Genomic DNA, 275,087 nt, shown 5'->3' on the forward strand with positions numbered 1-275,087 from the left:
TGGATTTCATTGAAATAATAAAATAGTTTAAAGTCTCCTTAACATTTCCTTGCGTCAAATTATCAAAACACAATTATGACAAAGATGATCTTGTGATTTTAATGGTAGGTTTAGAATATATGTAGTCTCAAGTTTAGGAGAGGACCACCTAAGACCCTGTACACACCTTAACCTTGTCAGCGATCCCACCCTTTTGAAACTTTTCAGAAGGAATGAAGATTGTTACTGCCTTGATCCTTATCATGTAAACCTGCCTGACTATATAACCTCTCCCTATTCACTGTGGGGCTGGGGGGGGGGGGGGGGGGCGGGGCGGGCGGGGGGGGGGGTGGACAGTTCTTGAGTGTCTAGCCTACTGTGTTCCCCCTTTGCTAGGCAAAGTAATAAAACCACTCTTTCTTTCTCCTCCTTTAAAAAAAAAGAATATATGTAGTTCTTACATTTTATGAACCCTATATCCTGAACTGTCAGGCAGAGACCCAGGTAATGTAATCATAAATAATACCCAGTATGCTCCTTTTAAGGAGTTTGTGTTATCTGATCAATAATCCAAAACCTGTCTTAGTTGATGAGGAGTTTGGTCTCTGTGACATCTCAGAAGCAAAAATAATTGGATGTTACTTACTATATTAACACAGTTAAATAAGATTTATTCCTAATTTTAAATATATATTTTAAAACAACCTCAAACATATACCTGAGGGCAAATAATTGCTTAAAACTTTGCAATTTTCATAAAACTCATTTCTACTTATATCTATTTTGGATCCTCTTCAGTTCAGTTCAGTTCAGTTGCTCAGTCCTGTCCGACTCTTTGTGACCCCATGGATCGCAGCATGCCAGGCCTCCCTGTCCATCACCAACTCCCGGAGTTTATCCAAACTCATGTCTATTGGGAGAAGGCAATGACAACCCACTCCAGTACTCTTGCCTGGAAAAATCCCATGGATGGAGGAACTTGATAGGCTGCAGTCCAAGGGGTCGCAAAGTGTCAGAGACGACTGAGCAACTTCACTTTCATTTTAAACTTTCATGCATTGGAAGAGGAAATGGCAATTCATGCCAGTGCTCTTGCCTGGAGAATCCCAGGGACCAGGGAGCCTGGTGGGCTGCTATCTATGGGGTCGGAAAGAGTCAGACATGACTGAAGAGACTTAGCAGCAGCAGCAGGAGCATGTCTATTGAGGTGGTGATGCCATCCAACGATCTCATCCTCTGTGGTCCCTTTCTCCGCCTGCCTTCAATCTTTCCCAACATAAGGGTCTTTTCAATAAGTCAGTTCTTTGCATCAGGTGACCAAACTACTGGAGTTTCAGCTTCAACATCAGTCCTCCCAATGAACACTCAGGACTGAACTCCTTTAGAATGGACTGGTTGGATCTCCTTGCAGTCCAAGGGACTCTCAAGAGTCTTCTCCAACACCACAGTTCAAAAGCATCAATTCTTTGGCACTCAGCTTTCTTTATAGTCCAACTCTCACATCCATACATGACTACTGGAAAAACCATAGCCTTGACTAGACAGACGTTTGCTGGCAAAGTACTGTCTCTGCTTTTTAATATGCTGTCTAGGTTGGTCATAACTTTCCTTCCAAGGAGTAAGTGTCTTTTAATTTCATGGCTGCAATCACTATCCACAGTGATTTTGGAGCCCAGAAAAATAAAGTCAGCCACTGTTTCCCCATCTATTTACCATGAAGTGATAGGACCAGATGCCATGATCTAAGTTTTCTTAATATTGAGCTTTAAGCCACCTTTTTCACTCTCCTCTTTCACTTTCATCAAGAGGCTCTTTAGTTCTTCACTTTCTGCCATAAGGGTGGTGTCATCTGCATATCTGAGGTAATTGATATTTCTCCCAGCAATCTTGATTCCAGCTTGTGCTTCCTCCAGCCTGGCATTTTGCATGCTGTACTCTGCATATAAGTTAAATAAGCACGGTGACAATATACAGCCTTCACATACTCCTTTCCCTATTTGGAACCAGTCTGTTGTTCCATGTCCAGTTCTAACTGTTGCTTCCTGACCTGCATACAGGTTTCTCAAGAGGCAGGCAGGTGGTCTAGTATTCCCATCTCTTGAAGAATTTTCCACAGTTTGTTGTGATTCACACAGTCAAAGGCTTTGGCATAGTCAATAAAGCAGAAATAGATGTTTTTCTGGAACTCTCTTGCTTTTTTGATGATCCAGCGGATGTTGGCAATTTGATCTCTGGTTCCTCTGCCTTTTCTAAAACCAGCTTGAACAAGTGGAAGTTCATGGTTCACGTATTGCTGAAGCCTGCCTTAGAGAATTCTGAGCATTACTTTACTCGTGTGTGAGATGAGTGCAATTGTGTGGTAGTTTGAGCATTCTTTGGCATTGCCTTTCTTTGGGATTGAAATGGAAACTGACCTTTTCCAGTCCTGTGGCCTTTGCTGAGGCTTTTCCAAATTTGCTGGCATATTGAATGCAACATTTTCACAGCATCATCTTTTAGGATTTGAAATAGATCAACTGGAATGCCATCACCTCCACTAGCTTTGTTCTTAGTGACGCTTCCTAAGGCCCACTTGACTTCACATTCCAGGATATCTGGCTCTAGGAGAATGATCACACTATTGTGATTATCTGGGTCGTGAAGATCTTTTTTGACAGTTCTTCTGTGTATTTTTGCCACCTCTTCTTAATATCTTCTGTTTCTGTTAGGTCCATACCATTTCTGTCCTTTATTGAGCCCATCTTTGCATGAAATGTTCCCTTGGTATCTCTAATTTTCTTGAAGACATCTCTAGTCTTTCCCATTCTGTTGTTTTCCTCTATTTCTTTGTATTGATCACTGAGGAAGGCTTTCTTATGTCTCCTTGCTATTCTTGGGAACTCTGCATTCAAATGGGAATATTTTTCCTTTTCTCCTTTGCATTTCACTTCTCTTTTTCTCTCAGCTATTTGTAAGGCCTTCTCAGACAACCATTTTACCTTTTTGCATTTCTTTTTCTTGGGGATGGTCTTGATCACTGCCTCCTATATAGTGTCATGAACCTCAGTCCATAGTTCTTCAGGCACTCTGTCTATGAGATCTAATCCCTTGAATTGATTTGTCACTTCCACTGTATAATCATAAAGGATTTTATTTAGGTCATACCTGAATGGTTTAGTGGTTTTCCCTAATTTCTTCAATTTAAGTGTGAATTTGGCAATAAGGAGTTCATGATTTGAGCCACAGTCAGTTCCCAGTCTTGTTTTTGCTGACTATATAGAGCTTCTCTATCTTTGGCGGCAAAGAATATAATCAGTCTAATTTCGGTGTTGGCCATCTAGTGATGTCCATGTGTAGAGTCTTCTCTTATGTTTTTTGAAGAGGGTGTTTGCTATGACCAGTGTGTTCTCTTGGCAAAGTTCTATTAGCCTTTTCCCTACTTCTGTACTCCAAGGCCAAATATGCCTGTTACTTCAGATGTTTCTTGACTTCCTACTTTTGCATTCCAGTCCCCTATAATGAAAAGGACACCTTTTTGGGGGTGTTAGTTCTAAAAGGTCTTAGCAATCCTTTAAAGGAACAAGGACAGATAATTTTAGAGGTTGCAGTTTTCTATAAGTTAATAAGTAATTGCAAGAGAAGAGACAAATCTTTATAGGATTCCAAATTGTATATGTAGATAACTACCCCATCTAGGAGGTGAAGCTTAGTCTCCAACCCCTTCCTTTGAGTGGGGGCTGGATTTAGAATAGAATATCAAAAGGGAAAAATAGTCACTTCACAGTGGACACACTTGGAAAGACTACTTTAACTAAGTGATTAAAATTAATATTACCAGAAATATCACTTGTTGTGTTGTTTAGTAGCTCAGTGGTGTCCAACTCTTTGTGACCCCATGAACCACAGCATGCCAGGTCTCCCTGTCCCTCGCCATCTCCTGGAGACTGCCCAAACTCATGTCCATGGACTTGGTCATGCCATCCAACCATCTTGTCCTTTGTCGTCCCCTTCTCCTCCTGCCTTCAGTCTTTCCCAGCATCAGGGTGTTTTCTAATGAGTCAGCTTTTTGTATCAAGTGGCCAAAGTATTGGAATTTCAGATTCAGCATCAGTCCTTCCAAAGAATATTCAGGATTGATTTCCTTTAGGATTGACTGGTTGGATCTCCTTGCAGTCCAAGGGACTCTCAAGAGTCTTCTCCAACACCACAGTTCAAAAGCATCAATTCTTCAGTGCTCAGCCTTCTTCATGGTCCAACTCTCACATCCATACATGACTAGTAGAGAAATCATAATAGATATCATATACCCTCTGAAAAGATGAATACATGATATGGGGTGAGAAGAGCACATCTCACTATTCCTAATTACTCCAAAATTAACTTCTTTTTTTTTTTTTTTTTAAAGTTCTCACATACTAATGCCAGTGTTAGGACTAAACTGAGTTCCTGCTGAAAGTATTTCCCCCACTGTACCTCAGCACAATTATTTCTTAATGCCCAGGGAAAAAATGTGTGCATACATACACTGGGGCTTCCCTGGTAGTTCAGAAGGGTAAAGAGTCTGCCTGCAATGTGGGAGACCCTAGTTCCATCCCTCGGTTGCGAAGATCCCCTGGAGAAGGAAGTGAGAACCCGCTCCAGTATTCTTGTCTGGAGAATCCCCATGAACAGAGGAGCCTGGCGGGCCACAGTCCATAGGGTTGCAACAAGTTGAACATGACTGAGTGTCATCATTCACAGAAAAAAATGGTTTTAGTGCTTCATATTTTAATTTGCATTCAGCCTATTAAAATTACAATTTAAATCAGCTCTTAAATCTGCAAAGAGAAATTCTGATAAATGCACATATAAATCTAATATTTTTGTCAAAATGGAAAACATGCAATTTTTCCTTATTCTTTAATCAGTGCTCAATTGACTTGTACGTTTGACAGGTTAATTTCCCCTAAATATTTGGCATCACTTATAAATCTGATTAATTCAGTTTCCTTAGACATTTTAGATTGTGATTAGAAATTTTAACACATCCACATCCCTCAAGCATTTCAAACACCTAACAAGAAAGGTTTATGAATCTAATAAATAACAACCTCTTAAACATTTAGCCACTACTTATAAACACAAGAGGGCTTCCCAGGTGGCACTAGTGGTAAAGAACCCGCCTGCCATTGCAGGAGACAGGAGATGTGGGTTTGATTCCTGGGTTGGGAAGATCCCCTGGAGAAGGAAATGGCGACTCACTCAAGTATTCTTGCCTGAAAAATCCCATGGATAGAGGAGCCTGGTAGGCCACACACAGTTCATCCAGTCGCAAGAACCAAACAAGACTAAGCAGCTAACACTTCTATAAACATAATAAGTCTAAATTTCTAGAGTATTAAAGTATCAAATAGTTAAACAAATATTGTATACAAACAACTTATCTTACAGTTATCAATTTAAAATCATAAGTACAAAATGTGCACCTTTGATTATTTCATCTGAAAATCAAAATTCTAACACCAAATAAATACTCCTGAAAATCCCAAATTAAAACCCACGAGTTTCATATCAATCACATTTTCTTAAACATTTTAATTAAGATGACAAATTCAACATGACATATTCTCTAATGTTAAATTATCTTCAACATTTAAACAGTTAATGAACAAAACACACACAAGTTACCATGCAGATTATAAAACCTATTCCTAAATTTAACATAAATACATGTCTTACTTCCTTATTTTCTCAATAATATGTAATATTTCTCCTGCTCTGAATGACACAGAAAGTCATTTGCTGACTACATGGAAGAATGCAAAACAGGCTGGGTTTATGATGTTAGTAAGCAAAGATACCAACATATGGGAATCTGGGTTCATCTTTCAGGGTGATTTAGTCAGCATGTTTTTAATAAGTGTCCTTTCTTATAAAAATGTAGTATTTCATTGTCTAAAAAGAATTGAGATTTGGTATCCCTATGCAAACTGAAAATAATCTGCCTGTTACCTCGTTGATTTCTGAACCCTGTTTATGTTTTACTCGCTTACCAGTCAGACTCATCATCACTTAAGGTCATTTTTACTGATCCATTGTTTCTTCTTAATATATGTCACCCATTTAGATTTTTTTTTCTTGGAGGAATGCCCGTAAAATTACCTGTTCCAAACTCCAATTAATCATTATGCCATGTCTCTCAAGTTCTTTGTTCTGTTCATCAAGACATAATTATTTCAGGGAATTTTTAAACTCCATTATCAACACTACAATTAGCATTGTTGGTTATTCATCTTTTTTGGTAACTGTACAATGCCAAGAGGTGGGGAAAACAGACATTTTAAGTCAACATCATGTTCCTGTTGAGCTACCAACTCAACACATACTCACATGTAACATTTTAAAAATAAAGCAAAATTATATTATTGTGCACATTTTGGGTGCTTTATTTGGTTTTCATTTGTCCTGCAATGAAAAGCAGTTAGTTCTCATCTGGATCTCTTTGGCAGAGTTGCAGATAAAAGAGAAGGGCTACTGAGAGAAAGAGAGAAAGAAAGAAAAAGAAAGGATCATTGCCTTTAATACAGAACTATACAGTATTAGATTATAGGTATTTTGACATCTGAATAAGCCTCTTCTAATTTACAGATTTCACTAAAGAAGAAATTGAAATCAGAGACATGACATAATTCTTTGTTGATACATGACAAATCATCTGTTGACCCAGATCTCCTGAATCCAGTCTGACTTTATATACATTAAGCCATGCAGCCTTGATAAGATGGGTACTTCATACATAGTTCCCTCAACCAGAATTCTTTTGAACATTGGTTATTATTCAGTCCCAGGGACAGGAAGATTCTCTGGAGGAGGGCATGCCAATCACTCCAGTATTCTTGCCTTATTAGAAGAAATGGAGTAGCCCTCTTCGTCAACAAGAGTCCAAAATGCAGTAATTGGGTGCAGTCTTAAAAATGACACAATGATCTCTGTTCATTTCCAAGGCAAACCACTCAATATCACAGTAGTCCAAGTCTATGCCCTGAAACAAGACTGGGAACTGACTGTGGCTCAGATCATGAACTCCTTATTGCCAAATTCACACTTAAATTGAAGAAAGTAGGGAAAACCACTAAACCATTCAGGTATGACCTAAATAAAATCCCTTACAGTCATACAGTGGAAGTGAGAAATAAATTCAAGGGATTAGATCTAATAGACAGAGTGCCTGAAGAACTATGGTCTGAGGTTCATGACACTGTATAGGAGGCAGTGATCAAGACCATCCCCAAGAAAAAGAAATGCAAAAAGGTAAAATGGTTGTCTGAGAAGGCCTTACAAATAGCTGAGAGAAAAAGAGAAGTGAAATGCAAAGGAGAAAAGGAAAAATATTCCCATTTGAATGCAGAGTTCCCAAGAATAGCAAGGAGAGATAAGAAAGCCTTCCTCAGTGATCAATGCAAAGAAATAGAGGAAAACAATAGAATGGGAAAGACTAGAGATGTCTTCAAGAAAATTAGAGATACCAAGGGAACATTTCATGCAAAGATGGACACAATAAAGGACAGAAACAGTGTGGACTTAACAGAAGTAGAAGATATTAAGAAGAGGTGGTAAGAATACACAGAAGAACTGTACAAAAAAGATATTCACGACCCAGATAAGCACGATGGTGTGATCAGTCACCTAGAGCCAGATATCCTGGAATGTGAAGCCAAGTGGGCCTTAGGAAGGATCACTATGAACAAAGCTAGTGGAAGTGATGGAATTCCGGTTGACCTGTTTCAAATACTAAAAGATGATGCTGTGAAAGTGTTGCACTCAATATGCCAGCAAATTTGGAAAATGCATAAGTGGCCACAGGACTGGAAAAGGTCACTTTCCAGGCCAATCCCAAAGAAAGGCAATGCCAAAGAATATTCAAACTACTGCACAATTACACTCATCTCACACATTAGCAAAGTAATGCTGAAAATTCTCCAACCTTGACTTCAGTAGTACATGAACTGTGAACTTCCACACGTTCAAGCTGGATTTAGAAAAAGCAGAGGAACCAGAGATCAAATTGCCAACATCCATTGAATCATCAAAAAAGCAAGAGAGTTCCAGCAAAACATCTACTTCTGCTTAATTGGCTGTGCAAAAGCCTTTGACTGTGTGGATCACAATAAACTGTGGAAAATTCTTCAAGAGATGGCAATACCAGACCACCTTACCTATCTCCTGAGGAACCTGTGTGCAGGTCAAGAACCAACAGTTAGAACCAGACATGGGACAACAGACTTGTTCCAAATTGGGAAAGGAGTATGTCAAGACTGTATATTGTCACCCTGCTTATTTATCTTGTATGCAGAGTGCATCATGTGAAATGCCAGGCTGAATGAAGCACATGCTGCAATCAAGATTGCTGGGAGAAATACCAATATCCTCAGATAGGCAGATGACACCACCTTTATGGCAGAAAGTGAAGAACTAAAGAGCCTCTTAATGAGAGTGAAAGAGGAGAGTGAAAAAGCTGAGTTAAAACTCAACATTCAAAAAACTAAAATCATGCCATCCAGTCCCATCCCTTCACATCAAGTAGTTGGGAAAACAGTGGAAACAGTGAGAGACTTTATTTTCTTGGGCTCCAAAATCTCTGCAGATGGTGATTGCAGCCATGAAATTAAAAGACACTTACTCCTTGGAAGCAGAGCTATGACCAACCTAGACAGCATATTAAAAAGCAGAGACATTACTTTGCCAACAATGGTCCATCTAGTCAAAGCTATGGTTTTTCCAGTAGTCATGTATGGATGTGAGATCTGGACCATAAAGAAAGCTGAGTGCAGAGGAATTGATGCTTTTGAACTGTGGTGTTGGAGAAGACTCTTGGGAATCCCGTGGATAGCAAGGAGATCAAACCAGTCAATCTTAAAGGAAATCAACCCTGAATATTCATTGGAAGGACTTATGCTGAAGCTTAAACTCCAATGCTTTGGCTACTTGATGTGAAGAACTGACTCATTTGAAAAGACCCTGATGCTAGGAAAGATTGAAAGCAGGAGGAGAAGGAGACAACAGAGGATGAGATGGCTGGATGACATCACCGACTTGATGGACGTAAGTTTGAGCAAGCTCCAGGAGTTGATGATGGACAGGGAGGTCTGGTGTGCTGCGGTCCATGGGGTTGCAAAGAGTTGGACACAACTGAATTACGGAACTGACTGACTCTTGCCTGAGAATCCCATGGACAGAGAAGCCTGGCGAGCTATGGTCCATGAAATTGCAAAGAGTTCAACAGGACTGAAGTGACACAGCACCCACTCATGCATTCTTTTAACTCCAGTTTGTATTTAATCCAAAGTTTTTCTTTTTGATGTCCATTTACTCAAGTTGGTGGCTCACAAGCCTCAAATGTAGTTTCAGGTTTTCTTTTTCCTTAGTGAAAACATTTAACTCTGGCTTATACAAAAAGATTTGAAACAAATATGTAAATAAAACAAAGTGCTGACAGTTGAAATAACCATCTTTCTCATTTTAAGTTTAAACAATGGTCTCAAGAGGCATTCTTTTGCCATCAACAGTGAATAGTGTTTAGGCGCCATTTGATCTGGATATTCTGGCATCAGCTATGTGCAACAGGGACCATGTAAGGCAGTGTTCTTTGTCTGAGCTCCCTTCTCAGGCCACTGTCATAGACTACCTGAGTGCCTAAGGGACCCTGGACCCAGGACCAGGTCCAGCTAACCAGTCAAATTCTTTAGTTAGAATATATTTGACCTGGGAGGTTACAGGTATTGTGGATAGCATAGTGATATTTATATTCATATAGAGCAAAGGAAGAGCAATCCATCAAGAGAAAATAAATCAGATTGCTGGCAGAAACAGGATCAAGAAGCCGCACTGTTTTGAGGGAGGTGTGAAGAGCTTGCTTATGTCCTGTGACTCTTTAGCTGCTAGTTCTCTCCTATATGGTTCTGACTGGAATTTCTCTCTTAAATGCCATATTCTTCTTGATCTTCCTAACATGTTTCTTTTACTGTTCCAGTCCATTCTCTTTTATGCTTAAGTGGGTTTTTATTTTTTGAAGTTAAATGACTCCTGGAAGAAGTATTAAGTGAAAGTGTTAGTGTTAGCGTTGCCCAACTCTTTGCAACCCGTAGACTGTAGCCCACCAGGCTCTTCTGTCCTTGGAATTCTCCAGGCAAAAATATTGGAATGGGTTGCCATTTCCTTTGCTATTTATCACTTTGAAAAAGTTTTTGTCTTTCCTCACTGTTAATTTCCAAAACTACCTCAATGAAAAATAACATGCTTTCTGTGAATATATTATAGACTTTTCACTGTAAATTAGTAGACTATTATAATATATACACTTGACTGAGATATAATTTTAATAAAATAAGATTGCATTGAAATACTGCTTTGGAGACTTCTCTTGTGGTCCAGTGGCTAAGACTCTGTACTCCCAACGCAGGGGGCCCAAGTTCAATCCCCAGAGAGAGAACTAGATCCCACATGGGGCAACAAAGATCCCACGTGCCTCAACTAAGACCCTGTGCAGCCAAAAAAGTAAGTAAATATTTTTTTAAAGTATGAAAAAAATCATAATTAAAATATATATGTATATATTGCTTTTAAAACCTTGCTACCCAAAGTATTGTTCAGGTACCAGCACCATCAGCGTCACTTGGATCTTGTGAGTCTCAGGCCCCACTCCAATAGACATATTTGGGTCTACTGAATCCAAATATATATTTTAACAAGATCATCAGGAGATTCATATATACCTTAAGTTTGAAAATATGGTTTTGGAGATTATCCAAAGTATTGAATGTGTGTGTGTGTGTGTGTGTATGTGTGTATAGTCATGTGGTATAATAACTGATAATTTTGTGAAGAACTTGACCCATCCTGATTTACTTTAATTAACTTTTGATTCATCATCGTCATCGTTTAGTCAGTAAGTCATGTCCAGCTCTTGCGATCCCATGGACTGTGGCCTACCAGGCTCCTCTGTCCATGGGATTCTCCAGGCAAGAATACTGGAGTGGGTTGCCATTTCCTTCTCCAGGGGATCTTATTGTCCTATTAACCACATGTAAGCAAAAAGAATTCTGATAAAAGAGTTGTAAAACTTTTTTAGATAGTTTACTCTTTTCACTTGGATATAGAGGTACATAGTTTTATTGACATCTTGCTTATGCCACTAAAGACCTATGAATACCTTTTGCAACTTGGCTATTTTCTAAATCATTATAAACTTGTGACTAATGTATTGTCTAAACAGTAATCTAACCTTTAGTTGATCTGTATCAGTGATATAAACATTTTATGGCATGGGACTAAATATTAAAAACATTCTCAGTCCTGGCATTGGATATTCGAATGGACATGTGTCTGCCATGTGCTCAGTCATGTCTGACTCTCTGTGGCCCCGTGGACTAAATAACCTGCCAGGCTCCTCTGTCCATGGAATTTTCCAGATAAGAATACTGAAGTCAGTTGCCATTTCCTACTCCACGGGATCTTCCCAATCCATGGAATTGAACCCATGTCTACTTGCATCCCTGCATTGGCAGGTGGATTCTTTACTGCGCCACCTAGGAAAGCCCATATATTTGAATAGATTATTTTCTAAATGTCTTTTATATAACATTCTAGTAAGTCATTAAAATGTATAAAAATAAATTGAGCAGGTTGACTAAGATTATTTATAAAACATATTTAGGCAATGGCAGACGTTCAGGAGCATTGATGAACTTGGAAATTATTGACCATATTAAGTATGATTGATTATATATACAGAAGGATATTTATGGTATGAATTTAAAACATTTTCAAATACAGCTGATAAATTTTCTTAATTGGTGAAAGACAGTGCTAAAAATATGAAAGGATTTGGTCCAGATGCTCTTTTATTTCTAGTCCAGTAACAATGTACGTAGGGAGTCGGTGATGTATTTATCAGTATAACATTGATAGTGTTTTTGCCTGGAAGTCATTTATTTGGAACCCTCAACCTATCAAGCATAATTGAAAGATAAAAAACTTCTAAATAATCAAAATTGTTGGTACCAAGGAAGCACAAGCATTAACTCTAGTATATGCATGTATCTGTTCACATTCAAAAAAAGATTTCATGCATAATAATATCCATAATTCATAGTGCATAAATTTGAGCAATTCATTTTGTTGTTGATTTTCAGTTGCTTAGTTCAGTTCAGTCAGTTCAGTTGCTCGGTTGTGTCCAATTCTTTGTGATCCCATCGAATGCAGCACGCCACCCTTCCCTGTCCATCACCAACTCCCAGAACTTGCTCAAAGTCACGTACATTGAATCGGTGATACAATCCAACCATCTCATCCTCTGTCGTCCTCTCCTCCTCCTGCCTTCAATCTTTCCCAGCATCAGGGTCTTTTCCAAACATAGTTCTTCTCATCAGGCGGCCAAATATTGGAGCTTCAGCTTTAGCATCAGTTCTTCCAATAAATATTCAGAGTTGATTTTCTTTACAATTGACTGATTTGGTCTCCTTGCTGTCCAAGGGACTCTCAGAAGTCTTCTCCAACACCACAATTCAAAAGCATCAATTCTTTGGTGCTCAGCTTTCTTTATAGTCCAGCTCTCACATCCATACAAGACTACTGAAAAAAAAACATAGCTTTGACTAGATGGACCTTTGTCAGCATAGTAATGTCTCTGCTTTTTAATCCGCTGTCTAGGTTGGTCATAGCTTTTCTTCCAAGGAACAAGCGTCTTTTAATTTCATGGCTGCAGTCACCATCTGCAGAGATTTTGGAGCCCAAGAAAATAAAGTCTGTCACTGTTTTCATTGTTTCAGCATCTGTTTGTCATGAAGAGATGGAACTGAATGGCATGATCTTAGTTTTATGAATGTTGAGTTTTATGCTAGCTTTTTCACTCTCCTGTTTCATCTTCATCAAGAGGTTCTTTGGTTCCTCTTCACTTTTTGCCATATGGGTGGTGTCATCTGCATATCTGAGGTTATTGATATTTCTCTTGGCAATCTTTATTCCAGCTTGTGCTTCATCCAGCCCAGCATTTCACATGATGTACTCTGCATATAAGTTAAATAAGCAGGGTGATAATAAACAGCCTTGACTTACTCCTTTCCCAATTTGTAACAAGTCTATTGTCCCATGTCTGGTTCTAACTGTTGGTTCTTGACCTGCACACAGGTTTCTCAGGAGACAGGTAATATGGTTTGGTATTCCCATCTCTTGAAGAATTTTCCACAGTCTGCTGTGATCCACACAAAGGCTTTAACATAGTAAATGAGGCAGAAATAGGTGTTTTTCTGCAATTCTCTTGATTTTTCTATAATCTTGCGGTCATTGGCAATTTGGTCTCTGATTCCTCTGCCTTGTCTAAATCCAGCTTGAGCATCTGGAAGTTCTCGGTTCACATACTGTTGAAGCATACCTTGAAGTATTTTGAGCGTTACGTTGCTAGCATGTGAAATGAGTGCAATTGTGCAGTAGTTTGAACATTCTGTGGCATTGCCTTTCTTGGGATTGGAATGAAAACTGACCTTTTCCAGTCCTGTGGCCACTGCTGAATTTTCCTAATTTGCTGACATATTGAGTGCAGCACTTTCACGGCATCATCTTTTAGGATTTGAAACAGCTCAATTCGAATTCCATCACCTCCACTAGCTTTGTTCATAGTGATGATTCCTAAGGCCCAATTGACTTCACATTCCGGGATGTCTGGCTCTAGGTGAGTGATCACACCATCAGATCTCCTTAAAAAAAAAAAAATCCTCAAAGAATCCTAATACATCCTTAGACTCCAGAGTTTTGTAGCTTTGAGAAATACCAACTAATTGTCTATCTTTTTGACACTTCACTCCAGCACACCAAATTAGAAGACTGCTAGATTTAAGTGCAATGTCAAGATCCCCTGGAGAAGGGAATGGCTATCCTCTTCTGTATTCTTACGTGGAGAATTACATGGACAGAGGAGCCTGGCGGGCTACAGTCCTTGGGGTTCAAAGAGTCAGACACAACTGCGTGACTAAGCACAGCACAGCACAGAAACTCATAAAATGCTTGACACTAGGAAGAAGTTTTCAAGTCCAGTGACCTGGAACCATTTAGCCTATTAACATAAATTGTATGTTAATACAAAAGCTGACCCTTGCAATGACCCTTTAGGATCAGTGCTTTGCAGTACACGACAGTAACCAGTACACTTTCAAGAGACTCATTCTGAGTCATTTCAGGACATTATTTTGAGAACATTATGCTCTGCATATTATCTAACAAGACAAAGATTATATTTATTCTAAATGATTACAAGTTGTGTCATTAATTTCACTATGAAGTTGGATAAACAAAGATTTGTATCGTTCCTTGAAATCATAGTCTCATATATACATTATCTTACAGGCCTTCTTTGACCACTTACCCGTGAATAATCCTCTTCTGTTTACTTAACTTTTCTGAGTTGTTTGCTCATCTTCAAAATAAGAAAATAAAGAGCAAAGACTTTGAAATCAGACTCTCTGGATGTGAGTATCTTCTCTGCATTTGCTAGCTGGGTTATGTTTACCAAGAAATTTAATCTCCTCTGCCTCAGTTTACTCAACCCTAAAATGAAGATACAGTAATCACTGCCACCTGGGATTGAGTGAATATGTGTGAAGTGCTGAGAATAGTCATGAACACATTAGAAGGGCTACACAAGTGCTCATGGGTGGTGCAGAGAGTTGAACTTGACTTAGCACCTGAACAACAACCACGAATTTTTGAGAGAATCGAATAGAAGTGTGAATAGCACCTATTAGCATGTTACCTGGTTCATGGCTCATAATTAAGGATCACTTAATATAACTAATATGTTATTCACTACTATAGATTTAAAATGATGAATTAAGTATTTAGTCTAAGGGATTAAAGGGAGTTAAATAGTTTTCACAATTCAAAAACTGTTTCAAAGTGTGTCTGCTTGGACGCAGCAGTGGTGAAAAGGGCACAGACTAAATATTAAATAGATATGGGGTTTGGCTTTACTAGAAATAATTTCTTTATAGGTAACCAGAAGCTAAAAATACCCAAACTATCTCTCTGTTCACCCTCTCCCACCCACATTGCCCCTTCTGGTAACCACAAGTTTGTTTTCTCTGTCTGTGAGTCTGTTTTCATTTTCTAAATAAGTTTATTTATATCATTTCTTGGATTTCACATATATGTGATATAATATTTGTCTTTTCTATGTTTCACTTACTTCACTTAGTATGATAATGTTTAGGTCCATCCATGTTTATGCAGATGCCATTATTTCTTTTTTTATGGTTGAGTAAAAGGAGATTGGAAATAACATATACACACTGGTATATATAAAACAGAAACAACAAGGTTTGATTCTCTAGCAGAGAGTAGGTACTTCAGCAATGTTATTTCCTACCCTTTCCTGTTAAAAAAATTTTTTTTAACTGTTGGCACTGATTTCCCTACCATACAAAATACATCTTTGAATTTTATCACCTTAATAACAAGTTCAGCTTATAGGAGAAATGGAATTAAGTTCCAATATGTGTTTTCTGATTTTTGTAGTTTTCAACTATCATCTTCAAATTACCTGTTATTTTCCAGATTAGGTGAGTGAATATATCATATTGTGCTTATAGATAAAAAGGGGTTTATTTCATAACCATTCATCGTTTTAAGGGCTTCCCTTGTGGTTCAGCTGGTAAAAAATCTCCCTGCAATGTGGGAGACCTGGGTTTGATCTCTGGGTTGGGAAGATTCCGCTGGAGAGGGGAAAGGCTACCCACTCCAGTATTCTGGCCTGGAGAATTTCATTGACTGTATAGTCCACAGGGTCACAAAGAGCTGGACAAGACTGGGTGACTTCCACTCACTCACTCACTCATCATTTTAAAAAATTCCTTAGAATGATTTTGAGACATTGATAATTTTTAAATTTTTCTAGCAGTTCATAAAATGTGGTACAGATAAGATATGTGTTAATAGCACTGACACCAAAAAAGAGAGGTGGGAGAGAGAAATATTGGCAGATATTGTGATGAGTAAGTGAATTATAGTCGTGATGAATTGAATCTCTTCCATAAGATGTATATACTTCTTACAGAAGAGTGGTTTAATGTCACCTGTCTTGCTAAATAATAAATACTTAAAAAATTAAAATGGGAAAGAGAAACATGTGAATCTTTCATTTTCTCTAATTTGGGACAATGACATTGCTAGAGAACACCAGATGGCCTCTCGGTCTCTGAATGCCGTTTCTTCCCAGTGCTGCTCAATTAGGACTTCTCTTTACCTGCTGGTGTATTTCACCCCAGAGCCATTAACCATCACACCTATGCTAGTAGTTATAGCAGCAGCCTGGGCATCCTTGTGAAGCATGGGACGGGAACTGGAACCTAATCAGGCTTCAGGGAAGGGGTTTACCAGCCATCTACCATTTTGTCTGGTTGCCCTATATGTGCCAGGCACAGTGCTAGACATCACTATGTTAAATTGCCCAAGATAGGCCATTCTTTGTATTTTTATTCAAAGTCATTAGCTGAAAGAACACTAAATGATTTAAATTTAAAACTGTATCTACCTAACTTCGATTTTAAGACTCTATAAATGACATTAAAAATATTTTTGGCATAAAAATTATAATTTTAAAATTTGATCTGTTCTCCAGTCTGTTATACATTTATTTTAGAAATGAAGTTGTGAAGTTCTTCATCTGAAAGGAATCTTAACAGTGGTTTTGATTGATCCATGAAATTAATAAGAGTTTTGTCTAAATTAGTTAGTCTGCACTGGTTCATATTATTGGTGAATGTTTACTATCATTTTAATTAAGCAAAGGATTTATTTTGTGTCTTTAGATTTCTGAGTTCTTATTGCTATAGCAAATAATATTGAATGCTTGCTAAGGTGAATTTTAATTAAAACTGTTTAAGTGCGTCATAGCTCAGCTATAAGAGGAGACCTTAAAAAAAAAAAAAAGAGGAGACCTTGTGTTTGCAGTGCTGCTGAAATTGATGAAGGCTACATGTTTTTGTCCAATAAAGAAATTTAAATTCTCTAAAATTTAATTAAGCTGAAATTTCAACTTTTAAAAATTTAATATTTTATTAAGTTTTGTCATTAATTTTTTTTTCAAACTTTTCCTCAAGTTGAAAACAATATTACTCAGCCATTAAAAAGAATTCATTTGAATCAGTTCTAATGAGATGGATGAAACTGGAGCCCATTATACAGAGTGAAGTAAGCCAGAAAGATAAAGACCAATACAGTATACTAACACATATATATGGAATTTAGAAAGATGGTAACGATAACCCTATATGCAAAACAGAAAAAGAGACACAGATGTACAGAACAGACTTTTGGACTCTGTGGGAGAAGGCGAGGGTGGGATGTTTGGAGAGAACAGCATCGAAACATGCATATTATCTAGGGTGAAACAGACCACCAGCCCAGGTTGGATACATGAGACAAGTGCTCAGGGCTGGTGCACTGGGAAGACCCAGAGGGATGGGATGGGGAGGGAGGTGGGAGGGGGGATCGGGATGGGGAACACATGTAAATCCATGGCTGATTCAGGTCAATGTGTGACAAAAACCACTACAATATTGTAAAGTAGTTAGCCTCCAACTAATAAAAATAAATGGAAAAAAAAATGAAAACAATTTTGCTTTTTCTGATTAAATAAATCAATTAAATAAACCAACCTACTATTATTGACATAAAATTATGAATACTGTTGTTGTGTAGGCACTAAGTTGTGTCCAACCGTTTGCAACCCTGCGGACTGTAGCCCACCAGGCTCCTCTGTCTATAGGATTCTCCAGGCAAGAATGCTGGAGTGGATTGCCATTTCCTTCTCCGTGGGATCTTCCTGACCAGGAATCAAACTCACGTCTGCTGCATTGGCAGATGGAGTCTTTACCACTGGACCATCAAGGAAGCCATGGGATATATAAACAAGAATACAGAAGTCCTCTATAATCCACCTCCAGACAAATAACCATTGTTAATCAGTCTTACTGGCTTTGTGTTTAGGTGATTTATTTTTAATAGTTAAATCCCTTCATTTAATATGTGAACTATTTGGGGATAATTTTTTTATAATTCTTCCATTTTAAATAACTTTTTCAATTAAGAGATCACATCATTTTAAATAACTTTTTCAATTAAGAGATCACATATCTGTTCAGTTGTCAGACAGAAGCTTTGATTCAGTTTTGTTTGAAAGTAAAAACTGAAAACAATTTTTAATTTCTTAATGGATATAGTGACCCCATGAAAACATTAATCTTTTTGAGCTTATTCACTCTTACCAGCCCTATGAAGATACCTTAACTCAGAGTGAGTGAAGTTGCTCAGTCGAGTCCGACTCTTTGCAACCTTATGGACTGTAGCCTTTCAGGCTCCTCTTTCCATCGAATTTTCCAGGCAAGAGTACTGGAGTGGGTTGCCATTTCCTTCTCCAGGGGATCTTCCTGACCCAGGGATCGAACTCAAGTCTCCTGCATTGCAGGCAGACGCTTTACCATCTGAGCCACCAGGGAAGGTATACCTTAACTCATTAGCACTTAATATGGCCTATAGAACCCCTTGTGATCTGATGGTGCCCATTTTTCCAGCCTCAATTCCTGTTACCTCCTGTTTCTTGCCCCCACCCCCAGCACTTCACCACCAAATACATACTTACAGCCTCTTACAGGAGCAAGTTTGCTTTATCCAGTCTTCATATTCTTTTAAACTCCTGCACATCTCATTTCTTCTCTTCCAATCTATCTTCCCACACCATCCCAGAACTCTTACTAGTACCTCTTCCTGGCAATTTTTGCTGTCTATTCCAAATCAACTTTCTGATGCATATACTTTTTTGCAACCTGTTTATTATACTTATCTGGTATGTTACAATCGGATTAAATGTCTGTCCCCCTCAACAGTGTAAGCCCTGCACAGATTAAGTGCTCTATAATTAGCTGATGAATAAATGGATGGCTAGATCAGTGTATGAATGATGAGTGGTAGAATAATTGGATGAAAAAAGTTGATGACTGTAGACTGGATGCATAGCTGAATGGGTGTAAGCAAGACAGAATGGGACTCTTGGAGAAAAAGGAACTGTTTATTCTAAAGTGAAATCAAAGATTATGCTCTCTAAATGAGAGGAATATGCAGAAATACACATCACAGCCACATATTTAATGTCAGAGAAATGACCAACACTGATATTGGAAAAAAATTTTTAAAGAAGAAAAAATTATTCCAATTATAGTCATTCATATGAACTGTTTATACTTGTGTATAAGTATCATTCATGAAAAAATTATTATATGCATCATTATTATGTGTTACATCAACTGTTTTATATATTTACCAGAATTAAAGACAACATATTTGTGTGCCTAGTACTTAAAACTTCCATTATGTTATCACTATATTATATTATGTTATTATTGTTGGTGAATATTCCTTACACTCTCCTTAATGGGGTACTTGGGTTTTTAGAATCAGTAATGATCTTTAGCCAATCCAGAGACTTAAAATATCAAGAGCCTTACATTTAGCATACTCCTTTTATTACTCTGAATGTTAAAGGCAGTGATGACATCTTCCTTAGAATGTCTAGTGAAACAGAATTTTCTAATGGATTTTTGTATACTTAAGATCAGAAAAAAAAAAAAGCATAAAGAATGTAAGAGCATAACCAACACACTTTGATACAAGTGTGGATCATTGACTAATACCTCTATGTGCTAGGCATGGTCTCAAGCACTGGGGACATAAACATATCAGGCGTGGTGATTAACTTCCAGGTGCTCACAGTCGCAAGGAGAATTTAAAGTAAATTACAAACAAGATGAGCTAAAAATAAAATAAGTGAAAGAATCCAAATTACAATACAGTGCAGTAAGAACTGCAGAAGGAAATGGCAACCCACTCCAGTGTTCTTGCCTGGAGAATCCCAGGGACGGGGGAGCCTGGTGGGCTGCCGTCTATGGGGTCACACAGAGTCAGACACGACTGAAGTGACTTAGCAGCAGCAGTAAGAACTCCGAGAAAGATGAATACAGATTGGCATCAGATAGGATAATTGTCCACTCTTAGAACTGTGGAGCCTGGAATTCATCTTATGTCTTCTCGTCCTAGACTCTCATTTTAAAATATAGAAAATGAGGCCCAGAAATATGAAATCGCTTGAGGCCTTGGGTAAGTCGCTTAGCCTTTGAGGTTTTAGCTCAGGCTGATGCTTTTCCTATGGACACAGAGAGAATGGGTAGGAATAAATTGGCACATGTCATAAAGCTAAATCCCTAGTTTACTAATAACTAGTAGTAAGATTAAGGTAGTATGTTATCGCAGCACGATTCATTTCTTCGGTAACATTTTAGTTTTTGCTGAAGAAAGTGAAGGTGTTAGTCACTCAGTCAGGTCCTACTCTTTGCAACCCCGTGAACGGTAGCCTGCCAGCCTTCTCCGCCCATGGAATTCTCGAGGCAAGAATACTGGAGTGGGTTACCATTTCCTACTCCTTTAGTTTTTACTAGAAAAAAATTAATCTGATAGGGAACATGAATTTATTTTTAATTTAAAAATATGAAATCACTACCTATCATGTGCTAGACTGGCTGGTACTACTACTAAGATATAATAGCTTATCACCTTCTTCTTTCTTGAAGACTATTTCCATTTACCTTTTTTTAAAGTACTTTTGATTTATATAAATACAATATTTTTATTCATTCTTCTGAGTTGTACTTGTTTGCCAGTTGAAGTTATTCATATAAGTAATGTTGCTTACTAATAACTCAGGAAAATTCAAGCCATATTTTTAAAAATGAAGTTTGGATATTTGAAAGCTTGATTTAACAGCTATTTCTCAGACAAGATATTTGCTTACTCTGCATTGTTTTACCCACCGAGGTAACTGGTCAGTCTCTTACAAGGGAACTCTGCCCCTTGATCTGAAATTGTAAAAAGATTTGCTGGAAGAAACAAGACATGGAATATACTTAATATGCCCCATAAAGTACTGGCATTAAGTTTTCTGTGACAGAATTAATTTTTATTTTCTATGGTCCTCTTTAACCTTACAAATTTTTCATTTATCAAAATTAATAAATATCACAAGTAACATTGCCATTTAACAGTGCTAGCCAAGCCAAATAAGAAAGTCAAAACAATTTATTTTCTAGTCTCAGATATAAAGGAGGAAATGCCCCCAAGTTTTTATGTCATCAATATTATTAATATACCATGGTATATTTTAGGTGTACTTTTCTTTGATCACTACAAATACTACCAGAATTCTTTTATTAACACAGTTTTTATTTATTTATTTTTTTCATTTATTTTTATTAGTTGGAGGCTAATTACTTCACAACATTTCAGTGGGTTTTGTCATACATTGACATGAATCAGCCATGGAGTTACACGTATTCCCCATCCCGATCCCCCCTCCCACCTCCCTCTCCACCCGATTCCTCTGGGTCTTCCCAGTGCACCAGGCCCGAGCACTTGTCTCATGCATCCCACCTGGGCTGGTGATCTGTTTCACCATAGATAGTATACATGCTGTTCTTTTGAAATATCCCACCCTCACCTTCTCCCAGAGTCCAAAAGTCTGTTCTGTACTTCTGTGTCTCTTTTTCTGTTCTGCATATAGGGTTATCGTTACCATCTTTCTAAATTCCATATATATGTGTTAGTATGCTGTAATGTTCTTTATCTTTCTGGCTTACTTCACTCTGTATAATGGGCTCCAGTTTCATCCATCTCATTAGGACTGATTCAAATGAATTTTTTTTAATGGCTGAGTAATATTCCATGGTATATATGTACCACGGGTTCCTTATCCATTCGTCTGCTGATGGGCATCTAGGTTGCTTCCATGTCCTGGCTATTATAAACAGTGCTGTGATGAACATTGGGGTGCACGTGTCTCTTTCAGATCTGGTTTTCTCAGTGTGTATGCCCAGAAGTGGTATTGCTGGGTCATATGGCAGTTCTATATCCAGTTTTTTAAGAAATCTCCACAGTTTTCCATAGCGGCTGTACTAGTTTGCATTCCCACCAACAGTGTAAGAGGGTTCCCTTTTCTCCACACCCTCTCCAGTATTTATTGCTTATAGACTTTTGGACAGCTTTTAAAAAATGTTTACACTTCTCTGTTGTTGGTGGCCAGTTTCTTAATTTTTGGTTTTACTTGTAATAAAATGGAAACCAGCTGACTACCTATTAATTTACAAAGGACTTGGCTGACTATTTATAAAGATTAAAGCTCATAGAGAAAAAGTAAATTGTTTTATAATTTTTGAACAGTTTATACAGCCTAATACAGATATTTGGATGAAGAATTAGTAAATCATTTATGGATTTCCCAAGTGACACTCATGGTGAAGAACCTGCCTGCCAATGCAGGAGACATCAGAGACGTGGGTTCCATCCCTGGGTGGGGAAGGTGCCCTTGAAGAGAGTACATGGCAAACCACTCCAATATTCTTGCCTGGAGAGGCCCCTGAACAGAGGAGCCTGGTGGGCTACAGTCCAAAGGATCACAAAGAGTCAGACTTGACTGAAGTGACTTGGCACAAGCACGCACATGTGTCATTTTTAGATGCATGGAATCCATCACTGAATCAAAGAAATGAAAATTCCTGTCCACATAGGTCTTACATGTGTGTGCAAAAAGGCATGTATAAAGCAAAATAAATAACTTCATTGTGTAGTATTTTAGTGGTGATAAAAATGGTATAAAGGAAAAAAGAAGAAAGATAGGGAGTAGCCTAAGGTTAGCAGAGTCAGGGAATGCCTCACTGAGAGGATGCCATTTGAACAAAACTGGAAGGAGGCAATGGAAATTAACTTATGCAGATGTATGGGAAAGGAGTCTCTGCCCAGAAAATAGCAAAGGGGCCCATGTAGCTTGTGCCAACTGGTGAGAATGGGAAGAGCTGTCAGAGACTAGGCCACGTAGATATCTGGGAGTAGGTTTTTCGACCATTGTTCTGGCTTCAGCTTTTACTTAAGGTAGAGATTTATTGGAGGTTGCAATGATGGAGGGGCATGATCTGACTTACGTTTCAACAGGCTCACTCTCCTGGATTGATGAGTGTGACAAGGGCTGAAGCAAAGAAAGCAATGAGAAGACTATAACATTAACCTGGGCAGGAGATAATGGAGGTGTGGACTGGAAAGATTATGGAGGATGTAGTGAGAGTTTGCCTTTGACTGTGTGGATCACAATAAACTGTGGAAAACTCTGAAAGAGATGGGAATACCAGATCACCTGACCTGCCTCTTGATAACATGTATGCAGGTCAGGAAGCAACAGTTAGAACTGCACATGGAACAACAGACTGGTTCCAAATAGGAAAAGGAGTACGTCAAGGCTGTATGTTGTCACCCTGCTTATTTAACTTATATGCAGAGTACATCATGAGAAACGCTGGGCTGGAGGAAGCACAAGCTGGAATCAAGATTGCTGGGAGAAATATCAGTTACCTCAGATATGCAGATGACACCACCCTTATGGCAGAAAGTGAAGAACTAAAGAGCCTCTTGATGAAAGTGAAAGAGGAGAGTGAAAAAGTTGGCTTAAAATTCAACATTCAGAAAACTAAGATCATGGCATCCAGTCCCATCACTTCATGGCAAATAGATGGGGAAACAGTGGAAATAGTGGCTGACTTTATTTTTCTGGGCTCCAAAATCACTGCAGATGGTGATTGCAGCCATGAAATTAAAAGACGCTTGCTCCTTGGAAGGAAAGTTATGACCAACCTAGCCAGCATATTAAAAAGCAGAGATATTACTTTGTCAACAAATGTCCGTCTAGTCAAGGCTATGGTTTTTCCAGTGGTCAAGTGTGGATGTGAGAGTTGGACTATAAAGAAGGCTGAGCGCCAAAGAATTGATGCTTTTGAACTGTGGTGTTGGAGAAGGCTCTTGAGAGTCCCTTGGACTGCAAGGAGATCCAACCAGTCCATCCTAAAGGAGATCAGTCCTGGGTGTTCATTGGAAGGACTGATGTTGAAGCTGAAACTCCAATAGTTTGGCCACCTGATGCGAAGAGCTGACTCATTTGAAAAGACCCTGATGCTTGGAAAGATTGAGAGCAGGAGGAGAAGGGGATGACAGAGGATGAGATGGCTGGATGGCATCACCGACTCAATGGACATGGGTTTGGGTGAACTCTGGGAGTTGGTGAAGGACAGGGAGGCCTGGCGTGCTGCGGTTCATGGGGTCACAAAGAGTCAGACCCGACTGAGCGACTGAACTGAACTGAAGTGAGGGTTTATTTCTGAATGTATCTTAAAGTTAGAGCCAATAGAATTTTCTGATGTAGTAAATACAAAGCACAAGCAGCTGAGGAGGGCCTTAGGGTTTTATCTAGAGCGGCTGAAAGGACAGAGTTGCCACTAAGTAAGACACAGAAGGCAACAAGACAAGCAAGTGTGGAGAGAACGAAAAATGGGAATTTGAACTTGGACGTGTTAAGTTTGAGATGTATATCGGACATCCATGGAGAGATAGTGAGTGAATAGTTGTGTATAAGTATGAAATCCCGAGGAAAAAAATCTGGAGATAAAAACTTAAAAGTCATCAGAACATATACATGCATGGTAAAAAAAAAAAACAAAAAAAAAAAACAGACATAAAACGAATCACCAAGGGGTGAATACACGTAGAGAGAAAGACATCCAAGAGCTGGGTCTGGGACCAACACTTCACTGAAAGAGTGCGGAAGCACAGTATTAAATGTGCCTTTTCATAAAAACATTTTTTTGGGTAGTAGTAGCATTCACTGAAACTGTTTATTTGTAGGGTCTTATGAAACTTAACTATCCTTTGGTATCTGTATTGATATCAAACTGTATGCTTTGTAAAAAGCAACTACTTTCCAGGAACTAGAAATAATAGCTATTGAATAAGTCATTGTAGGAATGCTATGCCAAAGTTGTTTTCTGACTTTCAGTTTTGAAATAAAAATGTTTTTCTGTTGACAGTCTACTGATAATATTACTTATCAAACTGGACTGTTAACAGTTTTAATTAATAGAAATGAAGAGTTAATGACATTCTTAATCAAGTGGTTTGAACACAAAAAATGTAACTGTGCTTTATAATATAAAATAATCAGTTGTCTAAAACAAAATTGATTTGGAAGATCCTGCTAAGACATACCACATTCGTGTTTTAAAGGTAAAAACAAATGTATTGATCATTTATACTAGAAACATTTATATCATATCTACTGTGAGAAAGGTCTATTCTAGGTTTAAAGCTGTGCAGGAAAGAAGGGATGAATAAAGTAAATATTAGTAAATTGTTAATAGATGAAAAGTAATAGAGTAAAACAAAATTATAATCACTAGAATATAATATAAATAAATAATGTGGTTTCTGAAGAGCGAAAGAATTTTTCAGCATAAAAGCAGTGGGAAAATAGCAAAGAAATAGAATAATTTTGATAATATTTTTAAGCTAAGATGAAGAGCTATTAATATACTGGTGGTATATTGGAGTGTGAATTAGTATGTTTCTGGAAGCAGTTTGAAACTATGTTGAATTTACTCTTTTAAATTTGTGTTTATACTTTTTGAACTAATACTTTTATTTCGAGCCATCTATCCTAAATAAATAACCAGAATTTGGAAAAATGCTTTTTCAAATAAATCCAAAAATGTTACACCAACACATTTAGAACATAAACGCATAATTGGCAACTTCCTTATTGAGATACTTTCCATCATAGATTTTTTTCTCAAGTTATTTAAAAATGTTGCTTTATATTGCTATGAACCTTTTATAAGAGATTCTGATTCAGTAATATTTAAAGCAACTCAGTATATACCATTTTAAGGAAATAAATTAGATTGATGACTCTTGAATTAAAATGCTTGAATCTGGTGAAAAATAGCCACATAATTATATTATTTCAAAATGTTTATACAACTAGCTAGTGTCAGCTGGTCAGGAAAGTTTTCCTCAGAGCTTATCTCTGGAGAAATCTTATTTGTGTGCTGAGATGTATTCTTTTTTAAAATTCCTCAATTGGAATAAATATCACAGAAATATTTTAATCATGATGATATAATAAATTTCCAAGAGCTATCTCAGCGCTTAAAGGTATTCGGAGGCTACAATATAGTTGCTATATTCTGAATAAAATTATATTTTGAGAGAGAACTCTAAAAATATTCAGAATCATGCCTGTTTCCCTTCTCAAACTTTTCTCACTATGCCTTCATTTTAGTAGGTTTTATCTGAACTGTGCTTAACAGATGCTCCATCTGTGGCTGCTAAATAAATGGATGAATGAACATGTGGGTGTTTGCTAATCTTTAAGATTTAGTCTCATCTTCTCAAGCAAAGAGACTCGTTGTATCTTAGTCAAATTGCCTCACACCTGCCAAAGAGAGATTAGTCTTACAGACATTATCATCTAAAACTCCTTTATTTTTTCTTTCTGGTGGAAAATCTTTCTAAAGAAATTGAATTAATTATAGTGATTTTTTGTGAACAAAAGGTAAAAACATTATTATTGTGCATTAAAAGTTTTCACATAGATTCTTTTACATTTTTGTAGGGTAGTAAATACCATTCATGTTTCCTAATTTTTGGTTCTCTTCTGTTTCTGGGTTTGAGGAAGTCTATACTTCCCTACCTTTGAAATTAATCATGGCCATATAACTAGTTGACAAATTAAATATGAGGGAGATGTGTGTGATCAGCAGTAAATACTGGTGCCAACTATCCAACTCATTCTTCCCTTCTTGCAAAAAACCAAAACTTTTCATATGGTATAGAGTGACTACATGGAAAAGGGCCCATCATCAACCCATGTTTGCCATGTACAGAGAGCAAGAAATTTTATCTTAAGACATGGAAATTTTGTCATTTATGCATAGCCACAGTACAACCTAGCCTGTTTGCTTCAGAATACCTCTGGTCAGTCTGTAGATAGAGGAACTTTCTTCAAGACCATGTGTACATTCACTAACAGGGGAAAAAAAACAAGTAGATTGGTATTCATAATATGCTTCATCTGCTTGATTTAAAAGTGGAACAGTTTATTGATATGTGTTTAAAGGATTCATTGCATCAAATGATATTTTCCCTTTCTTTTTCCCTGTAGAAGCCTACTAGTGGTAGACACTATAGAAATTCAAGTTCTCTAGGGATTTCCCTGGCAGTCCGATAGTTAATACTCCACACTTCCATTTTTAGAGAATATGGGTTCAATCTCTGGTCAGGGATTAAGATCCTATATGTCACATGGCATAACCAAATTTTTTTTTTCCAAAGTCAAAATAAAAGGAAATTCAAGAGCCCCGGAGATACAGAATCAGTCTCTGTCAAAAGGGATAAGTTCAGCTGCATGAAATGCAAATTAAAAAAAAAAAAAAAAAAAGATTTCCTTAAGCATGGAGAAGTTTATTTTTTTTATGTAAAAGAAGCTGAGCTTGAAATCTAGGTCCAGTATGGAAGATCCATAGTGTCTTCAGGAATCCCAGTTCAAGTCTGTTCTGTTCTGCCTTTCTCAGTTTAAGGTTCTATCTTCAAGGTCACCATGTTGACCTAGGGTAGCTACTATAACTTTAGTCATTGCACTGGCGCCCAGACCTGTAGTTGGAGAAAAAGGAAAAATAACAAAAGTATAGCCCAACCAGCTTTCTTCAGTCAGTCTTCATGGTCCATCCAGGAAATTCCTCACAACACTGTTATATCTCATTGGCCAGAACTTGGTCCTGTGAATTTGCTGACCTGCAAATGCAGCCTGGAAATACAGCCTTTTAGGTAGAATTAGGAGGGAGATGAATATTTCATGGCTACTATGATCTGTGCCACACTCCTTGCCAAAGATTCTAGTCTATGTTGGCTATAATAATTTTCTATATAAATATTTTTAACTTCTTAAAATCTAATTTCTGTTCCTGTTCATCCTTCATATGCATATTAATATTATTGTCTTAAATGTTATACATTTTTCTCTTTTCTCAATACTTCAGTGATCCTTTTTTGATTCCAAATCCTTTTGGCACCTATTACAACTTGAAACTGCCATATTGAAATGATAACATTCCCTCCTGCTTCTCATCTTTGTTTTCTGATTATACATTTCCTTAGGTTTTAATTTAGTATCTTTCACAGTATTTTCCGTAGTTCAATACTTGGTCTTTGAGAAAATCCTGCATTAAGTACACAACTGAGTTTTTCTATTATTCTGAAAAGGTAAGTTTATCTTTCATATTTGAAGGTACCCCACCAATAGAAAGTATCTAATGCTGGGTTTAAGTCAGTATAACACACCAGGACATAATTCTTTTTGTTATGTTAACAGCTTCTATCAGAATAGAAAATGACAGAATACCTAGTGTTTAAGTATAAATTGATTGGTTTTAACTTATACTCTTTCATGAAAATGGTTTGTTGAAATTTAAAAAATCCATTTAGCAATTTATATTTTGAATGTTACCAGTGAAAAGAATTGCGTGTAAAGTAGACCCAGACAATGTTTCATAGAAAAATCAGGCTCCCAAATGCCACATTACATAAAAGTAATTGTTCTTTGAATAAGAAAAGGCAAAAACAAATATGAACCTTTTTTCTGCAAATTTTTTTCTGATTTCTTCTTTCCAACCATTTGTGCTATTTGTACAAATACAAATTGGGATTTGCAAATATTTTGACTGGATTTCTGCATTTGCTAATTTATTATACAACAGAAGTTCATTGATGCCTACCCTGTATAAAGCACAGTGCTAGATACTGCATACATAAGTATTTAAGACAGGGAACAGTGAATAGCAAATAGGTCTTCAGTGAACTGACAACACATTAATATATCAGTTAAAGAATTTTACAGATGGTGATTTTATAGTGCATTAATTTTAAAGCATGTTTTAGAAACTTTGTATCAAAGGTAATCATGAAATGTATAATCTCTACTAGTTTTTTAATAAATTATTTTGTAAAATCACTTTTTGTGCCACAAATTGTGTTTATCTATATCAGTAGTACTTATATCAGTAGTTCCCTGGAGGAAGAAATGGCAACCCATTCCAGTATTCTTGCCTGGATAATAACCCAGACAGAGGTGCTTGCCAGGTTACAGTCCATAGGGGTCACAAAGAGTTGGACATGACAGACTGACTGAGCATGCACACATATAAGTAGTTCATATAATGTTCATTTACTTCTAATTAATTATACAGATGTGGGAGGGTGGCTATATAATGAAATTTGTGAATTGAATATGCTTTATTTGAATGGCTCTAGCAGTTCTTAGTAATACTTTAGGTGATTTAGGATCACTTGTCCATATACTTTTTTACATTTCATGATTAAATCTAATTTTTTGTATTCCTAAAGTAAATATTTTCCCTTGTAGGAATACCACTCACTTGTACGGAGTCAATCCATATATCAGAAACAAATCCTGCTATTTGCCAGGGTGCAGATGTAATCTTACTACTGACTAGAAACATTGCTGAAATACACTGTCTTCCATAGGTTTTGATTCTCCTCACTTTGCTTCCATTTCAGTCCATTTATTCTTCTGTTTATGCCCTTTGTCTTTTATCAGCTTGCCATCTCTCCTGAAAGATAATAAACACAGAAACCAGGCAAGACCACTGCTCAACAGGAGAAGAAAAAGGTAACACTAAATTGTAAAGAGTGAGGGATTCCCTGGTGGCTCAGACGGTAAAGCGTCTGCCTGCAATGCGGGAGACCTGGGTTCGATCGCTGGGTTGGGAAGATCCCCTGGAGAAGGAAATGGCAACCCACTCCAGTACTCTTGCCTAGAAAATTTCGTGGATGGAGGAGTCTGGTGGGCTACGGTCCATGGGGTCACAAAGAGTCGGACACGACCGAGCGACTTCACTTTCACTTTGTAAAGAGCGAGAGGAAGTATGTATTTTGTGTGTGAAGCAACTTATCAGTTTCCATGTAATCTTGTTGCTAAGAAAGCTATGAGTAAAAAAGAAGTGCGTCCAACAGCTTCTCAGAGCAGCTCTATTGGTGATAATGTAATAACGCATCCATTTTTATTGGCAAGATTGCAGTGTGTGAGTTCAGAGAAATTAAACATCTTAGCTTTTTATATTGCCTTGTCAACTAGAGATGAACACGGACCTGAGGCAAGATGAATTTAGATTTGATGAGTGAGAATTCAAGTCTAACAGGAATCAGCTATGGTCTAGAAGCATAGGTTCAACGGTTCAGGTGGTTCCCATTCGTACGGTGTTGGTGGCTGTAGTGAGTACAACAGTAAACAATGGCCGTGAACAGAAAGCGTGTGGCACCTGACACTTCCCTGGTATAGAAAATGCAGTGGTCCTGCATCAGGGCAGAGCGACTTCCGGTTTCTGACTTTGACATGTCAATGACAACGTGGTGTCAGAGAGGGCAGGGAAGAGTCTCCCTGGTTGCCGTTTTGTTAGTCTTTCCCAACTCTTAACATCTTTCATATATGAAATGATATTCTGTACTTCGACCCAGATACCCTACACACTCAATGCACTTTCTACCATATTCTATTGATTCAGATTCTTTGGGTTTCAATCAGCAGAAATTAATTACAGCAATTCGGCCAGAAAGCATGTTTGGATACTGGGATATCTCACAAAAACCAAGAAAGAATGACCACATCAAAAACTAAGGCAACTTTGAAATCCTCATGAATGTGCTCCCTAGACCACGGCCATCAACAGGCCTCAGCCACCAAACTTTTCTGGTCTCTCATTTCAAATATTCAAGGGTCCTGGAGAAGAGTGTCTGATTGGTCCAGCTCTGGGCATAGTTCTGTCTCTGGACAATTCAGCTAATCTGAATTGCTGAGAGCTCACCGTTAATGGCGGAGAAGGCAATGGCAACCCACTCCAGTACTCTTGCCTGGAAAATCCCATGGATGGAGGGGCCTGGTAGGCTGCAGTCCATGGGGTTGCTACGAGTCAGACACAACTGAGCGACTTCACTTTCACTTTTCGCTTTCATGCATTGAAGAAGGAAATGGCAACCCACTCCAGTGTTCTTGCCTGGAGAATCCCAGGCATGGCGGAGCCTGGTGGGCTGCCGTTTATGGGGTCTCACAGAGTCGGACACGACTGAAATGACTTAGCAGCAGCAGAAGCATCCTTAATGGACACTGGGTAGGCGTGCCCTCTACAGACCTTAAAGACTCTGATCTGAAATCCAAAGTAAGCCGTAATCTTCAGATGATAATATTAATGTTGCATCTGAGCATAAAAGTTTTAGAAACTATTACAAAGTTTTATTGGTGACCAACAGTAAAGTTAGGTCTTAGAAATAAAAGAAGTCAGAAATATTTTTCTAAAAATGAAACTAAGTATAATAGTAAAGATTTGGAGTCAGAAATCTTGTCAGAAATATCAGAAATATTTCCCCACTTTTACTAAGATTTCAACAGCTATTTACTATATGCTCATTACAAGCTGAGGAAGTTGCTCCTACTAACTGTAATTAATACCTTCCACAATTTATTTACCTCTCTTGAGCTTCAGTTTATTCCTCTGTATATGAGAAGGGTTTTTAGAACTCTGCTGAGATTCAAATGAGATAACATGAAACATCATTGTAAACTGAAAAGCACTATATTAATATCACTTATTAAAAGTTCTTTCACTTTGTAATTCTACCTTAAAATTGACTGCTCGTCTGTAAACCATCTGGTAGCTTTTGAGTTTAATTTTATGGGTCTTGAGTGATTATCTCTGGTATCCACAAAAATCAACACTTGTGTTGAATGACACTAGAAGGGCTAGCACAAGTTAAAATACAGATCAAAAACAAAAAAACACAGCAATGTGAAGAATACTGACTAGGAGCCAAAATGCATCAAGAAAAAAAGACCTGGAGTGTGGGTAGCACCTGATCTCCTCCATACACGTCACAGCTCCTTGCCACCAGGCTCCATCTCTTGGTAGCTTGGCATCTCACTGACTGTTCCTAAGTGAGTGAGATGTTCTCCTTGGGGCTTCCCATTCTTCTTAGGGCTTCCCTGATAGCTCAGTTGGTGAAGAAGCCACCTGCAATGCAGGAGACCCTGGTTTGATTCCTGGGTCAGGAAGACCCCCTGGAGAAGGGATAGGCTACCCATTTCAGTATTCTTGGGCTTCTCTTGTGGTTCAACTGGTAAAGAATCCACCCACAATGCAGGAGACTCTGGTTTGATTCCTGGGTTGGGAAGATCCCCTGAAGAAGGGAAAGGCTATGCACCACAGTATTCTGGCCTGGAGAATTCCATGGACTGTATAGTCCCTGGGGTCGCAAAGAGTCGGACCTGACTAAGTGACTTCCACTTTCACATTTTCACTTTCACACCCTTTCCTCTCTCAGAATATAAGAGGGCAGGCAACTTGTCCCAGTTTTCAGCTAAATAATTCTACCAGTGTGAGGCTCCTACACTCACTAAGGCTTTCTTACTAAATCAAATTGCTTTATTCAGTCATAAGGCCTACTCCCAAATTGGAAACTTAGAAGTTGAAAATTTCAAACTGGATTATATATGTTACTGAACTCAGGTTCTGCCACTCACTACTCAAAAGCCAATTATTTGAGAGTGTCAGTAGAAAGGAAAGGTGCTCTAATCAGAAAAGTTTGCAATCTGGGAGGAAGGTAGACTAATGCCCAGAGACCAATCCTGAAGATTCTGCTCAGCCACGACAGGTTTTAAAGGAGAAAAGTGGGGAAGAATCCCAGTGAATCATTCACTGAGGCAGGAGGTTGGGCTCTGCATCATTCTCCACTACATACAGGCTGGCTGACTCTGTCTTTATATGTTATCTTGCCTGCATGATCTACATGCAGAATTGCTAAGGGAGGTGTTGGAGGTAGAAAGCTAGTCATTTTTTAACTACTTCATTCTTCTTTTTGTAAAGAAAAACAATCAACAGGTTAATTAGGTTCTTTCGAGTTTAGAGGGGAACAGAAATGGGCAAACAGGAAAGAGGCAAGAAAGCTGCTTTCAATTTCCCACTGTCAAACCTCATTCTGTTTCTATGGCATTAGGGGTTGAAGGTCCATCTTCTGTAATGTCTTCATGCTGACATATGGTGTGTATTCTCAGAGTGGAAGATGTGAACATGGGTCTGTAGCATATCTTTGCTGACAATTTTAGTTGCCCGCTTACATATATGGACAGAGCAAGCTGCAATTATTTTGATGCTCAGAAAGCTATATCGTTCATTATGAGCAATGTTAATCCCATCCTCTTGAGGGCAGTTCTCAGAATTGTGTTAGCTGTAGATTTAGCACTATTCAAGATGGAATAGCCTATGTCATGCGCTCTTGTGGCAGTTATAGTATCTGTGAAACAACTCAGGAATGTGTATCAGACACTGAGTCTGTGACTCTACTGTCCTAATCATTTGTTGATCCATTTTATACTGGGGGGAGGTGGCCTGGAGGGTTCTGCTTGCTTCCAGATACTCTCCCAAAAGTACTCCAATTAAAATTTAGAAACTATGAAATAATCTGGAAATAAAACATTTTGGTATTTCATTAATTTTGTTTTGTTGAAAGATATCCTAAAATTATAAGCTTGTGAGAGTTTCATTAAATATCTCCATGTTATAAATTCATTTAATGGCTACAAATGAAATGATTTAGGCAAAGAAATGAATATCTTTGAGAAGTTTAGGCTTAATAACATTTTCCCCACATCTTTAGGGTTCATGAGTTTTTGCCAATCTCCCCTGTCACACATTCTAAATAGTGTATTAATACTCTGACAAGTTTTACACAATGGAGAATTTTCAAGATAAAAGTAGCATCTTAATCACACAGATTTGTATGGTTACACATCTCCGTGTAAAGCAGGTTTGTTATTAAGATCATTGGTGCCTTTGAACCCCAAACAAAAAATTTTTAGTTGTTTCTGTTCCATGATTTCATGTATGAAATCAATTTTAAATTATGTATTTTTGTGCTTCAAAGTTCACTCCAGCTATCTTTTGTTTTATATTTTATAACTTACTGCCTTTCAGAAGTTCTGCTGCAACGTTTGGTTAAAAGCATCAGATTTTGCCTCCCAGTTCCATGGTCAGTCTTAAACAAGAGTGTTTTAAGAAGGAAAAATTACTAATTTTTTTAAGTCAAGCACTTATTTACCTTAAAAAAGTAAATCTTTATTATAGTCTGTAGTGGGAATCAATGCTGATCATGGGGCATTTATTTTTCCTTTCCCCTGTGCTCTGCTTTGTCGCTCAGTCATGTCCGGCTCTTTTCCACCCCACAGACTGCGGCCCGCCAGGCTCCTCTGTCCATGGAGATTCTCCAGGCAAGAATACTGGAGTGGGTTGCCATGCCCTCCTCCAGGGGATCATTCCCAACCCCGGGATCGAACCCAGGTCTCCCGCGTTGTGGGCAGATTCTTTACAGTCTGAGCCATCAGGGAAGCCCGAGAATACTGGAGTGGGTAGCCTATCCCTTCTCCAGGGGACATTCTCCACCCAGAAATCGAAGCGGGGTCTCCTGCATTGCAGGCGGATACTTGACCAGCCGAGCTACCAGGGAAGCCCCACTTCCTTTCTCCTAATACATAGTTTTCATACTTTTTGTAATGTGTCTTTAATAACTAGAAAAAATCTTCTAAAAAATGTGAAGTATGATTAAGTGATTCACAAAGTTAAAAACACTTATGGAATCTTAATTTATTCATATTTGACAAATCTTAATTTATTCATATTTGGGGAAATACTGGCATATCTTCTTCATTCATGTAAACTATGTAAATATTGGCCTCTTCATAGTATTTGAATAAGAAGCAAAGAAATGCAACTTGAAAATATTGAACATTAGCACCAGTGGGTTTAAAAGGATTTTACTTGAACTTCCATAAATACTCTGTTCTAATAGACTATTTTGAATTTTGAAATGTCTCAAAGTTATTGAGCTGCTGCTGCTGCTGCAATGGAGCAGCACTGGAGTGGGTTGCCATTTCCTTCTCAAAGTTATTGTAAAAGTCAATTATTATTGCATTTTTCTATAGATACAGAGCTTCCCTCGTAGCTCAGTTGGTAAAGAATCCGCCTGCAATGCAGGAGACCCCGGTTTGATTCCTGGGTCAGGAAGATCCCCTGGAGAAGGGAGAGGCTACCTGTTCCAGTATTCTTGGGCTTCCCTTGTGGCTCAGCTGGTAAAGAATCCGCCTGCAGTGAGGGAGACCTGGGTTCGATCCCTGGGTTGGAAAGATCCCCTGGAGAAGGGAAAGGCTGCCCACTCCAGTATTCTGGCCTGGAGAATTCCATGGGCTGTGTAGTTCATGGGGTCGCAGAGTCAGACACGACTGAGAGACTTTCACTTTAACTTTTTCACTTTCATAGATACAGAAAGTGAAAAAAAGAGAGAGAGATGAAGCTAGAACTGCAGGGCCCCCTTCAATTTATATTTCCTAGCCCACTGATTTATTTTGCTCTTAGTTTAAATCCTAAGACTTTTGAGAACTATTGAAAAAATATAATTAAACAGTCTGTGACCTTGCCACCCGAAGAATGTATCACACTATAGTAGTTGAATGTATGTAGTTGATTGTTTTTGATAAGAATAAAATGAATAAAACCTTTCTAACTTTTCTAAAATTAAATATTTATTTACACTAAAAGTTGAATGCTGCTGATAAATACGGATAAAAGGATACAGATAATTCACATGTCTACTGATAAATTTAGAGAAAGAGTAAAAAGGAGAGAAGCAATATTATTCTGTCCCAAAGTATTCAGATTCGTTAATTTTATAATTTAATGGTTGTATTTAAAGAGGTCATGGATATTTTGAGTCTGGGGATACCTTGGGACGTTTTTTCAAGTGTTTCTTTCAATGAGTATCTTTAAACCCCTTTTAAAATGAAATATGTATTTTATTTTTATCCTAATTTTTTAAATTGTTAACTTTAAAAATGCACAGCATGAGAGTTATGAGCTAAGTTTTATTTGAGGCAAAATGAGAACTGCAGCCTGGGAGACAGCACCTCAGATAACTCTGAGGAACTGCTCCAAAGAGGCAGTGGGGAAGGTCAGTATATATATGATTTACATGCAGTCAAGCACATATTTTTCCAGAAGGTTTCTGCTAGTCTGGTGAAGCTTTCTGCTAGTCAAAAGAAACAGCTGTCACCATGAACAATTTTAGTGCTTGTCTAGATAGGAGGAGATACAAGAATTGGGCTTATAAAATCAACTCCTGAAAATATGTAACTGTCTGAAGACCTGTCCTGCCAGCTTTTAACCCAACCACCAAGTGCTTCATTTCTGCACTCCACTCTGAACTCCTTTCAAGGGGTGCTGAAAATCAGCATTGGGTGGAGAGGGAGGTAGGAGGGGGGATCGGGATGGGGAATACATGTAAATCCATGGCTGATTCATGTCAATGTATGACAAAAACCACTACAATATTGTAAAGTAATTAGCCTCCAACTAATAAAAATAAATGAAAAAATAAATAAATAAAGTTAAAAAAATTTAAAAAAAAATCAGCAGTGCAGTATCACATGGTTTAATCCTTGTAAAGGTGTTACTAGATGGCAAGTGCCAATTGAAGCTGACAGACTGTTCATAACAGCTTATTTACAACAACCAAATCTAGAATATCCCAAATGCTCTTCAACATTTAAAAGGGTAAATTAGTCGTACAGTATACAATGAAATCCACAGAGCAATTTTAAAAAAGAATTACTGATATGCTAATGAATGGATGAGTCTCACAGACGTTATGCTAAGTGATAGATACCATACACAAAAGAGTATATTCTGCTTAATTCCATTTTTATGAAGTTCAAGAACAAATAAAGTCAAATAATGGTGACAGAATGCAAAAAACAGTGGTTATCCTTGAAGGAATTATGGACTGAGAAGGAAGCTTCTAGGGTGCTGGAGTCTTCTATGTACATCTTGCCTGGGATGTGGTTACACAGATACGGTTTTTTGTTTGTTTAGTCGCTAAGTCATGTCTGACTCTTTGTGATCCCATGGACTGTAGCCCACCAGGCTCCTCTGTCCATGGGATTTCCCAGGCAAGAATACTGGAGTGGGTTGCCGTTTTCTTCTCCAGTGTGTCTTCCTGACCGAGGAATTGAATTCGTGTCTCCTGCATTGGTAGGTGGATTCTTTACCACTGAGCCACCAGAGAAGCCCCAAGTGAGTCGTGTCTGACTCTTTTATGACCCTATGGACTGTAGCCCACCAAGCATGTATAAAGATTCAATGAGCTTTACAGCTAAGATTGAGCTGAAACTTGTATTTTAATATCAGCCGTTTCTAGTATTATTTAATACAATTACTTTTGTTACCAAAATAATATTAATGCTATCACAATATTGTCCTCTTGTTATTCAGAGTAATTTGAAATTTTCATTATTGGAAGGACTGTGCTAAAAATAGGTGTCTTGGGACTTCCCTGGCAGTTCAGTGGCTTAAAACTCCATGCTTCCAATGCAGGGGTTCAATATCTGTTTTGGAACTAACTTCCCACATGCTGTGCAGTGCAGCCAAAAAAAAAAAAAAATTGAAAGAAAAAAAAATATTGCTTAAAAATAGATGTATTTTGCTTTCAAATTGTCTTTAAGTTAGATAAAATACAGGGAAAATGTGACTTGGGTGTATAAGATAAATTGATTGTATGGGGAACATTAGAATAATTCTCCCTTTAAATTAACAAGATTTTAATAAAAATAAATTCATCCTCTCTATTACAATTTTAAGTCTAAGAGGAAATTATTGATAGTTTTTCCTTTTTGCTCAGTGAACTTTAGAAGAACTATTCTCACATATGGTATTACATAAAAATCATAAGATTTAGAAAGATAGAAATATTTTTGCTAGCTATAGCCATAAATGTCAAATGTACCTAAAGTATTAGAGAAGTTCTATAGTATGGCACTTAAAAACTTGAGTTTGGGTGTCCAAAAGGCCAACAATAGCCACTTCCTAGTACAGGCCCTTGGGAAAATTATCTAAACTTTCTAAACCTTATTTATCTCATTTGTAAAATGTGATAATAACACCTACCACCCAGGATTTTGGTGAGGATTGATCAGGATAATGTATGTGAAAACTCAAATGCCTGGCACAAAGCAACTCTTCAAAAATATTAACCAACTTTATACTTATTATCAGAATTATTATTGTGTTTATTTTACCAAGGATAGTTACCATTGGACTTGATATTCTGATATTTCTCCTTTAATACACCCAGCTAGAATAATGTTGATGACTTTAAATTTGGTTGAATACTGCAAAAACAAAGTTTGAAACTGTCAGGATCATACCTTCTGCTACGTTTTAAAATTTATTAAACTACTCATACATACAGTTTTATGTTAGAATGAAAAAAGATTCTTATTTAGTAATATTAATACTCTTAAATACATACTTACTTTACTGAAAATAATTATATCCAGAAAAATATTCTAAAAAATCAAGGCTTATCCTAAATCTTCGAGGGAATAAAGAAAAGTAAATATAGTTGACCTCAATTTTAAAAGGTCTGAATTTTAGTTTGACTTTTTGAACTGCGTCATTCATTTTAGATGGCCATCCCCAATTTTCAGAGCAACCTACTTAATTATTACAGTACCTCTGTGAACTAAATGGATTTGAAAGACCAAAAGACAGTGACCCTTACTTAAAAAAGCAGAGGCCCCTAGGATAAAAAGGTTCCAAGACTGTGCCTAAAAATTCATATCTTTGTCCTGGTAAGTTACTTCTTCATTAAATCCATGCGTGCATAAATTTGAAAGTCCCAAATAAGATGAGGACTTAAGTTACATTTCAGTTCTCCTGCCAGTTGGTAGCCTTTTCTATATACTGTTCTTTTAATATCACAATTTCAGGTCTATTCTGTGAAGACTTTGATTTTTAATATTATGTTTACTTTCTGATAACAGCACTGATAGTTGTGTTGAAAAGGCCTTCCATTGGAAGTACTTGACCATAATAACACTCTCAGTATTGTTAAACACTAATCCCTAACTCTAAGCATATCTACTAAGGTGTAAGAGAGGGAGTCTATTTATTTGCAGATTAGCTACATAAACTATTCTGTTTTAGACCAAATTTTGTATCTCAAAATTCGATCAGTATTTACCTTAGTAAATAAGGTAAGTATTACTGCTTAGGTTTTAGAAATAGTTTGCAAAGATAATTCTGAAACTAGACTCCCTCCTTAATAAAATATGTGTCTAAATTTATTCTTCAGAGACAAAAGAGGTTCTGTATACAAAGACACACACACACACACACACACACACACACAACAATAGAAGTTAATTGTATTGCTAATAGACCAAAGATCCTTTATGGAGTAGTTTCTAATGCTACCTTACAAATACCTCCATTTTAAATACTCAGGAAATGAGTATTAACTTAAAGGCATCTACTACTGACAGGTCAGTCAGTTACTAAGCATAGAAGCATCTTGAATGTATGCATACACATCTCAGGAAAAGGTCATTTTATGATAAAAATTCATACCTCTTCTGTCTCAGTCCTTGGGGAAAGAGAGTACCTTCAGAAAGGTAAGCTACTGTAAGGACTGACCAATTTCTGCAAGCCTGAAGTATGTGTTGAGGGGAAAAAAGTGATACTGGGAAAAGGGAACAGCTTAATGGCAGGTTATAAAGTTTAATGAAAGCCACTGTCATCGTCTGCCTCTTGGAGCCAGGAGATGCCACTTTCATATCTTTACTCTCACTTGCCTCCAAAATCCTCTGCTTCTTGAAGTACATACCATCTTCTTTATATCACCCATCCTGTGACCTCACTATTACCATCTACCCACCTAAAGGTAGGAGGTCAGAGATTTTTTAGAATTGCTTTATGTAAGTCTTCTTTTTCTCCTATTCCCTATCAGAACACTTAGAAATTCAAAACACAAGACAGTGTAGCCTCACAGTTCCCAGTTGGAACAATTTTCATGTATTTTGTTTTGTCATCCTGAAAATGCTGCCTCCTCTTAGGCTTCTGTTACACCAGCCTGTCTGCCTGTCTGCTCAGGCTCTCGGTCGTGTCCAATCCTTGTGACTCCTTGGTCTGTAGCTCAGGCTTCCCACGTGGCACTAGTGGTAAAGAACCCGCCTCCCAATGCAGGAGACATTAAGAGACCAGAGTCAGATCCCTGGGTTGGGAAGATCCCTTGGAGGAGGGCATGGCAACCCTCTCCAGTATTCTTGCCTGGAGAATCCCCTGGAAAGAGCAGCCTGGCGGGCTACGGTCCTGACGCACAGAGTAACACATGACCGAAGCAACTTAGCATGCAAGCTTGGACGGTAGCCGGCCAGGCTCCTCTGTCCATGAGATTTTCCTGGTAAAGATACTGGAGTGGGTTGCCATTTCCTCCTCCAGGGGATCTTCCTAAGCCTACACCAATCTACTCAATTGGAAAATCTTCTAATTCCAAAATCTGGTGTTCTAAAATCATGTTTCCTTCCCCCACTTTTAATTCTTCATTCATATATAACAAACTTAATTTCTTCTAGTCTTTCAGTTCATCAGTATGTCCCTGTTTTCATTTTCTCCTGGGTTTATCTTGGACCTCAGGGTCAACATCAGTTATGTTCTGGCAAGTCCCACATTGTTGAAAATTTCTCTAACCAGTGACCAGGCTCTAAAACCTGAGAAACCCCATCAACTGATTTTTTTCCTATTCTAGTTCTGCTTAGCGCAAGTGGAGTCAGTTATATGATGATTGCTGTGATTTCAGACTGTAAGCTTTTACATACCATTTTGATCAAAGACATCCAGCATATTGTCTGAAACATTGTATTGTTTACACCACCACCACCACCAGCAACAATCACAGTACACTGAGGTTTACTGTGTCCTAAGTACTGTACAGTTTAGATGTATCATTTTAGTTTCTCCTGTCAACAACCCCAGGAGACAGATGCTATGAGTATCCACTTAGTAAACATGATCAAAGGAGGCAAAAGGAAATCAAATGATTCAGTGAGTACTGGCTAAGGAACTAATTAATGTGTATTGGTACATTATCCCAGACCTTTTTTAAAAATAGACTTTGTTTTTTAGAGCCCTTTTAGATTCACAGCAGAATTGACTGGAAGTATAAAGATTTCCACTCTACCCTTCTGCCCCAACATATTCACAGCCTCTTCAATTATCGGTGGTTCATCTGTTACAATTGATGCAACATATATTAACATATGATTTTATCCTGGAGTCCATAGTTTTTTTAGGGTCCACTCTTGGTCTTGTATACACTCTTGAGTTTGGACCAATTTGTAGTGACATGGCATGTATTCACCATTATAATATAGAGAGTAGTGTCGTTGCCCTAAAATTTTTCTGTGCTCTACCTATTCATCCCTCCCTTGGCACTAACCTCTGGCAACCATTGATCTTTTTTACTGTATTCATAGTTGTGCCTTTTCCAGAATGTCATGTAGTTGAAATTATACGTATGTAGCCTTTGTGGTGGAGAAGGCAATGGCAACCCACTCCAGTGCTGTTGCCTGGAAAATCCCATGGACGGAGGAGCTGGTGGGTTGCAGTCCATGGGGTCTCAAAGAGTCGGACACGACTGAGCGACTTCACTTTCACTTTTCACTTTCATGCATTGCAGAAGGAAATGGCAACCCACTCCAGTGTTCTTGCCTGGAGAATCCCAGGGACAGGGGAGCCTGGTGGGCTGCTGTCTATGGGGTCTCACAGAGTCAGACACGACTGAAGCGACTTAGCAGCAGCAGCAGCAGCCTTTGTAGACTGGCCTTTCATTTAGTAATACACACTTAAGCTTCCTCAGTGTCTTTCATGGCATGGTAGCTCATTTCTTTCAGGGCTGAATAATACTGCATTGTCTGGATGTACCACAGTTCATTTATCCATTCACCTACTAGAGTGATGTCACCAAGATGGTGACATAGGTTGTTCCCAACTTCACTCCATTCAACTACTGAAGAACATCTTGGTTGAGCATTTCTTTTTTCAGACTAGCATTAATTCATATCCTGCCCAGTCAGGGTCCCTAAATCAATGATTTACTTATAGGAGACAAGGTCACATTCTAAGCTGATTTAATAGATAACATTTGAATAAGTGGTGTTATTTATATTTTACTAAGGCATAGCAGTAACTTTTTATTCCTTTCATTTTTTAACAAATGGTACAGTAATGGGTACCTTTAATGTTTATTATTTGTTATACTTGGTCTTTTAGTTTCTAGAAGTATTTGAATCCATTTACCAAGGGCAGCCAAAGCTACTAGCATCTCCAAAACCACTAATTGAGTGGAGATATTGATATGGAAACAGGCAGACTTTAAGAAACCACTCTGAGCCTCAGTTTCCTCATTTGTAAACTTGGGCATCATTCTCATAAGACTGTTGTCAGGAGAAAACTACATGGTTCTGTCTTCAACCTCTCATCTTAAACGCATCTACGTATTTGTACACGGTCAGTCTTTCCAGCGTCTCCAAGATAACCTGGCTCCACTCTATGCTGTATTCAGCTTGGTGCATATTCTGGGCTGTGGTTATCACTGCTTTGCGGTCTTAATTATTCTGCCTCCATCTATTGTTTTTAAAACTTGGGCTCTTCCTTTTAAGTCTGTGATCCATTTCAGAGTATTATTTTGTGTATCTGTGAAGGATCAGTATTCAGTCTTCCATGTGAATAACAGGTATTCCAATGTGACTGATTAAAAAAGACTTTTTATGTCATCATTGGCACATTCTTGAAAAATCAATTAACCACACATATGTGGTTGCATGTTTGCATGCCCAACACACACTGAGATCAAACAAACAAATATCAGGGCTTTGGGCAAAGAAGGTGTTATCGCAGGGTCACGCAAGGAGATGGATGGCTCGTGCCCCCAAAGCGCCAAATTCCTCAAAGGGGTTCAAAAAGCACTTTTAAAGGCAAGGTGATGGAGGGGGTGGGATCAGTTGTTGCAAACTTCTTGGTATAGGAATACATTGTTCTTGCAACTGTTCACATAGGTCAGGTCAGGATATTCCTGTATACCTTTAGCAAGACAAATGTTATTCTCTGTTCTGGAATGCTTTATTGCTATATGAATGAATTCTTAGAGGTCAGAGCCCTGAAAATTGGCTATCCTGTATATTTAAGGCTATAGGTAACATCTTTTACGAAATGTGCAGAACCAGCATGACTGAACACAGGCAGCAAAACACAAAGCTTAGAGTAAAAGGAACGGCACTACTACAGAGTCACATTCGCCGCTCCTGTTGTAATTGCTGTTGTTCAGTAGCTAAGTCATGTCTGTTTGTGACCCCGTGGACGCAAACCTGCCAGGCTCCCCTGTCCTCCACTGGCTCCCAGAGTTTGCTCACACTCATCTCAATTGAGATGGTGATGCTATCTAACCATCTCATCCTCTGCCACCCCCTTCTCCTTTTGCCTTCAGTCTTTCCCAATATCAGGGGATTTCCAGTGAGTCGGCTCTTCACATCAGGTGGCCAGAGTACTGGAGATTCAGCTTCAGCATCAGTCCAGTGAATATTCAGGGTTGATTTCCTTTAGGATTAACTGGTTTGGGCTCCTTACTGTCCAAGGGACCCTTAAGAGTCTTCTCCAGCACCACGATTTGAAAGCATCAGTTCTTCAGTGTTCAGCCTTCTTTATGGACCAACTCTCACATCCATAAATAACTACTGGAAAAAATCATAGATTTGACTATAGGGACCTTTGTTAGCAAAGTGATGCCTCTGCTTTTTAATATGCTGTCTAGGTTTGCCATAGCTTTTCTTCCAAGGAGCAAGTGTCTTTTCCTGGCTGCAGTCACTATCCGAAGTGATTTTGGTGCCCAAGAAAATAAAATCTATCACTCTTTTCACTTTTCCCCCTCTATTTGCCATGAAGTGATGGGACCGGATGCCATGATCTTCATTTTTTGAATGTTGAGTTTTAAGCCAATTTATTCACTCTCCTCCTTCAGACCTTCATCAAAAGACTGTTTAGTTCTTCTTTGCTTTCTGCCATTAGAGTGGTATCTGCGTATCTAAGGTTGTTAGTATTTCTCCCAGCAATCTTGACGCTAGCTTGGGATTCATCCAACCGTAATTTCCCATGAGTACTCTGCGGATAAGTTAAATAAGCAGGGTGACAATATACAGCCTTGTCATACTCCTTTCCCAATTTGGAGCCAGTCTGTTGTTTCATGGGTGATTTTAACTCTTGTATCTTGACCCACATATGGGGTTTCTCAGGATACAGGTAAAGTGGCCTGGTACTCCTGTCTCTTTAAGAATTTTCCACAGTTTGTTGTGATCCACACAGTCAAAGGTTTTAGCATAGTCAAAGAAGCAAATTTTTTTCTGGAACCCCCTTGCTTTCTCCATAATCTAAAAAAATGTTGGCACTTTGATCTTTGGTTCCTCTGCCTCTTCAAAACCCAGCTTGTACCTCTGGAATTTCTTGGTTCACATACTGCTGAAGCCTAGCTTAAAGGATTTCGACCATTACCTTGCTAGCATGCAAAATGAGCACAATTGTGCAGTAGTTTGAACATTCTTTGGCATTTCCTTTCTTTGGGATTGGAATGAAAAGTACCCTTTTCCAGTAAATACCCACTGTTATTGTCATTACTTTAGCATTTCTTAAAAACTTACACTATATTGTTTCTAGAACAAATCTAATAAAGTTTCTTTTTCTTCAACTTTGATAGTTAGAAAAAACAAATTAACATCCAAAATTAAAGAATAGTTTGAAAAATGTTACTCCCACAAAGTGGTAGTTTGCTTAAGTTCTATTATGAGACTTCTGACAGAGTCAGTAAGAGAGAAAGAAATATGAGATGTAAAAAATGCTTTAATAAAAGACTTAAGATATTACTATGGAGATATTTCATGCTGTTTTGGTAATACACTTTACTTAGCGTGGTAATTAAATCTACACTGAAATGTGATGGGAAACCACCATGGTTTGGGGGAGGATTATGAGTTTTAAAGATTAAGACTGACTCAGTGACCTACTTAATGAAATAAGTACATACTTTACACCACAGTACCCCAAATGAATACAAATAGGAAAGTATACCAAGTTTTAACTTGCTCTTGGTTCATCTGAAAAAGGCCTTTGACTCAGCAGCTGTTTTTTTAAATGAGTTTTTTAAATTAAAAGTAACATTAACATATTTCCTTTGTTTCTTTATGGAAATTCATATATACTCATTGTGATCTGTAAAAACAGATGATCTCAGCCTGACTGCATATTACAATCACCTTGGTGGTATTTTAAAATCCCACTGCCCGTGCCACACCCCAGATCCATTAAGTCAGGATTTCTGGAACTGGGACACAGGCATCGGTATTTTTTAAAATCCCTGGGGTGATTCCAAAATGGCAGCCAGCAAAGTGGGAAAAGCTGCCTTTTCACTACCTGAGAGCTTTAATTTACTCATGTGAGTGGTTGCTTATATGCAATTTGTAAAACACCCTAGATGAATCTGAGGTTATGGATATTTCTCCTGGCAATCTTGATTCCAGCTTGTGCTTCATCCAGCCCAGCATTTCTCATGATGTACGCTGCATATAAGTTAAATAAGCAGGGTGACAATATACAGCCTTGACAAACTCATTTTCCTATCTGGAACCAGTCTGTTTTTCCACGTCCAGCTCTAACTGTTGCTTCCTGACCTGCATACAGATTTCTCAGGAGGCAGGCCAGGTGGTCTGGTATTCCCATCTCTTGAAGAATTTTCAACGTTTTATTGTGATCCACACAGTCAAAGGCTTTGACATAGTCAATAAAGCAGAAGTAAATGTTTTCTGGAACTTGCTCACTTTTTCGATGATCCAGCAAATGTTGGCAATTTGATCTCTGGTTCCTCTGCCTTTTCTAAAACCAGCTTGAACATTTGGAACTTCACGGTTCACGTATTGCTGAAGCCTGGCTTGGAGAATTTTGAGCATAACTTTACTAGTGTGTGAGATGAGTGCAATTGTGCAGTAATTTGAGCATTCTTTGGCATTGCATTTCTTTGGGATTGGAATGAAAACTGACCTCTTCCAGTCCTTTGGCCACTGCTGAGTTTTCCAAATTTGCTGGTTTCTTCATCTATAAAAGGGTACAACACTTTTATTGTGAGGATATTATGAAAATAATATAAATAATACAAACAATGCCTAACCTAAACAAGGTATATTAGGCATATTACACAGTTTCTAGGATTATGCAGGTGCTCAGTTCAGTTCAGTTCAGTCACTGAGTTGTGTCCGACTCTTTGTGACCTGAAGGACTGCAGCACGCAAGGCCTCCCTGTCCATCATCAAGTCCCGGAGTTTATTCATACTCAAGTCCAGTGAGACAGTGATGCTATCCAACCATCTAATCCTCCCACCTTTAATCTTTCCCAGCATCAGGGTCTTTTCAAATGAGTCACTTCTTCACATCAGGTAGCTAAAGTATTGAAATTTCAGCTTCAGCATCAGTCCTTCCAATGAATATTCAGGACTGACTTCCTGTATGGTGGATTGGTTGGAAAACCATAACTTTGACTAGATGGAACTTTGTTGGCAAAGTAATGTCTCTGCTTTTTAATATGCTGTTCATGTTGGTCATACCTTTTCTTCCAAGGAGCAGGCATCTTTTAATTTCATGGCTGTAGTCACCACCTGCAGAGATTTTGGAGCCCCCTGTTTCCACTGTTTCCCCATCTATTTGCCATGAAGTGATGGGACTGGATGCCATGATCTTAGTTTCCTGAATGATGAGCTTTAAGCCAACTTTTTCACTCTCCTCTTTCACTTTCATCAAGAGGCTCTTTAGTTCTTCTTCACTTTCTGCCATAAGGGTGGTGTCATCTGCATATCTGAGGTTGTTGATATTTCTCTCGGCAATCTTGATTCCAGTTTGTGCTTCTTCCAGCCCAGCGTTTCTCATGATGTACTCTGCATATAAGTTAAGTAAGCGGGGTGATAACATACAGCCTTGACGTACTCATTTTCCTATTTGGAACCAATCTGTTGTTGCATGTCCAGTTCTAGCTGTTGCTTCTTGACCTGCATACAGATTTCTCGGGAGGCAGGCAAGGTGGTCTGGTATTTCCATCTCTTTCAGAATTTTCCACAGTTTATTGTGATCCACACAGTCGAAGGCTTTGGCATAGTCAATAAAGCAATAGTTGATGTTTTTCTGGAACTCTCTCGCTGTTCAATGATCCAGAGGATATTGGCAATTTGATCTCTGGTTCCTCTGCCTTCTCTAAAACCAGCTTGAACATCTGGAAATTTCACGGTTCAAGTACTGTTGAAGCCTGCCTTGGAGAATTTTGAGTATTACTTTAGTAGTGTGAGAGATGAGTGCCATTGTGCAGTAGTTTGAGCAATCTTTGGCATTGCCTTTCTTTGGGATTAGAATGAAAACTGACTTTTCCAGTCCTGTGACCACTGCTGAGTTTTCCAAACTTGCTGGCATATTGAGTGCAACACATTTACAGAGTTTCTAAAATTATGTAGATGCTCAACAAAGGTTATTTCCAGGTTTCCTTCACTCTGATCTCTGTACCTTCCCTATTCGTTGTTGCTCAGTTGCCCAGTCATGTCCTACTTTTTGCGACCCCATGGACTGCAGCACATCAACATCCCTAACCTCACCATCTCCTGGAGTTTGCCCAAGTTCATGTCCCTTGTATGAGTGATTCCCTAGTCCCTGTTATTTATTAATATGAGTTTATGTAATTTAAATTAATCCATCAATGCTCTGAGTGGGCCATTTGAAATCTTCTCTGTTGATGCAACCTGACTGATACTGTGGTAGACTGAATTGTCACACTATTCTAGTTCTCAAACCGCCTGAGATATTGAAGTGAGTGAAAGTCACTCAGTCGTGTTTGACTCTTTTCAATCCCATGGACAATACAGTCTGTGGAATTCTCCAGGCCAGAAGACTGGAGTGGGTAGCCTTTCCCTTCTCCAAGGGATCTTCCCAACCCAGTGATTGAACCCAGGTCTCCCACATGACAGGCAGATTCTTTACCAACTGAGCCACAAGGGAAGCCCTGAGATACTGAAGTCAGATGAAAATGAGCTGGAACCTTATTCAGAATTCCCAAACTGTTTTTTCCAAAATTCAGTGTCTCACAAAAAAGTACTCACAGTGCCATACACATGAAAAGGTCTGTTGGAGTTCAATTGCTCAGTCATGTTGGACTCTTTGTGACCCCATAGACTGCAGCACTCCAGGCCTCCCTGCCCTTCACTATCTCCCAGAGTTTGCTCAAACTCATGTCCATTCATTCGATTATGTCATCCAACTATCTCATCCTCTGTCATCTCCTCCTCCTGCCCTCAGTCTTTCCCAGCATCAGGGTCTTTTCCAATGAGTCAGCTCTTCGCATCAAGGTGGCCAAGGTACTGGAGCTCCGGTTTCAGCATCAGTCATTTCAATGAGTATTCAGGGTTGATTTCCTTTAGGATTGACTGGTTTGATCTCCTTATGCCCAAGGGACTCTCAAGAGTCTTCTCCGGCACCACAGTTGGAAAGCATCAATTCTTTGGTGCTCAACCTTAATGATCCAACTCTCATATCCATAGATGACTCCTGGAAAAACCATAACTTTGACTATATAAAAAAAATAGAGAAAAGCAGTATATTGTTGTTATCAACCAGGTTTCTTAGACTCTATCAATAGAAATTGATCAGAGACCAGATGAGAAATTCAGTCAAGGCTTTATTGGGACTCATCCTAGAGCACAAGGGAACAACAACAAATCCTTGTTTGCTCCCTGAGGGGTGGGGCAATCTGGTTTCTGAAGTGGTAAAGCGTAAGTTGATGTGTCAGGCTGGAAGGGTGGCTTAAGTGATCTACCCACCCTCTAGGTGGTGCTATGTGCAGGGTGCATGTGCGATACCCTTCTTTTGCTCCCAGCACCTCAGAAGCAGCAGTTGGGTTTTTGCTCTTTTTGTGTCTTGCTCCTAATTTGCCCCACTGCTCATGCACACAGTTATTTTTAGTCCCTTATCTCTTTTTTGTATTCTATTGCTGGAGATGTTTGTTCAGGTGCAAGCACCTCGGCAAATGGTCCCAGGTCCCAACCTGTCTCACCGTGGTCTCCTCCTACAGATTTGCAGTGAAAAGAAGCATACTTAAGCTTCAGAGAAGTTCTACAGTAGATATATGCCTTTAACCCAGAATGTCCCAATTTTATTTGAGCACCCCACCCCATAGGGACACCCATTAATAGTTTTAGTGAGCCAGCTCTAAGGAGCAAAGCTGAGAATACTGTTGAATGGTTTTTTTTTATGACTAGCGAAAAGCCAGAAAACTAATTTCAATAACGTGTCCCTCCTTGTCATTGGAAGAGAGCCCATCCCAGCCAACTCCGATCAAGAGAGGAAGCCTAAAAGCTGTGTGTATGTTTGGAAGTGGGAGGTGGGGGTGAGAGGGAGAGGTTAAAAGCAAATTCTGAAATGAAAAGTTAGACTAGAGATTTAGAGTTGAAAATGTTATCAGGGTTATAACTACTTGTGCTTTTGATTTTTTCTAATAATTTTAATATATTGCCTACAAACATAGTATTTAGTATCTTACCCAGCAAGACAACTTCTCTGTATGCAACAATTATAGAACTGAAATTCACTCTTTCTCATTTTGTAATCTGAAAAATGGGAAATAATGAAGATAGTATAAAAGAGAAGAAATAGGATCTAAAAAGGAATTGAATGTTTACACAAATCCTATGAAATATGAAGTGTGTTAAGGTTGCCAGATAAAGTAAAAGACACCAAGTTAAATTTGAGTTTCAGGTAAACAATGAATATTTTTGTCAATATAAGCATTCTAGACATACTAAAAATATTCATTGTTTATTTAATATTCAAATTTAACTGAATATTCTCTACTTTCTTGTTTGTTAAATCTGTCTGGCAACCTAAATGTGCTAAATATCTAAATAGCATCAAACAAAGCATGCCAAGACTACAAATGATGAAAAGCATTTTTTAGCTTTCAAATACTGACATGCCACAATGAAAAAGAGACAATTTCAATTTTTTCCAAACAGATAATACAGACTAGATCTGTCTAGGAATACAGAATTGCTAGTTTGGCAAATATTTAGGACAGCAATATTTTAGGAGAATAAAATAGAAAAAAAGGAAATCTTAATTAAATTTTGCAGAAACTGCTTTGGGAAATAGAGATTGATAGTGTGAGAAACAGCCACAAAGGCTATTTTAAAATGCAGACTTTTTAACTTGCACACTCCAAAACAGCTTTTATTTGAATAAATATAACATTCCTTCATCATAAAACTAAAGATAAGACAAATGAGAAATTCTTATGCAAAGAGGAAGCGTGAACTTAATTATACGTAAGTCAACATAGGAGAATTGTACTGTCAGAGAGCTGTTTCTCAAAATAAAGTAAGCTAAATGAATATCTGTATTATGAATTAATTCATTACAAACATAATAGATTTTTTCTTTCATATTTAAAGATACGAAATAATCAGATTATTTTGAAAACAATTATGTTAATTGCATTGATTGGCATCTTATTTCATTATATTCAATACTTCTCAGATTTATATCTCTGTAGTATGTAACTAATGAGGAAAAAAACAGAAAAAGAGAATGCAAGTGACAGTTTGCTTTTCTTTTACTTGGAACAAGCACTTGAAAATAATTAAAATTAGGTTGCTTCCAGATAGTTCTTAAACAAATGCAGATAACTCCTCACTCCACCATCACCCCAAATATTGTCTCTTTAGTACTTCAGCTTAACGTTGCATGCAGTAAATATTCACTTTAATAACACCAAAAACTGTTTTGTTTTTTTACTTTCTTCACAAATTCCTGATAGATCAAAAAATTATGTTATTTCATACTTTTCAGTAATCTCCTCAAAGTTAATTAAAACAGTGATTTTATACTCTGATTGAAACAATGATACTTTACTGAATTTTTTAACAAATAGGAAAAAATAGTTGTAAGACTACTACTGGCAAAGGTTGTAACACATTTAAACTTTCAAACCAAATAAATCTACCAAGTGTAAATTATTGGTCTTCTTATTCTTTGAAAATCCTTGTTTTCTTGATTTATTTTTCATACCTGATTATTTAATATAATATATATAATATAATATAAATATTTAATATTTAATTTGCAGGCTTCCCTGGTGGCTCAGACATTAAAAAAAAGAAAAGAAGAATCCACCACAGTTAAGAAAGTTTTCATTTGCTTCAAACATTTGAAATGTTTGAATAGAACTAACATGCAGTGGCTCCTCAATAAATTTTGCATTTGGACAATAGTCAGAAAGTTATACTATATTTATGGGAAAGTATCACATTATAGTAAAAGTTTCTGCTATGACTGTCTCTAGGAAAGCTTCTTATAATATGCAAGAATATTAGGTAGGAAGGAGGTTCTGGATTGTCCTGATCTTCTAAATTACCTAAATGTGATGAAACCCAGAGATGCGCTCACTAGATCTTGTCTGTCCTTAAAATGAAGCGCACAGAGAAGAAAGCAATGAGCCACTGGTTGTGTATCATACTCCACTGTGACTCTGCATCACTCTCACCTTTCACCTGCAACTCCCTCTCTTGACATGTCTGTCGGCCTCAGAGTGTTAACCTGCAACATTGGTTCCTGTACAGGAAATCCGTGATTTTGTAGTTCAGTTTTGTAACAACTTCTGGCTTGCGACTCCTCAAAATCCACTATGTTGAAAGGTTTCAGGAGAAAGCATCTATGCTTGCATCTCAGGGCCAGCGATCTTCAGTTCTGTTCAGCCACTCAGTCGTGTCTGACTCTGTGACCCCATGGACTGCAGCACGGGGCTTCCCTGTCCATCACCGATGCCCGGAGTTTGCTCAGACTCATGTCCATCGAGTCTGTGATGCCATCCAGCCACCTCATCCTCTGTCGTCCCCTTCCTCTCCTGCCTTCAGTCTTTCCCAGCATCAGGGTCTTTTTCCAATGAGTCAGTTCTTCCCATCAGGTGGCCAAAGTATTGGAGCTTCAGCTTCAGCATCAGTCCTTCTGATGAATATTCAGGACTGATTTCCTTTAGGATTGATTGAATCTCCTTGCTGTCCAAGGGACTCTCAAGAGCTCACAGTTCAAAAGCATCAATTCTTCAGCACTCTGCTTTATGGTCCAACTCTAGCATCCATACATGACAACTGCAAAAACCATGTGGACCTTTGACTATATGGACCTTTGTCGGCAAAATAATGTCTTCTTTTTAATACACTGTCTAGGTTTGTCATAGTTTTTCTTCCAAGGAGCAAGTGTCTTTTAATTTCATGGCTGCAATCACCATCTCCAGTGATTTTGGAGCCCAAGGAAATAAAGTCTGTCACTGTTCCCATTGTTTCCCCATCTGTTTGCCATGAAGTGATGGGACCAGATGCCATGATCTTAGTTTTTTGAATGTTGAGTTTTAACTCAGCTTTTTCACTCTCCTCTTTCACTTTCATCAAGAGGCTCTTTAGTTCCTCTTTGCCTTCTGCAATAAGGGTGGTGTCATCTGCACATCCGAAGTTATTGATATTTCTCCCGGCAATCTTGATTCCAGCTTGTGCTTCATCCAGCCCAGTGTTTCTCATGATGTACTCTGTATATAAGTTAAATAAGCAGGCTGACAATATAGGTCCTTGTCATACTCCTTTCCCAATTTGGAACCAGTCCATTGTTCTATGGACTGGAACCAGTCCGGTTCTAACTGTTGCTTCTAGATCTGCATACTGATTTCTCAGGAGGCAGGCAAGGTGATCTGGTATTCCCATCTCTTTAAGCATTTTTCACAGTTTGTTGTGATCTTAACTCCATATAAACTCATGGTCTATCTTATCCAAACCTATCTAGCAATATGTATCCTGTTTTATTCCAGCTGAGTTGTAAACTCTTTGAAAGCAATTAGTTCTTTTCCATAGACCAGAGCACTGGACTTCATACTTGATAGGAGCTCATTATGGGCCTGCCTAGTGGCTCAGATGGTAAAGAATCTGCCTGCAATGCAGGAGACCTGGGTTCAAGCCCTGGGTTGGGAAGATCCCCTGCAGAAGTGAATGGCAACCCACTGCAGTATTCTTGCCTGGAGAATTCCATGGACAGAGGAGCCTGGCGGGCTGCAGTCCATGGTGTCCCAAAGATTTGGACACAACTGAGCGACTAACACTTTCACTTTCAGGAGCTCCTTAAACATCCAGAGATTAATACTAAGGAATTAAATGCATCTTTCTTCTGTTGAGTGACATGACCTTTCTCCAGTCCAGGCCAGTTTCTGGGCCTTCCTTTTCCTCTTTGCAGCAGGATCCAAAACTCAAACCAATTTCTTTTTCCCCAAAACCCACACAAGCTCTTTGAGGTTCTTTTCCCCTAAAATTTACTGCATAGTAGAACACAATTTTCACAGTTTTCTACTAGCTTACCCACTTCTACTTGAAGATTCATCAATAGATTAATTCTTTTAAAAGAAGCAAGAGGAAGAGCAGGCAAAAAGCCAGGCACTATAAAAAAGCCATTTAATTAGAGTAATTTCCTCTGGGACTGCCTTGATACAGTCCACAAATACAAGGTGACCTAGAAATGAATTAACTACATTTCAAAAAGATTGGGGCAGCATCTGTACCATTTACCCAAAATATAGCCATGAGGCACACTCATCTAATCTAGTTTTCACCCTGCCTAAGAAGAATGCCCAGGTATCCAGTCTCTTTCAAGAATCTTCTAATAGCAAGTAGGAATTAAAATACCATAAAATTGTCCACAACTATTAGAGTATAAAGGACTTCCCTGATGGCTCAGATAATAAAGAATCTGCTTGCAATGTGGGAGAACCGGGTTGGATCCCTGGGTCAGGAAGATCCCTGGAGAAGCAAATGGCAACCCACTCTAATATTATTGCCTGGAAAATTCCATGGAGAGAGGAGCCTGAGGGGCTATAGCTCATGGGGTCATAAAGAGTTGGACACGACTGAGTGACTAACAATTTTCACTTTCATGAGAGTATAAAAATGCAGTATATTGATACATCTTACCAATACACAATTTACTCATCTTCAACTGAGTATACATCAGATCAAAGTAAGTCACTCCTAAAGTTCTGATGTCAATTCTTTATCCTGACGTAAACATACCAGCAAATATCATTAACATGGAATAATATATAATTCTTCCGGATTATTGAATATGTTATATTGACCCTGGCTCAGCCCCTAGCCTTTGCCAAGGTCTGCTGCCTCAGAAGAAAAAGATGTTTTTGCTTTAGGGTTTCTGTAGCCAAATAACAAAATCAAAGCTGAGATCAATGCAGCACAAGCTTTATTAAATGGCCAAAGAGTGAAAAAGCCGTAGCTTAGTTCACATATCAACTTCTGGACTATGTGGCAACAGGAATTTGATTTTAAAGGATGAAGACAAAGGGAGGAGGAATGAGGCTAATGAAGGGGAGACATAGGCTTTAGTCTACCGGGGAAGGGCCAAGGCTTTCCAAGGGAGTGGGGTGGCACTCTCTTGTTACCTGATTTTGGTCCTTGAATTCCAGTCATAACTCCCGTGGGTGTGTCATTAAAGCACTAGTGTGATAAAATCAGTGCATAATGAGACCCAGTGTCTCTTGGAGGTTATATTTCTCACCAATTTAGTTCCATCTAGTTCTCTCTGGCTTTTGTTTTTCTCTTCTTCTATCTTCCCTTCTTATCTCTGGACTTTGGGAGTAGAAAAGATTTATGTTAACTCCTAATAGGGCTCCCTGGCGGCTCAGCTTTTAAAGAATCCACAGGCAATGCGGGAGACCTGGGTTCGATGCCTGAGTTGGGAAGATCCACTGGAGAAGGGAACAGCTACCAACTCCAGTATTCTGGCCAGGAGCATTCCACACACTGTAGTCCATGGTCAATTCAGACTTAAATTGAAGAAAGTAGGGAAAACTACTAGACCATTCAGGTATGACCTAAATCAAATCCCTTACGATTATACAGTGGAAGTGAGAAATAGATTTAAGGGACTAGATCTGATATACAGAGTGCCTGATGGACTATGGACAGAGGTTCATAACACTGTACAAGAGACAGAGGTCAAGACCGTTTCCAGGAAAAAGAAATGCAAAAAAGCAAAATGGCTGTCTGAGGAGGCTTTACAAATAGCTGTGAAAAGAAGAGAAGTGGAAAGCAAAGGAGAAAAGGAAAGATATACCCATTTGAATGCAGAGTTCCCAAGAATAGCAAGGAGAGATAAGAAAGCTTTCCTCAGTGATCAGAGCAAAGAAATAGAGGAAAACAGTAGAATGGGAAAGACTAGAGATCTCTTCCAGAAAATTAGAGATACCAAGGGAACATTTCATGCAAAGATGGACACAATAAAGCACAGAAACAGTGTGGACCTAACAGAAGCAGAAGATATTAAGAAGAGGCGGCAAGAATACACAGAACTGTACAAAAAAGATCTTCACGACCCAGATAATCACGATGGTGTGATCAGTCACCTAGAGCCAGACATCCTGGAATGTGAAGTCAAGTGGGCCTTAGGAAGCAGCACTATGAACAAAGCTAGTGGAGGTGATGGAATTCCAGTTGAACTTTTTCAAATCCTAAAAGATGATGCTGTGAAAGTGCTGCACTCAATATGCCAGCTAATTTGGAAAACTCAGCAGTGGACACAGGACTGGAAAAGGTCAGTTTTCATTCTAATCCCAAAGAAAGGCAATGCCAAAGAATGCTCAAACTACCACACAATTGCACTCATCTCACACAGTACTAAAGTAATGCTCGAAATTCTCCAAGCCAGGCTTCAGCAATACATGAACTGTGAAATTCCAGATGTTCAAGCTGGTTTTCGAAAAGGCAGAGGATCCAGAGATCAAATTGCCAACATCTGCTGGATCATCAAAAAAGCAAGAGAGTTCCAAAAAAACATTTACTTCTGCTTTATTGACTATGACAAAGCCTTCGACTGTGTGGATCACAAAAAGAACTGTTGAAAATTCTTCAAGAGATTGGAATACCAGACCATCTAACCTACCTCTTGAAAAATGTGTATGCAGATCAAGAAGCAACAGTTAGAACTGGACATGGAACAACAGACTGGTTCCAAACAGGAAAAGGAGTACATCAAGGCTGTATGTTGTCACCCTATTTATTTAACTTATATGCAGAGTACATCATGAGAAACGCTGGGCTGGAGGAAGCACAAGCTGGAATCAAGATTGCCAGGAGAAATATCAGTAAACCTCAGATATGCAGATGACATCACCCTCATGGCAGAAAGTGAAGAAGAACCAAAGAGCCTCTTGATGAAAGTGAAAGAGGAGAGTGAAAAAGTTGGCTTAAAGCTCAACATTCAGAAAACTAAGATCATGGCATCCAGTCCCATCACTTCATGGCAAATAGATGGGGAAACAGTGGAAACAGTGGCTGACTTTATTTTGGGGGGCTCCAAAATCTCTGCAGATGGTGACTGCAGCCATGAACTTAAAAGGCACTTACTCCTTGGAAGGAAAGCTATGACCGACCTAGACAGCATATTAAAAAGCAGAGACATTACTTTGCCAACAAAGGTCCGTCTAGTCAAGGCTATGATTTTTCCAGTAGTCATGTATGAATGTGAGAGTTTGACTATAAAGAAAGCTGAGCACTGAAGAATTGATGCTTTTGAACTGTGGTGTTGGAGCAGACTCTTGAGAGTCCCTTGGACTGCAAGGAGATCCAACCAGTCTATCCTAAAGGAGATCAGTCCTGAGTATTCATTAGAAGGACTGATATTGAGGCTGAAACTCTAATACTTTGGCCACCTGATGTGAAGAGCTGACTCATTTGAAAAGACCCTCATGCTGGGAAAGATTCAAGGTAGGAGAAAGGGACGACAGAGGATGAGATGGTTGGATGTTATCACCGACTCAATGGAGATGAGTTTGAGTAGAGTCCAGGAGTTGGTGATGGACAACAAGTCCTGGCATGCTGTGGTCCATGGGGTCTCGAAGAGTTGGACACGACTGAGTGAGTGAACTGAACTGATAGTCCAGGGAGTCACAAAGAATCAGTCACAACTGAATAATGTTCACTTTCACTTTCAATAGAGGTGGGATTAGTGGATTTTCAGCAAGGATCTGGTGCCAGCTCTGGCAACATAGTCACCCAAACACCTTCCTCTGAAGTTGATTCAAACTCCTCAGAATTTATCAATAGGACAGGGAGATACTGAGTCCATTAACTGCTGGGTGAAGCAGGACTTGAATGGAAAGTTTATGCAACACTGTAGCCAGGATCTGATGTTGGTTGACATGCAAGCAGAGACAGGAAAGAGCAAAGAAAAACGCAGATGAGACAGACTACTTAAATCTGGAAAAAAAGTGAGAGAATATCCTTTCCATATCCCTCTCCATTCCCCTGAGTAGCCCTCGTGTGATATGAAGTCACTTGTATTAATGGTCCCCTTTCTAAGCTGGCTTATTTCAATTTCTTTCTTTCTTTCTTTTTTTTTTTTTTTTTATAAATGGACATGTCTTTCATAAATTGAGATTAATCCAGTTAACATGAATTTGCATGAACTCTTTGAATAAGTGGCACATGTTTCTATGCAAATAATATGCTACCTTATATGATCTTTAAAAACATGTTCCAAAAGCTGTTCAATAGACATTTCCTATTATTTTTGGAACTGTTCACTTATTTGTTCACATGTATAAAAAAAATGAAATTCAGTCCAAAGGAGTAATATCAAATCATTACATAGGAGAGTGAAAATGCTAAGATTGAACTGGATCATATAAAACCAAGGCAAGACTTAGGAGAGGATGCCATTTCATTCTTGACCTTCTGTATAAGATAAAAAAACATCTTGATCATGTACTGCCTAAAGTCAAGTCAACAGACATATCCCAAGGATACGAGATAATAATGCTATCTTTAGGAGAATAAGTGGCAACATACCCTACGAGTTGTGTAAGAAAAGAAAGCATTTTGAGGATATGACAAGCACAAAATTAACAGAAATGTCAAGGACTGTACCAGGAAAACACTTATTTTAAGTGACTTGTGCAATAGAAAATTAGCCAGGAGAGATCAAAGCAACGAATATCCATGTGTCCATGAGTTGTTATTAAAGTTAGTGCCAAAAGGTTAATGACTAAGTCTTTCCCTACCCAGGTTAAGCCATAATAATTCCTCTGCATATCAGATGACCTTACACCTTCTTTACTAAAATGCCTTTTGGGGACTTCATATTATGTCTTACCTTTTCCTAAACAGAGTAGAACACCAAAGAGGTATCAGAACTGTTGCATAATTAACTCCTAAATCAATCTTTCTTCCACTTTAGTGAGCTTTTTCCTTCCAAAGGAGAAAATTGATTGCTAAATATGGTGTTTGATTTCTACTGCATGTTAAACTTAAGCTTTGATAGAAAAATAATGGTCTGTCACATGGACATCTTTTGCCATGTAATTTTATCATCTTATTGACAAGTGACATCTGACAAAAAGTGGTAAATGCCTTAATTTTAAGTTGATGACTCAACTGACTCAAAGCAAATGGCAAAAAAAAATTTCGTTAGTTACTAAGAATAAAATAAATAGTTATTGATTAATTAGATTATGTTAGTGTTTTTTAAAACTCATAAAATTATGACTGATTTGACAGGGCTTAGGAAATCTTTCAAATACAATAACTCCTATACATTTTATTATTTTGTGAAATTTGCTTTCAGAATTATCTATATAATTTGTTGATGTTGAAAACTCCTATAAACAGTACAGTAATGAAGTTTGGGATTGACATATACAAACTACCTACATATAAAATAGGTAAACAAGGACCTACTGTATAGCCCATAGAAGCTCTTACACTTTGCTCTTATATAACACTTACAACTATGAAAATTTGGCTCTTCTTGTTTTTCATACTCTGAAAGTCTCTTAAGGGCAGAGACTAAATTTTTTCTTAAAATTGTGCTACCAATATACAGCCTGGCACCTGGGAAGCATGCAATAAAATGTCAAAGTATTTATTGAAAACTTACATATTAGATATTGTTCCTGGCACTGAAGTTACCACATTGAATCATAAAGTCTAGATCCTTACTTTATGAACCTTAAATTCTAGTGGGGGAAGCAGATCACATACAAGGAGGAAATATAAGAATTTCCAGTAGTGATAAATACAATGAAGAAAAATAGTATGATAGAGTCTGAAACTTTAATGAAAACAAGAGCAAGTTCTCTAGGAGAGGATCTTCCAAGCAGAGGGATCAGCCAGTGCAAAGGCCCTAATTTAGAAGGAAGTTTGAATTTAAGAAGTAGCAAAACTAAGAAGGCCTGTGTTGCTGCAAGAATAGTGAGTATAGGACAGTGATGCCATAGAAGACTAAAAAGATGGACAAGGACCAATTCTTGAAAGGTCTCGAAGGGGACGGTTAAAGATATAGCATTTATTCTGCCGCTGCTACTAAGTCACTTCAGTCGTGTCTGACTCTGTGCGAATAGACGGCAGCCCACCAGGCTCCGCCGTCCCTGGGATTCTCCAGGCAAGAACACTGGAGTGGGTTGCCATTTCCTTCTCCAATGCATGAAAATGAAAACTGAAAGTGAAGTTGCTCAGTCGTATCCGACTCTTCGCGACCCCATGAACTGCAGCCTAGCAGGCTCCTCTGTCCATGGGATTTTCCAGGCAAGAGTACTGGAGTGGGGTGCCATTGCCTTCTCTGAGAATTTATTCTAAGTATAATGAAAAGTCATTGAATTCTGAAGAGCAGAATAAAATCATCTAGTCATGCTTTTAAATGCTCATTGTTTCTCAACATAAAGAATGAACTGTAAAAGCCAAGCAAGAAGACCATGTAACATGTAATAAAAATTAAACATTCTGATTTCTCTGACAAATCTAGCCAGTATATTAAAAAGCAGAGACATCACTTTGGCAACAAAGGTCCATGTAGTCAAAGCTATGGTTTTTCCAGTAGTCATGTATGAATGTGAGAGTTGGACCATAAAGAAGACTAAGTGTTGAAAAATTGATGCTTTCAAATTGTGGTGCTGGAGAAAACTCTTGAGAATCTCTTGTAGAGCAAGGAGGTCAAACCAGTCAATCCTAAAGGAAATCAACCCAGAATAGTCATTGAAAGGATGCATGGTAAAGTCCAAGCTGAAGTTGAACAGTTTTATGAAGACCTACAAGACCTTTTAGAACTAACACTGAAAAAAGATGTCCTTTTCATTATAGGGGACTGGAATGCAAAAGTAGGAAGTCAAGAAACACCTGGAGTAACAGGCAAATTTGGCCTTGGAGTACAGAATGAAGCAGGGCAAAGGCTAATAGAGTTTTGCCAAGAGAACGCACTGGTCATAGCACACACCCTCTTCCAACAACACAAGAGAAGACTCTACACATGGACATCACCAGATGGTCAATACTGAAATCAGATTGATTATATTCTTTGCCGCCGAAGATAGAGAAGCTCTATACAGTCAGCAAAAACAAGACTGGGAGCTGACTGTGGCTCAGATCATGAACTCCTTATTGCCAAATTCAGACTTAAATTGAAGAAAGTAGGGAAAACCACAGGGCATTCAAGTATGACCTAAGTCAAATCCCTTACGATTATACAGTCAAAGTGACAAATACATTCAGGGGACTAGATCTGATAGAGTGCCTGAAGAACTATGGACAGAGGTTCACGACATTATACAGGAGGCAGTGATCAAAGCCATCCCATGAAAAAGAAATTTAAAAAGTCTAAATGATTGTCTCAGGGAGCTTTACAATAGCCGAGAAAAGAAGAGAAGTAAAAGGCAAAGGAGAAAAGGAAAGATATATCCATCTGAGTGCAGAATTCCAAAGACTAGCAAGGAGAGATAAGAAAGCCTTCCTCAGTGATCAATGCAAAGAAACAGAGGAAACAATAGAGTGGGAAAAATTAGATATCTCTTCAAGAAAATTAGAGATACCAAAGGACCATTTCAGGCAAAGATGGGCTCAATAAAGCACAGAAACAGTGTGGACCTAACAGAAGCAGAAGATATTAAGAAGAGGTGGCAAAAACACACAGAAGACTATACAAAAAAGATCTTCATGACCCAGATGGCCGTGATGGTGTCATCACTCACCTAGAGCCAGACATCCTGGAATATAAAGTCGAGTGGACCTTAGGAAGCATCACTACAAACGAAGCTAGTGGAGGTGATGGAATTCCGGTTGAGCTATTTCAAATCCTAAAAGGTGATGGTGTGAAAGTGTTGCACTCAATATGCCAGCAAACCAGAGATCAAATTACCAACATCCACTGGATCATAGAAAAAGCAAGAGAATTCCAGAAAATCATCTACTTCTGTTTTACTGACTACACCAAAGTCTTTGACTGTGTGGGTCACAACAAACATTCTTGAAGAGATGGGAATACCAGACCACCTTGCCTGCCTCCTGAGAAACCTGTTGCAGGTCAAGAAGCAACAGTTAGTACTGAACATGGAACAATGGACTGGTTCCTAATTGGGAAAGGAGTACATCAAGGCTGTATATTGTCTCCCTGCTTATTTAACTTATATCCAGACTACATCATGCGAAATACCAGGATGGATGAAGCACAGGCTGGAATCAAGTTTGCTGGGAGAAATATCACTAACATCAGATATACAGATGACCACCACCCATATGGTAGAAGGCAAAGAGGAACTAAAGAGCCTCTTGATGTTAAAGAGGAGAGTTAAAAAGTTGGCTTAATACTCAACATTCAGAAAGCTAAGGTCATGGCATCTGGTCCCATCACTTCATGACAAATAGATGGGGAAACAATGGAAACAGTGAGAAACTTTACTTTTTTGGGCTCCAAAATCACTGCAGATGGTAACTGCAGCCATGAAATTAAAAGACACTTGCTCCTTGAAAGAAAAACTGTGACAAACCTAGACAGCATATTCAAAAGCAGAGATATTAGTTTGTTGATAAAGGTCTGTCTAATCAAAGCTATGGTTTTTCCAGTAGTCATGTATGGAGAGCTGGACCATAATGAAAGTAGAGTTTTAAGAATTGATGCTTTTGAACTGTGGTGTTGGAGAAGACTCTTGAGAGTCCTTGGACTGCAAGGAGTTCAAACCAGTCAATCCTAAAGGAAATCAGTCCTGAATATTCATTGGAAGGACTGATGCTGAAGCTGAAACTCCAATACTTTGGCCACCTGATGCGAAGAATTGACTGACTGGAAAAAGACCCGATGCTGGGAAAGATTGAAGGCAGGAGAGGAAGGGGACGACAGAGGGTGATGGTTGGATGGCATCGCCAACTCGATGGACATTAGTTTGGGTAAGCTCCGGGGGATGATGATGGACAGGGAAAGGGAAACCTGACATGCTGCAGTCCCTGGGGTTGCAAAGATTAGGACATGCCTGAGCGCCTGAACTGAACTGAACTACTAGACATCAGGAACTTGTTCTGGGAACTTGGAATATGTCAATGAACAAAACAAAGATGCCCACACTCAAATCAATTACATCCTTGTGGGGAGAGATAGACAAAAACTTTCATAACAAATAAGTATATAATATTGAACATTATAATTAATAAGGAACAGGAGAAAAATTAAAGCAGGTTAGGAAGATGGGGGGAGGTACCATAAAGAGGAAGAGAGTTAACATGGGCTGAAATATTAAGTAGAGTAGTAGGAATTTTGCACAGACTTGAAGGAAAACGATAGAATTATTATATTTAACCAAGTGCTTGTCTCAGGCTAAAGCAGATGGACTTACTTGAACATGTACGGAAGGTATGTTAGCATCAGAATTCTCCCCAGGGTTTTTTTTTTATGCAGAAATCTTTGGGCTTTACTCACAAAGTTTCTGATTCAGTGTCAGGGAAGGAACAAAAATTTGCATTTCAAAAGGTTCCCAGCTGCTGCTGCTGCTGCTGGACTGGGGTGGCACTGGAGAATCCGTGAGCTGGAGGAAAAACTAGAGATGTGCGGGGTGTTTGCAGCTGTTTCCCCGAGTGGATGAGGGCCCCTTGGAGCTAGCTGGAGCCTTTCTGAAAGAATTTCACTATGCAAGCCTACCTTCTGAGACTGTGTGCTGAGCAACAGAAACCATAGGCTACAGGAGAATCGAAGTTCCCTTTTGGTGTCTTCATTTAGCATTGGATTTTAGCTACTTTTCTTTTTTTTTTTTAATTTTTATTATTATTTTTTTTTTTTCCAGTGGGTTTTGTCATACATTGATATGAATCAGCCATGGATTTACATGTATTCCCAATCCCGATCCCCCCTCCCACCTCCCTCTCCACCCGATTCCTCTGGGTCTTCCCAGTGCACCAGGCCGGAGCACTTGTCTCGTGCATCCCACCTGGGCTGGTGATCTGTTTCACCATAGATAGTATACATGCTGTTCTTTTGAAATATCCCACCCTCACATTCTCCCACAGAGTTCAAAAGTCTGTTCTGTATTTCTGTGTCTCTTTTTCTGTTCTGCATATAGGGTTATCGTTATCACCTTTCTAAATTCCATATACATGTGTCAGTATGCTGTAATGTTCTTTATCTTTCTGGCTTACTTCACTCTGTATAATGGGCTCCAGCTTCATCCATCTCATTAGGACTGGTTCAAATGAATTCTTTTTAATGGCTGAGTAATATTCCATGGTGTATATGTACCACAGCTTCCTTATCCATTCATCTGCTGATGGGCATCTAGGTTGCTTCCATGTCCTGGCTATTATAAACAGTGCTGCGATGAACATTGGGGTGCACGTGTCTCTTTCAGATCTGGTTTCCTCAGTGTGTATGCCCAGAAGTGGGATTGCTGGGTCATATGGCAGTTCTATGTCCAGTTTTTTAAGAAATCTCCACACTGTTTTCCATAGCGGCTGTACTAGTTTGCATTCCCACCAACAGTGTAAGAGGGTTCCCTTTTCTCCACACCCTCTCCAGCATTTATTGCTTGTAGACTTTTGGATAGCAGCCATCCTGACTGGCGTGTAATGGTACCTCATTGTGGTTTTGATTTGCATTTCTCTGATAATGAGTGATGTTGAGCATCTTTTCATGTGTTTGTTAGCCATCTGTATGTCTTCTTTGGAGAAATGTCTGTTTAGTTTTTGGCCCATTTTTTGATTGGGTCATTTATTTTTCTGGAATTGAGCTGCAGGAGTTGCTTGTATATTTTTGAGATTAATTCTTTATCTGTTGCTTCATTTGCTATTATTTTCTACTAAGGGCTTCCCCGGTAGTTCAGCGGCAAAGAACCCACTTGCAATGCAGAAGACCTGGGTTTGACTCTTGGTTCGGAAACATCCTCTGGGGAAGGAAATGGCAACCACTGTAGTATTCTTGCCTGGGGAATCCCATGAACAGAGGAGCTTGCTGGCTTCAGTCCTTGGAGTCTCCAAGAGTGGGACACAACTGAAGCAACTAAACAAGAACTTTTCTACTAGTGTTTCCAACTCCCTACTCCCTTGCTACTTTATCATTCTCTCACAACAAGATATATAATCTAACAGTGTTCATTTCCCACTCTTATACCAGAGCCACTGAGCATTTCTGAAGAAAAACAGCACTGCAATAAAGATCGATGCCTATGCAACTTTAAACAATACACAGAATTCTTTTATCTGCTTTTGATCACCTCCATTCCTATTCTCTATAGCAACTATGCCAAATGTTCATCTGAGACTTCATGATCCCTGCTTCCTCCCACTCAACAGATGACAGTCTCTTATTCAAAGAAAAAACAGAGTCTGTAACACATGAAAACCTCCAAGTTTCTGCCATTTCTGCCCCCTCCCTCAATACATATGAGCTCACATGTTCACTAGCTACAGACTTTTCCCTTTCTTTTATGTCTTTCCTCCTGGTCTCAGATAACACCACACGGACAAAGTACTTAGGAAAGTGTTTGACACAAGCTAATGTGCTCAATAAATTTGTTTTTAGTTTTAGATTGTTTATTTTTTTTTATCATATTCTTTTATAAAACAGGTAATAAATATTTAAGAATAAATAAAAATTTTAGAAACTCTTTCCAAACCCTGTTTCACTAGACACACATTTGTATTCCCTGAAGACAACCACAGTTGTCACCATCGATTTTTGTATTTGCTTCAAAAATATTGTAGCAAAGACATTTTTGATAGTGTACAGATTACCTGTTTGAATAAGAAAGATAGCACATGTGTTCTGAAGCATGTCTCTACATAGTGCCAATATCCAAGTACTTGATAACAAAGTAACAGACTAAAGGATGGATTCTTTCTGTTGCTTTCTTCTAAGCTATGGAAGTGTCACTGATCACAAAGGAATTTGTGGATGACCACTGTTTGGGGCTATCAACAGTTGTAGTTTCCATCTCAATCTTCAGCAATAGTTAAGGGAGAAAACACTTCTGTTTCCATTACAGCAGTTACCAGTTACTTGTGTATCCTTCCAGAGTTATTCTTTGCACAAATAAGCAAGTGTATTCATAAATGTTCTTTATGTTACAGAAATAGGAACATACTATCCTTATTTTTCTACACTCTGGTTTGTGACTTTAAAATATGTTTTGGAAATCTTTTCATATCAGGATATAAAGAGCTTCTGTGTTCACTGAAGGATGTACATAATTAATCTGTATTAATGTACATATTTACTTCTCACAGATGGAAAATTCTTAAATATTTATTATTTATCTCAGGATAAATTTTTAGAATGATTGTATCAAAGATTATTTCCATATTGCCTACATGGGGTTAGACCAATTTATATCAGCATTGTGCAAGAGTGCATGCTTTTCCTCGCTCTCAATTAACACAGAGTATTTTTCATTCATTCACTCATTTTTCATTCATCAAATATTTTTAGAGCAACTCTATGAGACAAATTTTGTCCCAGGCCCAGGGATTAAAGTCTCTCTCCTCTTATATCGCTTATATTCTAATAAGAAAAGACATAATAAACAAATGCCAGTTAAACTTTTTACTTTGCCTGAGAGCTTTAGCTTCCTTCCTGGCTGCATAAATATATCAAAATATTTTTATGTTAAAAAAATTACATTTCTTAACTTGGAGTGTCCAAATATTTTTTTGCCTTTCATAAATTTCTATATTTTATGTTTTCCTTACTTCACACTAACTTTTTCCCTTTCTTCATCTTCCATTCATTGTTTGATGTGTTATCTTTACCAATCCCTGGTGATTTTATAGATACACAGGATTTCAACTAATAATGTGTGAATTTTAAATCAAATTTCCAATCCAGGTCTGCCTCTAGACGACTTCATATAGGCTGTCTCATATGTTAGCCTCAGTGTGTTTTAACTCTTACTTTCACCATGATCCTATCCTTTTCTTTGTCCCTCAAACCTCCTTTTCCTGTGTTCCTTGTCACATGTATTATAGCGTCATCGTTCAACTGGTTGCCCATCACAGAAGATAGCAGTCACTCTAATGCTAACCCTTCTTCTTCAAGCTTCACCTCCCAAACTAAATACACTGCCACATTTTGTCATACATTAAAAAGGGATTTATCTCTTTTCAGCCTTCTATTTCATTCCTTGACTAGAGACTCACTATCTGTCACCTAAAATACCTAATGATCTCCTATCGTGGCCTCTATTCTTTGCATGACCTGCTTCATATTCTCCAGTGGCTCCCCATTCCCTGCAGGATTGTGGTATATGAAGGTTTTACATCCTGTCTGACTTTTCAGCCTCAACTATAATACCCATGCAAGCTATTTTTCTACCATATTCTTCCTGATATCTCTTCTCCCAAAAATCCTTATCTGCAACATACTCCCCAACCATCTGTTGACCCAATGAACTTGATCTTCAAGTCTTAGTTTTTTTTTTTTTCATTTATTTTTATTAGTTGGAGGCTAATTACTTTACAATATTGTAGTGGTTTTTGCCATACACTGACATGAATCAGCCATGGATTTACATGTGTTCCCCATCCTGATCCCCCCTCCCACTTCCCTCCCCATCCCATCCCTCTGGGTCTTCCCAGTGCACCAGCCCTGAGCACTTGTCTCATGCATCCAACCAAGTCTTAGTTTAAATTTAAATTCCAGTGTAAGGGCTTCTCTGTCCCTGAGTCTCAGACAGAACTATGATAAACTTGTATGAATAATCATGGCTTCTTGCTTGTACACTTACTAAATGCATGTATCATAGTACATTTCAGGTTATAAGGACTGGCTTCATTCTCAGGCTTCATGTGGTGGCAAAGGCATTTCAAGAGATCCAAGCTTAAATACATATGTCCAGTGGAAAAATAAAATTATTAAAAAAAAGTCTCCCTACTGGGAACTTCCTTGTCTGGATTCAGTTGTTGTTGGAGACATGCCCACTACTGAACTAATCGTTGTTACTTATAATCATTATCAGGGAGTTATGACTTTTATTATCAGTCAGGTTCCCAACAGGAAATAGATGGCATATTCAAACTAGGATCATTCAAAAAGGGTTTATTAACAAAGAGACTAATTAAAAAGATGTGGTGTGGATAGGGGAACCATAATCAATACTGCTAGGCATTCTGCCTGGGCATCATGGTCAGGGACGAATCTAGACGTCAGGTTCCCACATGACCTGGACCCAGAGACCGTTCTCAGTGATAACACTGCCACCTCGGCATGCTGGACAGCTCTGGAGCAGCAGGGCAGTGACCGCCCCTGCCGTCACCTCTGTCTCCTCAGCACCTAACCGAGGACACCAGCCGCCATGCAGAAACCACATCCACGCCTTGCTACCCACCTCAGCAGCACCAGCGGGCGACGTCTTTGCAGAACTCATAGTCTGCAAAAGATTTCTTAACAGTAGCAATATTATTCATCGTGCCAAATCCTCCTTCAACCTCTGCTGAACGGATAGCAATTATATTCAAAATTCTGCCCAATATTTTTCCATATTCAAGATCTCTAATGTCAATTCTATGTAAAATAAGAGGATAAGTTTTCAATAGTTTTCTTGATTAACTCAAACCAATGAGATTATTTTAGAATGTATATTAGATTTAGTATAGTTTTAATATTTTATTTACTGACTGGTAGAGAAACATTTCAATATTTTTTATTATAGATTAGCCAACAATTATGGCTGTTAACAGCCTTACTATTATAGAAAGAAAAGGTTTGGAAACTTTTTTTTTTTTAGTGACTACTATAATGTACTATCATAGTACACTGATTCATATAAACTGAGAGTTTTATGGCATATTCATTTTTACATCTAGAGTGCCAACTATAGTTAGTGCTGAAACTAAATAAACATTTGCTGAATAGGTGTATGTCTCTTTTCTCTGGGCAGGCTTGCTAAGTCACTTCAGTTGTGTCCAACTCTTTGTGACTGCATGGACTATAACCTACCAGGCTCCTGTGTCCATGCTATTCTCAATATACCTCTCAATGGCATGAATTATGTCTTTTATGAATATGTATCACCTTTGCAACCTAACACATACTGTGTTGCTTGATAAATATTTATTGATTCATGCTCAAAACTTAGGAAACAAATCAGGAAGTTCAACCATTGAGTTCTCTGATATTTTGTTATTCCATTCGGTTGACACTGTAGATTTGTTCTCTGCTAACTCACAATGTGGGTACTAGTCCCTTAGTTGTGTTTGGCTCTTTGCAACCCTGTGGACTGTAGCCTGCCAGGCTCCTCTGTCTATGGAATTCTCCAGGCAAGATTACTTAGGAGTGGGTTGCCATGCCCTCTTCCAGGGTATCTTCCTGATCCAGGGATCAGACCCACAACTCAATGCAGGGTCTTCTGCATTGCAGGCAGATTCTTTACCATCTAAGCTATACAGAACTCCAAATCACAATAGGTAACATAAATCATCATCATTTAACCATGTCATTTTTAAAATATGAAAACACTGTTTATAATTTTTAAATAGTTTTCTCTAAAAAACATGACTTTATTAGTATCAGTCCCAGATACATATATTCAGTTCAGTTCAGTTGCTCAGTCATGTCCAAATCTTTGTGACCCCATGGACTGCAGCACACCAGGCCTCCCTCTCCATTACGAACTCCCAGAGTTGATTCAAACTCGTGTCCATCACATCAGTGATGCCATCCAACCATCTCATCCTCTATCTCCCCCTTTTCCTCCCGCCTTCAATCTTTCCCAGCATCAGGGTCTTTTCAAGCAAGTCAGTCCTTCACATCAGGTGGCCAAAGTACTGGAGTTTCAGCTTCAACATCAGCCCTTCCAATGAATATTCAGGACTGATTTCCTTTAGGATGGACTGGTTGGATCTCCTCTTGCAGTTCATGGATTCTCAAGAGTCTTCTCCAACACCATAGTTCAAAAGCATCAATTCTTTGGCTCTCAGCTTTTTTAATAGTCCAACTCTCACATCCATACATGACTACTGGGAAAACCATAGCTTTGACTAAATGGACCTTTGTTGGCAAAGTGATGTCTATGCTTTTTAATATTCTGTCCTGGTTGGTCATAACTTTTCTTCCAAGGAGCAAGTGTCTTTTAATTTCATGGCTGCAGTCACCATCTGCAGAGATTTGGAGCCCCAAAAATAAAGTCCGTCACTGTTTCCACTGTTTCCCCATCTATTTGCCATGAAGTGATGGGACCAGAAGCCATGATGTTAGTTTTCTGAATGTTGAACTTTAAGCCAACTTTTTACCTTTCCTCTTTCACTTTCATCAAGAGGCTTTTTAGTTCCTCTTCACTTTCTGTCATAAGGGTGGTGTCATCTGCATATCTGAATTTATTGATATTTCTCCCGGCAATCCTGATTCCAGCTTGTGCTTCATCCAGCCCAGCGTTTCTCATGATGTACTCTGCATATAAGTTAAATAAGCAGGCTGACAATATACAGCCTTGATGCATTCCTTTCCTTATTTGGAACCAGTCTGTTGTTCCATGTCCAGTTTTAACTGTTGCTTCTTGACCTGCATACAGGTTTCTCAGGAGGCAGGTGAGGTGAGGTCTGTCTGATATTCCAAACAGATACATGTATTAAAATACTTTTAATCTAGAGATTATAATAGCTACTAATATAGTAGTCATTAAGATTTTTAAAAAAGTAGAAGTAATTGAAACTATTGAATGAGAACTTGTTTTTTAAGTTATAAAAATCTAGCTTAAAAATCTTGAAGAGGGATTTCCCTGGCAGTGACTATGTGCTTCCCAGTACAGGGGATGCAGGTTGGATCTCTGATCAGGGGACAGAGATTCCGAATGCCCTGAGGCACGGTCAAAAAAACCAAAAATCTATTTTAAATCTTGAAGAAAAGAAAAATTATTTGATAGTAGAATTTCAGTATCTCAGAGGAAACACATGTTAAGCCAAAGTACACGAGTAGTTCTTTCTTGTCATTCAGATGTAGGCAGATTTCCCATAATTATCCTGGAGATGAATTACTGTCTAAACCTCACTCTGCTTCAGTTTGTACCTTGGCAGTCTAAAATAATTTACTGTGTGAAAGAGTGAAAAACAAGATATTATATTCTACAGCATTAAGTAAATCCAAATAAATTTTAAAAAATTAAAAGATATCCTTCTTATTTAAAACTGTGACTACTTTGTCCTTTGTATTTAAATAACACCAGTGAATATTTAGGCTAAATACATCTTAATCACCACCTGTCTTATCCAAATTTTAAAGTTAAGGGTTTCTTTCATATTTTAATTGGTATTGATAGCCTTGGTTAACCAGCAGACTGGAAGACCAGATTGCATTTGAGCAGAGCTCCAGATCATGGGTATATAACATCTGCCTTGTGTTTCAATGCTGAACATCCTATAATATCATTAATTAAATATGACAAATCAACTATCTAATTTCAGCCGACAGCGATTAAGCACTCACACCGTGTTACACAATTTCTGTTTCATGTACCTATCCTACCAAGCCAGTGGTGCCCAATAAATGTCAATAATAATTCTTTGTTTTATGTATGAGATTCAGTTAATGAGCTGGTACCTATTAAACTTAGTGGATGTAAAGAAGTACTTTATGAAGCTTAAATGAAGGAACCCAAAGGGAAAACATGGATTAAAGATGAAAGAAGAGGAAGAGAAATACTTCCAGTTTAACATATTTACAAAAGGAAAATAAAATGGGAAGCTTGTTTAGCGTGATCAAGTGAAAAAAACTGTTTTTAGTTCCATTAGTCACATTTGCATAAAGTATAAGTAACAGTCTGATGCTTTTTAAAAGCTGGTTAAGACAAAAACAAAAAGTAAAAAAAAAAGAGAGCGAGAGAGAGCGAGATTGTTGTGCTTGAAATTGCTTAAATCTTGCCAGCTTAGCTTGGTCAACTAGTTATCATTCATCAATAAAAACGGACATTGCTAAATCAAATATCATTACTAAAATTAGATCTCTTTTAACCTTATAATAATAGCTTCCATTGAGTTTTACCACATCCTAAGCGTGTGATTTTTTTTTCAAATAATTTATCATTACATTTTTATTTGTTTAGATACACTTTGATATTGTTGTCCCAAATTTTGAAATAGAATTTGTCCAATCCAATATTTTATTCTAGACCAAGAATAAAAAATCTAGATTAAAATATTTACCAAGTTGTTAATAATTGTCAGGGGAGTGTGCAATTTCCTTGGTTCTGTCTTGCCACAACAAAAATTTGAAGCAATGGACCGGCATTACAGCCCTCAGATGGGCCAGTGTTACAGCTCTCGGATGGACCAGTGTTACAGTCCTTTATTTAGGAAATAAAGGAAAATACATCCTTGACGCGTGAGGGCATGCCGACCCAAAAGACGAGAAGAGAGAGAGAGAGAGAGAGACCCTCAGCCCTTTGGCTCCTCTTTTTATATGTTTTTCTCCTCCCCCTGGACCTGCCCTGTGTAAATTTGTCTAGCCAGGAGTGCTGTTTGTTCTACCTGAGGTCCTCACTCCGGTCCTCGGACCTTCCTTTGTTCTATTTTCATGGGCTTTGCCCTTCCTTGTCTTTTAGCCACTGCCTTTCTGGACTCTTTTTTTTCCTATTCTAACAACCTAACATAACTAACTTGAGAAATAATTTTTTAAAAATATTCTTCACATCTAGCATATAGCTAAAACTCAATTTTTCAGTAACTTTCTAGTAAGGGTACAGAATTTTCATATTCTTTATCTAGCTTCTGGTGACAACCACTTACATAAGATATTATTATATCCATTGTCACTGCGGAGTGGACTTTTCACCTTGTACTGAGTACTCAGTGAGAGGAACTGCTAGGCCAGAGGAGAGAAAGATGGTGAACATGTTCTTTCAAAAACTTCTTCTCCAACCTGCTAACATATTACTCTTTTTTAATTTTAACTGAAATATTGAGAGAGTATATCATTCCTCATTCATGGTGATTGTTCATTGTTTCCTTCCACACCACCTTCCTCTAATGAAATTAGAAAACTTCATATTTAGACATAAGATATAGACTGAGGTAAAAATAAAAATAATACTTTTTACCCTGTTAGGTCATTTCATGATTTCTCTAATCATCCTAAATGTAGAAGTTCCTAGACCCCTACTACAGTTGACATATATAAACACTGAGTTTATTAGGTGTCAGGCACCTAAAGGATTTCTACTTAATCTTCAAAAACACTTTATAAGGTTTCACTTTTATTATCTTCATTTTGCAGGTATTAAAACTGAGTTTCTGAAAGTTGAAACAGTTCTCCTGAGCTCACACTAATAAATTAGTAGGAAAGACAGTCTTTAAGTGATATTCTGTTTAACTCTAGGACTTGTGGGTTTTATTCACAATACTGACTTCAGTAAACTGAAGTGTCAATCTCAGGAATAAACATGAGTTCTTACTGCTTTCACAACCGGAATCTTCCTGTATGCCCCCACCTCTCTTCACTCCCACACACACTCAGCTTCCTTCCTCTTTAGGTTTCAGCAACGAAGGAAACAGTACAGCATACTGAGTTTGCGCACATCTTTGCTTCCTCTTCTACAGCAGGTGCCTCTAAGCTAGTTTCAGTGTCCATTGAATACAGTGCAGGATCTTCATTATTGGAATTTTAATTTAACTATTTCCCCAGTTGTGGCAGACTGACAAGCAGGTGTCTCATGAAAACAATAGCCTGAATCATTCTAACCATGAAATGTGTAGATATGTAAATTTAATTTAATATCAGAATTCCTCTCTTCTTTCTAAACATTTTTAAATTTTGGTTAAATTTGCTTTCATGAAAGGTTTTAATGAAAATATTCTTAATATTTTTAAAGATTTGGTTAAAGCTGCTTTAGTTATTAGTTTTTGATAACCACTTAGCAAAATAACTGCTTGCATCAGTCTAGAACTGATCAGGGAAATAGAGTCACTGAAAATATTCCAGGAACAAAGGATTTTAATGAAGATAATGGGTTTTACATTAATGTTGGGAAAGCTAAGGGGAAAAGGTCAGGGAAGTCAAATCTTAGTTCAATACAGTTAAAGAAGCAGAGAGTGAAGCATCTTAGCCTAAATGCACAAAGTAGGTAGTTCTCAAAGGCTTCGATGGAAACTTGTTAGATCTCAAAAATATCAGAAAATTCCCAATGACTGTTTTCAAGAGCACACAGAAGCTGCTGTCGGTGTCTGCACATTCATCTGGCTGCAGCCACCTTCAGAGAATCATGAACTCCCCTCTTCTGCCTCCCAAACCTTGCGGGAATTCCTCTTGTTACCCAACTCCAAAATCAGACTCCTTAGAGAAGGGGATTCTGGGAAATGTAGTCCTCTATTTCTTTACATTTCAGGGATTGGGAGTTTATAGCGATACAGATTGACAACAATCCAGGGCAGTTCATTCTTAGGAACTCTGCACTGATACACAGGACATTGGCTTTGGGATCAGCTGGCAGGCAGAGACTGAAAAAAGAGTGAGGAGGCTGTTAGCAAACAAACTTTTAGTGGAGGCTGGAAAGGAGGTGATGAAACTGTTTTAGAGGCTAGAAAGAGGGCAACAAGCGAAACTGTGTAGATGTATGTGTAGTCTCCAGGAAAGATAAAATGTGATTCATGAACTTGTCCATCTGCCCAAGAGGATTTCCAGGCAGAATGTTTAAAGTGGCAATTGACAGTTTCTTAGCTGTGTATAATACAGTGTAGAAATAAAGACAGAAATTAAAGTTTGCAAGCAAAATTTAGAAGAAATGTGTAAGAGCCAGGGCTTGCAGATAAGAAAACAAAGCTTTTTCCTACCACTGACATCTCTGGGTAGCAAATGATTCTCAAAGTAAGAATGGCCTAAGGGTTAAGCAGAGCAAGGATCTGACTATAAAGTCCTTTAATAAGGCTCTGAAAGGTTTAAGAGAGATTTCCATAATAGCACTAGACAGAAAGATCTTAAGAATCTTAAGTGTCATCCCACAGCCCTCACACTGTCTGCAAAGTACAGAGAAGAATGTCTTGAAAAATTATTATGTGGCATGTTGCGGCTTGTGGTGACTTCCAGGCAGATTCATAGGGAAACACGAAGTTTAATAGTAACTTAGATCAAAGGGGAAAGAGATAGAAATGAAAAGATTTTCTATAGGCAGAAAGCAAGCCGAGAAGTCTATTTAACTGTAAATCCAGACTGTTTCTCATAGAAAAGAAAAGACTTTTCCGAGAATAGAGTTAACAGTTCAGAGAGGAGATTTAAAATCCAGAGTACAGTGGATTAGGGAATTGAATTAGAGAGCCCAAGTGGGCCTAGTGAAGGTGTATTTCTAACCCTCAGTGTTGAATACTCTGACTTCTCAGGGTGAATTTCAGATCAGTGACAACTATGAGCCACCAGTTTCCTCATCTTTTTGAAAAGGAATGTCTGTTGCCATCATCCTGTCCCTGACTTACCATTATATTGGGGATTGGGGAACAGATAACTTGTCTTTTTAGTTCACAGGTCTCTGAATCAAGAGGCACTGTGGCCTCAAGGAGCTTCATCTGCTTTTTGACCTCATGCAAAACATGAGACTGGTACCATGATTGTGAGTTTTGGGAGACCAGGAAAGAAGGTGAATGTATTTTGAATATGAGAGAAACAGGAGTAATTGGATCCAGCAGACAAGCAAAGAAAAGGTAATGTACCGACTAAGAGTCAGACTAGGCCAGACATCTGGGAATTCACAGGTACATCACCCAAGTTGAATATGGGCAGATTTGAGTTGAAGCAAGATGTGGTGGGGAAGGAGTGACTATTCATGCCAAGAAGGAAGCTGAGCTGACAAATCTGAGCAGAGTATATCAGGAGCCAAAATTCAAGAGGCTTAGAGATCAAATCCAGCAGGCAGTGATAAAGAAATATAGAAGAGAAAATTTATACACATAAATGTGAGTAATGTGTCATTGACTTTAGAAGTGCTGTAAAGCTTTTGTAAAAATCAGATCCACAGGGCTCTCCGTAAGCAAGTCTTTACTGGTCTGAAGGAGTTAGAGCAGTTCTTACTATTTCCATATCCTAGCCTTGGAATCACTTCTTACGTTTGAAACTCTGCAGTCTCAGGCTTTGAAAGTAACTGCAATCTCTCCTTTTCTTTCATCCTTGCACAATAACCTGAGTCTGCATTAAACCTACTCTTTAAATTCATCGAGACCCTGATCTGTTTCTGTATAGAGTTGCCCTCTGTGGTCTTGTCTTTTCTGAAACTAGCATTGATCTAGCATTGTCACTAACATCTTCCCTTGGCCTTTGACCAGAGTTTGCATCCCAATTCCTGATTCAAATCCTAAGTCAATTTATTTTTTTCTCTGAGATATATAATCCATTATTGTGGAGCACTGGTGGAGGATAACCAAAACCTAGGACAATTTTATGCCAACGGCCATATAAAGGTCCTAATTTCAGCTATAATACATTCTAAAGAGTGTTCTATAATCTTTTTTTTAGGATCTCAACTCTCTTTTTTAAATTTTTTGCTTTACAAAAATTTTTTTTTAATTATGAAAATATGATGACACATTTACAGGAGACTTGGAAAATTATAGAACAAAGTTACATATAGTTTCACTGTACATTATTTTTTAAGTAGATAAATTAAGATTTTTTACTTGGAGGTTCAATATCAAACCCTCAAAAATTAATTGAAGGAATATACAGAGAAGTGGGATATAGTAGACCTGAAAATCACTATGAATCAATTAGACTATAAACTAGGAGACAACAGAACATATCCAGGGACATAAGACCAGGTGTAAAAATTTGATGGTCTAAAGATATTGAAATCATACAGAGTCTGTGTTCTTATGCCTGTGGATTTATGTTAGAAATCAATATCAAAAGACATTTGAAGATAACCCACATATTTTCAAGTCCAATGTGATATTTACTGAGAGAGCTTTGACTTAGAAATTGAAAGCCTCAAGAAAGTTAGAAGTGCTCTGTAATCTTGATTATGCCTCCTCCCTAAGCGGGTGCTGCGCTCATCAAGCCCTATCACCTTACCTGTACACCTCACTCTGCCAAAACAGACCTTCTCCTGTCACTTACCTTCTTAAACATTTTGAAACATTCTGATTGCATATAAAATAAAATCCAGTGTCCTTATCATTATCTTGCCAGCCCTTTTATCGTCTTCCTCAGTTAACTATCATCCTTTACTTCCAGCCTTGGTTCTTTTTTTTTTTTTAATGCATTTTACTTTTATTTATTTATTTATTTTCCCAATTATTTTTATTAGTTGGAGGCTAATTACTTTACAATATTGTAGTGGTTTTTGCCGTACATTGACGTGAATCAGCCATGGATTTACATGTGTTCCCCATCCCGATCCCCCCTCCCACCTTCCTCCCCATCCCATCCCTCTGGGTCATCCCAGTGCACCAGCCCCGAGCACTTGTCTCATGCATCCAACCTGGGCTGGCAATCTGTTTCACACTTGATATTATACATGTTTCGATGCTATTCTCTCAGATCATCCCACCCTCGCCTTCTCCCATAGAGTCTAAAAGTCTGTTCTATACATCTGTGTCTCTTTTTCTGTCTTGCATATAGGGTTATCGTTACCATCTTTCTAAATTCCATATATATTCGTTAGTATACTGTATTGGTGTTTTTCTTTCTGGCTTATTTCACTCTGTATAATGGGCTCCAGTTTCATCCACCTCATTAGAACTGATTCAAATGAATTCTTTTTAATGGCTGAGTAATATTCCATGGTGTATATGTACCACAGCTTTCTTATCCATTCTTCTGCTGATGGGCATCTAGGTTGCTTCCATGTCCTGGCTATTATAAGCAGTGCTGTGATGAACATTGGGGTACACGTGTCTCTTTCAGATCTGTTTTCCTCGGTGTGTATGCCCAGGAGTGGGATTGCTGGGTCATATGGCAGTTCTATTTCCAGTTTTTTAAGGAATCTCCACACTGTTCTCCATAGTGCCAGCCTTGGTTCTAATATACCCTTGCAGTATCCACATTCAACTAATTCATATGTCTGAATACATCCTGCATTTATTTTGCTCATACTCTGATTTTGCTCATACTTTTCCCTCAGCCTGGGGAGAGTTCCACTGTTTCACCAAAGTATCACTAGTTCCTCCTCACCAGTGTTTCTGGGACACTTTACACGTACCTCTATAATGCCCTCATCACAGTAATCCAAGTCTGTGCCCCAACCACTAATGCCTAAGAAGCTGAAGTTGAAGACTTCTATGAAAACCTACAAGACCTTCTAGAACTAACACCAAAAAAAAGATGTCCTTTTCATCACAGGGGATTGGAATGCAAAAGTCAGAAGTCAGGAGATACCTGGAGTAACAGGCAAGTTTGGCCTTCGAGTACAAAATGAAGCAGGGCAAAGGCTAACAGAGTTTTGCCAAGAGAACACACTGGTCATAGAAAGCACCCACTTCCAACAACACAAGAGAAGACTCTACACATGGGCATCACCAGATGGCCAACACTGAAATCAGATTGATTATATTCTTTGCAGCCAAAGATGGAGAAGCCTTATACAGTTAGCAAAAACAAGACCGGGAGCTGACTGTGGCTCATATCATGAACTGCTCATTAAAGAATTCAGACTGAAATTGAAGAAAGTAGGGAAAACCACTAGACCATTCAGGTATGACCTAAATAAAATCCCTTACAATTATACAGTGGAAGTGACAAATAGATTCAAGGGATTAGATCTAAAAGACAAAGGGCCTGAAGAATTATGGACAGAGGTTCGTGACATTGTATAGGAGGCATTGACCAAAACCATCCCCAAGAAAAAGAAATGCAAAAAGGCAAAATGGTTGTCTGAGGAGGCCTTGCAAATAGCTGAGAAAAGAAGAGAAGTAAGTGAAAGGCAAAGGAGGAAAGGAAAGATATACCCATCTAAATGCAGAGTTCCAATAATAACAAGGAGAGATAAGAAGGCCTTCCTCAGTGATCAATGCAAAGAAATAGAGGAAAGCAATTGAATGGGAAAAACTAGAGACCTCTTCAAGAAAATTAGAGATACCAAGGGAATATTTCATGCAAAGATGGGCACAATATAGGACAGAAACAGTATGGACTTAACGGAAGCAGAAGATATTAGGAAGAGGTGGCAAGAACACAGAGGAACTGTACAAAAAAGATCTTCATGACCCAGATAACCACGATGGTGTCACCTAGAGCCAGACATCCTGGAATGTGAAGTCAAGTGGGCCTTAGGAAGCATCACTACAAACAAAGTTAGTGGAGGCGATGGAATTCCAGCTGAGCTATTTCAAATCCTAAAAGATGATGCTGTGAAAGTGCTGCACTCAATATGCCAGCAAATTTGGAAAACTCAGCAGTGGCCACGGGACTGGAAACCACTTAGCATAGTCTCTACAGAAGTGAATACTCAGAAAAGATAAATATTACTGTTATTATTTTTCTAATTGGAGCAGCTAAGTTGTAGGTTCTTTTGAAGTCTTGATAGAATTAAATTTTGCTTTCTTGCCTCTTTACAATCTTATTATTAAAGTTATTTGTGTATAGTCCCGCCATTTGTTTACAATATAAAGTAAATTAAGCTGTGCCTTAATGAGCTTATAGTTTAACCTGAATGAGAACAGTACAGTTGGACATCAGGATTAAGCAGACACTTGAATATGAATTAACATTAGATTTAAAAAACTATGAATAAACAGGGAAGTAAAATGTATCATATGGCTGAATCAATACACTGGCAGATATTCATTCTGAGTAAAGCCTGGGCAAGTTTTTCTTTGTTATTATGAAGAAGGCTACACATAAATGGTGAGACTACAGGCTCTACTTACAATCCTATTTCCCAATGAACACATTCAAAATACAGAATATACTTTGAGAATAAATGTGTGATATAGTCTATGTGCAGTAACCCAGAGGTGGTTCCTAGTACCACAGGAACTCACAGGGGGAACTTAAAATATGAAGGGAGGAATAAGAAATAATCTGATTAGACGTTGTATCTGAATTAATGAAGATAGATGGTTTACTGAAATTCTCATTGTAAGTGGCAAAGAAAATAAGACAAAAAGAAACCCAGTTGTGATTGGCTGCATTTGTTTCCCTCTTTTCTTTGTTTTCTACAAAAACAATTATCATAAGATTAATTAACTTTCTAAATTTAATAATGGAAAAAATGCTTATGTAATCAGTAGAATTTGTATGACTTATTGAGTTTTTCCCTTAGCATTAAGTACCATTTTATTGAGCCTATTTAAATGCTACTGTGTGATGCTTAGAGAAATCAGGTGAATTATCAAATAATTCACCTTCTAATTTTAAGCTGGTCCATTTTCCTACAGAATTAATTTTTATTATGGAAACACACATAACTATTTCCAAACAGTTTTTCTTGTTTAATATTCTATTCAAAATGTAATTTCAGGATTATCTCCTGAAGAGGCTCTTTTGCCAAAACTGTTTATCAGGAGAATTAAAGTGGAAAGTTATTTTTACCTATAATATGGAAAAATGTCAGCACTTTTAAATAAATTCTCATAACACTAAATAAACACTTTTGCAAAGGAATTAACCAATTAAGAAAATATTTAGGCTTTTATTGACTATATAGTGCAGATTTTATGATGAAAGAATGGGGGAGATTGGAAAAAGTATAGAAATTAATCTACCATGTTTTTAATTTCTTTTTAATTTTTAAATTATTATTAGTTTTGGCTGCCCCACACAGCATGTGGGACTTTAGTTCCCTGACCAAGGATCAAACTGGCACCTCTTGCATTGAAAACACAGTTTTAACAACTGCACTGCCAGAGGAGTCCCCGAATCTGCCATATTTTTAATATCTAGTTGGCTTTGGAGTAAGCAGTTCACTTGTGACCATTGACCCCTTAAAGATGTTTCCAGGGAAAAAACTAGACTGTGAGGTCCACTGATAATTGAAAGCACACATCAAGGATTTTCTTGGACGTCCTGATGGTATAGACTAGCACATCATTACTTACCAGGTTCTGCAGTGCAAAACTGATCTAGGAAATATGATTATATGGCATAGCTCTCATAAAAGGGTGAAAAGAGTAGGAATGATGTGGGAGAAGGGGAGTTAACAGGTCTATGGCAGAGGGTCCAAGAGCTGCAGGAAGTCAGGATTCAAAATAGTCAAAAGAAAAGCTAGAGAAAGATCATTTATTTGAGAAACTCTAAGAAATAAATTAGGAGAAGGAAATGGCAACCCACTCCAGTGTTCTTGCCTGGAGAATCCCAGGGACGGGGGAACCTGGTGGGCTGCCGTCTATGGGGTCGCACAGAGTCGGACACGACTGAAGCGACTTAGCAGCAGCAAGCAATAAATTAAGAATGTAAGAAAGAGAGATGCTAAGTGAGTTATACAGCAGAAATGTCAGAGCTGCTCTCAACAGAAAGGAACTCATAGAGGTGAAAGGATCAGACAAAGCACTGAGGAACAACCGCGTGGAACCAGAACCCTGACTCCTTGGACCAATAGCATCAGCATCCTGTGAGATCTTGTTAAGGCAGATTTCAGGGGCCTGCCCCAGACTTCGGTTCAGTTCAGTTACTCAGTCGTGTCCAACTCTTTGCAACCCCATGGACTGCAGCACACCAGGCTTCCCTGTCCATCACCAACTCCTGGAGCTTGCTCAAACTCATGTCCATTGAGTCAGTGATGCCATCCAACCATCTCATCCTCTGTCGTCCCCTTCTCCTCCTGCCTTCAGTCTTTCCCAGCATCAGGGCATTTTCCCAGTAGTCGGTTCTTCGCATCAGGTGGCCAAAGTATTGGAGTTTCAGCTTCAGCATCAGTCCTTCCAATGCATATTCAGGACTGATTTCCTTTAGGATGGACTGACTGGATCTCTTTGCATTCCAAGGGACTCTCAAGAGCCTTCTCCAACACCACAGTTCAAAACCATCAATTCTTCGGCACTCAGCCTTCTTTATAGTCCAACTCTCACATCCATACATGACTAATGGAAAAACCATAGCTTTGACTAGACAGAACTTGTTGGCAAAGTAATGTCTCTGCTTTTTAATATGCTGTCTAGGTTGGTCATAGCTTTTCTTCCAAGGAACAGGTGTCTTTTAATTTCATGGCTGCAGTCACCAGACAGTGTTACTGAGTCTCCAACCCAGAGGGAAGGACCCAATAACACCTCTTTGAAAAGCCCTCAGGGTGACTCTGAGGCAAATTAAATTCCAGAACCACTGGTTTAGCATTTCTAAGGAGGTTGTAGCCTCCATTCTTTATCTGGAGTTGTCTTGGTTGTCCTTTACAAATGGTTAAGTGTTGATATAAGTAATTTAGATATACATACAACTCCATTTCAGTTACATCCTGACAGCTATCAATATTTATTTTATGAGTAGTAGGTATTCAGATTTCTTATGCCTTTCAATTTGCTTGGGAGCAAGTCATCAACACCTACCTTCAATGAATATGAGAAAAGAAAAATTAAATTTAGTACTGGTAACTCAAACACAAGTAGGAAATTAAAACATGCTGCACTCCAAGTTTTTATAGTATGTATATATACACACACTCCATAAGAAGCATTTGATATAAAAATATCAAGTATTTTGAATTATTGTTCTATCAGTTCCAATTAGTGAAACATAACCATTTTAAAGTAAAAAGAAGGTATATAGAGGTACAATAATAGTTATAACTACAAGAATAAAGTCTCAGGTTTCCATTTTTTCTCTGTCTTTTCCAAAGATGTGGTTTGTTACCAAAAAATTGTTAAAGAAAGAGAGAAGGGCTGATGCAAAAAAAAAAAAAAAAAAGATTAATCTTACTTCATTACACTCTAATTGCTCTTATTTGACTTGCAATTAAATAACAACATGAACTGAAATAAAAATTTCAAGCTGAGTTTGGAGGGTTCCCTTTCAAAAATAAGGTTATAAGTAAGGTCTTATAAAGAATAATTTCCATTTCAGAGTGTGTGCCATTATGAGTTTTTCTTATTGGCAAGTTCACCTTGTTCAGTGTTTTCTTTAGGTGATATATGTCCTTGTAATAATGGGCAGTGTTGTATGGTTATTTGGTTCCAACCAGTTTTATTTTGTCCCTTTAAATCAAATTAACTACTTATTTCCACAAAGACTACTAAACACTGTGACATTTCCTAATTTCATAAAATGATCATGGAATGCCAGAAATACACTAAAAATATTTTATTCTTGCTTATTTTGCTTTTTTATAACCTTTATATCCTGACATAAAATACACTGAAACATCCTTTAGTCTCCACAAGCCCAATGGTAATGTTCTCAACATAACTTTGAGCTAAGTACAAAATTGTTTATGATTTTCAATACTGCTTTTAAAATGCTATTTTCTTATATTACATTATATAGTACACAAATATATACTAATGAAATGTGCTTTCAAAGTTTTTCTGTAGACAAAGAGAAAAACATAGCTAAGATTAATAAAGATTTTTTTATTTTTTTATTGAAGGATAATTGCTTTACAAAATTTTGTTGTTTTCTGTCAAACCTCAACGTGAATCAGCCATAAGTATACACATATCCCCTCTCTTTTGAACCTACCTCCCATCTCCCTCCCCATCACCCCCTCTAGGTTGACACTGAACCCCTGCTTGAGTTTCCTGAGCGATACAACAAATTCTCATTGGCTATCTATTTTACATATAGAATGTAAGTTTCCATGTTACTCTTTCCACACATCTCACCCTCTCCTCCCCTAAGATTAATAAAGATTTTAAACACAATTTTATAATAGAGATTTTACTGATAGGTTAATTGACTCATAAAAATTGTTTTATTTGAGCCCTATTTTAAGAAACGTTTTTAAAGTTATTGTTTGTTACTGTTGGCTTTGGATTTCCTAAATTAAATGAAAAGAAAAAGAAAATTGCAACCTCAACTCCATTTTTTAAATCCATCGAGTATTCTGGGAAAGTATACATGTATACTTAAAAACAAACAAACAAACAGTGTTCAGCAAGGAAGAGAAAAATCTTTGAAACCGTCTCTGAACTGTTTTTCTCCTCTTCTGTTACAGGTATCAACAGCTCTATTAATCTTCTAAGACAACAAAAAAAATGGATTTCTTGAATTCATCTGATCAAAACTTGACCTCAGGAGAACTGTTAAACAGAATGCCATCCAAAATTCTGGTGTCCTTCATTCTCTGCGGGCTGGCACTGATGACAACCACCATTAACTCACTTGTGATTGCTGCAATTATTGTTACCCGAAAGCTGCACCACCCAGCCAACTACTTAATTTGCTCCCTGGCGGTCACAGATTTCCTTGTAGCTGTCCTGGTGATGCCTTTCAGCATTGTGTATATTGTGAGAGAGAGCTGGATTATGGGACAAGTGGTCTGTGACATCTGGCTGAGCGTTGACATTACGTGCTGTACGTGTTCCATCTTGCATCTCTCTGCCATAGCTTTGGATCGGTACCGGGCAATCACTGATGCTGTTGAGTATGCCAGGAAAAGGACTCCCAGGCATGCTGGCATTATGATTACCATAGTTTGGATTATATCTATTTTTATCTCTATGCCTCCTCTATTCTGGAGGCACCAAGGAACTAGTCAAGAGGATGAGTGCATCATCAAACACGACCACATCGTTTCCACTATTTACTCAACATTTGGAGCTTTCTACATCCCATTAACATTGATTTTGATCCTCTATTACAAAATATATAAGGCAGCAAAGACATTATACCACAAGAGACAAGCAAGCAGGATTGCCAAGGAGGAAATGAATGGCCAAGTCCTTTTGGAGAGTGGTGAGAAAAGCACGAGACTGGTCTCCACACCGTACATGCTAGAAAAGTCTTTATCGGATCCATCAATGGACTTTGATAAAATTCATAGCACAGTGAAAAGTCCCAGATCTGAATTCAAGCATGAGAGATCTTGGAGAAGGCAGAAGATCTCAGGCACAAGAGAACGCAAAGCAGCCACTACCCTGGGGTTAATCTTGGGTGCCTTTGTAATATGTTGGCTTCCTTTCTTTGTAAAAGAATTGGTTGTTAATGTCTGTGAAAAGTGTAAGATTTCTGAAGAAATGTCAAATTTTTTGACATGGCTTGGATATCTCAATTCCCTTATAAACCCACTGATTTATACAATCTTTAATGAAGACTTCAAGAAAGCATTCCAAAAACTTGTGCGATGTCGATGTTAGTTCAAAGAAGTTTATTATGAAAAGGCTGGGATTCTATCGAGGTGAAGTAACTAAAAGAATGTTAAATAAAACATTTAAATTTTTAGAAGGAATTAAAGCTGCTAAGATGATATTAATATATATTTTAATGGCAACATGCATATAAAATGTACTGATTTAAAGACATTTTTGACCATCATTCTAGAGTATGTGAAATTGGAAAATAATTTATTGTTTGTAAACAATATTTTGCCTATGCAAAGTCCCTAACAAACTAACTGGAAACATATGTATTATTAATAACTGATTTTTCAGGTTTATGTCTTATAACAATTATAGAAGAATTTTCTTGTAACAACATACCTCCATCCATAATTTCTGTATAATCCTATTGCTTTATTATATGATCCTATTATTTTATAGAAAAGATTAAATTCACCACAAAGCACACATTTCTCCTACCTAACCGTTGTCCCCTCTCCCTCTTACCCTGGGCAAAAGAGGTAGGGGAGAGCTAAAAAAGACTTAGTGTGACAGGAGGAAATATGAAAGTCAGAGGTTGATACTGTCTTTGTATTTAGATAGTAAAGAGTAATCATAAAATGAGTTAGGTACTGCAGAATAATTCTGGATATTGAACTCTGAATATTTAACATTTTTTTTGTTTAATATGAACTCCTAGAAGAATATTTTCTTAATCATACATTATCAACATTTGAAATCAAAGCCTTACCTTTAGTAGAAATAACTCAGGGAGGGTCAAGGGGGAGATGTTCAAAGTTTGTCATGTTTAGGAATTAAATTGAAGGCATTTAGTACTCTACGTTACTTGCCATAGATATTATATGCCTGTATTTTTTAAAATATGACCTATTTCATTTCTGTCAGTGTTAATAAGCTCAGCTGCCAACTAAAATGTCTATGGTACTTTTCACTTTAGCAGATATTTCCTTTTTGTTAGAGAGAATGTGATAGAAATTCTTAGAACTTTCCACCGACTTCAAAAAAATCTCTATAGTTTTCCAGTTGATAGAAATGAACAAGCAAAGATTCACATTATACTAATTATATATTAAATGTATACGTCTAATTAGTCCACTTCACAAGTTCAGTGAGCCAGAGAAATTTTTCATAAGTTTATCTACCATATTTATGCAGGGATTTGAAAACAAAAGAACCATGCTTCTGAGAAGATTTCATTTCATTTGAACCAGCAAGGTTATATGCTACCTTTTAGTCTACCATCAAGCAAAATAATTTGAAAACAATAATGCATTCCCTTTTGTTCTAAGGTGCACCTTTATGTATATTGTAAATATTCTTTCCAGTCATGTGATTCAGAGTACATAATTTTTTATGTATCTATGACACATTCCTCTCAATCTAATAAGTATTTACAGAATTTTATTTTTGTATAAGGCATTGAGATGTACTATATAGAAGATACAGGAAATAATACACTATTTCTTGCTTTAAAATGTTTACAATCTAAAAAGTGAAACAAAAAAAAATGACACTATAATAGAAAAGAAAAAATGAAGATTGGCATGGAAGTTGTTTGTATTTTTATGATAACTCAAAGGAAAAGCCACATCTGGTTGAGAAAAATCAGGAAAGATTTATCAAGAATTTATCCAAAATGAATATCAAAGAAACAACATTTCAGCACGAGATATGGAAGAGCATACTTCAAGTGGTGGCGACATAAAGATTTCAGACTGCATCCTGGAAGTATTTGGTGGGACACGATCATAAAACAACAATGAGTTTGGTAGCTACTTAGAATGCAGAAGAAGAGATTAAAAGAGAAATTGGTCATTACTGTGACTGCTTTTGAATGTTAGAAAAAGAAGTCTGCAGTCAGTTTGGTTGCTGTCTGTCAATGAGTGGTCACTGATGCTTTTTAGCAGATATATTACAAGTTTAGGGCAATTCTAAAAAAAAAAAAAAAATCTGAATGATTTAAGCAGAGAGCGTACATAATAACTTTTTGTTAGAAAGCAGTCATTAATGTGGGCAAGAGGTGATAACGTCCTGAACTTGATTCTGGCATTGGGGAACATAAAGGAAGAAACAGAAGAGAGATATCATGGAGGCAGAATCTACAGCAAATATGTTAAGAAGCAGATGGACAGACAGACAGACATGCGTCACTGAGATAACTTGTTCTCAACAGAAATGAGGAACTCACGAGAAGGGGCCTATTAGTGCAGTGACGACTTCTCTTTGGGGTACAACACTCACACCAAGACATGTGAGAGCTCGCAGGTGCCGTCTGAGCAGGCTGGCCCAGGCACAACTAACAAGCAGATGAGAGTTACCTAAAGCTCTTGTCGCCTCTTTTGTCCTCTTCTCTTTATTTCCCTGGATCCGTGTGTTTTGTTGATAGTCAAAGCCTGCTTGAGACCCTGTCATTCTCTGCTTCTTTCTTTTTTTCCTTCTCACCAAAATTTGATTCTGTTATTTATTTATCCAAAGACCTTGCTAAAGCTAAAATAATCTGTTAATTTATTTACACCCACCTCAGAAATTTATATATTGAAATTAGAGAATTCTAAGAGATATAGCCCATCAACCCAAAGGACGGATTTTCAAGCGGGGTGAGGCTCACCTGTATGCATGTACTACCTTCTCTGAGTTGGACTAAAGCTCAAATCTAGGAAAATAGTATTCTAAGTGACAGGGCGTTAGACGTTTATTTCTTTGTGTTTGAAGCATTTTTTTTTTTAATTCCAAGGGGATCATAACACGTTACAGTAATTATCATTCCATCTATGTGTTTCCCCCACATGAAGATGTAGATCATGCCACTCCTCATAAACTAATATGAGTGATTTCTCTTTAATGTCTTTAAAGGGTAGGTACTTAGGGGCTAATAACCTGTAATTTGCACTTTAAAAAATTGTATGAAGAACAGATTGCATAGAACATAATATGCTTCTCTGAATACCTAGGATTCATTCTCAATGAAAATCTTCCAAGGTACTAAAGGCTGATGATTTCTCCTGAAGAAAATTAATTTTCACACCCATAACAAACGTAACGATATAATAATGCATATATCTAACTATAAGGTAGAAGAAAATAAAATCGACCCAGGGATTGAACCCCCCCCATCTCTTCTGTTTCCCGCCTTGGCAGGTGGGTTCTTTACCACTAGTGCACCTGGGAAGCCCAATAAATATCACAGAAAATGGTTAAATATGAGCTAATGAAGGTTAAGTTCCTGCTACAATTTTAAATATATCAGCACCAGAAAAGTAAGTGGAGGATTTGTTTTTGTTCTAATACTTCTAAATATTTAATATTTCCAAATATCTAATATCTTCTAAATATTTGCAGATGAAGGATGTGTAAATGGCAAGGTCAATACACCAAAGAAAGATAGGAAGCCAAGCTACAGAGTACTAAATTCAGCCCAACCATTTGGCATAGCCATGTATAAATCATGTTTGAAAATTCACTTCTGTTTATGAAATATGGTCTGTTTCAGAGGGTTGGTATGAGAATATGTGTCCCTCCTCCTTAATTGTTTTTTTTCGCAATAGATGCCCCACCCCCCACCACCACTCAGAGTCAAATCCACAGCATAAACAGTTTATCCAGGTGCTGGCAGTTGATCAGTCAGCCTGTATATAGGGTGCATTTCCATTTTGAATCTCTAAAAACAATCTTTCTTTCATTCTCCTGGTGAATTCGATTCACCTCCACTCCTACCTCAAACCCCTCCCTGTGCTCTAGGTTATGCTAGTTTCCTGTTTCCAAATGAAGAAAAGCTTCCTTTGGACTCACTTCCAAATTCTTCTATCCTTTCCAAATTTTAAAGTTCCTTTATAAAGCATAATCCCCATATTCACAGGCTCAATCTTAATCTTAAGAGTTTAACTCTTAAACTCTGTATCAAGAGTTTCATGTCAAAGAGAAATAGAGAAAAACTGGAAACCAGTTACTAGGACATTTGCTCCAGCAAATATCATGAAAGTGGGAGTGGTTATTTGCTTCCTGCTGACATGCTTTCCTCTACCTCACGGAGTGAACAGCTTCTTCATGAATTTACACAAGACCTTTTTTGACTTGTGGTCAGAAAATCAAGTTTACTATATTGCAGTAGAAAGGAAACTTGAAAGACTTTTCCTTAATATATTTTAAAGTCCTTCAAAAATAATCCTGCTCAATTCAAAATGTGTCCACATGAAACTTTTAGAAAATGTGTTTCTAATACCCTCTTAATAACTAAAGTGATTATATTTAGAACTTTATTTTGCCAGAAAGTAGTTTAAAAGGCAAGTTAATATTTCTATCATGAACAAAGTAGTGTTTTCTTACAGCACTGTGATAATTTCATGGTATTGTGAATCAATATGCTTTCCCCTATCATTTAAATGAGAAACTTGAGAGAAATATTTTCCAACATCATAATAAATCTGCACAAAACATGATAGTACTTGAAATCTGCCTGAGAAAGATAAAATTTTTTCAAAGAATTTGTACTCCCTGATTAGTCCAGAAATGATAAATTCTGAGGAAAAAATGTATCATATTATTTTGATTAAAAATAAATCTTGTCAAACTAGCCTTTGAGTAAAGTTCAAGTTTAGTCATAGTTCCAATTTCTATCATGGAGTGTTTCTAGGTCTGCAAGGACAGTAAAATGATCTCACTGGTTTATGAAGATACAGAAAAACTTGTTATGTCTTTTTTCTCAAGCTCTCCAATAAACTTTTCATTATATCATGTTAATAATCCTAAATCATATGTAATTTACATTCATTCCTAAAAATTATAATTACTATATCATTATATTTTATTTCATATGTTGCATCATTAATTGTTATAGAATTATAATTGCATTATATTGCTAGGTCTTGCTGCCTTTGAGTTTTCCCTGTCCCAACTTTTATTAATAAAATAATATTTTACTCATCCACATCCCCCTATACACACACACATTGACAATTTCTTCTTTGCGTTAGTTGGCCTGGCCAGGATTTGAGTGAATCTGGGACCCTAGTAGTGTGTGTGAGTGATTTTGCAGATGTTAAGAAGGACTGAGGCTTCCCCTGTGGCTCTGTTGGTAAAGAATCCACCCACAATGCAGAAGACCTGGGTTCGATCCCTGGGTTGGGAAGATCACCTGGAGAAGGGAAAGGCTACCCACTCCAGGATTCTGGCCTGGAGAATTCCATGGACTATATAGTCCATGGGGTCACAAAGAGTTGGACACGACTGAGTGACTTTCACTTCACTTCACTTCTTCAAGAAGGACTGAACTGGGGGAAAAAAAAATTTCTTAGCTCAGCACACTACTGAACTTGAAAGAGAAAGGAGGATCGAGTTTCATCAGAAAGAAAGAGGAGTCCTTCAAATTTGAGATTTTAAAAACCAGTGTGCAGAAGAATCACCTGAGATGCTGGCTACAAAGGCAGATTCCAAAGACTCTCAGTTGGTGAGTTCTGAATGGAGGCCCAGAATCTGAGTTTTAGCAGGGGTTTCCAGCTATTCTAATGAAGATGGAGCTAGGAGCTTTTCCAGAGATCATTGCTTGAAAGCTCCCAGCTAGCTAGTTAAGTATTTTATAGGATATAGTTGGTGGCACTAGTGGGAAAGAACCCACTTGTCAATACAGGAGACATAGAGATGTGGGTTCAATCCCTGGGTCAGGAAGATCCCCTGGAGGACGGCATGGTAACCCACTACAGTATTCTTGCCTGAAGAATCCCATGGAGAGAGGAGCCTGGCAGGCTCCAGTCCACAGGGTCGCAAATAGTTGGAAACGACTGAGCACACACACATACACACAGTTACAGTAACTGGGGAATTCCCAGGTGGCACAGTGGTAAAGAACCCATCTGTCAACAGAGGAGACTTAAGAGAGGTAGGTTTGATCCCTGGGTCAGGAAGATTCCCTTGAAGGAGTAAATGGCATCCCACTCTAGTATTCTTGCCTAGAAAATTCCATGGACAGAGGAGTCTGGCAGGCTACAGTCCATGGGGTCATGAAGAGTCAGGCATGATTGAGCGCGCGCGCACACACACACACACACACACACACACACACACACACACACACACACACACACAGAGTTATAACTGAAAATGAAATTTTACGACCATTTTGTTAGGTCCAGTCAGAACTGCTACTATATGAAAAGTGCCTAATGCAAAATTGAGCAGAATTAAAAACCAGCATTGCTGAGTAGATTCTAAAGCACTCAATTAAAGAAATTATCAGTATATTATTTAAATTTTCTACAACAAAGAATGAAAGCTTTTCATCACATAGGAAATAACAATTTAAAGGAGTCAAATAGTCTCTAGATTTCCCAGCAAGAATACTGGAGTGGGTAGCCATTTCCTCCTCCAGGGTATCCTCCTGACCCAGGGATCGAACCTGTGTCTCCTGGGTCTCCTGCATTGCAGGTGGATTCTTTACCGCTGAGCCACCCAGATTTGAAATCAGAAAAGTCTAACAGGGAGTCCTGATTCTGCTAATCACTTACTTGATGTTGAGCAAGTTTTATCGATCCTGCTTGCCTCAAATTCGAGCTGAAAGACTAAGGAAGTAGAGTGAGATAAAGCAAACACCCTTGAAAAACACGAATGGACCACAAAATGTAAATGAGCATCATCATTATCCTCTATGGTAGGTCTGGAGTGAGTCAGAACACCACAGGGAACCTGGTGTTCTGTATTATGCACTGCTTCCTCCATATCTGGAGAGAAGTGAGTAACTGATGGCCTCCTGCTTCTGGGAGATGCTCTCCCCGGGCACTCTGTCCTTAGGAGAACAATAACTCTCAACAACCCCATCTGCAGCTACAGGAAAGCCGCCCTGCTGGGTACTGAGCAATCACTTCCTTGCTGTATCCTGCCAATGGTTAGCTTTCCTGAAGGATACAATACAATCCTTCTATGCTATTAAAATCAGAACTGCAATTATTCCAGCATGGATTTCTTCTATCGATATATTTAAGGGGATTTCCCATATGTTTCAGGATTAGGGTTTTAGTTTAATCCTTTAACTTCTAAAGGGTTTTCGTATTTGGAGACAGCATTTGACATGAGACCTCTTCTTCTGAAATGAGAACTTTTAAGTTGATGAAAATAAGACTTACATTTTTTTTTTACTCTACTGAGTGTAAGAAAAGACACTACTAATTTATATAAAAATATTAAATTTAAAGCAACTATTCAATAATGTCTCCCTATTGCTTCTTACATTGCATTAGACCCTCTGGCTTGGTCCTAGTACTAGGGCCTTAATATTACTAACAAAAGAGAACCTCTCTCTAGAGGATCTTATTCCCCACTATCTTCTCTCACCCCAACATGCGCTGTCTCCTCCACCCAGTCCTTCTCTTCACTGCGCTCTCATGTGTCTAGCTCACTCTCCTCTCAATTGTTCTCAGCAGTTTTTCCTTCCCATGTGAAGTGCCCTCCACCTCCCCCACTGATGCAATTTATATTTCAGAGCACAGATTCAATCCCACTTCCTCTGTGAAACTAAATTTGTACTCCTTTTCAATACTGTAAGGACACAACATGGTGTTCAGTAATTCCTTATTTGTTTTTCATATCATTACTTTCTTCATTAGTGTTTGGTATTTATACCAACTAAAAAGAGTAATGCAAGTTACTTCAGGGACATATGTTTATTTCTTTATATTCCCTCCATACTTATCACAAATATTTTTGAATACTGATCTCCTTCTCTAAGTGGGCCTGGTACATTCCACTGTGTCCGAGTAACTAGAAATTTTCACAGTTGATTTAGCTTTATTCCTAAATTTAATAAAAAGGAATACCAGCCACTTATTATCAAAAAAGATGAGAAGTAATGTGTGTTTTGCTAGAAATAGAAAGCTAGTTCTTGTTTTTCATTGATTAGAGAATATCTTACTGATAATGAAAGACATGAAATTCATAGAACATTAACTTTTGGCAGTATCTATGCATTATGAAAAATTAGCTGTTTGGTAATTATACATTGTAAACCATATATGTATGAACTATATAAAAATGCTTTAAACTGTCTATTCTAAAGACAGTATTTTAACTGCTATTCTAAAACAGGTATAAATAAATACTTAGCCATATTAAAACTCAGCTATTGGTTTCCTGCCCACCTGACATGAATATCTCCTCTTCCTACCCCTTGCCCAGCCTCAGTCACCTTCTGCTCCAAAATGTGTATGTGAATGAAAAGAGGATGGCATTTTAGAGTAGGAAATATCTCTGCAGTGAAGTAGAAGATGCAATATGTTCTTCACTTTAAAAGGAATAGTTCTTACTTCCTGGGGAATTCTGGAAATGACTCTGTATATTTTTAAAAGCCAGAGAAACATTTTCTTAACAGTTTCATTTATCCCAAGCATCTTAAAAGAGATAATAAGTAATTGGGGCCTATATGCACCTCACTATCCCAAATTATTATGGTACAAGCACTTTTAGGCTGACTAGACACAGAAATGTCAACTCAAAACTGCCCAGCTCTACAAGTCCCGGAGAATCAACTCCATGGAGGGGAACACAGTGTGTTAACTCTGGATGCCCGACTGAACTTCCCTTTTTCTCCAAGGGCCCGTCTTCGTCCACAAACTCAGGTTCTAGTGACAGACTCCTAAAGAAGGGCATAAAAGGTGAATTGTGAGTTCACATTTTTGTCTATTTTCATTTATGCCGATGTTTCGAAGTATAGAACCCCAACCCAGCAATAACTTTAAGCTTGATTTTCTTTTCTGTTGTATCTTCCTATTAATCTAAAAGTTTAAATACTATCTATTCTACTTGCCATACTTATACAAAAATAACTCCAATTATAAATGCATGTGTGCTTTAGGAATCCAACTTCTTATGTTTGTATTTTCCACTGAGTAATCAATGAACTAGAATTGTATATGTATACTGTTAAATCTGAGCCAAAACTTTAAATGTCTTTTTCTCAAATCTTCCCATGATGAAAAATAATATATAGTGGTTATTATCTTTAGTAAAAAAAAATATATGAAAAACCACTTACATTTAACAGTTTTTTTTTTTCATTTAACAGTTTTAATAGCAATTGCCCAAACTATAGAACATGTTCAAACATGAATTATGAAGTCTATGAAACGTGAAAGTCTGCTCCGTTTGTTGCCATTAAACGGGTAATAAAAAGAAATATATTCTGGAATTTGATGTTGCTTAGCCCCAAAACATAGTAAAATGTGAAATAAACCGTGTCCTTTAAATAACGAGTGCTGGCTTTCACTTTATCATTTCAGAACATCCTATAGCATTCTATTTAAAAACTACAAAGGAAGAATAAAAATATGAAGCAGACGTGAATTTTAAGTGTTCAAATGTTTTTCCACAGTGTTTATGGAAGAGTGAGCTATAAAATGAGTCTCCTTTATTTGACAATATAACCTACAATAACTTCACTTCTGGTCCTTCAGTTAGCTCAAAGAATTCACATTATCATTTGTAAAATTCTGTTTAGAGTGAACACAATTCCTTTTATTTTTTTGAATTTAAAAAAAATCAGTAAAAAGTAGTTACTGGTATGTTGTTACTAAATAACGTTCAAGAGCAAATGAAAAAGGACAGGAATTTTCTTAATTCCTGCAATGAATTCTAATTTTTGAGTTCCTAAGGAGAGTTGTGACTGTAATCACGTTGTATGTATGTAGATTTTTGAGAAGCAGCTTGTTTCACCTTTTCCCTCTCAAAATAAATCTTAATAGAGATGAAGTGGAAAAAAAAAAAAAACGTTGGCACTTATGAGGATAGGAAGGGAAGGGTACAGTGTTGACTAAATAAAACCTGTTTGCACATATTCCATAGAGAAAGGTATATATTCACTAGTTATTAAAACTATATTAGAAGGAAATAGTAAGGGAAAGAAACAAACATCTGCACCTACTCTCAAATAATTGTAAATAGGTAATTGTACTTCCGGGAGAGATGTGAGTTATTTGATTTTACTTGGTTCTTCGTTCCTCCCTCTCCTCCGCATTCTCCATCTTTCTCCTTTAGATTATACTATCAATTTAGTATACACAGCTGCGACTTCTATAATGGGCCTTTCGAGGGTCTCGGAGCCTTGCTGGCTGCGGGGTTAATGGAAACCCCGCTCCACCACTGGAGACACGCCCCAGCCACACCTGCCCCCTTGCGGTCGCTCGAGGCCTCGTCCTCATTCCGGAAGTTCGAGGGCTTGGAGTTGGAGCATGCGCAGTCACGGGAGCCCGCGAGATCGTGAGCCCCGGGACCCGCGCGCTCCGCGTCAGCTGCTGGCTCGTGCAGAACTAACTTGACTGTGAAAGATTGGCGAGTTTACTTCAGACTGCTCAGCTTGCTGGTAATGATTTTTGCCACAGCAGTGGATCTCCTTGATGAGTCTTTAGAGCAAACTTTGCCTTGTACTTTGTCAGCCTAACCCAGCTGAATTTAACTTCGTGGTGACAGCGCAATCGGAATACCTCGTTTGCCTGTTTAAAGATACCGATGCTCAGATCACATCTTGACACTGGGCTTAAAAGATCTTGCGGGTGTCAACTGAAATAAAATCGAACCGCTCAAATAAAGTAGAACCGTTCCAATTGACTAACAAAAAGCCTGGATTTCTCTATATACTTTTCCAAGTATTTATGGAAAGAATAAGACTGTTTCTTAGAGATAAGGTAGAGAATGAGATTTGGATAAATTTCCTCCTCTGACAAAACTGGCATATAACTTTAAAGATGTTTTTCCATCATCTTTTCCTTTGTTTTTTTCTTTAAACGTGAAAGTCGCTCAGTCGTATGCGACTGTTAGCGACCTCATGGATTGTAACCTGCCAGGCTCCTTTGTCCATTGGATTCCCCAGGCAAGAGTGCTGGAGTGGGTAGCCTTTCCCTTCTCCAGGGGATCTTCCCAACCCAGGGATCGAACCCAGGTTTTCCGCATTGCAGGTGGATTCTTTACCATCTGAGCCACCAGGGAAGCCCTTTTTTCTTTACGAGATCTACAGTTTAACTGGAGTGGCTCTTAAATTCAGATTTATTTTAAGTTGTCCTCCTTGTGGTTCATTGGAGTTCCTGCTTCTAATACTTGTTTTCTTTCACCAGTTGTGAAAAGTTCTCAGTCAGTATCTTGAAATATAGTCCCTTCCTCATGCTCATTCCTCCCCGCCTCCTCCTCCTCGTGGAATTCCAATTGCATATCTGTTAGGCCATCTTATTCTGTCCTTCGTGTCTGTTTCATACTTCTCTACTTCTTTGTATCTCTGGATTTCAATTACAGACAATTTGGTGTAAACCTTCCATGGAATTTTAAATTTCTATTAATTTTTCATTTCTAGAAGTCTTGGGTTTTTAAATATGTATTCTTTACGCATGACTTTCATGCCTCTTATATTTTGGACATTTTAAACAAATTGATTTTTATTTTTCCTATCTGACAGTTCCTATATCTGAAGACTCTTGAGCCTTAATGTTTATGATGCCTTGTTTCCCTATGTGTTCATTGACATTTTTTCTTTTTACCTCAGGCTCTCATTTTTATTTGAACTTGATCTGTGAAAATTCTTTGAGGCTTGGGATGCAGGTGGATTCCTCCATGGGAGGATTAGCGTTTGTTTCCATGAGGTATCTGTGGACATTACAGTGCTGTATCAATTTAAACTAAACTACCTGTTGGCTGGAGGGGTTTTGTTTGTGTGTGTGTGTGTGTGTGTGTGTATTTTATAATACCATGTGATCTATGTTCGAGATACAATATTAAATGGAAGTCAGTTTGTGGTTATGAATTTTCAGGAGAAATCCTTTTTCCACCTCCAGTCAGAATTAAGATGTTCATGTTTCAAGATGGGCAATTTTCTTTTTTTTTTTCCCCAAGTTCCAGATTGGTGTCAGTGTATAGTTCTAGTTCATTTTTAAACTGCGAGTATAGTACTTCGGAGGTCCAGTGTCATTTAAAAGGGGGTCTCCTAATATAATCCCTAATTTGAGTGGAGTGTGGGCTTTGTCTCTTATCCCTGAAACCTTAAAAATTAATGCCTCAGATCATCTGAGCTCAGCAATGCCATTAAGGCAAAAAGCAACCTCAGTGCTTTACTTACCTTTTGGAGTTCCTGCCTTTAACTCATTTTTAGCCTAAGTAGTGTTAACTTTCTTGGTTAATTTTTGCATGCATTTAAGATTTTTTTTTTGCATTTAAGATTTTTAAAGATAGTTTGGCGCAGCAATTAGGGCCAGTCTGGTACTTGGTACGTTGTGTTTCTGATATTATGGTTTGTTGGCAACATCTACAATTATACATCAGTGTTCAGATTGCTTTATCTCTGAATCTTTTTTTAACCTTTTAATTTCATCTTAATTTTGGCTGTTCTTGTATTGGATTATTTATTGATATTATGTTATTGCATATCATAAAGCATGGGGCATTCTGTAGTTTTCCATATGCTTACTTCCAGACTTTTGCCTTTTATGAACTATGTCTCTCTTCCTTTTTTCCTTCCTTTCTTCTATTTTCCCTTCCAGCCCTCCATTCCATTTTTTTCCTTCTTTTTTGCTCTATCATAGTTCTGTAATTGCCATGGGATTTACCTTGGTCACATTTATCATCAGATACTGCTACCCAACTGAACATAGTGTAGATTTTCCTTGAATCACTTCCCATCTTTCCTGTACCCAGTTGGTCTTTCTTTCCAGCTCATAGGCATGCAGAGACGGCAGAGGTACAGGCCGTGCATGTGGGGAAGGCAGGGGTGGAGCCCTGCTGTGGATGAGTATTACCCTTGCTATAGACCTGGCATCTGAGTTCTTTTCAGAGATTCTGTTATGAGAGAATGCTTGAGTTGGCTGTCATTCCAACATTGTACGGTTCCGTTCAAGATATTCAGCTTATCAACCCTTCTTATCACTAATGAATTTTCAACTTAGGGTTTATTTTTATGTGTCTCTCCTTCATTTTTCTCAGGGATGCCTACTTAACTCCTCTGTGCATGTATTTCTAAATTAAATGACATTAGTGAGAACTTGCAAAATACTCTAAACTCATTTTTCATGGTAATTCTTCTGGGAGATGAAGGGAAGGTTAAGAGGTGTAATACAACATGACAGCATTTGTCTTTCTTTGACCCTATTTCTTTAAGGCATTAGGTTGTGACCCTTTGTTTTGTTGCTGCTGTTAAGTTTTATCCTCCCCTCTTTTGTAGATTTTTGTTGTTGTTGTTGTTATTTATTTGATTAGTGACTTAGATATTGGGGAATCTTGCTTCATTCCACTGTCCTTAGCCAAGTAAACCTTACTCTAAGAATTGTTGTTGTTATTCAGTCGCTAAGTTTGTGTCCAACTGTTTGCAGCCTCATGGACAGCAGCATGCCCGGCTCCCCTGTCCCTCACTATCTCCCAGAGTTCTCTCAGATTCATGTCCATTGAGTCAGTGATGCTATCTAGCCATCTCATCTTCTGCCACCCACTTCTCCTTTTGCCTTCAATCTCTCTCCGCATCAAGGTCTTTTCCAATGAGTTGGGTCTTCACATCAGGTGGCCAACGCATTGGAGCTTCAGCTTCAGCCTCAGTCCTTCCAATGAATGAGTATTCAGTGTTGATTTCTTTTAGGACTGACTGGTTTGATCTTGCTGTTCAAGGGACTGTCAGTAGTCTTCTCCAGCACCACAGTTCAAAAGCATCAGTTCTTTGGTGCTCAGACTTCTTTATGGTCCAACTCTCACATCTATGCATGACTACTGAAAAAAACAATAGCTTAGACTATACAGACCTTGGTCAGCAACGTGATATCTCTGCTTTTTAATACACAGTCTAGGTTTGTTGTAGCTTTCCTTCCAAAGAGCAAATGTCTTTTAACTTTATGGCTGCAGTCACTGTCCGCAGTGATTTTGGAGCCCTGCAATACAAATTATTCTTTTTATTAATGGCTTTATTTTAGATACTTAGGTTTTAATAATATATGTCTGTTAAAGATATTGTGCATTCCGTATAAATTATCACTACCCATAGAAGAAGACACATGCAGAGATACAAGAAAATTATTTTTGTTGGAGGCGGTATAATTCTGGGTGCCTGGCATATGTGATATCCTACTGGGAGAGCCAAGGCCGAGTAAGTCCTGGTTGTCTGTAAGAGAGAAGTACCACAGGAATAAGTGCTGAACGTAGATTTGACTGCTGCTTTTTTACTAACAAGCAACCAAGCACTTATTTTTATTTAAACAAAAAAGCCACAAAAAAACTCCCTTAGGGCAATGAAATCTTTCAGTGTTGGCTTTAAACAACGTGAACTAGCACTCATGCTCTGTTGCTAATCAACTCCTCCTGCAAGCATATTTGCTGCCCTCTGCAGGCTGACTTAAAACTTACATTGAAATTCCGGAAAAAGCAAAAAGTGAAGTCGCTCAGTCATGTCTGACTCTTTGTGACCCCATGGACTGTAGCCTACCAGGATCCTCGGTCCATGGATTTTCCAGGCAAGAGTACTGGAGTGGGTTGCCATTTCCTTCTCCATATTCCAGTACAGATGTATATTCCTGAACTTGAAGCAAGAATGCTCATGAAATCTTACAAAGTATTTCTATTTCTGCTGCCTAGATGCCGTGTGACTTGGAACTATTACTTGTTAGATGACTGAGAAATGGAGACCTCTTCTGAGTTTAGTATTTAAAAAAAAGAAACATGCTTAAGGTAGAAATTAAATGTCAATTTGGGTCTGATTCTTAAATCACAGTGTACTTCAACCTAGAGGTCCATATATGAAATATTTCTTGATGTTATTTTTTCTCCTGCATTTTCTTTCGCTAGTTGACCTTTCCTCATTCAAGGAAATTTCTCTGGAATAAATGTTAAATATCACCCTTCAGATTCAGAAACCATGATGCAAATGTAACATATAGCATTAGAACAAAATATTTGTCTCATTTAGTCCCCAGGGATTAAACTGCAAATTATGGGGTAGAAAATCCAAAATGTATTTAGGGAAGTCTGAGAGTGAAAGGTTTTTGCACCTACTTTCCACTCTGACCCTGAGCAGCTGAGTTCCCACAGAATTAGCTACTCTAGAAAAGTACAGTAGCAATCTCTTACATATGGGTGCATAGGGCGTGGGGGCAGACATGGGACTGACGCGGGCCCAGGGAGCAGCCTGCAGCCACTGGTGGCGTGAGCATTCTTTCAAAAGACCCCAGGTGTAGAAGTGAGAGAGAGAGGTGTCTGCCCTGCAGGGGCCCTAGGGGTATAGGAAGACACTACAGAAGATCAGATCTTGGCTGCAATCACATCTTAATATTGATGTCATGCTGGAGAAAGGGTGTCAGAGTACCTTATAGTACATTTCAAAGATTACAACGTGGCATTGCCACAGACTAAGCAAGAGAAGTAGATGTACTTTCCCAAAGAGAGGAAGAAAGAGGGGTGTGGAGGGCAGATTCTGGATTTGAGTGAAGCACGAAATACTCAGAAATCCCTGGAGCAATAGAGTTTACTGGAAATAATTAAGCTTTATCCTTCAGAAGAATGGGTTCTTAAGATAGAGTGCTCAGCGAGATACAGGAAACATAAAGTTAACATTGGTTTTCACACCAGCATTTGTGATCAGAAAGATTTCAGTGAAGGTTCTGAAAGAGAGTGAAAGACTCAGTGGCCTATGTGGGGAAAGAATCTAAAAAAAAAGTGGATATATGTACATGTGTAACTGCTTCACTTTGCTGTACGCCTGAAACCAACATTGACACAACATTGTCAATCAACTATACTCCAATAAAAATTAAAAAAGAAAGTGAAAGATTCAAACGAAGGTTCTGAACGAATCTCTCCAGCTGTGGGACTTGGCGTTTATCCATCCTTCACTAGCATCTTAGTCTTTGTTCACACTTGGTATCCAGAGTTTCTCTTTATGTTGTCTACCTTTAACCCCTATCTTAGTTTGGGTAACTTTCCCCAACTCAAAAAAAAAAGCAGCAGGAAGACAGGTATTATGTCAGTTTTGCGTATCATTTGTCTCCATTGCCTAGAGTGGTTCCTAGCTTATGGTACATGCTTAGCTTAATCAGTTTAGTTCAGTCGCTCAGTCGTGTCTGACTCTTTGCGACCCCATGGACCGCAGCACGCCAGGCTTCCCTGTCCATTACCAACTCCCAGCCCTTACTGAAACTCATGTCCATCAAGTCAGTGATGCCATCCAACCATCTCATCCTCTGTTGTTCCCTTCTCCTGCCTTCAATCTTTCCCAGCATCAGGGTCTTTTCCAATGAGTCAGTTCTTCTCATCTGGTGACCAAAGTAATAAATAATCATTAAAATGAAATAATTTTTTAATTAGATGACTAAAGCTCAGATGAGAAACAGTATTTTGCGAGACAAAATTAAGGCAAAATACTACTTTCACTTTTTACTTCTCATTAATAGACTATGAGCAAGTTTTATGGATACTTGGTGTGTGGCAGTTCCTAGGATGTAGTTTGGAAATTATAAGAGATGTCACCATGTGTCAACACAAAGGGCTGGCAGATTTTATCTTTTCTTAGAATTATATTTTAAATGTTACAGTTTACTATTTGCTGGGTGACCTTTTAATCATCAATCTCTGCAGCTTCACATTACTAGAAAGAGTGGAAAAGGAATCAGAGATGTATTCATAAAGCAAAAAATAAGAGGACAAGTTCCAAATTAGCTTAGTATTTCAAACAAACATTGTTGTTTGCTGCCCCTTACTGGTAAGATAACAAAATTGCTAAATCACATTTTAAAAGTATAGTTCTTGGCATTGAAATCAGATTTTATAGGAAATAGCTCTTTTATCACATGCACACACACAAAATTACACAAGTGAATTGTCTCAAAAACTGAGCACCATATGGGATGAGTCACTTAATTGAAAGCAGTTTTCTGGCCTTCAGTTTGGATAATAGTGCAGAAAGGTTAAGTACTAAAACAAGCCTCATGTGTGAGGTGCTCTCCTTTGCTTGAAAACTTGAAAGTTATCATTGGCAACAAATACAGTCAATTTCCTTGAAGTGATAGTCTTAGTTTTGAGAAAATATGTGTCAGGTGCCTACATCTGGATAACCAGGGTGTGTCTTCCAGCCACTCTTTCAGATAAAAATGGCATTCCTTGAAGAGCAGCAGCTAATTCAGATTGCAGTGGAAACTACAGCCCAGGCTCTTCCGTCACGATAACCATCATAACACATCATTATTCAGCGAAAGCTTTTTGTGCACACTTCCCATGGTATCACGCAGAAGTTAGAGAGCAGCAGGACTGAACTTCCAGGAGAACACAGCTCCATAGCCCAGATGGTTCTCAGAGCCAGGGGGTTGGGCTTCTGCATGCAGAGCCAGCGCTTCTGCCCTGGTCCCTGTTAATGGTTAATGAGCCCAGGGATTCTGAGTAATGTTCTACCTTTACTGCCAGGTTGCCTCTCCATGGAGGACTTTAATTTGGGCATGAAATGGCCATGGAGGTGATCCAGAACTGTAGATTAGCAACTGAAACTGTGGTTTCCTCTGGTATATCATCAGGAAACCCCATATCTCCAGGGCCTGGGTTGAGATAGGCAGCCGCAAACAGTATACAGAAAAGACCTAATTCTTGGTGAACAGGTAAGAAGATTATGGGTAAGAAGACAATGCTAAAAATCTAGCCTAAAAGACAAGACAAGGATGAAAATAGAAAGTGAATAATGAAGGCAGAAGTCAGGATAGGAGAGAGCAGACAACAGGAGGAAGCAATTGAAAAAACACTTCGTGCAAAAGCTGAAGAAATAAAAGCCTCCATCAGCACAGGAGTTCCAGCAATCGCCCCCTTATGGTACCTGGAATGTGATACGGGGCTTAAAGGCAGCTCCATAAAGGAAATATGCAGGGCTGGAACCGACAGCTAGGTGGGAGAAAAGTACCTGAAGCTGAAAGAAAACAGGATCAGAAAAAGTGGCCCCCGGAAGGGATCTGAGAGTCAGAAGGTAATTCCAGGCAGAGATGCGTCCTCCCCTGTCTCTCTCTGTCTTCTGACCTTCTCAGTGAGCTACTGGAAAGAATAATGCTGTCTCCTCTTGCTCATTTTCAACTCTTTGCACTCAAACTTTATCCCCTACACTTCACCCATCATTAATGTCATCAGTGGCTTTCTAACGGAAAAATCCTGTAGCCTTACTTTAATTCTCCTTTTGCAACTTTATTTCCATCAAGCCTCTTCTCAAAAGTATCCTGATCAAAAGCCTCCTCTTAAAAGAGAAACCTTTCTTAATTCCCCCAAATAAAACAGCATTCATTGTCATACAGTCACTGTTCCTTATGTTATCCTCTTTTTTATGTTTATTTTTGAAAAATTCCAGACATAGGAAAGTAAACTGAACTGCTTCAAAAGTTACCTAATTCATGGGCAAGTTTGTTTTACCTTGTTCCACACTAACTTTCCCCTCCTATATTATAGTTTCCAGACATATCTTTTCATCTTATATGGAGTGTTTTTTTTTTTGTTAAGCGATCATAATACCATTATCATAACTAGAAAAAAGATAATAAGTCTTTATGTATATGTATATATACACACATACACACAATGGAATATTTATTCAGTCATAAAAAAGAGGAAATCATACCTTTTACAACAACATGGATGGAATGTGAAATCATTATGCTAAATGAAATAAGCCATATAGAGAAAGATAAATACTGTGTGATCTCACTTATGTGTGGAATCTAAAAAGAAAGAGAGAGAAAACCACTCATAGAAAAAGAGATTTGATTTGTGGTCACTAGCAATGTGATGAACAATGTGATGGCTATATTTAATACTGTTGAATGATGTATAAAAAGTCATTATAAGAATAAATTCTTAGAGTTCCATAAGGAGAATTTTTTTTTTTCTTTTCTTCTCTCTTTTCCTTTTATTGCATCTGTATGTATAGACGGCTGTTAGCTGAACCTATTGTGGTCATCATTTACAATATATATATAAATCAAACCATCATGTTGTATGCCTTAAACTGATACACTGATGTATGTCAATCATTTATCAATAGAACTGGGAAAATATAATAATTAGCTAATGTAGCGAATAGTGCTTAAAGGACCAAGTTACTCATTAGTATCAGGTTTTCTTTGTTTGAATCAGCATTTAAATAAGCTATATAACTGATTTGTTGGTAAGTTTCTTTTCTCTCTCCCCACCTTTTCCCTTGGTAGTCTATTTATTGAAAAAAAACTTGATCAGTTGTCCTGTATCATTTCCCATTCTGGATTTTGCTAATGAGTTTCATTACTACTTTCCTCTTTGGTATTTCCTGTGAAGTGATGGTTGGATCATATGTGGTTTTCTTGGTGAAACTGCTTTATAGGAGTTGTGGTGTTCTTCCAACAGAAATTATACTATTTACTTTAGTGACACAGGAAGAAATTGATTGGTATTGACTTGATCCATTAACGCACTAGAAATTTTAAAATGATAAACTTCAATTCTGTTGTTCTATCTTATTAACTAGAGTACTGTTATAAAGAAAAACTTCACCAGATCAATTTTTTTGGTTACCCAGCCATAGAGTTCATACAGGAAAGGTGGGATAAATGCTTGATTGGTTCTCTTAAAAAAAAAAAAAAAATGAAGTTTCAAAATAATGAGTTTCTCAGCATCTTGTAGCAGTTACCAGTTGTGAAAGTTGCTCAGTCGTGTCTGACTTTTTGCAACCGGATGGACTGTAATTCACTAGGCTCCTCTGTCTGTGGGATTTATATCAGTTTGTTGAAAAAACTCTCCCATTCTGCACCCCTACAAACTCAATAGCTTAAAACAATAAAGCACTTATGAATCTTGCCAAGATGGAGAAACAAGGTCCAGATTATCATCCTGCCTAAAATAATTTTTAAAAATATAAAATATGTGAGACAGCAATTTGTAAGACATTGGACATTAGACAACAAAGGACAGTTACCTCTGGGAGACACGAAACAAGGTAAGCTCAGTGGATGTCCCACTGTCCTAACGTGGGGGGATTTAGAGGTCATAACAGGAAGGGAAAGCTGAGACAGATCCCAGCATACTCCCTGAACCAAGGAGATGCAGGCAAGATTTTAGTGAGTCCAGAGAAACTAGAGTTCAGAGGAGATAGTACCAGAGAAGAGAGAACTGTTCATTGATGGAACTGTGGGGATAAGTAGAGGTACATCCTCGAGTATCAGCTGAGTACTGATCAGTATATGCATGTGAGGAAATTACCTGAGGTTGGAGGAGGATCAACAGAAAGGATGAGAGGCAGCGGTGCCTAGCACTCAGAGGGGCCGCAGATAGTGTCTGTCCCCACTAACCAGACCAGAAAACCCATGATTTATAGAGTGTTAGGAATAGTACATGGAAGGGTCTTGTCTCAAGATTAGAGATTACATGGCAATGGACTAAGCACTGAACTGGTCTCACTTAAGAATCTTAAATTCAAGAGTTTGAAAGGTCAAAGTATTTTCAGGTCACAAAACTGTAACCCAGAACAAAGTTCAAGAATCCTTTTGGAATGCAGAAAATGCCCAATACCCAACAAGATAAAGTTTAGATTGTCTGGTGTCCAGTAAAGTATTATTAGGTATGGAAAGAAGCAAGAGAGTAAGACTTACTATTATGAGGCTATGAGCTACTTAATCAAAACCCATCCAGAATGGACATACCTGTTAGTAAACAAAAACATTAAAACATTTATTATGACTTTATTTCATACATTCACCAAATTAAGAAGAGACAGGAAACATTAAAAAGATCCAAACCAAATTTGTAGAATTGCAATGTGTGAGATGAAAATGTTGAATGTAGTTAATGGCAGGTTAGAGACTCTAAAAGAAAAGTTTAGGGGTTAATAAACCTGAAGATACCATAATAGAACTATTCAAAATAAAGCACCCAGAAAAGAGGGAACTTTTTTTTTAATGAACCAGAGCTGTGAGCTGCAGCACGATTGAAACAGACTAATCTACTCATATTTGTAGTCCCTGAAAGAGAGGAGAGAAAGGAAGAGAAAAATTATTTGAAGAAAACCAGCTGAAATTTTCCAGATTAAATGAAAACTATAAAGCCACATTTCCAAATATTAAGCACAAGAATCATGAGTAAAAATATATCAAGGTACATCATAATCAAATTGCTCAAAACCAAAGTAATCTTAAAACCAACTAGATGAAAAAACGCAAAATACACAGTATATACATGTGACAGCAGATTTCTTGTCAGAAACAGTGCAAGTAAGAAGACAGTGAAGCAAGAACATTAAAGTGCTGAAAAGAAAAAAAGTGTCCATTCTATACCCAGTGAAAAATATTTCAAAGGTGAAGGTAAAATAAAGACATCTTTAGACATACAGAAGCTGAAAGATCTCCAGTATATCCACACTGTACGAGATATTCAGGGAAATCCTTCAGTTAGAGGAAAATGATGCAAATGTGACCAACACTAAGGAATGAATAATTACAGAAATGGTAAATTCATGGGTAAATGAGCATTTCTTTATTATCTAAATATTTTAGAAGATAATTGATTATTTAAACAAAAATAGTAACAATACAGTGTTGAGTTTATAACAGACAAGCTATATAACAAAAAATATGATGACCACAATAATGCAAAGGTCAGGAGAGAAGAAGGAGGTATGTACCATTGTAAAGTTCTCTTGATATACTTGAAGATACATATGATAAAGTAATGGAGTAGGAAATGGAAATCCACTCTAGTATTGCCTGGAAAATTCCAAGGACAGGGGAGTCTGGAAGACCATAGTCCATGGGGTTGCAAAGATTCGGACACGACTGAGCTTGCACGCAAGGCAAGGATGATAAAGGTATATACAATAAAACTTAAAGCAACCACAAGAATGACAAAGCAGTAAGTTACAGCTAATAAGGAAATAATGGAAATAAAATTTTATAAAATATTTAATTAAACCAAATGAAGGAAGGAAAAGAAAAGGGAGAAAAAACAGATGAATAAAGTAGAAAAAATAAAATATTTAAATCTACCCATACTATCTACATTAAATGCAAAATGTCTAAACACCCCAATTAAAAGGATAAAATTGTCAAATTGGGTTAAAAAATCAAGACCCAACTGTATGCTACCTACAAAAAAACACACTCCAAACATATATTTTGTATAGAACAAAAATAAAAACCAACACATCAAACTCTGTGAAACACCAGTAAAGCATTACTTTGAGGGAAAGTTATAGCACTAAGAGCCAAAAAAAAGAAAAAAAATAAAGATCTCAAATAAATTAGTTTAATTTCCACCTTAAGAGTTGCATAATTGAGCCAAAGACTCTATAGCCTGCAAAGCCTAATATTTTTACTATCTTTTTCTTTATTGAAGAGTCTGTTAATACATGACAGAGAAGACTAGGAAAGTACCGCCACTTTGACCTAATGGACATTTATAGACTACTCCATTCAACAGTAACAGAAGACATTCATTTCAGATGCATGTGGTACATCTACCAAGAAAGACCATATTCTGAGCCATAAAACAAGTTTCAGTTCAAAAAGGTTAAAGTCATGCAATGTATATTCCCTGATCATAAATAGAATTAAATGAGGATGATGGATATATCTGTCAAATCATTCACAGTGATGGTTTTATGTGTGTACACATATGTCACAATTTACCAAGTTGTACAGGTTAAATATGTGCAGTTTCTTGTATATCTGTTACATTTCAATCAAACTGTTTAAAAAATAGGCTTGAAAAGTAATCTGGGCAGTTCAGCTTCTCCAGGCTGAGCTTTGTTGGTCAGCAGGCAGCTGGCTGGTATAGAATGACCTCAGTCAGCTGAGATGACTTAATTCTTTTTCATGGAATGTCTCATCGACCAGCAGGCTAGCCTGGACTTTTTCACAGCATGGTAGGAGGGTGGCACAAATGAGAAAGCCCAGCTGTGTAAGAGAGCAGGCAGAAGCACGCTTACTTCTTGAGGCCTAAGACCTGGCACACGGTTCTTTCTGTTGCATTCTGTTGGTCAAAGAGAGTTGGAGGGCCAGTCCAGACTGAAGGGATGGAGAAAAATACTCCCCCGTCTGATGAGAAGAACTGCAGTCATGTCGTAAGGAAAGGAAATCATTGAGGCTGCTTTTTGCAATCAATCTTAGGATCATTATTAACTCATGCACTTAATCCCATTTGATGTATTTTAATCAATCATAGTTATACTGCATTCAGATTGTCTGTATTAGGACAGTGGGAAGCTTGGAAGCCCTGCCACATTCTCCAAGTCTGGAAACCACATTTTCCAGATTCCCCTTTCTTGTATGGTTTTAGGTCAGAGTTTGTTAGTGACTGGAATGCACGCAAAATTTGAAAGTTGAAAGTGGAGGCAGAAACCATTATTTGCAGGAGTTGTCTGTGGCCAGATTCATTGGCTTCACAGATCTGTCCATGAGCTCACACTTCAGTCACTGTAGGTGGATTGACAGCTTCTCAAACTCTTCTAGAATTCTTTCTTTTCAAACTGATTTCAGCTTCATGGTGAAGAATTAGAGACGTGATCCTCTGGTTGCTTTCTCAGTTTTTCCACACTCATGTAAATTCAGATTCTTATGACAAACCCTTTTATTCCTATAATAATTGTGTGACTGTTCCCTTAGTTGAATCTAGACTGATAAAGAAGTTCTTCAAGTTGGCCTCTGAGTCCTTTTGATATAATATTCTGTAATCTTTAATAACTCTCTTACTTTCTGGTATAAGAAGATACTCTTAAGTTTACCTTTTATTATTACTGCCCAAGATCTGAAATCAGCCATTTCTTCAGGGACCAGCTATCTTTTTTTTAAGTTATTTAGAATAGTTGTTCTCTGAGTACTTGGTTTATTAATAATAGCTCCTTTCACTATCTGACATTAAGTCATATATATATTTGCTTATTGTCTGTCTCCTCCTCTAGAATATATCTAATGGAAATTAGGACTAATGGGATACCAGTGTATCCCTAGTACATTTTCAGCTACTAAAATGCTTTATTTTCTTAGTCTTATCAAGTGATTTCTTACATTTTCTATTCTACTGCTAAATAGCTTGAGTCCCTTTAATGCAGAATTAACTCCTGTACCAGAAATTTGTTTATATTCTTACCTTGTTTATCTATAAAATATATCCCAAAGATTTCTGACATCTATTTTTTAAGGCTATGTACAATGAAGAAAATGTTGGCAAGATAAGTTTAATTAAAATTACTATGCACGGTAACAAGTCAGTTGCTATTTTTTGTCTTTATTATACTGCAGTTAATTTGAACATTTACAATTTCAGAAAAAAAATCACAGGAAAGTGCCTGTGATATGCAGCCAGGCATTTTTCTTCCAAGGACAAACCTTGGATTACATACAATAAGAATCTACTAAACTGGAGCAAAAGTAAGTGTGGCTTTGAGCAAAAATTTGTTGCAATGCAGCTGTCATGTGACACCTAGTAGCTCTGTGGGTTTTGTGGACACAAAAAATGAACAGTGAACTCAGAAATGTATCACCACAGTAGTCTATTTTATATAAATATGCCAGTGCCAAACATTTGATGCTAACCACAGAACAAAAAAGTCAGTATGCAGATTAATACATGGTAAAAATTGAAATGTAAATAATCATAGTCACACCAGTACAAACCACATGTTTTTCATAAAATGCCTCCAATTTGAATACTTAACTGTCAGGGTAAGTATCTGTAATTGGAGAAAGGGTACAGTCTAGAGAAATACAAGCTCTCTGCTATAAACTTCAGTGATTTGATTGAGATAGAGGAGTACCTATAAATCTCTTGATGTTTTAACAAATTTGATGTTTAACAAAAGATTTTTGGTGTTTTAACAGCTAAACTAAGTGTAATTAGAGAGGTTCTTTATGTTTTACCAAGTCAATATGCCTTAATATAAAAATTAAAATGTTGAAATTATATGTGCATTTCAAAAATTCATCAGGTTTTTAAAAACAATTCTTTTCTTTATATTTTTGTATTCTTTTATAATTTGCTTATATAATCTTCAAAGATCCTGTGAATTATTCCTATCTGAATTGTTCAGTTTCAGCGTTTTGTAAAGTAGCAACAGATTGAAAATGGAAAATGTTAACTCTAAATAAATCAGAAACCACTCACAGATTTCTTAAAGCCAAAAAAGTAAACAAGAATGATCTAATTGGTGCTGCCAAGCCAATATCTTAAGTTGTGATCTACAAAATGTGACTATTTGGTGAACTACAAATAAGTTAAAGAGCTAATAGTATTTTTATTCTTTTTTATACTATTAATATACTTTATGTCAAACCAGGGAAGGCTCTAATAAAAATAATCTGTTGGTGTATAATAAAAATATATCTATTTTTGATAGCTCAAAATTCGTTTCACTGCAAGCCTTGATGGGACAAGGAATAAGGAAAGCAGAGCATGCTGGGTAGTAGTAGTCCATTTCCTGTAGCAGCATATGGGAAAAATCAGATTGCAAGTCTTCTGGGCTGGGCTTTCTTCTTAAATAAATACCGTGCTGTGCTCAGTACACACACACTGATTTTCTCCTGTCTGTGTTGTCCTGGAAACAAACACCAGCGTGGAGTTAGAAATGCAAGAGCTATAGTGGAGATAGCACATGTGTGAGATGAAAAGCAGAGGGACCAAAAGTGGTCAAAGAAAGTCTCCACCTCCAGGGCAAGTCTGACACGTGTGAAAGTGAAAGGGGAAGCAGGACTGGGGAGGAAGAGCCTCAGACCACGCTGCAGCTCCGAGAAAGTCTCAGTCAGCCCAGGGGGGAACGCTGGTGCAAAGCTGTCCATAGTTTCAAATTGGGAAGAAATTGCATGCTCTTCTAACCTGCTATGTTTAGTCTCTCCAGGGATCTGCTTGAAGACAGCTTGGCCTTGATTTGAACCCTGGAATATAACCTGAAGGCACTGCTGTTGGAGGCTGTCAGCTCACTGTACTTGCAGCAGCTTCTCTCTCTTTTGTAAAATATTTCTTAATTGAAGTATAGTGGATTTACAACACTGTGCCAATCTCTGCTGTAGCAAAGTGACTCAGTTATATACATGTATAAACTGTTTTTTTTTAATATTCTTTTCCATTATGGTTTATCACGGGGCTTCCCTGGTAGCTCAGCTGGTAAAGAATCCACCTGCAATGCAGGAAACACCGGTTCGATTCCTGGGCTGGGAAGATCCGCTGGAGAAGGAATAGGTTCCCCATTCCAGTATTCTTGGGGTTCCCTTGTGGCACAGCTGGTAAAGAATCTGCCTGCAATGTGGGAGACCTGGATTGGGAAGATCCCCTGGAGAAGGGAAAGGCTACCCACTCCAGTATTCTGGCCTAGAGAATTCCATGGACTGTATAGTCTATGGGGTCACAGAAAGTCAGACATGACTGAGTGACTTGAACTTTTATGGTTTATCACATGATTTTGAATAGAGTTCCCTGTTCTATACGTAGGACCTTGTTTATCCATTCTAAATGCAGTAGTTTGCATTTACCAACCCCAAACTCCCAGTCCATGCCTCTTCCTTCCCTCTCCCCCTTGGAAACCACAGTTCTGTTCTCTGGGTCTCTGAGTCAGTTTCTGTTTTGCAGACAGGTTCATTTGTGCTGTATTTTAAGATTCCACATGTAAGTGATATCATATGGTGTTTGTCTTTCTCTGAGTAACTTCACTTGGTATGATAATCTCAAGTTGCATCCATGTTGCTGCAAATGGTGTTACTTCATTCTTTTTTCTGGCTGAATAGTATTCCATTTATCTACATGTACCACATCTTTATCATTTCATCTGTTGACTGGCATTTAGGTTGTTGCCATGTTCTGGCTATTGTGAATAGTTGTGCTATGAACATATGAACAAAGGAGTTCCAGAAAAACTTCTGCTTCATTGACTATGCTAAAGTCTTTGACTGTGTGGATCACAATAAATTGTGGAAAATTCTTAAAGAGATGGGAGTTCCAGATCATCTTACCTGTCTCCAGAGAAAAGTGTATGTGAGTCAAGAAGCAGCAGTTAAAACTGGACTTGGAACAACTGACTGGTTCAAAATTGGGAAAGGAATACAAGACTGTATATTGTCACCCTGCTTATTTAACTTATAGGCAGAGTACATCATTCGAAATGCTAGGTTGGATGAATCACAAGCTGGAATCAAGATTTCCAGGAGAAATATCTATAACCTCAGATATGCAGATGATACCATTCTAATGACAGAAATTAAAGAGGAACTAAAGAGCCTCTTAATAAATGTGAAAGGAGAGTGAAACTCAACATTCAGAAAACTAAGATCATGGCATCTAGTCCTGTCACTTCATAGCAAATGGAAGGGGAGAAAGTGGAAATAGTGGCAGATTTTATTTTCTTGGGCTCCAAAAATCACTGTGGACAGTGACTGCAGCTGTGAAATTAAAAGACCCTTGCTCCTTGGGAGAAAAGCTATGACAAACCTAGACAGAATATTAAAAAGCAGAGACATCACTTTGCCCATAAAGGTTCATATCGTCAAAGCTATTGTTTTTCCAGTAGTCACGTACAGATGTGAGAGTTGGACCATAAAGAAGGCTGAGCCCTGAAGAATCTATGCTTTCAAATTGTGGTGCTAGAGAAGACTTGTGAGTCCCTTGGACTATAAGGAGATCAAACCAGTTTCAATCCTGAAGGAAATCAACCCTGATTATTCACTGGAAAGATTGTTGTTGCTGCTGACACTCTAATACTTTGACCATCTGATGGGAAGTGCTGACTCATTGGAAAAGACCCTGATTCCGGGAAGGATTGAAGTCAAAAGGAGAAGTGGATGGCAGAAGATGAAATGGTTGGATGGCATCACTGACTCAATGAACTTGAATCTGAGCAAGCTCCAGGAGATAATGGAAGACCGAGGAGCTTGGTCCATGGGATGGCAAAGAGCTGTACACGACTTAGTGACTGAATGACCACAACAACAATAACAGGAGCCGTGCCATTACAGTTCCAAGGTGGACCATAAAGGCCAAAAAGTGGGCCATGGCCCAATTCCTGGAACTCCCCACCCCTCCCCCCAAATATCTAGAATGCTCCTCCCACTCATTACCTGCCTGTATAAAAACTGACAACCCCATACCCTGGTGCTGCCCTCGCCTTCTGAGATGGCCTACACTGTGTCTGTGGAGTGTGTTTCTAAGTAAGTCCACTTCTTACCTATTACTTTGTCTCTTACTGAATTCTTTCTGCAAAGAGACAATCAAGAACCCAGGCTTCATTAAGTCTTGAGACCAGGTATGACCTCAGTTATAAGACTATGGGGTCAAGTCCCAATCTGAGTATCACAGTTTTCGGAGGAATGTCAAATAATTAGGAGTCATTTTTAATCCACCAAACAGCCCAATTACCATTCAGCAATTCTTGCATATAAATGATATTCTTAAATATCATTTTTTCAGTACCCAAAAGAAAGAAACTTTTTGTTCCTCTCTGTTCTCAGATTAATTCTGCTACAGATGTATTATGTTGTACCTTATATTATGCTACTCTCTATATTTTAATATATTTAAATATTAAATATAGTTTAATCACCACTTCTAAAGTCTACACTAAGATATTTTACATTTATGCCCAAGTTGTTTATATACCAATATGAATGAAAAGTGAAGGCAGAAATTTCATAATGCTCATTTTACTCCTCACTCTTTCTTTGCCTCCCACTGTTTAAATACTTCCAGTCTCTTTGCTCTTTTAAAACAGATTGAGTGTGCAATTACAAGCATCTCAGTGCACACAGACTTTTTCTCATTATCATTAAATGATAGCATGTAAACCCCAAAGTATTTTGGGAACCACATAGACCAAATTTGGCATTTCACAGGAGTGAAATCTAAGGCTCACAGAAGTCTACACAAGCTTGTTCAAATCATGCAAATAATTTATGGATGAACCTAAAGTAACATTGAGGGTTCATTGATCCTCTTCAGTTGTACAAATAGCATATGTGTTTTTCATTGGTATATTTTTCAAAAGGAATTTTATTAGAAAACTAAAAAAACTATTTTTAAAAATTTTTATTGGAGTATAGTTGATTTATAATGTTGTGTTAGTTCCAAAGGTACACAAAATAAATTAGTTATACATATACCTATAACCACCTTAAGATTCTTTTCCGTATAGGTCTTTACAGAATATTGAGTAGAGTTCCCTGTGCTATATAGGAAAAACTATTTTTAAATGTCAAATTAACCATATTCAGAACACCAAGCCATAGCAATGATTGAATTTCCTCTGATTACCCAGTTACATCCTTCCTGTCTCTTAACACAATTCTGGTCACTTTAGCCTTATGCAACCACTGACTCTTGACTGTTTTCAGGATAATTTCTTGTGGAAAAATATTGGGTTGGCTAAAAATTCATTCAGGTTTTTCCATAACATCTTTGGGGAAAATCTGAATAAATTTTTTGCCAGCCCAATAGAATGCATTTTCCTTCCGTAGGAACCTACTGGTTTGTTAGTCCCTACCTCGGATATCTAGTAGAAAACTTAGCCCTCCTAAAGAACCTATAAGAGGCAAATCAACTGTAGATTTCATCTTATTGGCAAACTTGGGATGCCTCAGGCTGCCTGCCTGGTAATGAGGATACAGGTGATAAATAGCACTTGAGTAGTTAAAATTATAACACCAAGGTTTATAATTAATGCATTTATTCGTTTAATTGATTTTATAAATAACTAAGAGAAATTCCGTCATTATAAGAAATTTCACTCCAAGGATATGACAAGTCTCATTCGGTCAAGGTGACAGACAACTGTCTCAAATGCCAGGAACCAGTTTAAAATTTTTTGACATTTCTTTTCCTGTAGACTATTCTCATCACTGAGGACATAGGACCTGCTTTATGAATTCACTGTCAATCAGCTCTAGCTGTTTTAAGACTGAAAGTGTGGACAAAATTCTTTAAAAAGAAATCGGCACACTATTCCAGTTTGCCAGGGCTATTAAGTACCTTACACATGCTAGTGTGGCATCGTAGCAGCTGCTAAAGAGGGACAATGCCAAATTTATAAAAAAAAAGATTATCAAAAGTATCAGTGATTCCTGAATTTTCAGAGTATCGAGCATAAAGTGAAATAATTGACACCTTTTATGCAGATCCTTCAGAGTATAATTCTAAATTAATATGACCACCATACCTTAGGCACCTCTCACACTCATAAAAGCAGCACATATATAACAGATTCTCTTTGTAATGGATTTGATAGGCTCCCACTACCTAATGGTCAGTTGTTTGCTCTAGGGACATTTCCAGATTAGAAAGTACACATATGCATGTACCAGAAAATAAAAATCCCTGTGACTCTATCACCCAGAGATAAATGTAAATACCTAAGGATGGATATATTGTAATTTCTTTTTTTTTTTTCATTTAAAAACATGATGTGAAAAAATTTTCATGTCTAAACCCTCTTCTACAGTATATTTTTCTAAAAGTTGTGCGACATTCAATCCTATGGCTGGTTTAGAAAAATATACTAATTGTTAACCATTTTAATTTTTTTTTTTTACTAATAATAGCAACACTGGGTGAATATATTAGAAGCATATTGGTTGCATACATTCATGAATTTTATTCATGACAGAATCAAAGAAGTGAAATCTCTGGACCAAACCAAAAGGTTTGCACATTTGAAGGTTTTTATAGCTTATTCCTAAATTGTATCCAGAATCTATAATTTGTATTGTCTTAGCAATTTGAGATATTCGTTCTTCCCATACACTGCTGCTGCTGCTAAGTCGCTTCAGTCGTATCCGACTCTGTGTGACTCCATAGACGGCAGCCCACCAGGCTCCCCTGTCCCTGGGATTCTCCAGGCAAGAACACTGGAGTGGGTTGCCATTTCCTTCTCCAATGTGTGAAAGTGAAAAGTGAAAGTGAAGTCGCTCAGTCATGTCTGACTCTTCGCGACCCCATGGACTGCAGCCTAGCAGGCTCCTCTGTCCATGGGATTTTCCAGGCGAGAGTACTGGAGTGGGTTGCCATTGCCTTCTCCATCCCATACAATAACTAACATTAAAAAATAGTCTCATCTTTCCCAGCCAGAAGTAGTTTCCTCACTAATATTTTAACTTTCCTTTATTTGACCAGAGTGAACTTGTGCTATGTGTGTGTGTGCGTGTACTCAGTCGTGTCCCACTCTTTGCAAACCCGTGGACTGTGGTCTGCCAGGCCCCTCTGCCCATGGAATTGTTCAGGCAAGAATACTGGAGGGGGTTGCCATTTCCTACTCCAGCTAGTCTTCCAGACCCAAGGATTGAACCTACATCTCTTGCATCTCCTGCATTGGCAGGCAGATTCTTTAACACTGCATGACCTGGGAAGCTCTATTGTACTATACTGCAGTTTTTTTTCTCTTCATATTCTCCCATATTAGAGTTTCTTCTTGAGAATAGCAGCCTACTCTTGTGTCCCCTTAGGTCTAGAGCAAAGAGTGCTGTCACAACACCTGAGTAGTTTCTACCTAGTAATATGTGTTGAATAAATGAAAGTGACATCATAAAATATAAGCAAGAAACATAATAGATAGTGAGTATATGTCACCCATGATTAGAAATTTGTTAAAAACACATACACACAAAAGAACAATTCACACATACGTAAGTAACATTAAGAAATTCATTCATTCTCTCATTGTTATAGGTACTAACTGGATAAAGGTGTCTTAAGTAGTGAAAATCTTTAACCTTGGGATTTTTTTATGTGATTTTACTAATTTATGGTCATACACCCACAACTTGAAGAAGGTGCTTCCAAATCCTTTCAAGCCTACTATGCACCTGCTACAGTGAACAGATGAGATGTATTTGTAATTTCAGCGTTCCCTTGCCTGTATTAAATTCTTCATTAAAACCTCAGAAAGTAGATTATCTTAAGTAGTATGATGAATTCTGTTGATTATTCAAATGCTGATAAAAGAAAAAACCTAGTTATTGCACATAATGTAATAAAAACCTCAGAGCAAGGAGTATAGCCAGTAGAATACTAGGTACAAGCGTGTGGAGTGAGTGAGGGTGTTTCTGTGTGTGTCTCTCCATTGTACTATCAACCAATTAAGTAAAATAAAGTTCACTGCCCTAAAGACTTTCTAGAGGGAAATCTTCCTAGATGACGAAGCAGCACACATCAGTATGCCTTGTCATCCAGGAAGATTACCTCTTGCTATTATTTCTGTAGGAACACAGTTCAACTCCCAAACTTGTCCTTTCACTAGAGTCTGGAGTTCAGTCATCAGAGGAGGAAGAGAATAGAAGATTGCTTGATAGAGATTAAAATTTGACTCCCACTCCAGGACTCCATCACCTGGGCAGGGAGGCTGGGATCCGCAGTTCCCTATCTTCAGGTTTGGTAAGCAGCTAGGCATTCTGTGCCACATCTCGTTTTAGGTTTTGTCATATTTGTGGAGGATTACACGGTGCCTTTGAGGATTTTGCTGTACCTGAGTCTCACAAGTGCTATTATTTCCTTGGTCTGTTTTACATTCACTTGCTTTTTATACTTCAAAAGATTTATTTAAAAAGAAAGCTATTAAAACTGTAGTTGGAAAGTCAAAGTGAAATATCCATGAATAGGACTTAATTATAAAAATAAATATACTGAAAACAAAAATTTGTGCACATGGTAAGGAACGAGAATGCTTTTATAAAAGGGAAAAAGAAGTTGGATGGGTTGTCTTAAAGAGTTCACGGCTTTTCATTGGCTGAGTCCTTGCTAGGAAAGTATAGGTGTCTTTCTTTTTCCTGTTGGGTTCTGCCATCAGTACCATCATTACAGGCCATGAGAGCTTCCCCTTCTGATCTTTAGGCTCTATTTGATTGAGGTTTCTGTTTATTAATTTTTACATTTGTCACCTTTCTCTCTGTGAGTTTAAAGAAACTGAAAGCACTTAGATAAGAGATTTCAACAACTTGATTTCTGAGTTCTTCAAAAATTGTTTCTGATTACTTGTTGCCAGGTCCCAATTATGCACATATGGATTCCAGTCAGCTATTTAGTTCTCAAATACGAGTGAGCATCTATGAATCACTATATACTTAAATAATATTTCCAATTAGGAAGAGATAGATTAAAATTAAGCAGTCAAAATAGAAGAGCCTGGAGGAAACAAAGACAGTGCAAGAGCAGAAGAAAGCTTTTAAAAATTAGTTGTCACAAGATAAAAGAAAATTCTGCAGTCATAAACCTAAAATAGGATGCTATGAAAAGAAAATGTTCAGAAAACAAGATAGAGGTCTTTGAAGTCGAAAACAGAATGGAATAAATGAAGGAGAATAAATTATCAAAGAAATAATATGAATGTAATACAAAATAATATGTATTCCAGTCCAGGTGCGATGCATGATACAGGGTGCTTGGGGCTGGTGCACTGGGATGACCCAGAGGGATGGGATGGGGAGGGAGGTGGGAGGGGGTTCAGGATGGGGACACATGTACACCCGTGGCGGAGTCAAGTCAATGTCTGGCAAAACCAATACAATGTTGTAAAGTAAAATAAATAAATTAATTAATTAAATTAAAAAGAAAAAAATAATATGTATTCCATTTGTTTCCTTGGAGACCTTCTTTCCTAGCCCTCTTTCCTTTTGCGCCAACCTGAACCTGTTTTTCTGTAGATTCAATACAACTGTTATTGTTCAGTGGCTAAGCTGTGTCCAGTGCTTTGCAACTCAATGGACTATAGCATGCCAGGCTCCTCTGTCCTCCATTATCTCTCAGAGTTTGCTCAAATTCATGTCCCTTGAGTTGGTGATGCTATCTAACCATCTCATCCTCTGCCATCCCCTTTGCCTTTTGCCTTTAGTCTTTCCCAGCATCAGGGTCTTTTCCAAAGACTTGGCTCTTTGCATCAAGTGGCCAAAGTATTGGATCTTCAGCAATAGTCCTTCCAATGACTATTCAAGATTTATTTCCTTTCGGATCAAAAAAGCTAGAGAGTTCCAGAAAAGCATCTATTTCTGCTTTATTGACTATGCCAAAACCTTTGACTGTGTGGATCACAATAGACTGTGGGAAATTCTTCAAGAGATGGGAATACCAGACCACCTGACCTGCCTCTTGAGAAATCTGTATGCAGGTCAGGAAGCAACAGTTAGAACTGGACATGGAACAACAGACTGGTTCCAAATAGGAAAAGGGGTACGTCAAGGCTATATATTGTCACCCTGCTTATTTAACTTATATGCAGAGTACATCATGAGAAACGTTGGGCTGGATGAAGCACAAGCTGGAATCAAGATTGCTTGGTGAAATATCAATAACCTCAGATATGCAGATGACACCACCCTTATGGCAGAGAGTGAAAAAGAATTAAAAAGCCTCTTGATGAAAGTGAAAGAGGAGAGTGAAAAAGGTGGCTTAAGCTCAACATTCAGAAAACAGAGATCATGGCATCTGGTCCCATCACTTCATGGCAAATAGATGGGGAAACAGTAGAAACAGTGGCTGACTTTATTTTGGGGGGCTCCTAAATCACTGCAGATGGTGAATGCAGCCATGAAATTAAAAGATGCTTACTCATTGGAGGGAAAGTTATGACCAACCTAGACAGCATATTAAAAAGCAGAGACATTACTTTGCCAACAAAGGTCTGTCTAGTCAAAGTTGTGGTTTTTCCGGTAATCATGTATGGATGTGAGAGTTGAACTGTAAAGAAAGCTGAGCACCGAAGAATTGATGCTTTTGAACTGTGGTGTTGGAGAAGACTCTTGAGAGTCCCTTGGACTGCAAGGAGATCCAACTAGTCCATCCTAAAGGAGATTAGTCCTGGATGTTCATTGGAAGGACTGATGCTGAAGCTGAAACTCCAGTACTTTGGCCACCTGCTGCGAAGAGTTGACTGCTTGGAAAAGACCCTGATGCTGGGAAAGACTGAGGGCAGAAGGAGAACGGGACGACAGAGGATGAGATGGTTGGATGGCATTACTGACTCAATGGAGATGAGCTTGGGTAAACTCCGGGAGCTGGTGATGGACAGGGAACCTGGCGTGTTACAGTTCATGGGGTCGCAAAGAGTTGGACACAACTGAGCAACTGAACTGAACTGAACTGAGGATTGACTAGTTTAATCTCTTTGCAGCCCAAGCAACTTTCAAGAATCTTCTCTAGCACCACAACTCAAAAGCATCAATTCTTCAGTGCTTCATTATGGTCCAACTCTCACATCTGTACATGACTACCATAACATTGATTATATGGACCTTTGCTGACGAAGTGATGTCACTGTTTTTTAATATGCTGTCTAGGTTTGTCATAACTTTCCTTCCAAGAAGCAAGCGTCTTAGTTTCATGGCAGCTGTCACCATCCACAGTGATTTTGGAGCCCCACAAACTAAAATCTGTCACTACTTCCACTTTTCCCCCTTCTATTTGCCATGAAGTGATGGGACCAGATGCCATGATCTTTTGTTTTTTGAATGGTTTTTCACTCTCCTTGTTGTTGTTCAATGACTAAGTCATGTCCAACTCTTTGTGACTCTGCTAAGAGTCACTGCAGCATGCCAGGCCTCCCTGTCCATCACCAGCTCCTGGAGCTTGCTCAAACCGTGTCCATCGAGTCGTTGATGCCATCCAACTATCTCATCCTCTGTTGTCCCCTTCTCCTCCTGCCTTCAATCTTTCCCAGCATCAGGGTCTTTTCCAAGGAGTCAGTTCTTTGCATCAGGTGGCCAAAGTTTTGGAGTTTCAGCTTCAAATGAATATTCAGGACTGATCTCCTTTAGTTTGGATTGGTTGGATCTCCTTGCAGGCTAAGGGACTTTCAAGAGTCTTCTCCAACACCATAGTTTAAAACCATCAATTCTTTGGCGCTTAGCTTTCTTTACAGTCCACCTCTTACATCCATACATGACTACTGGAAAAACCATAGCTTTGACTAGACAGACCTTTGTTGGCAAAGTAATGTCTCTGCTTTTTAATATTCTGTGTAGGTTGGTCATAGCTTTTCTTTCAAGGAACAAGTGTCTTTTAATTTCATGACTGCAAACAGCATCTGCAGTGACATTGGAGCCCAAAAGTATCAAGCCTCTCACTGTTTCCATTGTTTCCCCACCTTTTTGCCACGAAGTGATGGGACTGGATCCCATGATCTTCGTTTTTTGAACGTTGAGTGTTAAGCCAGGTTTTTCACTCTCTTTCACTTTCATCAAAAGGCTCTTTAGTTCTTCGCTTTCTGCCATAAGGGTGGTGTCATCTGCATTCCTGAGGTTATTGATATTTCTCCTAGCAATCTTGATTCCAGCTTGTGCTTCATCCAGCCCATCATTTCACATGTTGTACTCTGCATATAAGTTGAATAAGCAGGGTGACAATATACAGCCTTGACATACTCCTTTTCTAATTTGGAACCAGTCTGTTTTTCCATGTCCCTTTATAGCTGTTGCTTCTTGACCTGCATAGAGATTTCTCAGGAGGCAGGTCAGGTGGTCTGGTATTCCCATCTCCTGAAGAATTTCCCACAATTTGTTGTGATCCGCACAAAGGCTTTAGTATAGTCAATGAAGGATAAATAGCTGTTTTTCTGCAATTCCCTAGGTTTCTTTATGAGCCAGCAGATGTTGGCAATTTTTTTCTCTGGTTCCTCTGACTTTTCCAAATCCAGTTTGTACATTTGGAATCTCTCAGTTCACATTCTGCTGAAGCCTAGCTTGAAGGATTTTGAGCATTACCTTGCTAGTGTGTGAAACAAGGGCAATTGTACAGTAGTTTGAACATTCTTTGGCACTGCCCTTCTTTGGATTAGAATGAAAACTGACCTTTACCAGTCCTGTGGCTGCTGCTGAGTTTTCCAAACTTGCTGACTTATGAGTGCAGTACTCTCACTGCCTCATCTTTTAGGATTTTAAATAGCTCAGCTGGAATTCTGTCACCTTGAGTGGCTTTTCAGTAGTGCTTCTTAAGGCCCACTTGACTTCACACTCCAGGTACATCTAAAAATGTGGATTAATGACTACATGGTATCTAGACATGCATTTCCTACTTACAACTCTTGTGAACTCACAGTGAGTTGATAATATTCTGTGTTAGTCAAAGAATTGTTGTGCTATTCTTAAAATAGCATAAAAATCCACAAGGCAAGAAGATGAAAAAGCATTAGAGGAGAAAAAGGAAATCAGATGGGAAAGAAAATTTAGGGACTGATGGCCGCTGGTGACAGGGAAAGACTGCACCTTATTTGTTTTGTGTTACTATTATACTAAGTATTGGGTTGGCCACAATGTTTGTTCCATGAACATGGAAAAATGTGAACAAATATAGTGGCAAAGCCAACAGTAAAGAAACTACTGTTGTGTTGTGGGAGCAAGCAAGGAGATGTAAGGTTACCCCCTAGTAGAAAAAGAGTATTCAGAAAAATGTGCATTCCACAATAGCAACCTTCTTGGAGAGGAACAGAAGTAAATTACAAATGATTATCAGACATGGAGTTCCAGTCCTCATCTAGTGCTGGTTTTCTGAAATAGGATATTAAGTTGTTACATAGAGAAACTACCTAATGATATTTTATGACATTCATCTTATCATCATTACCTGACAGATTAGGAAATACCTACAGGGTTGCTTCCCTGGTGGCTCAGAGGATAAAGCGCCTGCCTGCAATGCGGGAGACCCGGGTTTGATCCCTGGGTTGGGAAGATCCCCTGGAGAAGGAAATGGCAACCCACTCCAGTATTCTTGCCTGGAGAATCCCATGGACAGAGGAGCCTGGCGGGCTACAGTCCACGGGGTCACCAAAAGTCGGACACGGCTGAGTGACTTCACTTCACAGGGTTTTAGCAGTTTAATATTAGATTTATGTTTGCCAGTTATTATTGAAACATTGTGGAGTAGTCCTTATAACTGCTGTAAAAAGCTAGAAAATTTAGGCTATTTATAGAACACAGAGATACCAAAGTCATAGTTTCGAAACTGACTCTCCATTACATACTTAGTAATGAATAACTTGGGGAAAAGAAAATGACTTCACTTTGTAAATATGCAACTAAATTTTATGAAGGTAAATTTTAAAGAATTCAAAAAAGATGTTTAAAAATATTTGTTCATCTATTAAAATTTTTTAGTAATCTCATTAATAAAGTCAGTGAATTATGTGATATTGCTGCTCTTTACAGTTTGGATTAAACTGTTATGGTAGCATGCTTCAGTGAAGTCTACTGTATATTCTGTGTGTGTGACACAGGTAACATGTGCTTGCTTTAAGTCAACATACAAGAGTGTGTAAAACAAGGCAAATATTGCCCCCAGCCCCATTCCATACCACCACTTGTTAGTAATCTTAATCTGAATCATCTGGTGTATGTTTGTTTTTTTTTTTTACCACATAAAAACATATTGTGCTTTGCATAACATTTTTTTCTCCAAAATACATTTGTATTTATATATGTGTGTGTGTGTATATATATATATGTATACATATATATATAAATTTAACACTGTGTCTCTTTTAATCTGTTCTTTTAGATCACTTGAATAGTGTCATGATATGGCTGTGTCATAATTTTTGGACCATCCCAATGGCAACCCACTCCAGTGTTCTTGCCTGGAGAATCCCAGGGACAGAGGAGCCTGGTGGGCTGCTGTCTGTGGGGCCGCACAGAGTCGGACACGACTGAAGCGACTTAGCAACAGCAGCATCCAGTACTCCTGGACATTCATAGCACTTGCAGTTTTTTTATGATTATAATATTCAAATGAACTTTTTACATATCTGTTTATACATTGGCTATTTTGTTTCTGATATATTCATAAAAGTGGAATTTGTTAGATTAAAAGGAATGCATAAAATTATTATTACTACTGAATAGGTACTAAATGAGCACAGTAAGAAAAAAATAAAAAAGTCACCATGTTCCATTACATACTAATTCCTTGTATGCTTAAACAGACAAGATTGTGGAATCTGTCATCTGATTTACATATCAACCCAGGAGGTTGGATCATAAGCATCGTTAGTATCTAATCAGTGAAGTACACCAGTGACTATCTTGATATCCAGTATTCAATGACACTCTTGATTTATCATGGGCATTGCAGTAAAATGTGTGACAGGTTCTTATATTACAGGCATTTATATTGGTCAGTCCCATTGTTTAATAGGGCTTCCTTGGTGGTTCAGGTGGTAAAGAATCTGCCTGCAATGCAGGAGACCCTGGTTTGATCCTGGGGTTGGGAATATCCCCTGGAGAAGGGAATGGCAACCCACTCTAGTGTATCCTGGCCTGGAGAATTCCATGGACTGAGGAGCCTGGTGGGCTAAGTCAGTGGGGTCACAGAGAGTTAGACATGACTGAGTGACTCACACTTTCATTGTTTAACAGATTTTAATATAGAAATTGATATTTTATGGATAAAACACACTACCAGATTTTCAAAGGAGATGCAGACAATTTGCAGATTTTCAATTTTTATTGCTTCTGTACAAAATAAGACTGGGAGAATCAAGATAAAACCAGTGATGAGTGTTTCGTTGGTAATTTACTAGTCTTGCAAGGAACTGGTTTAAAGAAGTTGGCTAGAAAAGACATGTGCTCTCCTACTCTCCTGCCCCCATTGCTGTGTTGTGGTAACAAATCTTTATTTTCTCTCATGTATCCTCAGCGGCTATAGTAGCTTCAAGTACACAATAAGAACTAAATACTAGTTGACTGCATATTACTCATGTTTAACCAAGAACTTGAGGCCATGAACTTTTAAATTATGATTCCAACATTTAAACAAGAGCACGCCAAGCATTCATCCTAAGTAGTATGCATATAAAACAGGTGAAATCAAGTAACATGATGGAAGTCATGCCATACGTTTAAAATACATCACAAGTCCTGTTCTACTTGCTAGTTTTAATCTTCACTGGGCTAGGTTAGCTAGTCTGATCCCAGGAACATTTTTGCATCATGAGATACCATACTATAGGTGCATAATACAACTCAATTTACACAGAAAAAAAGGGAACTGTTATGAAACTCAAAAGCATACATTCAATTGGTTTACATTTAATAAAGGTTATGATGAGATTTTTTAGGAAAAATGATAAGTCTCTGATGGTTTGGAGATACTAAAGTGGAAACAAATTTCTTAAGGCCCTACCTACCAGTTGGACTTCAGAAAAAAAAAGTCAGTTACTTTATAAATTCACTGAAAAGTCGAAGTCGCTCAGTCGTGTCCAACTCTTTGCAACCCCATGGGCTATAGTCTGTTAGGCTCCTCCGTCCATGGGATTTTCCAGGCAAGAATACTAGAGTGAATTGCCATTTCCTTCTCCAGGTGATCTTCCGGACCCAGGGATCAAACCCAGGTCTCCCGAATTGCAGGCAGACTCTTTACCGACTGAGCCACCAGGGAATCACCAAAAATACAAATTCATTAATATTTTACAAATAGCAGTAAATAGAAGGACTATTTGCCCTCAAAACTATGTAAAACTAATAAAAGACACTTTCCACTTCTATACATTTTCCTCCAGTGATGAATAAGGATATAGCAAATCTTTCAAAATCCCACTAAAACTTAATGAGATGCAAATTAGGCCCTTGTCTTCCATAATTAGTATTTCTAAAGGTAGAAAATTAGAGTATGTTTCCAATTAAAAGTACTGATTAAGTGTATTTAAATATTACCTATATAATTTTAGGGGAAAGGGGTTATCTGTAGCTATGATGTAGATTTGATTTGACAGAATATATGCTTTGATACTGGGGGTAAGGACTGATAATCTTTCAAAGAGATGTAACTAGTAGGAAAATAAATCTATACTCAAAATTTTATTATCTGTTGGAATTACAAAATATATGCTATTAACCCACAAAACAAGCTTTCAAAAAATTCTGAAACAATTTTTGAAATTTATTTCTAAAAGTCACAGAGACAAAACTTTAAAAGCAACAATTTATACTAAGTATACATGCATGAGCAAAAAAATAAGCAAGGGAATACACAAATGAACATAGTAAAATTTTAATGAATACAGTATTCTGGATACAAGTAGAATACTACTACGTAAGAACTGTATTTACCTCAAAAGTCTATGGTAGTATGGATTGAGATAAACCAGGCTTAGGATAGTCACTTCACTATTCACATTTTAATCAGGGCTGACTAGAAGCCAAAACAACTTATTTTAGGCTAAGATTTTCAATTAAACTATAGAATGAATTTTTTATTTAATAAACATGTTTGAAAGTGATCTGTACTCATTTAAAGGCAGCTGGGGCAAGTCAAACCACAGAGAGCCCTTACAAAGACTAAGCACCAAATGACAAATTGTGGCTTTTGTTTTGGGCCACCTTACATTTTTTTTAAATGTATTTTCTATTAACATTTACGTACAGATTCTTTCAGGCAAAAGATCTGAATGTGGAACTTTCTGCTTCAAGATCTTGCCAACTGTCACTTACAATAGTTTTTAAGCAATGAATACTTCTGAACAATCCCAAGCCAATACTTAATTGGTTACAATTTTAAGATGCAGAACTTTAAAGTATTTTGGTCCCTGAAAATTCATAGGGCCAAATGCCTTAACTGGAAGTAGCATTTGTTTAAAATAAAAGAAGTCTTACTCAAAGATGATAATGAATAAAATAACTATTTAGGCTCCAGTACGCAACCTTTCTAAATTTTCACCCTGTAAGAAATGATTATAATGTCTTTCAGGCTTGCTATATGCCCCGGACAATCAAAAGAAACCAACAAGGAATTTAACATTTCAACAAGTTAGGAACTATTTACTGTAAGCATATAGTGAAATTCTGGAAGACATACTACCATACTTTGAGAAAACGCTATTTTTTAACAGGTAAGCATGTGTTGAAGGCAGTTTATAAATGAAACATAACAAATCTTATGTTTATGCATACAACTTATAAAGTAGAAAATAATGTGCTATTTCTTTCCAATAGTATAGCATCACACTAACACTATAGTTAAGGTTGAAAGCGTCTGTACACATGTCCACTACACGCCACAGCAGCATATGCCTCTTAGATATTCTGTTCATTATCCAACGTATGCCAACCATGGTTTCACAGATTTGTACCAGTTTGAGCAGGCTAATACAATCATTCTGCCTTATCTATATAACTATGAAGTAAAGTTAACCAGTTTCAGGGAACGAAAAATTTCACAATCAGTAAAGAAACATATTAAACCTCTGCAACAGGATGGAAAATGCTTCTAAGGACATGATATAATCCTAACAGGAGGACAGTTTATGCCTCTAGATATAGTGTATGTGCGAAAAGTTAGGAGCCTGGAGAAATACATCAAGCTATATCGGACCTAAACGATTATCAAATTAGTTTTAACTACTAAATACTCAAATGTGAATTATTGGTGTTTTTCTAGTGCAACATCATCCAGTTTACTGCTGAGGACTACTCAAAGCTCTTCTGCCACTACGTGTTTGCTGTTAGTGCAAATTAGTATCTAAATAGGGAGCTGTCTGATTCATGAGTCTTGAAAAAATTAGAATGATTGTTTATCTAACCTTATCTTTGTATTCTGAAAAGAATGCTATAAAACCCAATTATTTTCCTAGCTTTGTAGATCTTGTACCATTTTAGATAATTCAAATCAAACATGGTTGCCTGCAAATCCTTTATTAGAAGTAAAAACAAAGTACATTTTGGTTATGTTTTGCTGCTGGTCTCCTCTTGCATGTGCTTTATCAATGAGAGCACTATTCCGGGCATTAATTGTGCTCCTTTAATGTAACTGAACATGAGAAGACCTGGTAGCTCAAATTTTGACAAGTGATTTTTTTTTTTTGGTGGCAGGCTTATTTAAAAATGAAAACAACCAAAAAACCTCACATAAATCTAAAATCAGATGGGCACTTTGACAACCCAAACTAGGAACTTAAATCTACCAAAAAAGATATAGAAAGCTGTTTCTGAAAAACATAAATCTTTTTCTTACTCACTTTGGCTTTTTTTAAATGAAGATTTGTGGTAAAATGATCTCAAGGATAACTCCCTCTACATCACATAGGGCATCAATTATCAGTGCTTGTAATAGAAATATATTTTATAAACACTTTTAACTTGAATGTTTTCAAAGAATTTAAGACTTTTTTTTTAAAGCTCTAGTCCAAGTTTTCAGCTGTTCAATTTTTAAAAAATATATTTAGGGTATCCAACAAAGACAACTGGGCTAAGCTACTTTAATTAACCTTACAGGATAGTGAAATTCAGATAGAGCTCATTTCCTGAACATGGTTGACCTTTAACAGAACTGATTTATTTCCTCACCCAAACAGTTATGCAGGATACTGCCAGATCGCCACTACAAAAAAAACCTTGCCAGTATTTCTAGACAATGGTTTATCATCTATGTTTAAAAACCTTGTACCACCAGAGGCAAAGCACATAAAAGTGAAAGTAAGTAAACCTATTTCTAGTCTATTTATCTAAATAAACTTTTATAAAATCATATGGAAAATTAATGCATAAAAAGTAATCTCCTTATTATCTGATTTGTCAGTCAAAAAGTAATTGCTAATTCTCTGTAAAAACAGGAAACTCAATCATAAAATGTCTAGTTTAAATTAAAATGCCAATCTTGAAGTCTTTTAATACCATGACATAAAAAAGAAGTTTGCAAATTCAGGATGACACTTGAAATAAAAGCTATGGTTCAAAAGTCTGTTTATAGTTAAGAGACTAAAATCGTATCACTGCAAAATTCCCCGTGGCTTTTGGCACTGACATGAAGATTTCAGTCTTTTGGTCACTTGAAGCTGCTACTAAATACAACAAGAAGCCTTTAAAAAAAAAAAAAAGGGAAAAAAGACAGTGAGGAACTGAAGGATAGTTAAGGTAACTACATCATTTACAAGTAAAGCATAGTCTGCAATAAACAGTCTTTTTCTGCTAGGAATCTGAAGATATAAGAATAGTTTCCCACCCTCCCTTCTTTTTTGAGGATCCTCTAATCAGGGAAATAATTTAAGTTACTGTGAGTGGTATTGCCTGGCAGCAGCTTCAATTTCCTAGGCTAGTCGTCAATCCAAGTAATTAAGTAATCTCACAAGGAATAATTATACATGGCAACAGGGTAAAAAAGCAGGGCAGTTCTTCCATGCACAAACATTTCAGGAGAAAAACCATCAATTTTAAAGATAACCATCAGGTTTCAGGTATCCTAGCACACTCTAAACCCTAAGTTTTGCTTTACACCATTGGTGACTAAAATTAACAATACATTTTGCAGTGAGTTTTTTTGTTTTTTTTTTTTAAATTTTTTGCCTGCAACTGTATATACATTGCAAAACTATTCTGCATCACATGATTTAAAGTGAAATAAATATAAAAATGAACCACACAATCAACACATAACTTTTAATACTCCACATTATTTATCTTGATCACAATGGTGGTAACCTCCTTGTCAACAATCTTGTGAGTTAAGGAGCTGATTCTCATTCTCGTATCCATCAGGCAGGTATGCTCTCCTCAGCTGGTCTGACTTGGGTATGGAGCCTCCATTCTTCACATGGCGAGACAGGAAAGCACGGACTGCTGGGTGATCAGCCTTCTCAAGTGGGATATTGGCTTCCAGGCACATTTTCACAAAGTCCTGGATAACACTGACTTTCTCTGTCTGCGCAGTACTGTTGCACTGAAGCGATGCAGTTAGAGGCCTCTGCTTCTTTCTCACATTCTGCTCTTCAAATTCTGCCTTCCTCTTGGTATGAGTCTTTGACTTGAGGTGGTCACTAATGGCAGACTTGCGAACATGATTCAGAACCACATTGCAAGAAGTGCAGAAGAGTTTTCCTCCATCTTCGTGCAGCTCACCTCCAAACTCAGTGACTCGATCCAGGGGAGTCACATACAAAGCAGTCTTAGAACGGTTTCGAGCAGGTGGTGCTGTTACTACAAATCGTTCCATTCTGACTTTGAATTGGGTTCTTTCAAGACAAGAGAAACAAAAGATAAGTGTTGTAACACTTCATGCAGAAAGCAAAAATAAAAGGCAGGTATAAACATTTTGAGATTAAAGGCTTCAGAAAATTTAATTCAAATTATTATTAATAGACTTATCTAGTAAGTCTTAACTTACCTGAAATATGTTAAGGGAAGGGAAAACCAGAGCAAAATCATTCCTTGGTTTTGAAGAAATTAAATTCGAACAATTAAAAAAGAACTCCAACTATCATAGATGTCACTATCCTTTAGAAAAATCTAACTACAGGTCTACATTAATAGTATCAATTGTATGAATCTCATCTAATTTAGATGTATGTTCAATTTTAAAAGAACTTTGTTCCTGTCACAATTCTGGGACGACAGATTTTAGGAAAACAACTTCAAGGAATTATGTACAAAATTTATTCAAACAGGTGAGCCATTAAGCTGGTATAATTCTATATGGAGATGAATATAACTTCTAAAGTTGTTCTGAGAATAAAGAGAGTAAAAGTCAAGAAAGGACACAGGCCAAATGTGATTAAAAGCAGCAACAATCACATTAAATTTTACAGTCAAAATATAGAGCTCAAATTAGTCATTTTTATTTAATGTATTTACACCTCTACTAAGACACCGTTCCAAAAGGTGATGATAGTCAAGCTATGCAAAGTAGCTTTTCTAACACTTTTGTTTACATTGAAGAATAATGTTTACATTTGTGAATATTTATTTCATTTATTAACTATTAAGTTAGACCAAAACTAAGAACTTAATACAGTTATCTAGTACATGATGGATGCTCAATCACAATTTATTTGATATGGGATAATAAGTGATTATTTTCACAAATATTTAACTCAGAAACAATAATTTCTCAATTTATCCCAACAACAGATTTTTCTGATCATTGCCAAAATCATAAGGTTATGGGCACTGAAAACTTGAGATAACAAAGGTTGTAAATGATAACCATTTGTTGGATTAAACTCTTACATTAGTCCAGATAAAAGAAACTGAAGTGAATTAGATAGATTTCAGGATGGAATTCTGTTCCATTTAAATACACTAGAGAAAAATTCCCAGGTGTGTTCTGAAGAACTATGCTTTATAAGCATAATCAAAAACATTGGAGTATTCCATTAATCTATGCTACAGAATTCACAACTGGTTAACATGAAATCTCTCTCAAAAGAATTTATGTATTAGCCACCTGTGGCCATAACCTCAGAGAACTCAACATTTCACAGTATTCTTGGAAGGTTTAGGCTTTAATAGGTTTAATTCTGTTCTTTTTTTTCCAATAAAAATCTGTTAACCCAAGGCTCTCATGTGTCAAATATTATTTAGGCTATAGGTTTTCAATTGCAGAAGACAATTCCTGCGTACTTAACAGTGAATTACCATTACACATATTTGTACTTTATGGTATGTGTCGTAGAATCTTATACCAAGTCAGTCCCAATTATAATGAATGGTTCCAAGCTCTTTATGAAAAACATTACATATTTGTGCCTAGTAATGATTAAATCATTCTATGTTTAAAGTCTTCTATCTTTGGATTTCAAACTGTAAACAATTAACATGTTCGTTATTCTCCGAAGCATAAAACACGCATTCACTTGTGTTAATATGAAAGGCCTATTCATTACAAAATCTTGTAAGTTTTCTAGTATATTTGTGTTACTGCAGAGGCAAGTATCTACCCAGTAGAGGTTGCTCGAGTTTACAGAACCGAAGAACAAAAGTGTTTTCCATAGAAGTATAGATATTTTAAACGAGGAAGTTAAAAAGTTAAGGGCAGTAATTGGCCAACAAAAGAAAACAAGCAAATCATTTACTGGATAAAAATAAAACTCATCATAAGTTTTCAAGTTTAAATGTTTACCGGATAAGTTTCCAGTTTTTTCGTCTTGATACCTAGCAGTGAAGGGTCTCCAGCGCAAAACCAAAGACGCATTAAATCCTGGCACTTTGCGTTTGTTCAAACCCGGATATGCCTTCAAATCAGTTTTTCAACAAGTGGTGATGGGGAAACAGTTTCTGGGCTTGCACCCTATTTTCCCTGAGGTGCTGGGAAGTCATGCCTTTACTGAAAAACACGAAAAACAAACGGAAAGAAAAAATGGAGGAGGGGGAAGAAGGGTGGATGAAAAAAAACGAAGAACGTGCACGACAGCCACCACGCAGGTGTGTTTAAAATCACCCTAGTTAAGTCCATAAATCCGGATCCCAACGTTTACCCCAGCTCTCCTCAGCCCAGTCCCTCCTCAGTCGTCCGCCCCGCTCTGAGCCTCCTCGCGCGCCCCAGCCCCAGGGACCGGGAGGAGGGAAAGGCGGGGCTCGCGACGCTCCTGGCGTCTAGACTCCCTCCTCCCGCGCGGAGCCCAGCACGCCGGCGTCTCACCGCCCCTGCCCGCTAGCTGGGCAGGGCCGAGTCCCAGCCGCCGGCCGTGGGCCCGGGAACTCGACAGCCGAGTTGGCGGCAGTCTCAAGGGAGGAGGCGGCAGGCGCCTGGCGGAGGCGGCCGCTGTCAGGCTTCCCGTCCCCTCCCTCTTCCTCCCGCCGACAACGGCGCCCCGGCCCCGCCCCCCGGCTCCCGCTCGGGACGGAAGGCCCCGGGCCCAAAGCCCGCACCAACGGCCGGGCCCACCCTCGGCCTCCCTAGCTCCTCGGTACCGTAGGATCTGGGCCGTCGCTAGGGGAAGTGGACGATACACGGCCGGAAAGGAAAAGAGGAGGAAGAATAGGAGGAGCAATAGGGTGAGGGAGGAGGACCAGTCGCCGCCGCCACCGCCGCCGTCGCCGCCGCTGTTGCCCGATCGAGCCCCGCGGCGGCCGCCGTGTCCCCCGCCGCGCCCCGTCCTCCTGCGCCGCCAGTGGCAGAGCTCGTAGGCGGGCCCCAGCAACCGCCGAGCAACATTGACCAACGGACTGCAAGTCTATCAAACAGACGGCAAATTTGACCAATAGTGGTGGAAGGGCGGACATGTGCATGATTGGCGGCTAGCGTTCTCCAATGAAAACTGGGGGCGTGGGTGGGCGGAGCCGGAAGTAGAGCCAGCCGAGAGCCCCCTGTCCGGCTGGGGAGGAGAGAAGGGGGAGGGAACTAGAGGAGGAGGAGGAGGTTAGCTGAGGCAGCTACAGCGGCGGCGGCGCAGGGGTTGGTACGCGCTGGGCGGCGAGAGCCTCATGGCGGAGGAAGAGAGCGACCAGGAGGCCGAACGCCTCGGAGAAGAGCTTGTGGCCATCGTAGAGTCCCCGCCAGGCCCAGCCGGGCTTAGAGCTGCGGGCGACGGCAGAGGCGGCGCTGGCGGCGGCAGCTGCGGTGGTGGCGGCGTCGGGATCAGCAGTCGGGATTACTGCCGACGCTTCTGTCAGGTGAGGCGCCCGTCGGCCGCCCGCCCGGACTTGTCAGCCGGTCCTGGGCCTCCCTGCCTCCCCTGTTCTTCTCGTCCCCGAGTCTGGGCTGTGTCCGGCGCTCGCGCCAACCGGCGCAGCGAGGAGCGTGAGGATGAAACTCCCCCCCTCCACCTATCCGGCTTGGGGTGGGGGGCGGGGAGCGGGTTCGGGATGACCCGCGCAGGTTTAGGGTTGCGGAGAAAGTGAGAGTTTGTCCGGGGTGGAGGGGCTGGACCGGAGGGTCAGCTGGCAGGAAAGCTCTGTACTGACAAGCCTCCCCTGCCCCGGATAGACCCCTTTCTGCCCGAGGGTCCCGCCTTTCTTGTGTTTCCTATCCTGTTTCTTGTCACCTCAGTTGGAGTCTCTGGCAACATATCTTGCCTTCCCTTCTCCGCCCCTTGCCCCCCGTATTCTCCCCTTTTTCGGATATGGGAGGCGTGCCATCTCTCTACCGCCCCCTCTCCTGTCATCGCCACCCCTCCCCCTCTGCTAGGGTCTCCTGTCATCCCCTCACGAGATCCCGCTGGGCCAGTTCTCCAGTTGGCTTAGGCGCTGACCCACAGTGATTTAGTTACTTTTTTGGGAGGTGGGGTTAAGGCCATGGGATTGTCATTTTTCCTTTTCTTACCCCCCTTCCCCGATACACACAAGCTCTTTTCTGATAAACTGCTAATAGAGAAAGTAGCTTTCCTTAAAGTATTGCTCTGGTTACATCACCACCACCCCCCCTCTTCCTTTAAATTATACTGTATTTTATTTAGCCTGTAAAAAAAAAAAAAAAGACAACAAAACAGTGTCTAAACAATGACAGTAAATTACTTACTTGGTCGACAGCCACAACGATTTGATGTATTTAGAACGTTTAAGCATAATCAAATATTAAAGTACCATATTTGTGCAGGGATAAAATTTATGTAATCTATACATTTACATCTGCATATATTTGTAGTTTAACATTTTGTTCTCTTTCATAGCGCTATTATTTTGCAAACTCTTGGGAAAAATTTAATTAATCCTTTTCCATCTCATTCCTTTGTTTATTATCTTGGATGTATAGGATTCAAATCTTGGTTCCACTACTCCTAGCTGTGTTATCTTAAACAGATTACTTAACCTCTTTGTGCCTTATTTTCTTTACCATCAAATCCGGATAGTAATTAAACGAGTGAATATGTAAAGGATCCAAACTGTTTGGATCCTTTACATATTAAAGTTAGCCATTAATTTCATTCTGGTAGCAAGTAAGAAATAAAGCTAAACAGAAATGAGCATCATGTTTGCTGAAATTTGATTTTATGTCTTTCCAAGCATTGAGAGATTGCTTGGAAAAAAGGGTGGGGTTGACATTTTCAGGGAGATTTCATCCCCCTCTTCTCCAAAATAGGTAAGTTTGTTTGATGGTGGAAATTGTCTTGTTATACAGGCTATGTGAGTTTCCTTTGGCATTGCTCTCTGTTTAGTAACTTTCTTAAAAAAAATTTTTTTTTTGGTACTGGCATTCAGAATTTAGAGATTGTGTCTTTATAGAGCTTGTCTTCTGTTTTACATGTAGAAACCATGTTTTCAGTAGATTATTTACCTGTAGGAGTTTTAAACTTATGTAAAATTATGTTACAATTGATCTTTTTAATAGAGTCACAGGCAGAAAGTCTATCTTTATCTATATTTTGCTTTTTATATCAGTAATGAGCATCTTGGCTTTGGTTACATTTAGCTTTGTAAATTTATTTGCTGTAGAATGCGAAACTTAGTTTGAGGGCCAGAACATTTTTGGAGAACTTTTAATTACTTTCCTTCTATTTCTTGAAACCAACTTCAAGAACAAATTAATAAATTTAGCTTGTGAAATACAGTGTCCGAATAGTGACAGTAAATTATTTTAAGAACAAAAGAAGTTGACTATTTTCTAAAACTCCACTGCCTCCTAAAATATCCAAGGAAATAAAAGTAAATAGGAAGAGCTTAGTAACCTTTATATTGCTAAATTATGACTGTTATACTGACATACTTTGATGTTACCAACTTTTACCTGAAATCTCATATTTTATAGTACTCTACATTACCAAAAGATCTCTTCTTAGGGTTCCTATCCTGGTTCCACCTTGCAGGTGAGCTTTGTGAAGTGTTTTTTTTGTGTTAAAACTTTAAGATGGAATAAAAGATTACCTGAATTAAGTTGAATTTTACCGACTGATTAATAGTATTCTAGTATAATAATTATGCTTTATTTGCCAGTAAGGGAAGCAGTGGATTATACAATCTAATTCCTAAAGATTGTTTCTTTTTAAATATTTGGTTTCCTAATATTCGCTCAGGGTAACTTGCCTTCATTAATAAATTACTAGTTGTGAGTAATCCATAAAATGGATAACACGTACTTGAGTTGGTGACAGTTAACTCAATATATGAATTATACACACAGCCTTGTAAAGTTGAGAAGAAAGGCTCCAATTTTTTCTTCCTCCTTTTAGAGAGAAATATGAATCAAAATTTCTTGGCAGTTAGTTGTGTGGGTGAAGGGAGAGGAAGGAACACTTCTTTTCAAGAATGGTTCTGTGTCTTTTACCACAGGGAAAAGTAAAACAGAAGACTGTAGATAATGTAAGTGAAAAATTATGCATGCACTCAATGCATTTGATGATAAAGTTTTCTATTTGAGAAATAATACTAGTAATTATAAATCTTAAACTAAGGGGATAATCCCTTAGCCTATAGCTGATTTTTGAGATGATGGATTTGGGAGACTGAAAATGTTCATTTCCAGTTACATTGAATAATGTTTGACTGACTGCCCCATCATATCCTCCATTGGCTTTTATTAGTACAGGCCCAACAAATGCTTAAATAGAATTGGCCCTTAGCTGATATTTAATTTGAGGATGAAAGGAAGAGAAATGTAGTTTTTATTGAGGGCCTACTAACTCTTAAGGCCTTCAGATAGGTCTTGTTATGCAAGTTACATTGTTGAAATGGAGGCCTGAGCAAGTTAGTCTGTCAGGTGAATAAGCTGGGATTTTTGGACCCAGCCTTCGATGTCTTGTGAACTATAGATTGAAATTACAAATGAATCCTCAAATAATTATAAAGTGACTTTTATTTTTCTTGGTCAAGTTGTACAAGAGAGACGAAAAACTTACTGAAGAACTCAGAATAATGGATGGAAAATTTTAAAAGTACTCTTTCATTATGCCACAGTATAAAAAATATTCCAAGTAACAGTTAACTATCTCTGATTTCTTAGGGGCTGTGAACATTTATTTCCCTGATACCTGAAGGTTGTGGTAATTCAACTTAATTTTGTTGCTAGATACATTGAAATCTTTTATCACAAATTATAAATTAAGCTAGTTAAAGATACCCTTCTTAGTTCAGTGCCAGAATGGATATAGTGAATGATATGTAAGTATTTCTGAAAGCACTTTGATATGTTTATTAAAATAGACTTTAAAAGCATTTCTTATTATAGTGGGGTTAAAAAGTCATCCCATGAGGATGTCATAAGTATAAAATGAGAGAATGAACATGAGGTTCTCAGTACTATACCTAGCACATAGATAGGCTTAAATAGATACAGGCTATTAATATTTCTCACATGTGAAATCCTCTGAAGGTTTAAGAGGAACATGAGAGATAATCTAATCTGTAGGTCACTTAAAGTTTGTATCCTGCAGTAAACTTGAGAGAGAATTTAGAAATATTACAATTCTAAATTGTTAATTAACTAGAAAACCCAAATGCTCCTAATGAAACACTAACTGATTTGCAAAAATAACTGTATTGTTTTTCAGATTTTATTTCTTGTAGCAGACATCGGGCAACGTCTGGAGATATTTGTGATTGTCTTACTTGGGTGCTTGCTACTGGCATCTAGTGCGCAGAGGCCAGAGATTTTGAGCATCCTGCAGTGTGCTGGGCAGCCCTAACAGCAAAGAATTATCTGGTTCATAGTGGTCAATAGAATTATCAATAGAACTATCTGGTGCCAAAGTTGAGAAACCCTCCTGCTATAACCTTACTTTGGAACTCTTAGTGGATACTCTGTTTTGAAAGAAAGTATTTAATCATCTCATCAAATAATTTTAAGCAGCTAGTGTGCATCCTGGGTCGCAAGAAGGGCTTCCCTGGTAGCTCAGCTGGTAAAGAATCTGCCTGCAATGCAGGAGACCCCGGTTTGATTCCTGGGTTGGAAAGTTCCCTTGGAGAAGGGATAGGCTACCCACTCCAGTATTCTTGGGCTTCCCTGGTGGCTCAGATGGTAAAGAATCTGCCTGCAGTGCGGGAGGCCTGGGTTCTATCCCTGGGGTGGGAAGATCCCCTGGAGGAGAGCATGGTAACACACTCCAGTATTCTTGCCTGGAGAATCCCAGGGACAGAGGAGCCTGGCGGGCTGCAGTCCACTGGTCGCAAAGAGCCCCACACGCCTGAGCAACGGAGCACGGCACAGCGTGTAGCAGGCACTTTAAACAGATAAACAGTCTAACAGAAAGTTCACTCCATAGTTTTACAAAATGCATGCTCATGCCTCTCTAAATTAAAATGTAATTGTTTTAGGAAAATACAACCCTTATCTCTGAGTCTTGGTATAAAGTTCACATAATATAGTTTCTTGAGCAGTTACTTAGAGTATAATAATACATTTTTACTATTCCTGGAATTATTTTTTGATTTATGTTTTTGTATGTGCTTTGTTTATTAATAAGTACATATAAGACTTAAATATGAGGAACTGCATTTTGCTGCTAGAAGAGACTTGACTTAAATAGTTTAAATGAGTACATATTTATTTCTCATATGAAAAGTCTTGAATGGTCAGTAGGAATGATATGGTAGCTTTATCATCATTTGTTCTTTCTTATTAGTCATCTTTATCTTCTATCTCAAGTTTGCCTCATGATCCAAAATAGTTGCTGAAGTTGCAAACACCAAATCTCAGGTCCATGTAGCAGGAATGGGGTGTCTCTGGGGTATGCCAAAAACATCTTGCTGTAAATTCTACTCAGTAGCTTTGATTTCCATCTTGTTAGCTAGTCTCATCTGAAAAGAACATTAGGGTATATTTTTGTATTTTTCTCCCAGATAAACACATGTCTGTGATTCCCTTGTGGATCAGCTGGTAGAGTATCCGCCTGCAGTGTGGGAGACCTGGGTTCGATCCCTGGGTTGGGAAGATCCCCTGGAGAAGGGAAAGGCTACCCACTCCAGTCCATGGGGTCCCAAAGAGTCTGACACGACTGAGCAACTTTCACTTTCACATGATTCTATTAATAAGGAAGGAAGAAAATAAGAATGGATATTGTAGAGGCAACTTTTTGTTTGTGTTTTTATTTTTCTTTTTCCTATTTTGCCATAAATGATAATAAAAAATAGTGGTCATACTCTTGTCCCGTTCCTTCCCCGCATATTTCCCAGAAGTAATCACTTGCAATTCTTTTAGCAAGTATGATGTTTACCTCCATGTTATTTATTTATTATAATTATTATAATAAGGAAAAACAAAACAAAGTGAATCCTAGACCTTGTTGGCTGTATTTAGGAAGCTAAATGCTTTGCTATTGTTCATGGTTTTTTTCCCCCCCTGGAGAAGGAAATGCCACTCCAGTATTCTTGCCTAGAGAATCCCATGGACAGAGGAGTTTGGCGGGCTGTGGTCCATAGGGTTGGACACGACTGAAGCAACTTAGCAGCATGCTTTTTTTGGTTGACTTTCAGGTTGACTTTCGATTCTTTCAATTATGAAAGGTTGACTTTCAGCATTGAATACTACTAATTGTTCATAATGACATTATTTGTAATAGCAAATTATTAAAAATTAGCTAAAAACAAAAGTTAGGAAAATGTTACATTTAATGGAATCCTTTCTCCTAACAGTTATGTGTTGTTGTTTAAACTCTTGTGATCCCATAGAATATAGCCCTGCCAGGCTGCTCTGTCCATGTGATTTCCTAGGCAAGGATACGGGAGTGGGTTGCGATTTTCTTCTCCAGGGGTTCTTCCTGACCCAGGGGTCAAACCCATGTGTCCTGCCTTGGCAGGCTGATTCTTTACCACTGAGCCACCTGGGAAGGCCCTAAGAGTCATTATTTAAGGGATATTTACTCACATGGGAAATTGTTAGTGGTATTATAACAGCAGAGAAAGACACTGACGGCAGGTGACGTCACTTTTGTAAATAAAAAGACCAAAAAAAAAAAAAAATCAAATTGTAAGCAGTGGATAATTTATTAGTGATATGTTTATAGACGAATTTTTTTTTTTTTGTATTTTCTTCATTAAATCTACTCTTTATAATCAGAGGAAAAATAAAATATAAAAAATACATTTTGTTTTTTTCTCCCTATTTCACAGATTGCTTATTTTCTGTGAATAAATGCAAGAATATTTTGAGCATGATAAAATTTGAACTCCTTTGTTTCTCAAAAATATGTGAAATGCTTTTTTAAAAATGAATTGGTTTATAATTTTAGGTTAACCAATGACAGCTTAACTTAAATAACTTCTTTATATGTAGTCTTGCATTAAAATATATATTCATTACTGCTTTCTAATAATCACCCATGACATTGGCTTAAAGAAATTTATTTCAGTTTTTGTAGATAAAATGGTAGAAGAAAATATTTTTAAATGAAGTCATTGCTTTAAAACTGAGTGATACCATTATTTTATAGTTCTGCCAAACAGACATTAAGGCACCAATTGTACTATTATTGTTGGCACTGATCTTTATTTTCTTGCCAACATTTGCTAAACTATACCTTAGCAATTACAAATAAAAGCAAAAAAGAAAACTTTAAAGAAAGATGTGGTAAAAGGTGTATATGGTGAGGTATTTGAAAAATAAAACATGATCAGTAAAATATGGTCAATTAATATGCTATTTAAAATGTATATTGGGACTTCCCTAGCAGTCCAGTGATTAAGACTCCATGCTTCCACTGCAGGGGGCATGGGGTCAATCCCTGGTCAGGGAACTAAGATCCCATATTCCTTGCAGCCAAAAGTAGTTGTTGTTTTATTATTTTTATTAATATATACTTTATTAATATAAAGTGTATATTAATAAGTAATGAAAAGGATATTGGGCCATTTGAAATCTAATATAATTTATTAAAATACTAACTCTAGTTATATTTTTACAATACCTAGTCTGATTTGGAAGTATTTTTAAAGTTTGTAATTTCAAATGAATCTAATACAAGGTAGTCTTCAGCTTCCATGTAATACGTATCACCTTTATTTTTTAGCTTATCTCTGACAGGTTGGTTCATCATTTCGGCGATACACTTTGTTCAGTAATAGGTCAGCTCTCTGGGATGAGACCCAGTCAGCATCGCCTGTTTAGCACTCTGGTGGAACACTTGGTGGCAGCTAAGTTTGAGAGGAGGTCAGTCTGTATAATGTGTGACATAAGACCCTAAAGTTCAGTGTATTGATGCTCTTACACCAACCACTTGATACCTTCATTTCCCCAAAGCAGTGGTGAATGTGAGAAACAGTTGAAAGGGTTTGTGTTTAAACAGTAGGAAAAAAAGTGATTGATGTTAGGGTTGATGCTTGTTGTTTATAAAATTGGGCCTCCATATCCACAGCTCTACAGCCCTGAGTTCAGCCAACCAGAGATGAAAAAATATTGGGGAGAAAATTCCAGAAAGTTCCAAAAGGCAAAACTTGAATTTGCTGCACACTGGCAACTATTTACATAGCATTTACATTGTATTAGGTATTTAAGTAATCCACAGATGATTTAAAGTATTTGAGAGAATATGTAGAGGTTAATATACAAATACTGTACTATTTTAAATGAAACACTTGAGCATCTGCAGATTTGGTATCTGTGGGCAGGGCAGAGGTTGTGGGAATGGTCCTGGAACCAGTCTCCGAAATCCTGATGAATGACTACATAAGGCATTGGTCATATAGTGATAATCAAACAGTCACTGTCCCTGTTTTTGTGTATAGCTATAAATTTGATAAGGTCTATGAAGAAAAAGTATATATAAAATGCAGGCAGGCATTCTTGGGCAAGCTGATCTTGACTGAAATTCTTTGCTTTAGTTTGAACATGTTGAATTTAAGGTGTCTCCAAGGAGAGATCTTAAAGATGACTGGGTTTACATAATCCAGAGCTCAGAAGTGAGGTCTGGTCAGTCATAGTTGTGTGGATGGTATTTGAAGCCATGCATATGAATGAACTCACATAAAGAGATAATACAGAGAAAAGGACTTAGAAGTGAAGAAACTCCACAGTTAAATGGCCTAATAGAAATATTGAGACTTGATACGAAGTCAGAAAGATTAAAGAGCTTGGAGGAAACCAGGTAACTCTGGTGTCACAGAAGATGAGAATTAAGATGAAGTGAATGGTACTTGGCATCAAAAACTGTTGAGGTCCAACTGTTGAATTGACATGGAGATCTCTGGTGACTTTAAGCAAAGCTCTGTTTTCATGTAATGGTGGGAGCAGGAGTCAGACTGGATCAGTTTGAGGAGTGGGAAGCAAAGATGTAATATAGATAATTTATAAAGGAGATGGGAAGATATGGGTGGAAACTGGAGAAATTGTGGGTTGAAAGTAAAGTTTTTTTTATTTTTCCTAAAATAGTTGAGAATTTATTTTGTTTAAAATTTGATGAGAATGATTCATTTGAAAGGAAGAAATAATGAAAGAAGAGATAATCTGTAAAATAAGATCCTAAAAAGGGAAAGGATGACAAGATTCAAAGCACAAATGGAAGAGGTACTTTGTATAGGAGCTTTGGGGTAGGTGGAAGCTTCATCTCTTGAGAGTATATGGGGGTGGTTAGAGATTTAAAGTGAACAGAGGTCTAAAATGGTAGCTTCTTAAAGAGATAGATTTAATTGACCTGCAGAACCATTTGAGTTTGTTGATTTTGAGAACAGAGTGACCACTAGTCTTTACTTTTGTTCCTCAGGGCTTGTCTGGGTAGGTAAAGGCATGGAGAACTTGATTAGCTATATTTATTCAGTGTTGAGTGATACACTATTGGAGAAGGAAATGGCCTGGAGAATCCCAGGGACAGGAGAGCCTCGTAGGCTGCCGTCTGTGGGGTTGCACAGAGTCGGACATGATTGAAGTGATTTAGCAGCAGCAGAGTGATACACTATAATTGATTAGTTAATTAACTTTGAGAGAGAAGGGAACATTTTCCTTTTCTGGCTACATTTATGGTAAAGCAGAGAAGTGAAAAGAGAAAGAAGTTAGAGAAGTAGTTATATCAGTAGATATTAATAGATGGGTACACAACATTGTTCTTTGTACCTTATATGTGTGTGTATTTGATACTCTGATAAAACATGTACACAATTTACTAGTACATAGTTCTATAACTGGAGTTAACTAAAATTAACCCATATCTGTTTTAGTTACCCTGAAGTTGAAACGTTCTAAATATTCACTAATCACTGGTCAATGATTTGCTATGTGTGTGTTATAGTTTTAGTTATCTGAAAGATTTACTTATTTTATTGGAGTTTATGAATATAAGTGATATTTTGAGTGTTTTCTGTATGTCAGATACTGTGATGAGTGTTTTACCTCTTCTGTCTCATTTAATTCACTATTCTACATGGTACGTGCCATTATTCTCATTTTACAGTTTAGAAAATTTAAGGCTAAGAGAGATTAAATGGCCTAAGTCAGATTGGAATCCTGGCCAATCTGTCAAGAGCCTGTATACTTAACCATTCCAGTATACACATATATTATATCCAGGAATAAGCATTCAGTATCTATTATAGTATCTGTGCATATATATCGGTATATACTATACTTAAGCAGTTATTTAGTGGAACTAGTGATTTAAAAATACTCAAGGCAGCAGAAACTAAAGATGTTCATGAATGCGAAAGAGAGAAAAAAAATTACACTTAAGCTATCAGAAGTTCTCTCTAATAAGTGATTTTCAAACTTTTTATTTTATTGCTTCTCTCTGAAGCAGTGGCTCAGGTCAGTGGTCATTTTTAGAATGCAGGAGTTAGGATGATTACAAACCAGTTACTTCATGTTATTACCTCGTATTTTGAAGGTTGGAGGGTTATGGAATATATTTCAGATGTTTCTCTTAATGACTAAAGAAAATTTTCAAGTTTGTCTCTCCATATTATTTAGATTAACCTTGAATATCTTGAAATTTTACTAACGCAGAGAAGTGGATGTGCATTTTTAGACTTTATTATCTATCCTTTGCCATGTTTTGGAAACTCTTGCCAAAGATCTCTCAGGTTATAGAACTCATCAGTAAAGTTTAAGATTTGTATTCCATGCTCATGAGGGTGTGGTGAAATGGATATCTCATGTTCAAATGATGGGAACAGAAATTACCACAACCTTTCTGAACCATAATTCATCAAAATAGATTAGAAACATTAAAAATAATTTGTACTTTTTGACTTACAATATTAATTTCTGAGAAATATAAATTTGGATATAAAGCAATTCATCGTAATATTAACTGTAATTAAAAGAATGAGTTGAAAATGAAAACGCAACCAGAACATCTAAAACAACTAAACATTTTTCAATCTCATAAACTATTCAGCCTTAAAAAATGTTCTCAGTGACTATATAATGATCTAGGAAGATAAAATATAATGATGAAAAAATTAGGCGGAAAAATTTGTTTGTAGGAAGACTATACAGTTTGAATATAGGCTGGTCCATTCTCACTGTATGCACTCTATTTTAGAGGGGGGTGGTGCTGTAAATAAAAATCAAATGAGCTACTTCACTAGAGACAGGATTTTTTGAAGATAAACTATAGGAGCCATTTGTGACTTCAGGAAGTCTGTGAACTCTAAAATTATTTGAAAAAGAAGTTGTACTTGCATTTCCTTGGTGAGCAAATCTAAAGTTTTTGTTTTTTATCAGATTCTTCTAAGAATTTTCAAATCTTACTAACAAAACACAGACCACAGTCATCCAGACACACCAACAAGTTATGAGCCTTCGCGGTAAGCTGCTGTGACACAAGCAGCACTGCTGCTTCGCAAATAAAGATTTACTGGACTTTGCCCATCACTTCTGTATTTTCTACGGCTGCTTTCATGATATAACAGGGTTAAGTAGTTGAGATGGACAATGTGCAGCTCATAACAGCTTTCTGGCCTTTTCAAAAAAAAAAAATCTCAGCCCCTGTGCTACTTTCTTATTGATTCTTTTCTATAATCCCGTGAGATAGGTACTATTTTTAATCTTCATTTAATGAATGACACAGATGAGACTCAGAGAGGTTAAGCAACTAACCCCAAGTCACATGCTAGAAAAGAGAAATTACAATGTTAATAGTGGTTATATGTGGGCAGAAAATGATGGATGATTTTTTTAATAATCCAGGTTTACTACAGTGAGTGTATATAGCTTATCAAAAGGGGAGGCAGTTGAAAAAAAATTAGAACTGAGTTAGAATGTTAAAACTCATTCATCCTTTTTTATTATTTTAATTTCCCCCATTTCATCCTCTGCTTGTGGAGAGCAAATATGCAATTTCTGCTTCCCTGTATGGGACTTAACTCTTATTATGCAGTCCTTTCTTAACTCGATTTTTTTGAGGAAAAAAAAAAAAATCCTCTATTTGTAGTTTCTTTAAAACTCTGTATTAACTGAAGCCATTTTGTCCTTTAACTCCTTTTTTTATTATTGTTCTAAAATTTTATTATTTTGAGTTACGAGTCTTTCCTTTTACTGAAGCACAGTTGATTCCCAGTGTTGTCCCAGTGTTGTCCCAGCCTCTGCTGAGCAGCAGAGTGACTCGGCTTTACACATACATACATTCTTTTAGAATATTACTTTCCATGATGGTTTATCCTAGAAGGCTGGATATAGTTCCCTGTGCAATACAGTAAGACCTTGTTGTTTATCCATTCTATGTGTGATAGTTTGTATCTACCAACCCCAGATTCCTAGTGCGTTCCTCTCCTCTGTCCTTCTCCCCTACTATAAGTCTGCTCTCTCTGTCTGTGAATCTAGTTCTGTTTTGTAGAGAGGTTCATTTGTGCCATGTTTTAGATTCCACATGTTTTGCCCTTTAACTCTTGAGATTCTTTGTGTTCTCTTTTATATTTTGAACTTAGCTTCAGTAACTACTAAGTGCTCATAACTTAATAGGTATTTATAAAATGCTGCATATATGCCTGTCTGACTGTGTGTGTGTGTGTATATATATATATAAAACTTATTTTTTCTTAATATCAACCTATTGAATTATCCTTAATAATCTTAGGCATAGATCTAGATACATAAAGTGTTGTAGAAGGTATTCCTAAAAACAAATTGGCTGTGTACTATGTGGAAAGTTTCATCCTAATGATTATAGGAGATTAAAGGAGGAAAAGTTCACAACCCCTTCCTTCAAGAAACTGAATCATCTAGTAAGGGAGAAAAAGTTTATCTGACTGCTGCAACCAGTCACGACCTTGATCCAAGCCATAGTCATCCTTCCTCTGGGAAATTTTATCTCCCTGCTTCCAGTTTTCTCAGTTCTTTTCTCCACATGGCCAAGTGATCCTTTTAAAGACGTAAGAGTGAGGTCTCTTCTAAACTAAACCTTCCATGTTTTTCTGTCTTAGGGTCGAAGCCAGAATTTTTGCCGTGGACTGCAGGGCTTCATGATCCAGCCTCTGTCCGGCTCTTTAACTTGTCTCCTATCACTGTTTGTCTCTGCTGCTTACCTTCAGCCACTCTAGTGTTTTTGCCCCCTCCTTCAGCTTGAATAAGTATTCTCCTACTTCTTGTTATGTCTGCCAGAAACACTTCATTTGGATCAAATGAATGGTCTCCTATGATTAATTTCACAAAGAGAAATTAAAGTCTAGAGTCCCAAACAGGTTAAGATACAAATTTCTGCCTTCCTGGAATATTGCTTAATCAGAGCCATTGTGCCTGTCCGGTTAGGGCTGGGGAGTTTTCAGGAGCTATAGCTTGGTTGTCCTCTCACTGGGAGTAGCTTCTTTTGCACCTCAAAAGGAAAATCATTTAACCTCCAACCATACTTTTTTAAGAATCCAGAAGGTAAATAGGGAAAATACTCCTTACACTACCCAGCCAACACCCATTAAACTTAGAAATGCTAGTAATTACTTGAACTTAGTACATAATACTGTTGACTCACATCACTTTTGCCAGTAGGATTTAGTGGTATCACTAAAGATGAATATTAAAGGAAAGAGGGGTGCACAAAAATCAAGATATCAAGTCAGTTTTGGTTTCAGCCTCACCAGCGTGCTAGTCAGTTACAGCAGCTGCCAGTGTCTATAACTTGTAAAGTTTTACTGGGAAAATTCATCAAACGGTTGTGCCACTCTATGCTTATGATAATTTTTTGAGAGGTGGAAGCACTTTACCTGAACATTTCTGCTTTCTTGAAAGCTGTTTCTGATTTTCTGTCTTGCAGAGTTTATACATTTCATGAATGACAGCCCCAGGCACCAGGTCATACTTGATACATCTTCCTTAAGGTTTCCTTCATATTAAAAACTTTTAATTTCTATTTTTTTCTGTATTGTCCTGGAACTCCTGTGCTATAGTTGGTATAGATTCTGTTTAGTGGTATAGCTTCTTTACTGCCTTTTGTAAAGAGTATATAACTTACTTGTAGTGTGTAAAGCTCAAAGTACAATCTCTGCAAGGCTCCACAAGACGAGCCTTGCAATTACCATAGCTCTGATGTTCTGCCCTCGTCTCTGGATTTCTCTGTCCCCAGCCTGTGCCAAGACATTTTTAGCCTTGTGTTACCATGACTTTTGCCGCTTCCCCTGAAATTCTTAGGCCTATTGAGCTAAAATCATAAAAGCACTCCTCTTGTGCTGCACATTTGTATTATTTGGACAACAGCCATAATGAAATAAAGCTACTTTTAATATTTCTGATGTCTGTACTCAGTGAAGATACTATGTCTTCTGCCACTTGCCCCTCTAAATCCTTTCTTTATTCTGCTTTTAACTGTTCTTTTGTCATTCAGTCTCTCAGTCATGTCTAATTCTTTCCGACCCCGTGGACTGCAGCACACCAGGCTTCCCTGTCTTTCACCATCTCCTAGAGCTTGCTCAAACTCATGTCCTTTGAATCAGTGATGCCATCCAGTCATCTTGTTCTCTCTCGTCTCCTTCTCCTCCTGCCTTCAGTCTTTCCCATCATCAGGGTCTTTTCTAATAAGTCAGCTCTTTGCATCAGGTGGCCAAAATATCGGAGCTTCAGCTTCAACATTAGTCCTTCCAATGAATATTCAGATTGATTTCCTTTAGGATTGACTGGTTCGATCTCTTTTAACTGTTCTAGACCTTGCATGATTTGTTCTACCTCACTGGCAGTGTAAACATTCCTTTTTGTCACATTCCTTTCAGCAGTGATTGTTGTTATTTAGTCACTAAGTTGTGTCTGACTTCTTTTTGTGACCCCATGGACTGTAACCCTCCAGGCTCCTCTGTCCATGGGATTCTCCAGGCAGGAATACTGGAGTGGGCCGCCAGTTCTTCCTCCAGGATTCCTGATCCAGGGGCGTCTCCTGCATTGGCAGGCAGATTCTTTACTTCTGAGCTACCAGGAAAGTCCTTCAGCAATGATAGGATATGCCGTTTCATATAAACATAGTTGGTTTCTGTTTTTGTTTATATTTTAGCCTATTCTTAAGTTGGTCCCTCCTGTCTTCCTTTCCCTTTCTGTTTGCTTTTGGGCTTAGGTTTTATTATTGTTCAGTTGTCTCTTATCTTCAGTAAGATCTCCTGTAATATCAGAGATGAAAGTCAAGGAATTTGGAATTTACTGAAAAGCATTCACCATGAAATAGATTTTGCCCATTCTTATCTCCAAGATGTAAGGAAATCTTACCAGCTCAACATCAAACCAAGGTTTAACCTCTTATTTTGCTTTTCTTCAGTTTTGCTTTTCCTGTCCATTCTCTGAGGCCTAACTTGGAGTTGCTGGGCATTTTTCTCTGTGACACTGTGCCATATCATACATTGCCTCCTATAGTAACTAGTAATTTGAAATGCATCTGAAATGCTTCAGGTATTCAATGATAACCTCTGTTTTTCTTTTTTTTTTTAACCTTTCCACAACTGTACAGATTTTATGTTACTGAATAACAGTCTCAGTCTTCATGGTGTGTGGTTTTTACACTTACTCTTATTATGTATTTTCTTTCCATTTCTTTAAAATACTGTTTCACCATAGTTGGATTTCCATTCTGATCCACTGCAACTTCCATGCTTCAGTTTGCCTCCTGTGCCTCTGTTAGATACCTGTGGAATCAGTCACTCTTTCTTTCTGATGAGTAACAGCTAAAATACATTTCCCCCCCAATTCCATCTTTAAGAATGCATAGTTCTGGTATATATCAGTATATTCTCGTTTTCTTTTTTCATATCTGACTAGTTTAGTTTCTGAGGTTGAATTCATTCTTAAGAAAGTCCTGCTCTGTTCACATCTTAACATGACCTCCTTTTATTTATTTATTTTTTTAACTCTTTCACTGTTATTTTGGTTGAAAGGTAGTCATCTTTTAGAAACAAATTTAGTTCTTGAGACTAAGCGTACCTGGTACCTAAAGTTAGTTTTTGTTACCCTTTTTAGTTTCTGCTTTGGATGTGTAGTGATTCCATTGAGTTTTTCTTCTGCCTCAGTCTAGGAAAGTGACTTATGCCCTAAATAATAATTAAGTTTGACCTTTCTTTATCTCTGCACTTAATAAAATCCACTGGATATCTTCATTGAACTCAAATAAAATCTTGATATATATATAGCTTTGGTTAAGTTCATGTACATATCATTCTCAGAAGTTACTAGAGATCATATGACAGTGACTCTAGAAGCCTTTGGGCAAGTCACATGAATACAAGAGCTCTTCTCTGAGAACAAAATTAACACGGATCAAAGTAAGTCAGCTCATCTAAGACTAATATTAATAATTTAAAGTCTAGACATTCACACACACTAGTGTTCTAAGACCCATTTGGAACTTAACTGCTTTTCAATTTAATTCTTTGGCTTGTGGACTTTGTTGAGAAACCAGACAGAAGAAACAAAAAAAGATTTCCATCTGCTAGTATCTAAAAAGCCTGTATAACTAAAGGATATTTAAAAAATTCAAAATATAATTATTGCCTCAACAATACCTGCAATACCATCATGCCAGGTCATGCTAATTTTTTAAACTGTAGTATAGTTGACTTACAGTAGTTTGTGATAGTTTCAGATGTGCAGCATAATGATTCAGTATTTCTGCAGATTATATTCCATTATAGGTTATTACAAGATAATGGGTATAATTCCTTATGCTTTATGGTATATTCTGTTGCTTATCTCTCATATATAGTAGTTTGTATCTGTTAATCACATGCCCCTAATTTGCCCCTCCTGCTTTCCCTCTCCCATTTGGTATCTACACGTTGGTTTTCTATATCTGTGAGTCTGTGTTTTGCATAAACATTCATTTGTATTATTTTTTAGATTCCTCATATAGTATTTGGAATATTATCATATAGTATTTGGCTTTTTCTGACATATTTCACTAACCATAATATTTCCTAGGTCCATCCACATTGTTGCAGATGGCAGTATTTTTTTAAATGTTTTTGTGGCTGGATAATATTGCATTGTGTATACATGTCTCATCTTAATTTGGTCATTTGTTGATGGGCACTTGGGTTGCTTTCATATCTTGGTTACTGTGAATAGTGCTGTGGATATTGGGGTGCATGTATCTTTTCAAAGTAAAGTTTTTTTTTCCTTCCCAGATAAATACCCAGGAGTGGAATTGTTAGATCATATGGTAATATGGTATTCTTATTTTTAGTTTTTCAAAAAACCTTCATACTGTTTTTCATGTTTGCTACACCAATTTACATTTCCATCAAGAGTGTAGAAGAGTTTCCCTTTCTCCATATCCTCTCTAACATTTGTTACCTGTAGACTTTTTGATGATAGCCATTCTGACACGTGTGAGGTGATACTTCATTATGGTTTTGATTTGCATTTCTCCTATAATTATCTTTATTAAGCATCTTTTCGTGTGCCTGTTAGCCATCTGTGTATCTTAGGAAAAATGTCTATTCAGGTCTTCTGATCATTTTGTGATTGGATTTTTTTTTTTAATTGAGTTGTATGAGCAGTTTGTATGTTTTGCACACCCCTTGTTGGTCACATAATTTGCATTTATTTTCTCCAGTTTTGTAGGTTTTTTCCTTTTGTTTATGGTTTCCTTTGCTATGCAAAAGCTTTTAAAAAAGTTTAGGTCTCATTTGTTTATTTTTGCTTTTATTTCTTTTGCCTTAGTGGCCATGCCAAATTGAAGTCAGATGCAGGGTTCTGCTTAGCCCATTCTAGTTAAGACTTTATCATGTACACACACATCTGTGGATATCACCAGCTGCAGGCAAATGAAGAGGTCTTTTCACTCCACATGTTAATTTGATATTCATATACATTTCCACATATTTTGGAGTTCCCTTGTTTTAATGTTTACACAGGGGGTTTTATGCCAGTTTTAATGTTTATACAGGGAGCATTTAGTATATTGCTTTACCTAGTGAGTTTGGAATCAAATGAAAAATTGACAGGTACCAAAATCTATTAATATCTATTCAGGCATGAAGTTATTTTATTTGTATTGCTGTATCTAGGATATACTTTATTTGTCAATGAATATTGAACAAAATAGTTGAAACTCAGCAATAGCTTTTGAATAGGTTTTATTTGTGAGTGACTTATCTGCTTGCTAATAATAGCAAGTAAAATTTGTTGTAATTTTACATCTGGAAACAGTTAACCAGTTCATACTGATGCATTGAAATAGTCACCAGAATAAGCTTAAGCTTGCTGGGTGTTTTTTGAAACAAAGTGTATTGGTAATAATATCTGTTTGTTATGTGCCCAGAATTATCCTGGATTTTGACATATTACCTTAGTTCTTCAATAGCTCTGTGATTAATATTAAATTCATTTTACTGGAAACTTAGACTGAGAAGGTTAATAACTTTGCTAATGTTACACAGCCAATAAATGACAAAGCCCACTTTGCTAATGTTACACAGCCAATAAATGACAAAGCCCAGTCTGTCTTGATTCCAAAACCCGTGTTCTTCCCACAGTGCTGGTAATCTACCTGTTGTATTTTTCTATCTGACTCGACAAATGAAACCCATATGTGAGGGTAAATCTTGGTGTGTAGTTGGGTAACAACGTAAGGAAAGTAAATGTATTTATATTATAAAATAGCATCCAGAAAATAAGTGAGAACATTGAAATCTGAGGGGAAAGTTTGGAACAAAAAGTTTTGGTTTTAAACTTGAAAACTGAACTAATTTTATACTTGTAGAAAAGAATACACTTATGAAGTTCAGGAAAGTAACATTGTATAATATCCAGTAAATTACAGACCTTATTAGAAAGTTACCAGTTTTCCCACCATTGCTCTTTTTTTTTCTTTGTTTCAGGATATTATTTCTGATCTGGCGTTGTGTTTAGTTATTAGTGTCTTTCACTCTCTAGCAGTTCTTCAGTTTTTCCTTTTGTGACCTTTGCATGTTTGAAGAGTACTGGTCAGGTTTGTTTGTTTGTTTGTTTTTTGGCAAAATATCCAATAGTTTGGGTTAGTTTGAGGATTTCTCATAATTAGAATGAGGTTTTTGCATTTTTGGCAAAATTACCACAAAAATGCTTTTGTCTTCCTTGGGGCATCATATCAAGAGGTTTATGATAGTATGCTTTACTGGTTATTGGTGCTGTTTGCCTTGATGGCTTGGTTAAGTTTGTGTCTGAGGTTTCTCCACTCAAAGATACTATCTTTCTGTTTTTATTTTTTAATTTTAATTTTTAATTTTTCTGTTTTTAGTTGATAACTGTCTTGTGGGAATTGCTTTTGAGATGGCAAATCTTGCAACTCCTCAAACTTTTCACCCACTAATAATAGCATAGATTCATGGTTCTTGTCTGCAACATTGATTGCTGTGTACAGTATTTGCATAACGGTGATTTTCTGTTTCTCTCTTTTCATTGGTAGGTATTAACTGGTATTCTGCTGTGAGGAAAAGCAGTCTCATCTCTAACTTTTATTGATGAATTAGATTATTTCTATCAGTAAAGACTCATGGATACCATCATTTATTTTGTTGCTCAAATTGTTCTAGCTTTCATTGCTCAGAGCACCTTCAGGTTGGCTCCCATGTTCTTATATTCCATCACTGTTTCAGCATTTCATTACTTTCTGGCAGCACAAAGTGTTCGAGTCTTATCTTGATATTTTCTCTGTTCCATCCCTGCTGGAGGAGGGCTTGAGCAGCCCAAGTCCCTTGTGCCTGAGGAGACCCAAGCATATTGGAGAATAGTGTTTAGAAACAAAGATTTGGGTCCCAAGTGTGCATACTGCTACTGAGGTGTCACTGCTCCTAGACCCTCTCAATGGACAGAGCCAGGAAATATATATACACACACAAACATGTGTGTGTATATAAGCTATATTATAAATGAATAACCTCATGATACTGAAAGGGGTGGGGAAAAGACTAACAATATTTGTTACAATGTTGATTTTAGGTTTTTAGAAGATGAATAGATTTATTCAGTGCATAGATTGGGATGTATTATAACCATTTTTTGAAGCTCTTAGAATGACTGTGATGTGGCTTAATCACATGACAGAGTACTAACCACTAAAAGATCATGGCCATGTTATGTTAGATTTAAAAAGTGGGTGGATTCATTGTAAGCAAGTAATGAAATTAACATTAGTGAACAGCTCTGTTGACCCCAGTGAAATGTTTGAAATAATGTTGATGACAGTGGGAGGTTTCAGGTAGGAGAGTGACATGGATGCGAATGGCCAGCTAATAGAAGCAAAGTCATCCTGGATAACTGTGTTAATGATCTTAGTCTATTATAACCTGGACTTAGATATCAGGATTCTTTGCTTAGTGACAGACTAGTGTTTGGCAGTCTTCACTGTTTTGTTAGGAAAAAGGAGAACTCAGTTAAGAAACATAATCTTATTTTGGTTGATCACCTTATAATTTAGGGGTTCTTAAATTGCTGCATTTGTGTTATTTTTATACATTTGTGTGTTAGGCAGCCCTGGCTGCTATAACAAAATATCCCATTTCTAAATACAGTCACACTGGGGTTAAGACATCATTCAATACATGAACTTTAGAGGAACACATTTCAGTCTGTAGTAATTTGGATGAAGTATTTTAATGTTTTTAAATACAGTATGTAATTATCTATACAGCAGTTCTTTATAGAGTAACAGTAAAAACTGTTACTTATTAGAATACCAAAGAAAATGACAAATATAATAAGGTGTGTTCCTCGCGGCACAGTGGCTGGGTAAAGTACCTTCGTTTTATGATGTCATGGAATCATCTCTCATTAGTTGAGTGCTTACTAATAAGTTACAGTGCAGGAGAAACATTTCAAAGTAAAAAGACAATGTAATGTAAAGTTTTGTACATGTTAAGGAAAATATTTAAAAGAAGTGTTATAGTGAATGTTATAGTACAGTATTAGTATATGACATGACATTAAACAGTGTAAGAAGATTCAGTCAGAACTCCATATCTGTGTGTTCCACATCTGTGGATTCAACCAACTGTGTATTAAAAATACTTGGAAAAAGACCCAGAAAGTTCCACAACACAAAACTTTAATTTGCTGTGTGCTTGCAACTATTTACATAGTACTTACATTGGATTATGGAAGAGGCAATGGCACCCCACTCCAGTACTCTTGCCTGGAAAATCCCATGGATGGAGGAGCCTGGTAGGCTGCAGTCCATGGGGTCGCGAAGAGTTGGACATGACTGAGCGACTTCACTTTCACTTTTCACTTTTAGGCATTGGAGAAGGAAATGGCAACCCACTCCAGTGTTCTTGCCTGGAGAATCCCAGGGATGGGGTCGCACAGAGTCGGACACGACTCAAGTGACTTAGCAGTAGCAGTACACTGTATTATGCATTATAAGTAATTTCAGAGATGATATGCAAATACACTTTTATATAAAGGACTTGAGCGTCTGTAAATTTTGATATGGGGTGGGCGATCTTGTCATCTGAGTTAAATTCACCCATTCCAGTCCGTTTTAGTTTGATGATTCCTAAAATGCCAATGTCACACTTGCCATCTCCTGTTTGACCACTTCCAATTTGTCTTGATTCATGGACCTCACATTCCATGTTCCTATGCAGAATTTTTCTTTACAGCATCGGAGTTTACTTCCATAACCAGTCACATCCACACCTGGGTGTTGTTTTTGCTTTGGCTCCATCTCTTCATTCTTTCTGGAGTTACTTCTCCACTGATATCCAGTAGCAAATTGGGCACTTACCGACCTGGGGAGTTCATCTTTCAATGTCCTATCTTTTTGCCTTTTCATACTGTTTATGGGGTTCTCAAGGCAAGAATACTGAAGTGATTTGCCATTCTCTTCTCCAGTGGACTACATTTTGTCAGACCTCTCCACCATGACCCGTCCATCTTGGGTGGCCCTACGCGGCAGTTCATTATAGGGGACTTGAATGAAAAAGTAGGAAGTCACAAGATACCTGGAGTAATAGGCAAATTTGGCCTTGGAGTACAAAATGAAGAAGGTCAAAGGCTAACAGAGTTTTGCCAAGAGAACACACTGGTCATAGCAAACACCCTCTTCCAACAACACAAGAGAAGACTCTACACATGGACATTACCAGATGGTCAATTCCAAAATCAGATTGATTATATTCTTTGCAGCCAGTGATGGAGAAGCTCTATTTTTCAGCAAAAACAAGACCAGGAGCTGACTGTGGGTCAGATCATGAACTTCCTATTGCCAAATTCAGACTTAAATTGAAGAAAGTAGGGAAAACCACTAGACCATTCAGGTATGACCTAAATCAAATCCCTTCCGATTATACAGTGGAAGTGAAAGATCTCTTCAGGGGACTAGATATGATAGAGTGCCTGAAAAACTATGGACGGAGCTTCGTTACGTTGTACAGGAGGCAGTGATCAAGACCATCCCCAAGAAAAAGAAATGCAAAAAGGCAAAATGGTTGTCTAAGGTGGCCTTACAAATAGCTGAGGGAAAAAAAGCTGCAAAAGGCAAAGGAGAAAAGGAAAGATATACCCATTTTAATGCAGAGTTCCAAAGAAGAGCAAGGAGAGATAGGAAAGCCTTCCTCAGCGATCAATGAAAAGAAATAGAGGAAAACAATAGAGTGGGAAAGACTAGAGATCTCTTCAAGAAAATTAGAGATAGCAAGGCAACATTTCACACAAAGATGGGCTCAATAAAGGACAGAAATGGTAGGGACCTAACAGAAGCAGAAGATACTAAGAAGAGGTGGCAAGAATACACAGAAAAACTATACAAAAACGATCTTCATGACCCAGATAATCACAATGGTGTGATCACTCACCTAGAGCCAGACATCCTGGAATGCAAAATCAAGTGGAACTTAGGAAGCATCACTACAAACAAAGCTAGTGGAGGTGATGGAATTCAAGTTGAACTATTTCAAATCCTAAAAGATGATGCTGTGAAGGTGCTGCACTTAATATTCCAGCAAATTTGGAAAACTCAGCAGTGGCCACAGCACTGGAAAGATTTATTCCAATTCAAAAAAAGGCAATGCCAAAGGATGTTCAAACTACCACACAATTGCACTCATCTCACATGCTAGTAAAGTAATGCTCAAAATTCTCTAAGCCAGGCTTCAACAGTATGTGAACCATGAACTTCCATGTGTTCAAATTGGATTTAGAAAAGGCAGAGGAAGCAGAGATGAAATTACCAACATTTGCTGGATCATCGAAAAAGCAAGAGAGTTCCAGAAAAACATCTACTACTGCTTTATTGTCTACACCAAAGCCTTTGACTGTGTGAATCACAACAAACTGTGGAAAATTCTTCAAGAGATGGGAATACCAGACCACCTGACCTGCCTCCTGAGAAATCTGTATGCAGGTCAAGAAATAACAGTTAGAACTGGACATGGAACAACCGACCAGTTCCAAATTGGGAAAAGAGCACGTCAAGGCTGTATATTGTCACCCTGCTTATTTAACTTATATGCAGAGTAAATCATGAGAAATGCTGGACTGGATAAAGCACAAGCTGGAATCATGAAAGTGAAAGAGGAGAGTGAAAAAGTTGGCTTAAGATTCAACATTCAGAAAACTAATATCATGGCATCTGTTCCCATCATTACATGGCAAATAGATGGGGAAACAATGGAAACACTTTATATCTTTGGGCTCCAAAATCAGTGCAGATGGTTAGTGCAGCCATGAAATTAAAAGACACTTGCTATTTGGAAGAAAAGTTATGACCAACCTAGATAGCATATGAAACAGCAGAGCCATTATTTTGCCAACAAAGGTCTATCTAGTCAAAGCTATGGTTTTTCTAGTAATCTATATGGATATGAGAGTTAGACTATAAAGAAAGCTAAATGCCGAAGAATTGATGCTTTTAAATTGTGGTGTTCAAGAAGACTCTGAGAGTCCCTTGGACTGCAAGAGCTCAAACCAGTCCATCCTAAAGGAAATCAGTCCTGAATGTTCATTGGAAGGACTGATGTTGAAGCTGAAGCTCCAATACTTTGGCCACCTGATGCGAAGAACTGACTCACTTGAAAAGATCTGATGCTGGGAAAGATTGAAGTCAGGAGGAGAAGGGGATGACAGAGGATGAGATGGTTAGGAGGCATCACCGACTCGGTGAACATGAGTTGATGATGGAAAGGGAAGCCTTGCATGCTGCAGTACCTGGGGTTGCAAAGAGTCGGACGTTCCTGAGCGACTGAACTGAACCGAACTGCTGCTGCCGCCGCTGCTGCCAAGTTGCTTCAGTCGTGTCTGACTCTGTGCGACCCCATAGACGGCAGCCCACCAGGCTCCCCCGTCCCTGGGATTCTCCAGGCAAGAACACGGGAGTGGGTTGCCATTTCCTTCTCCAGCGCATGAAAATAAAAAGTGAAAGTGAAGTCGCTCAGTCGTGTCCGACCCTAGCGAGACTACAGCCTACCAGGCTCCTCCGTCCATTCTCCAGGCAAGAGTACTGGAGTGGGGTGCCATTGCCTTCTCCCATGAACTGAACTGGGGGATCCTATAGCCAATCCTCGGCAGATACTGAGGGCCAACTGCTTGTAAGTTTCAACTAGTTGTATTTATTTTTCTTCACGCGTGTTATGGGAGCATACTGGAGGTCCGGCACACAAGTCCTTTTACTGTTTTGTATTCAGATGGATCAGGTCGGGTATTAATAGCTGAGTCCTGGTGAATAAGGAAAGCTACAATGATTATAGAAGCTGATAAAGTAGAAAGGCTCTCTTCTAAGGAGATAAACCCAGCCCATAAATAGGAAGTGAATAAGGTTCTAAGTAGAAATGTATTAGGTCTAACTAAAGATAGAAAAATGTGAGTTTGTTAGGTACCTATTTTTAATGTGGCACCAGAGAGGTTTTATGTGGGCCAAAAAGAGGCAATAAAGTTGGTCAAACACTATAGTGAAGAGAAAATTCAAATCCAGGAAACCACCATTCTTCTTTTTTTTGCCTGTGGTGGTTTGGGAAAATCTGTCCTACTTGGGGCCATCATAGTTAATAGTAGTTTTTAATTCCCGGGTTAAGAAGTACTAGATACTAGAAGGGGGATACACATTCATAGAGCTTATGCTCTCTAGCTTTCTTCTTTATCCATACTTGTTCCTAGAAACATTGGAGACATACTGGCACCTGGCGTTACAATTTGGAATTGTCAAAGAACTGTGAAAAGTCAGGGCTTTTATCTAAGGTAGATCACCAGTTTCACAAATGCTGGCCAAAGATGGGAAACTCCTGGACTCTGTTACGTTTATAGCACAACAAACACCATGAGCTTCAAGTTCATGGTGGTTCCCTTTGCTTCTCAAGTATCACAAAGGTTTTGTGAATGGTCCAAGTGAATCCTGAACTCTAAGTTTATATCACAGCTTAGGAACCCCAAGCTTAGCGACTCCTAATCTTAAATCCCATGGATAGAGGAGCCTAGTGGGCTACAGTCCACAGAGTCACAGAAGAGTGGGACACAGTAACTAAACAACAGCAATATTTTATAATGGTGGGCAAGCATATCTGCCTGACTTTTGCTCCGGAGAGAGCCATTGCTTTGAAGAGAGACATCATCTCTGTATTTCAGGGCTGTTTCCTATAAACACCTTTGAAAGGATGAAGGCAGTCTGGGTCTCTTTTAAAACCCAACTAATAAATAAATGGAAAAAAAAAAAAACTGGAAATACAAGGACCCATGGAAAATTACCTCTAACAGGAAGTGATTAGTATGAAAAGTCCTTGAGCTCTAAATGTTCTTGGCTAGTCTACTCTTCTCTAGTTTTACCAGCTTTAAATCAGGAGTTGGCAAGCTTTTTCTGTAAAGGGGCAGATATTAAATATTTAGACTTTTGTTAGCCATATGATTTCATCATAACGACTCAACCTGTTATAGCAGGAAAGCAGCCACAGATTATATAATATGTAAATGGATAAACCTGGTTATGTTGCAGTAAAACTTTATGGATATTGAAATTTTAATTTCATGTAATTTTCATGCATCACAAATTTTTTTCAACCATTTGAAAATGTAATGCCCATTCTTAGATTGTAGGTCATACAAAGATGGTGGTAGGCTGACTTAGGCCTACATGCCATAGTTTGCCAACCAGTTTTATAAGATGAATTTCTAGAATATAATAGTTTGAATACAGTAGTCTTGCATATAAGAGATCATAATTAACATTTTATAGCAATTGATAGTTCTAAATTGTTGTCTCATAAATTGTTCCCAGTTTAGCCTCAGAGTAAATCTGCAAGATAAGCATTGTTATCTTCATGTTATGGTGAGGAAACTAATGCATTAAGAAGGTAGATGACATACCCAAATTCATAAAACTAGTTAAGTGACAGAGCCAAGACTGATTTTATTTTGTAATCTTTTCCCCATAATATGGTACAGTTTATGAAAGAGAATCATACCACTGTATCTTTAATACTCATTTGTTGCCAGAATGTTTAGTTCAGTCTTATATAAATTATAATGATAATAATGGATTCCTATTTCTAATTTTATTTATTACTATCTTCTGCTGACTAGCTATTTTAATATTTGATAATTGGTATTTGGGGAAAAAACTAGATACAGGATGTGAAAGCATTTATTAAAACATTTGGTAAAGATTTGGCAGTTGAACCATATGGTCTCTTATATACTATAATTTTTTCCCACATTTTCAGATAATAGTTCATTTTATTTTCAGATGTATACAATGAAACTAAACAATAAAGAGGACCGTCACTGGTGACTCAGCAGTAAAGAATCCACCTGCCAATGCAGGAGATGTGGGTTTGAAGATAGCCTGGAGAGGGAAATGGCAACCCACTCCAGTATTCTTGCTTGGGAAATCCCATGGACATAGGAGCCTGGTGGGTTACAGTCTATGGGATCACAAAAGAGTGGATATAACTTAGCAACTAAACAACAAAACAAGCAATAAAGAACTTTTTTCCCCTCCTAAATCACTTGTGTTCATGCTGAACTAATGTTTTATCTGGTAAGTTTTATCCAAATTTAACATTTTCTCTAATAATGTACTTTTTGGATTGCTTCCTTATCAGGTGGTTGAAGATTATGCTGGAAGATGGCAGGTCCCTTTGCCACAGCTTCAGGTTCTTCAGACGGCACTTTGCTGTTTTACATCAGCCAGTGCATCATTCCCAGATGAATGTGAGCACGTACAATATGTTTTGAGTAGCCTTGCTTTGTAAGTACCCTTTACTTCTCAAAAAGTATTTTTTTGATCTATTTAAGAATTGATTTTTGATTATTTTTTTCTGCAAACAGAACCTTTCTTAAAGTCTTCCCTCAAAAAGAAATTTCCATTTCTTCATGTAAGGGTTTAGGTTTAATTTTGAACATTTAGCCATAATTTTACTTTTAGCTTTAGAGTTAAATGGAATCGTTATAAAGATTTTTAGGTTTACTATTAGCACCTTCCTTTTTAATTCCCCAGAGTCTCTTGGCAAACTTTAATTGTAAGTCCCAGTAGCAATTGAGGCCATCATAGTTAGCAGAGGGAACTTAAATCAGGTCAGAAAGAGGTTAGGAAACTTTGGTTTTTAAAAACACTTGTAAAGGACTTTGAGTTAAAGATCACAAACTGAGCACTTGTATTTATCCTTTTGCCCTCCTCAGTTCAGTTCAGTTGCTCAGTCGTGTCCGACTCTCTGCGACCCCATGAATCGCAGCACGCCAGGCCTCCCTGTCCATCTAGATCCTACTAAAGTAGTAAGGAAGTAGAAGAGGGAAATACAGTGAAAAGAAAATAGAGAAGAGTCATCAGTAAATGAAAAGATTTCAGCAGTTTTCTTTGGGAAAGAAAATAGATAGAGGAGTGGCTTTTGAAACATGGCAGAGGAAGTCACAACTTAATTTTTTAAATTATTTTTGGCTCCTTAAATTAGACTCATATCACATTAGTGGGTTGTGAATTCATTTATCAGCATTGCAAAATACAACAGAAAATATCAGAGTATGTCTCATAGGAAAAGTATTATTTTGTGCAGCTCTTTGTTGTTTTGTATATTTATTTTTATGTATGTGTATAATTCATTATTTGTAAAACATTTTTTGAAACTGTGGGTAGCTTATAAAACAAAATTATCCTAGCCTCATAAGATGGGAGGAAGACTATCTGTCATGCGTGCCCCTTGGAATCCTAGGGAGGTATAGAATTTGAACATGCAAGGCATCAAATAGAGAGTAGGGAATGAGATACTTTGGGAGAATACAGATAAAGGAATTAATTGCAGTTTTTCCATTCAGGTTACTCACCAGACCTTAGGGCCTGTCAGGTGGGGAAACAGCATTGATATTTTCTTTTTCTGTCTAAAGAAATTAAATGACTTTGGAGCAGTGACCTTTGTATTCCAGCAATTAAAGGTTTTTCTATGAGACAGCTACCTCATCACTTAATTACCCCAAAGAAAAAACTTACCAATCACCAAACTCTAAACATGCTCATAGGGTTCCCAATTAATTCTTAGATATTAATGGATATTCAAAAATTATCAGACATTTGGGGGATGACTTTATCATGGAAAAAACATGATGAAAACAAACTAAAAGAATTCTGGGAGAAATACTGTTAATGTTGAAAACAAAAAAATTAGAAGGGAAATATAAAATCTGTAATTCGCCTTTTCAGAGAGAGTTGAGATTTGTAGGACATTAAAACATATCATGCTGTGTGAAAGGAATAATGATATCAAAAATGAGTTTGTGGAAATAAAGAAAATATGATGGTTAAAATTTAGAATTCTCTAGGGCGTTGGAAAGTTGAATAATCCAGAATGTAAAACAAAACCAAAGTGAAGGAATATGTCAGAAAAAAACTGATGCAGTGACCTCATCTAGGAGGTTCATTATTTAACTAGTTGGAGTTCCAGAAAAATAATTTACAGAATACATGTTGGAGGAAATTTTCAAAGATACAATAAAATAATTTCCCAGAAATAAGTTGTAAACTTCCAGACTGAAAGAGCCCAAGAAGTGCTTAGCACATTGACTAGAAGAAATACTCTCATAAATACATCATTTTGCAACTTGAAAATATCAAGAATGAAAAAATAGATTTGAATACCTTCTAGCGAGAAAAAACTAGGTCACCTAAAAAGAAACAAATATCAGATTGGTATCAGTTTTCATACAACCAACAGGGGGTGGTAGAAAATAATGAATACAGTTTTAATGAGGACTTATTTTCAGTATAGAATTTTATACTCATCCAAACTGTCAGTGAAGTATGAGAATAGAAACAGTATTTCCAGGCATGTAAGGACCTAAGAGATTGATTTGTCCACATTTTCTTTCTTAAGAAGTTATTAGAGAATGTGTATCCAGAAAAATGGGTTATGATATAAAAAGATCATATGACAGTGGATCTAGAAAATAGTATTTTTTACTTAAGATAGAGAGGAGGGAAGTTCCAGGGTCACTGCCGAATTGTAGGTCTTACAGATATGTCACTTCAAGAGGGAAGTATTCAGTAGGAGATTTGAAACTAACCTTGAGACTTTGGAACCATTTAAGGTAATTATATAAGTAGACAAGGCAAAGGAAATAAAAAAGCAATTAGATACTCCAGGAAAATTAAAAATAATCTGAGTAGGGAAAGGATACAGAGTGATAACTCACTCACTTAGATATGCACTGAATGTTATTTAATGTTATATAAATATTATTTATATATTCTTCATATACATGATGCTTAGGGTACTTCCCAGGTGGCCCAAATGGGAAGGAACCCACCTGCCAATGCAGGAGACGTAACAGATGTGGGTTCAATCCCTGGGTCGGGAAGATCCCCTGGAGAATGGCATGGTAACCCACTCCAGTGTTCTTGCCTGGAGAATGCCATGGAAAGAGGAGCCTGGTGGGTAATGGTCCTTAGGGTCGCAAAGAGTCAGATATGACTGAAGTGACTTAGTGCACATGTACACACACACACACACACACACACACACAGATATGACTGAAGTGACTTAGTGCACATGCACACACACACACAAAATGCTTATTGACTTTAAGCTTATAAAAGCACAGAGTTACAGAACAGAGGAAAATTATTAGCCTTTCAGTATAAGACTATTTAGTGGAAACTGTGAGTTGAAAGTGAAGGAAAGGGGTACTAATAGCCTTCCTTTATTTCGTATTTTACAAAATGGAGTTTCAGTAGTATAGGAAACCATAAATAAAAGTATAAGTAAAGTTACAAAGATAAATAATAGAGGAATAATAATGAGTAACTGTTGGGAGGATGAAATTGGTTGTGTGAAGAGTTAAATTCTTTTTTATCATAGCAAGAAGTTAAGAGATAATAGTTAAAATTGGTAAATCAAGAAATACTTGCAGAGCTTATTGTTAGTAACTATTAAAAATACTGAAGTTGTTAATTCTGGGGCATTGGCAGTAAGAGACAGGGTTGAAACGTTTCTGTACACTTAGCATTTTTAAATCTTAAAGACGTGTAGATTTCATATATATGAACTTTATGGTTTTTTTATTTATATATATGATATATACATATAAATTTTAAAGAGAGCATGTATATTATGCTCTTTAAAAGTTTGTATGTATTTAAAGTCATAGGAGCTATGTGAAGTGATGGATATGTTAACTGGCTTAATTATGATTACTGTTGTATGCTTTAAATATATACAATTTCTACTTGTCAGTTTTACCCTAGTAAAGCTGAAAAAAACTTGTAGGCAGGAAGAAGAATTTTGAGTATGACATTATGTGGACCGGTAGGAGCATAGCAGTTATAAAAGTGTGTGTGTATAACTTAATAACATTTATTTTTTGTGATACCTAAATGGATATGGGAAATATTAGGACTTGATTATAATTGACAAATCTTTACTCAGGCTAGTTTAAACAAAAGAAGAAGGGCGTGGAGGAATTTATTAGATGACTAAACCATGGAAAAGCAAGGACTAGAACTAGTTTCAGGATTTTCTGAATTCAGAGAATAAAATATCTAGAATTGGTCACTTTCCATCACTCCTTTTTTGGCTTCATTCTCTTGGGCTGCTGACAATTCTGGGATTAAGTTACTTTAACCAAAGGAAAAGAAACCCTCTGCTCCCACTTCTATTTCCCAAAACATTTTGGGAACTCAGGCCTGGCTGAGGTTATTTGCCTGTTGCTTGAATTAATCACTGTGTTGAAGAGAGTGTGATAAGAGTTTTGCCTGTCTGATAGTAAACACACCCCATAGCTAGGGGAAAAAGTGGAAAGAAGGATACTACATTGGCTACCTTGTGAGGACCATAGATTTGTTGGAAGGTAAGGAGTTTATTTAAGAAGTGAATGAGGTAGTGAGATAGAGAGCTGGCTAGGTAGGTGGACAAAAATAATGGATGTCATTTCAAAAAATATTTTTATATGATATTTTGAAAGCTACCAAAACATTTTCAATTATTCTCTGCTGATTTCTGAAGAGAAGAAAATAAATACTGAAAGAAAGATTAATTTTAAGCAAGAAGTACTATTCTTGATTCAGTGCCTACTTGGATTATTTCTCCCAATTTGGATTACTTCACTTTCATCTATATAATATTTAATTTTTCTGTTTTAATGTGAAAATGTTTTTAAAAGTCATTTGTTGATTTTCGTTCCTTGCTAGCTTTTTTGTTTTTACTATTGCACATGAAAAGAATAATGTATTAAGCAAAAGTAAATCGTATCTAAGATGGACATTGCTAGGCAAAAGAAAGTAAATTATCTTAGTGGTTTGTTAAATAGTAATGTTTCATACTGGGGAAACTTTCTGCATTATTTGAATTTACTTTAGCGGAAAAGATAATTGTATTTTTAATACCAGGAAAAAAAAATGGAGAAATAACCACATGGTGGTACCATTAAAAGAACAGTGAGTCTGTAACAGTGTTCTATTTTATTGGAATATTTGAGCTAGAAAACTATTCTAACAATTATTCTATAATTATTCATTCATTCCTTCTGTAAATCTCTGTGCTTCATTCTAAGAGATAAAATAGAAAATAAGAGATGAAATTTAAAAAAAAGAGAGATGAAATCTTGTTTTAAAGATCTTATAGACTTACTACATAAGCAACTCCAGTAGCATATATTATAAGTATAAAAGAATTACATGGTATAGTGAGAGAATATAACAGGGGACCTGACCTGGTCTGGGAGGTCAGGGAAAATATGCTTGGTGAACTAATACTTTAGCTAAATTTTAAAGGAATGATGGGAGTAAATTAGATAAAGGAGCAAAAGAAACTTCCAGGAATGGCAAACAGTGTTCAAGGTGCTTGGACAGGATGTCAGGATATTAATGTATTTCACTATAACTCATATCTGTTTGTAGAATTCTTATTTATGATATATATCATGTATTGTCAAAGTTTTATTCACTTAACAAACAATGTATAGGCAAGCTAAAGTAGTATCTATAACATGTCTTATGCTAATATATATTTTATAATATATATATATATATTATATATAATATATATATATAATAATATATATAATTTTAACATATTATATATATATAATCACTATATTAAAATCACTATATTAAAATCACTATATTCTCTGGTAGTATTGTCCTGGTCTATATATGTTCACTTTCATAAAAACCAATACACACCTTGTAAATTAATACATATGTGAAGATCTACTTTCTATAGGCTGGGAGAGTCTAAAAACTATACTTTTTCTAGGATGTTTTTTACAGAGAAGAAACTGGATTCTGTTTGCTGTTTTCTAGATTCTTACCTGAGTGTTTTTTAAAATTTTACAGAAATGAATAGTCATATAGGGAATTTTCTTAAATGGACTAATTATAATTTTTATCTGGGTTGACTTTCCTTATAAGCTGTATTTTCTAAAGAAATGAAAATTTTGCTGTGTGTGTACATATGTGTTGGCACTAAAAGGGACCTCAAATTAATTCCTTTTTATAGATAAGAAAACAGAGACCTGAGAAGTTTGGGGATTTTTGCACATCTAAGCTAATTAAATTCTGTTTATTTTTTCCTATTGTTTTCTTGTTTTAGATCAGTTAAATATTGATTTCTAAGTTTTCCAAGTAGAACAAAGCCAAACACCTTTAACTAAGTGGGCCTTCAGACAGACAGTGTAAACTTTATATCAGTTTTACATAAAAGCAAACTTTAATGTTGCCTTTCTAGCCTCTTTTATCTGGGCAGAAAGTAATATTCATAATTTCAGCATTCCAGGCAGGGTTCAGTAATGGAAGTAATAATTTGCTTGGCAGCCATTAGGTCGAAAAGGACCCACATGATCTACGGGAGGTGAGAACTAGTTCAGCTAGCAGCATTTAGTATATACACCAGCAAACATTAAAAGTATATATGCCAATTTACATAGGGAGAGAAGACTAAAGGGCCTTCTTTTTCATGGAACTAAGTGGGTACACTCTGCCTCTTAATAAGAGTGACTAGACTGTCATGGAGAGATCAGTGACCATTTCTGATTATGTTGCTGTATTGTACCATACTTCAGACATAGGCTTTGAGCCTAACTTCAGTCTCTACTGTGTTAAACCATGTTTTATTTGGTTGCATTTATGACTTAAGGCCGGGTTTCAACTAATTTAGGGGACAGCCTAGACATCAAAGGAAGAAAGGCTAATTCTAAAGGACTTTTTTTGGGGGGGGTGATGGTAGGCCCCACAAATCGAGAAGGGAATGGCAACCCACTCCAGTATTCTTGCCTGGAGAATCCCTTGGACAGAGGAGCCTGATGGGCTGCAGTCCATTGGGTCACAAAGAGTCAGACAGGACAGAGTGACTAAACAACAACAAAGGCTCCATTAAAGATGTTAGTTCTGTAGGCCTCAGTCAGTGCATCCTTCCTCTACAACATGCAACACTTCTCTTACTTCTTGACGCTTCAACTATTTTGAACCTTCTCCAGTTTTGTATTCATTATCTTTACTAATCATTTGTGGCAGGTGGACTTTATTTTAAAGAGAAATGAAGATTTTCTAGCCTTCTATTTCTTTATTTTCTCTCTCTAAAGAAGAAATCCCTTTTGAGCTCACTGGGGGTCTTAAATAAATTCCCTTACTAAATTCTCTAACATTGTTTTTTCTTTGCTATTACATTAGAATATTTTGTCTTCAGGATTTGTCATGTTTAAAGTCAAACTAGACAAACCTATATGCATTTACTTATATTGGCCATGTTTAAATGTAATTTCATTTGGTGCTATATGTGGACTGGCATCTTTTTTCCTTGTAATTGTGGTTTTTATTACTCCTTTTGTTAATTTCAGAGTGAAGTCATTGAGACTGTAGTCATCTTAAAGGCAAAAAGATACCAGGATTATTAACTGGCATATTTGTTTTGGCAGAGGTGCAGTGATCAGAAGACATCCTCTATTCTCACATCCAGTACCTATTAAAATCTAGAAGGATGAATGTGTGTAGTTTTAAAAATGGTATTTATTATTTTCTAACTAAAGGAAGGAAAGCTTGATAATTCTTTTGATTTCCTTCCCATGGTAGCTTTGGTTGACAGAACTAGACTATATCATATACTGTCAGCTTTCACTGTGGAATGAAGTCAGAAGAAAAAACAAAAAACAAATAAGAAATGCATCTTTGGTTGTTGAAAATTTGACAAAATTTTGCTCATTGCTCCTTATACAGAAATCATAAATTCCCTCAGATGCACCCAAATACATAAAGCACATATTAATATACCTAAAGGGAGAAATAGGCAAGCAATACAATAGTAAAGGACTTTAATTAATTGGTGGATCATCCAGACAAAATCAATAAGGAAGCACTGGCTTTGAATGACACTTTAGACCAGACACACTTAACAGACATACAGAATATTCTATCTAAAAGCAACAGAATACACATTCTTCTCAAATGCATAGGATAGATAGATCATATGTTAGTCCATAAAACAAGTCTTAAAACATTTAGAAAAATGGAATCATATCACGCATCTTTTCTAACTACAATGATATGAAAGTAGAAATCAATTACAAGGAGAAAATTGGAAAATTCACAAATATGTGGAAATTAAACAACATGCTACTGACAGTCAAAGAACAAGTCAAAGAAAAATTAAAAAGTACTGAGAAAAGTGAAAATAGAAATACAGTATATCAAAACTTACGGTATATGGCAGGAGTTCTCAGGGGAAAGTTCATAGGAATAAATATTTACATCAAGGAAAAAAAAAAGATCTCGAAAGTGTTGCCTCACTTTATATTCCTAGGAATCAGAATAAGAACAAACAAATGAAGCCCAAAATCAGTAGAAGGGAAGATGTAACTAAAGATGAGTGGAACTAAGTGAAATAGAAACTAAAAAGATTGATGAAACTAAGAGCTGGTTCTTGGGGAAGATTAAAATTGACAAACTTTCAACTAGACTCACCAAGAAAAAAAAAGAGAGGACTCAAAGTCAGAAACGAAAGAGGAGTTGTTATAGCCAATTCCACAGAAATGAAAAGGATCATCGGAGACTATAGTTGTCTCACTGCATCCGTGGGGGCATGGTTCCAGGATTTCCCCAGAGATACCAAAATCCACAGATGCTCAAGTCCTTTATATAAAATAACATGGTATCTGCAATTATCTCTAGATTACTTATATAGTACAGTGTAAATGCTATGTAGATCATTGTAAATACAGAGTAAAAGCTATGTGAATCACTGCTGCTGTTCAGCAAATTCAAGTTTTGCTTTTTGGAACCTTCTGGAATTTCCCTTCCCTTCCAATATTTTCCATATGTGGTAGACTGAATTCATGGATGTGTTGTGTGTGCTGTACCTATGGATATGGAGGGCTGTCTGTACTATGAAGAATTATACCCCAATAAATTGAACAACTGAAGAAATGGATAAATTCCTATAAACATAGTGCCTACTAAGAGTGAATCATGAAGAAATAGAAAATCTGAACAGTACAGTTACTAGTAAGATTGAATCAGTAATTCAGAACCTCTCAACAAACAAAAATTCAGGACCAAACAGCCTTACTGGGAAACTCTACCAAACATTCAAACAATTAATACAAATCTTTCTCAAACTCACCCAAAAATAGAAGAGAAAGGGACACTTCCAGACTCATTTTATGAGGCCAACATTATCTTAGTATCAAAACCAGACAAGGATATCATGAAAGCAAATTACAGGTCAATGTCCAGTGAAAATAGATGTATAAACCCTCAATCAAATATTAGCAACAATACATTAATTGTTGCAACAATACATTAAAATTTTGACAGAAATAGAACTAACCATTCCTAAAATTTGTATGGAACCACAAAAGACCCCAAATAGGCAAGGCAACTTGAGAAGGAAAAAGCTGAAGGCACCATACTTCCTAACTTCAAACTACAGTTGACCCTTGAACAGTGAGGAAGTTAGGGGCACCAACTCTCCCGTCCACTGTGCAGTGAAAAGTAACGTTACCATCAGTGCTTACATTTGAAGTTCCACATCCACAGATTTCAACCAACCAAAGATTGTGTAGTACTATAGTGTGTATTTAGGGGAGAAAAACCCAGGTATAAGTGGACCTGTGCAGTTCAAGGGTTGTTCAAGGGTCAACTACATGTTACAAAATTATAGTAATCAAAATAGCATGGCACTGCCATGAGAGCAGACGTATAAGTCACCAAACAGGACAGAGAGCTCCGAGTTCACCACCACATACAGTCAGTCAATCTGCAACACAGGGGCCAAGAGCACACAGTGGGGACTGGAGACTCTCTTTAGTAAATGGTTTTGGGAAAACTGGACAGCAAAATCAAAAGAATAAAACTGGACCATACACAAAAATCCACCAACAGTGGATTAAAGAATCACATGCAAGACCTGAAACTATCAAACTCCTAGAAGAAAACACAAGTGGTAAGGTTTTTGACATTGTTCTTAGTGATAATTTTTTTTTGACTTGACACCAAAAGCAAATGAAACAAAAGGAAAAATCAGCATGTGGGACTATATCAAACTAAAAAGTTCCTGCACAGCAAAGGTTACCATCAATAAAATGAAAAGCAACTTTATTGAATGAGAGAAAATATTTGCAAATTATATGTCTGATAAGGGGTTGTTACGCAAAATATAAAAGTATAAAGAACACATACAACTCAACAGCGAAAAAGAAAAATCAGATTAAACAAAATGGGTGGATATGAATAGATAGTTTTGCAAAGAAGACATGAAGATGGCCAGCAGGTATATGAAAATGTGTCCAACATCACTAATCATCAGGGAAATGCAAGTCAAAACCACAATGAGATATCACCTCACATTTGTTAGAGTGGCTGTTATCAAAAAGGAAGAAGTAATAAGATTGCAAGGATGTGGAGAAAAGGGAATCCTTGTGCAGTGTTTTGGGGAATATAGATTGGTACCACCAGTATTGAAAGCACTGCTATGGAAGCACCTCTAAAAGTTAAAAAACTACCATATGGTATAGCAATTCCATTTCTGGGTATTAATATGAAAGAAACAAAAATATTAGCTCAAAAAGATATCACCATCCCTATGTTCATTGCTGTATTATTTGCAGTAGCCAATATACGAAAGCAACCTAAATGTCCATCAGTACAGGAAAGGATAAAGAGATGTGATATATATGTGTATGTGTATTCATATGTCTATAAACACTAATTCATCAGCCATAAAAAAGAATGCAGTGTTGCCATTTGTGACAATATGGATAGACTTTGAGGGTATTAAGCTAAGTGAGATAAGTCAGACACCTAACACCATAATGATTTCAGTTGTGGAACCTAAAACAAAACTGAACTCATAGGTAGAGAACAGACTGGTGGTTGCCATAGGTGGGGGTTGAGAATAGGTCAAATGGGTGAAGATGGTTAAGAGGTACAAACTCCAGTTATAAACAGGTCATTGGATGTATGTATAGCTTGGTGACTAGTTAATATTTTATTATAAATTTGTAAGATGCTAAGAGAGTGGATCTTACAAGTTCTTACCATAGGGAAAAAACATTGTGGCTATATGTGGTGACGGATGTTAAGCTAGACTGTTGTGGTGATCATTTTGTAATATATGCAGGTTTTGAATTATCATATTATATACCTGAAACTAATATGTTATATGTAAAATTGTATCTGAATTTTAAAATTCCAGAATGAAAGCACCAAGACAACACTCATATTTTTAAAATATTTCATAAAAATAAATATGTGACTCATCTTGGCTGTATTTTGTTGGTTATATTTTTCTTAAGCCATTGACTTTTGAAAAAGTTTTCCATTCTAATTTTGGAGCTGGGGGGATGGAATATAATTTCCTGCTGGTGATATAGGGAATAATCACAAGTAAATTTATTTTTGTCTCCTGTCTTCTTTTTGATTAAGATAGGTTTATATTGTTTAGTCGCTCAGTCGTGTCCTACTCTTTTGTAATCCCATGGACTGTAGCCTGCCAGACTCCTCTGTCCATGGGATTTCTCAGGCAAGAATACTGGAGTGGGTTGCCATTTTCTTCTCCAAAGATAGGTTTAGTAGGTGAAGATAAGTTTATAAGTTACAGGTAAGATTTATAGGTTATTTAAATCAATATCTAATTAGGGAAATGTAAATCATGCTAGATAATTCAGTAGAGGGAATTTAATTTAATTTATAGAACCAGTTTCATAGTTGTTGGAAGATCTGAGAGAACAGACCATGGAGAAGAGGAACCTAGACTTAGCAACTAGTAGTTAAGTTGCTGTTTCCCTGGAAATAGAAGGACAGAGGAACAAAGATGGAATGCTAGAACTCAGAGACCGGAGATGGTTGATGAGGGGAAGATGTATTGATCTTTGTGAGAGACCTTGGAAGAGATATAATTACTGCCAACTAGGACCCAGAAGAAGAGCAGGGGTAAAAGACCTCTTAACTGCTCCCTTCCTCCTTCAATTTTCTACCACTGCCTCCTTGGTCAAACCTAATCATTAAGCAGTTGCCTTCTGCACAGAGATGTCTGGGGTTTTTACCTCCCTCAGTTTAGGTAGTAAAAATGTATTGGGAAGTGCTGGGATGGTGGTTATTGCCTCCCAACCTTGAGGGAGGAACCTGCACTGTAGGAAGTCACTGAAAGATAACATGCTGTTCCAACACCTCAGGCCAACACAGTGAGGAGGGAAGTCATGCCTCTGAAAATGGGCCAGTCTTCGTTTATCCAAGAAGGGCGGAGAAGACTGGAGCAGAGGCGACTGTCACTTGATACTGGGGGCAGGGTGGGGTTTGCTGGACCCCAAGCTGACTCCTCAAACACCAAGGACGGGAGAGATTTTTTTTCTTCTCCAGCGGCAAACTCCTCCTACCCTTTATAAATCTTCCCTGGGTGAAGCTTTCATCCTGTAGGGTCATCACAGTGTTGTCAGCATTCAGACAGATGCGATACTGTGGTGTGGTGGTGTGCTGACTGTCACGGAGATCAAAGACCTCTGGTTTTGAAAGGTACTTCCACTGATTTTATATTTGGTTGATAGGATTTTTTACCTTAGTACTTTAAAAGGTGTCTATCCATTGTTTTCTGGCTTGTGTGATTTTTTCCTTTCCTAATGAAAAGTCTGGCATCCTTATTTTTGTTTCCCTGTATATAATGTGCCCTTTGGGGGGGCTATTTTTAAGATTTTCTTTGTATCATTTTTTAAGTTTTGAGTAGGTGGTATAATACAAGTTCGTGGTTCAAAATTCAAGAAGTATGGTGAACACACAAAGAGATATTGTTCAGTTTATATCCTTCAATTTTGTTTACAGTGAAAATGTCCTCTAGTTTCCATTTCCATAGGCAATCAATGTAGTCATTCTCTTGGGTTTCCTTCCAGAGATATTTTATGCATATATCAAAAAGAAAAATCATGTTTCTTTTTCCTCCATTTAACAAAAATGCCAAAAGGTGCTATAGTATGCACCCTTTCTTCATTTGGATATCTTTTCCTGTTACAGAAGGACTATCATCAGTCATTAAAATGGCTATAGAGTATTTAAATGTTATGGATTTAACTAACTGGTACTCTGTTAATGAGTGTTTAGATTTTGTTCCAATCGATTGCTATCAAGAACCCTTTATCAACAACCCCTTAATTAATTGCCATGTATGAATGGCCCTAAGAATATATACAGGCATATTTTGTTTTGTTGCATTTCGCTTTACTTAATTCATAGGTAACTATTGTCTTACAAACTGAAGGTTTCTGCACCCTTGCATTGAGCAGATCTGTTAGTGCTCAACAGAATTTGCTCATTTCATGTCTCTTTGCCTTATTTTGGTAATTCTCAAAGTGTTTCACACTTTTTCATTATTATTATATTTGTTATTATCATCTGTAATCAGTGATTTTTGATGTTACTGGTACAGTTTACTGAAGACTCACATGATGGTTAGCACTTTTTAGCAATAAAGTATTTTTAAATTAAGCTATGTGCATTTTTATGCATAATATTATTGCACACTTAATGGACTACACAGTCTAGTGTAAACATAAATTTTATGTGCACTGGGAAACCAAAAAAAATAAATTCATGTGTCTTGCTTCATTGCAATATTTGCCTTATTGCAGTGATCTGGACCTGAATCTGAAATATCTGTTTTCAAGGACTTTTTGCATATTGTACAGGTATCCTGGGAGTAGAATTGCTAGATCAGAGAATGTTAGGTTTATCATTTTGATAGTGCCAAATTTTCTCTGTTTACATTGAGCCAATTTACAATATTGTTAGCTATATAAGAGGAGACCTATTTCCCTACATCTCTGTTAATGCAGCATTTTATAAATTTTTAAGATGATGACAATTTTCAAACCTACACAGAATTAAAAGGAATAGTATAATGAACTCCCCATCACCAGTTTTAATAATTATGAGTATATCATCAGCCTTCTTTTATCTCTACCTCTACACTCCTTACCCATTGCTAGTTATCTCTTTTATACCTTTATTGAGGCATAATTTCCACTAAGTTCTTGCAATTTAAGTATTATTAATCAATCCCTGGGTTGGGAAGATCCCCTGGAGAGGAAATGGCAGCCTACTCCAGTATTCTTACCTGGGAAATCCTATAGACAGAGGAGCCTGGCAGGCTACAGTCCATGGGGTCTCAAAAGAGTTAGATATGAGTTAATGACTAAACAACAATAGCAAATGGTTTATAGTAAATTTATAAAGCTGTGCAGCCATTACTACAATCCAGTATTACTATGATTCTCCACCCCTAAAATATCCCCCATGCACACTTTCAAACAATCCTTAGTCTCTCCCCAGCCCAAGGAACATCTGTTTTCTATCTTAATATTACAGCTGCTATACCTAGACATTCCATGTAAACAATATGTCACAACATGTAGGCTTTTACATATGAGTGCTTTGATTTAGAATAATGTTTTTGAAGTTGATGTTTTAGCACATCAGTAGCTCATTCATTTTTGTGCTGGATAGTAATCCATTTTATAGATACAGTACATTTTGTTTTTAAAATCTAGTAATTGATGGATATTTGGACTGCAGTTTTTTGGCTATGAACATTTGTGTACAAGTGGACAAATGTTTTTATTTTCTTTGACTAGATATTTAGGAATGGGATTGCAATATTCTGTGATAGTGTTGTGGGCTTCCCTGATAGCTCAGTTGGTAAAGAATCTGCCTGCAGTTCAGGAGACCCTGGTTTGATTCTTGGGTCAGGAAGATCCCCTGGAGAAGGGACAGGCTACACAGTCCAGTATTCTTGGGCTTCCCTTGTGGCTCAGCTGGTAAAGAATCCACCTACAATGCGGAAGACCTGGGTTCGATCCCTGGGTTGGGAAGATCCTCTGGAGAGGGGAAAAGGCTACCTACTCCAGTATTCTGGCCTGGAGAATTCCATGGATTGTATAGTCCATGGGGTCGCAAAGAGTCGGACACAACTTAGCGACTTTTATTTTCATGATAGTGTTATTCACTCAAGTCGTCCAATGCATTGCAACTCCACGGACAGAGGAGCCCACCAGGAATTCTCAGGCAGAATTCCCTTCTCCAGGGGATCTTACCAACCCAAGGATCGAACCCAGGTCTTCTGCGTTGCAGAGTCTTTATGTTTAACATAGAACTGCCAAACTCTTTCTAAAGTGACTACACCTTTAAAATTCTAACCAGCTATCTATAAGGATTTCAGTGTCTCTGCATGTTCACTGACACTTACTATTTGTCTTTTTCATGATAGCTATTCTAGTAGTTGCATAGTGGTATCTCAGTTTTGGTGCATTTCCTCAGTGCTGTTGATGGTAGATCTTTTCATGTATCTATCTTCTATGCTTATCTTCTTTAGTAAAACGTCTATTCCAATCTTTTGCCAATTTTTAAATTGGATTGTTTACTTTATTGAGTTTTAAGAGTTCTTTATACTAGTTATACATTCTTTATCAGATATATGATTTGTAAATACTTTTCCCTATGCTGTGGCTTACCTTTTCATTTTCCTATTGGTGTATTTTGAAGTTTATTACTGGTTTTAAGAAATTTGATTGTAATTTTACACAGTAGTTTCTTTCACATTTCTTACTCTTAAGCTTCTTGGAATTTTGCGTTGTACTTTTTCCCAAATTTGTAAAATTCCTTTGAGAATTTTTTTAGAAACGACCATTATGTTTTCTTAAAAGACACCACTTGAAGGAAATCCACAGTTGACTCACATATTACTGACTGTTCTGTTCATTTTTTTCAGTCTTTATGTGTGTTTTGTTTCAATAATGCTGTATCTTGTTTTTACTGACACTGTCTTCTGCAGTTTAATCTGACATTAATCCCATACAATGTATTTTCCATCTCAGACATTGTATTTTTTTATATATAAAAGTTTCAGTTGGGTCTTATGTGTTCCGTTTCTCTGCTTAAGATGATTATTCTTCACCTCAGGAGTTGGCAGAAGACTGTGGCCCATGGGGTCAAATGCTGTCCATAGCTGTTTCCGTTTTCATTTTTAATATGGCTCCCAAGCTAAGACATACTATATTTTTTTAAGTAATGGTATTTAAAAACATGTGAGGTTGGTGGCAGTGGGGAGGGGGGAGGAAATAAAAATGTGAGAGAGACCTTCATGTAAAGCCTAAAATATTTTCTGACAACCCAGGCTCCACCTTCAACACAATACGACAGTGGAGGAATCTTAAGCCAGTGGTGCACTGAAGGTCATGATAGCAACAACTCACATGATAGCAATAACACAAGCCCACTTAGCTCATGACTAGATTTATTTCAATGCCCAACAGTAAAGGCTAGCAGAAGAAAAGGCATGTCATTTTCCAGGCACCAACTTTATTAGTATCTGTCTTTACTTTCATAATCATGAAGCCTAGCTTTCAGCCAAAAATTATGGACACATGAAAAAGAAAAAATAATGCACTATCAAGGGACAAAGCAGTTTGTAGAATCAAATTCACAAAGATCTAGTGGTAGAAGTGGATAACATGGTGGAAATATATTGAGAATTTCAACAGAGAGCTAGGACACTTTAAGAAAGATTCAAATGGAAATGCTAGAAATAAAAAAAAATATAGTAACAGATGAAGAATGCCTCTGATGGGCTCATCATAGAGTTAGCACAATACAGTTAAGGAAAGAATAAATGAATTCAAGTGTAGGTCAAAAGAAATTACCTAAACTAAATGACAAGGAGAAAAAAAAAATAGAACAGAGGGTCTAAGAACTTTAAGAAAATATGAACTTGTATAACATAAGTCTGTTAGAATCCCAGAAAGAGAAGTAAAATGAGGCAGAAGAAATACAAGACAGTAGCCGTGTATTTTTTCAAATATACTGAAAGACATTAAACCATAGATCTAAAAATCTCAGAACAAAGAACAACAAACAGAATAATTTTAAATTCTCTCTCAGCCTGCCACCTAGATCATCTGGATGCATCACATTTAAACTCAGAAAATCACAGAAAAAGTCTTGAAGGCCACCAGAGAAAAAAGACATTAATTTAGAATACCACATCAGACATCTCAGAATCTATGTAAGCCAGAACATGGTCAAGTGACATCTCTAGTACTGCAGGAACAAGTCTTTCAACTATTAATTCTTGAGGGAGAAGTAAAGATGTTTTCAGGGAAGCAAAAGCTGAAAGATGTGAACTACAAAAAGACGTAGCACAAGTATGATGCCAGACAGAAAATCTTACCAGTATTCTTATGCCGCTCCTGACTTTTGAATCATAATTAAGAAAAATTTCTCTATAACCAAGTTGTATGTGATTATTTCTGATATTTGTATTAATTTTTTATATTTAGCTTTTTGATCCATTTTGAATTTTTTCTTATGTTTGGAAGTTGGAATGAATCAATTTTGTCTTTTAATACTGGGCTATCCTATGAAGTCAACATTTTCCCTGATTGAGATGCTGCTTTTGTTACATATTCACTTCTCCCATGCAACTGTCCTATTTTTGGATTTTCCATTAAATTTCATTAGGCTGTTTGTTCATGTGCCAGTATAATGCTGGTTCAATTATAAAGGCTTTCAAATGTTTTAATATTTCAAAATGTTTTCATATTGGCTAGTTGTTTTTCATTGCTCATGCTATTTCATGGTTTTCATGGATATTCAGTTTTGTAATCAACTTTCTACTTTCAGGTATACAAATATATAAATTAGGAGAACTTAGTACTGAAGTATGTATTTTGTAGGCTTTTTATTGTCCTTCAGCTCAAAAGCACTAGAACACAAAGACTGAAACTTCTTATTCCAGTTTTAATGCTATTGATGTTATATATATTTTACTATGATTTTTAAAAGCCCAGATGAAATTATTATTATTGCTTTATGCTGTCAAATTTTTTAGTCATTATATGCTTACTAATTTGCATTATTGAATTAGCATCTGCTTCCCTCATGGCTCAAGCAGTAAAGAATCCACCTGCCAATGTAGGAGGCACAGAAAACGCGAGTCGCTAGTTTGATACCTGGGTCCAGAAGATCCCCTGGAGAAGGAGATGGCACCCCATTCCGCTAGTCCTGTGGACAGAGGAGCCTGGCGGGCTATACTTCATGAGGGCGCAAAAGAGTTGGACAGAACTGAGCACACACGCACTTTACTAATTTGCATCTAATTTCCCATGTCTTTTAAATAGTCTATTTTTTTTCTGGTTGTTTATACATTGTTCTTTGTTTGGTGTTTTATAAGTACTGTGATTAGATAGGTATAGATTAATCATTATGGAAATTTCTTGGGCTTTCTAGATCTGGTATCTTTTATCAGTTATAAAAAATTCTTACCTAGTTTTTATAAAAAAAAAAAATTCTTACCTAGTTTTTATCTTAGCTTCATTCTCTCTTTTTTTTTATTTTTTGTGGAAGTATGATTAGTCGTGTTAGAATTGTACACTCCATTCCTCATGTCTTTAACCCTTGCATGTGTTTTCCATTTCTTTGTCTCTCTGTATTGCACTTTATTTTTTTACAGATCTTTCAGTTTACTAGTTTTACTAGGTTTTTTCTTCCGCTGTGTCTAACCTGCAGTTAAATGTGTTCATTGACTTTTAATTTTGTTGATTTTATTTCTATAAGTTTTTGATTGCTATTATCTTTTTAAATAATTTTTAATATTTCTTTATTCCTTAAATGTGGAGTAGGAACTGGTAATTCACTCCAGTATAATCCCATGGACAGAGGAGCCTGGTGAGCTATAGTCCATGGGGTTGCAAAGAGTCAGACACGACTTAGTGACTGAATAATATTCCTTAAACTATATTATCCTCATTTTATATTCTAGATCTGTTTTAAATATATAAAGTCTTTGTGGATTTTCTTTTGCTTCTTGCTTATGGTGTTGTCTTTCCTTATTTAGGCTATGATTTTTACTGACATCATTATTACTAATATTTACAAATACTACAGTATTTTCAAATTGTGAATTTGTATGTTCTTGGAATAAATTTATTTGTAAAAATTGAAGCCTGGGTTTGAAGTGGATATTTAGAAAGGATTTACATTTGTTTCAGCCAGAGACCTGGAGATACTACTAGCATAGGACCAGTCTTAGCTAAAGTCTTGGCCTGAGAATTTTTGGACCATGTACAAATATGAATTCAGGTGAAAACCTATATGAGAGGATTTTAAAATCAGTCTTTTTCCCCCTTTCCTGTGTAATTCAGTGTGCAACCAGGCAGTTTTCCTTACAGGCTTGGAAATGTGGGGAAACTGGTGGGAGGAGCATATTAGTGTAACTGTTTTAACTTTTAGTCAAGGGAGAAGCCAGCTGTTTTAGCCAGCATTTTACTTATTTTCAGAGGGTGAATCACCAAAGGTAGTGATTCATAATTTAGAAAAAATAATGTACAGTTTCTTTATCTGTATATATTTGAAAAAAAATTACAGACTTTTTTCCCCTCAGTAAAGACATTACTGAAGAAATTGTTTTGAAGATAAATACATTTGAATGGTTGAGTATGACTAAATGCTCTTTGTTAAGCTTAAGTAGCATTTAAGTTGAAATATCTATATGATCAAAGATTTAGAATTATTATTGAAAAAATTGTTAAAAATTGAGAGTTTATAACATTCTATTCTATTCTTATTTAATTCATGTAGAATAGACTTAATTTTATTTGGCTTAAATTGGTAAGTGGATTTCTTGTATTTGGGTAGTTAAGCATCATAATTTAGTGGAATTTTCCTGTGGTACGTAAGTGCACAAATCCACATTCTTGTATTTCATTGTGAAAATTACTTAATCTGCTTCACAGACCCAGAAAGGAAAAGTAATTCTGGTCATAATTACCAAACAGTCTATTATTGTGTGCCTGTGTATTTTAGGAAGTACCTTATTACCACTTGTAGTATATGTGAAAATATCTGAATTCTAAGGCCAGAATATAGTTTCATAAATTGGGACTCTAGTGGTATTCTAGTTATTTAAGCTTACATAGCTAATAGGAATATACTGTTTGATAAAAGTAAAAATGACTATAAAAGGTATAATTTTTTTTATTCAAAAGGCATGCCATCTATAATATACTCATCCCACTGCATATAATTTGTTTTTATATAAATAACCTTATTTAGGTATTTCTATTTTGAATAATTATTTCAGTTTAGTTGAATGAACTGTAGGTAACCTATAATTAGAACCAGTACTATTTATAATTGGCTTATGTATAGACCATTACATATTAAGCATTATTCTAAATATATAGTTTATCCAAATATTAAGCATTGTATGAAACACATTCAACATTTCCAATATTACATTATACAATAATACATTTCTGAAGAAAAACATTTTGATTAATTTTGTTAGATATCTTAAAAATCTTCATAGTATAAGTAAGGAGAAATTGGTGTCTTATATTTCAACAAAACTGACATATGCACAGCTGGGAAAATCTCATGAAGACTTTAGGTTTTCTCTTAGATTGTTGAAGGAAACTTTGATGGCAACATTAATAATAAAGATAGTTCTGTATTATTATTAGCGAGCACCCATATAGCACTACCAGGGATCATTTTAAGTGCTTTACAAGCTATTATTATTGTTCCTGTTTTATAAATAAAGAAACTGAGACACAGAGATGCTGAGTGACTTGCCCAGGGTCACATACAAAGGAAATAGTGGCGCTGAGAGGGAAGCCCAGTGTTGGCTCTAGACCGCGGCTGAGTGAGGGCCAGAGAGCAAATCTTTTTGGGCTTAACTAGGAAGGGCTAGTTGCAGCTACTCAGTTTTTTATCTGGTGTGAAAGCAGCCATAGTAAATATGTAAATATATGGATGTGGCTCTGTTGGAACAATCATGTACCTACTGACAATGATATTTAAATTTCATGTAATTTTTACCTGTTAGGAAATACTATTCTCTTGTCCCCCCCCTTTTTTTTTGGTTTTTAACAATTTAAAATTTTAAATTTAAGTGTTCTTGTCTCATGCATTAAGAAATAAAAACAGTAGTTTGCTAGCTCTGCTCTAGACTGCTGCATATTTTGGGGAGTCCTACCTTGTTCTAGGGCTTCCCTGGTGGCTTAGATGGTAAAGAATCTGCCTGCAATGCGGGAGACCTGGGTTTGATCGCTGGGTTGGAAATATCCCCTGGAAAAGGGCATGGCAACCTATTCCAGTATTCTTGTCTGGAGAATTCCATGGACAGAGGAGCCTGACAAGGTACAGTCCATGGGGTCATAGAGTCAGACACGACTGAGTGACTAACACACACACACACACACACACACACACACCCGTGCTGTCACACACCCATGTGTACACACACCCACACACACACACACACCCACACACACACACACCCGTGTTGTTACATCATCATCTACTAGAGAAGAAAATGGTAACACACACACACACACACACACACACACACACACACACACCCCCGTGTTGTTACATCATCATCTACTAGAGAAGAAAATGGTAACACACACACACACACACACACACACACACCCGTGTTGTTACATCATCATCTACTAGAGAAGAAAATGGTAACACACACACACACACACACACACACACCCGTGTTGTTACACCCATGTGTACACACACACACACACACACCCGTGTTGTTACATCATCATCTACTAGAGAGGAAAATGGTAACACACACACACACACACACACACACACACCCGTGTTGTTACATCATCATCTACTAGAGAAGAAAATGGTAACACACACACACACACACACACACACACACACACACACACACACACACACACACACACACACACACACACACACACACACACACACCGTGTTGTTACATCATCATCTACTAGAGAAGAAAATGGTAACCCACTGCAGTACTCTTGCCAGGGACAGAGGAGCCTGGTGGGCTACAGTTCATGGGGTCACAAAAGAGTCTTAGCGACTAAACAACAACTCTTTATTTGTTTTTCATGTGGTTTTTCTCATTATAATGTCATTACAATGGGCCTTGTTATTGAAGTAGCTGGTAGGGATATACAGATCTCTTGTAGAGCTGGCTCCCCTTTCATGTTCACATAATATAGCATAATTCTGCATATTTTTTTTGATTATCTACCAGGTCATATAAATCTGCACACTCATCTCTAAATTAACTGCTGTAACATATTTTATGTCTACTAAAAACCTTGTATCTCTCCCTCCTTCAATAAAATAAGTGCTCTACTAATTAGAACCATCTACTCAATGTAATGATGCAGTTTCTACCCCATTATACCTAGTGCAAATTTAACATTTCCTTGTTTCACCATGTTATAATAGATATGTATGCAAAGTACACTACTTTGATAGTACAGATGAATCACCTATATAATTGTCTGGAGAGAAGGCAGGGAGTTGTTAGGCTAAGTTCCTAGGTAAAATCTTATAAATAGGTCTGAGGAAGCAAAAGATCCAAACACCTTTATGCACACAGTAGTTTTAAGATATGTAGGAAATGCTGCAATTCGTGTGCATGGAATTTGGTAACAGGTATGTGTATAAAAGTAGTTTTGGGTCAGACATAAAGGTTGTTATGTCAAAATAAGGAATTTGAATTTCCTTCTCTTCATCAGTGGTCTCAAATACCTAAATAGAATAGGAAAGGAATATAAGTAATAAGTCAAGTAGGCAGTGTGTTGAGGAAATGGGAGGTAGATGGAAACTGGCAAATTGGAAAAAAGTCCACGCCCTGACTAAAGGTAATACCTGCTCAGCTTATTTTGCTGTGGGGAGATAAAGGGGTTTCTGTGTTTAAGAGCTCAGAGAAATCTATATTTAATCTGAAATATCAGTTTTTAAACATTGGAAACTGACTAAAATATTTTAAAATAATACTTTATCCATATATAAAACAAATGTGTCAGCTGGAGGTCTTTGTTTTAGATGATACAATCTACACAGCAACTGGTAAGTTTAAGTAATTAGATCATTCTGTGTTTTAGGAAGATAACAATGGCAGCTATGTTGAACATGGTAAAGTGCAATAGCAAGACAAGAGGTAGGGTCTGTTAGAAATTTAAAGATGAGACAGATGTGAATTAATGCTTTATTAATAGGGATAGAGAAGACTCCAGAAATACATTGATGGTGCTATTTTATACTGACTTATTGATGGTAAAATAAATGCTTAATGGTTGATAATGAAAAATAATTCTCCTTTTCATCCCTGACCTCTAGTTTCTGCTTCCCCTTTGTAAGGCAATTGTTTTTTACCAGTTTGTTGCTATCGCTGGTAGTCTGGTATTTTGCACTGGTATACATGTGTCCTTTATGCGCTCCTTTCCTTTGCACCAGTAATGATGTAATGAATAGATTTCTCCATCTTTGCTTAACAGTATATCCTGGAATTTTTTCCCCTTATCTGTTCATACAGATGTAGACATATTCTCACTAATATTCTCATTAATGTTTATATTTCATTTTATGGGCATATTATAATTTACCCAGTCCCCTGTGGTAGACATTGAGTATGTTTCCATTCTTTTACTACTACAAACCATCTGTGGATATATATCCATATATATGTATGTTTCTGAACTTGTGTATTATCTGGAGGATTAAATTCTTTTAACTGGAAATGGTAAGTGTAATGGTATATGTGCATTTTAAACTTTGACAATTACTGTGCTGTCTTTAAATGAAGTAGTGCCACTTATAAGCCCCCCATCTAGATATCGGAGCCTATTTCTGTACTTCAGAGCCATCATATGATATTTCAGTGTTTTTATTTTTGTAAATTTGATAGGAAAGATGAAATTTCATCTTAATAATTTCACTTAGTTACAGTAGGGAATCTTTTCATATTTGAAAAAAATCCACTTGAATTTCTTTTCTGTAGTCTTCTTCCTAGTTTTCTACTAGGTTGTTAAAAAAAAATTGTATAAGCTTTTTAATTAAGGAAATCAGCAAAGATTCTTAGTGTATTATTTTGTTTTTGACTGCTTTTATGTGGTTTTGTTCTGTTGACATTTAAAACTAATAAGTAGTCAAATTTATAAATAAATATAGCAATTTATGGAATATGGTTACTATGCTATATTTAGAAAGGTCTTTGTAACTATTGTGTAATATCTAGGTCTTTTATATAATTTAAAAAATTCTGTTACATTCTTCATTTGCATTAAAAATTGTCTTTATTAGCAATTTACTTTGAATAAAGGCAAAAATAAAAAGAAAATAACACACATTGGCAAGGAACTGGAGAAAAGGGAACCTTCGTACACTGTTAGTGGGAATGTAGATTGGTGCATTCTGGAGGTTCCTTGGGAAATTAAAAATGGAACTGTTATACAATCCAGCATAATAATAATACTTGGGTATTTATCCAAAGAAAATAATTCAAAAAGATATATGCACCAATTGTTTATTGCAGCATTATTTATAGTAGTCAATATATGGAAACAGCCTAAGTGTCCATCAGTGGATTAGTGGATAAAATAGATGTGGTATGTGTATATATATATTTGTGTATATATATACACACACAATAAATAGTATTCAGCCATTAAAAAATGCAGTATTGCCATTTGTGACAACACGAATGAACCTGAAGGGTATTATGCTCAGTGAAATAAGTCAGATAAAGACTGTATGAGCTCACCTATATGTTGAATATTTTAAGCCAAAAGAAACAAGAAAACCCCAAAATAACAAGCTCATAGATATAAGCAGATTAGTGGTTGCCAGAGGTGGACAGTGAGGGTTAGGCATAATGGGCGAAGAGAGTCAAAAGGTACAAACTTCAGTTACAAAAGAAATCATAGGGATGTGATTACACAGCATGGTGACCACAGTTAATAACACTGTATTGTATACTTGAGAGTTGCTAAGAGAGTAGATCTTAAAAGTTCTTTCAGAAGAAAATAATTGTAACTATGTATGGTTATAGATGTTAATTAAACTTATTGTGATCACTTCACATGTACAAATGTTGAATCACTGTGTTGTACACCTGAAACTAATATATTATTGTGTGACAATTATGCCTCAAAAAGGGGAGCCAAAAGTGTTTAAAAAATATTCAGGTATTCCTAATTGAGTCTTCTAGGTTGATAAAATTAAAAAAAAAAATAGGGTTTTGTCATTTGCGCTATTTTAGGATTACTAAATATTAAATAATTTTTAATAGTTTTCCATGCTCATGATTAGGAAATAAGTCATATTTCTTCCTGTGTGAACTCATGAATTGTTAAAGGCACATAAAGTACTTAGTAACAGTATTTTCCAAATAACTCATTTAAAAAGGAGGACTCACAGAGTTCGGACAGTTTATCATAAATGGGATAATCAAGGTCGGCCTAGGATTTGAGGACTGGTGTGTTACTTTTTAGCTATACAATTGGTGATTTTGTTGTAATACAAATGTTGACTGAGAGTTTCATTGTGACTCTAACTTTTTTTGTGTATATATTTTATATTTTGTGTCAGTTTTACCCATCCCTTATATCCCACTGGCTTCCCTAGTGGCTTATATGGCAAAGAGTCCATGTGTGATGCAGGAGACCTGGGTTTAACCCCCTGGGTTGGGGAAGAGCCCCTGGAGAAGGAAATGACAACCCACTCCAGGATTCTTGTCTGAAGAATCCATGGACAGAGGAGCCTGGAGGGCTGCAATGCATGGGGTTGCAAAGAGTCAGACATGACTGAGCGACTAACCACTATATCCCTCTGAAAAAAAAAATTAGATTTTGCATTTTCTCTGGGGTCTGTTGTACTGGGGTCAAGTGGGACTATGATTTCTTAATCATTTTGATATATGTAGCCATATTTTTGCGACCTCGTATATCACTGCATTTTTTTCCCCTTGGTTGCAAAACAGGAGACATGAGTTTGACCCCTGGGTTGGGAAGATCCTCTGGCGAAGGGAATGACAACCCACTCCAGGATTCTTGCCTGGAGAGGATCCTGGCAGGCTGCAGGCCATGGGGTCACAGAGAAATGGACACGATTGAGCGACTAACACTACTCCTATTGTTAGACTCAAGTAATTGTATTGATATAGAACTTCAGAAGAGCTGACTCATTTGAAAAGACCCTGATGCTGGGAAAGATTGAGGGCAGGAGGAGAAGGGGGACGACAGAGGATGAGATGGTTGGATGGCATCACTGACTCAATGGACATGGGTTTGGGTGGACTCCAGGAGTTGGTGATGGACAGGGAGGCCTGGCGTGCTGCGGTTCATAGGGTCGCAAAGAGTCGGACACGACTGAGCGACTGAAATGAACTGATATTTCTTTTTATTATAATTTTACCAAAAACATAACATGAATCCTAAATGATTAATGGGCTTCCCTTGTAGCTCAACTGGTAAAGAATCCGCCTGCAGTGCGGGAGAGACCTGGGTTCAATCCCTGGGTTGGGAAGATCCCCTACAGAAGGGAAAAGCTACCCACTCCAGTGTTCTGGCCTGGAGAATTCCATGGACTGTATGTGTAGTCCATGGGGTTGCAAAGACTCGTACGCGACTGAGTGACTTTAACGTCACCTCACTTCAAATGATTAATACAGTTTTTCAAAGCCAACTATTTTAAAGCTAAATATCTGGTATTATGTAACTGTTATTTCTTGACAATCTTTTAAATTGGGGCAAAAAAAATCAATCCATTCACTTATTCTTTCTAGGAGTTTCTTTGAGTTGCTGCTGTTCTTTGGAAGAGATGAATTTTATGAAGAGCCCTTAAAGGATATTCTTGGATCTTTCCAGGTAAAACAGTTTATTAACTTCATTTTAATATACCTTTGAAACAGGCCCTTATGCTCCCCCTGAAAATAGTATATTGAATATAAGCTTCTAGATTTCCTAACATGGCAATGCTTAAGATTCTGTTACACTGGCAGAAAAGAAAGTTCTTAAAGGTAACTTTTAGCTGTATTTCTAAGCAGTTTATACATTAGATTTTAATTCCTTATTTGCTAGACTGGAGCCTGCTGCCACCACCCCCTGTAGCTTCCCAAGCACATCCTTTTATTGCTAGCATGCTTTGTATTGCTAAAGGCTTTCATTGCAAAACCCCATGCAGAACTTAGCCATAGAAAAAGCAGTCTTTTTGCTTAGACTAGAAGCAGGCTGTCTGTCCCCATGCCACTTTTTCCCTTGACTATTTTCTGATTTTCTCATCTATTTCCTTAATAGCCTTCCCAAGAGAGGAGGCAGGTTTTTTTTCTTTTTCTTTTTGCATACACTCTGTGAATGAAGAGTAAATCTAGAAGGGGATGACTAAAGATCTAAGATGTCACCTGTAGATACAAGATCATATTTTTTTTTACCATTTTGTTGGAAAGCAATATATACTACTGTGGCTTACTACACAGGCAGTATCTCATTGCCCTTTTTGGGGGTGGAATAAAGGAAGATGTGGGGCTTCCCAGGTGGCGCAGTGGTAAAGAATCCTCCTGCTAATGCAGGAGACACAGGTTTGATCCCAGAATTGGGAAGATCCCCTGGAGAAGGAAATGGCAAGCCACTCCAGTATTCTTGCCTGGGAAATCCAATGGTCAGAGAAGCCTGGTGGGCTACAGCCCATGGGGTCGCAGAGTTGGACACAACTGAGTGACTGAGCACACACACATAAAGGAAGATGGACTTTGAGCTCCCCCTAGGGGTATAATTGTTCAGACAACATATTGCATTCTACATTGAGGAAGGAAATCATCAGAGTCACAGAGAAGTTGTGCAGTGCTTTCTCTCCCCTATAGTTTTTACTTCATGTTTACTTAAAGAGTTTTAGATTGAGTTAAAACAGATTTTTATGATTGATCATTCTGGTACATACATAAAATAGGAAGTGAAGTGAAAGTCGCTCAGTTGTGTCCGACTCTTTGCGACCCCATTGACATATAGTCCATGGAATTCTCCAGGCCAGGATGCTGGAGTGAGTAGCCTTTCCCTTCTCCAGAGGATCTTCCCAACCCAGGAATCAAAGCCAGGTGTCCCGCATTGCAGGTGGATTCTTTCCCAGCTGAGGCACCAGGGAAGCCCAAGAATACTGGAGTGGGTGGCCTATCCCTTCTCTAGCAGGTCTTCCCGACCCAGGAACCGAACCGGGGTCTCCTGCATTGCAGGCAGATTCTTTACCAACTGAGCTATCAGGGAAGTCCTAAAATAGGAAAACTATAAGCAAACTTAATTGGCTAAGGTATATCTAAAACTTCTTCACACTCAGAATCTGACTCTAGAATTGCTTTTCCTCTCCAGTCATCAGTGTCTGTTTTTCTACACTATTTTGTGTTCAGTGGCATCGAAAGTGTTGGTGATGTAGCATTTCCTAAAATAATTAATAAAAGAACTAAAAGTCATTTGTACTGGGTTTTTAAAAGCTTAAAACGACTTAAAAATAAGTTCCTGTTTAACTAGTCACCTTTTGACTCCTGCTTCAGGGGTATTAAGTTAGATTAATTATCCTAAATGTTACCTATACCATCACCAGTAAACCGTTTGGCAAGGTTTCATGCTGTCTTTAATGTCCTTGCATTCAGAATGACAACTACATCATAACCATTACCAGGCTGACATGGATTCAGATAGTATTGTAAAACAGTCTGATTTCAGTGTTATAAAAATATGAAAAAAACACACCTTAGAATCAGTTACATTATATTGAACTTTCTATTGTATCCATCCTTACATTCAGCAAAAGAGGTAAAAACGCCTGTTCTCATGGAAATTGCATTCTAGCTAGAGTCTATATTCAGGTATTTTAAAATAATTTTCCATTCCACTTTTCCTTTGACACTTGTGTCCTTAGCAATCTATTCTTGAATTTTTGCTTCAGTAAATATTTATTTAGGTCCCACTGTGTGCTGTGCACTAAGTGCTGTAAAAAAACCATAATAAGCAAAACCAGAAAAGCCTTGCAATTGTGGACTTTAATTCTGGTTTAGAGACAGAAAGACAAGAAGTCAAACCTTTGTAAATTGCAAGTATTTTAGAAAGTGACAAATGACTTCAGTGGGAAATACTGAAGTGTTTTTAGAGTTGATGAGAGACAGTATTTGACTTCTGTTTTAAATGTGTGAAATCATAATATTTGTGAAGGGTATATCCTTTTTTCGCTTTGTCAACAGAGTTTCCATTCAGTTATCTAAATAATTAATTCCTCAATAGAGAGAGTTCCTCAACCTCAATAGGTTTGCACTGTTTTCTATTTCCTTAACAAATTCTAAAACCCACCCCTTCTCCTGTTCGTTTTCAATCCCTGCATTTCTGCTACTTGTGATATTGTGGCCGATTCCTACTCTAAATTTTCCTAAGCCTCTAATTCCTGCCTCTTTGGAGAAATTTCAACTTCTGTTTCCATTTTAGCTTTATCTGGAGAATAGTCTTCATTTTCTAACTGAACCACTGTTGCTGGTGCTTCCCCAGCCATGTGCCCTAAGGGACTCAAGAAAGGCCAACATGTAGTCTATCGTGTATACTTTTTTAAAACCTCACATTTATAAGCTTGTGAATTCTCCAGGCTGTAGACCAACCTTTGATAATCCAATGATAAACCCAATGTCCCCTTTTGAATTTTTTTTTTTTTTTTAGTACTTTCTACTAGTGCAAGCCCTAGTTCCCAAGTGGTACATTTCTATCCATCTTTCATACAGATTCATACCAGCTAAGATCATGCTCTTTCTTCTCTACAAGAAGTAGGACAAACACAGTGCTGCTCATACTTCAGTGTACATAAAGATCACATGGAAATTTCAGTAAAATCCAAGTTAACGATTCAGTAGTTCTGGTTTGGGACCTGAGAATCTGCATTTCTAACAAGCTCTGAGGTGATACTGATGGTGCTGGTCCCTAGATCACACTTTGAATTAGCAAGGTTCTAACATTCTTGGCAGATGTGAGTTAATTGTTCATTCTCTTCCCCACCCACTTCCTTCCCATTTCCCGATTTGCTGCTCTGTCATCTTGGGCGAGTTACATAATTTCGGTGTCAGTTTCATTGTTTGTAAAGTGGGAACAGTAACCTATAGCCTGTCTGGTGAAGTATGTGAACTCATTAAGTCATTTTATTCGGATTTCTGTTTTTCACGATGAAATCAAAACCTACCTCTTAAACTCATTCTTTTCTTCTGTGAATTTCAGATTTCCTAAACCTTGAGTTGTTTAGGTAGAAATTACTTATTCTTCTTATCCATTGACTATATTTTTCTCTGTGCTTTATTCCAAGAGGAAACTTCATTCTTAGAGCAAGATGTTCCATATACAGATTGTCCCCAACTTACAGTGGTTCAGCTTAGGATTTTTCAGCTTTACGATGGTGTGAAAGCATACCATTCAGTAGAAAGTGTATTTCACATTTTGAAATATGGTGCTGTCTGATGATGCTGGGCAGCGGCAGCAGCTCCCAGTAGCTCCATTTGGCCATGCCATCATGAGAGTAGACAACCAGTACACTTAAAACCATTCTGTACCCAGACAACCATTCTGTTTTTCACTTTCAATATAATCAATAAATTACATGAGGTATTCATTACATTTTACTATAAAATAGGCTTTGTGATAGATGACTTTTCCCGACTACAAGCCCAGTATGAGTGTTCTGAGCATTTTTAAGGCAGGCTTGGCTAAGCTATGATGTTTGGGAGGTTAGATGTATTAAATGCATTTTTGACTTACGGTATTTTCATCTTACAGTGGTTTATTGGGCCTTAACCCCCATGTAAGTTGAGGAGGATCTGTGCTGGCTCCTAAAAGCTAAAGGCTTTCTTGGTACTTGGCTTCTGGTAATTATTCTTTACGTCAACATAAGAAGATGACACATTTCTCGTGTGATGCACCAACTTCATTATTATTATTTTTAATCTTTTCGTTGGTGAGCTTTCCATAGGCTTGTAATTGAATTCATACACTTGGTCTCCAAAATCCGTTATTTTAATTAAATAGACTCCCAATGAAATGACAAAAATAATGTAAAATTTGGAAAAAAAATTCCTTGTGAATGCTATAAAATAGGCAGTTGATTGACTGAATGTGATCAAATAGGGAAATGAGAGACGGAGATAAAAGAGAGAACTGTCCAGTGCTATCCAGTAATACGTGGCTCCCCCCACCAGCTTGTGACAGTAGAGGCCAGAGGAGATAGCAAATAGTGGGGCCTTTGGTATGTGGCCAGTCTCATTCTGGTTGGTGCTTCCTGAAAATACCCTAGGTGTGCAGCAGAACCAACAGAACAGAGATTGTGATGTGACTGTTAAACCTACATTAAAAATGGCATGTATGGCTCTGCATGAGAGCATTCCTTTCATTGAGAGAATGATGGTGTGACCCAAACTAAATGCAGCCTGTCCCAATACCCAGAGGTAAGAGAGTTTTCTGAATAGCTCAGCTGTACAGTTCCAGCTGTAGCTTCCTCATGATTTACTGCCTCACAGGCCATTACTCTTAACAAATCATACTTAGGAACTTTTACCTTCTCTTTGGACTTGAAAAATTTGGCAGAGACTTCTTTATCCATTAGTAAAACAGCTCTCTGTTGTAAATACTGTAGGCAGAGATGAATAATGAGACTACATAACATGAACTACCATCAGTTACAGGGTAAGATATAAGGTGGTTTTTGTTTGTTTGTTTGTTTTAAGGATCAGTTATGTTCTTGCTGTGGTTGAGTCTCAAGTATCTTCCATGAAACTGAAGTGAAATTTAAAAGAAAGGACAACCTCAAGAATGTATGGAAGTAAAATACTGTATGGAGAGGAAACCACTAAATTAAAAGTATAGTGAAGGCTATCAACAGCAGATTAGCTCTAAGAAAAACCAAACCAGTGAAGTAAATAATTTTTAAAAATTAATTTTCAATTCATAGTTACATATAGCCATATCTTATTACAGTCTTTGATTTTAGGATAAAAAAAGCTCCTACAGATGCAGGGCCCATAGAAAAACTAGGATTCTCACAAAGGAATAAAATCAGGTCTGCAGTGAACTTCTTCATTGTAACAAATGCCAGAACAAATAATATCTGGAGTTTTTAAAGGGAGAAAATATTATTTAATAATACAGATGCCAAGCCCTATAGTTTATGAGAGAGGGCAACAGAAATAAATAGTCCAGATACTTAGAAGACAAACCAGCTACATCTTTTATCAGGAAAACAAAAGAAAGAAACCAGCTGATTTAGAAGTGATCAAAGTAAAGAATTTACACAGAGTGGTTACAGGAAAAAAAAAATAGGACTGATCTGAAGAAATAAGTAAAAGTAAGCACACTTATTGTTAATATGTTGTTATGAAAATCCTATTAATATCAGAAATGATTCTGAAAAAAGAAACTATAAGTTTTAAATAAAAGTACACACACAATAATCAACAACTAAGATCTCAGATTATAGTACTGATTGGATGGAAGTAAGGAAAGGAAGGAGGAATCAAGTATATTCTTGGGCATTTAAGCTGAAGTAACGATGTATGTGCTAAGTGACTTCAGTCCTGTCCAACTCTTTGCAACCCTGTGGACCATAGCCCACCAGGCTTCTCTGTCCATGGGATTCTCCAGGCAAGAATAATGGAATGGGTTGCTGTTTCCTTCTTTGAAATAACCACGTAGAGTAGTGCTATTCACTAACTGAGCATTGATCATATGGGGAAGAAGAGGATCTAGAATGAAGGTAAGTTCCATTCTAGACACAAGAGTTTTATTGGAATATCCAAGTACTAATGAGGCCCAAAAGCAGAGACATTACTTTACCAACAAAGGTCCATGTAGTCAAAGCTGTGGTTTTTCCAGTAGTCATATAGGGATGTGAGAGGTGGACCATAAAGCTAGTGCCAAAGAATTGGTGCTTTTGAACTGTGGTGTTGGAGAAGACTCTTGAAAGTCCCTTGGACTGCGAGGAGATCCAACTAGTCAGTCCTAAAGGAAACACGTCCTGAATATTCCTTGGAAGGACTGATGCTGAAACTGAAGCTCCAGTACTTTGGCCAGCTGATGCCAAGAGCCAACTCATTGGAAAAGACCCTGGTCCTGAGAAAGATTGAAGGCAGGAGGAGAAGGTAAAAACAGAGGATGAGACGGTTGGATGGCATCACCAACTCAATGGACATGAGTTTGAGCAAGCTCGGGAGTTGGTGATGGACAGAGAAGCCTGGCATGCTGCAGTCCATTGGATTGTAAAGAGTTGGACACAACAATTGAACTGAACTGAAACGATGCCCAAATAATGGTAGATTTATTGGTTTTTATGTGTATCTCCCTAATTTGTTTCTTTTTAAGTCAAGATCATGTGTCATTTTATTAATCAAGAGAAAAATAAATGTTATATAGATTTTTGTTCAATTGTTTAATTTGGGGAGGGGGAAGAGATTGACCCTGGAGTAGTCAACAAAATCCCAGCCTGTAATCTAAAAGCATTACGGCTAGAGCTCTGTCGAGATGCAGGGTTCCATGCCAGGGTCAGGAAGGTCCCCTGGAGGAGGAAACGGCAGCCCACTCTAGTATTCTTGTGTGGAGAATCACACGGACAGACGAGCCTCGCTGGCTACAGTCCACAGGATTATAAAGAGTCTGACACAACTGAGTGACTGAGCATAGAAGTTGGCCTTAGTTAAGATTTTTTTTTTCTTGGTACTCCACCCTATTTTTCCATCTGTTTGACCTTCTTTGTGTGAGTAGGGAAAGGAGGTGGAGGAAATAGGGGACAAAGCCTCCCAAACAGGAGGAGGCCCAAGGCTATCTTACTGCAATAGCATCTTGAAGAGCAAAAAATAATCAGAAATAAAAGAACCAGCCACAAGAGAGGAGTTTAAATAGCTTGTTATGTCCACCCTGTTTTACTGGGGCAAGTGTTGATTGATCTCCCCCAAGAAGTTAGAGGGGCTTCCCTGGTGGCTCAGATGGTAAAGCATCTGCCTGCAGTGCAGGAGACCAGGGTTCGATCCCTGGCTTAGGAAGATGCCCTGGAGAAGGGAATGGCAACCCACTCCAATATTCTTGCCTGGAGAATTCCATGAACAGAGGAGCCTGGCAGGCTACAGTGCATGGGGTCACAAAGAGTCAGACACGACTGAGCAACTGACACACACACACAGAAAGAAGTGAGAGTGTATATTCATCGTCTTCATAAGACCAGTGTGTCTCCCAGATTTTATTATTTTAGCTAATAGGAATATGTTTAGAACTACTGACATTTCACTAAAACCTTCTCAAAACCTGGATCATGTCCCCTCCCTAGACTACATGGAATAAATTTCCCAAATGATTTGGCAAATTTCTCATCTTGGTATTCAAAACGACCTTTGTAGCTCTGGTTAAAAGGTTTTTAAATATAATTCCAAGCAAGGCTTCAACAGTACATGAACTGAGAAATTCCAGATGTATAAGTTGGATTTAGAAAAGGCAGAGGAACCAGAGATCAAATTGCCAACATCCGTTGAATCATAGAAAAAACAAGAGAATTCCCAAAAAACATCTACTTATGCTTCATTGACTACACTAAAGCCTTTCTCTGTGTGGATCACAACAAACTGTGGAAAATTCTTAAAGAGATGGAAATACCAGACCACCTTACCTGCCTCCTAAGTAAGCTATATGCAGGTCAAGAAGCAAGAGTTAGAACCAGACATGTAACAACAGACTGGTTCCAAATTGGGAAAGGAGTAGGTCAAGACTGTATATATAGTCACCCTGCTTATTTAACTTATATGCAGAGAACATCATGCGAAATGTTGGACTGGTGAAGCATAAGCTGAAATCAAGATTGTAGGGAGAAATATTAATAACCTCAGATATGCAGATGACACCACCCTTATGGCACAAAGTGAAGAGAAACTGAAGAGCCTCTTGATGAAAGTGAAAGAGGAGAGTGTAAAAGCTGGTTTAAAACTCAGCACTCAAATAACTAAGATTATAGCATCTGGTCCTATCACTTCATGGTAAATAGATGAGGAAACAATGGAAACAGGGAGAGACTTTATTTTCTTGGGCTCCAAAATCACTGCAGGCATAAAATTAAAAGACACTTGCTCCTTGAAAGAATAGCTATGACAAACCTAGATAGCATATTAAAAAGCAGAGACATTGCTGACAAAGGTCCGTCTAGTCAAAGCTATGGTTTTTCCAGTAGTCATGTATGGATGTGAGAGTTGGACCATAAAGTATGCTAAGTGCCGAAGAATTGATACTTTCTCAAACTGGTGTTAGAGAAGACCCCTGAGAGTCCCTTGGACTGCAAGGAGATCAAACCAGTCAATCCTAAAGGAAATCAACCCTGATTATTCATTGGAAGGCTTGATGCTGAAGCTCCAATATTTTGACCACCTGATGCAAAGAGCCAACTTATTGGAAAAGAACCTGATGTCGGGAAAGATTGAATGCAGGAGGAGAAGGGGATGACAGAGGACAAGATATTTGAATGGCATCACTGACTCCATGCAGTGGACATGAGTTTGAGCAAACTCTGGGAGATGGTGAAGGATAGGGAAGCTTGGCATGCTGCAGTCCATGGGATTGCAACGAGTCAGACACAACTGAGCGACTGAACAACAAATATCAGCTTAAGAGCAAGGCATTCTGTGAGAAGCAGTTTCAAAATTTTGTTCCCATATTATCTGAACATATTAATACTTGAAGTAATATATATTTTCCCAGATAAAATATTTCTAAATATATGATTAAACCAAAAACCTGAGAAATTTTATTCATTCATTCAACAATATTTATTGGAGCTTAAGTAACTTGTCAATTTGTAGCATAACCCATATTGTGACCTATTCTCTTGACTGACCTATTCACAGAGTCATATTTTATGTTTAGTTTGCCTGGTAACCTTAAGGTAGCTCAAGTAAATCTTGCAGCTACCTTAATTCTGCTTCAGGGTCTATCTTACAGGTTAGAACTGTAACAATAGCACTTCTCTGATGGCCATATCATTTCATTACTTATTTTAAATTATTGATAGTTGGGTAGGTTGTGCTTTCATACTCAGATAGCACACATAGAAATATATTTCTTTGTAATCTTCAGACTTTCTCTGTAAAAATAATTTTAAACTAAATTAGAAGTAACTGTTTCTTAATAAGATATCCAGAAATTAAATTTTCTGTCTTTAAATTGAAAGTGCTGTGCTGTGCTGTGTGTAGTTGCTCGGTCATGTCCTACTCTTTGTGACCCCATGGACTATATATAGCCGCCAGGTTCCTATGTTCATGAGGATTCTCTAGGCAAGAATACTGGGAGTGGGTTGCCATACCCTCCTCCAGAAGATCTTCCCAACCCAGGGATCAAACCCAGGTCTCCCATATTGCAGGTGGATTCTTTACCATCTGAGCCACAAGGGAAGCCCATTATCATGGCAACTACCAATTAATTCTGAAATCTGATTATACTCTGAGTTGGTGGCTTTACTTTATTTATGATTGATTTCCCCTTCAAAGAAAAACTAAGTAACATTTACATTGTTACCTAAAAATTTTAGATGTATAAAAATGTAATCAGGTTTATTAAATAGGAAACAATAACTCATAAATATTTTTATTTTTTCAAAAGCCCCAATAGTTCACTTATAAGTACATGATTTCTAGTTATTTTTAAAAATGAAATATGGATAATTTATATGCATTAATGAATTTTTTATAATCTTAAGATGAGACTCACCTTAGAAATTTAATCCAATAATTCCTTATTTTATGGATCAGAAAATTAAGCTCAAATGAGTTGAGGTTTATAGAATCCTATTCTCAACTCAGCCTTCTTTCCAGTGTTCCCTAATCTACTAAATGATGCAACCATGTGTTTGAAGTAATGTATGGGTCAAAAGAATAGGTTGAAAGAAATGTTTTTATTTATACTTCTATCTTAAATGCTTCATGGTCTTAACATTTTAAAGCCTTTTCAAGACCACCCTAATGGGGAGAGGGAGAAATGAGAAACCTTAGTGCGGCTATCTGACTAATAGCAGATGAAGGCAACGACTAGAGTGCAAACTGTAGGAATGGCAAGGAATAAGCAGACCAGGAGATGTTGAAGAAAACTGCCAAGCCATTAGGATCAAAAGAAGAAGATGAGTTTTATAACTGATACCAAACACAAATTAAAAATAAATAACACCTAAAACTAGGAATCCTTAGACTTCTGATATCATACCCATTCAGACTTTGTTTTTTAAGTTTGAACATATATCCCCAATATGTGTATAGTTGTTATTTTATGTACATGTACTAATACAATAGTATTTGGAAATATTCCCTGTGGCTCAGATGGTAAAGAATCTACTTGGAGTGTGGAAGACCCAGGTTCGATCCCTGGTCCTGAAGATCCCCTGGAGAAGGGAATGGCAATCCACTCCTGTATTCTTGTCTGGGGAATCCTGTGGAGCAAGGAGCCTGGTGGGCTACAGTCCATGGAGTCACAACAAATGGGACACGACTGAATGATGGACACATTCACTTTCACTAATACTATATGGACTCCCAGGTGGCTTGGTGGTAAAAAAATCTGCCCGCCAATGCAGGAAACATGGGTTCATCCCTGGGTCAGGATGACCCCTTGGAGGAGGAAATGGCAACCCACCCCAAAGTTCTTGCCTTAGGAAATCCCGTGGACAGAGAAGCCTCATGGGCTGTGGTTCATGAGGTCGCAAAAGAGTTGGACATGATTTTAGCAACTAAAGAACAAAAATATGTAGTAAAATAATATTTTAACAGCGTAAAACTTTAATGACACCAGTATGACTGAATGTGCTTTATTTTTTTTTAATTTTAAGGTATTATTGAAAAATTTTTAATAAAAAATTCGCAATTTTCACTTTTTTTTCAATTTGACTAAATTTGTTGTTTCTGAAATCACTGTTTTCTTGAATAGTAACCGTTTTTTAACAAATTAACTGAAAACTCATTAAAATGCTCCAAATGAAGGATGTTTTAAACAAAATTCTAATTATGGCATAGATACAAGCATTATAGTTGGTATTGATTTGGGGCAACAACAGTCATGTAATGATGTAAATACATCCAAACATCTATTTTAAATGATCATCTCCTAAGAACTTTCTTTTACAGAGTAGTAACTTTCTCACTGTATACTATTCTTTATATATTAGAAAACTCAGAATGCTAAGTTTTTCAAAATCATCAGATAAATACTTCTCAGAAACCTATCACAGAAAAGAACAGCAAATTTGTGAGAACTGTTTTTGTAAAAGAAAACTGCATAACATCTTTGAATTTTACCCCCTTTGAAGTACTTTACCATAGCTAATGAAAATATATTGATAAAAGATATGATCATTCTCATTTCAAAGTGTTATAAAGATTTTGCTGTATTTTAAAGTCTTTGTTTTTATAAATCAACCACATTGAATACCTTTTATATTTTTGCTTTCATCTGCTGCAATATCTTGCTTATGAATTAATTTGATGTGGTATTTTATACTTTTATTCTGGAATCTGATTTCATTCAAAGTAAGACATATTTCATAGTGCTTCTACTTTCACAGATTTCTGTGAAATCCTAATTTGATTTAAAATGTTATTTATTATTTAAGAATATGTCTTCTCTGGTATACCTTTCCTTTTCTGACTGAAGAAACTTTTAACTACTTAAAGTAGTTACTACCTAAAGTAGTAAGATGGCAACACCTAGTCAGTAATGCAGGGCGTTTCTCCTATGTAATGAGTACCAGAAGAGTGGAGTTGTACAGATTTTCAATACTGCTGGAGAATTATTATGGATTGAGGTAGCTAGTGGAGGCTTCTCAGTGGGAAGACAGGAGAAAGTTGTAGGAGAGAGTGGTAGGAGAAAAGGCATAGGCAAGAAAGTACGAGGTAAGTTTGGGAGACATTAAAAACCAGGCTGGAGAAGAGGAGTCGTGGTGTTCATTAATAGGTGAATCAGTTAGGTTGGTAAATTCAGAGGTCCTTAAACATGAAGTTTGGGTATTAAGAACTTTTATACTAAGATAAACAAAAGGATTCAGATTAAGTTTGTGTAATGGCCAGAACACTGACCTGCAGCTACAGAGACATGTTGTGGTGGCCAACTCTAAAGTGGCAGCAAGTTTGGGAAAGAAAAGTCTTCTGGAACTAAACAGATTATAAAAGAAGAGTGAGGAAGTTATGTTTCTCTCTACTTTGGCAAAGACACAAGGCTGAATGTAAGTTTCCAAGGGAAATATATTTAGCACAATGCAGTGGGTTAATAAAGGATTAAGTTAATATATAGGTCCAAGTTTTTAATTAAATAAACCTCCTAAAAATGCAATGTAAATATACTCTAGAAAAGATAAGTTGTAAATCTAGAGTGATTTAAGTATTTCCTTTTTCACTTGAGAGCTTTTAAATTGAAAACCATTCAAAAAAGCCACCATACTATTTAAGGAGAAATGAGCCAAAAGACACTTAAAAACTTTTCTTTCATTCTGTTTCTTATTAAATAGACCAAAGTGAAATCTTTATTTCATCTCTATTTCCTATCCAGACTTACATCCCCATAGAAGCGGTCTCCAAAATATGTTGTATTTGACTTGAGTGCATGCACCAAAAAACAAAACTTTCACTTAAATGTAATTTTATCTTAGAAAATGAACTTAAGCTAATTTACTAATTTTAATAGAAGGATTGGTAGGAAGGAGTACAAGTATATACTTTATAGTATAAACATTTATGACAGTACACTTTAAATGTAGGAGATACAATCAAAACATATGCCAGAGCTGACTGAGGGATAGCTATTGTTAAACATACAGATTATTAGGGTTTTCCCTTAGAAACTTTGAATTATAATAATTAAATAGTAGGTTTAATAATTAGGTTTGAATTGGGGTCTGGGAATCATCTTTTAACAAGACCTCCAAGTGTTTGTTATTTTCTGCCAAGTTTAAGATATTAGCAGTAGATGTGTTTCATCATCTTTTGATTTTAGGCCCAAGTCCTGTTTTAGGTGCCACAGTGCTAAAATGCTGTTTTATCTGCAGCAGAGTGAAAGCCTCACCGGTGATTCATAGGCTGGCATCCAGCTGACTTTATTTCTTGTGCTTTGGACCAAAAGCCAACTTACAGTAGCTTAATTTGTATGGGCAACGATATGTATGTCTAGAGTAATTTAGGAATTTGTTTACCTTGAGGTTTGAAACTGATTATAATTTTTATCTGTGAAGTCATTGCCCAGATCATTACTGTGTTCCATGTGTTAAAAAAATCATGGCTGATCAATAACCTTATACCTTATTTTTATGAGTGCTATAACATGCTGACACATCGAAATATAGAAATTAATTTTACGCTAAGCAGTTGGGTGTCCTAAAATTAAATATTTATTCAGAATCTTTAAAAATACTAGGAAAAAAGTAGCTTGCATTTATTAGTATTTGTTATGTGCCAGGCATTGTCCCAAGCACTTTTCAGTACTATGTGTTGTTTAATCCTCACAACAATCCTATGAAGTAGGTGTTTTTAGTATCCATTTTGTAGAGGAGTTAACTGAAAAAGCAGAAAGGTTAAGTAACTTGCCCACTGCTTATAGGGTTTTTGTTTGCTTCTCTGCTTATTTTAATTTGGGAATTCCATAAATAACTTTTAGAAGTTATTTTCATGTTTTGACTTAATGATACTTCTTTGAATGGTTCTTTATCTTGAAACTTGATTTCTTCTACTGCCTTGTTCTCTTAAAAGACAAAACCTCTTTCATGTATTTTAACAATGAATGAAAAGTGGCATAAAGATATCACTTTGGACTACTGAAATAATGAAAGAACATGACAATTTAATAAAAGCAAAATGTTAATTGCCACTTTGAATATGTAGTCTAATGATTAAGTAAAATTTGTAAATATATATGGTTTTATCCTGAAGCTTCGCTTTATAACTAAGTTTTTCATGTCTGAGGGATTTTTTGAGCACAGAAAAAATTTTGACAGTTGTTTGTGTTTTAAGTAATGTGCATTCTATTCCAGTTTTTAGCATTGCCAATGTCAGTATCTAGTTTTTTCTTAAGGCCTTAAGTTCAATTTATGCATTAAAAAATAAATCTATCTATACCTTCACTAAGGTCTTCAGTTAATCTTTTTAAATTATCAAATTCCATGAAACATTTTTAAAAACACCTAACAAAGTACATAATGAATCTAAGAAGCATAATCAAATGATTAAATCATGTAAATCTAAGTAAACCAAGTTATCTTAACATTGTTTACAAACTTATGTTATATAACTCATATTTTAATCACCAGTCTATAAAACATTTCAAATATCTTTTGTAACCCCCACAAATGCATAGACAAATGATCAGTTAATGCCCAACTTATCAATAGTATCTTTATCTTAAATCTAATGCAAAGTCTTCATATTATAGGCTAGATTCATTCCTTCAGCCTTCCATTTCTCATCTCAAGACTATAAATCTACTTATACAACAATGTGGAATGGAATTTCCATCTTCCAACCTCTGCTACATCTTAAGATTCTACATCTGGGATCAGGGACAAGGACCTGTACCTGCCTGCCAGCCAGAGTCTGCACTGGACAGGGACCTCTTTATTCCCTTCTTATTGTCAGGCCTGCCATTGTTAATAGAAACTTAATGAGCCCTCACATAACTGAACATACATGTTTTATATTTTTGCAACCCGGTTCTTTTCCTAGGAATGATGCATCCCTTATGTTTTTTCCTTAGGTTACACTTTATCCCTGATATAATGGGATTTTCTAAGTCCAATTATGTACAAACTGTGTAACCTTCGGCAGTAAAGCCTGTTTGTGTACTAATGGGGTTTTGACACCCTAATTAGGTTACTAGAGCAACCCTTTCTCTTTCATAGTTTTAACAGCTGCCTCATTGACCATCAGTCATTTTATTGACAATGATGATCAAGTTTAGTTTTAACCCCTTTAAATTCACAAAGCCAAAATGATTTTTCTCTCCTAGGAATGCCAGAATCACCTCCGCAGATATGGAAATGTGAATCTGGAACTGGTGACTCGAATCATTAGAGATGGTGGCCCATGGGAAGATCCTGTGTTGCAAGCTGTTCTAAAAGCCCAGCCAGCATCTCAGGAGATAGGTACTGCAGGAGACTCAAAGCTAAGCCTACATTTGTGAGAAGCAGACACAGTTCATTTTCTAGCTAGAGCAGTATTAGTGTTTTTTATTTCACAATACTGAATCAGAGTAATGTATTTTCACATGAAGTGTGTTTAATTTGCTATATTAACCCAACCCAAGAGTGATTTGACACAAGATTTAGGTAAAACTATCTCTAGTAATTTCCTATTAAAATGGGAATTCAGACTGTTAACATATTTAGTATCCAGATGCTACTTGTTTACAAAGAGTTTGTATTTGTCACTTCAGTTATGTTTTTAAAATCTATTTAAGTAGGAACACCCTTAAAAAAAACACCACCACCACCCTGCTTAAGCACATGGAATCTCCCTTATACAGGAAACTCTGTGAAGGATGGAACTCCTTTAGCTTTTGTTTTGATAAACACTAACATATCCTACACCTAGCCCAGTGCCTGGTACAGAGTAGTAGGTGTTCAGTATCAGTACTTGTTTATTGAATGAATGACCACATGAATGCATAAGTGAATGTATGACTAATTAAATGAGTAAGTAAATTTCAGTTCCAAGTACTCTAGAGCAGTATTTCCCAAGCTTCCTTCATCAGGAGGAGTTTTGCCTCATCCCCTTACCACCTGCATACCTTTTTGACATCACTTTCTCTTTAATCTAGATTCCTATGAGCCAAAATCTCCTTTTGAAGGCAGGAAGCTCTGTCAACTATTTCTAAGTAATTCTTCAAAATATATATATATATACTTGCCATATTATTTCTGAGCCCCAGAACATTTGGATTACCAAAACTTAGAATAAGCACAAAGGTCTGGATACTGGAGAACATGGAGAACGTGTGGAGTGCAGTTATAACATGGCCAAAGGTTGAAAAGACAGACCTCTCAGCTGGAACCATCCAGACATTGGTCTGGTGAGAAAACGTTGCACACCACCAATTGCCTGAGTGTGTTAGGATCTTTCTGTTTGTCTCAGGCAAAGGGGTGGGAGTGGGTTGTGAGAAGAACTGAGTGGGGAAGGAGCTGTGATTCTGAGCAAACTGACCCCCAGATACAAGTGCAGGGGACAAGAAGAGATGTGAGAGAAGATGAAAAAAGAGATAAGAGCAGGAGAGATAATGCAGAGTGGTGGAATGAGATGGGAAACAGGAGAAGACTAGAAGGAAAGAGCTAAGGTACATGTGGCAGTGGTATCGTTGTATAAATATAAAGGACAGAAAGGAGAATTAACACTTGATGTGAAGTTCTCAGAAAGGAACTGAAAACAAACAAACAAACTGAAGACAGAGGCAGTAGTTACATCGGAGGAGGAAGAGTTGGATTATTGAGGGAACTATGAACCATCACATATAGGGAAGGCAGGGGTAACAGCCTTGAATGAATCTGAGGAAGCTGGGGAATGTGGCCAGAGGGGACAGGAGCTAGGCAAAGACAGATTCATTCGGAGTGAGAGCAGGAGAGGAGTTTGGGTTTTTCGGATAACTTTTAGGTTTCTCTGACTAGGAGCTGGAACAAACCAGTTGTTGGCCGGTGTGAGGCTGACAGCCTCTGTATACACAGTTCACAGGCTTGCCTGGTGACTCAGATGGTAAAGAATCTGCCTGCAACGGTTCAGTCCCTGGGTCGGGAAGATCCCCTGGAGGAGGGCATGGCAGCCCACTCCAGTGTTCTTGCCTGGAGAATCCCATGGACAGAGGAGCCTGGGGGGCTATAATCCATGCGGTTGCAAAGAGTCGGACATGACTGAGCGACTAAGCACAGCACAGCACAGCACATACCATGTATGGTCCTTCATACACACCTCTTATACTTACCCTAGCACACCTCATTTTGGGAAAAGCTGCTCTAGAAGCTCATTAACGTGGATGACTCAGCTCTTGTGATCATTAGGGTAAAGATCAGTCTGAAGTTTATTTTTGCATTAACTATACAAATGAGTATCTGCTGCTCATATATTATAAACAGAGTTGCAAGGCAAATGCTGAAGCCCAAATAAAACATCATTCATAGGCATTTCAGAAGCTATTGATTAAATATATATAATTAACTAAAACATTTTTAGATTTGAAATCATGAAATATGGGTTCCATTTCCTGCTCTGCCACTTATTTAATTAATTCTTTGTCCTTGGGCAAGTCATTTGACCTCTCTGAGACTCAGTTTTGTGATCTGTAAAACAAGTATATCTGTCATGACGTTGTTGTTAGGTCTGAATAAACTTATGTAGGTAAAGGTGTTTATATATTTTAAAATTGTTTGAAAACAAGTATTAAGTTTAGTAATTATCCTTGGGCATATATTAATGGACATATATTAATAAGCAGTCCTATCTGACATTACATTTAGATTACTTTTTTGTTAGAAAGTAATAAAATGTATTTTATGACCGAACTTTTCATTAATTCAGATTATATTTCTCTATAATTAATCTGAAGTAATGTGGTTTTAATGACAGATTAAGATTTAACCTTCTAATCTTACAGTAATGAAAATATGGTAAGAAGACAAAGTACATAATCTTAGACTAGAAAGAAATGCCAGATCCTGTGTCATTTGAAACATATTTTAACATTAGAGAACAAAAAAAAAAGAGTATTTCATGGTGTTTTTTTTTTTTTTTTTTAATTTTGCTTCTTTCTTTAGATTGAGAAAGAATCAGCAAATATTTCTTGGGCACAGTTTTGTTGTCTTTTTTATTGCCATTTTTCCAATCATTTAACTGATATTTTCTTTTCACAAACTCCTAATAAGGAAAATGCTATTTAATTAAATAGTTGATTTAATTAGATACTACGTGTTAGTGCTGAAGTGTCAAAGAAAAATGTTTGAGACAGTCTTTTCTTGAGAGTAATAAGAGTCTGTTTTCTTTTTAATATAGTGAACAAATATTTAAGTTCTGAAAATCCACTATTCTTTGAACTACGTGCCAGATACCTAATTGCTTGTGAACGCATACCTGAAGCAATGGCTCTTATTAAATGTTGTATAAATCACCCAGAAATCAGTAAAGACTTGTACTTCCATCAAGCACTCTTCACCTGTCTGTTTATGTCACCTGTAGAAGATCACCTATTCCAGGAGGTATTATTTGAGATTATGTTTGCCTATTAAACTTACCAAAAAATATGTAGCCCATTTTTGGTAAATTCCTTTTACAGTACTATCAAAGGCCATAAGATTAGATTATCTAGATGTATTCCCTTTGACACCATTCTTTAAGCTCATATTGAATTAGCTCATATTAACAAATGGTGAAATTAAAATTTTTCTTGATAAGCATTATTCATGTTGAGCGAGTTTCTGGTGTGACAGGTTAAATAAAAACTGAGAAGCATCAGGATTTTGCATCTTAATTAAAATACTAAGAAATTAAATTCCAATGTTTGTTACTTTGGTCTTTTTTTAAGATGAAAGAATTAATCTTTTCCTAATATGGACCCTACATACCTACAAGCTATGGACATTGAGGTTAAAAGTAGTCATTATAAACTGTAGGTGCTATATAGTGAAACTATGGAAAAACATAAATATAGTTCTGTATAATTCATTGTCTTTGTAGAAGAAAATTAGAAATCTAAATTCTTCTGAATGCTTAAACATTTATTACAGCTATCTTTCTAGATATTTTTAATGATATGAACTGAGTTTTCTTTTCATCTTATAGCATTTACTGAAAACTGATTGTAAGAGTGGAATTGATATCATCTGTAACACTGAAAAAGAAGGCAAGACTATGTTAGCCTTGCAACTCTGTGAATCCTTTCTTATTTCACAGCTCCAGAATGGGGATATGTACTGTATCTGGTAAGTGTTCATAATGCAGACAAAGAAATGGTGAGATGGGATGCAGAAGGAGAATTCGTCAGCAGAATTTATACCTTATTTTTTTTAAAGTTATGTGAAAATGTTAAGCCACTTACCCCCCACCATACACATTTATTGTGCAAGAAACAATGGGTTTTAAGACCTAAGGGTTAAAAAAGAAAATGATCATGTGCCAGTAATAAACAGTGTTAATATTTAAGAAATGTGTTATAATGAAATAATTATGTTTTACACTACATTTAGAGTGTTATTTGTAAATATTTTAAGAGATTATTTTTCAGAGAAGTTTTAGGTTTACAACAAAATCGAGAGGGAAGTACAGACATTTTCCACATACTCCTTGTCTCCACAAATGCATATCCTTCCCAATTATCAAGACACTCACCACAATGGTACATTTTTTTTTTTTAAACCAAAGATGAACTTACATTGACATATATTAATCACCCAAAGTCCAGTTTATGTTTAGGGTTCACTCTTGCTGTTAATTATTTTATGGATTTGGACAAACATAATGATATATATCATTATGATATCACACAGAGTATTTTTGCTGCCCTAAAAATCCTCTTTGCTCGACCTATTCATCTCTTCCCTCCCACCCCTGCCCCTTATCTTCATGGTTTTGCCTTTTTCAGAGTATCATATAGTTGGAATCATACAATATACAGCATTTTCAGATTGGCTTCTTTCAGTTAGTAATAGGCATTTTAGTTTCCTCCATGTCTTTCCATAGTTTGATAGCTCATTTCTTTTTAGTGCTGAATAATATTCCATTGTCTGGATGTACAACAGTTTATTTATCTGTTATCTACTAAAGAACATCTTGGTTGCCTCCAAGATTTGGCAATCATGAATAAGCTGCTATAAACTTCTGTGTGCAGGTTTTTGTGTGGACATTAGTTTTCAATTCCTTTAGGTAAATACCAGGGAGCATGATTACTGGAACTTATGGTAAGAGTATATTTAGTTTTGTAAGGAACTGCCCAACTGACTTCCAAAGTGTCTGTACTGTTTTTCATTTCCACCAATAATGGATGAGAGTTCCTGTTGTTCTACATCCTCACCAGCATTTGTTATTTTCAGTGTCCCAGATTTTAGCCATTATAATAGGTGTGTAGTGGTATCTCATTGCTGTTTTAATTTAGTTGTAGTTTGCATTTCCCTGATGACATATGATGTGGAGCATGCTTTCACATGTTTATTTGCCATCTGTATACCTTCTTTGGTGAGGTATCTGTTAAGGTCTGTAGTTTGTTTTTTAATTGGGTTATTTGATTTCTTATTGTCCAGTTTTAAGAGTTCTTTGTGTATTGTTGATAACAGTCATCCATTGGATGAGTCTTTTACAGATATTTTCTTCCAGTCTGTGACTCGATACTGTCTTTCACAGAGAAGTTTTCAATCTTAATGAAGTCCAGCGTGTCAGTTATTTCTTTCATGGATCATGTCTTTGGTGTTATATCTAAAAAGGCATCACCATACACAAGGTCTTCTGTGTTTTCTGTTTAGACCATGATCCAGTTTTAGTTAATTTTTGTGAAGGGTGTTAAGGTCTGTGCCTGGAGAATCCCATGGACAGAGGAGCTTAGCAGGCTACAAGTCCATAGGGTTGCATAGTGTCAGATATGACTGAAGCCACTTAACACACAAGATCTGTTAGATTCATCTTTTTTTAAATGTGACTGTCTAGTTGTTTGAGCACCATTTCTTGAAAAGATATTTGCTCCATTGCATTGCCTTTGCTCCTTTGTCAAAGAACAATTGACTGTATTTATGTACATCTATTTCTAGGCTCTCTGTTCTCTCCCATTGATCTATATGTCTATTCTTAAACCAGTACAACACTGTCTTCATTATGTTAGTTTATATTAAGTCCTGAAGTTAGGTAGTAGCAGTCCTTCAACTTTGTTCTTTTTCAGTATTGTATTCGCTATTCTGGGTCTCTTGTTTGTCCATAACAACTTTAGAATCTGTTTGTCCATATCCATAAAATAACTTGCCAGGATTTAGATTGGGGTTGAATCTGTAGATTAAGCTGAGAAGAACTAATAACTTGATAATATTGAGTCTTCTTGTCCATGAACATGGACTATCTCTTCATTTATTTACTCCTTTGATTTCACTCATCAGAGTTTTGTAGTTTTCCTTATGTAGATCTCATACATATTGTGCTAGATTTATAGCTAAGTAGTTCATTTAGGAGGTGGGGGGGTGCTAATATAAATGGTATTATGTGACTGTTAGTTTTTCTGAGCATTTAAAAAACCATTAAAAAGTTGTTAGAACATATGAAGCATCCAATTACATGACCCAAGTAATCATGTAATTGAGAATGTGGTTTGAGAGTATTTTAATTTAAGAGTATTTAATTTAATTTGAGAGTATTTTACTATTAGATAAAATCAAGAATAATTAGAAAGAAATCCTAATAACTTTTGCCTCCCCTACCTCAGTACACACAGACACAATACTACCACTTTGACATGTCACCAATTCTCGAGAGAAAACTAGGTCTTATTTAAGTTCTTAGATACTTAAAACAATAGTTTGAAGGAGGTGTAAAGATAAACTTATTTAATATAGATGTTATAGATTAAAATATTTAGATTCAGAGATGAGTCAAAAGCTAATTAATAGAGTTAGGTCTAGAAACTAGTGGACTTATCTTCTGTGGGACTATACTCTAAGTTAGATTATACAAATTTTTATTCAAAAGTGTACTATGTAAATTGGAGTTGCAAATAGAGAAGAGGATCAGGAGACAGTGGTTAAGACATACACTTCTAAGTAGTTTTCAAAGTATTATCATTTCTGATAGATAATTATTTTGAAACAATGTATAATCATTACTGTTTAATTTATCTTTTCTATGGTGATAGGAATGTTCTCTACCCTTGGCTTTATTAAACTATTTAAGACTATCTTTAGTCTTTCATTTTGACATACTTAGAAGTAAACTGGAATCACCTATAAACAAACCAAAAAATGACCAGGAAAACATTTTATTTTCTTCTTCTCTTGGCTAACTGATTTCTACTCTTTAGAGAGGAACTTTAAAAATAGAACAGAGCCTGTCTTTCCTGCTCCTGGCCACAGTCACCTTCTAAAAATAGAAGGTGGGTGTGTGCCTCTCAGCTGCCTAACAAAAAAGGACTCCTTAGCCTGCTTCTCTGTCCTTCCTTCTGAGTAGGCTGAGTTCTGATTGCCTGAGCTCTTATTTGTTTTACCTCTATCCTTTATATTTCTGAGTGCTAGGGTCTTCTTTCTTCTAAAAGTTGGTTTTCATGGGATTCTTCTAGCTTACAAGGTCTGTGTTGTCTCTTTCATCTTGGTCTTCAGCTTGTTCTTCATCTCCCCTTTCTGAGGATGAAACTTGATGTACAGTCCAGTTTTACTCTGTCTCAAGCCAATGAAACAAGCTACTAATCTAGTTCTCTCACCATCAATAATAATATAATAATAACAGCTGCTTATATTGGCTGAGTGCTTTCATTAGTCTGTGCTTTATGTATTTATTATCTCATTTACTCCAGCAATCTCATGGGGAGATTGCTAAATGAAGCCAAGATTCAAACCTAAGCAGCCTCTGCTATTAAATATTACTTACTATAAAATGGGTATAGTATGAAAAAAATCTATGTGGTAAGGGTGGCTATAAATCATTTTATAGTCTCTCTGCAATTAGATAACTTGATGGTTATATTAGCAGTAAGCTACCTGGGAGATGTGTTTGTACACCAAGTCAGTGCTGTGAGGCTTTTTGTTTGTTTTTTATTTGTTGCACTTGGGTCTTCATTGAGGTATGCGGGACTCTTCATTGTGGCATGCAGGCTTTTCTACCTGTGGTGTGCGGGCTCTTAAGGGTGTGGGCTCTCTAGCCTGCAGCATGCAGGTTCTCTTGTTGCGGTGAGTGGGTTTAGTTGCCCTGAGGCATGTGGGATCTTAGTTCCCAACCAGGGATCAAACCTGCATCTCCTGCATTGGAAGGCAGATTGTTACACCACTGGACTATCAGGGAAGTCCCAGTGCTATGTTTTTTGTAAGGACCCTTTTTGGGAAAAGAAAACAGAAGCTTCATTAAACTTTCCCTCTGGTCTTCACAAAGAAGACTATCAGCAAGCGATTTATTAAAAATCAGTATATACTAGACATTTTACCTAGGTGTTTTCACTTATCTGTCTTAATGCTTTTTATGTGTAAGAAAATTCTGGATAAAAGAGGTAAAAGCCACACAGCTATTAATAATAACAAAATGGAGTTGGAATCTATTCTAGTCAGTTTGCAAGTGATGTCATTCTATGTCTAACTGGTTTAGGAAAAAGGTAGCACTTATTGAATGGATCCTGGGATATTACACAAGCCACATAAAGGGCAAAGATATGGGTGGTCCTCAAAAATAACTGCTAACAAGAATGTTGAGATTGCTGGGGTTTTTTAAAAGTATCTCTGATCTGCCAGTTGGCTTCAGTCTTTCTTTTTGTAGACCAGAAGAATGCCAACACTCCCCAGGCTTCATAGTTTAGAGTTGAGACCATTCCAGGGGTTCTAACTGAACTGAGGTCAGTTTCCCATCCTTAGATTAGTATTTTAGGGACAGTGACAAGGGTCATATAGAAGGCATGGCCACTGAGGTTCCTGCCGTGTGTATTAGGGCTATTCTTAGAGAATGCTGGTTCACTGTGAACTGGGTAGCACCATCCCAGTTGGTATACAATGCCTGATTGAGACGTGGGCCTCCTGAGTAGGTTGCATTTATTCTCAATCCCTGTTCTTGTCCATTAGCTCCACTAGACGGTGTGTCATTGAAAAGATTTACAGTGTATTAATCCGTGAGGAAACAGGCCTTATAAAACAAACAAGTTTATGAAAGGCATGAAATCAATAAGAGATAAGATCTGTTCTGATGTAATTATCACTTTAGTTTGGGGTATTCATGAAAGTTTTCATGAAGAAGGTACTTGATAGGGACTTTGGCAGATAAGCTCATCTTAGAAATAATTATTTTCAAAGTAGAGCAATCAACAGGCAAAAAAAGAGAATAAATAAAGCACATTAACTGACACTGAGGAAACCAACCTAGAAGAATGCCCAGGATTCAGATCCTGATGCTTCTGACTCCAAAACCCATGTTTCTGTTGCTTTTAACACCATAAAGCATACTGAACAAGTACTAAATGAAATAATCTAGGAGACTGGTAGCAGATTAGTTTAGCAACCCCTACAGAAGTACATGGAAAATTAAAGGGTCTAAGGTGGTAACATTGAGAATGATAACATTGTGGGCAAAAGTATAATAAAGATACAGAGACTATGAAAAACAAACAGGTTAGAACCAAACAGATGAGAGGAATATTTAGTGTCTTTGGGCAACAGAGGATGAGATGGTTAGTGGCATCACTGATTCAGTGGAGATGAACTTGGGCAAATTCCGGGAGATGGTGAGGGACAGGGAGGCCTGGAGTGCTGCAGTCCACGGGGTTGCAGAGAGTCAGACACGACTGAGCGACTGGACTGAACTGAACTGAAATGGATTAAAGTGATAGAAACCAATCTAAATTGAAATAACCAGTTATGCAAACTGGAGAATAAGTCAGAGCTAGAGATTTGGGAGCATGGTATGAAACCTCATGAGCTTCCCAAAGGAATTCTGTGTGCAAACAAAAGTGAGCGGTGGACTGAAATAGGAACACCTCCCCAGCTAGCGTGAGATGGAGGGAAACTGGTTTCCCTCTCTGTGTTGCTTGCCCTCGTTCTTTGTTTTGTGTTTTCTGGGTTGTCTCTCTAAATAGAGTATGTGCACCTTCATGATAGTAGTCAAACTGTCCTTAGATGTAATAGCTTTATGTGCTTCGCTCAAAGTACATAATCAGTATATCACTTTTTAAAAATATATATTTTCATCAATTATTTTAATACTTTTTAGACTATGATGCTTTATGTAACTTTTATGACACTTTTCAAGGAATTCTAATTTGCTGAAATGTAATGTCCAAACATTACAATGATACCTTACAGTTTCCTTTGCCTCAAAACCCATTGCTCGCTTCCGTTGTTGTTGTCCAGTCACTTAGTCATGTACAATTCTTTGTGACCCCATGGACTGCAGCACACCAGATTCCTCTGCCCTCCATATTTTAGAAAAGAATCTACCTGTGAAATATTTTAAATGGTCCATAGCTTGTTCCTTTAAAAGTACTACACTGTAATGGAAGAGTAGATGGTGTAAAACATAAAATTTCAGAGTCAGTGCTATAATGTACCTAACACTTTTCATGTGTAGTACTTTTGGTATCTTCATAGATTTAAGAGTATGAACCATTTCTTCTTTGCAGAAAGTACAACACTGATTTCTAAATTTACAGGTGGATATTAATTTAAAGGTCAAAGTTATTTTTTAAAGTAATCTCATTAATATTGGTACATTGAAATTAGAATGTGTTTTGATCAAGTACTAGAGATGCCTTAGGTTTGTTGGCATATGATTGGGATACATTCTGTACCATTGCAAGTCATAATTTCTGATCTCTCCTTTTCCCCCAGCTTCTGTTACTTCCAAACAGGTAGCTTCGGAAGTAGCTTGGAGTTAACTTAATATCCACTTACACCCACTTTGTATACATCCCAGCCAGGGCACTATAGAATCAAGGAAAGACAGCTAATATCTGTATTTGAATAAACTGTATTTTTTATATTTCTCTTTTTTCTCATTTACAGGGAGTTGATTTTCATATGGAGTAAACTTCAGCTAAAGTCTAATCCTTCAAAACAAGTTTTTGTAGATCAGTGCTACCAGCTCTTAAGAACAGCAACTAATGTGAGAGTCATATTTCCTTTCATGAAAATCATTAAAGATGAGGTAAATCATATATATTTATCCCTTCATTTTAAGTTAAATTTAAATGACAATTCACTGAAACTTGCATCTCTTATACAATTTATTTGATCATGTAATTGAAGTAAAGAAAGATTTTAAGGCCACTTTCTCCATATATTATATACTCCCCTCCCCCTAACCTTAAACTCCCAAGACGCAAAGCTTATACATAAATTAAAATAAGTGAAAAAAAAAAGAGATTAAAAAGCCAATTTAGTGTTACATAAAGTTTAATGTGAGAACAACTTGCTTCTGTAAGAAACTGTTATCTCTTTTCTTAAAATAAGCCTGTCACTTTTAACATTATTCTAAATCCTGTTTATATAATCTTAACTAATTTGCAAATGATCTTTGTGTAACTATAGGTAGTACCTAATTCATTGTCATAGAGAAATACAGTTGATAGTTTTAAGTTTGATGTTTAGATGAAAAGGAACAATGAATTCTGAGGCATTTTTGAAACCTAAGGACAAATTTTTAAAGTGTTTATTTAAAATAAGAGTAAAAACCCATTACCTGTTTTTAAAAATAGTTCTGAAGCAAGTTTTTCATGGGCTACTGGCAAGTGTGTACAATTCTACATAAGATTCTTATATAGACATGAAAGTAGATCCTACAGATCTTTTTACTTTTTCTCCTCAAATATTAACAGAACTTTGAATACAAAGATAGGAAAGATAAAGCTACCTTACATTTTAGATAGCTCCATTTAACTAAATCTTTATGTGGGTTATTTTTAAATACATAAGGAGGCATCCATTAAATAGTATATTTTAATTTTTTATACATTTATGCATTTGTCATATTTATTATTGCATCACTCATTAGATGTATGACCATGTAGTGATCATATTCCCCTGATAGAAAGTTTGGTATATTCCCATGATATAAAGCATTGTATCAAGAGGACTTTTTTAGGTTCTTTTTAGCTAACTACATTAATAGCTTCATTATTAAATAGTGAAACTTCATTTAAATGCATCATCAAAGTTAACCTCTCGTGCCACCAAAAAATGGGGGAAAAAAATCTATGCTGTAGAGTACAAATTTTGCACTTAATATTTGAAGTGTATCAGAATCACCTGTAAAACTTTTCTAAAAATAAACATTTCTCTCTATATGTTTTAAACAAATGATTCTCATCTCAGATGGTAAAGAATCTGCCTGCAGTGCAAAAGACCTGGGTTCAATCCCTGGATCAGGAAGTTCCCTGGAGAAGGGAATGGCAACCCACTCCAGTATTCTTGCCTAGAAAATCCAATGGACAAAGGAGCCTGGAGGGCTACAGTCCATGGGGTTGCAAAGAATAGGACATGAATGAGTGACTGACACTTTGACTTTTCACCAAAAATTGAGAGACTTTTACAGAAAGTTTAAAATATAGGTGAAGTTCAGCCAGTTATCTTAGAACTTTCTCAATTTCACATGCATGGTCAACCTAAGAATACATGATAAGAAAAATTCAAAGATGAAATAAGTATTTTAAATGTGCTTAGTTTCTTATACACTCTACTAAACCCATTTCATCTGATGGAGTAGATCATTCATACGCCTCAGTGCTGTGACAGGAGGCACAGGTAACGCTGAGTTCAGAAGGAGACATTACAGATAGCGCATCTGAAAAGGCTTCACAGAGGAGGGTGCTTTCAGCCGGGTGTTAAAGGATAGAATAGGGTAATACTGATATTTGTAGAGGACTTCTTCATTTTATTATTTGGTTCTCATAACTGTCCAGTGGCATTAACATGAGAGTGTGGATCGGGAAACTAATCAAAGAGTTTAGTTGCTGTGGGGTTCGGGTTGCTACAGATACAAAAGGGACTGCATATTACACTAAAAGCTGAAACAATTCCTAAATGTAGTGGAATGGTTAAGGGCTTTCAGGTTAGAAAGTAGCCTTAGCCTGTTCCCTTTTCTGATGATCCTGAAATTTTTTTAAACCTCAGCAACTAAATACATTATAATTCGTGAAGAAAGGTAGAGGATGTAGATAGAACTTTGGAGAAAGAGAATGAATTGTCTTGAAGCAGTGGATTTGAATTTGCTGTATCGGAAAATTTATGCAGATTTTGTAACTGACCATTAGAAATTATAAGTAACAATAAGAAATAAGAAATTCAAATTCAGAGAAGGATTCCAAGTTGTAAATGGTAGATTTACAGAAGACTAAAATTGGTATACTATATCTGATCTCATTCATTCTGCAAACACTTATTCAAAGGTCTTTATAATATGCCAAGTCCTATAATAACCACAGAAGATGCTAACCACATGAGATACTGTCCCTGTGATTTAGGATTCTCAAAGAATGAGTAGGAGATAGGAATTTACCAGCTAGGTAAAGTGATATGCAAAGTTAAGGTCTGCTTGTAGAACTGTAAGGATTACATAGCACCTAAGGAACTCAGAGGACATAAGGCTGGCAAAGTAGTGTTCCTCCCTGTCATCCGTAATTTACCATATGCAGGCAATATGATACACACACATAGCTGTTAAAAACATTTTATCTCTTTCTCTTCAAACGAGCAGATCATTCCAAATCACTAGAGGCATTATTTACAACTTGAATTCAGGTGGATAGTCAACAAATTCCCAACTAAAAGCTTGATGCAGTTATATTTGAGTCATCAGTAAAAGTTTCAAAGCTTGAATACTTTTCAGATAACTTTCAGTACGTTCATTATTCTGATACCTTACTGATTTGGAAAGTTTGTAATTGCCTTCTTCATATGGGTTACATTTCTCTGCTTATTTTGATAAATAATATTACTTAATAAGTAAAATAAGTAATACTATTTAGTGCAGCTTTATGAAAGAGTTTCCATAAGCCATGCTTTTTTAAAAAAAAATCTAGATTTGTAGTAAACTTTAATCACCATAAGTTTATGAAGCATTTATATTTTAATCACCATAAGGTTATAACATTTTCTATTATGGTTAGTAAGGCTTGTAAACTTGAAAATTAAATAAATTGAAGCTAAAATGCAATCTTTTCCAGATTATTCTCAAGTAAAAAAAAGAAATTTATTTACATATTAAAAAAGAGTAAACAAGGCTACCCATTGAAGAAAACTGCATGTTTAGAATACTATGTTTGTTTATTCAGCTTTCACTTCAGAGTTGTATTTGAAAAAGATAAACTAGTAAGTGTTAATGATTTTTTAGAAGGTATTCAGTGGTAATATTTTTCTTTTACAGGTTGAAGAAGAAGGCTTACAAATTTGTGTTGAAATATGTGGTTGTGCTCTACAACTAGATCTTCATGATGATCCCAAAACTAAATGTCTAATTTATAAAACAATTGCACATTTTCTACCAAATGATTTGGAGATTCTCAGGATTTGCGCACTCTCGATATTCTTTCTTGAGCGCTCCTTGGAAGCTTATCGTACTGTCGAAGAGCTTTACAAACGCCCAGACGAGGAATACAATGAAGGCTCAAGCAGTGTTCAGAATCGCGTTCGTTTTGAATTACTTCCAATTTTGAAAAAGGGATTGTTTTTTGATCCTGAATTCTGGAACTTCATAATGATTAAGAAAAACTGTGTAGCATTACTGAGTGATAAATCAGCAGTTAGATTTCTAAATGAAAGTGCACTGGAAAATTCTACAGGTAATGTAAAAAAGGCATTGGATCAGCACGGTTTAGAGGAAGGGCTTGACTCTCTTACAGATCAAAGCACTGGAGAGCTTGATCCTGATGATATATCTGGAGTGCAACCAAAAGGCCCTATTAATGCAAAGAAAAACCTTACAGCTCTTAATGCTTCCAGAGTAGATCACAATGTCCCAAGGCATCGGTGTATGTTATGTAACAAGGAATTTTTAGGTGGTCACATTGTAAGGCATGCCCAGGCTCATCAGAAAAAGGGCAGTTTTTCATGTGTGATATGTGGCAGGAAATTTAGAAACAAAGGACTTATGCAGAAGCATTTAAAGAATCACGTTAAGAAAATACAGAGACAGCAAATTGCTGCAGCTCAGCAAGAGGATCAAGAAAGTCCTGCTTTGGAAGAAATGAATTGTTCTGATACTTTCATTTCATTTGAAAATGGGAATTCTGATAATAAGGATTTGGAAGTAGAGACTATTACTGGTTCCAGTGACGGAAAAAAAGACGTCATCCCTGCACATGTGGGTGAATTCACTGAAATTCCTGTCAATGTATCAGAAGATGTTATTGAAAACATTACTGAAAATGGCAGCCCTGATACTTCTTTAAATAATGTCTCAGAGCCATTACCTATCTGTGTGGATGACTATGAGGAGGAAGAAGATGAGGAAGGTGATTATGAAGAAGATGACTATGACCTGAATCAAGAAAGTTCAGTACTTCATAAAATCAATGGAGCTGTGTGCCATCCAAAAGACATATATGCAACAGATCAAGAAGGAAATTTTAAGTGCCCTGCTCTTGGCTGTGTCAGGATTTTTAAACGAATTGGATTTCTGAATAAGCACGCAAGGACTGTACATCCAACTGATTTAAATGTGCGGCAAACAGTAATGAAGTGGAGCAAAGGAAAATGCAAATTTTGTCAAAGGCAATTTGAAGATTCTCAACATTTTATAGATCACCTTAATAGACACAGCTATCCAAATGTGTATTTTTGTTTGCATTTTAATTGCAATGAATCATTTAAGCTGCCATTCCAACTTGCTCAGCACACAAAAAGTCACAGGATATTTCAAGCTCAGTGTAGTTTTCCAGAATGCCATGAGCTTTTTGAAGATCTTCCTCTGCTATATGAACATGAAGCTCAGCACTATTTAAGTAAAACACCAGAATCATCTGCACAACCAAGTGAAACAATTCTTTGGGATGTTCTTACAGACGCAAAATCTAATCATCAGGAAAAAGACTCATCTGGTAATGAGAGACAGACTATTAGTCTGCCAGTTTCTACTAGCAAATCAAGGAAAGATGTTACAGAACCAAAGACGTGCATAGAAAGTGTGGAGAAGAAAACAGACCGTGTAATTCAGAATGGAAATGAACATTCTGATGACACTGTTTCTGATACAAGCTTGACAGACCAAAAGATGACTGACATAGAGCCAAATTCTGAAAATAATTGTAGTATTAATGATTTAGTCAATGGACACAGTGGAATAGAGCAAACACCTTTAGTTTCATCAGATCCTGCTTTCAAAATTGATACAAATAGAATCAGGACAGAAAACGGTTCCATTTTACCCAGTGTTGTACCACAAGAACACAGTACCCTGCCAGTATCTCAGGCACCTTCCAAACCAAATCCGACGAGCGAACATACTTCATATGGCTTAATTTTAACAAAGCCATATGTCAGACCATTGCCTCCCAGTTACCTTGATGAACGGTACCTTAGTATGCCAAAACGCAGAAAATTTCTGACTGATAGGGTAGATGCCTGTTCTGATCAAGATAACGTTTGTAAAAAATCAGTGAAAAGATTAAGATGTGGCAAATGCCTGACCACCTACTGTAATGCAGAAGCACTTGAGGCTCACCTTGCACAAAAGAAATGTCAGACCCTCTTTGGATTTGATTCAGATGATGAAAGTAAGTCTGCTGTCTTCTCAGTAGGTATATCTGTAGAAGTAGAAAATGCCATAAATCGTCATACGGTTAAAAAAATTGACATTTGTATAACACAGATAATAAAGCACTACTCCGTACATTATTTCCTGTAATCCATACAACCACCATAAGGTTCTGTTCCTGTTTTATAGATCAAGCAACTGACATTCACAAGTAATTTGCATAGGCATAGGCCTATGAACTTGTGGAAGCCAGAACTTAAACACAATTTTTTCATACTTTTGGATCATACATTTTAACTACCTGAGGCTTTTCTTCATCCCATGTTTTTATGTAATAAGAAATCTGAAGACAAACTAATTATGATGAAAGTGTTTTTTATCTGCATGCCAGAATATAAACCAAGTGAAGCTGAGCCTCTATTACAAAAACAAAAATTAAGAAAAATAATAAAAACAAAATAATTGAAAAACAAACTGAGCTAAAGAAGAACATGCTTTTCTACTAGTATTAATATTCTTTGAATGAGTAAGGATATAAATAAACAGGAAATCTAACTTTAGAATACTAGATGAACATCTATAAAATATGAATTAACAGACGTGTTCTGTTTTACAGGTGCCTGATAAAAATGTTTCAGAAAGATCTGTCGATCAAGCAGTAGTGTGCAAAAAGCACTACAAGAAAATGCATCATCAGTTTGCTATTTCCCTGATGGCCTTAATTTTAGAGCGATCTTGGATTACTAAAGATAAAGACAAAGCACATTTTCTAGAATGAACCCACAGAGGAGATGTGCTGGTTTAGACTCCAAAAGGGTTATTACAAAACTCCCAAAGTACCAGTTATCCAGAAAAACCACATTTTTTTTTTTTTTTTTTTAAAGAAGTTGATGATGATCAATAGCAGCATGTTCAGTTTCGCTTATATGAGAAACATGTTCAGGCAACTAGTCAAAAAGGATAACCAGCTATGGCCTTACAGAAAGGGAAAGACTAACCCATTATATATATATATGGACATATATATATATAAAAGAAGGAATGGTTTACAATAAACAATTTACAGTATTCTACAAATAGGATTCTTGTCATGCATAATCAGATTTTGTCCTTCTTTTGGGTCAAACATGCTTCAAGGAACCATTTCTATTTGGTTTATTATTATTTAGAAACTGATAGAATAAAACTTGACTTATCACCATCCTAGCCATAAAAGATTATAACTTGTTTCCAGAGGATTGATTAGGTCAGAGTTCAGTGAATGGCATGCCAGCATTGAAAATTAACAGGAGACAAAACAATAGTGCTTTGCTAATGAGCTCTTGACAGAACCTCCCACTTTCCATTTTTATAATACCAACGAGCTGTAAAGCAGCAGCCTCAATAGAAAACATATTATCAGTAACTCTGGGGAGAGATGGGAGGAATGTAAGACCATTAAAGGCTGTCTTAGATGTCTTAGTTGAAAGAAAACACTGAATTGCAAATTTTTCAATGTGAATAATGGTATAAGCACACTGGGATATTTCTATTTGTATATAGAGTAGTGTTAGGACATTGCCTGATGATTCATAGTAAGGTCCTTTAGACATTAATGTGAATTATCTAAGTACAGTCCTATGAAAATAACTGGCTGTAAAAAAAAAAACCATGCAGCCAAGAATCAGGTCAAGAATTCATTGGTTTTATTCCATTAGGAGAGTTTATTCTAAAATAAGCCATATTACTCATGCTTTCTTATTTATTTCTGATAAATTTGGCCTGAATAGTAATTTTTATATATAAAAGGAAATATTTACACAAAAACTTGCACAGCAAGAACACAGTAAGATATATTGATGCATTTATTTTCTTTGATGACCAGTAATTTTCCTAAGGAAGATTTTAACTTAATAGCCAATAAATTGTTTAAAAAGTTTTTAAAAATACCCTCTCAGATGTGTTCCACTTGTATAGTCTTTAAAAGAAGAAGCTTAAAGACTTCCTTTTACCTAATAGGGTATTAATCTATAGCAGGGGTAAAATGAACAAAAGCTGCAAAGGTAGATTCTTTAAAAACAGAGCTATTAACATACAAATATGTCAACCAAATATTCCAGTTATTCCAACTGGTCTATTCTTGTTCAAAGTATATAATCTCATCAGACCCTACATTATAAATTTTGGGATATTAAAGCTTATTGAATGAAGCTACTAAGGAAGTGAGACTTTTCTTCATGGACAGGATCCAGACTTTATTAAATTAGGATTTCCAGGTCATGATAAATCAGACATTTAAAATAATGTCCCAATTTTATTAGTTTATTTATCACAGGCATTTACTACTATGCAATTGATAGTCGGCAGTCCATTTCAGTCAAGTCAGGTTTTTGTTTTGTTATGTAGCCTATATTAGGCTATGGATTTTACATTTAAATAACATAAGATAAACAACTTGATCAGATGTTTATGTCTTTTAAGGATATAAAGAAAAAAACATTTTCCATGCTTCCTGATACTAAAATATAATACTTGAGTTCTATTTCAGTTCAGTCATGTATTAAAAAAGCCTGTTTGGAAACTAGTTCATATGGGCAGTGAAGTTATTTTGAAATATTTCTGCTTTGTATGTTTTCCAGAAGTTTTAAACCACAGCTTAACATTTTATCACATTTTTAACTTTTTATTTTTTTATAAGTTGTAACTATTGACATAAATTCATGTCTGCAAATTGTTTTCATTCATTCTGTAGTTCATACCAAAATGTTTTAAACATATTCCACGTTATTTTTTTGTCTTTAATTTGAGGTTTTATTTCTACTTTTGTTTTGCTAAGGGAAAACTTTCTGAAAGACTGAGCTCAAATTGTTTATACATCAAGGGATTGTTACATAAAATTCTGTTGGACCACATTGTTCTAATTCTAACCTCTTTACTTATCAAATGATTGCTATTGAAAGAATATGTGCATTTTCTTATGTATGCCTTATAAAACTTACATCATTTTGCTTTTACGAGGTGCGTAAACTTCCAACAGTTCTAGTGTGAGATTCAGAAGACAAGGAAGCTTTCTTCTTATTCCTCAAAATCTTCTTTTTCTTCTCTACTCCTTCTATTTTAAGGATGTGTTTATCTTACATGGACCAGATTTCAATCCTTCATTGTCAAATAAAAATTTCCATTTAAATATTAAATACTAGCTTTCTGCTATGTTTCAGTAAGGTCAAAAGAATAGCAAATCTGAAACTTTGCTGCTCAGATATTATGGAGAAGATAGAAAAGGAGACCCTTTGTGGACAAGGACACTGGTACTTTGGGCTTTAGCCATATTTTTTATTTTCTTTTAAACCACCAATTATATAATGAAAAGATAACTTATAACATCAAACTTGTGATTCTTTTCAAATCACACTTGAAAGTACAGCCGTACTCCTTTCATATTTGGTTCAAACTGTAGTATGGGTGAAAAACCTAAAAAGAATGGTAGTGTTTATTTTTTAATTTATTTGGTACTGTAAAACACCTTTTCAGAATGACTAAATGCTGCATATGCATTTTGGAATTGTTAATATGTGAAAGGTATTACAGATTCAGCAAGAAAGGAAATTTGTGCTTCCTTGTTGAACATTAAATTATTTTACTTTGCATTTTATAAGAGTACAAATTAAAACTGAGCCATTGAACTGCAATAAATCAACAATAGTGTCTCATTTCAAGAAATTTTTTGTATTGTACATAGATTTGTTCAATAAAACATTGTCCTTGTTGGTAATGAAGTGTTCAGTTTTATGTAGCACATTACTTCAAAAGGAATTAGGCTTAAGGTAAATGTTAAATAAGAAATTTATATTATGTTTCATAAGAGAATGAGGTATTTCAGTTAATATTACTATATTCAGATTATTGAGTGATTTTAAAATACATGGAAAACAGAAAACTCTAAAAGTTTATATAAAATAGATATTTTTAGACATTGTTTAAACTAATTCCATATGCAGGAATTACAAGTTGATAGAACACTGTTTACTAAAGTTATTTCAGGTAAGTAGTTTCAGTATGAAATAGTAGCCTCTGCAAACTTAGTACATGGAAGACAAATGTCAGAACTCTCCAGGACAGTGGATGGACTGATCTACATTGGTACTTCTTCAGAGATGAAGAACCTCTGGTGGAACTTAAAGACTGTGAAGTCATTTTGAAATAAGATGCACATTATGATAACTGCTTCCTACAGAAGCACCTCAAATGGGAACATGTTTAAGCCAGTTAGTAATCTGTACCTAAAAGTGAGGTCCTTGGTCATGAGGGCTCCTACTCTTTGGGCTCACCAACAAAGGTAGACCTCCTATACTTTTTGCTATAATTTGCAACTTGGAAAAGTGAGGGCTGAAGTAGAAAGAGAAGCTCTTTGATGTGATGATAGCACTGCAAATGAAAGAATAGATATTCTGTTAATTACAGTGATTTGCAAATATTACAAATGTTATGCTTTGAAAAACCCTATGAGAAAGTTATTAAAGCATTCCAGAGCTGAGATCTAGGATTCACCATCTATGATTTGTGGTCATATGATCTTAGATGATTAAATAAATGCATTGAGGTATTTAGATATAAAGTTACTGGGGTTATCTCGACTTTCTATTTTTTCTTTTCTGAAATTTGAGGAATGCTGGGAAGCAATTGAATATTAAATACATTTCCAAGACAAATGAATTAGATTGCTTTCATAGCCTAAAATTCATACTGATTTCAAGAGTCAGCCGATAATGAGGCCAGAAATTTGGGCTGTATAGCCATCGATACCTGAAATGGAGGCAATCCAGTATTACTTGGAATAAATACTAAAAATGGGAGAGAGATTCATGCCTTATTTTTGGATACTGCAAATGGAGAAAAAATTATTGTGTACCAGCTTACTTTATGTATGTTACCTCTAATTGTTGAAACAACCCAAAGATGGTTAGCACCAGTGCTTTTTAGACACGAAGGCTCAGGAAGGTTAAATAACCTGACTAGTCACATAGCTAATAAATGCAGAGGTGGGACTGAAAAATCTGCTGTTTCCTCCTAAAATCATGTCATGTAGTTTCCATTCTGGCATGCAGTTTTCCCTACAAATGTGGGGCACGAGCGGATCTGATAATACCCAAGTGGAAAGGGTTAGACTTGCTGAGGATCAGTGATTTCAGAGACAAAGGATGAAGTCTGGTACAGACAGGGCTGGTTGATGTTTCATTCTCTTCTACTAGCAGTGATTCTTAAAAGTGTGGTCCCCAGAACAGCAGCATTATCACCTGAGAACTTACTGGAAATGCTAAATTTGGGGGACTGCTCTGGCAGTGCAGTGGTTAGGACTTGGCACTTTCACAGGATTCCGTAAGTCACAAGGATGTGGTTGTGCCCCTGCCCCCAAGAAAACAGAAATGCTACATTTTTGATCAACTGAGGGACCAATCTGTCTAAGTCGTCTAGGTGGTTTTGATCCACACTGTTTGAAAACCACAGATCTAAATCAACAAGGTTCTTTATATTTCCCTAGCAGTTAAACTATTAAATGTATAGAGCCTTCTTAGAAATCCAATTTCCAGGGCATTTAAGGAAGTCACCTTTAATAGGTTTTAAACAACTACTGTTGAATGAATGAATATTTTTACCAGCTCTTATACCCCAAATCTGCTAATCTAGGAAAAAAATTTTCCCCATGAAGTATTCAGTGAAACTACCAGAATGTAGTTTAATGAAAAGAGCTCAAAGATGTGTGATCAAATATATTTAAATTCTAGCATAATAGCTTTAAGGCAACTAAGCCCATCCCACAGAATTCAGACTCCCTTGTCTGTTAAAAGGGGAGAGCCAATCTTGAAAGTTTAAGAATTAAGTGCCTGAAGGGCCTAGTGCTGAGCCCTTCCTGTTAATATTTTATTGACTTGACTTTCTTTTCATGTTATGGCTCCTGTACTGTCCTTGTTCTAGCCAAAAACAGCCATGCTGTTCCATGCATTTTTCACTGCGGCTCCCTCTACCTGTACTTCTTTTTCTGCTTCACTCATTCTTTGCTTAATCTTCTTGAGCATCATTACACTCTCCAGAAAGCAGATGTCTCTTGATAATTCTGGATTTCTCTATTGAAACCTCTCTCTCCCAGTCTTCCTCTTCAGTAAATAGCAACTCCAGTTGCCCAAACCAAAACTTGCCACTCATCCCTGACTTGTTATCATGTTTTCCGCTCTCACCTGGACTATTTATTGTATTAATCTTCTAGTTGAGTTCCCTGCCTTTATCCTTGCCTTTCTGGCAGTCTGTTCTAGACAACAGCAGCCAAAATGATCCAGTTTGAAACAAGTCAGATCATACCATTCCTTGGTTTAAAATCCTCCAATGGCTTTACAGTTCATTCATTTATTCAACAAATATTTATTGCATACTATGTGCCAGCCTCTGTTAATAGACAATGAAAAAGAAAAAAAAAAAAATATAAAAATCCCTGAATCTCAGAACTCACATTCTACTGGGGGGGAGGTACAAAAGTACAATATAAATGGTATAGAGAAAAGTAGGTAGAGACGTATAAGTAAGCATGGCATTGTAGGTGGTGATTTTAAACAGGATGATAAGAGATGATGATAGCACTTCTGATAACTGTTGGGCAGGGGAAATAATGAAGTAAGGGAAAGAAAGCCACTCAGACCTCTGAAGGAAGGAAGAATGTGCCAGGTAAGAGCAAGGGCTCTAAGGCAAGTACCTGCATGGTAAGTTTAAGACACAAAAAGCAAGAAAACCACTGTGACTAGTCTGGAGAGACTGAGAATAGGAAATGCAGACTGAGGTAAAAGATAAAAGCCAAAGTCTTTACAATGGGCTGTAAGACTCTAGACTGCACTATTTGATACAGTAGCCACTAGCTACAAGTTACTGTTAAAATTCAAGTAAAATTTAAAATTCACGGATTCAATTACACTAGCTGTCTTACAAGAGCTCAATGGCTATGTGTGGCCGGCTGACAGTTACTATATTAGCACAGATGCAAAACAGTTTCATCTTAGAAAGCACCTTTGGACAGGTGGTTCTGTATCAGTGGTTCTCAACTGAGGGAATTTTGCACCCCACCCCCAAAGAAATATTTAAGGAGATATTTTGGCAGCCCAACTAGGGAAGAAGGCTAGCATCCATTGGGTAGAGGTCAGGGTTGCAGCTGGGCATCCTATAATGCACAGGGCAGACCCACAAAAAAGATTTATCCTGGCCAAAATGTTGATAATGCCTCTGATGAGAAACCCTGCTCTAGATCAATCTTGACTACAGCTCTAACCTCACTTCTTACTGCCGCCTCTTTGCACAAGCTGCTCCAGCCTCCTGGCCTGCTTTCCTATATGCCAAGCATTCTGTTCTTTCCTCAGAACCTCTATTGCTGCTTTTTCCTAGAACACCCTTCTGTGGTTCAGTCTCTTACTTTTTTCAGATCTTCCCTCAGTGTCATTTAGAGAAACCTTTCTTCACAGCCTGTATAAAATAGCAACATCCTCTCCTCCATCCCTCTGACTTCTCGCCATAGAATTTCCTGGCATTATTACATTTCTGTCTCCTTCTACTAAAATGCAAGCTCCAAAAGACCTGTAATTGCTCCCAGCATAAAAAACAGTGCCTGGCAAGTGAAAGTGAGAAAGTAGTGCTCAGTAAATATGTTACACACACACACACACACACACACACACACACAGTTTGAGCATGTCTTTCATGCGTGAAAGTGAGAAAGTAGTGCTCAGTAAATACGTTACACACACACACACACACACACAGTTTGAGCATGTCTTTCATGTGGCTCCGCACCAGTATTGTGAGCATTTATCTCTTTATTTGCAACACTCCCAAAAGCTCGGAGAAGGGTCTGTGTCATTTCTCATGGTAGGCGATCAATGCTTAATGAAAAATGAAGAATTGGTATCTGATAAGTAAAATGTACCCTAAATGACATCCACTGGCAAGTCAGTTTAAATATGCTTTGAATGCCTTATCTTTAAGACTACATTCACAGTACGTTTTGACTGATATTTAGCTGTGATATTTACATAAAAGTTAAATTTGCTTATCTGGATATGCAAGTGTGCACATTTCAGCTACTAACTGGCAATAATCTAATTAATGTTAATAAATAAACTGGCTAAGACAACGGAAGGAGACAGAAGGCAGTGACAGTGAATTTAAGCCTGAAGTTTCCCTCGTAAATGTTGACACTAACAGTGATAACAAGAGCTAACACATACTGGGCTCTTTCTAGACGCGACGGTTCTTCACCCTCCTCCCCCGCCCCAACAACCCCATCAGGTAGGTATCTCTACTGTATCCATTTCGAGACAGAAAACTGGGAGACCAAAGAGCTTGCTCAAGGTCACAGTTAATAAATGACGGAATAAAATCCTGGCAATCTGGTTTTCAGAGTCCCCAACCTTAAACCATTCGCGATATAGCCTCGACTAAAGCCAGGCCGGCGAGGATCAGAAGAGAAGCAGTAGCGGACCCCAGCTTGTTGGCGAGTTAAGCTGAAAGGCGGACAGGCGTGGCATAGGGTAGGTGATTTTCTTCCTAAACTTTTCCAAGTACAATGTTAAACAACGCCAGATTGTTTCAGCACACAATTATGTAACTTAATATCAAACTACAGGTGTACCACCCAACTCTCAAGTGGCCACAGATAACTTTCGTGCGCTGCCGAGGGGCTGGGCCCGCGGGCGGGGAGGAGACGCCTCCATTGGCCGGCCCCGCTGCATCACGGGAGCTCGCCGTGCGCGGGGGCCGCCGCCCGCTTTCCACGCACCTGTACTGCGCAGGCCTCCCAGGCGCTCTTTTGGAGGCGGGACTCCTGAGGAATTGAGGGTTTCGTTTTATCTTGTGGAATGCCGGCGTTCCAGTGTAAACGCGGAGCTTCCCTAAAGTGAGATGCGAGAGACTTCTCTCAGTTCCCAGCAGCCCGGAACCACCGATCGGAGCACCGAGTTTCCTGAGTCCCTCATTTACTACCACTTCCGCCCACGGGTCTGGCATACCCGAGGCTCTTTGGAGGAGAACGGCCCGGAAGGCACTTCCGGTTTCTGTTGCCAAGGCGCCGGCCCGGTGGGCCTAAGGAAGCGACATTGTTGGCGGCGTCCTCTCCCCCCATTCTGGGGGTCGAGATGACGGGGCTCAGCTACACGGAGATGGAGGGCTGTCGTAACCTGCTCAGCCTATTGGACAACGACGAGATCATGGCCCTATGCGACACTATCACCAACCGTCTGGTGCAGCCTGAGGACCGTCAAGGTAAGGGTAGTCCCCACCCCCCACCCCCCAAAGGGTGGCCATCTCTCCTCAGGCCTCACTCGGCCGCCGGCTTGCCGGAGCGTGTGAGTGGAGGCCGTGGTAGGTCTCACTCACGGCCGGTCCGCGACTGCACTTGTGCGGAACCCGCGGAAATCATGGCCACTGTAGCTGCTGTGTTGCCTCATAGCCACGGCTCACCCCCGCCTCGCCAAGCACTGGGGGAAATGGTGGTCTGAAAATGGCGCTGCTTTCCAGGTTTTAATCCTTTAAATGTTATGAGCAAATTGCTGCTTGTTTCGTTTCGAAAGTTCAAGGTACGTGAATAGTGATTTTTTAAAAAAAAAATTGGGGAAGTCGGGTGTTCTCCTTTTTCAGTTTCGTTCAGGGAAGGAGTGTCAGCTGCTGCTTTTTTTCTTGAGCTTGGGGAAGATATCATAAACACTATCAGTCTGCTGCTTTATGAGTTTAAAACAACTGCTGTGATAAAAGAGCAGCAGATAGTTTGAATCCATGTCTCTCTTTGGATCCACATTTTTTTCAGAGATGATTCTGCGTACTAGGACTACATTACTTTCAGAGCCAAATAAACATTTCGGTAGAGTAGATTTCATGGGTTACAAATATCGTTTGGTTGTAATGTAATGAGTAGCTTAAGCATTAAGCATTTATCAGTTTGTATATTACCTGACTAGTTTTATTTTAAATTTGCTGAAACTTACTTTAAAATGGGAAAATTTCTGCCTCTTACATTAGCTTATGACTTAAGTATCAGAGTCTGCGTTTTATAACTGCCTTTCTCTTTTGAGTCCTTTTACGTTTTCGCCGTTTAAGATCATTCATTTGAAAGTGAACCATGGACACCAAATGAATTTCTAAGACGTTAGACTGAAAACAGTTTTAGAATTAATGTAGTTCTTTGGCATTTATATATTTTACATGGTAATCACCTTCTAACACTATTGATGAATAGATTAAAATATAATTGATGATGGATCTAAAAGCAAACAAGAAATTAAACTACCCCACACAAACATGTTAGGTGATTTGACAAATCATTTCTGGGGTGGTGGGGGTGGGGGGAGAGCATAGGAAAAGATAGTCAACATCTTTACAAAGCAGTGAAATAAAATCCCAAAATATATGGTCTCTTTTATATGTACCAAATTTCCAAAAACTAAACATAGAAACTTCAAATATTGTTTATCTTGTGAAGTAAGTCTTTGACAACTACTGTGGAGTGTAAGTAGGAGCTACTACTTTGGAAAACAAGTTTGATATTACCTCCTAAAATGGAAGATTGCTTACCCGAGTGTCAAACTTCAATGTGCCCATGAATATCTCGGGGATTTTGTTAAAATGCAGATTCTGATTGAGTAGTTTTGGAGCGGGCCCAGAAATTCTACCCTTGTAACAGGCTCCAGGTGATGATCGTTCTTCTTGCCCTTCTGGGCTGGGAGACATTTTTGTACTGGGTAGTTTCATTTCTTGTTTGCTTTTAGATCCACCATCAATTATATTCAGCATTTTAATCTATTACAGTTTTAGTCACGTTCACCTATAGTGTGGGAATGTTCAAAGCAATAGTATTTGTACTTGGATACACATAAGTCTACAAAACAAAAGTAAATGCCTTGTGGTATAGTCTATAATTACCTTAGGTACAGTACTGAAAATCAGTTGACTACAGCTGTGTTTATCCACATAGCTTAATCTCAGAAACAATAAAAATTAAAATTACAGTAATATAATGATGGATTGGGTTTATAGACCATTCAAAGAAATACCAAACTATATTCTGTAGGGAAACATGGTTGTGTTGTACTACTATAAAGAAAATTGAGGGAATTCCCTGGTGGTCCAGTGGTTAGGCTTCCTGGTTAAGGAACAAAGATCCCACAAGCCCCGAGGGGCAGCCAGAAAGAACGAAAATCGAGGAAATGATAAATAGCAGTTAGGAGAGTATCTGCATGTGAGGTAAAGAGAGAGATAATAGCATTATGTAGGGAAAGTTAAAATGAGGATCAAAGATACTAGTTATTTCTATGTCTTAAACTATGTTGTGTGTATATAGGAGTTCATTTTATTGCCATTCTGTATACTTCATACGGGCTCTCCTGATCGCTCAGTTGATAAAGAATCCACCTGCAATGCAGGAGACCCCGGTTGAGTTTCTGGGTCAGGAAGATCCCCTGGAGAAGGGATAGGCTACCCACTCCAGTATTCTTGGACTTCCCTTGTGGCTCAGCTGGTAAAGAATCTGCCTGCAATGCCGGACACCTGGGTTCCATCCCTGGGTTGGGAAGATCCCCTGGCAAAGAGAAAGGCTACCCACTCCAGTATTCTGACCTGGAGAATTCCATGGATTGTATAGTCCATTGGGTCACAAAGAGTCGGACACGACTGAATGACTTTCACTACTTTCATACCTCACACATGTAAAAAATAATGTTTAGTCTGCTTAACAGAAATTCTTTAAAATTAAAAAAAGAGATGGTCTTGGCTCTACCACTTCTTACACGTATGATTGTTGATACCTCATGTATCCCTGACTTTCATTATTTGTAGAGTAAGGAGATTGAACTGAGAAGAATTGTAATTTTGTCTATTTTTAGGGATTGTAAATGAACGTAGGTCTATTGACCCTATTAGAAAGAAATTTTTTTTTTCTCTAATTGTTTTTTTCTTAAAATACAACCATTCCTTAAAATGCTTAAATTCACAATCTCTTATAAGAAGTAAAAGGAAGGAAGAATTTTAGGTAGGGAAATTTAAAAAAAAATTTTTTTAAGCCCAAAACCTGACAACCCACTTCCTGGTTTTTAAAAATGATAACCATCTCATACAAAAGCAATAATGCCATGAGAAGAGTTTATAAAATATCATTTGATTCTGCTAACCCTGGACAAATTTACAGATGACTCATGATTTTCTGCTAATCTTTACAATTTTCTTTTAGATGCCATTCGTGCAATATTAGTCTACAGTCAAAGTGTAGAAGAACTTTTGAGGCGAAGAAAAGTCCACCGAGAAATCATATTTAAGTATTTGGCAACACAGGGTGTTATTATACCTCCAGCTACTGAAAAACACAATCTTATTCAGCATGCAAAGGATTACTGGAAAAACCAGTTACAACCAAAATTGAAGGAAACACCAGAGCCAGTTAAGACAGAGGACATTAGACTCTTTGAACAGGTAAAACGGATTTCATAGTGATATCCTAAACCATAGTTCTGTGTAAGAGTCTTTAGATAATCGTAGATCTGGGGTGACATGGTTAATTAATGTTTATTTTTTATAACTTTAGCTTTGTATCTTTTGCATCCTAAAGGAAGAGCAGTAAAGCACCTAAGACAAAGTATTAAAAAAAATTTTTTTTATTGAAGCATAATTGCTTTACAGAATTTTGTTGTTTTCTGTCAAACTTCAACATGAATCAGCCATAGGTATACATATATCCCCTACCTTTTGAACCTTTTTTTTTTTTTTTTTTTAAGTAATGTGTATGTGATATTCTGTTGATTTGTGAGGGGAAAATGTTTTGCAGCCCTTTAGCAAATGGAGACTTGATTTTTAAAGACAGTAGATAGACTGCATGCGTGCATGCTAAGTCATTTCAGTCGTGATCCTATGACTGTAGCCCACCAGGCTCCTCTGTCCAAAGGATTCTCCAGGCAAGAATACTGGAGTGGGTTGCCATGCCCCTCTACAAGATAGACTGCAGGGTCAATTTAATTTTAATTTAGCCTCTGGTTCTCTAATTTTTTTTTCCCCTTCTTTAAAAGAACGCTGTTGTAAGCCCTTTCTTATTTTGAAGACTTTCTTTGGCATTAAATTGCAAAAATGAAAGAAATTTTTGTTATCTATAAAAAAGTCCCTGTTTTAGTAACTTCCTCCAGCTGACATTGGCTGTTCATATTTCTTTGTATTTCCACTGTGCATTTTAAATACTGTGTGAATATTTAAATACCTATTGACCCTTTAGATAACTTGAAGTTTTTAAACTATACACTCAGATAAAATTAAGTGAGAGATGTTTGCCTTCACATTAGGAAAGGATCTTCTAGGGCTTCCTTAATGTACTGAAAAGAGTGTTGACTTTGAAATCATATAGATGTGACTTCAAATTAGGGGGCCTTGTTTTCTTTATAAAACAGGCATATGCTTATGTAAATCATTATTATTGACTTAATTCATGCTGATATTTTAAGAGACTTGGTTTTGAACCTTAATTTCTTAGAAGTGTCAGAAGTTTAAACTGAGAATTTCTTAAATAACCTCCCCTTTGTGAGAAAGAACGTCCTATCATTGAGTTCATAGGTGGTTCATTTTCTTTCTGCTATAACTAGTATGTTAAAACTTGACTCTGAAATAGCCTCGATAGAAAATAGATATGAGAATTAACCTTGGTTTTATTAATCAGCAGGAGAAAGAAGAAAAAAAGGCCGAAAAGGTTGATTTTCGTCGATTAGGTGAAGAATTCTGTCAGTGGTTCTTTGAACTTCTGAATTCTCAGAATCCTCTTCTGGGACCACCTCAAGATGAGTGGGGGCCACAGCACTTCTGGCACGATGTCAAGCTTAGGTTTTATTACAACACATCTGAACAAAATGTGATAGACTACCATGGAGCAGAAATTGTGAGCCTTCGTCTGCTGTCACTAGTGAAAGAGGAATATCTTTTCCTCAGTCCCAACTTAGATTCCCATGGACTAAAATGTGCTGCTTCTCCCCACGGTCTCGTTATGGTTGGAGTTGCTGGGACTGTCCACCGAGGAAACACTTGTTTGGGCATTTTTGAACAAATTTTTGGACTCATCCGCTGCCCTTTTGTGGAGAATACTTGGAAAATCAAATTTATCAACCTGAGAATTATAGGAGAGAGTTCCCTTGCTCCTGGAAGATTAATGAAACCGGCTATTACATTTGAACCAAGTGACCTGGAAGCCTTTTATAATGTAAACACTTTATGTGGTCCGGTGAAGTACAACTCCATGTAAGGCAGGCATTGGACAGTGGGATTGGAGACCAAGATTCATCTAGTGGAAGTTAGGCACTGCTGAGCAAAAGAGAACTAATTTTACCTAGCCTTGAAGCACTGAGTACAATGCCAGTCTGAAAAATCTTCTATATAGAAATTCATCCAAATACTACATCAGTAATGTCTGAGTGATTTCATATTGAGGGGTTGACATATTTTAGTTGAAATGTCTTTCTTGACTACAAGCTAACATATTATGTGAACACTTGCCTCTTTTCTACTTGAGTTGCAGCAAATATTCTGAAAATTTCATGCAATTTGTCAAATAAATCTCACTTCAGATGTTGTAACTAACAGTGTGCCTTAAAAACCAGTTAATATTTTCACTTAGTGGGTATTCTGCTGCTATCTGTACTTGTTCGTGTGGGGAAAAAATTAATAGTGTTCAAGGCTTCCCCTTTTTCAGTTACTTTTGTCTAAATCTAGGTAATTTTACAAATAAGATTATGACAGTATTGCTTTAAAAAGAAGTACATATTTTAGAGATGTTTAAAGTCCGGTTATTTTAGAAACTTGAATGACATTCTCATACAAAAAGTACAGAAATTTAGCTGGTGGAGAAAAATTTAATTTGCTTTTTAAAATATTTAACGAACATTTTTCAGAGTTATCTATTGTCCAAGCAACATTTTCTGAAGTATTTTGGGTAATAAGTGCTGTTCTTAGACTTTTTTCTTTAAGCTTTCAGCTAACAGTTTTATAGAGCATTTATTATACTGTTAAAATTTTATAAAAGGTATACCCAGTTTCTAATTTAAATGAATTTTTTCTCTTGAATGATCTTAGGTGACCAATACCCCAAATTAAACATGTATTGAGATATATTCCCACATCATAAAATTATTAGAATTTTTTTCACTTCTAATTTGTTTTATTGGATTTGAGTTACAAGATTAGATTGCCAGATTACACAGTTGCTTTCAAGTTTAAATTCTCATCACCCAGCAGCTGCTTGCTGAATCTGAATTTATTTAATAATTTTAATTTACAGAAATGTCATTTGGAAAAAAATCATCTGGGAAATGTTGTGATGAGGTACTAACTTTAACTCAATTCATGATCATCTAGGGTGACTTACAAAATTTTGGAAACAGGAGGAAAAGACTGATCTTTGTAATTTTTTTTAGTGCCATGCCTTTATGAAGGGTACAAATTGATACATCCCCAAAGAAGAACTTAATAAAGGAGGGAAATCCCTTTAGTCTGCTGTAAGAACAGTGCTTTGTTTAGGTTTTTTCTTCTTTAAGTTTGAAGTATCATTTTAACATGTAATTGATATCCTTAGTAAAGGATAAAATTTAAAATTATTCACGTTTTCTTTGTTCTATTGCTGTCAAATACTGTAGAAATAATACCAAAGGAAGATGCTCGGGATGGGCAGAAATTACCTGTAGGTATGTTCAGTATTGAATTTTTGAATGTGTAATGTTCAAGTTAGGCTGCAATCTGTATGTCCCTTCAGTCACCCTTTAAAAATGTGAAATCTTTCTGATCTACTAAATGAGAATTCCCCTGGAGAAGGAAATGGCAACTGCAGTATTCTTGCCTGGAGCATCCCATGGACAGAGGAACTTGGTGGGCTACTGTTCATGGAGTCACAAAGAATTGGACACAAATGAGTGACTAAGCGCAGTTGAGAATTAGAGCTATATTTTATTTCCTTTGAATCCCCACAGCTGGCTACACAGTGGGACCTAATGTCCAAGTGAATGGGTGAATGAATGAGTAAAAGACACTTAACCTACTGTATAAAAGACTTTTTTTGCATCTAGATTTTGTCTTTGGTTCTAGTCATTAGTGGTGGTCTTGGGGTTATAATCTCTTGGAATTTGATATGTGGATGCACAAACTTTTAGGCCCCAAATTAGGATAAAATTTTAACTTCCTGTTAAAATTTACTGACATAAAGGTCAGAGTAGGATATAATGGAGGGCCCTAATATGCCTTGGAGAAGGAAATGGCAGCCCACTCCAGTATCCTTGCCTGGAGAATCCCATGGGCACAGGAGCCTGGCAGGCTACAGTCCATGGGATCACAAGAGTTGGACTTGACTTTGTGACTAAACCACCACCACCACCAAGATGCCTAGAAACAGTTTTGCGGAAGTGTGTACTTCTGTTCAGAGAAAGATCTAGAGGAGTTGAAATTTGTTCATGACACTTAAAGCTTGGCCAGGCCTTTGAGAACATCCAAAAGCACACTTAATTCATAGTAATTCAGTGGTCAAAGCAGGGGATACCTGGTCTGTTTACTGGAGGCTGATTTGCTGTAGCTGACAGTGACATGTCAGTATCCTTTTTTGTCGTTGTTTTTGGATGTTTTACTAGTATCTGGAAGACCAAAAACCTTTCATGTGTCTTACTGAAATGTCAAATAATGGACAAAAGGCCCTCTCTGGTTTTATTAAATCAACTTGAAAATGGCAAACACAGGAAAACATTCTTGGGCTATCAGAAAGGCAACATTTTTTTGCCAAAGGAAGGCTAGTTAGTTAAGCCCAGTTAGACAGTGTAATAGCACTCCAGAAAAGGATTTAAAGAATAGTGGTATAACTAAATAAAAAAGATAATCAGAAACATTGTATTTTAACACAATGGCTCTTACGGCTTAAAAAGTCATAAAAATGAGTGAAAACCATTTCTCAGCAGCTATTTTCACAAATTTAGATGCCCCTTTTAAAATTTGGCTTGTGGGGGACCTTTTGAAAAAAGGGAGCTGTGTTCTCTGTCTATAAAAATATGTTTGCATATGTTGTTGTTCAGTCACTAATTTATGTCCAACTCTTTGCAGTCCCATGGACTGTTACACACAGGTCCCTCTGTCCTCCGCTATCTCCTGGAGTTTGTTCAAATTCATGTTCATGGAGTCGATGATTCTCTATCTCATCCTCTGCATACAGTATTGTAATTTTTGCATAGTTCAGTGAATTCATGGACTTCCTTAAAGCACATCTGTGAGTCCTGTAGGGATCCTTATATTTGATATCCAAATTCTGCCATAATTCATTTCCTGCAGACTTAAATTAATTTTAGAAGATTTTGTGCTCTTACCAAAGTCCTTAAGCTAAAAGACTAAATCTTGCTAAGAATAATCTCAAGAAAGTCTGTTAGTTTATGATAGTTAACTTGTGAGTTTTTCAGTAAGTGTTAGATGTTATGATAAAACCTACTAAAATAGCATCAAGTGAAACAAATATTAATGCAGAATTCATTTTATTTTGACAAGGTAGTTTAATGGCCATGCTTTGGAGAAAGTGATAAAATGTGTATCTAGCCAGTTTTGAATGCACATAGCAGAGCTGTGGTGCTGGAAAACAAGACTTTCTACATCTGGGTTTATATGCATGTATTTATTGAACATCTGCAATCTGTCAGTCAATGAATCAAGCATAAGAGAAAACAGTACATCAATAGATTGATGTACCTCAACTTATTTTGAATTCATATCTCTGGTTTTAGATGTCTTAAGATGAGAACTGCATTAGGCCCTTTGCTAGAGTTGGAAGGAAAATATTTCTGCATTGTCTAAGAGTGCACTAAAGCCTTTCAGCTTTACTTTTCCTAGTTGAACCTTTCCTGTAGTCTTTCAGTAAAGTGTTGAGTGATATTTATTGTGAGTTATAATGTGCCCCACAGTATTAAACCAGAAACTCCAGAATTCCTTGTGTGTAGTCATGAAATGTTACTGGAATCCCTGGCCTAATCTCATTTGCCTTTTCAGTGAGTCACTTAGTGAGGGTTCTTTGGTTGGCAGTTTTCATCTTAAGTTTTAAAACAACTTAAATCTCAAGTATGAGATTAGTTATATTTGAGTTAATGAGTGTAAGGATTGCAGGAATATTGCTGTTCACTGCCGACTGTGTTACTTATCTGGTGGGATGTTTTCTGAACAAAGTGTCATAACCACTTAAAGCCTTTTTGCTTGAAGCATTTCATAAACTGGAATTAATCTCTTCTATTTCTGATCTTTTACTATGCTAATTGTTGTCAAGTTGTTAAAGGTACTTTTGTTTCCCTAAGTAGTTCCTGGAATTGGTAATTCTTCCTTATTTCACAATCATTCCCACCTGTGCCTTGCACAATGTAAATAATAGCTAAATTAGGGTATTTATTATATGGCAGTTACTTTTCTGTGCATATGTGTGTTTTAATTCATTTAATCCTGTGGACAGCTATTGCTTATTGGAAAATAGGGTTGAGTAATTTTCCGAGCTTTCAGAGCTGATGGTAGAGTCAGATTTTAGAGGTTGAGAGCCAGTGTGTGGTAACTACTATACATAGTGCCTTGTATCTGCAGTAGGTTGTGGGTTTTGGGTTTTTGGGTGCATTGAGAGGCATGTGGGATCTTATTAATAGTTCCCAACCAGGGATTGAACCCCTGCTCATTGCAGTGGTAGCATGGGGTCTTAACCACTGGACCACCAGCGAAGTCCCTAAAGTAGTTTTTGGTGAATCTTTTTTGACTGTCATTTGCTGTCACATTTTCAAAGCAAACATGCCTTTGAATTGTTCACCTGGATTAGGCGGGAGTGTTAATGCCTACTGTTTCCTCTTGTAATCATGTTATACCTCTTAAGTTGCTTGTTCAGTGGTATAAAACCACTTGGAAGAAAGAGAATGCCCCGTGAATTGCAGCTCGCCAGGCCTCCCTGTCCATCACCAACTCCCGGAGTTTACCCAAACTCATGTCCGTTAAGTTGGTGATGCCATCCAACCATCTCATCCTCTGTCGCCCTCTTCTCCTCCTGCCCCCAATCCCTCCCAGCATCAGGGTCTTTTCCAATGAGTCAACTCATTGCATGAGGTAGCCAAAGTATTGGCGTTTCAGCTTCAGCATCAGTCCTTCCAATGAACACCCAGGACTGATCTCCTTTAGGATGGACTGGTTGGATCTCCTTGCAGTCCAAGGGACTCTCAAGAGTCTTCTCCAACACCACAGTTCAAAAGCATCAGTTCTTCGGCTCTCAGTTTTCTTGACAGTCCAACTCTCACATCCATACATGACCACTGGAAAAACTATAGCCTTGACCAGATGGACCTTTGCCTTGAGAACCAACCCCATGAACAGTATGAAAAGGTTTTCTGTGTTTTAGCTGCTGAATTTAGACCCTCTTTACCTAACCCTTGACTTATGTAATAATTTCTTATTTCTTTGCTTTAATATTTCTTGCATATTTGTGACATTAAAATTTCCTTAAAGTACTACAGCTTTCATCATATCTTCTGCATTCAGAAATTTCACTGGTGTTACATTACCTACAAAATAAAATCCGGATATCACAATCTTCTTTTTATCACTGTCTAGCTTTGATTCCATTTATTTTCACACACTGTTTGATCCCAGCAGACATCTGTACCTATGTGGTCTTTGTATTTATGTTGTGCTTACTTAGCTCTCTGCTTTTACTGGCAAGTATCCAAAGTTGCAGAATTTAATTTTTTTGTTGTTGCAGACAGTCTTATTGTAGAAAGAAAAGGACTCTAATAGAAATGGAGTTTAAAAACTGAAAATTTCTCTGTAAGTCAAACTTTATTTTCTCTTGAGGAGTTTTGTGTACCTTGTCTTACCACGAATAATCTTTCCACAGCTTTTTGTATGGCTGCTTTTTCATCTTTGAGGATTTGGCTTAAATGTTTTCTCAAAAGTGGACCCTCTTTATAATACTGGTATTTATCAGAGCACTTTGTTTCAGTTTTAGCACTTTAGATATTATTGTTAGTTGAATTTCCCGTACTAAGATTTTAAGCTGAAAGCAGGGATTGTTTTACTTTTCCATTGTATTTCCATTGCTTTGCACAGAGACAAGATATTCAATAATGTTTATTAAAGATTTAAGTAAGGGAACAAATGCTAGTTTTTATTTAGAGCCTTATATGTTCCTAGTTCTTTGTGTATCTGCTGAAGACATTGCCTAGCACATATATTAGATACTCAGTAAATATTTAATGAGTAAAGCCAAAGTTATTTTCCTGAATAATATATGAATTCAAATTAACAACACTGTTTGGTCAACAGAATTATTAAAGTCTATGCTTTTGTAAAGATGAAGAAACAGGCCCCAAAAGTTAAATAATGTGCTAAAGTTCACATAGTTTTGTTGTAGAGACTTTTTTCCCCCCTCTGGCCTTTTATTTTTTGGTTTATTTTTTTTTTAAATTACAAAGCCTATTTTTTCTTGCACTTTAAGTCCAGTCTGACTACTGCTACTTCCTTATTTTGAAGGAATTTAAACTCAATTGCTTCACATGTAAAAGTGAACCAGATGATTTCTAAGGTCTGCTATAGTTTTTTTTTTTTAAGTTACACATGATTTTGTGATTGTATACCTTCTCAGCAACTTACAAATATTTTAAGTGAATTTGCAGTTCATTGTTAAGGAAATTATTTTGCTTCTTCATAAATCATGCTCATTGAAAAACACTTTGCATTCTTTGTTTTTTTCAAACATTTTTAAGGATGTGTGTGCAGTGTGTACTTGTGTTTACAGAGGAAATATACATAAAAAGATTACAGATCATACCTAAAATAGAAAAGAAAAAAAGTATGAAGACTTTAAAATACTGTCCTACTTTGTAAAATCTATAAATGCTTAAATGTGAAAAAGTGGTGTTCTGTACAACTTTTTGCTTTGTTGCATATGGTTAAAATATAAATCCATGTCTTAGTCAAGAAAAGTGTGAAGTGGTCGACAGAAGGCCAAATTGTAGACTGCCAATAATCCCCAGTAAAAATAAAGATGTTGATAATTAAGGATTTGTGACTCTAAGAGGCTGAGTCTAGGAGTGACATTGTAGACGAGTGGCAGGTTTGGGATAGGGTTTTGCTGAGGGGAGCATGGCCCCGGATGGGTACTGGCTCCTGCTCTTAAGTTATTCTAGGAAGTGTGATGGAAAATATTTGTAGAGCAGATAGGTTTTGCTGTACTGATTGCACTTACTAGAGAAGTACACCTTTATGATAAAATGAGTTTAGAGTGCAGAAACTAGATAACATTAGAAAAATTTAGCATGTCAGCACCTTTAATGCTGGAACTAGTAATAGGACAATCAAGATTAGTGAATAGTAGATGCCTAGGAATTAATAGAAACATAGAATAAGCCATTATTTTAATTCTGAGAGCAACCTTATGCTAGAGCAAGAGTTTAGGACTGAGGGAAAAAGTTGATTTTAAATAACATCAATGTTTTCTCTTAAATGCTCTTTGAATTTGGTGAACTATTGAGCTCTTACTATGTACCAGGTATTTTAACAGAAGACAGTTGGTACATAAAGTAGCTTATTGTTTGTTCTAGTTTCTTAATGTTTTTCTCACTTTAACTTGTATAAAGTAATGATTACTGGTTAATAGTTTATTATTATTAGAAGGTGATTCTCTGTGATCTCTCATTGATGCCCTTACTACTTTAACTATTGACATCTTTTGGTGCTTAATCTGAATTGTAGGTAAAAACCTAATTTTTAGATAAGAGCAATGCTGCTAAAAGAATGGAGACCATAGTAAACCATTTCATAGTTCAGAAGGAAAAAAAATGAAATATTTTTTCAAATGTATTTTTATAATTTTTTGCACATAATTCATGTATTCCAAATTTTAAATGTAAGATACGATTTTCATAGAAAATCTCATTTTTAACTGTGTTCTTTGTAGTTATTAGATACATATGTATACAAGGAGTGTTGGTCAGTTTACTTTAGCCAGCATGAAGTCAAGTGTTCATCTTCACTAAGGTACTTTCTGTTAATTTTCATGTAAATTAATTAGACTTGAATCCTACAGTTGATACTTCTTTATTCCCAGTTCACAAAAATAAGTAACTGAAAAATGATTGAATAGTAATGAATACCACTATTCACAAAAACCCCATAATGTAAATAGTAGAAAGAACTTCAGTGTGAATGGGGTTAGAATCTGTATGTTCTGTGCAGGAGATTTTGTGAGTGTGATGTCTTCAAAACATCAACTAAACCATATAAGGAAGAACAGTAATAAACATCTGAAAAAACTTTTTGGACTGAATCTATTTGCCATTGGTCAGTAGCACATATATTTGCATGTTGCTAAAGTTTTCAGATCCTTTTAAAACATTGATTTCTCTAGTAAGTGAATTTAGTTAGGTAATTTTATTTTTTCTGAGTAATTATAAAATATCTGTTTAAAACATTATAAAAGATGGAGGAGAGTCCAGAATTATAGAAGCATCATCCTGAGTTGCATTCCTTAAGGCCGAGTGTAAGATACTGTTGTCAGTTTCTGTCCCAGGCGCCTGGCTTACAGCTCACTCAGCACCTAGTGGTGTGAAGCCGCCTCACTTAAGAGGAATAGCTTAAGTCCCTGCCTTGGGAGGGTCCCCACCTTAGATCAATCTCTTGGACACTCAGGCACATTTTAGCATCTCTTATTGATTATATCCATCTGTCCTGTGTTTTCCTGCCATTAGATGTAGTCCTCAGAAGTTAGTTATGTATAAAATTATATAATAACACTAGCCTCCCAACAGCCATGAAGCAATCCATTACATGTGGGTCTGAACTTGTAGACTCAGTTCAAATGTCAAATCTGTAACAGTAATAGCAATAATATAAAAAAAAAAGACTTGTTGAAAGCTTGTTAAAAACAGTTTCAACATTAATAACATTAATCAGGACAAAAATGGTACTGGAAAAGTTCTATCAGAAAGTTCTGTAATTTAGTGACAACACAGACAGAAGAGTAATTCGTTTCATATGTGTTCTAGAGGATATTTTCAGACCCATTATTGAGTATATGTGTGTTACATATATTGAGAGAGAAGTCCTTAACTTGTCCTAATTCATCCCTGAAAATCTGTGTATATAGGAAATAGTAATATACTGGAAAATAAATTTTGGTGAAGACTGAAAAGGATGTCTTCACCAAAATTTATTTTTTCAGTACAGTATGTGGGCTTTCCTGGTGGCTCAGTTGGTAAAGAATGCCTGCAATGCAGGAGACCTGGGTTTGATCCCCGGGTTGGGAAGGTCCTCTGGAGGAGGGCATGGCAACCCACTCCAGTATTCTTGCCTGGAGAATCCCCATGGACATAGGAGTCTGGTGGGCTACAGTCCAGGGGGTCACAAAAGAGTCGGACACAACTGAGCAACTAAACAGACACACACACAAAGTGTGCATCATGATATTTTAATGATGGAAGGCCTTCTATTAGGGCAGCTATGAAGGTGGTAGCTAGGTAAAGTGTTATGCAAAAAAGTCAAACAACTCATCTTGTTAAAAAAGAACAGTTAATTATTAACTATGAACTGTCTAGATGTTGATCCAATGCTGAAGGGGAAAGAAAACACCGAGTTTTATCTTTTAAGTCTACACCATTTTTGTAATGCGAACGCTGGGCCTGAGGTGAAAACTTTCTCCTGGATCCTTCCGGTTTTAGAGGAAAGGTGTTCACATGAGGTTCTGAGATCAGAGCAGAGATTAAGAATATTTCTTTCAGACAGTGTCAGTAAATGGCTTTACCTTGATTTTAGGTGCCTTGCTCATGTGGCATACTCAACCTGTTGACCTAATTTCTTGAACAGACATCCCTCCACGTCCATAATGTTAATTGTAATACAGAAGTCTTCTGCAAATGGCCTAGTTGTATAGAGCTTTATCCACACCTAACCTCCATCTCATTTTCTTGCCTTAATACAGAAACATCAGGTACATCAGGGTACTGCAACATAACATGAAAAAATTCTTTCTTGAGCTGCATGCAAAGGACAGATTGGGAATCCATTTAACATTATCTGCAGGTAGATTTTTCTTATGATGACTCAAGATTATTGTGAGAGAAAGTATATGACTAAAAAGAAATTTGATATGTGGATTCATAAAAACAGGAGGTTTGGGGCCTCACATGTCAGAATACCAAAGCAGTGACAAGCTTCCTCTTTCACATGAACATGGTAATACAAAACAGATTTATGGGATAAGATAAAATTGCTCATACATCATTCTTATAGAACAAGTTGTACACTAAAAGCTTATGCTGACCTGATTTTCAGTTCAGTCGCTTAGTCGTGTCTGACTCTTTGCGACCCCATGAACCTCAGCATACCAGGCCTCCCTGTCCATCACCACCTCCTGGAGTCCACCCAAACCCATGTCCATCGAGTCGGTGATGCCATCCAATCATCTCATCCTCTGTCATCCGCTTCTCCTCCTGCCCTCAATCTTTCCCAGCATCAGGGTCTTTTCAAATGAGTCAGCTCTTTGCATCAGGTAGCCAAAGTATTGGAGTTTTAGCTTCAACATCAGTCCTTCCAATGAACACCCAGGACTGATCTTTAGGATGGACTGGTTGGATCTCCTTGCAGTCCAAGGGAGTCTCAAGAGTCTTCTCCAACACAGTTCAAAAGCATCAACTCTTGGGCTCTCAGCTTTCTTTGAAGTCCAACTCTCACATCCATACATGACCACTGGAAAAACCATAGCCTTAACTATAGTGTTTTTAAAAAAAACACAGTAATCACCTTTTCTCACTAACAACTGGAATCATTATCGTTTTTTAGCAACTAGTCAATGCTCTTATTTTCTGTCCTTTTATAACCCATATTCTGGCAGTTTGTCAGATCAATTTAACTGTCTCCTTTTACTTTACACCCAAATAAAGCTGCTGCTGCTGCTACTAAGTCGCTTCAGTCGTGTCCGACTCCGTGCGACCCCATAGATGGCAGCCCACCAGGCTCCGCTGCCCCTGGGATTCTCCAGACAAGAGTACTGGAGTGGGGTGCCATTGCCTTCTCCGCCAAATAAAGCTACTTTGAAACATTTTCAGTCCTAGAGTGAAAAAATTTTAAAAGAACCTATTTTCAGGGTTCAGATCAAGATGGTGAAGTAGAAGAATGGAGCTCACCTTCCCACACAAACACATCAAAAATCCACATACAGAACAACTCTCATGGAAAACTAACTGGAAACTGGCAGAATTTGTTCACAACGGAAGCTTTAAGAAAAATCACATACTGGTAGGATGGAAGAAAGGGCGTAAGGTTGGGACCTCCGACCCTGAAAGGAATGTGAAAGGCAGGAACAGTCTGCATGGGCGGACCCTCACCCTGGGGAGCAAGGAGGCTGAGCCACAGACTGGGCAGCCCTGTCATAGCGTCCTCCACAGAACAGACAAGCCCCCTTTGGTGCTGGGGAGACCCACTGGGACAGATGGAAGGGCTCAAGATGTGTAGACTCATGAAAAGTGTGGAAGTGCTGGCTGTGAAATAAAATTCCTTTTATAGAAAGACAAGAAGGATTTAAACAAATTTATTTCTCTGCCCTTTGACTTCCTCTCTCCTCTCTACTGTGCATTGTGTATCTACATTATGCATCAACCAAACCTCCCCCAGCAGCAGAAATAGCTGCTTAACCATAAAGAGCAAGATTCCCCTAGCATCAACAAGACAACTCCTTAAAGATAACATTCCTTCTTGATCTTGTAAGGAACTACAGAGCGCTTAGCTCTGGATTGTGTAAACTGTCAATAACCTATCATTCAGTGTACAACTTTCTGTCTCAAAAAACTTGTGTCTCAACTTGTGTCTCAAAAAACTGCCTTCTGATGGGTAGAATGGTTCTTGGAACTTTGTGAGATGTTCTTCCTGGGTTATAATCCTCAAATTTGGCTCAAAATGTTCCATTTCTTTCTTAGATTGACTGATTTTTTTGTTGACAATTGCTTGGTGCAGCTGCCTGACTATCAGAGACATTCGCCAGAGGACACCTGGGGTCTGCCTGGAACTGGCGCTCAGTACCAGTAAGGGCCCACTGTGCCCCTCTGGCTTCTCGGCACTCCTCAGATATTTGGATCTCACTGTTTGGGTGATGATCCTGAACATTTTATTTGAGCTTGTTTTCACTGAAGACTACTCCAGAAAATTGAAGAGGAGGGAGTATTCCCAAATTCATTCTATGAGGCCACCATTACCTTGATACCAAAACACCACAAAAATAGAAAATTATAAACTAATATCTTTGACAACTGTAGATGTAAAAATCTTCAACAAAACATTAGCAAACAATCCAACAATGTATAAAAAATATCATACACTGTAGCTGGATTCATTCCAGTTTCATAGGGTGGTTTAACCTACACAAATCAGTCAATGTGATACATCATATTAACAAAGGGAAAGACAACACATGATCATCTCAATAAGATGTCAAAAAAACATTTGACAAAATTCAACATCTATTCGTGATAAAAATTCTTACCCAAGTGGATACAGAGGGAGTATACCTCAACATAATAAAAGCCATTTATGACAAACCCACAGTCTGCATAATACTCAACAGTGGGGAAAAAAAAAAAAGCCTTCCCACTAAATTCAGGAACAAGACAAGGATGGCTACTCACAGCTTCTCATGGTGCCTACTCTCATAGTATGGGAAATCTTAGTGACAGAAATCCAACAAGAAAAATAGAAAATATCCACCTGGAACAAAAGGGGTAAAACTTATTATTTGCAGATGACGTGTGTGTGTGTGTCTGTGTGGCGCTCAGTTCTGTCCGACTCTTTGCTGCCCCACAGACTGTAGCCCATCAGGCTCCTCTGTCCATGGAATTCTCAAGACAAGAATACTCAAGTGGGTTGCCATGCCCTTCTTCAGGGGATTTTCCTGACCCAGGGATTGAACCCAGCTCTCCTGCATTGCAAGCAGATTCTTTACCAGCTGAGCCACAGGGAAGCCCTGGTGATATAGAGAGATATATAGAGAACTCTAAAATCTCCACACAAAATCTATTAGATGAATTTAGCAAGGTTGAAGGATACAAGGTTAATATACAAAAATCTGTTGCATTTCTTTATAGTAGTAATGAAGTTTTAGAAACAAAGTAGAACAATCCTGTTTAAAATGGCATCAAAAAATAAGTAAACCTAGGAATAAACTTAAACAAGGATGTAAAAGAGCTATATGCTGAAAATTATAAAACACTGATAAAACTGAAGATGATTCAAAGAAATGGAAAAATATCCTATGCTTTTGGATTGGAAGAATATTGTTAAAATGGTCATCCTATCCTAAGCAACCTACAAATTTAATGTAATCCTCATCAAAACACCCATGATATTTTTCACACAGCTGGAACAAATAATCCTAAATTTATGTGGAACCACAAAGGACCCAGAATTGCCAAAGCAATCCCAAGGAAAGAAAAAAGCTGGAGGCATAACCCTTCTAGACGTCAGACTAAAAACATTAATCAAGACAGCTCATGAGGCTTAACATCATCAAAACAATCCAGTCAAAAAAATGGGCAGACGACCTAAATAGACATTTCTCCAAAGAAGACATACAGATGGCCAAGAGGCATACGAAAAGATGGTCAACACTGTGAATTATTAGGGAAATGCAAGTCAAAACTGCTTCTCTTGACAGCTCAGTTGGTAAAGAATCCGCCTGCAATGCAGGAGACCCCGGTTGGATTCCTGGGTTGGGAAGATCCACTGGAGAAGGGATAGGCTACCCACTCCAATATTCTGGCCTGGAGAATTCCATCGACTGTATAGTCCATGGGGTCACAAAGAGTTGGACATGACTGAGCAACCTTCACTTTCAAGTCAACACTACAGTGAGGTATCACCTCACACCAGGCAAAATGGCTATCATCAAAAAAAAAAAAAAAAATCCACAGATAATAAATGCTGGAGAGGGTGTGGAGAGAAAGGAACCCTCCTATACTGTTGGTGGGAATGTCAGTTGATACAGCCACTCTGGAGAAGAGTGTGGAGGTTCCTGAGAAAGCTACAATACATGACGCTGCTGTACCACTCATGGGCACACACCCAGAGAAAACCAGGCATCCACAAGGAAACCTGCACTCCAGTGTTCACTGAAGCACTGTTTACAGCAGCCGAGATGTGGAAGCAATCTAAATGTCCACCCGAGAGGAATGGATAAAGATATGGCACATATGTATAATGGAATATTGTATTCCATTAATACTCAGCCATTAAAAAGAATGAAGTAATGCCATTTGCAGCAACGTGTGTGGATCTAGAGATTGTCATGCTGAGTGAAGCAAGACAGAGAAGGAGAAATCCTTCTCTTATATGCAGAATGTAAAAAGAAATGACAAAAATGAACATATTTACAAAACAGACTCACAGACTTAAGAGAACAAAATTATGGTTGCCAGGGAGGGGAGAGAGAATGGGGTAAAAGACAGGGAGTTTGGAATCCACATGTTCATACTGCTCTGTTTAAAATGGATAACCAACTAGATCCTACTGCATAGCACAGGGAACTCTGCTCAAATATGTGGCAGCCTGGATGTGAGGGGAGTTTGGAGAAGAATGGATACATGTATATGTAGGACTGAGTCCCTTTGCTGTGAAACTATCATCGCATTGTTCATTGGCTATACTGTAATGTAAAATAAAATGTTTTTAAACAGCCTAAGTGTCCACAATAGGCCACTAACTTACAAAGAAGTGGTTCTACACACACACAATGAAATATTACCCAGCCAAGAAAAAGAAGGAACTATTCCCATTTACAGCAACGTGGATGAACTTAAAGAATATGCTTAGTGAAATAAATGGGAGAAAAGACAAATATATGATATAACTCATATGTGTGATCTAAAAAATAATGGCAATGAATCTATATACAAAACGGAAACAGACTCCAGACTTAGAAAACAAATTTTTGGTTACCATAGGGGAAAAGGAGGGGAGAAAGAAGAAATTAGGAGTATGAGTTTAACAGATACAAACTGCTATACACAAACTAGAGAAGCAACAAGGGTTTACTATATAGTGCAGGTCATTACACTCAATAACTTACAATTCCTATAATGAAATATAATCTGCAAAAGAAAAATCCCAAACCTGAATCACTTTGCTATACAACTGAAACGAACACAGTGGTGTAAATCAATTATACTTCAATAAAAAGTTAAGAGATGACATAAAAAAATCCTATTTTCTTTCATTCACGTTTTATGATTTACAATTATCAACATTTTCAGATTGTTATCACTAATCAATATATATTCTTTTAGATGTATGTTGAGCAAGGCTGTGTTTTTGCATGATACATGGATGAGGGGGATATTTTCATCAGATGATTTTCATATTCTTTGTTATTTCCTAGCCAAAATAAAGCATTCATTCATTATCATAATTAGTAAACAGGCAAATTTATGTTATTTATATCCCTACATTCAGATGGCTTGTGATATCTTTCTTCATTTTATAATTTAGTCCTTATGAAGCTGGGTCTTTTGAAACTCTTGGGTTTGCACGTTAGAGAAAGTCCCAAGAACTGTACACAGGTAACTAAAATATGCCTGTTCCTAATTGCTTGACTTCGCATAGTGGTTAGTTTAACTTTTTACTGGTAATAAATGTAGCATGCCAATAAACAAGTTCTCAAAATACCTAAAGTATATAGTGAGTACAATAAATATACGTCACTCTTGGAAAACTAAGCAGTAGCTAAGTTTTCAAATCTGAGTGGACTTGCATTATAAAAAGTTTTAGGGGCTGCACAGCTATGTAGATGAATAAACAGATTTTCTAAGGTAAATCTGATTAAATGGGATAGGTTTATTTTCATCCACAAAATGTATTAATTTTCTAGGAGTTTTAATAAAATACTTAATTTTACAAGATGTTCCATTTTAAGAGTACCCTACTTTAAATAACTAAATTTTAATTCCATTTAAACAGTTTATTGGATTACGTTTTGCTAGAAACAAATTAGTATAGGCTCAGATAGCATAATACTGCAAAAACTATCTTGCTTGTCTTCATCATCCTTTCTTTCCCCATCACATTTTTTTCTTTGAAATTAAGAAGGCATCAGGAATACTTTATCCCCCTCTTGTTTAAAACTCAAATGTTGCTGTTGATTATTTTGAAGTAAAGAGGCTTGCAATAACATCTTAAAGTAGAACATGGAATTTTAGTGACATCTTGTGGCCAAGGCTTTTCTCTGAGTGTTCTTTGTCTGTCATAGAATGGGCTTTGTACTAGTGGACTTCCAACAGGAAAATGTACTTCTGAGAGTCCCTGAAGACTGTAAAAATTTAAACTGCTATAAAGGGTTCTAAGGCAATCAATTTCCTTAACTTCAATACCTGCCCTCTTCCGATACTAACTGGACCAGGCCTGTGGTCTAGGCACTATGCCATTTCCTTTTTTCCAACCTTCCTTTAGTTACTCTTACACCTCCTGTGCCTCACTGTAGTGCATTACTCTGTGGTATCAAAACCTCAAATTTTAAAAATCAAAAATCTTAATTAATTGGTGTAGGGGAAGGGAATCACTACAATTATCATTCAACAAAAGCTTTGCAAGTCAGGTGGTTGCTAAGCTTTCATTAAAAGTATTTGGTTTCAACAAAATGAAAGAAAAACATCGTCAGATGATGATCTATCATCTGATCATTTATTAAAACGAATCTTGGCAATAAATCACCATATTTTTTTCCTTTTGATCTAAAATTTATATACACTAAAATGTACAACTCTTAGAAAATGTCTCAACTATTATAATTTCATTCCTCTCTACTTATTAGTGTAAGCGTACTTTCTCATGCTCATTTAAAAGACAAAATTGATGACAAACTGATTTATATAAGAAATAACCTACTGCATTAAATCATGGGTTTTCAGTGAAGTGTGTGAATTAGTTACAGAATTTTGGTCAATTATATAAAACTAAAAATTATAATAACCAGAAGACATGTTTAACACTTTAAACATAGTAAAATTTTTCCAAATTGTGAGTTTTTTCCTGTATAGAAGTGTTATACAGTGATTAATAAGTTTTTTTAAAAATAAAATATATTAGGATAAAATTCTATGGGACAACTGGAATACAAATTAATACATATGCAATGAAATATTACTCAGCCATAGAAAGAATGAAATAATGACATCTGCAGCAACGTGGCTGAACCTAGAAATTATCATGCTAAGTCAATTAAGTCAGAGAAACATAAGTAACATGTGATATCACTTATATGCAGAACCTGAAAATATGATACAAAAGAACTTATCTACAAAACGGATGTAGATCACAGACATAGAAAACAAACTTAAAGTTACAAGAGGTGGAAGGGAGGTAGGGATAAATGAGGGATTTTGGATGAACGGATGTTGTTAAGTTGCCCAGTTGTCTCCGACTCTGCAACCCCTGGACTGCAGCACACCAGGCCTGGATGAATAGATACATGCTATTACATAAAAAGCAGATTAACAACAAGGACCTACTGTATAGCAGAGGGAGCTATATTCAGTATTTAGTCACCTATAAGGGAAAGTAATCTGAAAAAGAATATTTATGTATAGCTGATTGCTGACACCTGAAACATTGTAAATCAATGTTCAATAAAAGACATTGGGGAAATTAAGTACAAATTAAAGGAGTACAAGTAAAATTTCTAGGTGTAAAAGTCTGTAAAAGTCTGTAAATGTTTAAATAGATACTGGTCGGTAGAAAAACAAGTTGGATACATTTTTAAAAATGAACACTTATTTAAAAATAGAAATTACTTCTTTTCAGCTATTTAATAATATAATATTTCAGATGTCAACTCAAAATTTGTGAGGGAGCAAATTTTACAAGCATTCTTTCAGGGCATATACAGGCAAACAAGTTTGAAGGGCAGGACTCATATCATTTCTACTTGACTTTTATTTCATGGACTCAGATATTTGGGAGGAAAATTACTTTCATTTGTGCTTTATTTTTTTTCCCATATATTTTTATTAGTTGGAGGCTAATTACTTTACAATATTGTAGTGGTTTCTGTCATACATTGACATGAATCGGCCATGGATTTACATGTGTTCCCCATCCCGATCCCCCCTCCCACCTCCCTCTCCACCCCATCCCTCTGGGTCTTCCCAGTGCACCAGCCCTGAGCACTTGTCTCATGCATCCCACCTGGGCTGGTGATCTGTTTCACCCTTGATAGTATACTTGTTTCAATGCTATTCTCTCAGAACATCCCACCCTTGCCTTCTCCCACAGAGTCTAAAAGTCTGTTCTGTACATCTGTGTATCTTTTTCTGCCTTGCATATAGGGTTATCGTTACCATCTTTTTAAATTCCATGTATATGAGTTAGTATACTGTATTGGTCTTTATCTTTCTGGCTTACTTCACTCTGTATAATGGGCTCCAGTTTCATCCATCTCATTAGGACTGGTTCAAATGAATTCTTTTTCATGGCTGAGTAATATTCCTTGGTGTATATGTACCACAGCTTCCTTATCCATTCATCTACTGATGGGCATCTAGGTTGCTTCCATGTCCTGGCTATTATAAACAGTGCTGCGATGAACATTGGGGTGCACGTGTCTCTTTCAGATCTGGTTTCCTCAGTGTGTATGCCCAGGAGTGGGATTGCTGGGTCATATGGCAGTTCTATTTCCAGGTTTTTAAGGAATCTCCACACTGTTCTCCATAGTGGCTGTACTAGTTTGCATTCCCACCAACAGTGTAAGAGGGTTCCCTTTTCTCCACACCCTCTCCAGTATTTATTGCTTGTAGACTTTTGGATAGCAGCCATTCTGACTGGCGTGTAATGGTACTTCATTGAGGTTTTGATTTGCATTTCTCTAATAATGAGTGATGTTGAGCATCTTTTCATGTGTTTCTTAGTCATCTGTATGTCTTCTTTGGAGAAATGTCTCTTTAGATCTTTGGCCCATTTTTTGATTGGGTCATTTATTTTTCTGGAATTGAGCTGTAGGGGTTGCTTATATATTTTTGAGATTAATCCTTTGTCTGTTTCTTCATTTGCTATTATTTTCTCCCAATCTGAAGGCTTTCTTTTCACCTTGCTTATAGTTTCCTTTGTTGTGCAAAAGCTTTTAAGTTTAATTACGTCCCATTTGTTTAGTTTTACTTTTATTTCCAATATTCTGGGAGGTGGGTCATGGAGGATCTTGCTGTCATTTATGTTGGAGAGTGTTTTGCCTATGTTCTCCTCTAGGAGTTTTATAGTTTCTGGTCTTACATTTAGATCTTTAATCCATTTTGAGTTTATTTTTGGGTATGGTTCTAGTTTCATTCTTTTACAAGTGGTTGACCAGTTTTCCCAGCACCACTTGTTAAAGAGGTTGTCTTTTTTCCATTGTATATTCTTGCCTCCTTTGTCGAAGATAAGGTGTCCGTAGGTTCGTGGATTTATCTCTGGGCTTTCTATTGTGTTCCATTGATCTATATTTCTGTCTTTGTGCCAGTACCATACTCATTTGTGCTTTAGATTATGGTGGTATTTTCTGAAACTATAAATTGGACAAAATCTGAGTGCTGTATAGAATATTTCAAATCAAAATCATATTCCTGGATCTAGGAAGCTGTGGTCTACTAAGCTCAAAATCAAAAGAAAAGAAAAACTTGTAGAAGAATTATTTTTCCTTTTTCTGATTAGAATTGAAGTGTCCTGTATTTGTCTGATTGTAAGATCCCATTGATTGTAAGCTGCAGCACTGATTCAATTACTTTTTGGTGCCAAAACCTGGCATCACACTCAGTGGCTATATAGAGTTAAGAATAGTCTAATGTCAGAAATGTTAAATAATAGTGTATGTGGAGGGGGTGAGGAAATATCTTAGGATGAAAGAAATAAGCTAATATAAAAAAGTTTTTAAAAAATAACAGGTCTTTAGTTTCTCTTTGTATAAGGTATGGTTAAATGTGATATAACTAATGTCCATCAAAGTTATTATCAGTAGTGATAGAAAACAGCAAATGCTGAGTGTCTAGCATTGGCATAATGTGCAGCTGGGGTTACACAGAAGTGCAGAATATGGTCATTTTTGTTATATAAACAGAAGAAAGTTTGATAGGGAGAAGATGGCACAGTTGGTGCTAATAATTTGGAAGCACTCACAGAATAGACTGAACTGTAAATGAAGAGCAGGATTTACATCCATGTAGAACAAAGGGTGGCAAATTGGCTCCGGAGTCAAAGTTCATGCAACATCTGTTTTGTATAATATATTGAGCTAAGATGGCTTTACTGTTTTTAAATGGTTTAAAAATATTTGGTAATGCGTGAATATTATGTGAAATTCATATATTCCTGGAGCACATCTATGCTTATTCACTTACTGTTGGGCTCATTTTGTATCTACAGGGCAGAGCTGAGTCGTTGTAACAGAGACTGTATGATTTGCAAAGCCTAAAGTATTTGTTATCTGATCTTTTTTTTAAACACAACATGGTTGCCTGTTTCTGATGTAGAGGATCATCTTTATGGGTGAACTGGTGACACTCACAAAGGCCCAGAGGTGGGAGCACAAGGTGATGAGGTTGAAGTAGTAGAAGGAGAGTCTGTAGAGGTGGATTAGGGCCAGCTTGAGAGACTTGGCACTAGGCATCGAGATGCCACCATCATTTTCTGGGGCATAACTGTCATAGTGCTCTTTAGAAAGATTAATTTGGCAGCAGTGTGTAAAACAGATTAAAATACAGTATTAACAACTGGAGTAGAGAAGCAATTTAGAAGATTAAAGCAATGGTATAAATATAAGGCAGTGTGTATCTAGAATTCAGTGGTGATATGTGAATGGAAAGAAACATAATTAACTCTAATAATTGTTAATAATTGATAGCAATAAAATGTTAAGTATATCTTAATCTGAATTTTATCCTAGGTCTAGATCACATAACTTGACCCAAATCTGTTATACAGAACCTTGTTTATAATAAGGCATCTCTTCAAATGTGAAATTAAACCAATCACAACATGCCTACTTGAATGCAATGTTGTTAACTTAATCATCTATTAAAGCGTTTATTCACTAAGAATTTATTCTGTGCCTACACTGATCTAAGCACTATTCTTGGTGGTGAATGCAAGAGCAGTGAACAAGAGAGACAAAAAACTGTCATTAAGATGGCAGACAGCACTCACCTCCCCCTGTGAACACATTCAAAGTACATCTACCTGTGGAACAATTTCTCAGAGAAAACTAACTAGAAACTGGCAGATCTACCACATATCACAGTTGCAAGAAATATCTCCATGTAACTGTGCAGGACAAAAAAACAGGCCTTAGGTTGGGACTTGCACCTCTGGGAGGGATCACTAAAGAAGAGGTGGTCTCCATGGGTGGACCCTTGCCCAGAGAAGGGGGCATGTAGACTCACAATCTAGGCATCCCAGTAATAGGGTACCCTGTGGAGTAACGAAGCCCTTTCTTGGCCTGCTGAGAAACCTGCTGAGACGGACAGAGGTCTGGAGAACCCTAGACTCTACTTGCGAGGAGTGTGCATGCGCTGGCTTGCTAAGTCAGCAGAAAGAGTCTTGCACTGGTGGCTGCTAGCTCACCACACTTCTCAATCTGAAAAGCCAAATACCTCAGCTCTGCTCATTCCATCCCACAGGCTGGTGCTAAATCAGGACAAAGTTCAGTCTAGCTACAAAGAGAGACTGTGGCACATGGGGTGTGATCCAAGAGGAGCCCTGGAGACCATGGTCAGCACGTACATGGGGGTGGCGGGCTAGGCCAGGCCGACCCATGTCAGGGCATGCAGTGCGTGGCGCCATAGAACATGCAGTGGCCGAGCACTAAATCCCAGGCAGAGAGAGCATTCTGTCTAGTTCCACAGAGGCAGCCCCAAGGGCCTGAGTGGAGCCACAGCCGTGTCCCAAGAATGAGCTGGAAAGAAACACTGACTTGCAGCCTGACAGCTGCTGGGCAGGGGAACACAGAGATTCATTTCCCAGAGTACCCTGGCTCCACCCACATCCCTCTGCAGCTTACCCCAGCTCTGGGGCAGACAGGTCTGCACAGTGGCACCCCAGAGTCCAGGCAGCAGGATAGCCACCTCAATTGCTGCAGCCACAGCACCCTGACCCGAGCCTAATCTACACCACAGCCTTTCACTGGACCTGGGATGAACACAACTGAGAAAGGGATGCAACCTTCTGCCGCCTCTGGGTGGAACCACCAACGCCTCTACAGATGGTGCCTAGGTCTGCTGCGACATCACGGGTCATACTTGCTTCACCGATCACCTTCTTTCGGGCAGGGCATGCACTCAAGGGCAAGTTTAATCCAACCCACCCACAGGGGTTCTACCCCAACAACTGGGGAGCGGACTCTGCCCTGGACAGGGCGGTGACACTTTAGAGCAAAGATGAAGCCTGGACTCACATCCAGCTTGGGTTCTAAACACTGCAACACCAGTCACCCATCAAGGGGACAATGTCCAGCATACTCCAAGGAAAGAGATAGCTGACATCCATACCAAAATCAGCCCTCATATTGAAAATATTGGACACACAGCAATACAGAGATGCTCCCACATAAAAATTCTCCTTCAAGACCAAAATAGGTAACTGTTTCTTCTAAATTCATAAAGACAGAGAAATTTAAATAAAATGAAAAGGCAGAAGAGCTACTGCCAATTGAAAGAACAAGTGAAATCCCTTGAAAGAACAAATAATGAAACAGACCTCACCAGTCTACTACACTCCAAGTTCAAAAATGAGGTAATAAAAATGTTAAAGAAATTAAGAAAGATTACTCAAAGAAGTGCAGATCATTGTGACAAGGAAATAGAAACTAAAAAGATGAATTGAATAAAATTAAAAAATTGAACTGCCAAGATAAAAACCAATTTAGAAGCAATGAATAGGAGACTAAATGACACAGAGGAATGAATAAGTGATCCAGAAGACAGAATAATGGAAATCACCCAATCAAAATATCAGACAGGAAGACAAATGAAACAAGAAAAGGAAAGCAACATACGTGATTCATGGGGTATTATAAAGCTTACCAATCTATCCAAAATCTGGGTATCAAGAGGAGAGAAAGAAAAGAGGATTGAAAATATATTTGAAGAAATTATGGCTGAAAACTTCCCAACCTAAAGAAGGAAACATATTAAACTACAGGAAGCACAGAGGGCCCCAAACAAGTTGACAGCAAACAGACCCACACCAGACTTACTGTAATTAAAATGACAAAAGTTAAACAAAAGGAAGATTCTAAAATCTACAGTCATTTACAAGGGGACCTACATAAGGCTATTAGCAGATTTCTCTGCAGAAACTCTGCAGGCCAGAAGACAGTGGCATGGTTTATTCAAAGTTCTGAAAGGGGAGAATCTGCAACCTAGGATACTCTACCCTAAGTAGAGTAAGATGACAATTTAGAACAGAAAGAGAGAATTTCTCAGATGAGCAAAAACTGAAAGAATTCATCAATACTAAATCTACGCTAAAAGACATATTAAAGATCTGTAAATAGAAAAGGAACAAACATCTACAGGAAAGGGAGAAATCACAACAGGATAGGCAAATACATAAAAGAATTGAAACACAACCCTTTAAATCAACTATACTCCAGTAAATTTTTTTAAAAGGATTGAAGATCATTTAAATAAGTCAGTACATAGATTTTAAACATAACCAATAGACTCTGTAAAAGCAAAACATAAACAGACTCACAGAAGATAAATTTATGGCTACCAAAGGGGAAGGGGGACAGGATAAATTAGGAGTATGGCAATAAAAGAACAATATATATATATAAAACAGATAACCAAGAAAGATTTACAACACATTCAAAATCTTGAAATAACCTAAAATGGAAAATAATCTGAAAACCGAATATAATATAACTGAATCTCTTTGGTGCAATAGCTGAAACTACACGATACTATAAATCAACTACTTAAAAGTTCAGAGATTTTAACCGGCGTTAACAAGAAAAAATTAAAGTGATTATAACTACAATTAACAGTAAAAGAATAAGAATGAAAATATAAAGTAGACAACAAAACCACAAAATGTGCAAGGATTACAGAGGGTACTGGGGCAGATGCCGACTGTGGGAGTTAACAGCTACAGTTTTGCTGCAATAAGGGAAAATTTTAATCACTATTCAGGAAGAGTCTAGGGACATCATGAGACCCAGACAGAAGGGGGGACGTTGAATCAGCAATTTTTGGGGGGATGGGGTACTATGATTATCCACATCATTCTGGTTTCTCTTTTCCAAATTAATGTTTTCTGTTATACTGCTGATGGATGAAGGGTATCTGCTGAAAAGAAGCTGGAATGCCACCCTGTTTTATGCACTCTCAAGATTTAAAAAAAAAGAAAGGATTCTGCCCACTCAAAATAACTATTACTTTGCTGGAATAGGATGTATTCTGAAAAAATGGGTAGCAATTTAAATATTAGTGAGAGATTTTATAGCTAGTCAAAGTGGTAGAGGTGGGAGGAAAAAGATTTGTGGAGATTCAATGATTAATAGTCTACTACAGGATTAGCAAATACTTGATTCCAAACTCATCCACCCTCCATACCCCCAACCTGTAGTGGACACCAATCATCAATCATCCCATTTTTTTTCCCACTGAGCTCAAAGAGGGTCACACATTCTTCAGTGCATTTTTCCAGGCACCATTCCTAATCAATTGACATTAGAAAGAGAATTAAAATCCAGCCATCATCTCAGATCTAGATGTCTTCTGTGCTTCATGGTAAATGCAGTCTCTGTTCTATGTTCTTCAATGGGGGCCATGTCCTTGAATCATGAAGCTGACATTTGTGAATACTGTCACTTCTTCAATTACGTTTATTTTATATTTGAAAATTAAATTTTACTGTGTTTCATGAATGTGGGATATATTCTTCAATAGTTTGTAATGCAGATATATTATATAGTGCCTCTGGTATTGGGAGATGATTATTTATGTAGAAAATCCTCCATAGTGATTATATGTAAGGGTTTGGTTTAATAATTTGCAAACTGTATTTCTAATATCATAATTATGATATATAAACAGACTTTTAGTTAATGACATTACTCATGTCTATCATTTATATATGAATAGATATTTGTTTATGTTTTTATATTACTTGTGATTTCAATGAGAAACTATTCTTGGAAGTTTAAATATCTTTAATTAAAATCACATTTAATAAAAATAATGCATTTCATTATATAATTATATGGTTTAGAGTCTGAAGAGATCTTAGAGATTATCTAGGCCTCATTTGAATGCAGAGTTCCAAAGAATAGCAAGGAGAGATAAGAAAGCCTTCCTCAATGATCAATGCAAAGAAATAGAGGAAAACAATAGAATAGGAAAGAATAGAGACCTCTTCAAGAAAATTAGAGATACCAAGGGAACATTTCACGCAAAGATGGGCTCAATAAAGGACAGAAATGGTATGGACCTAACAGAAGCAGAAGATATTAAGAAGAGATGTCAATGTATGGCAAAAACCACTACAATATTGTAACATAATTAGCCTCCAACGAATAAAAATAAATGGAAAGAAAAATTAAAAAAATAAAAATTGAAAAAAAAAAAAAAAAAGAAGAGGTGGCAAGAACACACAGAAGATCTGTACAAAAAATCTTCATGACCCAGATAATCACGATGGTGTGATCACTCACCTAGAGCCAGACATCCTGGAATGTGAAGTCAAGTGGGCCTTAGGAAGTATCACTATGAACAAAGCTAGTGGAGGTGATGGAATTTCAGCTGAGCTATTTCAAATCCTAAAAGATGATGCTGTGAAAGTGCTGCACTCAATATGTCAGCAAATTTGGAAAACTCAGCAGTGGCCACAGGACTGGAAAAGGTCAGTTTTCATTCCAGTTCCAAAGAAAGGCAATGCCAAAGAATGCTGAAACTACCGCACAATTGCACTCATCCCAGACGATAGGAAAGTACTGCTCAAAATTCTCCAGGCAAGGCTTCAGCAATACATGAACCCTGAACTTGCAGATGTTCAAGCTGGTTTTGGAAAAGGCTGAGGAACCAGAGATCAAATTGCCAACATCTGCTGGATCATCGAAAAAGCAAGAGAGTTCCAGAAAAACATCTATTTCTGCTTTATTGACTATGCCAAAGCCTTTGACTGTGTGGATCACCATAAACTGTGGAAAATTCTGAAAGAGATGGGAATACCAGACCACCTGACCTGCCTCCTGAGAAACCTGTATGCAGGTCAGGAAGCAACAGTTAGAACTGGACATGGAATAACAGACTGGTTCCAAATAGGGAAAGGAGTACGTCAAGGCTGTATATTGTCACCCTGCTTATTTAACTTATATGCAGAGTATATCATGAGAAACGCTGGGCTGGAAGAAGCACAAGCTGGAATCAAGATTGCCGGGAGAAATCAATAATCTGAGATATGCAGATGACACCACCCTTATGGCAGAAAGTGAAGAAGAACTAAAGAGCCTCTTGATGAAAGTGAAAGAGGAGAGTGGAAAAGTTGGCTTAAAGCTCAACATTCAGAAAACTAAGATCATGGCATCTGTCCCATTACTTCATGGCAAATAGATGGAGAAATAGTGGAAACAGTGGCTGACTTTATTTTGGGGGGCTCCGAAATCACTGCAGATAGTGATTGTAGCCATGAAATTAAAAAATGCTTACTCCTCAGAAGGAAAGTTATGAGCAACCTAGACAACATATTAAAAAGCAGAGACATTACTTTGCCAACCATGGTCTGTCTAGTCAAGGCTATGGTTTTTCCAGTGGTCATGTATGGATGTGAGAGTTGGACTATCAAGAAAGCTGAGCGCCGAAGAATTGATGCTTTTGAACTGTGGTGTTGGAGAAAACTCTTGAGAGTCCCTTGAACTGCAAGGAGATCCAACCAGTCCATCCTGAAGGAGATAAATCCTGGGTGTTCACTGGAAGGACTGATGTTGAAGCTAAAACTTCAGTACTTTGGCCACCTGATGCAAAGAACTGGTTTATTTGGTTTGAGGGCAGGAGGAGAAGGGGATGACAGAGGATGAGATGGTTGGATGGCATCACTGACTCAATGGACATGGGTTTGAGTGGACTCCGGGAGTTGATGATGGACAGGAAGGTCTGGCGTGCTGTGGTTCAGGGGTCACAGAGTCGGACACGACTGAATGACTGAACTGAACGGAGAAGGTACATACTTGGGAAAAATCTTTACTATACCATCTACAGAATCTAATATAGAAAGTTCTCAGTGTTGGATGAAGTAATGCAGAATGAGTTTAGGTAACAAAATGCCTTTTCTCTATTGCATAGTAAAAGTATTAACAGACAAGCCAATCAAGAGATTTTATAGACTAATATTTTTGAAGCAAAGTAGTAGAATTCATTATCCAGTGCCAAATGCTTTGAGATTTCACGTCAACTCAATTTTTTTTTGTCATCTAAAAGGCTTGACCAAGCAGAATTGGGAAACTCAGATTTTTCTCCCTTTTCCCATTTCGGAAATCTCTTTTTACTTCTCACTCCATACTTGAAAAAGAGAGGTGTACACAAAGGCACTTTGAAGTGGGTATATATTGAAGACAGTTGATCTTAAATATTCAATGAAATGGCATAAAATTTTGAAGTAACTGTAGAATTTAAGGTTAAGATTAGAATTCAGATTATTGTGTATTAGAGAAATTTGGGGGAAAGGAATAATGGTTAATAAAGGAAACTGCTGCTAAGATAGCGGAGGAGAGATACGGTATAGTTTCCATTTTTCCTAAATCAGGCATTTGAGTTTTTTAAAAATTGCTTTTGGATATGAGCAGGGTGAAAAACAGAGGAGTGAGCCGTTAGAAAAGCGACCATAGTAAACTGTTCCAGCATGAAATTAAGCCATGATGATTAAGGGGTACTAGTAAAGTTCTGAGAGATTAATTTTCAAGAAATTATTCAAATTAGTTGCATTTAATATTAAATGAATGCTTGTGTGCTTTACCCTTACTTAAGACCGGAAAAGCTTGTGTTCCCACAGAGAAGTAAATGATTCTAGATGTGGCCACAGTGTGGAGATGTTGCAACACAGATTCACCTTGTCATGCTGGCAGAATGCTGGGTTCTCATATTGAAACAGGGATTTCCAATGCCTGCACTGATTTTCCTTTCCATTTTATACCATCTTATCATAAACAAGTGCTTCCATTTTCTAGTACAAGTTCATACACGTGTACGGCATTGGATTTTTTGGAAGGAACATTAGAATTTCTATGCATCTGTTACCTCTAAATGTTCACATATGATGCTTTTAACTGCTCTTCCATATTACAACGAGGAATCCATGTAATGCCAAACGAATCAATTTCAGTATACAATGTTCTTGATAGACCCACTAAAGCATATAAAATAATAGCAAATACCACCACAGTTTGTGGGTTTTATCTAAGAATGAAATGGCATTTGTGGTAAAAAGCATTCATAAATTCATGTGCAAATCAAGCTGTTCACTCCTTCCACAAACATGAAGTTCCTACTCCATGCCAGGCAGCATATAAAATAATAGCAAATACCACCACAGTTTGTGGGTTTTATCTAAGAATGAAATGGCATTTGTGGTAAAAAGCATTCATAAATTCATGTGCAAATCAAGCTGTTTACTCCTTCCACAAACATGAAGTTCCTACTCCATGCCAGGCACTTCCTGGACATGAGGAAAGAGACCAAATAAACGTGATATTTCCCTACTGGAATACAGTGTCAGTGCAAAGATATAAAAAGATAAAATTACTATGTGAAGTAAATACAGTGAACAAAAAATAAAGAATATAATATTTTAAATTGATACAGATGAGAAGAGGAGGAGGAGGGAGAGGATGTTAGAAAGGTAGAATACATTCCAGGCAGAAGGAACAGCGTTTGGGGAGGTCCTCAGGGGGAAGGAGTTTGGCAAGGTCAACAGAGGGAAATGGTGTTACTAGGTTAATAGGCCTTGAACCTGTTTAGCACATTGAACATGGTGGACTGAGAAAGGCAGGAGATGACCTGTCATGTCAGTTCAGCTCAATCTCTCAGTCATGTCCGACCGTTTGCGACCCCATGGACTGCAGCACGCCAGGCCTCCCTGTCCATTACCAACTCCCAGACCTTGCTCAAGCACATGTGCATCAAGTTGGTGATGCCATCCAACCATCTCATCCTCTGTTGTCCCCTTCTCCTCCTGCCTTCAATCTTTCCCAGCATCAGGGACTTTTCCAATGAGGCATTACATGGCCAAAGTATTGGAGTTTCATCTTCAGCATCAGTCCTTCCAATAAATATTCAGGACTGATTTCCTTTAGGATTGATTGGTTTGATTTCCTTGCAGTCCAAGGGACTCTCAAGAGTCTTCTCCAACACCACAGAACAAAAGCATCAATTCTTTGGTGCTCAGTTTTCTTTAAAGTCCAACTCTCACATCCATACATGACTACTGGAAAAACCATAGCTTTGACTAGATGGACCTTTTTTGGCAAAGTAACGTCTCTGCTTTTTAATATGCTGCCTAGGTGGCTCAGAGGGTAAAGCATCTGCCTACAGTGCGGGAGACCTGGATTCGATCCCTGGGTCAGGAAGATCCCCCGGAGAAGGAAATGGCAACCCACTCCAGTATTCTTGCCTGGAAAATCCCATGGATGGAGGAGCCTGATAGGCTACAGTCCATAGGGTTTCAAAGAGTCGGACACGACTGAGCGACTTCACTTCACTAGGTTGGTCATAACTTTTCTTCAAAGGAGCAAGAGTCTTTTAATTTCATGGCTGCAGTCACAATCTGCAGTGATTTTGGAGCCCAAGAAAATAAAGTCTCTCACTGTTTCCATTGTTTCCCCATCTATTTGCCATGAAGTGATGGGACCAGATGCCATGATCTTCACTTTTTGAATGTTGAGCTTTAAGCCAACTTTTTCCCTCCCCTCTTTCACATTCATCAAGAGTCTCTTTAGTTCTCCTTCACTTTCTGCCATAAGGGTGGTTTCACCTACATATCTGAGGTTATTGATATTTCTCCCAGCAATCTTGATTTCAGCTTGTGCTTTATCCAGCCCAGCATTTCTCATGATGTCCTCTGCATATAAGTTAAATAAGCAGGGTGACAATATACAGCCTTGATGTACTTCTTTCCCGATTTGGAACCAGTATGTTGTTCCATGTCCAGTTCTAACTGTTGCTACTTGACCTGCATACACGTTTTTCAAGAGGCAGGTCAGGTGTTCTGGTATTCCCATCTCTTGAAGAATTTTCCACAGTTTGTTGAGATCCACACAGTCAAAGGCTTTGGTGTGGTCAATAAAGCAGAAATAGGTGTTTTTCTGGAACTTTCCTGCTTTTTTGATGATCCAACGGAGTTAGCAATTTGATTTCTGGTTCCTCAGCCTTTTCTAAAACCAGCTTGAACATCTGCAAGTTGTCGGTTCATGTACTGTTGAAGCCTGGCTTGGAGAATGTTGAGCATGCTTTGCAAGTATGTGAGATAAGTGCAGTCGTGCAGTAGTTTGCGCATTCTTTGCCATTGCCTTTCTTTGGAATGAAACTGACCTTTTCCAGTCCTGTGGTCACTGTTGAGTTTTCTAAATTTGCTGGTATATTGAGTGCAGCACTTTCAAAGCATCATCTTTTAGGATTTGAAATAGCTCAACTGGAATTCCATCAGCTCCACTAGCTTTATTCCTAGTGACGCTTTCTAGGGCCCACTTGACTTTGCATTCCAGGATGTCTGGCTCTAGGTGAGTGATCACACCATCGTGATTATCTGGGTCATAAAGATCTTTTTTGTATAGTTCTTCTGTGTATTCTTGCCACCTCTTCTTAATATCTTCTGCTTCTGTTAGGTCCATACCATTCCTGTCCTTTATTGAGCCCATCTTTGCATGAAATGTTCTCTTGGTATCTCTAATTTTCTTCAAGAGATCTCTAGTCTTTCCTATTCTATTCTTTTCCTCTATTTCTTTCATTGATCACTGAGAAAGGCTTTCTTATCTCCCTTGCTATTCTTTGGAACTCTGCATTCAGATAGGTATATGTTTCCTTTTCTTCTTTGCCTTTAGCTTCTCTTCTTTTCTCAGCTATTTGTAAGGCCTCCTCAGACAATCATTTACCTTTTTGCATTTCTTTTTCTTGGGGATGTTCTTGATCTTGTCATGTTAGCAGACACCAAAACATTCAGTTGAGTGAGTGAAATGAAAAAGACTATAGACTTTATTCCAGAATTTGTGGGAAGCCATTGGAGGGTTTATAAGAAAGTACAAGGTTAGTTTTTTGCTTCCTGCTATACTATGAAAATTCCAACTGTAAACATTAAAAACTTAAGAATTTTTTATTAGTTTTCTTTTTTCTTTAATTTTATATTTATTTTCACAGAAAATACCTTGCACAGGAGATGCTTAGAGTTTAAGGAATAGAGCTTTTTGGGTAAAAAAATCCATTAAAAATGTTTGAATGTGGTGATATTTCACTAGTTTTTTGCAACGTAATTCTCCAGTCAGCCATGAATTTGATAATTTGATAGTTGAAAGGACTTTATTTGAAAAACATTTGGATCATTCAGTTACTAAACTGTGTTTTAGCAATATTCACTGAATTTATTATTCAGGGGGAAAGAAAGAATAAAAAAATCCCAACGATTATGTTCAATACATAATTTGTAAGAATGTAGATCCTTTAAACTGTGCTGAGTATCTTTTGGCAGACAGTGAGAAAGACTAGGCTCTTTCCTATTGAGTGAATTTGCTATGTCATTCAATATAAACCATTTACATTCTTTTTCAGACTGAGAATTCCAGCACCAGTGTGTCCCGAAGAGCAATTTTTATATGCTGAAATCACTGAAGGTGCTTCAGAACTGGCTAAATGTTCTTAAAATAGTTAAATGTCATCCACACTCACTAGCTACAAAGCTGCAATATAAAGCGAAAAGAAACCAAATGATAAAGAGTGAGTAATAATTATAGCGATGAAATTAAGATACAGAGTTCTTTCACATTTACTATACTTGCAATCCACCCTTAGGGTTCAAAAAAAATGGAAAATTTACAGAAATAAATGCATGGGAAACTTGTTTCAAAAATATACAGGTTTGGAGGGATTAATTTATGTAAATTTTTGAAAAATGACATTTTAAATAAATTAAAATTGGTGATGAAGGGATTTTTTATTTGCCCACATACCATTTTTGAGATGCTCTTCTCTGCTTCATACAGATTCATTTTCATCTGGTATCATTTTTCTTCTGCCTGTTCTATTCATTTTTCCTAATTCCTGACTGGAAACTATTAATATGACTTCTCTCAGCTTTTTTGAAAAGTTCCTTTCAGTTTTAGTTTTAAAAGATATTTATATGAGTAAAACAGCCTAGGTTGACTTTTTGTTTTCTTTCAGGATGTTAAAGTGTAGTTTTCCTTCTGTTTTTGACAATGAGAAGTCTGAAATGATTCTAATCACTGCCCTCTATACAAAACAAATCTTTCCTCTCCTTTGGCTGGGTTTAAGGTTTTCTCTTTATTACCTATTTTCAGCAATTTAACTATAATGTCCTCAATATAATTTTCCTTTTTTTTTTTAATCTGGCTTACATTTTTTTAGTCTTTGGGTTTACAGTTTTTATCAAATTTGGAAAAAGTTATTTCTTCAAATATTTTTTCCCTTCTACTCTTTTCTTTCACATCCCATGCCCCAACTCCAAGATACCATAAACACAGATTAGACTGCTCCATACTGCCCACAGGACAGTGAGATTCTATTTATTTTTATTTATTTATTTTTTAACTTTTCTCTGTGCTTTTTGGGGGATAGTTTATATTGTAGTATCTTCCATTTACTTCTCTTTTTCCCTCTTGAATTGTTTAATTTGCTGACAACCCATCCAGTGACATGTTCATGACAAATAATAGGTTTTTCATTTCTGGAAGTCTCATTTGAGTATTTTCTATATCTTCCAATTCTTTCCTCATTACATTTATGTTCTGTTAAATTCTGAGCATATTAAAATATTTATTGTAGTTGTTTTAAGGTCTTTCCATCATCCCTGTCATTTCTTGGCCTGTTTATATCTTTTTCTTTCCTTTTTTTAAACAGCTTAAGATTCATGTTTTCCTACTTCTTGGCACATTTAGTAGTTTTTGATTGGATGCTAGCCATGGTCAATTTCTTGTTGAGTGCTAGATTTTGTTGCATTCCTTTAACAAGTTCTATACAGTGTTCTGGCAAGTTACATTAATTACTAATAAGTGTGGTCCATTCAAACCCTGCTTTTCAGTCATTTGTGGCTGGGTAAATGGAGCTATTCTCCAGGACCAGTTTATTCCCAATATAAAGAGCTGTCTTTTCTGGGGACTCCATGCATCCAGTGAGGTAGTCCTCTCGGGCTGTGATAGCGGAATACCACAGGCTGGGTAGCTTAAACAACATAGGTTTATTTTCTCACAGTGCTAGCGCCTAGAAGTCCAAGATCAAGCTAGCAGGCTTGTTTTCTGGTGAGGGTTCTCCTCCTCACCAGGTGGACACCTTCTCACTGTGTGGTCATACTGCTTTTTCTGTCCACGTTCTGAGAGAGATTGAACTCTCTGGTGTCTCTTCCTCTTCTTAATAGATAAGCACACCAGTACTATTGGATTAGGGTTCCACCTTATGACCTCATTTAACCTTAATCATTTACTTATATTTCCTTTCTCCACATGCAGTCACACTGGGGGTCAAGGTTTTAATATATGAATATCGGCGAGCACAATTCAGTCCATGAGAGCAGTATATTCAGTGAGGTTTCTCCACTCTGGTTGGTGTTTTTCCCTATAGATGTTTATATTATTCTTCAAAGACGTCATCTCTGTATAACCATATGTAGAGTCTAGATGGATAGAAGGCAAGGTCTATGTTTTCTTACTCTAAATATGTTGGGTCATACTGTGTTCCCACTCACCAGTCCCAACACATAAAAATTACATTCAATTAAAACTCTGACATAAAATCCTTATAGATACAGTTCAATCTCACAATAGTGAAAATGTTGTAAAACATATTGTGGAAAATCGTCCCCTGTTGGGAACCACTGCTTCAGTGTATCATTAGATTGACCAAACATGTGAAAATAATGAAGCTCTTTGTTTAACTGAATTTCGCTGCTCTCATGAACATCCTGTAGCAATGTCACACAACCTTTTCTGCAAGTGAGAATTACACGTATGCAATAACTGTAGGGAATGTATCCGAGTTTGCAAAGGTGTATGGTGATAATGATGCACCATCGAATGTTGAGAATTCCTATTCTAGAGCTCAAACTTGAATGTGTACCAGAATCAGCTGGAAACCTTGTTAAAACAAGATTGCCCAGGCTCACTTCCTGTGACTTTGATTCATTAGGACTAGAGTGTAAGACTATTTTAACCATTTCTCAGGTGATACAGCTGCTGCTAGTTAGGGAACCCCACTCTGAAAACCACTGTCTGTGGCATAGTTATTTTTGCTATTTAACTCTGGCAATAGTAAGTTTTCAAACAAAAATTTTATTAATAATGTTATAAGTTTGAGGACCATGTGTTACACAGTTGAAGAAGTATGGGAACTGGAATTTCAAAACGAAAACAGACACCTTAGTTTAAATCTTCCTCAGCCCTTACTGGAAAGTCATTCTGTGTCTCTGAATCTCAGATTCATCATCTGTAAAAAGGGAATTATCCTATATGATTAGTTACCTTGTATAAGTGACATTTTTACATTAACCAATTTTCAGTTAATAAACACTACTTTCACTCCACCTCTTTCCTCATACACACTTCACTGAAAAAAAATTATACTGAATATAGTGTATAGATCCTTTTAATTAATAAAACTCTAAAAATTAAGGCAAAAGCCACTGCAGGATACTATGTTCCAGATACCCACATAAAGGAATCATTTTAATCTTCTTGGCCAATTCTTGTATAGTCTTTAAGCAGTATGGTGGGCCCTGCATTCTTATTGGATAGACTACATCTTGGATCTCTTTAACCCCTTCTTGGAATACACAAGTTCTGGATTGACTTTAGAATTAACCTGAACTTTTGAGATTCTAGTAATTTGAGGAAGAACTAGGAATATACCCATTATGATTATTTCAGACTGAACTGAAAACATTTATATCTACCTTATTGAACTTTCTGGTTTACTTTTGATGATTTATGAGAAATAAACAGGGTTTCACTTGAGAGTTTGCTTGAAAGCTTTGCCAGTAAGATGCATGAGTCAATAGGAGCTTGCTTCTCAAGACAGACATGTTACACAATGTTCTTTACTACATTTTCCTACTGGAAGGATGTGTAATGTATGTTACCACTTCTATCATTAAGGGTATGGATCTTGCTTAGCATGACATTTTGTGGGATCCTAGTTGTGTGGTATATTTACAGGCATCTAACCGAATGAATAACATCTGATGAGTTCAAAGCACACATATTAATGGTAATATGGACATCCTTCTGAATAAACTACAAAAACAAACCCAAATTCTGTGGTAGTGCTTCCATCTGTCCTATGATATTCCTTATTGTAGAATATCATACAGTGGTGGTGTCACAAATGTTATGTCTCTAGAGCATCATGTAACCTTGGGAGCAGAAATATCTGAAGAACCAAAAAAGAGTAAAGGCTATAATTAAAAATAAGCCCCAAGAAATAGTTTCCATGTGGTTGCAAGGAGCCCTTGAGCACAGCTGGAAAATTTCAGCCTGAAATATGTTGGAACAATAGTTTACAGAGGAAAGTAGCTGGGTTTGTGGTTATACTTGGAAGTGAAATTTCCTTGCTTGATCATAATGGCAAACTAGCTATAAAGTTTGGAAAAATATTTCCTAAAGGAGACTGTCAATCCCTGAATTACCAAGAGAAATATAGTAGAAGATGATTTCTTACATGAGAGTATGGGCTTACACTCACATTAAGTATAGTTTATTACATACAAATGAAATTAAGTTCCTAGGTATAAAGAAAAGTACAGATTTACTTAATAATAGAGAGTTGAAGAATCCAAAATTTGGGAGAGGAGATTAGGATTTAGTATAAAGTTGTAAATCTTTGTATAAAATTTTAAATCTTAGTACAAATCTCTTCTTTCAGTATTTGAAAAAATATTATATTATCTAAAATCTACTCACTGTTTCCTTCCAGATTTGCTTCTTCTGTATTTTTTTGTTGTTGTTGTTACTGTTACTGGCATCTTCCTTTAGGTCATCTACTCAAAACTCTTGTGTTATTTTTTATTTCTCCTTTTATTCAGATTAAATCACTTGTTAATTTCTTTCAACTGGACTGCTAATAAGTCTTTCACATCCATATCAATTTTTTAAATTGTTTTAAGATGTTTAAGATTATTGAAAATAGTCTTAAAAGAAATGCCAGGCAAGCAGAGAAGTACTGTTAAGTTGTAAAGTCTTCAGGTGTGGATAATCATTTGGAAATGGGAGGAGGGGGGAAGGGTGGTTCATTTGCGGTTGATGAAATTTTAAGAAATCACTGCATTGAAAAGTTAGAGTAGAATCCAGGAATAGGGATAGAAAAGCTGAAAACAGATGTGTAGCAGGCACATGTGGGCAATTGTGAATAATATTTTGGATGATAGAGGTACATTTTAGAACAAGAATGTATATTGCTGCTGACAAGCAGTATTATCAAACTATTAAAAATGATTCCTACTATGGATCTATCTGGGGTGAAAATGGAACCTTCCTTCTAAGAAAGTAGCTTTAAATCAATATTTCTTCAAATTTTAGTCACATTATTAGTAAATTGTGAGTTGTTAGAATATAGATTTTGTTCAATTTTTAAAAAATAATGGTAAGAATTTTTATTGTTGCTGAAAAAGGAACTTAAAAGACCAGGGCAAACTATAGTTGTTTTAATGTGTATGCTCAAAACTCAGTGGTTAGGATATCAACATATGACAAATTGAAATACTTTGTTACAGACCCAAATCATCAAATAAGTTCAGTGAGTCATTTGGTAAATGTTAGGATTGTTCCTAGTTGTATTAGTTTTCTGTTGCTGCATAACAAAGTATCCCAGTTTAGCAGTTTAAAACAAAACCCATTTATCACTCACAGTTCTGTAAGTCAGAAGTCTGGGATGGCCTGGCTGGTTCTCTGTGCAGGTCTGAACAGAGGGTATTTGTAGGCTTTGTAATTAACTGGAGCATGGTGTCTTCCCTGTTTATTGGCAAAATTCACTTCCTTGCAGTTATGTTAGAGAGGCCTCTGTTTCCTTGTTTGCCATCAGAGGGCTTCTGGTTTTATCTCTAGAAGGCCATCTGCAATCCTTCTGAGGGTGGCTCCTTCTGTCCTCATAGCAGCAAGTCCTTCTCAGACTTCAGATCTCTTTGACTTGCCTTTCTGCTATCAGCTGGAGAAAGCTTTCTACTTTTAAAAGATTCATGTGATCAGCTCAGGCCCACCTGGATAATCTCCCTGCTTTAAAGTCAACTTTCACAGAGCATAACATAAGCGCAGGAATGATATCATATCACATCTCATCTGGGGTTATGGGAGACATCTGTGTGTGTATGTGGCAGGGGTGTGGGTGTGGGTGGGGGCAGGGATGCATTTGAGAAATTTTGCTTTTCACACCTGTGTGATGTCAGCAATGGCATAGTGAGGTGGTGGGTTACAACGTAAGCCAGTAAGGAAGACAGGCAGGATAGGATTTTTCTTCCTTTTGGATCTGCAGGTACACTTCCATCTCCTTCTCAACTGATTTAAATAAAAAACCAGATTGCATCAGAAAAACTAAATAAATTCTGTTTGCAAAGCCAGAATGCCCTGATTAAGTGAGAGTTAACGATGTAGGAATCAGGAATTTTCAAAGAATTAGAGTAAAATTCACTTAGGATGATATTTAACAAAGTGATTATAGAAACATTTTCAGTAAATTTGAAGACAAAGAAGCCACCAGCATCTTATGCAACTTTCTCATGACTGCAATAAACCCCATACACATTGGCCAAAGGGCTGCAGGTAGATAAAATCATTTATCGTTCTTAAACAAGGAAAGGCATAAGAAAAAAATCTTGGATTGCCACGATTTTCTATGGTTTAAGAGAAAAGGAGTGAATTGGCAAATACTGCTTTCTTAGGAAAACATTTCCTAAGAAAATGAGTGGCCTTTTCTAAGATTTCCTTACCAAAATGAATATATGCTCCTTGCCTACCTCCCTGCCCCACACCTTGTGTTCTTATGAATGCTGTTAAAAAACTCTCATAGGAAGAATTTTTTTGCAACAAAGTTTGGGCAGATTATGGTTAATTATATAAACCATTATAACTGAACAAAATTTCATTTTAGACATCTTCAAATTTATAACATGATTCAATCCCCTGAACATGTCCTTCAGAAATATTAATAGATTTAATTCTGAAATAAAATATGAAACTGAATTACTAAAAAAAAGAGAATAAATCTGACTAAAATATATATGAGTAAATTTGTTTCTGGATTCTACCATAAATAGAAATACGATTTTTTTCTGCTCAGCAATGGATGAATAACTGATTTGGAAATTTGTAAGATATCGAGCTGTAATTTGAGTAAATTTTCATTTCTATTTTCTCATAGGAAATTTGGTGGGAAGGGAAAAGGACAAAAGTTACATTGTTATTATACTGGCCCCTATAATTCTAGTCTGATTATCACCTATGAATCTTTTCCTAGAATAGTAAAGCCAAACCATATTACAAATTAGTAACTATATTATAATTATGCTATAGAGAAAAGAACCCTTATCTTTCCCTTTTCATTTTAAATAGGTAATTTTTCTTTTAATTTCAAAGGTCAATTTTTATCTTATAATAATAATTCCACAAATATATGCTTATTCATGAGAAATTTTATTCAATTATTTCATTAAAATGCTTATATGAATCAAATTTAATGATTTATCAGCATGTATAATTTACTTTTAGTTTAGAATAAACCATACATACAGAAAAACTCATTAATCAGAATGTCATTAATTCAAAATATGTAAATATTCAACTTGGACTAATTGGAATTAACCTTTATATGATCTGTAAAGAGATAATTAAGACATGTTTTAGTTTAATACAGAGCAGGCACTGAGGCAAGGGAAATGTTTAGCCTTATATAAGAATAATTTTCCCTTAGTTCTTTCATATACTATTACCTTATATTTCAAAATATGTCTTATAAAATATATTAAATGTATATAAAAATTAGAACATCACATAGAAATAAAGTACCTTTCTCAAGCTATGTTTAATTTTCACCATTCATCCAATAATTAAATGTTTACTGGGCACCCAAACCTGGTGCTCTGTGACAACCTAGAGGGGTAAGATGGGGTGGGAGGTGGGAGGGAGCTTGAAGAGGGAGGGGACATACATATACCTATGTCTGATTCATGTTGATATTAATATATGGCAGAAGCCAACACAATATTGTAATTATCCTCCAATTAAAAATAAATTTAAAAAAGACAAAAAAATGTTTACTGAGCACCAACTATGTTCCATGCACTGCACCAGAAATAATAATACTAGAAATACCAATGGAAAATATTTAATGAGCATACAATGCCATGTGCTAGACTTTTTGCTAATCTAACACATATTATTTCATTAAGTCCTTGCCACAACCCTATTAGATATATTTAATTATTATCCATATTTTTGTGATAAGAGGACTGAAGCATAAAAGATTATATAACTTCCCCAGAGTTATAGCTAGTCCTATACTCAGAATATACATTAGGTAATCTAACACCAGAGAGAAAAATTATCACTATTATATCAACAAAAGTGATTTAAAAAATAGTCCTATACTCAGAATATACATTAGGTAATCTAACACCAGAGAGAAAAATTATCACTATTATATCAACAAAAGTGATTTAAAAAATAGTATTCCTGCCCTCATCAAACTTACAACCTACTTACTAGAGACAATGTTAAAGAAACAAAATAAGCAAATATATAATTGTAATTAGTAATATATTTTATGAAGAAAAATGATAAAGAATTGTGGGAAGACCTAATTTAGGTAGAGAGATGAGGTTGTCTCTGAGGTTAATGGTATTTAAGTTGAGACTCTGTGTAGGGTCCCTGGATAAGGAAATGGCAACCCACTCCAGTATTTTTGCCTGGAGAATTCCATGGACAGAAGAGCCACCCCAGTCCTGGGAACAGCACTTGAGGAAGAAGCCATCTTGAACACTCCAGACTTAGCAGATGTGATATGGAGAAGAATCAAGAAATGCAGCAGCCACCCAGAAATGTGGCCTCAGGCTGTGGGGTTGCTAGAGTCGGACATGACTTAATGACTAAATTCAACTCTGAGTAGGGTGAGAGTTAGCCAGGACACAGATGAGAGGGAGGGAGGAAAGGCATTTTCCATCTGGAGAGATGAGCGTGGAGAAAGATGCTAAGGGGTTAAGAGCATGGTAGCTGAGGAACTGGAAAAAAGTCAGGTGCTAGAGAGTTTGGGTTTTGACTGGACTTGTAGCAGTAGAAATAAAGATAAACGAAAGGAATGAGTACTGGTTAAAACAGAGGTGACAACTGATGGGGGTGTGTGGGGGGGATATAGTGGTGGTGATAAGGAAGCGGGTAGAAAAAAAGGAGGAAGTAGAAATGCTAAGAAGAAATAGCCAGAGAAACAGAAAAATCAGAGAGTAAAAGGTGTCAAAAAGCCTAGAGGAGAGAATCTTTAAAGAAAGTGTTCAACTGTGTTAAAAAGCCCTTTGGAAATCAAAACAAATGATACTGAAAAATTTCCAGTTTATTTGTGAACATGGAGATCATTAACAACTTTTTCGAGAAGAGTGTAAGTGATATAATGAGGGGTAACACAAGACTGGAGGCCATGAAGGAGAGAGTAGATACAACCTGGTAAACAGTTCTTTTGAGAAGGTTAACTGTCATGGGCAGTAGCTTGAAAAACTATATATATTAAGTCGATGACATTGTCTTGAGATGGATTATAAAACAGAAATTATTTGCTTTTCTTCCCATTTCTAATTTTCTTCCCCTTGATTTTGTGCTTGTTTTAGTGGCTTACAGGTCAATAGAATGTTTGGGGGCTTCTGAGATAAGTCATTAAAAGCTTTGCAGGTTCTAGCCTAGCTTCTTGGAACACTTGCTCTTGGAGTCATGAACCATCATAGGAGAAGTCTAAGGATGAGAAGTCCATGCTCTGAGGAAGCCCAAGCTAGTCACATGGAGAGGCTAGATGAAGAGAGAGATACCTGGGCTGCCCCATCTGTTCCAGCCACCCCAGTCCTGGGAACAGCACTTGAGGAAGAAGCCATCTTGAACACTCCAGACTTAGTAGATGTGATATGGAGAAGAATCAAGAAATGCAGCAGCCACCCAGAAATGAGGCTCCAGACATGTGGCCTCAGTTTTGCTGTTTAACCATCTCAACGCAGTTGTTCACTTCAGTTCAGTTCAGTCACTCAGTCGTGTCTGACTCTTTGCGACCCCATGAATCGCAGCACTCCAGGCCTCCCTGTCCATCACCAACTCCCGGAGTCTACCCAAACTCATGTCCATTGAGTCGGTGATGCCATCCAACCATCTCATCCTCTGTCGTCCCCTTCTTCTCCTGCCTTCAATCTTTCCCAGCATCAGGGTCTTTTCAAATGAGTCAGCTCTTCGCATCAGGTGGCCAAAGTATTGGCGTTTCAACTTCAACATCGGTTGAGACCTCAGTTATCATGCAGCAGAGAGAAACTATGTTCTGCCCAAATTCCTGATCCACAATAATGAACATGATAAATTAGTTACAATTTTATGTCATTAAGTGTTGGGGAGGGTTTTCCTATAATAATAAATGATTGGAATAACTTTACACACAGTAGTTGTTCAATAAATACTCATTTAATTGAATAGCACAATTTGCAAAAACAGTGTTTAAAATTTAACAGAAGCACATGTCAAAAACTGGCCACAATTATACTTGTTAAAAATTTCTTAATATAATAAATATATAATTCAGTATTTCAATCATTTAATTGCTCATTTGCCTCCTAGTCAAAATTAGTAGAACTTTTATATTCATAAATTATTGACACTCAAATTATTTAAACTTCATGTGTATATCAAGTAACATTTTTATCCTCTATTTTGAAAAATGTTTTGCATTGACTTGATATACTTACTTTGTCTCAGACATTATTTTAGGAACCATATATATATCAAATATTTAAGAACAACCATGTTAGGTAGGTATGATTTTTCTCTGCATTTTGCAGAAGAGCAATCTGAAGCACAAAGAAATTAAATAATATCATCAAGGTTGTGCAGATAATACTGGGTCAAACATGGAATTTGAATCCAGGCAACTACATGAATTTGAATCTACTCAGCTATAAGACAAAAACTGTCTGATTACCTTAAAATAGGGTCAGTCCTTCCTCCTGCCTTCAACAACCCCTCCCCCCACCCCACCCATAACGTTTGAGTCCTTTCTTCTTAACTCCTGGTTGAATGAGGATATGGTCATTGGAGTGCTTGACTATCAATATGGGAGGAAAGTGAAGGAAAAGAGCTGAGTGCACTTTCCAGGTTTAACAGTGAGAGACTGTAGGGAGGAAGGTGGTTGCTCAGAGGGATGCACAAGGAAGCTTCCCCTTTCATATCTCAGCCTAGATCTGACCTTCACCTCTTCCTACACTTGGGAGATCGAGGTGCTGAAACTGAGTTAGTTATAGGATGAGTTTAAGATTTTGTACCTGTTCCAATATAAAATCTCTAAGCTCAGTTTTACTTAGAGTTGACTATACATTTCAGCTATGTGTTAAATGAAGTTCGACTATTAAGTCACACATCCAAATAGAACTTCATTGTTAAGCTTTGAAGTCTCGAATATACTTAATATTCAAAATTTGTGAATAAATACAATTCCTCTTCTCCCAAAGAAGGCATAGTCACCAAAATAAAGATGCCATTCCGTTCTTCAGGAAGGTCTTGGCAGCTTTCAAATATTTCTCAGTGACAACGTCCCACATCATCAAGTAAATGACATACTAGCCTGCTACCAAAGCTTTGTTACATGTCACCCAGAAATATGACTCCCAGTGGTAAATTCTTGTAATGCTCCCTAAAATGGATGATCCCTATCTTGTTTTAGAGGTGACTACTGATTGGGCTGGCAGAAGATAATTCTTTAGTGGGAAAAGCAATTTGAATTTTTTTTTTTTTTTAATGTTAAGGTTGACTTTATCCCATTAAAAGTGATGGTATATTAAGTTAAAATATCTTTTAAAAAAATGAAATTGTGTATGGACTACAATGTCTGTCCTCCATATATTTACTTATATTTTTCAGATAAGAAAAACTATTCACCAAATAATGTTTCAGACTGAGCAGATGTAATTTCTAAATTAGTAGCATTGTGACCAAGACCCTGATGCTGGGAAAGATTGAAGGCAGGAGGAAAAGGGGACGACGAAGGATGAGATTGTTGGATGGCATCACCGACTCTATGGACATGAGTTTGAGTAAGCTCCAGGAGTTGGTGATGGACAGGGAAGCCTGGTGTGCTGCAGTCCGTGGGGTCACAAAGACTCGGGCACAACTGAGCAACTGAACTGAACTGGCCAACAACACCTTCACCATCAAGCACACCTTTGGCACAACTCCCTTTGAATGGAGAGAGAAGGTGTGGCTATCAAAGTGTATGGTGGTAAATGTGAATTCAGAT

General features: G+C 37.2%; 4 protein-coding genes and 1 long non-coding RNA gene across 9 annotated transcripts; 3 read left to right on the forward strand and 2 right to left on the reverse strand.

Annotated features, from left to right (window-relative positions):
- Positions 1-29,518: 29,518 nt before the first annotated feature.
- On the forward strand, positions 29,519-84,394 carry HTR1F (5-hydroxytryptamine receptor 1F). Its single transcript, XM_061134206.1, has 2 exons — positions 29,519-29,590; positions 83,254-84,394. Exon 2 carries the CDS (start codon positions 83,294-83,296, stop codon positions 84,392-84,394), a length of 1,101 nt encoding a protein of 366 aa, XP_060990189.1. The 5' UTR covers positions 29,519-29,590; positions 83,254-83,293.
- A 40,764-nt stretch (positions 84,395-125,158) lies between these two features.
- Positions 125,159-132,105, reverse strand: CGGBP1 (CGG triplet repeat binding protein 1). Of its 2 annotated transcripts, none has more exons than XM_061134339.1 (3): positions 131,920-132,105; positions 131,129-131,332; positions 125,159-129,242 (listed from the first exon to the last, which is right to left on the reverse strand). In XM_061134339.1, exon 3 carries the CDS (start codon positions 129,221-129,223, stop codon positions 128,720-128,722), a length of 504 nt encoding a protein of 167 aa, XP_060990322.1. In that variant the 5' UTR covers positions 129,224-129,242; positions 131,129-131,332; positions 131,920-132,105; the 3' UTR covers positions 125,159-128,719. The 2 variants fall into 2 exon arrangements, with proteins under 2 accessions (XP_060990322.1, XP_060990323.1); XM_061134340.1 differs by lacking the exon at positions 131,920-132,105 and adding an exon at positions 131,484-131,781.
- Positions 132,106-132,329: 224 nt separating this feature from the next.
- On the forward strand, positions 132,330-221,116 carry ZNF654 (zinc finger protein 654). Of its 3 annotated transcripts, XM_061134374.1 has the most exons (9): positions 132,331-132,621; positions 159,274-159,419; positions 185,767-185,848; positions 200,990-201,125; positions 204,016-204,218; positions 204,802-204,941; positions 211,680-211,821; positions 215,038-217,384; positions 217,982-221,116. In XM_061134374.1, exons 1-9 carry the CDS (start codon positions 132,433-132,435, stop codon positions 217,987-217,989), a joined length of 3,393 nt encoding a protein of 1,130 aa, XP_060990357.1. In that variant the 5' UTR covers positions 132,331-132,432; the 3' UTR covers positions 217,990-221,116. The 3 variants fall into 3 exon arrangements, with proteins under 3 accessions (XP_060990356.1, XP_060990357.1, XP_060990358.1); XM_061134373.1 differs by lacking the exon at positions 217,982-221,116 and having other exon boundaries at positions 132,330-132,621; positions 215,038-217,973; XM_061134375.1 differs by lacking the exons at positions 132,331-132,621; positions 159,274-159,419; positions 200,990-201,125; positions 217,982-221,116 and having other exon boundaries at positions 185,773-185,848; positions 215,038-217,973.
- On the reverse strand, positions 137,576-226,298 carry LOC133050194 (uncharacterized). The gene is made up of 3 exons (XR_009691547.1): positions 226,157-226,298; positions 217,333-217,414; positions 137,576-137,676 (listed from the first exon to the last, which is right to left on the reverse strand). It is a non-coding gene; the product is annotated as an uncharacterized LOC133050194 (long non-coding RNA).
- C31H3orf38 (chromosome 31 C3orf38 homolog) lies at positions 226,119-238,431 on the forward strand. 2 transcript variants are annotated; one of them, XM_061134377.1, is made up of 3 exons: positions 226,119-226,638; positions 229,595-229,833; positions 231,065-238,431. In XM_061134377.1, exons 1-3 carry the CDS (start codon positions 226,512-226,514, stop codon positions 231,635-231,637), a joined length of 939 nt encoding a protein of 312 aa, XP_060990360.1. In that variant the 5' UTR covers positions 226,119-226,511; the 3' UTR covers positions 231,638-238,431. The 2 variants fall into 2 exon arrangements, with proteins under 2 accessions (XP_060990360.1, XP_060990359.1); XM_061134376.1 differs by having other exon boundaries at positions 226,121-226,638; positions 231,062-238,431.
- The last annotated feature ends 36,656 nt before the right edge of the window (positions 238,432-275,087 follow it).

This window comes from Dama dama, chromosome 31 (genome assembly GCF_033118175.1).
Source record: "Dama dama isolate Ldn47 chromosome 31, ASM3311817v1, whole genome shotgun sequence".
Lineage (NCBI taxonomy): Eukaryota > Metazoa > Chordata > Mammalia > Artiodactyla > Cervidae > Dama > Dama dama.

Coding starts and splice junctions, on each gene's coding strand:
- HTR1F (XM_061134206.1), top strand. CDS start 83,294: ATGGATTTCTTGAATTCATCTGATCAAAACTTGACCTCAGGAGAACTG.
- CGGBP1 (XM_061134339.1), bottom strand. CDS start 129,223: ATGGAACGATTTGTAGTAACAGCACCACCTGCTCGAAACCGTTCTAAG.
- ZNF654 (XM_061134373.1), top strand. CDS start 132,433: ATGGCGGAGGAAGAGAGCGACCAGGAGGCCGAACGCCTCGGAGAAGAG. Junction 159,420..185,766: donor GTTTTGAGTAGCCTTGCTTT/GTAAGTACCCTT, acceptor TATTCTTTCTAG/GAGTTTCTTTGAGTTGCTGC. Junction 204,219..204,801: donor AAGATCACCTATTCCAGGAG/GTATTATTTGAG, acceptor TTCATCTTATAG/CATTTACTGAAAACTGATTG.
- C31H3orf38 (XM_061134376.1), top strand. CDS start 226,512: ATGACGGGGCTCAGCTACACGGAGATGGAGGGCTGTCGTAACCTGCTC. Junction 226,639..229,594: donor GCAGCCTGAGGACCGTCAAG/GTAAGGGTAGTC, acceptor ATTTTCTTTTAG/ATGCCATTCGTGCAATATTA. Junction 229,834..231,061: donor ACATTAGACTCTTTGAACAG/GTAAAACGGATT, acceptor TTTATTAATCAG/CAGGAGAAAGAAGAAAAAAA.